The sequence below is a fragment of the Mesoplodon mirus genome (genome assembly GCF_964341445.2).
Source record: "Mesoplodon mirus genome assembly, chromosome: 6".
In the NCBI taxonomy this organism is placed as follows: domain Eukaryota; kingdom Metazoa; phylum Chordata; class Mammalia; order Artiodactyla; family Ziphiidae; genus Mesoplodon; species Mesoplodon mirus.
The window spans coordinates 41,015,736-41,304,093 of NC_138982.1; the positions used below are offsets into that span (position 1 = coordinate 41,015,736).

Genomic DNA, 288,358 nt, shown 5'->3' on the forward strand with positions numbered 1-288,358 from the left:
AGAACAGTTTGGAGGTTCCTTAAAAAAGTAAAAATAAATCTGCTATATGATCCAGCAATCCCACTTCCGAGCATATATCCAGAGAAAACCATAATTTGAAAAGATGCATACATCCCAATGTTCATTGCAACACTATTTACAATAGCTAAGACATGGAAGCAACCTAAATGTCCGTAGACTGATCCCAGTCTACTTTGATGTAGGTTTGAAAATTTCCCTAGCAAAATGTAAAAGGAAGATTTTCTTTTATAGTTTTCCAAATTACCACTTGGATGACTCTAAAACTACAATTGTTTCTCCTTATCTTTTACCTCCTACCATCTATCTTCAAATAGCTTGCTTTGCCCCAACTTGTAGTCTCTATTCTGACCAGAAAAATTATTAACCTTCCTAGGTAAACAAAGCAGTTGATTTGTCTCTGGAGCTTACACATATTCCTTCCCTTTTGCATGGCCTGCTGCCCAAATTCCTGTCCAATGAACAGAGTCGTTTTTCTCCTGACCAATGATAATAGCTGTTTCTTCCATAAAGAGTTTTAAGTGAATCCCGTGTATTAAGTCTATCTCTGTGCAATCACAATTGTGTAAGGGTGTGTCCAATGTTTCTGTAATAGCCTTTGAGTTTTTTGTTTTTCCAATGGGTTTTTTTCCAGCATCACTTTAATTTTAAGTTCCTCAAGAACAAAGATGAGGAACTTTTAATAATTCCTTAATAATTCCACTTCCTTAATAATTTGTCACAAAATCAAAAGCAGTGTCTTCTGCAATGTGAGCCTTTGGGGCATGTGAATTAGAAAATATTTTTCTGTTGGAAGATCTGAAAGATCGTATGAATTTTCTGGGAGACCAGGGTGACAAATTTCATATAATTAAGGCCAGGGCATAAGCAATGTTGGGGGGTCTGATATCTGGACAGCTTAGGTGAGACTTCATCTTTCTTTTTACTTTAAGTGTGGGTATTTGTTTTTGATCCTCTCTCACTACTACAGTCCTTTATTTTTGCCTCCCACTGATGCTGCAGCTACATTAATGGCTATTAGCAGAGAAAGGAGAGAAATATCTAACATAAAATACTAACAACTTGAATGTGCTTAAGAAGTATTTGCTGAGCAAATAATTGAATTACCGGGCTTCTCTGGTGGTGCAGTGGTTGAGAGTCTGCCTGCCGATGCAGGGGATGCGGGTTCGTGCCCCGGTCTGGGAAGATCCCACATGCCATGGAGTGGCTAGGCCCATGAGCCACGGCCACTGAGCCTGCGCGTCCGGAGCCTGTGCTCCACAACGGGAGAGGCCACAACAGTGAGAGGCCCACATACCGCAAAAAAAAAAAAAAAAAAAAAAAAAAAAATTGAATTACCATCACCACTGCTTCAGCCAAAAATTATTTTTTTCTTTGAGGAAAGGATGTTCTGTGTGCTGATTATAGAGAGAAAATCACCCTCTTGAGGGGGCGGGAAGGTGTGGACATAGTTCTTAAAAGGAAAGAAAGAAAACCTCTCTTTCTCAAGCCTCCTGCTACATATGTAGTCAGTTGGGAAAGCAAGATTTCTGATGAACCCTGAAATCCCTAAGACTGTGGTCCTGAAAACCCAGGCAGAGGGACTAGACTAGAACATCAGCAAGGGCCCCTTCAAGTACAAAACTTCTCTAACATTTTGGTATAAAAAATGTATATAGTTCTGTAATTTTTCTTTTAATTAAGAAGGAAGAAAGGAGATAGAAAGAAGAAGGAAGGAAAAGATGGAGAAAGAAACAAGGAAAGGAAAAAAATGAAAGAAGAAGAAATAACCAAAGGATGGTAAAGAAAATTTGGCTCCTCTGAAAGATGAAAGAAAGAAAGAAAGAAAGAAAGAAGGAAGGAAGGAAGGAAGGAAGGAAGGAAAGAAGGAAGAAAGAAAGAAGAAAGAAAGAAAGAAAGAAAGAAAAGAAAGAAAAAGAAAGAAAAGAAAAGAAAAAGAAAGAAGAGAAAAGAAAGAAAGAAAAGAAAGGTATCAGCTTTGACTGATGATTTAAAGTTTTATTAATTAACTATTTATTTAACTTGTGTTCATGTAGCTCCCCCTATGGGGAGAAAATTTGTTTTTCAGATCCTCAAGTCACTGAAGGCTTTTCAAGCAGCAGTTGGTTTCTGGAGCAGAGCTGAGAGGGTTATATTCTCACAGGGAAATGTGTTCTTTGCCATGAATAATAAGATGAACTACTTAGCTTATAAATATTGGAGATCTTTAAAATCACTACTGATTTTATTTTTAAGAGCTACATTAAAGGACCATGTATTACTGAGTCATGGTAATAAAAATTTAACAAATCCATGCATCTAGAGACCATATGAAAATACAATTTTTGTTATGATTTCTTTGGTGTCCATTTTAAGCTTTGCTGAAAATAACCAATAATCATAAATATTTACAACAAAATAACATCTTTTATGGAATTAAGATCTTATGAAGCCATTTTTATTAGTTAATCCTTCAAATAGGGCAGAATTAAAATATCACCATCCTTCCAAATGCATAAATGTCAAAACTAAGGTATAAAAAAAGACCAGTGTACTAATTTGAATGCAAATTAGTGACTGAGATTCAGGTATCATATTGACGTGGAGCTGAAGAATTTGCAGGTCAAGAATCAATTTCCTTAGGGTTGCAGAATGACAATGTTTTTCTCTGATTTCTGCCTCTGAAAATTATGATGATACATCAAGGTACAAATAAATGACATCCCTTCCATCATGTTTCCCTCATTTTCAGACTCAGGAAGTAACATTTACAATTCTATACTCCTGTCACATTTTACCTGTACCTCTTTATAAGCCTTTTAATATTTATGTGATAATGATTTAATTTATATCTATACTGTGATCTCCATGTGGACAAAAGACACTGTTCTTATTTCTTTGCTGTCCCAAATTTTCACTGGGATGAAGCGGGGTATAATCAATTAACTAACTATATGTGTAAAAATATACAGTGCCTAGCATAGGATGGTAAAATCCCAAATAAGTGTTTTCGATAAATGAATTGAATAACTGCTGATAAGTGAATAAATAAACCCATGAAGTAATAGTTTCAGCAAAGTTCAAGCGCAAAGCAATTTAAGACTCCTAGAACGAAACATAGGTCAAAACAACATAAAGCAATGTTGTATAAATTAAGTAGAACTCAGTGCTAAAGGAACACTATGTGAAGGTGTGACAGAAATAGGTGTCAGTTTATTTAGAGTGTAGGTCCGATTTGAGCCAGTTTGTGAAGGATCTGGACCAGTAGGCACATTCTTTCACTCAAGCACTATGCAGCATGACCCCATCATTTTGTTGAAAGTCCAAAATTATTCTAAAGAATAAAGGCTCTAAAAAGTTCCACTCTCTACCACTGAGTGAGTCAGTTGTTTGGCGGCAGTCCGTTTTAGACTTGGATCAACATAATGAATCAAAATATTGCCTCTTGGGCTTCCCTGATGGCGCAGTGGTTGAGAGTCCACCTGCTGATGCAGGAGACATGGGTTCGTGCCCTGGTCCCGGAGGATCCCACATGCAGCGGAACGGCTGGGCCCGTGAGCCATGGCCGCTGAGCCTGCACGTCCGGAGCCTGTGCTCCGCAACAGGAGAGGCCACAACAGTGAGAGGCCCACGTACCGAAAAAAAAAAAAAAAAAAAATGCCTCTTAGTGTCTAATAAATATCTCCATATTAATAGGTCCCAAATCGAACTCTTGATTTCCCATGCCCTTAACTTGTTTCTCCTCTATTTTTTCCTATCAAAGTAAATGACATCACCCCAGACAGTTTCTCAATCCTAAAATCTATAGAGCCTCTCTTCCTCTTTTTCTGATTAATCATCAGGCCATGCTAGTTATTATCTTCAAAGCCACCTGCTTCAATTTCTACTACCATCATCTTAGTCCAGGCTACGACCATCTTATGCCTGGATATGTTCCCCTAGTTAGTCTCCCAACTTTCAGTTTGTCCATCTCCAACTTATTAGAAATGTGTAATATTTTTTACAAGAAAAAACAAATAGATCAATTAAATGCACCAGCGAGATCAGAAAAAAGACTCATGTATTAGCATTTTTAAATCAGTGAAGAAAGTGTGGACTACTCAAAAATACTGATTATCTATGTAGAAAAATATATTCACACTTAATTTTATTCTCAAAAACAAATTCTAAATGGAACTAACACTCAAATGGCGGTAACAAAAAAAAATTCCAAATTATTAACAAAATTATAGTGAAATTTATCATAGCCTGGGGGTATAAAATCTTCCTAAATAGACACAAAAATAAATGCTTTAAAGACTGATAAATTTACATCAAAATTTAAAACTTGGATATAGAAAAAAAACTATGAATTGCCATGTTTTCTCTCCTAGCTTATATTTTTTTCTCTGTAGCTTTCTAGTTGATTAGTGCTCCTTTTCATTTTTTGTTAAATTTTGAAAGATAAATGTTTTCTTTTCTATCATCTAGTGATGCCTTAAATATCTGACATACACTTTAAAATTATTTTAACAAAATTGTATCACTAGGTTTATCCAACCTCCATGTTGATAATATCTAAAAGTTTACTTCTCCCTTGTCATTTAAAGCTAATTTTTAATCAAACAATACTTACATTTACTAATCTCATTTACTGATTTCTTTGGTTGTGATTCCTTATTGCATCTTAGTATATACTATTAACTTAATTTTTATTCTTGATAGACTATATTTGTTACTTGCCCTTTCAAAGAGAATCTGTGGGTTATAAACTTTATGAATCGTCTAGGTCTAAAATTGTTTGCCCAGCTAAAATAGGTTAGCTGAGTATAGAATTCTACATTCAAGTTTATTTTATCTTAATTATATGAAGATATTGCTATTTTGTCTTCTCAAAAACAGTATTACTATGTTATTCTATTTTTCATTCCTCTGTAGTTTATTTTTTTATATATAAAATTTCTCCTCAGAAGTGAATTTCTTTCCATTATTTTCTTAAGTTTCATTTTGTTGTTTCTAGTTATGGATGTTTGTTTTTCTGTTTGTTTTTTAATCTTGCTTGGCAACTAGAGAAACCTTTAATCTTAGGAGTCATTTTTTTTGACTTTTGGAAAATTCTTGGTCATATTTCTTTAATATTATCTCCCCTCTATTCTCTCCCTTTTTTCCTTCTGAAACTTCTTTTAACTGAATATTTAGATTCTGGACCTATTCTTATCTTTGACTTTTCTTTAATATTTTCGGTATTTTGGGACACTTTCAGGGAAGTTTCTCAGCTCCGTTTTCTGGCACATTTTTTAATCCCTTTGTTTTTTTAATTAAAATACTGTTTTTTATTTACTAGAATTTTTATTTTGTGCTTCTTCATAAGCACCTGTTCTTTATCATAATGTTTGGGTCTAACTCTTTGAAGCTGGTTTTTGGAAGAAGTTACCTTCTTTGGCTCTTTGAGCTTATTAAATATTACTTTAAAATCCTTTGTAGGCTGCATTATGACCTTTACTTCCTTGGTTATATGTTCTTTTGGTGGTTGAGTTTATCTGTGTTTATGTAAAGATGTTGGTGTTACTTAGCAGTTTTGTCATTCTTAGCTGATTGTACAGGAATTCTTTCCACATTCTGTGGGGAGAATTTCTCCTAGTGTAGTGGCTTCACAATTGTGTAGATACTAACCTTGAAGATGGCTTAGCTTTAGATTTGTCTGCTGGGTAGAGACTTATCAGAATTTGTTTCCAAGCAACACAGCCTTAGTTCCAGCTTCATGATAGTAAAGCAGCAGACTCTGTGGTGGTTTCGAGTTTGTTTTTTTCACTCTTTTATTTTATTTATTTATTTATTTGTTTGTTTATTTATTTATTTATTTATTGCGGTACATGGGTCTCTCACCGCTGTGGCCTCTCCCGTTGTGGAGCACAGGCTCCGGACGCGCAAGCTCAGCGTCCATGGCTCACGGGCCCAGCTGCTCTGCAGCATGTGGGATCTTTCCAGACTGGGACACGAACCCATGTCCCCTGCATCGGCAGGTGGACTCTCAACCAATGCGCCACCAGGGAAGTTCTGTTTTACTCTTTTAGAAATACATCTTCAATTCTGGTTCATGAAACTTTCTCTTACTTGTTTTTGAGTGTGGCTAAAAATTTGTTCATTAAAAAAATATGTATATATCATTTTAATGGGTTTTGTGTAGAAAGGAGGTATTTTATCATATTTCTCATGTGCCACCTTGAACTTAAAAAGGAATATAACTGATATTTCTCATTATAGTTATAGACACAATAGTTATAGGCACAAAGAGCTATAGCAGAGCACATGACATGATGGAGGCTTAACGTGAATACCAAGGGTATGGGATAGGAAAATATCAGTGTAAGAAGGGAAGAGAGAAGTAGGAGCTGTTGTAACTGACTTATACTTTTGGAAAGCTATTGATAATATTATTTAGTATTTACAAACTGCTGTAAGGCAAAAAAATGTCTAAGATTACCTCAGCACTATTAATCAGAGTCTGTTAGTATTTTTCTTAATTAATTTTTAATTAATCTTAACCTTTCTTAACAAACATGTGAAATTAAGAAAAAATAATTTAAGTATACAACATTAGCTGAGCAAAATGTGAATCTCTTATTCCATGTACCCTCCACCACTCCTCCATCCTTCCTCAGAGGCACTGCCACTAATAGATTTGTCTGTGTTCTGGCAGTCCCCTTCTATGAATTGACATTCATACACAGATAATTACATATTTCAAAAACAAATGGGAAACATTGTCATGCAATTTGTCTTTTCAATTAAAATTATTTCTTTAAAAATTCTGTATCATTTCATACAGATGCACTTCTTTTTAAATTATTATTGCATAAAATTCCACAGTATAATTACTCTTTAGAATAAAGTTTCAGTGCCTGAGTACCCAGGGTTGCTCATAGACTTTCCAGGAACATATGAGAATGAAGAAATCAATTGATTTCCAGATTCTTCAACTTTCCATTGTACTTGGCCCCAAAATTGATTTGCCTGAGAATGCTCCTATGATCAGTTTGGTCTTGTTTCCTCTCTCCACTTTCACAATCAATCAATCAATCACCACTCTCCTATTTAACAGCAGAAAAACATATCTCTCACCAATCCCTATTGTTTACTATGATGTAATTGCCTCAAGATATAGAGCACTTTTGGCAAATCAAAGGACCCTTGGAGAATGCATAACTTCTGGGGAAAGGGGCCAGGAAAAATAAGGCACAGAAAGTTTAAACATTGGCAATGTAACATTGATTTCACTCAGGCAACTGGAATAGCTTAGCACTGGAATTCGAAAGTGAGATGGTTGTCCCTGGAACAGGTATTTATATGTCTGTTTGAATTGAAAATGAAGTCAAATATTTTTGACATAAACATGAGAGCTATCTTTGCTCTTTAGATTATATGGCAGACTTTCTCCATAAATTGAGTGAGTGAATTTATAGCACTTAGACTTGGATGAAAATATATTTAAAGCATATGCACAATTTAAGAACATCAGAAATCACATCTTTTGCAATAAAACATTATGATTAAAATAAAGTCAATGTCATAGTTTCTCAAAATTCTTTTGAGGAATAAATGAACAATTTTTTTTTTTTAGGTCTGTGTCTTTATTCCTGTCTTACCCATATGTTCTTCATGACATTTTTTTTTTAATTCCATACATATGTGTCAGCATACAGTATTTGTCTTTCTCTTTCTGACTTACTTCACTCTGTATGACAGGCTCTAGATCCATCCACCTCATTACAAATAGCTCAATTTCGTTTCTTTTTATGGCTGAGTAATATTCCATTGTATATATGTGCCACATCATCTTTACCCATTCATCCGATGATGGACACTTAGGTTGTTTCCATCTCCGGGCTATTGTAAATAGGGCTGCTATGAACATGTGTACATGTCTCTTTTTGAATTATGGTTTTCTCAGGGTATATGCCCAGTAGTGGGATTGCTGGGTCATATGGTAGTTCTATTTGTAGTTTTTTAAGGAACCTCCATACCGTTCTCCATAGTGGCTGTACCAATTCACATTCCCACCAGCAGTGCAAGAGTGTTCCCTTTTTTCCACACCCTCTCCAGCATTTATTGTTTCTAGAGTTTTTGATGATGGCCATTCTGACTGGTGTGAGATGATATCTCATTGTAGTTTTGATTTGCATTTCTCTAATGAGTAAAGATGTTGAGCATCCTTTCATGTGTTTGTTGGCAGTCTGTATATCTTCTGTGGAGAAATGTCTATTTAGGTCTTCTGCCCATTTTTGGATTGGGTTGTTTGTTTTTTTGCTATTGAGCTGCATGAGCTGCTTATAAATTTTGGAGATTAATCCTTTGTCAGTTGCTTCATTTGCAAATATTTTCTCCCATTCTGGGGGTTGTCTTTTGGTCTTGTTTATGGTTTCCTTTGCTGTGCAAAAGCTTTGAAGTTTCATTAGGTCCCATTTGTTTATTTTTGTCTTTATTTCCATTTCTCTAGGAGGTGGGTCAAAAAGGATCTTGCTGTGATTTATGTCATAGAGTGTTCTGCCTATGTTTTCCTCTAAGAGTTTGAGAGTGTCTGGCCTTACATTTAGGTCTTTAATCCATTTTGAGCTTATTTTTGTGTATGGTGTTAGGGAGTGACCTAATCTCATACTTTTACATGTCCCTATCCAGTTTTCCCAGCACCACTTATTGAAGAGACTGTCCTTTCTGCACTGTACATTCCTGCCTCCTTTATCAAAGATAAGGTGACCATATGTGCGTGGGTTTATCTCTGGGCTTTCTATCCTGTTCCATTGATCTATCTTTCTGTTTTTGTGCCAGTACCATACTGTCTTGATTACTATAACTCTGTAGTATAGTCTGAAGTCAGGGAACCTGATTCCTCCAGCTCCATTTTTCGTTCTCAAGATTGCTTTGGCTATTCGGGGTCTTTTGTGGTTCCATACAAATTGTGAAATTTTTTGTTCTAGTTCTGTGAAAAATGCCAGTGGTAGTTTGATAGAGATTGCATTGAACCTGTAGATTGCTTTGGGTAGTAGAGTCATTTTCACAATGTTGATTCTTCCAATCCAAGAACATGGTACATCTCTCCATCTATTTGTATCATCTTTAATTTCTTTCATCAGTGTCTTATAATTTTCTGCATACAGGTCTTTTGTCTCCTTAGGTAGGTTTATTCCTAGATATTTTATTCTTTTTGTTGCAATGGTAAATGGGAGTGTTTCCTTGATTTCACTTTCAGATTTTTCATCATTAGTATATAGGAATACCAGAGAATTCTGTGCATTAATTTGTATCCTGCAACTTTACCAAATTCATTGATTAGCTCTAGTAGTTTTCTGGTAGCATCTTTAGGATTCTCTATGTATAGTATCATGTCATCTGCAAACAGTGACAGCTTTACTTCTTCTTTTCCCATTTGGATTCCTTTTATTTCCTTTTCTTCTCTGATTGCTGTGGCTAAAACTTCCAAAACTAGGTTGAATAAGAGTGGTGAGAGTGGGCAACCTTGTCTTGTTCCTGATCTTAGTGGAAATGGTTTCAGTTTTTCACCATTGAGGATGATGTTGGCTGTGGGTTTGTCATATATGGCCTTTATTATGTTGAGGAAAGTTCCCTCTATGCCTACTTTCTGCAGGGTTTTTATCATAAATGGGTGTTGAATTTTGTCAAAAGCTTTCTCTGCATCTATTGAGATGATCATATGGTTTTTCTCCTTCAATTTGTTAATATGGTGTATCACGTTGATTGATTTGCGTATATTGAAGAATGCTTGCATTCCTGGAATAAACCCCACTTGATCATGGTGTATGATCCTTTTAATGTGCTGTTGGATTCTGTTTGCTAGTATTTTGTTGAGGACTTTTGCATCTATGTTCATCAGTGATATTGGCCTGTAGTTTTCTTTCTTTGTGACATCCTTGTCTGGTTTTGGTATCAAGGTGATGGTGGCCTCGTAGAATGAGTTTGGGAGTGTTCCTCCCTCTGCTATATTTTGGAAGAGTTTGAGAAGGATAGGTGTTAACTCTTCTCTAAATGGTTGATAGAATTCGCCTGTGAAGCCATCTGGTCCTGGGCTTTTGTTTGTTGGAAGATTTTTTATCAAAGTTTCAATTTCAGTGCTTGTGATTGGTCTGTTCATATTTTCTATTTCTTCCTGATTCAGTCTTGGCACGTTGTGCATTTCTAAGAATTTGTCCATTTCTTCCAGGTTGTCCATTTTATTGGCATAGAGTTGCTTGTAGTAATCTCTCATGATCTTTTGTATTTCTGCAGTGTCAGTTGTTACTTCTCCTTTTTCATTTCTAATTCTATTGATTTGAGTCTTCTCCCTTTTTTTCTTGATGAGTCTGGTTTATCAATTTTGTTTATCTTCTCAAAGAACCAGCTTTTAGTTTTACTGATCTTTGCTATCGTTTCCTTCATTTCTTCTTCATTTATTTCTGATCTGATTTTTATGATTTCTTTCCTTCTGCTAACTTTGGGATGTTTTTGTTCTTTTTTCTCTAATTGCTTTAGGTGCAAGATTAGGTTGTTTTCTCGAGATGTTTCCTGTTTCTTAAGGTGGGATTGTATGGCTATAAACTTCCCTCTTAGAACTGCTTTTGCTGCATCCCATAGGTTTTGGGTCATCGTGTCTCCATTGTCATTTGTTTCTAGGTATTTTTAAATTTCCTCTTTGATTTCTTCAGTGATCACTTGGTTATTAAGTAGTGTATTGTTTAGCCTCCATGTGTTTGTATTTTTTACAGCTCTTTTCCTGTAATTGATATCTAGTCTCATAGCACTGTGGTTGGAAAAGATACTTCATACAATTTCAGTTTTCTTAAATTTACCAAGGCTTGATTTGTGACCCAAGATATGGTCTATCCTGGAGAATGTTCCATGAGCACTTGAGAAAAATGTGTATTCTGTTGTTTTTGGATGGAATGTCCTATAAATATCAATTAAGTCCATCTTGTTTAATGTATCATTTAAAGCTTGTGTTTCCTTATTTATTTTCATTTTGGATGATCTGTCCATTGGTGAAAGTGGGGTGTTAAAGTTCCCTACTATGAGTGTGTTACTGTCGATTTCTCCTTTTATGGCTGTTAGTATTTGCCTTATGTATTGAGGTGCTCCTATGTTTGGTGCATAAATATTTACAATTGTTATATCTTCTTCTTGGATCAATCCCTTGATCATTAGGTAGTGTCCTTCTTTGTCTCTTCTAGTAGTCTTTATTTTAAAGTCTATTTTGTCTGATATGAGAATTGCTACTCCAGCTTTCTTCTGGTTTCCATTTGCATGGAATATCTTTTTCCATCCCCTTACTTTCAGTCTGTATGTGTCTCTAGGTCTGAAGTGGGTCTCTTGTAGACAGCATATAGATGGGTCTTGTTTTTGTATCCATTCAGCCAATCTGTGTCTTTTGGTGGGAGCATTTAGTCCATTTACATTTAAGGTAATTATCGATATGTATGTTCCTATTCCCATTTTCTTAATTGTTTTGGGTTCATTATTGTAGGTCTTTTCCTTCTGTTGTGTTTCTTGCCTAGAGAAGTTCCTTTAGCATTTGTTGTAAAGCTGGTTTGGTGGTGCTGAACTCTCTCAGCTTTTGCTTGTCTGTAAACGTTTTAATTTCTCCATCAAATCTGAATGAGATCCTTGCTGGGTAGAGTAATCTTGGTTGCAGGTTTTTCTCCTTCATCACTTTAATTATGTCCTGCCACTCCCTTCTGGCTTGTAGAGTTTCTGCTGAGAGATCAGCTGTTATCCTGATGGGGATTCCCTTGTGTGTTATTTGTTGTTTTTGCCTTGCTGCTTTTAATATGATTTCTTTGTGTTTAATTTTTGACAGTTTGATTAATATGTGTCTTGGCGTATTTCTCCTTGGATTTATTCTGTATGGGACTCTCTGTGCCTCCTGGACTTGATTAACTATTTCCTTTCCCATATTCGGGAAGTTTTCAACTATAATCTCTTCAAATATTTTCTCAGTCCCTTTCTTTTTCTCTTCTTCTTCTGGAACCCCTATAATTCGAATGTTGGTGCGTTTAATGTTGTCCCAGAGGTCTCTGAGACTGTCCTCTGTTCTTTTCATTCTTTTTTCTTTATTTTGCTCTGCAGCAGTTATTTCCACTATTTTATCTTCCACCTCACTTATCCGTTCTTCTGCCTCAGTTATTCTGCTATTGATCCCATCTAGAGTATTTTTCATTTCATTTATTGTGTTTTTAATCGATGCTTGATTCATCTTTAGTTCTTCTAGGTCCTTGTTAACTGTTTCTTGCATTTTGTCTATTCTATTTCCAAGATTTTGGATCTTGGAAATAGAATCTTGGATCATCTTTACCATCATTATTCTGAATTCTTTTTCAGGTAGACTGCCTATTACCTCTTCATTTGTTAGGTCTGGTGGGTTTTTATCTTGCTCCTTCTCCTGCTGTGTGTTTTTCTGTCTTCTCATTTTGCTTATGTTACTGTGTTTGGGGTCTCCTTTTTGCAGGCTGCAGGTTCGTAGTTCCCGTTGTTTTTGGTGTCCGTCCCCAGTGGCTAAGGTTGGTTTAGTGGGTTGTGTAGGCTTCCTGGTCGAGGGGACTAGTGCCTGTGTTCTGGTGGATGAGGCTGGATCTTGTCTTTCTGGTGGGCAGGTCCACGTCTGGTGGTGTGTTTTGGGGTGTCTGCGGACTTTTTATGATTTTAGGCAGCCTCTCTGCTAATGGGTGGCGTTGTGTTCCTGTCTTGCTAGTTGTTTGTCATAGGGTGTCCAGCACTGTAGCTTGCTGGTCGTTGAGTGAAGCTGGGTGCTGGTGTTGAGATGGAGATCTCTGGAAGATTTTCGCCGTTTGATATTATGTGGAGCTGGGAGGTCTCTTGTGGTCCAGTGTCCTGAAGTTGGCTCTCCCACCTCAGAGGCACAGCACTGACTCCGGGCTCCTCAATTTGGGATGATTTGTTGTCTATTCATGTATTCCACAGATGCAGGGTACATCAAGTTGATTGTGGAGCTTTAATCTGCTGCTTCTGAGGCTGCTGGGAGAGGTTTCCCTTTCTCTTCTTTGTTCTCACAGCTCCTGGGTCTCAGCTTTGGATTTGGCCCCGCCTCTGCGTGTAGGTCGCCGGAGGGCGTCTGTTCTTCGCTCAGACAGGACAGGGTTAAAGGAGCAGCCTCTTCGGGGACTCTGGCTCACTCAGGCCGGGCGGGAGGGAGGGGTATGGAGTGCGGGGCGAGCCTGCAGCGGCAGAGGCCAGCGTGACGTTGCACAAGCCCGAGGCGCGCCGTGCGTTCTCCCAGGGAAGTCGCCCCTGGATCCCGGGACCCTGGCAGTGGCGGGCTTCACAGGCTCCCGGAAGGGCAGTGTGGACAGTGACCTGCGCTCGCACACAGGCTTCTTGGCGGCAGCAGCAACAGCCCCAGCGTCCCACGCCCGTCACTGGGCTCCGCGCTTTCAGTCGTGACTCGCGCCCGTCTGTGGAGCTCCTTTAAGCAGCGCTCTTAATCCCCTCTCCTCGCGCACCAGGAAACCAAGAGGGAAGAAAAAGTCTCTTGCCTCTTCGGCAGCTCCAGAGTTTTCCTGGACTCCCTCCCGGCTAGCTGTGGCACATTAGCCCCCTTCAGGCTGAGTTCTCGCCGCCAGCCCCAGTCCTCTCCCTGCGCTCTGACCGAAGCCCGAGCCTCAGCTTCCAGCGCCGCCTGCCCCAGCGGGCGAGCAGACAAGCCTCTCGGGCTGGTGAGTGCCGCTCGGCACCGATCCTCTGTGCGGGAATCTCTCCGCTTTGCCCTACCCAGGTATGTGGGGAGTTTCTTGCCTTTTGGGAGGTCTGGGGTCTTCTGCCAGCGTTCAGTAGGTGTTCTGTAGGAGTTGTTCCACGTGTAGCTGTATTTCTGTTGTATCCGTGGGGAGGAAGGTGATCTCCGCGTCTTATTCTTCCACCATCTTACCCGGAAGTCCCTGAACAAAAATTTTAAAGATGATAGTCTTCTGATACTCTCCTATTGATGGACTTTTATCATTCCTCACTCAACTGATGCTTCTGAGCACCTACTGTGTGCCGAGTAACTATTTTAAGATGTGGAGGTGCCCCAGTGGATCATAATAAACAAAATCATCCAAGTAACCAAACCAAAACCCAGTCAGAAAACAATCCAGTTGAAGGAGATAGAAAATAAGAACACAACTTCATAAAAACATAAAATATACACTATGTCAGATGGTGATGATAAAGTGTACACTTTTAAATAGGCTGCTCAGGAAAGGCTCAATGAGGTGATATTTGAGTAAAGGCTTGAAATAGCTCAGGGGATATATGAGGAAGTACAGGCAGAAGGAACAGTAAGTGCACAGGCCCCTATGCCAAGGTTATGTCTGGGCATTTTGAATATTTAAAAGGAGGGTAGAGAGTCTTGAGAAGAGTGATCCAGGAGAGTGTTGGTAGGTGAGGTGAGAAGGGTAAGAGGAGAGAGCACTGGGAGGAAAGAAGTGAGGGCTAAAATTATGTTAAGCCTTACAAGTTATTGTGAAAATCCTGGCTTTTACTCTGAGTGAAATGGGAATCCGGTGGAGGATTCTAAGCAGGAGAGAGACAGGATTCATCATTCTACTGGCTCTGTTGAAAATAGACCACAGGGGCATAAGACTGAAAGTTGAGAGACTAGATTAGGAGGCTGTTTTAGGCATTCAGGTAAGAAATGATGATGGCTCAGACCAAAGTAAGAATAGAGGAGGTGAAAGATGATTTGATTCTTCATATATCTCTAAAGTATAGCAATAATAGGATTGTACAAATTACTGACAAATGGGATGGAGGATATGAGAGAAAGTGGTTTCAAATAGTGACTTCTAGGATTTTGGCTTAAGCTACTGGAATGATGAGGTTTCTATTTATTGAGCTCTAGAAGACCAAGATAAGAACGGGTTTGGAAGACAAGAACAAGAGTTTGTTTTTCAAGTTATGTGTGAAGTGTATATTAGATATGGAAGAGTAGGCAGATGGATGCATGAGTGTGGAGGTCAGAGGGGAAATTTGAGCTAGAAATATAAATTGTCAAGTGTAGAGTAATGGATGTTGAATCAGATAATCAGACACCAGAGGAGGGTACCAAGGAAGTGAGTATAGATGGAGAAGAGATCTTAGGACCAAGTACTGGGGAACTCCAACAGGAGGAGGTGAGGCAGATGAGGAGGAACCAAGAAAAGGGACTCAGTCTCAGAGGCCATTGAAGAAGAGAGAAAGCCAGGAGAGCATGACATTTTGGAAAGCAAGAGAGGAAAGTGATTTCACTTTAACATGTTCCGCATTTTCAGTATTTTTTAAAAAATTAGGCAATGGACATATATCTTTGTGCACATATGTAAATATTTCCTAAGGATTGATTCCAGAAGTAGAATTGCTATGCTAAAGATGTGCACATTTAAAACTTTTATAGGGCTTCCCTGGTGGCGCAGTGGTTGAGAGTCCACCTGCTGATGCAGGGCACACGGGTTCGTGCCCCAGACCGGGAAGATCCCACATGCCGCGGAGCGGCTAGGCCCGTGAGCCATGGCCGCTGAGCCTGCGCGTCCGGAGCCCATGCTCCGCAACGGGAGAGGCCACGACAATGAGAAGCCCGCGTACCGCAAAAAGGAAAAAAAAAAAAAAAAAACTTTTATAGATTCTGCCAAATTGCCTTCCAAAACTGCTTCACCAATTTAATCACCCTTCAAGAGTGTTTGAGAGTGCCTGTTTCCCCATATTATTACACACTCTTGATAATACTAAACTTTAAAAATACATACAAATATCTTATTTTGATTTTAACTTGCATTTTTCTTAATGTTAAGTTTGAGCATCTTTTTATCAGTTTATTGGCCATTTATAAATCCTAAGTGAATCCTGATACAAATCATTTCCCCATTTTTCTATTGACCTGTTTTCTTAATGATGTGTAGATGTAGAAGCATTTTTATGTTCAGAATGTAATTTCCAGTCTGTCACTTGTTGTTTAACTTTGTTTATGGTGTCCTTCATCACAGAGAAATTGAAAATTTTTATGTAGCCAAGTGTTTCAAACATTTTCTTTATGGTTCTGGGGTTGTGTTTTGCTTCGATTTTCCCCACCATATGTTTATAAAAATTACTGTGCATTTCCTCCTTAATACTTTTATAGTTTGCTTTTTACATTTACCTCTCTAAGCCATAAGGAATTTATACTGGTAGATGGCTCGAAGCTGAAAATAACTATTTTTTTTCCAAATGCATAACACATTTTGGCAACACCGTTCATTGAATACTGACTTGCTCTCTTTCTTCCCACTGAGTTGAACTGTCACTTTAATTAACAGCTGAACTTCAACATCTTTTCATAATTCTGTTTCTGGACTCTGTGTGCTGCTCAATGAGCCTACTTATTTATTTCTGCATAATTTGACATCTTTTAATGACTATTATTTTATGATTTTTGTATATCTTAAGCAGGTCCTTTATCTTATTGGGGGGGTATTATTTCACTTTTTTAAAATTTAAATATTAGAACCTATTTATCAGTGTTCCAGTATACAACAAACAAAAATCTTTTGGGATTTTGCATGGGATTTTGTTGGATTTGTAGCTAAATTTGGGAACAGTATGCATATTTATAATAATAATATACTGCACTTCTTTTAAAAAGTACAGTATACCTTTTCCTTCTTCTGTATGCCTTGGTAGGGTTCTACAACTTTCTTCATGTTAGGCTTACTCCTAGTTAATTTATGGGTTTTCCTAGAATTTTGTGAGGAAGAATATATTGAAAGGGTGCCCAAGAGGACGGCCTACCTCAGATTTTAATATTTCTAGCTCTATTCACTGGCCTCCAATATTCACCTAGCATATACCATAATTAAAATATGTCTTCAGGTTAATTTTGGTTTTGTTTTTCCCAGCTCAGTACTTGTCAATTTATAGATGATAATGTAATAAAATAGACCACTAGATGGCAGAAGAAGCCATCTTTTCTGGACTGAGGTACGCTTTTTTAGAAAAGAAACAACGCCGCTGAGAAGAATAAATTATTTTATAGTCCACAACACACCAGCATACACTGGCAATAATATTGACCTAAAAAAAAGTCAATATTAAATAGATCAATGATCCCTACTTCAAAACAATTGCCATAAATTATACTTTATTAAATTATTTATGTAAACATACGTTTTTTATTCTTCCTCGAATTATTCTTCCTTATTCCACTGCAGAACTGTGGGTATTCTGTAGAATTCAATTTTTGATCTTCTGCTTTGCTTTGTTCCTTTTGTTTTAGTCCATCTAAATAACTTATCTACTGCAAGGTTGCAACCATCATCGTCTCTGTGCCTAGAACTCCTGAACTGCATTCATGACTTTGAACTCAAATTCATCCTCAAATATCATATTTTTTTAATAATGGACCGACATGTCCCATAGGCTACCTGAGTCTTTCTCTTCCTCTAGGACACATAGGTTGCTAGCATTTACCTCCTCCAGGGACCTCTTGGCTGATTCGTTTCAAGCAACAAATTGCATCCCATTAGTAGGCTGTGAAATCAATTAAGTTAGTTGCATCCAGTAATATATAAAATAATGCAGTAGAAAAATGTCAGAGTGCAATGCCCATAGTAAGGGCAAATATTCATTCTGCAAGATACTTGTGTCAGCTAAATATATGCATCTATATGAATATGTGTACTGGATTGTGATAAAAATGTATTTTTTACTGTGGATCATAGTCAAAAAAGCTTGAAAAAGAAAAAAAAATATGCCCTAATAGAATCTCTCAGACTTCATCTTACCTAATATAATGGAGGATCCTTAGGTTCCACTTTCCAAAATATACCATGTCACTTTATATGCTAACCCTCGGTCTTTGCACAAATATTGAATATATTTGCACAAATATCCTACTCTATGCTTCTAGGTGCATCAGACTGTGAAATCTACTTAGATGTCTCTTAAAAGTCACAGAAGTCCTAGCCTTTCCATAGGTGCTTAGGTATATGAGCTCTCCCATCTGTCCTACCATAATTAGCTTCGGAGTTCCAGCTTGCTGTCTTCTAAGCCTTGCTGTACACTCTATCCTTGCCTGACTTTTTTGGAAGAGTGGGTCTAAACCCTATTCATGCTGAAATTCCATAGGAAGTATACATGTAAGTCGCACTGTCATTTAAAGGTGAACACATTTGAAACTTAACTCTTTTTCTCTGTTTCAAATCAGCTCATATCTTAATTTGTATGGTATTCACAATTTTATCTATCTGTTAATTACTTAGGCTTGAGATCTTAAAATGAGTATTCGGTTAGAGCTTCCCTGGTGGCACAGTGGTTGAGAGTCCACCTGCTGATGCAGAGAACACGGGTTCGTGCCCCGGTCCTGGAAGATCCCACATGCCACGGAGCGGCTGGGCCCGTGAGCCATGGCCGCTGAGCCTGCGCGTCCGGAGCCTGTGCTCCGCAACGGGAGAGGCCACAACAGTGAAAAGCCCGCATACCGCCAAAAAAAAAAAAAAAAAAAAATATTAGGTTAGATGATAAAAGCTTTAACTCAGGAGAATATGTCTTTGAATATCAGCTTAACAACTTTTTCTCTGTGTGTCTTTATGCAAGTTACTTAACATTTCCAATTCTCAGACTTCCTCATCTATAAAATGGAAATAATGATAATACCTATGTTAAAGAGTCACTAAGAAGATTAATGGTATAATACTTTCAAAGCACTTAACACAGTGTCTGACAAATAGTAAGAAAACAAAAAATGTGGATTATTGTTTTTAATAGTAGTAGCAGCAGCATCAACAATCCTGAAAGAAATCAACAGAACTCGTCAAGCCTTTGGTATGATCATTCACTTTGGTATGATCTGGATCCCCTTGAGTTTTTCTCCTCCATAGTACATAGCTTAATGTGAAGTACATGGAATGCACTCCATAATAGGGTGTGCCTGGGATAAATATTTTATCTTAATATTCTCTAATTATTCTTTTTAGCTATGTAACTAATCTTTTAATATTATTTTCCTTAAGTGCTTATATTTGTATTCTATATTAGAGAATCTCTTTTTTTTCTAAAAATGTTTCTTATGCTCTACAATTTTGTAGTGAAAATTATGAGATATTAGTGCTGTTCCTTTTTTTAAAATAAATTTATTTATTTATTTATTGGCTGCATTGGGTCTTCATTGTTGCACGTGGGCTTTCTCTAGTTGCGGCGCACGGGCTTCTCATTGCAGTGGCTTCTCTTGTTGCAGAGCACAGGCTCTAGGTGTGCTGGCTTCAGTAGTTGTGGCACGTGGGCTCAGTAGTTGTAGCTCACGGGCTCTAGAGCACAGGCTCAGTAATTGTGGTGCACAGGCTTCGTTGCTCCATGGCATGTGGGATCTTCCCGAACCAGGGATCTAACCCGTGTTCCCTGCATTGGCAGGCAGATTCTTAACCACTGAGCCACCAGGGAAGTCCCATGTTCCTTTTTAAAAAAAGAGAACTACATGTATGCTTTGTATTTATAGAGATGAGATTAATAAAATCAATTTTTCCTCATTATGAATTCTATGTTTCAAATGTAAAACAGGAAGAGTCAGAGCCTAAATGTTGGAAAACTACTCAACAGTGGCTTGAGGATTTCTTTTCTCAAATATTTGATGTACTTTGGAAAATTTAAATTATCTAGTTCATTGACTGTGATATTGTGATTTATAAGAAATATATATTTGCTCATTTAGATGACCAGAATGTATTTATCATATATATATGTGGTCTTTGTCCACAGTTCTTGACTCACAGCTCTCAAAACTTGGCATTTTCTAAGTGTTGGGAGTGATAAAGGTGTCTTTGTTATGTGAATGAGGTGACTTTTGGAATCCAGGGTTGGAACTCGAGATAGTACCTTTCATCTCCTGGAAAGGGAGAGGGACTAGAGGTTGAATCAATCCACAATGTCCAATGATTTAATCAATCATGACTATTAATGAAGCCTTCATAAAAACCCAAGAGGATAGGATTTGGAGAGCTTCCAGGTTTGTGAACAATCAAGATATGGAGAGAATGGTGTGTACTGAGAGGGCATGGAAGCTCCACGGTCTTTCCCCATACCTTGCCCTATGCATCTCCTCCAGCTGGCTGATCCTCAGTTACGTCCTTTTAAAATAAAATGGTGATCTAGTAAGTAACATGTTTCTCGGAGTTCTGTAAGCCACTGCAGCAAATTATTCGAATGAAAGGAAAGGGGGTTGTGGGAATCTCTGATTTATAAGCCAGTGAGTCAGAAGCACAAATAACAGCCTGGACTTTTGACTGGCCTTTGAAGTGAGTGGGGTGGGCAGGCAGTCTTGTAGGACTGAGCCCTCAAACTATGGAATCTGATGCTATCTCTGGGTAGATAGTGTCAGAATTGAGTTGACTTCTGGGACACCCATCTAGTGTTCTAAGAATTGCTTTTTGAGTTGTGGTGGTCCTCATCTTTCCCCCTGTCCTATTGCCCGTATTGGAAAATGAGTCTCAGAACACCAAAGATTGACATTCTCAGAGTATTCTGGCAAGAGTATACCTTCACTGTCGCCGAAAAAGTAATATGATCTTTGGAGACACTGTTCCCTGTTCTAACCCTATACCTAATTCAGTGCCTGGCGTGTTGCTCAACAATATTTATTGAAGGAATGAATAAACGAATACAAGGAATCAAATCCTGACTTTGCTAATTAATATCCTGACCTTAGTCAAGTTATTTACCTCTAGAACTTAATTTTACTCTTCTCTAAAATATGGAAAGTCTACTTACATTTTTGTGATCATATAAAATGAGGAATTTATGAAAGTGTATGACAGATAGTAAACATGCTGTGTATTGGTTTCCTCCTCCCTTTTATTGTTGGAATAATAAAACTGATTTATCCAAATGCTCAGGTTATTCTATTATAGAGATTTTATAGTTTTGGTAGGGCTATTACTGTATAGGATAGGTGGTAATGTAAAATGGTAATTTAAGCAGTAAATATTATTGCTAACTCTAGAAAGGATTTCAGACCATCTTATCCTATTGCTTCATTATAGATGAGGAAACTGAGGCATGGGAAAGGAGAGTATCTTTACCAAGTTCCCACAAGTTCATGGCTGCAGTGGAGCTACATTCCAGGTTTCTTAGTTTCTCAGCACAACACAAATATTTTTCTTTGCCTCCCCCTCTTCCTCTCTCTCTCTCTCTCCCTCCCTTTACTCTACAAAGCAGCTTTTCCAAGCTGCTCATTGGCCAAGAGGGACCCACTGGAGAAGACAGTCAGACAGCAGGCAAAGTTAAGACATGGCATCTGTTAATGTTTTCTTCTCATGTTAAACATCAGTTAGAGACTTAGGACAAGCCCTCTGGGGAGGCTGGAGTTGTGCAGCTCACATGCAACACTTGCCATTCACTCTGACCTTTGAGATACTGGAGCACAGATGGGCAGCTGGGGAAAATGCAAGAGTCAGCAGTTAATCGAAGGGCAAATCTGCAGTGTGGTTCAGGATCTGGGCATCTCTTCTGAGCAATCAGATTGTGGAATCTAACTGGCTCCATGTCTCTGTATGCCACCGGTATCTGTGTTCAATAAATATTTAGCCTTTGTGTTCATTAAGTATTTAGATATCTTATTAACTGTTTTTTCAAAGTATTTCATATTTACTTGTATTTATCTCCATTATTTATAATATGTGTCCCTAAGTAACATATTAAAACAGTTTTATACATAAAAATAGTTTACTAATAAGTAAACTTCATGTAAAATTTTATTTTCTTGTAATTCTATTAATCTCTTAACTGAAATATGTTTTGTTTATTTAAGCAGCTCCCCACTTCAGATTTTTTCTTCAGATTGCAGAAAAATCTCGGCATCTGGTAAAAATGTGTTTGTAAAAAAAAAAGAGACAAGTAGAGTTGATCTCATCATTAAATTTTAACTTTTCAATTTTAAAATAATCAACAGTTTTTCATAACTTTAACTGATTTTGAATGAGTAGATACAATCGGTATTATCTTTTTGAGAATGTTTAATTTCATTGAGAAGTGAAATTTGTCAATGTGGAACCTAGAAAATGGTACAGATGAACTGGTTTACAGGGCAGAAACAGAGACACAGATGTAGAGAACAAACGTAAGGACACCAAGGGGGGAAAGCGATGGTGGGGGGGCGGGGATGGTGGTGTGATGAATTGGGAGATTAGGATTGACATGTATACACTGATGTGTATAAAACTGATGACTAATAAGAACCTGCTGTATAAAAAAATAAATAAAATACAATTCAAAAAAAAATGTGACACAGACACTAAGTAAGCAAGTGCTGTTGGAAAAATGGCACCAATAGTCTAGCTCCATGCAGGATTGCCACAAACCTTCAATTTGTAAAAAAAAATACAGTATCTGTGAAGTGCAATAAAGTGAAACAATAAAATGAGGTATGCCTGTGCATTAATCTCACAGACATTATGCTGAGAAAGAAAATGGACACAAAAGAATCACTGTAATATGGATTTCATTTATATAAAGTTCAAGAACAGTGAAACTAAACTAATGAAAAGAATTTTAAATGATTGCCTCTGAGAAGTGTTCACTGAGAAAAAAGCAATTAGGAATTTTCTGGGATGATGGAAATGTTCTATATCTTGATGGAGCATGAGTTACCTGGTTATATGCATTTGTCAAAACTCTGCAAGTTGTACACTTAAGATTTGTGCATTATATTTTATGTAAAGTTTACCTAAGTAAAAGAACTATAAACAGAAAAAAAAGAAAAATTGAAGCCAAAAAAAGAAAGAGAGAGAGAATGTTTAATTTGAGAAGTAAAATTTGTCAGACTGAAAGAAGTAGAATTAATTATGTTTTAAAATATCAGTCACTCATTCATTCAGTTGATTGTTTATTGAGCATTTCCTATTTTCCAAGCCTTTGCTAGCACATTTCTTACTGTATTACTTGTTATAAAAAGGCTCTATAGTAGGTATTGTTAGCCCTATATTCCACATGAATTAACGGACATTTAAAGGGGCCCATGTCACATAACGAATAAAAGGTAAAGCTGGGATTGAAATCCAGAGTATTTGGGCTTCTCTCGTTGTCTCATGATGTCTCAATAAACTAATAACACTTATTCATAATAATGCTGCTAAATAGCACTTACTTAGCAGTGGCCACATGTTAGACATCATTATAGATAGTGTCTGATTCTTTTTTTTCACATTACTTCACACACAGGTAAGTATTATAAAAATCAGGAAAGGAATGTCAGCTCATATTTATTTGGTGTTAAGAGATGCTGATAATTGAATCTCAGTCCGATTGTAAATCCTGTACTAGGGCTTCTTAACCAGGGATGTGAGAATAGAATTCAAGGGGCTCATTAATCTGGAACCAAATAAAAAGCCATTTTCATACTAGTTTTTAACTGAAATTTAAAAATTTTTTTAACAATGAATAGTGACCAAAAAAAAAAAAAAAAGAAAAATCACAGTAGCATTGGAGGCCCAAGGCAGCCAAAAGTAGCCAGCATATTGAAAAGGTTAAGATTCAAAAACTTCCATACTTCATCTCACAGAAGTCATTCCTACCATGTGCCTAGCACTGGGTTTCATAAATCAACAGAAAAAAATTACCCTTAGGGAGCTCAGAGAATTGCAAAGGAAATTGACATGTGAACATTTATATATATATATATATATATATATATATATATATATATATATATATATATGGCATTTAAAGACCACAAGAAAGGTGGTGAGAGAAAAAAGATAAAATCACCAACTTTACCCCAAACAGCTCCTCAGGGAGAGAGGCCACCAGGAGACCTTTCTTCAAAGAAGAGCTACTTGAGCTACATCTTCAAGATGAATAGGGACTCACCTTGCAACAGCAGTTCAACAAATGAGTGAGATTTCCTGGTAAAAAGAATAACTTGTGCAAAAGCACTACAATGTGAGAGGCAAGGTGCATTTGGAGAACTCAAAGCAGTTCAGAACAAGTGGAAAGCAAGGTGTATGTCAGCGAGTGTCAGAGACTGAGGCTCAAAGCCAGTGGGGCAACGTCATGAAGATCACTGCCGCAGTAAGGTGCTGAATCCGCGAGCAGAAAAGTCTTGGGAAGGATCTATTTCCCATGAGAATGAGCAGCATGTTTAACAAATAAGTGTTCAGGGCTGATCTTTACACACCTTCATTATTCCCTGACCATAAGGGCTGCTTTGCCTCAAACTCCCTTAAGTATCAGATGTTTGATTTCTTAGAGGTGCAGTGGAGACAGCTGAGGTTGACGGGATGCCCCATAAAGTAGCAGGATCCTCCTTAGTGTGGGGTCCTGGGCTCTGGAATTTTAACCAGATGTTTGGACACAGCCTCAGTTTGTTTTCCTTCTGAGCGTGGTTCTCACTTTATCCTGTTCACTCTGACCTACAGCTGGGAACAGAGGCTGGAAACAAGAGGGCTTGCCTGAGTTCTAGGAGACAGAAAAGGAGGGAGATGAAAGCGTCAGCACTTTGAATCTTGACTTCTGTTCAGAGATCTTCCCGCACTGCTCAGAGGGGAGTCCACAGCTTCAGTTGGAAAAAACAAGTGACATTTTCCAACACTGTAGATCAGCGCTGGTGGGACTAAAGTTGGGATCCGATGGGCTTGTCTGCTAGCAGGGGCCAGCGATACAATTTATTACAATGACAGTCATTGGGCCCTTTCTGCGTGTCAAGCACTATGCTAACCGTTTTAGAAACATTAGCTCATTTTTTCCTCACAGTAATCCCATGATGTAGGGATTACTTTTCCTATTTTACCGATTAGAAATCTGTGTTTAGTGAGGTTAAGTAGTTTCTCAGACTTCACCCTACAGTCCACCTGTTCAAGAGCCAAGATTTAGACATGGGTCTGGCTGAATCCAAGCCCATGCTCTGTAAAGAGGCAGTTTTATGTAGTGGAAAGAGCACTTTTTAAGGAGTCTGGATCTAACGTCTCATTCTGCCACTTAATTTGCCGCGAAATCTCAGTTAAGTCATTTACTCTGTTTCTTGGCTTCCTTATAAGCAAATGATGTACTACAGATATTTGTTGTGGAAACCAAATGAATTCATGTGTATACAAAGAGTTTCTGATGTTGTTAAATTCTACATCAAAGAATTTACATATTTTTATTTATTTCAAAGCCTCAGTTGTTGTACCTATAAATTTGGGAAATAGTGGTCCTGAATAACTCACATGGATGTTGGAAACAACCAAGATGACCTATGAGGAAGTACTTTATAAACTGTAAAGTACTGTACAAATGAGGTAATGTGCAAGCAATCACCTTATAATTCTAATAGGCTGTAAAGGATTATAGTGATTACCGTCAGTTCCTCTGAGACCAATAACAAGTATCACATTCTTTCACTTTTATTAGGTTCCTTAGATTTCTGTGGCATATATTTTCCAAGTAACTTGGCATAGAACTTCCTCCTATCCAGATCTCCTTCTCCCAGACCCTCTGCCACTGTAAAACAAGATGACACCAGCATGAAAGTAGCAGCATGTTCTTTGAATGACCTGCCAAAGTCAGAGCCTCATGTATTACATATCTTAAGAGCTGCGCATGCATTAATACTATAAAAGAGGTTTTGTGACAGAGACAAATACAAACACCATGAGGTCACTTCTTCCAGAGTATAACAGGATGCAGATTCTTGGAAGGAATTAGTATAAATGTCCTTTTGGAAAATTTTGTCTCTGAGTACAGAACACATTATAAATTTTTCCAGAACCCTCCAACATACAGTACATCAAACAGTGTGCCTTTTCTTTTACTTTCCTTTATTCCCCTCTCTCTTTTTTTTCCGGTATGTGGGCCTCTCACTGCCGCGGCCTCTCCCGTTGAGGAGCACAGGCTCCGTACACGCAGGCCCAGCAGCCATGGCTCACGGGCCCAGCTGCTCTGCTGCATGTAGGATCCTCCCAGACCGGGGCAGGAACCCGTGTCCCCTGCATTGGCAGGTGGACTCCCAACCACTGCGTCACCAGGGAAGCCCATCTCTCTCTTTTTAAGTAGTTCTAGTTTCAGAGAAAGGAGGAACAGCTGGGAGGAGCTTTTAGTTACCAAGGATTTCCAGCATCAGTTTCTGCTCTTCAGATGCCAGTCTGTTTGCAGACAGCAGTTCAATCAGTCCAGAATCAAAATCCCAATCCGACTTTTTCAGCTGGGTGAATAGTTCAATTTTTCAGCCCTCTTCATCTGCCAAGGAGGGCAGAATGACATGAAGTTAAACAAATACTGAAGTGGGAATCAAGAGATTTGGGTTCTATTAAATAATTCTACAGATAATAGTAGCATGAAAAAATAACTATTTTAATGATATCTACTAAATTTCTAGCACCACTTGGCACAAGCTCACTAAACAGTTGTTGAATTATAAGAAGTGAGTGTAAAACACTCGGTAATAAGCAAAATTTCAATGAACGCATCACTGCACTGATCTGATCGTGGTATTTCTAGACTTCCAGTGGTGCTAGCCATAGTGTGTAACTTGGAACAAGAAAATGACTCCAGAGGAGGTATAAGAGCTTTGAGTTGAACTCAGGTCTGTTGCCTCCACGATACAATGCTGCCCTTATGATGAGTGAATTGGTCTCTCTGAGCCTCAGTTTCCCCATCTATAAATGAAGCAGTTAGATTAGATAATCCCTGAGACACCTTCCAGCTCTGTGAGTTTACTTCTATATAGTACAGCACATAACAATTTAAGAAACTCTAGACTTAGAAAGAATTTTCTGTAAACACTCAATGTTAAGTCCCCACTCCAGAAAAAAATAACATCAAACACACAAGAAATTGTATGATCTCTTCTTACAGACAGTAATGCCATAATTTCCATGGATATCTTATTTGAGAGCTACATATCCAAAACACCAAATGGCTAGTTGCCATCTTTTACTCTCATCCCATACCCTGGATAATTAATTTTCTTTTTTTAAAAGCCTCAAAGATTGCAATTGTTGATCTTCAGCCTTTTCTTTAGACCAGTGGTTTTCATTCATGACTGCACATTAATGTCACCTGTGCAGCTTTTAAAATGTGAGGATGTCTAGGCCCCATTCTCTGAGATTCCGATTTCATTGGTCTGACTTGATCAAGGTGGAGTCCAGGCATCTCTTTTTTAAAGCTATCCAAGTGATTCTACTAAGTAGTCAGGGTTGACTAGAGCAGCGTCTCTTAAATTTTAATGTGCACATGAATCACCTGGGGATCTTGTAAAATGCAGATTCTGATCCCATAGTTCTTAGGCAGGGTCTGAGATTTTATATTTCTAATAAACTCCCTAAACTCCCAAGTTATGTTGATGCTTTGACCCTTGCCACTAGAAGTGTGGTCCATGGGTCAGCAACATTAGCATCTTCTGGGAGAATGTTAGAATGCAGAATCTCAGGCCCCACCCCAGACCTACTATATTAGGGTTCTGGAGATAAACAGATCCAATCGGAGATAAATACATATAATGAAGTTAATTATAAGGCATTGACTCATGTGATTATGGAGAGTGACAAGTCCCATGCAGTAGGCAAGCTGGAGACCTAGGAGAGCTGATAGTATAGTTCCAATCTGACTCGCAGGGCCTGAGAACCAGGATTGCAGATGGCATAGTTCTATTCTAAATGGCAGCAAGCTTGAGACTCAATGAAAGCTGATGTTTCAGTTTGAGTCAGAAGGTAGGGGAAAAGCCAGTGTCCCAGCTCAAGGCAGTCAAAGCTGGAGGAGTTCCCTCTAACTCTAGGCAGATAAGTCTTTTTCTATTCATGTCTTCACATGATTGGATGGGGTCCACCCACATTAGGGAGGGCAATCTGCTTTACTCAGTCTACAGATTCAAGTGTTAGTCACATCCAGAAACACCATGACATGCCCAGAATAATATTTGACCGAATGCGTGGATACATGACCCATTCAAGTTGACACAAAAAATTAAGCATCATATCTACTGAATCAGAACATGTGTTTTAATATATTATATATACATATGTATACAAGTAATATACAGAGTATGAGAAACACTGCACTGCAATAACAATTCTCAAAATTTTTGGTTCTATTGACCCCTTTCACATTCTTAAAAATTATTGAGCATCCCAAAGTATTTCTGTTTATATAGGCTATATCTATCAATATTTCCTATATTAGAAATGAAAACTGAGGACTTTCAAAATATTTATTAGTTTAAATTACAATAATAAACCCATTATATGCTAACATAAATAACATTTTCATGAAAAATAACCATATATTTTAAAGACAAAAAGTTGTGAGAAGAATAGCATTATTATACAATTTTCCAAATCTCTTTTTTTTTTTTGCGGTATGCGGGCCTCTCACTGCTGTGGCCTCTCCCGTTGCGGAGCACAGGCTCTGGACGCGCAGGCTCAGCGGCCATGGGCCATGGGCCCAGCCGCTCCGTGGCATGTGGGATCTTCCCAGACCGGGGCACGAACCCGTGTCCCCTGCATCGGCAGGCGGACTCTCAACCACTGCGCCACCAGGGAAGCCCCCAAATCTCTTTAATGTCTGGTTTAATATAACACAGGTGGGTACTCACTTATTTCTGAATTTAACATGTGGCAATATTGTATGTCATATAGACCCTGGAAAATTCCACTCTACTCTCGTACGATAAAGGGTGAAAAAGGCAAATAATATCTTAATATTATTGTAAAAATAATTCTAATTTTGAATACTCCCTGAAAATGTCTCAGGGGCCTCCAGAGGTCTCAGGACCACACTTTGAGACTGCTGTTCTAGGGAAAATCTAGAGAATCTATATAATTCCTTCCAAAACAGTCAGCCTCGGATCTCACCAATTCTACTGACCTTTGGGGTAATTACAGCACTTTCTGGAGGAAGTCATCCCTTTTTTTCCACCAGTAAAGTATGCAGTACTGTCAGTAGTTTCAAAGACCAATGATTAGAATGCCAGTTTTGAAATTTACTAACCTCCCACTCTAAATTAAGTTTTCTCAACCTCAGCACTCCTAATAATACCTTGAGTGGAATACTTTGCTGTAGTGAGCTGTCTTATGCATTGTAGGAGTTTTCACAGCGTCTTTGGCCTCTACCCATGAGGTGCTACCACATCTTCCCTATTGTGACAACCAAAAATGTCTCCAGACATCACCAAACGTCCCCTCGAAGGCAAAATTATGTCTAACTGAGAAGCAACGCTCTAGACTAAGGGAGACAATGAGAGTGGCGAGGGTAGGAGACAAGGTTTCCAGCTCTGATTTCATCTTTTGTGTGGATTGTGGTACATTTAACAGGAACCGGAAATAAAGGGAGAGAAAAGTCTTGAGAGGAAAGACAATGAATTCAAGCTTTCAGTGTTGATTTTGAAATATCCAAGGGCTCTCTGCATGATTAGAACACGGGGTGTTATCAGAGGAACTGCTACCAAAAGAATAGAAACAGAGGTTCTCCAGAGTCACACTATAACTGAGAATGAGAGAATGTCATGTAATTGGATATCAAAAAGAAATTCTTTTCATTTTTTTTATTATGTTCCAAGCATCTCATAAGACCTCTTATAAATAGCTGTTATTCTAGCTAGTATGACCCTTTTACTGGTGAGAAACTGTACACTGAGAGAAGTTGAGTAACTGTTCAAAGTAAAAAACTCTTAAATGGATAAGTTTGGTTACACTCTAGAGTCTAAGGGCTTTCTATTACCCCTTTATCTCTCTCTGTCTCTCCTTTCTTTCATTCATCAAATATAAGTGGCTACCATGTTCCAGGAGATATGTATGGTGCTGCTATACATTAGAGTAAAGAAGAGACAGTACAGTCTTTGTCCCTTATGGAGCTTTCAATCTAATAGCAAAATAGAAAATTAAACAAGGAGTAACAATGTGTTAACTGCTATGATCGAGAAATCACAGGGCCACAGGGTCCCATGGCAAGACCATTTAACCCAGTCACCAAAGGGCAGGTCAGAAAAAGCTCCCTACAGGAAGTGACACTTAAGCTAAGATCTCACTGATGAGTAAGAATTAGAAAAAGACAAGGGGAAAGAATGTTCTACTCTGAGGGAATACTATGTGTGAAGGATTCTTCTCTTAATTTTTTGCTGTTTTTAAGTCTAAATTCTTTTATTTTCTTTACTCTTTTATCCCAATGTCATTTATATCGGTTTGTTAATATATAATTTTATTAAACTACATCATAAATATGTGGTTATATTTTTTGAAAGTACCTTTCTCTGAATTTTAATTAAATTGTACCAGGAAAGGCAGTCTGGCATGGTGAAGCTTTGAAGCCTAGATTTCAAGAGTAAGACATTCAACAAAGCATTTCTCTCACAAATTTTCATTTTCTTCACTTGTAAAATGGCAATGCGCTACTGTAAAGGCCATAAAACATGATATATATGGAGATGCTTGTGCAAATGTAGGCTTTCCATAATAACTGGACTATTATTCTGCCAGGTCAAAGGATCAGCATGAGTAAAGTCATGAAATGTGAGCAAAAAAGACATGTTCAAGAAAGCAAATAATCCATATTAGCTGGAGCCTTGAAATTTGATGCAAGAGGAGACTGAAAACTACATTTAAGCAGTATGGTTGGGAGTCTTAAATACTAGAGGTAAGAGCTTACTGAACTTAATAGGCAGGTCTCCCAATGTAGATTATGCGTCTTTACTAATGACACCAGAGCAGGAACCAGTATTCTCTGGGGAACTCTATAGCATCTGGTAATATCTATAAAGCTTCTATAAATAACAACTGGATATATGCTGCTGTTTTCACAACTGATTTGGGAGCAGTTTAAATATTTCTTCAGTTTCCAAGTATTCCTGATTTGAAGTTGGGCTCCAGAAAGCTGTTTAACAGATGCAGTAACATTTTTAAGGTATACAAAAAGAAATATAAATGTTAGGCTAAATTTAGAACTATCTTAAAATTTTCCAGACTATGATATGTAGCAGTCCAGCCATGCAGCTTGTGTATGCAAGGGGTGGGAAAGTGAGATAGTCACAACAACAAGAGTCTCGGGGACCAAGCACATGGCCTTGGCAAAGTTGCGCTGAGTGACACAGGACTCTGAGGTGAACGCGGTGATGATCTTGAGAAAGCAACTGTGCTATTGAGTGTTCTGGTCTCAGACGCAGCCAGAGGGTCCTGCTGAGAAGACCTTTGGAAAAAATGTACAGTTCAGGAGGGAGACATTGCCAAGATTCTGAGGCAGTTCTGAGAGGTCTTCTTGAGGAAACCAGAAAGGCATCTACTGTTATATAAAGAGCCTGGATCCAGGAGGCAGAAGACTTGGCTCTGAGGCCCAGCTAGTAACTATTAGCTGAATCTTCTACAAGATACTTCACCACCCTGAGACTCATTTTCATCAGCTGAAAAATGGAATAAAGTTAGAGCCTTCTTCATAAGGTTGTTGTGAGAAAGAAATAATATTGCATCTTAAAACACTTCTATGGAATTTAAGGTATTATACAAAATATAATACATAAAATATAAGTGGCAGACCAGAGAAGTCAATTTAAAAAATCTATTAAAAACTGGAAATGATTAATTTTGTTTTAATTTTTTAACTATAAATATGTTTGTGGGGTTTGGAGCACATTGGTTTTCTAGGCTCTAAGGTATCCAGATTTTATCTTGAACTCCTGTAGTCCCTTTCCAATGAAATTAAAAGAAAATTCCTATTTGAAAAGCAAGACAAATCTCAACTAAAGACATAATTTAATAATTAAGAAAAGAAGAAAAGAGGAGCATGAATTGATGGCATCGCACAAGAGATTGAACCAAACACAGGGTTAGAAATGCCCAATGTATAGTTCTTGCACAAATTGAGACTTAGTATTTAGGATTCTTTTCCTGATGAGAGAAGGGAAGAAGCTAGAGTTCAAAACGTATTTAAAATTAACATTAGAAGCCTTTCTATTCCAGGGACAGACATTCACTGCTGTACCTTCTTCACTGTGAAATGAGTTTCTGGGACAGTCAGAACATGGAGACATAGTGCTTTCTGTCTAGAAGCTAAACGTCTGGAAGCGGATCTTCCGAGACAAATAGAATGAGACATTTATTAAATTTTTGCATACATTGTCAAACTGCGCACTAGAGAGGTTTCACTATTTTTAATGCTCATTAGCGCTCCTAAAAAACGTCCGTTTTCCCACTGCCTTGGGGAAACCTGGGTACTTGCCAACATGTGATATTCAAAAACTTTCTTTAGAGTTTTAAAATCTACTAACGTATAAACTGTATCTTACTATTATATTTTATATTTCTTTGAACATAGATAACTGAAATTTTGGTCCTAAGAATTTTACTTAATGATCTAAATAAAATTATTTGATCAGTGGGCTTTCACATTCTTCATTTATAAGATATTTACACATATTCTCACCCTCTTGCAAATGATGTGAAAGTGTCTGTTTTCCTGCATCCTAAGTATTATATTTTCCAACCCTCACCTCAAATCTTAAAAAGAGAAACTTAAAAGAAAAAAAAAAAGAGCTTACTTCTTTTCATTAGTAGGTATTTGAATAAAATTTGGATAAACCTTTCTAAAAATTAACTTACAATAAATAAAAAGGGTGAGAATCAGACTATCTGCAGAATGAATTAATGTCTGGGGAAGATAGGGTGAAGATAAAGATAGATGGGAAGTTCAAGTGGGATTTAAAAGCCAGAACTCTTTTTAAACAAAGATACAGATCATATAATAATGCAAGAAGTGTAATTAAGGAAATGCAAAAGTAGAATTAGGAAAAAATAAATAAAACTGACCATATACAACTCATCCCGTGTGCCCAATGACCAGTAAAAGAAAGTTACCATATCTCAGTGCTAGATTCCAGGAACTTCCCTCTTTTTAGGAGCTGATGCCATGCCACTTTCCATCCTGGGCTTATCCCTTGATTTCGTTTCCATCTTGTGGCCTCCCTTTTGCCCTTTGGACTTGGCATGGGTATTTGGATTCCTTGGCTTTGAACTTTGTTGAATGCTGAAGACTTTAACTCATACTCACCTTTCCAATGCATTGCTCTTGGATCCCTTGGGTAATATCCTTTGGGCCATAACCTTTCCCTTATTTCAGACCACAAAGTTTGTGTGCAGCATGTACACTGGGGTGCTGCAAGTCTGAGTAAAAGAGGTAATGATGGGTAAAGGTAGGGGCCTTGTAGATGGAAAAGATTATCTGAGCTTTGCATCTCTTTTTCAGTAGTACTTGGACATATAAATACTCTTAATAGTAATAATTATCTGTCTTAGTTCCCGAGCATGACCCTATGTTTTTATTACATGCTATTCAGAATGCAACGACCTTCAACCACCTATTTACTCAACCAGACCCTTCAAGATTAGAGCTTGAATACTACCTCCTTTATGAAACCTTCCTTGATTTGCCCAGGCTGTTAGTTCTGTTCTTTGTCCTCCTATAGTTGTTTGAAGAAATGAATAGTAAGTGCCTTGTTGTTTTGTAATGTTTCTGAATAAATATGCGTCTCCACAGCCATACTATGCATTTCCTCTGCTTCACCAAAGCTAGCAAACTTCCCTGCATATAGTAAGCCCTAAGTAAACTCTTCCTAAATAAAAATTTAGTGATGCCAGTGAGGAAAGCAAAACAAAAGCTATCACCTTCATTCCATAGAACAGAGGAAGTGATTGAAGTGTAAGAGACAAAGAGGACTGTCCAAGGTCACCAAGCTAGGCAATATCAAGTCTGGGACTCAAGTTCAAATTCTTTGAAACTAATCATGAGATATTTTTCCCTTCAAAATATCATCTTCTAATCAAAATGAGGTAATAGAATACTTAAACATGATAGTCATAAAGAACCAGTGACCCGAAGCTTAGCAGCAGTGCATGAAGTGTTCTGAGTTTCTAATCCCAGAGCAAAAGTTTTTAAGATTAAAATTATTCTTGCTTTTAATTAGATCAGAGGAAATATTATATGCTCCCTGAGCTTATGCTCAGGGGTGGGGTAGTAAATACTCAGTTTAAAAGACTCAGGACTTGCGACTTCAAAGAAGTTCCAGACTGGTGAAAAGTTTCACAGATTAGGAAACATTTTTTTTTTAAGTTGCGCAAGTCAGTTGTTACACATTTATGATTGTGTTCAATTTATAGAATACTTTGTGTGTATTTTAAGTGGAAATTCCTTAGGGTAGCTGTGCAAAGTAGGTTGATATAATATTTTTCCCACTTCTCAAATGAAAAAAGTAAAATAAGGAAGTTATGAGCAACTTAGGGGCAGAGAGTCTTCGATCTTCAGACCTTTCCTTAGGTCACTGAACTGAATAATGGGACAAAGGGCTGTTTCATGGCTACACCTCCTCTTCAATCCAGAGTGCTCAGCAGACCCTTGCTCTGTGCAATGGAGTGTATTTATTCAGAGGTATCTGTGGAATGTCCAGAGCAGAGCTGGTGGTCTCACGGTGTGCCTTTGAAGAACAACAGATTTCCAGCTTTCAAAAAACATCCTTACTTTGAGGTTACATCTTCCTCATTATTCTCACGACTACTTCTGTCTACTCCCTGATTCCCTCCTCTTAAATACTCTTTCTCAGTGAACACATACCCACCAGTTACCAACTTAGGTACTGTCTTAGACTAGTTTTCCCATCCCACATCCAACATTACATCAAGCCTGTTGCTTCTTGGCACTCTGCCTCTTGCAGCCATCCTTTCTCCCTTTCTCACTGTGACTTGGGTCAGGTCAGGTCATAATACATCTGTTGGACCTCCCTCCATCCAGTCGTGTCCCGTTCCAATCCTGTGTTACACACAGTCCAGCCAGACTTCTTCCAAAACAGAAATTAGACTGTGGCTTTTTCAATGCTTTAAACCTTTTCTGCTCTTTTTGGCTGACCTTTGGCTCCTCTCCTCACCTCTTCACCCTCATTCCTTTCACCCCTTCTCAAGGATTAAGTTTCAAACACCTTAATATGGCTTGGGAGGTTTTCATGATTTGTCCATGTCTTACCACCCTCATCTCTCCTTACCCTTTTTTTTTGTATTCTATGCTCCATCCAAACTGAGCCACTTACAGTCCCATGAAGGCACCTTGCTGCTCTTCCATGCTGTTCTGTGGCCGATGGACATGTGACTTCCTCCAGCTGGAACATCTTTTCACCCTGTCCTCCTCTTTATCGCTTCTTATTGCACACTCAGCCTGAATGGCTCACACTTGTGCTTCTGACCTCAGCCGACATGCCAGTCCCTCAGGAAGCCTCCCAAGCCGTGGAAGCTGAGTTAGGGCTCATGTGCTGGGCTGGTTGACACCTGGTGTTTACTTCTAATTAACACATATGGCATCATTTTAAAACTGCACATTTATTGGGTATTTCCTCAATTATAGTCAGCAATTCGAGTGCAAAGACTGTGCCTTTGTGCAACTCTACAATAATTGGCATAATAATTACACATAGTAGGCCTTCAATAAATGTTAGTTGAAAGAATAAAGGATCTCATTAGTGAATAGAGGATTGATATCATGGAGGCCTTTGTAAATTCAAGTTGTGTTATCAAGAAAGATTAGCATATTAACACCTCCCTAGTCCTTACCTAACACACATCACTTTTTTTTTTTTACATCTTTATTGGAGTATAATAGCTTTACAATGGTGTGTTAGTTTCTGCTTTACAACAAAATGAATCAGTTATACATATACATATGTTCCCATATCTCTTCCCTCTTGCATCTCCCTCCCTCCCACCCTCCCTATCCCACCCCTCTAGGTGGTCACAAAGCACGGAGCTGATCTCCCTGTGGTATGCGGCTGCTTCCCACTAGCTATCTATTTTACGTTTGGTAGTGTATATATGTCCATGCCACTCTCTCACTTTGTCACAGCTTACACTTTCCCCTCCCCATATCCTCAAGCCCATTCTCTAGTAGGTCTGTGTCTTTATTCCCATCTTGCCCCGAGGTTCTTCATGACTTTTTTTTTTTTAAGATTCTATATATATTTGTTAGCATAAGGTATTTGTTTTTCTCTTTCTGACTTACTTCACTCTGTAGGACAGACTCTAGGTCCATCCACCTCACCACAAATAACTCAATTTCATTTCTTTTTATAGCTGAGTAACATTCCATTGTATATATGTGCCACATCTTCTTTATCCATTCATCTGTTGATGGACACTTAGGGGAGTTTGATCACATTATACAACTTTTGCAAGTGTTTATTTTTGCTGTTTTCTTATTGGGAGTAGAGCTAAAGATTACAATGGAGCTGTGATAAGCAAAGTAGCTTAAAAAATCTTGACATTTGTCTCAACTTTGCCAATGCTCATGCCTTATTCTGGCTTTGTCTTTAGATTTATAACTACTACTGGAACTCCTGGCCAAAGTGTTTTGGCACTGGTTAAATACCACAGTTTTATCAAATGAAAAATGAGTCAGTCTATAAATTAGTCTCTGGTAATGGTTTAGTGGGGCACTCTTCAAACTTATCATGCATAAGAATTCTGGAGAGGCCTGGTGTTTCTGTAGTTCCCACCTTCAAAGACACTTGGGACATGTCTCAGGAATTTGCATTTCTTATAAGTTCCCAGCTGTAGCTGATGCTGGCAGTTCACAGACCATGGCCTAGCACTAGTGGAGCAACAGTCAACAGTTATTTATTGAGAGCTTGTAGTGTGAAAGCCACAACGGGTAGGGAAAGATCCTGCCAAAATGGTATCTGATCAATTCCACAAATATTTATTGAGTACCTACAGTGCCACCAAGTGCCGGCCTATACACCGGGATTCAGATATTAATATGACACTATCTCTGTTCTCCTAGAGCCCCGGTGTAGTGGCAGAAATTAACACTGGTAAGAGAGATAGTACATACTATGGTTGTCCACATAAGTGGTTCAGCTCCTCTAGAGCACAAACTAACGTATGTGCTGGGCAAAAATAGGAAAGAAAATTTCGGACCAGAGCATGAAGGGTTTTAAATCTCATCTTAAGGAATCTGTGCATGCTTTTGTTGGTCATGGGAAAGCAAAATATTTTAAAAAGGGAATGATATTAATCATTTCTTGGAACACTGATAGCAACTTCTGATAGCAATTTGTATGGTTGTATGGAGGGACTGAGAATGGAGACAAAGACACTAGTGAGGAGGTGGTTGCAATGATTCCAGCAAAAAGTAATGAGAGGATAAAGTGGGGAGTTGCAGTAAAATTTTAATACAAATATATAGTCCCTTTCCAGCACAGCAGTAGAACTCCTGGGGCTTTCTTAATTCTCAGGAATATTTAAGGCCTTGTAAAGTTCTTCTACATCAATTTGTTGGCTCTTTCTTCATGTTCAAGTAAAGAGAAACATCAAGTCTATTTTGTTTATTAATGCATTCCCAGCACATAATAAAGTTCCTGACACATATTGGTGTTAAATAAACATATATTGATTGATTGCCAATCTGGAAAATGTCCTACGTATCATCTAAACTTATCCCTCCATTATTTGTTCACAAATAGTGAAACTGAGGCAAAAAAAAAAGGAATTGACTAAAATCATACAACTGGTTACTAGTCAAACTAGAACTAGAACCCACATGTCTTGACTTCCCATCCAGTGCTTTTCAACATGACACCAAGCCCCAACCAGGCTTCTGTTAAAATAGATATTGTGTTAGGGATAATGAGCTACTTCTATGACCTCACTGTTTTCTGTTTTTCTGCCACGTGCTGTGGCCTGGCAGACAGCAACCTCTTTAAGTCATATTCTGCCAGTCAATGGCATCCTTGACTAAGATAATAAAATGTGTTTTTCTTCGATATATAGCCCACTTCAAGTGGTTTGTTTTTCTCTATTCTGTATTTCACTACAAGTTACCACCGCTTAATTCCATAAGCCTTTCAAAAGATGAAAGTAAAGTAGTTTAGCAAGCAGTAACTGCTGAGAGAGATTAAATCCTCAAACCACATCCTCAGTTAAAAAATGTATCACATGGAAAAAGGCACCAGAATCTCCTGACTAAACCTTGTAAAATGCCTTGGTGGTGAATGTTCCTGGTCATGTCTCCAATAAAGCCCCCAATAAATGCATTGTATTGGTCTCAGAATGTGTATTCTGGACAGTATTAGAATTCCCAAAGGGAAATGGGCCAGTTTCCTACTTTTTACAGTTGTCCATCTGTGCAATGCCTTGGTGTTATATATGCTTCACAGTCATATAGAGCTTCTTGTATCTAAGATAAGAAAAAGAGTAAGTTATAATTCCAAAGTCTTAGATGTTGGTTGCTACTCACAGGGTACGTGACCTCAAATTCGCTTTAACTCTCTGAGTTAATTTCCTCATATGTTAAAGGAAACAATAATATCTTACAACATTTAGGGAAAAAGTGTATATGAAAGTACGTTGAAAGTTCTGATACAGTCATGTTTTTAAACATTTACTAAGAAGTATCAGTGTCCACCTGGATCAATTTTATATGGTTTTATAACCATGTTGTAGGGTATAAAGGTGGAAGATCTTTGTTAGTAACATATCCAAGGCTTTCTAGTGTCACCAGCTCATATGTCTATATTTCCTTCTGATATAGATGTTTAGTGCTATAAAATTCCCTTTAAATATTGCTTTAGTAGCATCTCACAAATTTTGAGGATACCTTCATTTTTACCCAATTCAAAATAATTTCTAATTTCCTTTTTGAAATCTTCTTTGACTCATATATTTAGAAGTATATTGATTAGTTTCCAAATATGAGGTTCACTAATTAACATCTAATTTAATTCCATTATTGATAAAGAACATACACTGTAAGGCTTGAATCCTTTTAAATTTATTGATATTGTTTTTTATTGATATGACCCAGAATATAATGTATTTTGGTTAATTTCCTGTGTACACTTAAAAATAATGTACATTCTGTACTTGTTAGGTAGAGTGTTCTATAAATGTTAATTAGATCAAGTTGGTTGATAATGTTGTTCAAGTTTTCTGCATATTTTCTGTTGTTTTAATCTGTAAGCTTATAGTTTCCATCAAATTTGATTATTATTTCTGCAAATATGTTTTTTTGTCCTGCCTTTCTTCTCTTTCAGGGACTTGAGTATATGCAAGGAGCTTGCTATTCTCCTACAGCTCACTGATTCTGATTCTTTTCTTTTTAATCTTTTCATTTCATTTTGATAGTTTCTCTATTCTTATGACTTCAATTCACTAATCTTTCCTTCTGCTGTATCTAATCTCTCATTAAACCAGAGGATGTATTTTTCATCTCAGACAATGTAATTTTCATTTGTAGAAATTTGATTGGGTCTTTTAAAAATATCTACAATGTCTCTACTTAATATAACCAACATTTCCTCTATCTTTTTGAACATATAAATATAATTATGGTAACTATTTTAATGTCCTTTCTAGAAATTCTAAAATCTGTGATAGTTCTGGGTTTTCTTTATGATTGATGGATTTTTTCTTTATTATATATCATATTTCTTGTTTTTTTTTTTTTTTTTTGTATGCCAGGTAATTTTGACTAGATGCCAGACATTGTGAATTTTACATTGTTGGGTGCTTGTTATGACCTGAATCATGTTCCTCCCAAAAAGATACGTTAAAGTCTAACCCCCATTACCTCAGAATGTAACCTTATTTGGAAAAAGAGTCTTTACAGAGGTAATCAAGTTAAAGTGAGGTCATCAATGTGGGCTTTAATGCAATGTGACTAGTGTCCTTATTAAAAAAGGAAATTTGAACACAGAAAGAGAAACACACAGAGGGAAGACAATGTGAAGACACACAGGGAGAACACTATATGAAGACAGAAGATTGGAGTGATGCATCTACAAAAAAGGAATGCCTGAGGCTACCAGAGGTGAAGAAAGAGGCATGGAATAGAGTCTTCTCTAGTACCTTCATAGGGAGCATGACCCTGATGACACCTTGATTTCAGACTTCTGGGCTCCAGAACAATGAATTTCTGTTGTTTTAAGCCACATAGTTTTTGGTACTTTATATGGAAGCTAGGGAATTAATATACTGCTGGATATTTTTGTATTCTTATAAAGATTCTTGATCTTTGCTCTGGTATGATGATAAATTACTTGGGAACAGTTTGTTCCTTTTGTGTCTTGCTTTTAAGCTTTTCTAAGATTGTATACTGTAGTATTTATTCTAGGGCTCATTTTACCCTGCTACTGAGACAATGCCCTTATTCTGAGCACTCTACACAAAATCTCCATAAATTAGGGGTTTTTCTTGTCTGGCTGTGTGGGAAGAGGCACTCTTCTTGGCCTTCTGTGAGCCCCAAGTACTGTAATAACAGTACTAATCCCTTCAGGTGGTAAAAGAACAACTGTATGTACCCTTCACCAGTATTCCCCTATTGCTAATATTTTACTCCATTTACTTTATCTTTGCTTGCTTTCTCTTTTTTCTTCTGATTACTTACTTGCTTATTTATTAGTGGACTCATGAATTCATATTTATTCAATGGTTTATAATTAATTACTGTGTTTAATTATTTTGGTCATCTTATTGTACCATGTATTGTCACTGGAAGCTCCTTCAAGCTAGTTGCTTCAAGCTAGTTTCTATGTCCCTTATACTTTCTTGAGCACTTTTACTTTCTGGACTAATGAGTTCTTCAGCAGGCTCACTTTGACCTGCCCCAATACTGGTACCATTCATAACTTTAGGAGCCCCAATTCCTGTCAGTGGATATGGTACTAGAGACCAAGATTTATGTACTAAGTGTGCTCATTGCAACTGCTATGTAGAACTTAAATACTTTAGCTTAAATATTTGTATGCTATATCTATATAGATAGTCCATTGAATTCAAACTAAATGTAACCTCCCTGTGGTCACTCCAAGGCCACACTTCATGAATGGAAGTGTGACAGAAGGAAGTTGGAGTGAAAAGAAAAATATGTAAACTTTATAACAGTATAAGACCATAGGGATACAATGCAAGGGCTCCTACCAGACCTCAGGAAGGGTCTATAGAAAGTCTACATTCATTAGCTCCATGTTAAATCTGCTTTAGTCTACTGAAGAGTTGATTTCATCCCTTATTATGTGGGAGGAGGCTGTCAATAACAAGAAGCTCTTGCAGAACCAACTAAACTAGGTAAATTAATTGGGATTTTATGAAAGTTTTTTATTCAACATTTGTGAATTTCTTTAAACTCTTCAACATCTTTTTACAGGCCACCATCTTGAATTTTCCCAATGGGTCACTTTTCATTCCATTGTTTTATTGACTCTTGTGTGTTCAAAATTACTTAGAGAAGATATATGACTTGAAATTATTTCATTTCAACCCCATTATGTAAAAATACGCTTTTATGTTTCTGAGCACAATATTTGGGATCAAGGAAGCCTTTGAACAATTGAAGAACTACAGCTAATTGGAAGTAAGTAGTTCAAGGCCTAGAGTGCCTGGCTAAGATGTCTATCTCTTTGCCCTCTAGAGCCTTCAAGGTGATAGGTACTGCCTTTGTTATGGAACTAGAGGAGAATCCATTATTCTTTAATGGTAAGGTATTGGCTGTTAGAGTGATGTGGTGACTTGTTTAATCAAGGATGACTCAGGTTTATTCTTGCTTCCCTGGAATTCTGTACACATTTAAAAAATTAACACATATCTAAACATAACTTTAAGGTTCTATCATTCTGCTAGGAAAGTATTATATTATAATCCAGGAATCTTATATACAAAGTAAATCTATATAATAGCTGGAGTACTTTGAAAGAATTTATAGATTTTTTTTTCTGGAAAATTAAAAAAGTAAGTTAGAAAAGTCTTATCTAGAAATTAACATTTGGATCATTAATGTACCAACCAATTGATAAGTTAGAAACTGACTATTTATACTGTACATAATTTTATGAACACTTAATAAAATGTCTACAATATTATTAACTTAACTGTTCTCATCTAACAATCAGTAACATGTAAACCAAAATAAAACTTAAGAACTAGGAAGTTTTACTGGGTATCTAAGAGGGACCACATTTTCAACATGCAAACTTATCTGTGAAATTTTTGGTTTTTGTTTTTTCTGGTATTTTATCTTCTTCTATGAGTCATTTGTGACACTTATAAAAACTATCAAGGTCAGTTAGGTAGTCTATTCCCCAGGGAGAATTTAATTACGAAGGCAAAAATAAGTGTCATCTGTTTGAATATCATTCTGCATCCAGAAAAAATAAGAAAAAAGAAATTCATAAATCACATGGACTTGTTATGATTTGAACTCTTAGGTAAAGTCAAATATTAAAATTCTTATATTCAATTTAATTATTTAACAAAGCTAATACTCTTATGTTTTAAAATAAAAATATAAAAGCTACATTAAAAGTTTCTTAACCTTTCTCATCTATGAGGGAAATGTTAAAGAACCTAACTCCTAAATATTTTAGAATTTATATAAAAGTGACATATTTTAAATCAATTTGAACTCTGGTGGTGACTTGCACAGGTACCTGAATTGCACAGACATCTTGTAAGATTTCCTTATGTCCCCATTAAAAGTTACTAGTGCAGGCAGCCCTCTGTTACCAAGGGCATTGACTTACACATCGAAGGTCATGGGATCAGATCCTATCTCTGATGATGACTGGTTCTGTGATCTTGAGAAAGTCAGTCCAGGAGTCTCAGGGATGTTATGTATAAAATGAAGGAGGTAATTGTATTGGTGCAGGTCCCTCAGACTAGTGTCAGTTCTTAAAATTTTTGTTACTGCTCTGAGATGAGTACAGAAATTGAGAGCAAATATTTAAAAACATTCCATCACATTCTGACAGGGTCACTTAACTTCTTTTGGAAACCTGATAAAACATAAGGCCTATATTTTGCTTATCTTTTTTTCTACTAATTAATTTTAATTTTGTTTTTCTAAAAGTATCAATATTTGACAGATGGGTAGTGGAGTGAAAGAAGCAAATACCTGGTCCTTTTCACAGAAACAGAACCAAATGATCCCCAAAGTGCCTTTTTGTTCTAATAAAGACTACCACTGTATGATTCTAAGACGGTTCATTAGCAAAATAGCAATTGTCTAACTTTCACTTCCCTCTAAACTAAGCAGTTTATAAGAGCACAGGAAAACACAGCTTTTGCCAAAGTTCTTGCCATTTGCCAACCAATTTTGATTATGAAAGGGTATCTGGGCTAGTCATGTAGTAGTTAATTTGGGCTTGTCCAGACAAAATCAGAAAAGGAATTATAAGGCTGGCTTTGGTATGAAGCAATGAATAGAACATGTACTATGTTTCCAGCTGTTTCAGGAGAAAACTTTAATTCTAGTTCAGGAAGCAATGCCAAATTTCCAAAGGAATCTACTTGTTAGTGTTCAATGCACAAACAGTGGAAAGATATTCTTGACTAAATGTGAGACCATGATGCTCACATACTTTAGTATTCAAGAAATTTAAAATAAATATATAGATATTTATACATTTATGGTGCCTGCTCTGAAATCCATATAAGGTAATCTTATGACTAGAAATAGTGTGTAGACTTCTAATTGGCATAGGTGTGACTTAACAACAACAACAAAATCACCGGACTGGATTTTTTATTTTTTAATTTTATTTATTTATTTATTTATTTATTTATTTATTGGCTGCATTGGTCTTCATTGCTGTGCATGGGCTTCTCACTGTGGTGGCTTCTCTTGTTGCGGAGCATGGGCTCTAGGTGCATGGGCTTCAGTAGTTGTGGCTCGTGGGCTCAGTAGTTGTGTCACACAGGACCTAGAGCATGTGGGCTTGAGTAGTTGTGGTGTGTGGACTCAGTAGTTGCAGCACGTGGGCTCTAGGGTGTGTGGACTTCAACAGTTGTGGCATTCAGGCTCAGCAGTTGTGGCTCATGGGTTCTAGAGCACCGGCTCAGTAGTTGTGGCACACGGGCTTAGTTGCTCCACGATATGTGGGATCTTCCCAGACCAGGGATTGAGCCCGTGCCCTCTGCATTGGCAGGCAGATTCTTAACCACTGCACCACCAGGGAAGTCCCACCAGAGTGCAATTTGTAGACAAGTTCTAGCTCCCATTTCTGCCAATGATACATGATTACTTACCTCTCCAGGACATAGGGAAAACACATGTTAAATGAGAAAATTAAACAGATAAATCTAAAATACCTCCATTTTTAATGATGTGTGTTTCAAAATGATGTTATTTTCTGCTTCTAAAAGAGAACACGGTATTCTCATTTTTATTAGGCATTAACAAGACATTGACATATAAGCCATTAGAAAACCAGAAACTGTTTAATATAACAATAAAAAATCCAATATTTTATTACTATTACTTTCTAAACTTTGAAGCCTGAAATAAAAATACTTACAATTAGTCCTTTATTGTGAGTGACGATGATGACGGTAACCATTGCCCACAGATAACATGCTGTTTCTCATAGTAGAAATGGGTTCAGGCTGATCCAGTTATATTTCCTCACCTCTTTCCTTTTTGTTATCAACATTTTGGAGTGACTTGAACATGGGATAAAAATGGAGCAAAACTACCTAAGCTCAAAAAGAGGATTTGTCTCTAACCTAGATCTGTTAAGCAAGATACTTAGTACCACTGGACAAACACTCTGGATCTTGGTATAAGAGGTGTTGGAGTGTGGTTTTTTTCTACCATCCTGATTAGTATTATCACTCTCTGAATGATAACGTTCTCTTTAGAAAATTCTGAAGGGGGCATGTATCACAATCCTCAAATGTCAAAATTAAGAAAGCAATCACATTCATTTGTTTTATATGATTGTCCTTTTAAATGATTTATTATATTTTTAGATTGGAAAGAACTAAGAGGACTTTTAATCCATTTTTAAATTGGTCAATGTCTATGGACTGTTTACATTAGAATTTTTGGTGAAATTTTTAGATTCCTTCTCTTTGCAATATCCCTCCCTCATTTTCTAGATTCTTATTCAGTAGAATCAAGAACTAGGTTCTAGAAATCTGTATTTTTAAAATGTTACCTATACCACATTTTCTTTATCCATGGAGCAACCTAAAAGTCCACTGACAGATGAATGGATAAAGAAGATGTGATATATATATATATAATGGAATATTACTCAGCTATTAAAAAAAGAATGAAATAATGCCATTTGCAGCAACATGGATGGACATAGAGATTATCATACTAAGTGAAGTAAGTCAGAAAGGGAAAGACAAATATCATATGATATCACTTATATGTGGAATCTAAAAAAATGATACAAATGAATTTATATACAAGACAGAAATAGACTCACAGACATAGACAACAAACTTATGGTTACCAAAGGGGAAATGGGTGGGGAGGAATAAATTGGGAATTTGGGATAAATAGATATACACTACTGTATATAAAATAGACAAACAACAATGACCTACTGTATAGCATAGGAAACTTTCAATATCTTGTAATAACCAATAATGAAAAATAATGTGAAAAAATATATATATATAACTGAATCACTTTGCTATACACATGAAACATTGTAAATCAACTATATTTCAATTTAAAAAAGGAAGGAAAAAAAGGCTACCTAGTTTGTGGAATCTCTAGTCTAGTTCAACCACCCATCTGAAGACTGAATTCCTTATGTGACCCATTCACCAATGGATGTTCGGTATGAAGTGGACCTTTATCTCCGCTTGAATACCTCCCCTGATAGAGAATGCTTTTCTAAATATCACTGGCCTGTTAGAGAGTAGATACTCAGCAAATGTGTGATAAATGACTGAATACATCAAGAAGGAAGGAAGGATTACCAGAATGGAATAAAACTATCTCAAACCAGACTGTACCATCTTTGGGTTTGGACTGTTCATTGAGTGTTAGGGGATTCTTTTTTTATTTGTTTTGTTTTCTTCATAATTTTCACCCACTATTCTTACCCTATGCCATAAATACTTTAAAAATAAATGACGTAAAATTTTGTCTTTTTAAAGTATGCTTTTATATTCATTATCTTGCTAAAACATCATAAAGAAATATCACATTTTACAGAACAGAAAATGGAGGCTGCTTCAAGAGATTAAAATGTATTGCTCAACATCATACATAATCGGAGAGCAGTAGGTAGTCACATACTCAGCACAGCTAAGATCAGAAGGCTTGTGCTCTCTCCACTAGTAATTAGAGCTAATGTACATGTAGTGTTTACTACACTGAGCAGATTTTTAAGGTTTTTACTTGTATTAATTTCGTGAATCTTCACAATAACCCCATGAGGTAGACACACCATTATTATTTCTCTCTTTACCTGTGAGGTGACAGATACAAAGAGATAAATTAACTTTTCAGATATCACCCAACTAGTAAGTGACCAAACTTACATTATTAACTTCTAAGCATGCTATGTTTCCCCAAATACACATATGTTGCCTGAGGTGTATAGATAAGGATATGTTGAAAAGACAGCCAATTAAACCATAAATAGTAATAAAATCAAGTATTATATTAGCATTTGTTAATATCTTTTTCTTAACTGCTTTCAGCTCTTTTAAGACTATTTTGCCATTCTCCATCACCTGATATTCTGGCCAAGGACCATGAACACATAAAGATTCTTCTGTCAAGTATTTGACTACATGGGATATTGGACATTTAGTCCCAGTTAATAAAGATATAGCTGCTACTTTGCTCTCTAGAAACCAAGAATATATTGTATCAGTTACCTATTGATGCATAACAAATTACCTTCAAACACAATGGCTTAAAACAATAATGACTTATTATTTTTCATGATTCTATAGGTTGAATGGGTGTTTATTCTGTCCATCTCATCTGGGCTCACTTATGTAGCTATATGCAGTTGGCGGGATGGTTGCGGGATAGACTTAGCTGTCATAGCGGCAATGCTTGGCCTCTCCCTCCACATGGTCATTCCCGCCACGGTTTCTTTACAGCGTGGTAAAGTATTACAAGAAGTGAGCCCCAGTGCATGAGCCCTTTTCAAAGTCTCTGTGCCAGAGTTAATATGGCAGAAAACAACACAAGGACACAGATACGTGGAGGCAAAATTCATGGGAGCCTATTACTGTAACAATCCCTGTAAAATTTCTGTCCCTCCCACATGCAGATTACACTCAACCATACCAAGATTCCCAAATATCATCCAATAATATTAGGCTCAGAGTGCTAAATCTTGTGATCTGCATCCTTTTGGGATATAGATGAAGCTTGTCAGTAGCGGACGAAGCTCCAGTCCAGGGAGCTATTTTTAAAAAAGGAAGTTATCCAACAATAAAGTTACAAAGCCAGGAAAACAGCTATAGACACTCTCAGTCAAAATGGGGATGGGCGGGGAGTGACACAGCAATCATTGTCTCTAAGCAATTCTGAAATACAGCTAGCATGTGGTGTCAGAACCCCCTATTCTAGAAGCAGGGAATAGTTTTTAAATTAAATCCCTTAATCCAATGTTTCCAGTCCAACCAATTAGAGTTGTTCTTTAATCCAATGTTTTTCAGATTCTTTTTATTGAAGTATAGTTGATTTACAATATTGTGTTAGTTTCTGGTGTACAGCAAAGTGATTCAGCTATATATATATATATATATATATATATATATATATATATATACACACACACATATATATACATATATATATACATATATATAAACATATACATATATATACATATATATACACATATATATATACATAACTTTTCTTTTTTTTTCTTTGTCATATTCAATCCAATGTTTTTCTCTTTCTCAGCTCTGCCTCTAAGACGTCTTTCCTTTTCATCAAAAAATGGCCTGTGTTTGTAGCTGAGAAGTTTTCTCAGCCTACTGCCTACCCATAGAAATTTGAGTCCAAAGACATTTGTTTTTCCTTTTAGACTCTCTTAGTCTCCTTTAATCAAAGTTGGTGGTGTTTTTCTCAGCATATCCCTCTTAAACTTTATACATTTCCCATGAAACTGATTGGATGTCACTGCCTACCCAAAATGCCACATCCACAAATTTTTTGAGAAAAGTCTCTCTCTATTCTTATCTACATGTGCAGCTGCTGTGGGACGGTGCCCTTCACAAATGTAAAATGCCTTTGTCTAACCGAGAAGGTACTGAAAACCAAAAATAGAAGCATTTCAAAAAGGAGCAATAACTCTGGTAATGATGCTTCTAAGTTAAATAATATAAAGACAGAACTGATGATTGAATTTGGTTAATGAGGCTTGTTGGTGTCCCTGACAAGTAGTTTCAGTGGAGCGGAGGAATGGGCTCCTGATTAGAATGTGTTGAGGAACAAATGGAAGGGAAGAGATGAGGGCAGCGTGTACAGACTAATTTCTAAGGAGCCAAAAGCATGGGATCTATAAACGTTTGTTGTTGTTGTCTTAAGAAAAAATATATTATAGCAGGTTTGCGATGTCAGAATACTTTGGCAGAAAGTGTAAAATTTATGATGTAAGAGTAATGTCCTTGAGAAGTTAAGAGGAAATAGGGTTCAGTACACAAGTGAAAATCCTGACTGTAAATAGGAACAGGGATAGTTCATCATTTTAACAGAAAAGATAGCACAAAATACAGATTCTAATGCAGCTCAGGTTTAGTTTGTTGGAGGGAGAATGTCGAATCTCTATTTTGATGGCTTTTTTTTTTTTTCGTTTTTCAGGTGAATATAAAAAGCAAACTTATATGCATCAGTAAGGATGTAAGAGAGGTTTTCAGATATGGGAAAAGGCATAAACTAGGTGTCCAAAGAGAGGAGAAGGGTATATTGACTCAGGCGGTGTAGTTGGATTGCTCAGTAGCCCTGAGGTCACATCTGAGGTTTGTGTTGTAAATCTAAAGAACAGTATGGAGGTTCCTTAAAAAACTGAAAATAGAACTACCGTATGACCCAGCAATCCCACTTGTGGGCATATATCTGGAGAAAACCATAATTCGAAATGATACGTGTACCCCAATGTTCATTGCAGCACTATTTACAATAGCCAGGACATGGAAGCAACCTAAATGTCCATCAAAAGAGGAATGAATAAAGAAGATGTGGTACATATATACAATGGGATATTACTCAGCCATAAAAAAGAACAAAATAATGCCATTTGCAGCAACATGCATGGACCTAGAGATTGTCATACTGGGTGAAGTAAGTCAGACACACAAAGACAAATATGATATCGCTTACATGTGGAATCTAAAAAAAAGGGTACAAATGAACTTATTTCCAAAACTGAAGTAGAGTCATGGATGTAGAAAACAAACTTATGATTACCAGGGGATAAGGGAGGGAGGGATAAATTGGGAGACTGGGATTGATATATACACACTACTGTATATAAAATAGATAACGAATAACCTTCTATATAGCACAGGGAACTCTACTCAATGCTCTGTAATGTCCTATATCGGAAAAGAATCTTTTAAAAAAAAGTGGATATATGTACATGTATAACTGATTCACTTTGTTGTATACCTGAAACTAACACAACATTGTAAATCAAATATACTCCAATAAAAATTTTAAAACAAACACATAAATAAATAAATAAAGTGAGCTGTAAATCATAGCATACTTATCTGTTTTACTCCAGCTACGTTTGACTACTAAGGTGTCAACTCAGAGTAATCAGAAACTTGGCTTTTACCCAAAAAGATCAATGGAAAGAGAGGTATAAAGAAGTCCCAGAGAAATACATTAGTTTGTAAGGCATGACAACAGTCAGCAGTGGTGGAACCAGTTGAGAAGATGAGTATATCAGAAAGTTAAATCACCATCCTACCTCCCACTTCTATCACATTCTCACTGCTGTAACCTATTTATAATAACATTATTTTAATCTTAAAATGAAACTGAAAAAAATAACCTACGAAAATGCATTTTTGAAATTCAAGGTTGCTATTAGAAAGCAACAGCATTTTCTTTCTTTTTTTTTTTTTTTTTTGGTTGATTACGCTGAATAGAGTAGTAACTTGAACTAATCTGTGCTGAACACCTCCTTGGCTCCAAGATTTCTTAAGTGAATCTTCTCCTTCAAGTGACCATTGTAAAAATTTTTATACGTGGACATTGTGTTCCTGACTTTAATTACAAATAAATTGAAGATCCTGGGTGGTAAATAATTTGCCCAACGTTTCACAGCTAGTAAAAGAACATTATCAAAGCTTTTTCTACACCGCCTTGCATACCCTAAGCCCAGTGTTGAACCTGGGCAAGACTAAGAATATTGCTTTTGAAACGGCCTTTAGATTACCAGTTTCAAATTCCTTCTTTAGAAGAAAAGCACAGACGTTACTTTGAATTCACTAACAAAACCCTGAAGTGTAAGGTGGGTAAGGACTTCAACCTCATCATAAGAGAGAGACTCTCTGACTGGGCCAAATGTCAGCAACAAAAATAAGAACCATAAAAATAGTCCGAGGTAGAGCCAAGCACATAACTTTTCCCCAAAGGAATTCTCCAGGAAGCCTGAAAAGGCCAGAGTCCACACACACTTATGGGAGAGTCACCTGGTGCCAAGTTCTGAGATCCTTTGGGATCAGCTGAATTACACCCATCTTCATCTGCTTGGCCTTGAACTACTGATACTTACTGCTCTGTGCCAAATCCTCTATGTATCGGGAACCACATTTGGATCATCATTCCCCTCATAGTCTAGATGACACACAGGAATGTTTTTGAGACATGTCCAAAACATTCCACTCCCTTCACTTTTATTAGTGGAAGGAATTTGAAGGACACCAAATGAGGAAGTCAAGCCCAGCTACTGAGTAATATGGTTATTGTATTCCATACACACAGACAAAGATGGAATTAGTTGAGAGAAATAAAATTTACTTTCAGATGAGGGGTCTGGAACCCAGACAGGTAAAGCAACTTTATAAATAACTCACAGGATGAAAGGGTTTCACTGAGGTAAGTTCAAAGTCCTCTGACATACAAAACAGTATTCTTTCTAAGGTATGGGGATAGTAGGGTGGTAGTTAAAGAAAAAATTCTGTCTCAGCCAGAATGTCACTCTAACCACAAGCACCAATATCACTCAAACAAGTGCTTTCAGGGTCCTTGATGGTTTATTGCAAATTCTCAATGTTCCTGTGAAGGAGTCAATCTGTGTTACTACTCCAGCCAAGGGGACCCACCCTTTGGCAGGTTGAACAGAATCTTAAGGGTGCCATTATAAAGGGCTCCTGTTTACAGTGGAACCATTCAAGAAAGCCAGTTTTGCTTTGCAAAACATATTTATTTATTCTTTATAATGAAAAAGAGTCAACAGAAAGCTTTCTCTGGATGAAGAGCAACTTTTTGTTCTACTTTTCCGGTTATTTTGAGCCTCAATATTGGCTTCTCTCTGGGGTTGCCACGAGCAAGATAATCCTTCCAGCTCTGACCATCAGCTCACCTCTAAAGCCATGAGGCTCTATTTGTAGTGACTGACATGGAAGAGACTCCATCTAAACATTGTTCATCATCTAGTAATGCATGATGGGTAGCTATTACTTGTATTCTTATATTCCTGTCTCCAGATTAACATCAATTCAATCCATCTTCCATATCGCCAGCAGCATTGTTTTACTGCAATGCACCTTGGACCCCAAACTTCTTAATATGGCATTCTGGGCTCTTTACTAACTATCCCCAATTTCTAGGTCCATTTTCTGCCATTTACCTCCACAATCCATATGATCCAATCACACAATACTAAGTATTATTATTAAAACTATCTTCATGTTGCATCTCTTTGCCTTTTTATTTGTGCTCTTCCACCTTTCTGAACACCATTTCTTCCCTGCCCTGCTGTAAAAATTATTTTTCCTAGTGGCCAATCTAAAATGTTCTATCCACATTGTAGTTTCTTAAATTCCCATTTCTTAACAAAAATTAATATCTTCTTTATATGTCTTTCCATAAAAGTTTATACTTACCTTTATAATTGTGTGTGTGTTTTCTTTATATTGAATAACTGTGTGTGTGTCTTTAGATATTGCGAGAGTCTTGGGAGCATGGACTAAATCTTATTGTCCTTACATTTTCAATTCCCTATATGGTATTTGATAAATTGAACTAATAAAATTCACCACATATTATGAAAAGCACCTAGTGATTGAGCTTTTTGTTGTTTGTATACTTATTTTTGGTTAGTTTGTTTTAAGATCAGTAAAGCCAAATGAAAATGTAGACAACACCCATGAGCCTACCAATCTGATAATAATATATCATATATGCTTCAGACTTTTAAAAATAAATTATTACACAGCAAGTAGTGCTACAATTCCAAACCTCATTTCCTCCTCCAGAGGCAACTGTTCTCGTGGCTTTAGTGCATATGCAATCTATATTTTTATATCTTTCCTAAATATGTGTATGTATCAATAAATGAAATATGTTACTTGTCTATATATTTAAATACATATAAATATAAGTACTACTACACCACATGTATTCCTTTTCAACTTACTTTTTCATTTATTATCTATAAATGTCAATTCTTAGAGTCAAAGTTATTTATTTTAATTTACATACTGTATTCCCTGATATTAAAGTATCATAATTAATTTAGTCCCTCTTCAACCATTGGGACTATTTCTAATTATGGGTCTTTACAATCAACACTTTTTGAGCATCCTTGTGAATATCTTCTTCTGTGAGAATTTCTCTAAGAGTTATACTTAGAAACGGCATTGTTAAATCATTTTCTGAGAACAACTTGCTCTTCATAGGGGTTTCATAAACTAATAGTATATGACATAGTTGTGTTTCCATAATCTTGCCAAACTAGTTTTTGCCTTATTATTCAGTATTATGGCTGCTTTTCTTCCCTTCCAATTTTTCTGGTCCATTAGTAAGTAACTTATGGATCTGATGCCATCCTCCCTGAGAACAATGATTCTCTGAGGTATTCTTCATTCATCTGTTTTTTGTCTCACTGGGGAAAACACTGAAAGATTGTCCCTTCGCATTTTCTGCTTGCTGTGGTAGGTCATTGTAGATAATCTTTACAATTCTACCTTTGTCAAGTAGCCTGAGATCAAAACACCAACAGCAACTATCCTCAGACTGAATCCTTTTTCCTCTCTGCTACTGTGTGGCCAGACTCTTTCCGCTGCTCTCTCTAGTGCCTCACCTCTAGTTCCTGCTTTCGTTACTCTCCTCCACCAAGAATACGATGGGGGCTTCCCTGGTGACGCAGTGGTTGAGAGTCCGCCTGCCGATGCATGGGACATGGGTTCGTGCCCCGATCCGGGAGGATCCCACATGCTGCAGAGCAGCTGGGCCCGTGAGCCATGGCCACTGAGCCTGCGCGTCCGGAGCCTGTGCTCCACAACGGGAGAGACTACAACAGTGAGAGGCCCACGTACCGCAAAAAAAAAAATTACCATGGGACACTAGTTTAAATCCCTGTCAACTCCCTTCTCTGCCCTAATAGACCTCTAGCCATTCCCCCACTTCTCCATTCCCCTGTTTCGAACAGCCTTTTTCTGACCATAATCTGGCACTCCCACACTGATTAGCTGATTCATCATCTTTTCAGTGTCTGTTCTTTGCAACCTCTGGGCCATGGCCTAGGAACGAAACAAGATTCCCTCTGCTTTCTCCACCCATTTCTAGTCATCAGTAGCAATCATGGCACCTTGCGTATCCAGCCTACACAGGCTCCTGACATATTCATGTCCTGGCAGTTCAGACCCTTATGACTTCCAGGGGTGTTGGTCTTTTAACACCTGGATAAAAAATGTGGGTGGAGTGCACATACCATGGTTCATCTCAGAGCAGGCACTCCCTAGGGGTAATAAATACCTCTGGTAGACAAGTTTCCAGTTACCTGCCACACCCACTGTCCCTAGAAGGAGCAATCTTATATTTCTCATGTCCCAGCTTCCTTCTCCCCCTCCTCCCTCACCACCACTGATGGATAGCTGATCAAACATGGCAAAACCACTGAGTGGCCATATATATATGACTTTTATGGCCTGGCTTCAAAAGATTATCTAGGTCATTGGTTTACCACACACCTGAACATTAGAATCACCTGGGAAATTTCTTAAAAATGTACTGATGTCCAAGCACCTCCCCTGAAGATAAACATTTAAACGTCCCAATGTGGGATGATGTGTATTTTTTTAATGCCCTCCCTTCCAAATGATTCTAATCACAGTCAGCATTGAGACTTGAGAGCAGAAAACTATCTAAAACACACAGGTTACTGTCTAAATTAACATGACTTTGGGAAAGTCTAGCCCAAGAAGATGAAGTTCCAAGTGACTTTAGTGTTTGTTTTGATAACTACCCTCCAAATCCATTTATCTGAACAACTGACTACTCAACTACTCTTACTCCTTCTCAGGACGATAGGTAACTTCAGTAGGCTCATCAGCAGACTGTTTTCTCAACACCCTTAGAAACCCTTGCTTCTCTGTGTCCATCAACCCTAAACTGTTAAGTCACAAACTTGTTCAATCTCAAGTTGGCTCCAGCATTGAAAGACTTTGAGCTAGACCTCCAAATCCTCATATATATCCCACCCTTTCTATTCCTTTGTTTTGAGATGCTACTGAGCAATAAACTCTCCCTTATCAAGAGGTTACTTTGGTGGTCATTGGGTTATCTTGCTGGTATTTTCAGAGAATTGATACTAATCTGGGCTAATCTAATTGTCTATCTGATCTAAGAGACACAGAGACCATTGCCAGCTGAAGGTGCCAGACCTAAGAAGTCATAATGTATATCTGAGAATAATGATCATACTATAATGATCATAATCATAATAATGATTATGTGCAAGATGAGTATATCAAGGAAGCTGGATAATAAAGGGGAGAATGGAGCCAAAATGTGCAGAGAGAAAGAGCAGTAGGAAAAATGGTGTGGCCTCTGAGAGGTAGTCTTCTCAGTACCTGGAATTCTACTGCCTGTGAGGCCTGAGTACAGTACTTTATTTCCTCACTTGAAAATCTGTTTGAGTACCTATGATGTTGTGACAAGGCTGGGAAACTGCTTGTGCTTTGGACTTTTATGTATTTACTTATTTTTGTTGCTTTATCAAGAAGCCCCAGTTGTCAGCTCCTGATGTATTAAGAAGGAACTGAATCACTCTCTTTTCCTCACAGATGACAAAGAGCAACAGTTATATTTCTAATGATCTGACCTCATGTATTCAATGAGGGTGTAAAGTGTATTTTGTGTCGCTAGGTCCTAAGGCTCCATCTGATTGTTGATTAAACACTTTCTGATTAGTTATTAAGCCCATGCAGGATAAGAAACTGAAGGAGAACTTCTGAAAGAGAAAGTCTAAAGAGGAGGGGTTATGAAAGCAGAAATGGGACAAGGGGACAAGGATGCTTCATGGGCTCCAACCTTTAGAGTGGTCCATAGGTGGTCTGTGGCTTATAACCCAGCAGGACCTGAGGACCTGGAGAAAGATGATCCAAGTGTTCAGAGCTGTTTTCCACAGAACTGACTCTGCGCCTTGGCCAGCTGATGATCTCTTAGGAAGAGCTGCCCTAGTGTAAAGAGTAACATCATCCTGCCTGTCCTTCTGATTTAAATATCTAGTCAAAACTGTGAGTGCATTAAATACCCTCCCTGAGCTTCCAGTTTTCATATACCAAACAAGTGTGCTTACACCTGCTGAGATAAGGGGTGAACCTCCCTGAGCAGGACTGAATATATGAGTACATCCCAAGTTGAGAACAGAGGAAGGTGGACCTGCTCCACTTCTGCCATAAAGAATATTGCCCACCCATCCCTCCTCTATTTGAACTAGTTTCTGTTCCTTGGAATCAAAACCTATTACTAACATAATAACCTTGTTGTTATAGGGTATGTGGGAATTTCTAGGGCACAGAATAAAGATTGACCTAAGGTTTTAAAATAACCCTGGGAAAGAAATGTACTCATCTCCACTTTACCAATAATTAAACAAATGTCCCATTTTATAGCTAGAGCTGAGCTTGAATAACTTGCCCAAAGAGAAATAGCAAGGCAAAGGCAGAATGAGTCTAACTCATTCCCCATTTTCCATATTAGAATCCAAACCTTTCCAGGGACTTACCAGGACTTACTCGGACTGAAGTAGGCAGGATAACAATTCCACAAGAGGACATACCCAAAGTTTCAACATAGCTTCCAGAGTAGTTCTCCATGCTATCGAGAGGAATTCATGGAACATTATAAGGGTTAATATAACTTTATTTTTTATGGCTCAAAACATTCCCAAGTTTCAGATCTGATGGAACTAAATAAGTGGAATATTTTGGCTTAAAGAGGAATAACACATAAAAGAGCAAGACTTTTCTTCACTATTATTTTCTCTTAATGATTGCTAATGTTTTTAGCATCTGCCTTCTACCATTGAGGAAAGTATCCATTTGAAAAAATGAAAAATATTGAAAAATAATTAAATTATTTTTGAATATCAAGGAAATCAATTTTATTTCTGTTTGGGTGCCTTTCAGTCTCAATTAACCTTATAATATTTTTAAAGAATTAATTTAATGCTAAAAATTATTTATGAATCAAAAGAAAAAGAATGTAATTGTTCTACATTTAACTCTGTATTTATTGTAGTCTCTTATCCATAGTCATTATAATTACAAGGTGATTATAATTAAATATTGTTTCTTTTTTTTTTTTTTTTTTTTTTTTTTTTTTTGTGGTACGCGGGCCTCTCACTGTTGTGGCCTCTCCCGTTGCGGAGCACAGGCTCCGGACACGCAGGCCCAGTGGCCATGGCTCACGGGTCCAGCCGCTCCGCGGCATGCAGGATCCTCCCGGACTGGGGCACGAACCTGTGTCCCTTGCATCGGCAGGCGGACTCTCAACCACTGCGCCACCAGGGAAGCCCAAATATTGTTTCTAATTTTATCAGACTTTTCAGTGTTAATACTCAATAGTTTCATCACCTAGCTACTTTGATCAGTTGTGAGTTTCATTTTCTCTCCTTGAGGTTTAAAGCATAATGATCAGCTAGAATTACCCAATAGCAACAGGGAACAATGGCTATCTCTATTTTTTAGACTTATATTTCTTTCAACAAATTACCACATGGGATGATTATAAAATACATGCTTTCCTTTCTGAACACAGCCTGGTATCATTAAACATCTGGTAAGATCCAATGCTTCCTTAGTCTGTTTTTGTTACAAATTCTTATGGTTTTAATAGGAAAATATTGGCACCATCATGTGTAAACTGTGTATGTTTCTGTGATTTTTTAGAGCTTTCAGAGACTTGTTTGCTATTCAGGCTTTATTTATTCATTTGTCTACCTCAGCAGTTGATTATCTACTGACACTATTAAGCAATTCAATCTATTTATTTATTTATTTTTAAACAGATCTTTATTGGAGTATAATTGCGTTACAAAACTGTGTTAGTTTCTGTTGTACAACAAAGTGAATCAGCCATATGCATACTTATGTCCCCATATCCCCTCCCTCTTGAGTCTCACCATCATATATTTCGTGTTCACTTGTATAACCATAAAACATGCTTAAGAAACTAAAATAAATAAATCAAAATCCCTGACTTAAATGGTTATGGGGGAAACCATGCATACAAACACCTATTTATAGGAATGTGATACATGAATTTGAAAACACAAAGAGACAGAACTCACCTAAGTTTTTCTGGGAACACTAAGGAAGGCATGTAACACCGACAGAATAAATTAAGAAAAGCTTGTTAGGGAAATGCCAATTGAGTTAAAATTTTTTGTTTTGTTTTGTTTTTTATCTTTTGAGGTAAAACTGACATATAACATTATATTAGTTTCAGGCATACAACATAATGATTCGATATTTGTATATATTTTGAAATGATCACCACAGTAGATCTAGTTAATATCCACCATGATATAGTTACAATTTTTTCTTGTTATGAGAACTTTTAAGATCTACTCTCTTAGCAACTTTCAAACATGCAAAAGGTATTATTGGTTATAGTCATCATGCAGTACATTATATCTCTATGACATTTATTTTATACCTGGAAGTTTGAAAGATAAATAATAGCATTTACAGAGTTCTTATGACAAGTCAGACATGTTTTAATACTTTACATGTATTAACTCATTTAATCATCACAACAATCCTATGAATTAAATACTACTATTATCCCATTACCTCATTTATTCTTCATTTTAAACGAGGGGTAAATTGCAGAGTGGTTAAATAATTAGCCCTGTGTCATTGGTCAGGTAACACAGGAAATCAGAATGAGATTTTCCCTCTTCATTTTGACTGAGGGGCCAATAGTGTAAATATTGGTTACCACAGTGTAAAACAAACCCCTTCTTAACAACACAATTTTTTTTATATGAAATGATACTAGGGCTATGGAATCTCTCAGGTAGATGAAGAATAAAAACAAAGACTAGAAGAGAAGGTGTGATCAGAGGATTTGCAAAGACTTTTCTTTGGAAACATGTTGTTATGCTCTAAATCTTCACCCCACCCATTTTGGGGGAGGGACACAGTTAATGTTTTATCCCAAACATAGGGAGAAGCGTTTCAAGCCAACCCCTGAAAGAGCTTTGAAATGTGTTCCCCAAAATTGGGCAGTATAAAGCACTATTCCTGCCTCTTTCCACAGAAAGCTTTATCAGGTTGCAAACAAGGAATTCTAAAGGACAAAAACAGTCCGGTTTTCGGGGCGGGGGGAGGGCCTGGAAAGGGCTTCTGCATTGGGATCCATCACCAGTGGCTAAGGGTTGCTTGAATATTTTCCAAGGTTCAAGTAAAGGTCCTATGAGAGAATGTCAGTTAAGGTCTTCTTGATCCTCTCTAAAAGGGTTGCCTGGAGGGGCAAGAGGACCTCAAGGAAGAGTCTGTGTGTGCAACCTGGAGAACCAGGTGCTGAAGAAAGAATGACAAATACATTAGCTACCTGGAATAGAGTTATCCAGAAAATTTAAATGAGCGATCCAGCAAAGAATGTCTGCAGAACTCATAAAAACTTCACCAAGAGAAAGATTTGGCTCTTACCATTCACCCCATGAATGATAGCCACCCCATGCGGTTAGAAATGTACTACCCTTTATCTTTCCTTCTTTTCCTGCTGCCACTCCGGTAGAAGGAAATCTGAAAATAGCTGGTGAGTGGGCAGAAAAGCAAGTAGGGAGGGAGCAGAAAGCAGAAGGACCTTGCCATGCTGAGTCTCCCGCCTAACCCAATGCAGGCCTTCAGCCTGAAATAGACCCAAACTTGGCTAGGGAACAATTAGCTGCTTTGTCAAGAAGCAGAAATTTGGTTCACAGATTTGGCTAGTATCTTGGACAGAACATTATAACATCTAAATTCAGACTCTATTTACGTTTAAAGTAACCAAAAGGCTATAACCTAAGAATTGAAGCAATGAGACCTATGGCTCTGTTATCCAGGGCCTGGGAAGACTTACTCCCATTGATTAAAATTTAAAGGACAGTTAAAGAAACACATACAGTTATGTATCATTTATGTTATGAATTCAACATACGAGTTATGCTAGTAAAACTTGAAGTCATTGTTTCCAACTCTTTTAGTCAGTGAAAAAGAGACAAATCTCCAGATGTTCTCTGGGGTAACATCAATTGTAACTAGCAGTAAATTTCCATGTTTCTGTAAGTCTGGTTTTTCTGTCTAAAGTTGCTTTTTATCAGAGAAGAAATACTGAACACTGGACTAAGGTTAGAACAATTCCAATTAAGCCTCTTATACATCTTGGTAACTCACTTAACATCTCATCTGTAAAGTAGGATGAAAATCCCTGCCTTGTCTACCTTATAGTGTTATTTTGAAGAGCAAATGACAATAAAATTTGGTAGTTTACACAAATGGTGTGTATGTGTGTATAATATGGATAGAACTTATAATACTGAAATAAAGATAAGGGGCAGAACACTATGTACAGCATAAATTTGTATAAAATTTAAAATAACCCCTATACACAAAACAAAAGAATACTACATATTGTTCATGGAGAGATATGTGTATATACATATATGAACATACATTTGAGATACCTGTGAGAATGTGGGACTTCAGTTTTATCCAGAGAATGTTCATTCTTATTTATAAAAATGGAAATATAAATGGTTATTAATACCAGATTGTGAAAACTCAGAAATTTGTTATTCTTTCTGCTTTTTTGCATTTTTGCAACCTTATTTTTATAAAATGCAGAATCACAGAAATACACATAAAGAGCAAATTAGAAAACATACGTGAAAATGCTCGACAAACTGTAAGTTGCTATAGAAACATAAGATGATGTTTCTAACCTATTGTAACATTTAATTTTGAGGTTTGAAGCGTGTCTAACCCTTTTTTACATTCTATTATACTAAATGACAAATAATAACAAATACCCTGAAATATATGCTTGAGTGAGTCAATAATTGCTGGATGAAAAGTATTTTCTTTTAGTTACAAAAGCGAATATGTGACCTGTGATTTAATCACACCAGGGAGTCTGGGCCATGTAAATATTACTCCAGATGTCTAAGGTGGGCCTCTATTTTTGAAAGCTCTTTCTGAGATTAAATAATTGAAAGAATCTCAAATTTTAAAATTAAATTACTCGTATTTTTTTCTACTTGTAAATGTCACACATAATTTGTGGAGGATTTATTTATAAGAGTGAAATTTAAAAAAATTAAAACAACCCATAATTCCACTTTCCAGAGTTAATAATTTCCTTCAAGTATTTTTTTTTCTATAAATATACAGTTGGTATTATTATTTCATGCATACTTCTGTGTCTTGTTCTTACCTCAACTCTGGTACCTGTCATCCAATTTCCTTGAATGTATGCTTTTACTATGGTATTCAGCATCTGTTGGCACCACTGTTTATCTTACATTCTCCTTTTGATGAACATAAAGGTTATTTTCAATTTGTTAATATTAGATATAACACTCCTGTGAATATCCTTATTTATAAGTATTTCTGCATGTTATTGAGGACTTCTACTTAGAATAAGTTCCTAAGTATATTATTATTTTTAGGCCAAATGTAGAACTTCTCTAAGACACTAGCCAAACTGCTGAAAAATTGCTCCTCTCCCAAAAATTAAAGTCTAGGTCTACAACCCCTTATCCCTAGAGTCATATGTGTTTTGGAATTTAGAAATTTTAGGATTTTAGAAAGATAGTATGTTGCATTCACCTTACATAAGATAACATCCTTCTTTAGGTATAGAGAAACACCTTCAATCAAATACATTAATATTTCTTTAGCAAAATGTATTAATATTCTCACTAAGTAGAATAAATAAACATTTTCAGTAACCTCATATCAGTTCAAGTCTGATTTTGCCACCAAATGGGTTATGAAAAGCCTTTGAACTTTGGAAGTGTGGATAAGAGATTGCAGATCCAGATCAATTTATACTCCTTCCCAGAGCAGATGAGAAAAGTAACTCATAGAATTGTTAGCAACTATTATTTTAAAATTTTACCAATTTGATAAGTGAAAATGAAATATGTCAAAAAGTCTAACACTTCTTCGTATGCTATTTATTTGTATTTTCTTTCTCTTGGTATCACTAGGATGTCTTTTCTTCTTTAACATTTGAAGTATTCAGCTTATTATTTACAATAATTCTTTATATTAAAGATAATAACCCTTTGTATATAATATACTTAAAATTTTTCACAGTTAAAAATTTATATTTAATTTTAATATTTAAAAATATGTAGTTAAATCTATTAATCTCTTATTTTGTAACTGAGTTGTTTGTTTCTATGTTTCAGAAATTCCTCCCTCACTTATAGATCAAATATTGACATTTATTTTTTCCTATTCCCTCATGACTACAGATTTTATATTTAACTTAGATTCTGTTGGAATTTTATTTGGTATATGTTGAATAAAAGTGAGGGATTTTATTTTCCTTTTTTCTCTATTAAAAATGGAGACTTTTGGGACTTCCCTGGTGGCACAGTGGTTAAGAATCCGCCTACCAATTCAGGGGACACGGGTTTGAGCCCTGGTCCGGGAGGATCCCACATGCCGCGGAGCAACTAAGCCCATGCGCCACAACTCCTGAGACTGCACTCTAGAGCCCGCGAGCCACAACTACTGAAGCCTGTGCGCCTAGAGCCCATGCTCTGCAATAAGAGAAGCCACCGGGATGAGAAGCCCGCACACTGCAATGAAGAGTAGCCCCCACTCGCCGCAACTAGAGAAAGACCGCGCGCAGCAACGAAGACCCAATGCAGTCAAAAATAATTTTTTTTTAATGGAGCTTTTTCAGAGGATTTTTGGAATTCAACCTTGGGCTGTTTGGTGTGTGTGTAAACCACAGCCCTCAGGTGCTTTGATTTTTAATCAGTTTGCTGGAAAAAGAATGTTTAATAACGAAACTTGAAGATGCAGATGTAAAATATTTGCAGATGTAAATTCTCACAATTTGGCATCATTTACAAATATTTGCTTATTTTATCAATTCAAGTTATACTTTATGCTTTGCATGGATTTGATTCAGCTAATAATACAAATTCCAGCTTCACCGAAAATGTCAAAATCAATGTTGATCCTTTCCTTCCAACCCCTACCCTCAACTTGCCCTAATTTTGTGTTTTGTATTATTATTAATATCATCTGACTTAGGTTGAGTTTTCCCAGAAACAGACTCTGAATCAAGGATGTGAGTGCGAGGAGCATATTTGGAAGGTGATTCCAGGAAGAACTGGAAAGGAAGTGAGAAAGTGAAACAGAAAAGGGAAGAAAGCCAGTGAAGGTGTGTTAGGGGGCATAGTACTGCTGTGAGCGATTGAGGCTCAATTCCGCTGGAGAAATCTCACAGAATATACAACATGCCTGAGTTTGTTTATCACAACCAATGGCTAACATTACTCTTCTTTCCATTCCCTCCACCACATCCTACTTGTCGTCTGTAGTGCTATTTCCTAAGCAATTGTAGTAACCATCTCACTAATATCCCCTCAACTAGGGGTACAGGGTCCCCTTACATAATACAATTGTTTCTCATGCTCCAGTCTAATCTTTTGCCATGTGCAAAAGAGTTTCAATAGATGGTACTTCTCTATAAGTAGAACTAAATCCAGGGAGTAAATGGCCTCCAAAAACTGTTGTCTTCCCTCCTTTCCAGTTATATCTTGCTGCTGCTTCTTTAATTGAATGAAAAATTCTTTAAATTCTATAGTGCTTTACAATTTTCAAAAGTTTCATACACATGGTTTCACGTAGTCCCATATTAATCTTTTTTTCCCTACCCCTATATTGCCCCTCCCCCTTCCCTCTCCCCACTAGTAACCACTAGTTTGTTCTCTATGTCTGTGTTTCTATTTTTGTTTTATTCACTAGTTTATTGTATTTCTTTTGATTCCACATATAAGTGATATCATACAGTATTTCTCTTTCTCTGTCTGGCTTATTTCACTTAGCATAATGCCCTCCACGTCCATCCAGGTTTCTGCAAATGGCAAAATTTTGATCTTTTTTATGGGTGAATAGTATTCCATTGTTTATATATACCACATCTTGTTTATCCATTTATCTGTTTATGGACACTTAGGTTGCTTCCGTATCTTGAGAATTGTAATAATGCTGCTGTAAACATTGGGGTCATGTATCTTTTTGAATTAATATTTTTATTTTTTTCAGATATATACACAGGAGTGGAATTGTGGGGTCATAAGGTAGCTGCTTCTTATAACATATGCTCCAAGAAAACTGGGCTCCTTTCTCTTTCCAAAACATGTTCTATGTTTTCTAAAGGTGTGCATATTTTAATACTTTTTTCTCTCCCTGGAATGCCATTATATCTTCCCCATGTTGCTCTATTGAAATCCTACCTGTCCTATAAAGTTCAGCTCAACTACTAGCTCTTCCATAAAGTTCTCAGAAGCTAGAAGTATTAAAGTCTTTTGAAGTTTCTTAAAACAAAAGTCACCTTGTATTAATACTTTGAGTTGTGTTCATTTCTACATCCCCTAGATTGTCCTTTTTGAGGATAGGTCTATTATCTACTCGTGCATTCTCCATTAAATCAGGCAAGTCCCTTGAACATAACAGAAGCATAAAAGATACATATTAAATTCATGCAATTATTATGTATCTTATGAAAGATGAAATAATTTAAAAGAATTCAGAAACAAGAGTTGTTTCAAATATCTAAAGAGATGCCAAGTGAATTCACTTAACTGTTTTCTACTGTTCATCATGGGGGATGATGAAAACAAATTGATGGAAGTTGCAGAGACCATGGAGATTGAAAAAAGAAGCTTTCCCTGAGTTTTTCATGGTGTATATCAACTGAATATTTGTTATCTTTCTATTACTTCACTTAGTCATTCATTGGTTCTTTCAGTTGACTAGTCAATTGACAGTATTGGTAAACGTCAGGCACTATTTTAGTTGCTGGGTATACGATGGTGAACAAAATAACTGATTCCTGCCTTCATAGAGCTTGTGATTTATTAAAGGAGAACAACAAAAACGAAACACAAATATATACATTGTGCTCAGTGCCATGAAGAAAAATGAGAGTGTACTGTGCAATAGATTATGAGAGGGATTTAGTATTGTAGGGGTAACAAAAATCCCTCTGAGAAAGTAATATATAGGTTGATAACCAAAAAATGGGGAGAATTCTAAAAACAGAGAGTAACACGTGGAAAGGATCTGAGGTGTGAAATATTGGGGCACATTTATGAAAATGAAAGGTGTCCAGTAAAAATAGAGAGTAGGAAGAAATTTACAAGTAAGACTGAGTTTGTCATTGGCTAGATCATGCATTACCTTGTAGAAAAATTAAGGATTTTGCATTTTATCTCAACTGCAGTAGGAAATCATTGAAGAATATTAAGATGGGGAATGACACAATCATATTTACATGAATTTAATAGATCCTTTTGCTGTTGTATGGAGAATAAATTGGAGAAGGACAATCATGAAAAGTGGGAGACCAGAAAAAGGGCTATTTTGGTTTACCAAGTGACAGATTATGGTGATTTGCTCTAGAGTGGTGAACTGGATTGGAGACAAAGGGAATGAGTTAGAGCTGTATTTTTAAATTTGAATAGACAAATATATTTTTTAATTTGAGTGATTAGCTATTGAGTATGAGGAAAACTAGATCTCAAGAATAATTTTCGATTTTTTGGTTTGAGCAACTAGGTGGATATTGGTGAATTTAATGATATGGGGAAGACTAGAAAAGAAAAAGTGAAATCGAGGGAAGAGACTTGATAAAGAAATATCTTCTCTTTTTTTTGTTTTTTTGGGGGGTTTTTTTTGCTGTGTTGGGTCTTCGTTGCTGCACATGGGCTTTCTCTAGCTGTGCCAAGCAGGGGCTACTCTTCGTCTCGGTGCACGAGCTTCTCATTGCAGTGGCTTCTCTTGCTGAGGAGCACGGGTCTAGGTGTGTGGACTTCAGTAGTTGCAGCGCAAACCAGTAGTTGTGGCTCGCGGGCTCTAGAGCACAAGCTCAGTAGTTGTGGTGCACGGGCTTAGTTGCTCCGTGGCATGTGGGATCTTCCCTGACCAGGGCTCAAACCCGTGTCCCCTACACTGGCAGGTGGATTCTTAACCACTGCACCACCAGGGAAGTCCCAAGACATATTTTCTCTTGTCTAGTATTACCAGAGAAAATTGGTTGGATTTACCCAGTGGCTCTGTCTTTGTTTTCCCGAGTTTCTCCAGCTTGCCTTTCGGAAGCAAATTTATTTTTCAGAGTTCATCCCTGACCCTTCATTGAATTTCCATTGTGTTTGGATCCATCTTTAGACTGTAGATCTGATGGATTCAGATTCAGAACTGCTGACTACAGCATGCTTGTTTTGTTTCCCTGGACATTTTGACCTGTAGCCTAGAAGTAAATAATATTCTCTTCCACAGAAATCTGAGCATATCACAAATGTAATGTAAAATAAAAGCAAAAGCAATTTATAAAGTCTCGTGCAATTGAACAATATTGATGTTTTCAACTTTGAACATCAGTATTGAGAAATTGAGAAATTATGTATATGTTTTCTTTGTCCTTAGGAAGTTCTCCTCCCCTGGTCCTGCCTGGACTTGTATGAGGGTATGTTGGTTGAAAGTTTGGCCTATTTGAAATGAGGGTTTTTCCAAGTTTCAAAACCACAGCACCTTTCTTTTCTAATGCATTATATGCAAATAAAATCCAAGAGCTCTGGCTGAAGTGGAAGCAGGGGTTCCAAAAGGTCTCAAGGACTCTAAGTACCTCTAAGCATCTCAATGATTGCAGTCTAATGATAATTTAAGCAAATTAGCTAGGAAGAGTTCAAACCTCAATCTTGATAAATTCTTTCTCCCAAGAAAAAGCTCTGTCTACCAAAGTATTTTTTCATGCTAGGTTAGCCACGAAATCATTGTATGCTTGTGTGTTAACTTTCCAATCTAGGCCTGGAGGTCTTCAGCTGAATCAGAGATCTTAAAAGCTCTAGATGATCTTAAAAGATTTTCTCATCCCAGGACATCCTATGAGCTTAACTATTCAAGCTTGTCTCTGTTGAGACTGATGCTCATGATAACCTCTTCAACTTGCTCTCTGAATGGTAGGTCAGTGTGTGATTGTGGGGGGAAGGGAAGGTAGTGGGAAACTTGGACAAGTATGCAGTAAGAGGCTGGTGATTTGGCCTACCACCATCAGAAAGCTAGTTACCAAACTTCATTCGCTGACTTAGTTCCAGACTCACTGTGGGATTTAGGATGAGGGAAATCCCCAGGTCTTGATCTGTTTCATTTTCAGGAAAATTTGAGAAGTTTTGATTTATACTCATGGAAAAAGAATAGAGATTATGAATAATTACATAATTTGGCTTCATTGATCTGTTCTTAAAATGTTAGATGAGAGACCCTCTTAAGAGGAATGTCACTGCGGAAAAAAATGAATAAATGAAAAAAATTTATCTCTGGCTTTTAATGTCCTTCAGGGTTGTCAGAAAGCCTTTGTCAATTATGGCATAATCTTCCAAGAAAACGGTTATAAGTTTTGCTGATTAAAATGAGGCAGTGAGGAAAAGCTCCTATTTTCATCTGTTCTTTCCTGTTATCCTGCAATAATACAGAAGCAGACTCCTAGAGAATTTCCAATATTGAGTGATAGAATCTGAGAGATCTGGCAGTCTTTCAGATGCAGAGTGTGGAAGTCAGTCTTGTTTTCTTGTGGATATATCAGGAATGAAGTGGGGGAAAAAATAGAGGAATAGGACATTCAATAGTAACTATTTCATATATCCTAAATTTTGGGAATCATTTTGGTTAAGTTTAACTCTCAAAATGCAGCAACACCTTCAGAAAGTTAAGTATATTGTTTTAATAAAATTGTTTCCCTCCTGGCTAAAGTTTTCAGTGAGGGAGATTGAATGGGGTTTTGGAAAAAGAGGAGGAATGGATCGCTTTGGAGTATTCAGTCCCTGGAAATGGATGAGCGTGTGCTAAAAGCAGTCTTAGCGGCTGAGTGAGATTTTGTTTTTCCCTTGCTTTGCAATATAACCCAAATCCTTTGTACAGGGAATGCCTAGGAGAACAGACCAGGCAGGGAGAGAGAATCTAGCATTTTGCATGTGTAGAAGGGCTTTGAAAATGATCAAGTACTACAAAAATTAAGATGATGCCATTTATTAAAAGTAATATTATTATATATTAAATGATTATTCATGAATCAAAATGAAAATCTCTGACTCATTAGGAGTTTGGCTTCAGTCATTGCAATATATATATCTATATATCTATATATATCTTTTTTTTTTTTTTTTTTTTTTTTTTGCGGTACGCGGGCCTCTCACTGCCGTGGCCTCTCCCGTTGCAGAGCACAGGCTCCGGACGCGCAGGCTCAGCGGCCATGGCTCACGGACCCAGCCGCTCCGCGGCATATGGGATCTTCCCGGACCGGGGCATGAACCCATGCCCCCTGCATCGGCAGGCGGACTCTCAACCACTGCCCCACCAGGGAAGCCCGATTGCAATATTTTTAATGATAGTAATTCTTTATCTTTTCAAAGTACACTTGACTCCAGGAAACATCTAAATGTCACTTGAAGTTGATTCTGGAAAATAAGTTAAGGAAGACCCTTTCTTTGTAAAAATTTAGTTTTGATTATAAAATAATATGCAAAATTTCTCTACAAATCCTTCCCAAAGTATTGGTATCATAAATGGAATTAGCATATGGCATCCAGGGTGTCTACTTTGAAGGCAACCAACCATACAATTTATTCTATGTTTATTTTAACAAACAGACATATGGTTACATTTTGCATGGCAGAATCAAAGGTCTGGCAGTCTTTGAGATGCAGAAGTTCAAGTTAGTGTCCCATGTTTTTCTGTAGTTGTATTAGGACTGAAGTGGGAAAAAATGGAGATTTTATTTATTTAACTTACCCCATTGGAACTAAGAAGAAAAAGTTATCTAAAAAGTTTTTAAGCATATATACACATCATATGTATATGAATATATTCTACAGTACCTTAAAAGTTCTGATTAAAAATCTGAAAGTGGTTTGGAGGTAATTAAGTTAAATTGTAAATACAAATTGTCCCTTCCTCCAAAAGTAAATTGACACAAGTCAGTATACTACTTACATTCTGACCTCTTCCAAGGGTAAGATGATAAGGGTGTCAGATTCAATGGAAGAGAGGAGTTAAGATATTGCTTTTGCCAATTATTTATTAAGTTTTTTCAGTTGAGCCACTTCATCGCTGCATTTGGGTCTTACCTTCTCCATTTATCAACTGGGATGGGAGAAGAGGGTAGCAGTACCTCTACTCATTATTTTCCCTAAGTCCTGGATTCCTTTCATGATTCTTTCCTGCCGGTAAAGGCAGAGAGACAGAAGGAGAATACATATGCTGGATATACTGAAGTTGGAGGTTCCCCAGGGAGTGCGGGCATATGGATCAACTCTTCAGTGCCTGGAATTGTTACTACGCCTCGGGTTACCTCAAAACAATAACTCGTCTCCCGCTCTACTGGCTAAGGCTGGCTGATATTTCAAGGCAAAACCAACAAGCTCTGAAGTAAGATGAGACTTTTAACGACCCCAGAGGGAGCTTTGAAATTTGCTTGGGAATCTAAGTTTAGCTTCATCCCAGAGATAAATGTAGGAAGAGGGGGAGTAATTCTTTGCAAAACCACTAAGAATGTGATAACATGACACTTTTAAAATGAAAGAATAAAAAATTACTTAAAGCTGGAATAGATCTCAGAAGTCCAGTTCCACAACTTCCTTTCCTGACTGGGGGTAAAGGAGGCCCAGGAAGGAATGTCTTGCCTAGGGTATCATGACTGAGCCAGAACAAGATCCAGGGCATTCTGATTTCCTGTCCAGGGTTATATTATGTGCCTGTCTCTTTTGAAATACACTTATTTCATTCACTCATTCAAATAGTATTTTCTAGAACACAGACAGTGTTAAGATGTAGTAAATCTCTTTCTTCCCAAAAGGCTAAGAGGATGATGTTCATTAGCTATTATTAAAATAAGTTTCCATTTGGGTAATCTGCACATGGTCAGGTCCTGCTAATGAAAGGTGATTTGGAAGAGAACCAGCAGGAGTGGGCTGGTGTATGAGGCAGCATGGTTAAAGAAACCACAGGCAGGCCCCCAGCCAGGCTGGGGAGGAGGAGCAGGTGGTCAGGTAATCAGGAAGCTGGAGTCTATTTTCAGGGGAGCCAAAATGAGTAGTGAAGTCAGAACCTAAAATAGTCAGTTATAATGCATGACAAGGTTTCCAGCAGAGCCACATTGGTGTGTTTTATGGTGAGTTCTGCCAATGCTTTTGTTTGAATGAATTCTTTAAAATCAATGTGGTAAGCAAAATAATCTATTTTAAAAACATGGATTTTGGTATTTTAGCTTTGATAATTTTATTTTGATCACGACGTTTTATTGAACAGTTTGAAAAATTCTGCAGAGGATACTTTTCTTTATTCAAAAGGAAAACGAAATTGTTTCTCTTTCCTCTCAAGTTTCCCATATATATATATATATGGTATATGTTGCCTCTTTACTTAATTTCCTTTTATTCTATAGTTGGTAGTAAATCATATAGGTTGTTAATCTTTGTGTCTACAAATGAAATTTTCGTAAAAGATGGGGCAATTATGTTTTATAGAAATTTAAGATAAAAATTATATATTATTTTATTACTTCAAAAGCAATTTATCCTAGTTTTGCCACAGACAAAGCTATTAATGAGATGTTGAAATTTCTGGGGCTGGCGGGGAAGGACTATACATCTCCCTGAGACTTGGAGAGAACTCATCCTCCAGCAGTTTGGGAGGGCTACTAATACCTATCAAACCTTGGAGAACAGAACCGGGGAGAAGGCTCAGCAGTCCTGGCAGAGGTATATCTAAATGCTCTCCAGAGAAGCAGGGATGCCAGCACGCAGAGTACCATAGGCTGGACGATACCTGACATGGACATTGTTGGAAATGGTCCAAAAAGAAGGAAATGGTGATAACAGTGGGCAAAGCAGACAGTGTGAGAGAGGCAGGCACCCAGCTCTAGAATTCAGGGTGTCTTAGTAGCTGAGGCTTTATTGCCCAAATATTTGGCTCTTTTTTATTTCCCTGTGATCCCACCAGAAGCTGAATCTGATGGCTACCAGAAGGCTGGAGAAGTTGTCTAGAACAAAGCCTCTGTCAGAAGGTACTAAAAGAAATTCCTGTCTAGAGACCCTAACAGGAGAAGGAAGAGAGCTTCAGGAAAGTGGGCTCTGGACTCACTCAAGTCGTAACTCCCTAACTTATTTGGTCTGTGAACTTTTAACTTTTTCTACCCAAATTTCTTTATTTGTAAATTTTATATAATCACATATCCATAACTTCTCCCCAACTCCCAACTCCAAGGATCAAATAAAATCACAAAACATTTCCAGCTCAGAATCCTCAATTAGCATTAGCTGAACCTGAACAAAGATAAAAGTTTAATGCTATGAGCGAATTTAATGTAAATTCTTTACCAAACAAATGATACCTTTATATTCCTTCCTGTGCTCTCTACATTTAGCTCTCCATCTAGGTCCCCAACAAAATGTGGAAATTGCAACAGTCTGTTTCTGCTGGAAATTGATATGTTTCATTTTGAAGTGGTCTCCTCCATCCTTTCCCTATGAAGCTGAGGCCAGAGAGATGAGAATACCTACAGTTCTGCTGTAGCCAGGAAAGGCCCCAGTGTCAGCTTGGGAACCAGTCACAGGCCGGGTAAAACAGATACAGAGGGAAGGTCTGACAACAGAATGGAAACACTTTAGTAGGCCAGGCTTAGAAATACAGAATCAGTAAGCAACAGGATGAAATTCAGCCAGGTGTCCAAAAGCAAAGCAGTCCACATCAGGGGTGACTGTAAGAGACAGAGGGTGGGTACCACGGCAGACCTAAGGATACCGTCAACAAGAACTAGGCACTGGTCCAGACAGCTTACTGCCGTTGGTGATGTCCAAAAGCTGGGAATAGGGGACTGGTTTGAAAATAGCCTCAGTTAGAACAAGCAGGAACAAGCGGGGCCCCATTTCAGAAGAAACAGGGTGATAATTATTCTATTTAGATAAGTAGAGTGTTGGAGGGGAGCCCCTATTCTCCTTATTTGTCATGATAAGAAAATTTCTAGATTAATATTTCAGAAGTTGACCAGCTTGGCCTGAGCATAGGCAGGTAGTTTGATTTCAGGGCGTGGGTGGCAGAAGGAACAGAAAGGTCATTTACTGCGTATTAAAACCCATATTCTCCAAACCTGCTTTTCAGCAACAAAGTAATATTTGGGTATTCATTGTTTCCATTTCTGAGTCTTTTCAAATGGTTTCAAAATTGAAGTTGGAAAAAGAGAAGTGATTATCAACCCAAATATCTTCAAACAGGAGAAGACATGGGTTTCAGTTTCTAAATCAGATTTCAAGGGCAGAGCAGGCCAGTTGAGGAACAGTGAAGCTGTCTTTGCCATGGGAGAAAACCTCCTCCAGCTACTACAGCAGGGCTGAGCCTGAAATGTGGTGTTTCACGTGAAGAATTCAAGGATGGAGATGGGAGGGTGGGTCTTAAAGATAGGAAAGGCATGAGGGTAACCTCAGAATGATGTATCACTCAGGCATACAGTCTCATCTCTCCCAGAATTTCTGATGGGTAAGGTTTTTCTTTGCATCCACAAACAGTGATCTGACATCTCTAATGTAGGAATGAATTAAACCTATTTACTCTCATGGTCATGACTGTTTCAACAGGCATTAGCTCACCTATCAAGTTGAGTTCACAGTCATGTTCAGCCTCTGTCCAATACATATGGTTTTACACACAGATACACACACCTTGTCCACATTTATTCTGCAGAAAAATTTTATGATTCTGTGACTCTAGCTCAGCAGTCCCCAACCTTTTCGGCACCAGGGACCGTTTTCGTGGAAGACAACTTTTCCACAGACCTGGGGGGGTGGGGGGATGGTTTGGGGATGATTCAAGCACATTACACTTATTGTACACTTTATTTCTATTATTATTACATTGTACTATATAATAAAATAATTATACAACTCACCATAATGCAGAATCAGTGGGAGCCCTGAGCTTATTTTCACTTGCCACTCACTGATAGGGTTTTTTGTTTGTTTGTTTGTTTTTTGCGATACGCGGGCCTCTCACTGTTGTGGCCTCTCCCGTTGCGGAGCACAGGCTCGGACGCGCAGGCTCAGAGGCCATGGCTCCGGGGCCCAGCCGCTCCGCGGCACGTGGGATCCTCCCGGACCGGGGCACGAACCCGCGTCCCCTGCCTCGGCAGGCGGACTCTCAACCACTGCGCCACCAGGGAAGCCCCCAAGCAGAATTTTGACAGGGCCTATGAAGATATTTAAGGCCTAGAAAGAGGCAGTGAGGTGCAGTGGGAGAAAGAATAAATAGGCTTCAGTCCTGACCCTGTAACTTGCAAACTAACCTTTGGTAAGTCATCCTTCATTTATAAACCTCAGCTTTCTCACTGGTAAAATTACAGTACGAATGCCTTACTCAGAGAGACCCTTCCTTGCAAGTCAAATGACTACATGTTTGTGAGAAGAACTGGCATGATACCAACCAAGCCCACTGGATAAGGGTGGGCCCACTGGATTCTCCGAATTTCAATCTAAATTGTGTTTTTAGCTTAAATTATTTGGGGAATAATTATCATTCTTTATTTCACTTCTTTTTCTTGTTCAGCTAGAATGTGAGTCTCCTGAGGAATGTTGTTGGAATGCCTCCATGAGAAGAGTGTGGGGACAGAGTGTTTGCAAATGTTTTATTTGATTTGGAATTTTAGAGCTCAATCAGGAATTAAGGTAAGCACAGGGGCAGAGCTATTAAGGCAGTTGGAAAGGAACAGACAGTCCTGGAATGTGGCAGCTCCTGTTTGATTTTAAATGTAAGTTACATATTAATTTTTTTTAAAAAAAAATCCCTCTTCCTTCCAGGGAGGCCCTTTTCTCTCTCTCTCTCTTATGTTGACAGATTGTTGGTGGCTTGCCTTTCACACTAACTTATTTGGAGGAGAAAAGTCTTCAGGTGACCCTATTTGACTAAGAAAAAAAGTCTTCCAAACAGCTCCCTTGCCGCCACATCAACAGCAGCTAAACAGCCTGGGTTGTTGCATAGTGAGAATTATTCCTTTCATTTCAAGGGAATCAAAGATGTTTGGAGTCAGCAAGAGCCCTGGTTACACATGATCAAAATAAACGAGTGTTAGATTTGCTTATGGAAAGTGTCAGTTGAGTCTATTGCTAAAGTCTGAGTACACTTTTTATTGTTCCCTAAAGATTTTGCAGGAAAGAGAGAAGTCACCTATGGAAAAAACAAACAAACAAACAAAAACAAAAACCAAAAGAAAACTAAGCTGATTTGGGGAAAACAAGAAGCATTTGAAGATCTTCCCTTTTCTGAATTCATTCCTGCTGGAGGTTCCCTAAAGCAAGGGGTGCAATGATGATGCTGTTGACTTGTAAACAGAAGTCAAAAGGAAATTCAAGCCTCTGTCAAGATTCATTCCAAAGATAATAAAAAAAGGAAATGATTGAATCCCTTTTAGAGCTTTTGGATGGATTCTCTTGTGCTTTGGCTGTTCTCTGAATTTGTAAGGAATAGAGAACAAAAGCGAAATTGCAGGCTCCCAGTTCATACCCACCTTAGCAGCAATTTCAACATCTTATGCTTCCCATGGCTCCTTTTCTCAAATCATCATTTGTTTCTTTCTTACTTTCATGCATTTTTGTTTTCTTTCTCTTTTAAAAGAATTTTGCAAAGCTACTATCATCCAGTGCTCCATGACATTCAGCATACATGTTTTATACTTTGGTGTATAAAATTAAGCATACTACTCCTGCCACTGCCTATCTATGTGACCTGTAGGCCTAAGTTTCCTCATTTGTAAAATAAGGGAACTGAGTAAGACTTGCAGTGCTCAAACTATGTTCTATCCCAGGGTTCCTCAATTTGTACACTGTTGATAAATTAGGCTGGATAATTCTTTGTAGTGGGAGGCTGTCCTGTTCATCAAGGGATGGTTAGCATCACCCCTGGCCTCTACCCATTAGATGCCTGCAGTACAACTATACTCTCTCCCCTGGTTGTGAAAACCAACAATTGCCAAATGACTCCTGGGCTGAAAAAGTCACTAATTAAAGCAATGGTTCTCAAACTTTGGTGGGTATCAAAACCCCTGGGGAACTTGGTAAAAACATAAAGGCCCAGACGGGATTCAATTACAAAGCCAGGGCCTCTGGGCTTTTTTGTTTGTTAGTTTGTTTTTAAATTAGCTTTTGAATACACAACAAAGTTTGAGTACCACTGTTCATGAGGAATTGTGTTGATGAAACGGTTCTCAAAATATGATTCTTGCACCAAGAGCCTCAGCATCACCAAGGAATTTGTTAGAAATGCACATTTTTGGGCTCCACCCCAGGCTTGGTGAATCATAATCTCTGAGATGGGACCCAGTTGTCTAAGAAATGGCCCAGGTAAAGAAGAAGTGCATTCTTAGTAAACCCAGAAAGACATTCAGAAATGTGAGAGAGGACTTTCTCAACACAGAATTGATACCATTAAGTAGAGTATTGCCTGGAATCAGTTGCTCCACCCTGTGTGGCTTCTGTCACCATATGGTCATGAATTTTGTTCTGGCTCAGCCTTAAAAGGCAGATCAGATTTTCCTTCTTGGGGAGGGGAGATCTGAGGCATGACACATCTCAGACTCACAAATCCTCTATGCACCTGGGCCCTGACTCATAGACTTACTCTTTGGGCTATGGCATTGACTCTAGACCAGTGGTTCTCAATCTTGGCTTCCTGTTAGAATCACTTAGGGAACATTTAAAAATCTCAATGCTCAGGCCAAACCCCAGACCAATTAAATCAGAATCTCTCAGAGTGAGAACCAGTTATCAGTATTTTTGCCTTCTCAAATGATTCCAATCTTCAAGCACATTTGAGATGCCAATTGAACACTTTCTATAAAGTCAGATAGGGCTTGTACAGAGGGAGAAAAGGTAATAGGACATGCAGAAGGTTTGAAAGCAAATGTCAGTTTGGTAATCAGCATAAAGTTTGGTATGGCTACAACCTGTAAGCTTTTGATTCTGTGCCAGTGCCAATTTGTCCCCTAAGGTTTCTTAGATCCTTCAACCAGAGGCCATCTTTGCAAGCTCCGCATTTCTATAGCACTTTGAATCTAATCTAAAATCTGCCATTTCTATAATATGGTAGATGTTAGACTAGCCCTTGTATTATAGCCCTTTCCCCCACAATACTTACTTTGAGAGTAGGTATCCAAAGATATAAGTATAATTGACATATATTAAATGATGTGGAAATGTCATGGAATGTAGAGATAATCCATAGCAAAGCATCCTGGCACTTTGCCCTCAGTCCCACAGCAGGACTTCTAGCCAATATGCTTCAAAACCTTCCACAAGTGGATTAATAACTCTGGCCTCCAAAGTCTTTATCTGAAAAGAGAGACAAATCCTTAGAGCAAAAGTCTGGGCAGATGACCTAAGTGCAAATTCTGGAATACTGAACATCCAAAGTATTAAGGACATAGCTCCAAGGTGAAGCTTTTCCATCAGTGGAATAAGCCAAATAAGTGAGGTTTGGTGGAGAAAAGTAATAAGAGCATGATTCTTTGGGGTCCCTTGGAGTTACAGAGCCAAGGCTGTTTACGGCCAGAGTGGTCAAACCCAACAAAATGAGTGAAGGAATGAGCATGAAACTCTGGAAGCCTCCTGGGCCTAGTGGTGATTCTACAGAAAAACCTTCTTTGGGGAATTCATATCAGCTACGCGATAAGTGTTCTTTCCTGTTGCCCTTCCCTCTTGCTCACCATCCCAGTGGCCAGGGAGACTTGGGTGAGATTGCTACAAGCACTAGGAGACCACAGGAATGTTTCCAGGAGGCAGGCTGGAGTCAAGGGTCCAGTGCATAAGCTCTCAGGAATCCTTGTGAGAGTGTGAAGCCAAGGAACAGGAAAGAAGAGAACACCTTGGCTCAGAAGGTATTCAAGAGGGAGGAGAAACAGAGGAACAGGAAAGCCTCCAGCTAGTCCTTTGGAGTCTGGCACCCATTTCTGTCAGCTTTCCCAGTCCTAGACTGATGCTCATTGCTTAAGTCCTGGGAGTACTGGATTTATTTTATTTTATTATATTATTATTATTTTTTTGTGGTACATGGGCTTCTCACTGTTGTGGCCTCTCCCGTTGCGGAGCACAGGCTCCGGACGCGCAGGCTCAGCGGCCATGGCTCACGGGTCCAGCCGCTCTGCGGCATGTGGGATCTTCCTGGACTGGGGCACGAACCCGTGTCCCCTGCTTCGGCAGGAGGACTCTCAACCACTGCGCCACCAGGGGAGCCCAGTACTGGATTTATTAAATTGCCTCTTTGTTCAACTCTTGCAAAAAGAATTTAGATCTGAAAACCGTTTGACGTGTTGGGATATTTGTCTGCCATAGTAGATGAGGAACCTAAGGCTCAGTTGTGCAAGTTTACGGCGTTGGTAAACTGACCGAGGCAGAATGTAAGTACAGCCATTCCAACAATTCTCTGGGTCCTGTAACGCCCTCCTCTGCACAGAAAGGTGGACTATTCACTGTTCCCGTGTCCCTACTCCCTGACCCAATGCGCAGACACACACCCATACAAAGTGGGATGAGAAACAAGGGTGGGACCTTCTCTAAGAGAAGGAGCAGTAAGCAAGCTTTGATTCCAAAGGCCCAGGGTTGAGTCCTTCCTTCGCTTTTTCACAGTTCTATAAACGTGGACTAATCACTTTTCTCCTCAGGCATCCCAACGGGGCCAACGGGCCCTCTAGGGTTTTCCTCACAGCCGGAGAGAGAGCTTCCATGTGAAGGTGAAGGACGCTGCAAACTGCGAGGTCACGGACAAATTTCAGAAAATGATGAAAGCCCTATCCTCGCTAAGCCGGCTTTTCTTCCTCTCTAAAAAGGGAGTAATCATGTCCATTCCGCAACCTCGAATGGACCCCACGCGTCAGGCTCTGCCCCCCCGCGGGCTGGCCCCCAGCGGCGCTGGCTCTCTGGCTGGCACTGGTGTGTGAAGGCCCTGGCCTCCCGGCGGCTGCAGCCGGGAGCCTGCAGGGCGCGCGCTGAGCGCCGGCGAGTGGCTCGCGGAGGCTCGGGCAGCAGGAGGAGCGTGTGAGCTGTGGGCGTCCCTTTAAGAGCGGCCGTCCGAGCCGGCCTCCGCCTCTCAGTCCGCCGAGCGCCGCCGGTCACCTGAGGCTCCCGGGTCAACCGGCTGGCGGCGGGGCCGGCGATCTCGCCCGCGGAGCCGGGAGACGGGGCCTGGACGCCAAGTGCCCGGAGCCGACTGCGAGCGTGGCCGGCCGGCGCCCGTCCGCGGCGGAGGATGCGGGAGCGTATCTGGGCGCAGCTGCCGCTGCTGCTGCCCTGGCTACTGCTGCCGCCGCCGCTGTGGGGCGGCCCCCCGGACGGCCGGTGCCCGGAGCGCGAGCCCGAGCCCGGGCCTCTGCAGCCCTTCGACTTGCTCTACGCCAGCGGCGTGGCCGCCTACTACAGCGGGGACTACGAGGTGGCCGTGCGCGACCTAGAAGCGGCGCTGCGCAGCCACCGGCGCCTGCGGGAGATCCGCGCCCGCTGCGCCCGCCACTGCGCCGCGCGCCGCCCGCTCGTGCCCCCCGGCGCTGGCCCGGGGGCCGAGCTGCCCTTCTTCCGCGCCCTGCTTGAGCGGGCGCGCTGCTACCGCAGTTGCCAGAGCCAGCGCCTCGGGGGCCCCGCGTCCCGCCACCACGCCAGCGAGGATGTGCGCAGCGACTTCCAGCGCCGAGTGCCCTACAACTACCTGCAGCGGGCCTACATCAAGGTACCCAGAGCGCACACCTCACGCCCCCCGCTGCCCTGGGATGCGCTCCAGCCCTCCCCGCGGCTCCCGTCTCTTGGCCGGCGCGCTGCTCCTTAGCGAGTCAGACTGGGTCTCCTTTAACGGTTCTGTCTCATGTGTGAACCTACATAGCTGGTGGCCCGAGCTCTGTAACCAACACTCGATGAACTTGGGCAAGCCATTAGCTCTTTCGGCATCCACTTCTCTCTCAAAAAGAGGACTATACTGATAAGACGTTTAAAGTACCCATTCAGCACTAATGTCTGAACATTGGTAGAGCCGGGCCTAGTATAAGTTCTCCTCTCGCTTCATTCCCTGGTCTAGCTTCATCTAGTTTCTCTCCCATCTCCGCTCCCTCATCCCTCCTACAAGTCTGCACCTTTTCTTTGAAGTTTAAAAGAGAGCGGTCTCAAAACAGCAGAGTTAAAAGTAGACTTGCTCCGAAACCCATCCCTCTGTCTTTTCCCCTGCACTTAGCACAAAAAGGGAAGATCAAAGGTTAAAGAGGAGGTATGCATGGAAGAGGTTAATCTGTGTGGGCAGTCTCACTAAAAGTACCTGAAGTGCTGACTCTTTCTCCTTTGATAGAAGGCTTCCAGTTTCTGGAGGTAAGCATCGGACTGAGTTATTCACCACCAGATGCTCCCTCTTTCTGGTTTTATTTTTGTGTATTCAACTTGCCTGAAGTTAGTGCCAGGAGGCAGACAGTGTATATTGACATCTTCCCCACATTCACAGTTTTAAAGATCTATGTGAATGCTTCGGCAGGGAGAATTTAGCCTGTGTTCCTCAGTCTCCCACTCTCACTCATCCATGTTGCTCTGAACTTACACTTTCTCCCCCTTCTGCCTTTCTATGTCAGTATATCCATGTCTGTTCTCCAGCTGTTGGAGAAGTGGCAGCTTTGGGGGTTGGTTTATCATGCCAGCCAATGGACCAGGCTGCATTTCTGGAGTGGTGAAAATACGCACCAGGTGCTGATATTCTAATGTCTTTTGCAGCTCATCCCACAAGGTCTCTGAGCTCACAGTTGGTAGGGCTCTCTGCAGATTTGCAGTTTTGGGTAGAGTTCAGGAAATCACAACTGTAACTAACTCTTAACTCCCAGTGCTCTGGCTAAGTTGCTAGATTTAGTATCTTGGGCAAGAAATAAGGAGAAAGCCTGAATCCTTTCCAGGATTTGTCTTCTACTTGCTTGTGCCTCCTGAAGCATTTGCTGAGGCATGTATTAAGTATAAATGCCTTCCTTTAAATGAATGGCTCATTTTTTTGTGGTCTTAGAGAAATCAGTCAATAGCAGGCAGAGAGGGGCCTGTGAGTACCCGACAGCTGACGATATACTAAGCTAGTTCCCAGAGCAGAATGTGGGTGGTCGAGTTTGGTCCCCCTGTAACACTGTCTTCCCAGGAGTCTCCGATGTGAGGTTGGTAGTCCTGCTGATTGTCCTGTCACACATCTTGGGCACGTTTTCCTTTCTCAGGTTTGGAAAAGGAATGCATATTTATTTTCACTCCTATAAAAATAAATAACCACGAGGTAACTCTCAAAATGTGAGTGTCTTTGGTTCTGTAATTACACTTGCTTCACTGCTAATGTTAACATTTATCATTCTCCTGCTCCCATCTCCTGGTTGGAGGTCAAAGAAGATGAAGCCATAGGTTTAACATGCCTCAGTTTTTTTCAGTGAATTGATGACAGGAGATAGTCACTCACAGGTAGCTCTGTGAAGTGAACTATTGGCTGTGGTCTGGTGAGCCAAAGAAGTTTAAGAAGTCCTTTCAAAAATATGTGAGTTCATGTGCTAATTTCTGTTTTACTGGCAATGTTTCTGAGAGCAGAACAAATCTTGCATCTGCTTCCTGTTCACCTCCACTCTGATAGGTACAATTTCTACATAACTGATAATCTCTTAAGGAGGAAATCTTCTTACCCCTTTGGAAATTCATTTTTTATTGGGTTGCAGTTTACAGGAGCATCTTTATGAACATCGAATAAGGTGTTCCCTCCCCGCAAGAGCACCACAATTTTAGCCTTTGCTTGGCTTCTTGGGAATTTCACTCATAAATTCACACACACACACACACACACACACACACACACAAAATCTTCTGAGAGCAAAACAAAACTCTCAAAATAACAGTATCTTTGGGCTCTGACAGGTTTGAATCCTAAAGTGTCCATTCCCTGATGATAGAGGGGTTCCCTGCATATACCTGCATATGATCATGGTACCTTGTATTGCTTACTTACTTTGGACATCAGTGATCCAGTCTGCATTTGAAAAGAATAATCCTGGGCCAGATTGAATTCACTGAGGACTTTGTAGCCAAGATTTGAGAATTGTGAATCCTGTAATATGGTCAGAACGAGCAGACTTCCTAGATATAAGGAAACACATTTATTCTCAGCTAGGGGTTTGCAAACTGTAGAAGCTCTTGGGAGATGCTGTTCCTCCCCCAAATCCCAGTTAGTGGGCTACTGATGAAAGCGAATTCTTTATGCTAGAGTGTTGGAAGGGAAAGATTGAGAATTGTGAAATCTAAGGCCTGTTGAGATGGATTTCTCATTTCACAGATGAGGAAAGGGAAATCCAGACAGGAGAAGGGGCTCACCCAGTGTCACATATGATTTAATTTGATGAATTGAGCACAGGACTGGGAGTCAGGGGTCTGGGCTCTGCCAATAATTGGTCATGCCTGTGCACATCCACTGTCCCGTGGAGTCATCTCAGGTCCCAGGGAATGCTGAGTCCCCAGGGCTATCCTTTTGCCAGATTTGGACAGCTCCAGGAATGAGTCAGTCCTTGTCCTGTGGGGTAACAGACACTCACTGCATTTATCTTAAGGGCTATTCTATAGAATCTTCCTTAAGCCCTGGCATGCTGAGAATTCCTCTGGACAGCTACAAGGTGGTAGTTCCACTTAGATCCTATCTATCTACACTTTTTTGTTTAAAGGCAGGGTGAGACTCTTTAAACTTTCAAATTTTATTATTTCAGATTGTAAGATATAACTCATGATTCACAGCCTAAAACCTAAGATAAAGCTTTTATCAGAGCAGTCTCTGCTCGGAAACCTTCGCTGGTTTCCCCTTGCTTCTGCATAGTGCCCACAGTGTTGAATACAGCACCCCTCAGCCTGGCTGTGCCTTAACTTTACAGACCCAATCTCCTCCCACTCTGCCATCCTTCAGCTAGAGGGAACAATGGATGCTTAATCTTATGTGTCTGACACTTCTGCACATCTGGGTTTATTTATTCTTCTTTGGGAGGCATGTAGGCTCTGGCATGAGATCAATCTGGGATTGAACTTTAGCTCTTCAATCTCTAGCTCTGTGACTGCGAGCAAATCACATAAACTTTCTAAGCCTTAGTTTCCCCCATCTGCAAAATGGGGAGATAATGGGACCTACCTGATTGGTTTAGGTTTAAGAGAGTATTTATATAAAGCACCGGAGACAGGGCCCATTTCTGTTTCCAGAAACACTGGAGATGTATCTCTTATTATTATTAGTTATAACAGTAGATTTTCCCACCTTCTTCTCTATGTGTTCAAATGGTAAGTGTACTAGCACAAATATACCTATTTCTGTGAGATCCTCTTTCACTCCCTCTGCAACCCCCAACAATCCATCATTTCTCGCTCCTCTGAATGTCCACAGTAAAGAATATGTTCCTCTCATATCATGTTTCACTTTTAACCTTGTTTTGGAGAAATTCATATATTTGTTCATCACTTATGTGAGCTCCTTGAGATCAAGAATGGTCACAGTCATTTTTGTACCTCCTAAAGTAGGAGTTTCCAGATCTGGAAGATCAGCAGATGGATGATTATTATGAATCCCCTGGGCATTAAAAATGTGATTTAAAATTGGAGATTTAGGTTCAGTAGGTCTGAGTTGGGTCTCAGCATTTATATTCCCCCCAAATACCTAAAACAGGGGGCAGTAGCAGTAAATGCTCAGTGTATGTTGAATGAATGATAGTTTGGTTGCTCGTGTATGAAATATTGTTGAAAAAGATTTCTGTGTGGCGGCAGGAGGTTTTCTCAAATTAGTTATTTGGTTTCCTGGCTGGTCAGTTGGGGGAGAAAGTTATAGAAGGACTGTAGATTACATGACTTTTCATTCTCTTCTACTTGCAAGTTCCGGCTAATGTTGCAAACTTCCTTTCCCTCCCCCTCCATTTTTTTTTTCTAATTTAATCCTTATTTCCTAAAACTATGCTTCGGAAAATTCTTGACACGCTGTGCCTGTTTTATGTACATTTGTGGAATTTAAACAAATGTAAGCGAGATCCTTTTCTTTTTTTTTATCTGTGAACTTTATAATCAGGAATACTTTGACAGTATCTGTTTTTCTTTCAGTGTTCTAGTAAAAGGAAAAAAATAAAAAAAAAAAAAAGACAACCAGTGCTGCTTATTTATGTTTTTTCCTTAAAACAAGCTTGCCCCTCCATGTTTTGTTTCTAAGTTGGTGCTTTGTGCTATTTGACCTTTGTTTTTCTTCTTAAGATTGGGGGCGGGGGGGAAGGAAATGCAATTAAGTTAGGCAATTCTATCTCCCTCCTAGAGTCAGCTCCCTAAACTTCCTTTTTCTTGACCATAATTTATTTTATTAGTGGTTTCTAGAAAAGAAAAAAAGTAAGTTCAAGGATTTTCCTCACTCTTATTCTGCTTTATCAACTTCTTTCTCTTTCTAGATGAAGGCCTTTAAAAAAGTTTGAAATGTAGGCCACATGACATGTGTATGATATATATTCTATTAGTTCAGAATAAAAACTTTTCCCAAATCCCATATTTAAATCTCTTTTTAACTATATGTAGACTATGTGCATTTTGTCCCCAAATTATTTCAAATAGGAAGTTGATTTTTTGTCTTCTTGAAATAGTTGTTTTGAAGTTTCCTAGTGGTTATTTCCTCAAAGGATGAGACTTTTTTTTTTCTTCTTCTTACATTTGGACTTTTTCTTTTTCTTTTTTTTTTTTTTTTTTTTTTTTTGAGCTTGAATCATCAAAATCCACTAGTCATCATCTTTCTGTCCCACGCCTTAGGAAGGATATCTGGGAGCTTCTTTGTGTAGCCAGCTCTTAGTTTCTGTGTGCTAAGGAGATAGAATTTCTATTGTTTCCTTCCAGGAGGCTGACCATTTGAAGGCCCAGTCAGCTCTTTATCAGTCATCCATTGTGATTGCAAATAGTCAGTGCCACAGCAGCTTAAAATTCATTTAGATGAGGGGAGAACTTGCTTACAGGTTTTCTCCTATCTCAGTCTGGCAAATCAGGTATTCCTTTACAAGTTTTAATAAAAGAAAGTAATAAACTGCTTGTCTCCACAGATCCCATCTCTGAGAACCAAATGTATTCTGTCACGAATATCATTTGCTCAGTGATAAACTCCAAAGGGATAGGTGTGTGGTATTCTTTTGGGAATGTTTGATAAAATGTCAGTTTGCTTCGTGGATGGAGTTTGAAAATTCTGAAAAGTGCATGGGTTCACCTAAAATGAAAACTGATGGGATTTGGTGTAATAATGGTTCTTTTGTATTACTAAGGAATTGAGTAAACTTGGGTGTCTTAGAATCCCAGATCTTAGAGAGCTGGAAGGAACTCCAAGAGAGCATCTTGTTCAACCCTCTCTCTCCAAGTTAAATAATTGGTTTGGGGCAGTGAAGCAGGGGTGAGAGAGGGAGGGATAAGTATTTTCCTTAAGAAATGCAGTCAGGCAAGGGTGAGGAGTGATAATTATTAAAACGGTAAAAATGCTACAGCTTGAAGGAACCTCAGAAATCATGAAGAAGTCTATCCCTGTCACTTAATAGCTGATGACACTGGCCTCAGAGGTTCCATGACAAATCGAGGAGGGTCAGCAAGTGGAACTGGGTTGGAATGTAGATATTTTCATTTATAGTCCAGTGCTTTTTCCAGACTCTGTGCAGTGGGTATTGCTACCTCCTGAGGGGCAGTCTGGTGAATCAGTGGTGCCACTGAGGACTGCGGTGGACCTGGTGCCTCCAGAGACAGTGCAGATACAAGGTCCTGCTTCCTGGACTACCCCACCCACCCTGCATTTGCATTCACGTGATATATTGGCCACTTAGCCAAGAGTCACTGTTGTCTGGTGGAAAATTTTGCATTTCTCATTAGGAAAAAATAATTTCTCCTGTCTTTTTTTCCATTGAGCTTTTCTCCTATAATTCTTTTTCTGTCCTTTTATGCATCCCTCCTTTCCTGCTGTCTGACTTCCTAGCTATGTAATTTCCATGAGAGCTGGCCCTCATTTGCCAAATGGCCCAAACACATCTTTAAAAAAATTATTTGTAGTCAGCTTTCTGCATGGTATGTTTCAGTGCCGTGTGTATGAGTTTTGGGGTTTAGTACTGAGGAGAGCTGCAGGCTATAGTCAGAAGAAGCTGATTTCACTTGACCACACCCCTCTCTGCTTTACTTTGTTTTCTATACTTATTTCTCTCTTTCTCTCTCTCCTTTCACATTCCGTGTTCTACTAGTGATCGACACAGTGAAATTACATCTTCAAAGGAGAGGGTTGTTGGGATCAATGAAGGGAGGAGAGAAGTAGCTAGTGGTAGAGGTAATGTTAGGGCTTTGGTTCTAATAAAATGAAGGCCATACAGCCTCTTATTTAATTTGCTCCACAGACATAGGCATCTACTTCTATGAAATTCTTTTTATGTCTCTTTTCCCCATATGATCTGTGCATGAGTTGAGCGTATGTTGGGAAAGATATTCATTTCCCTCTCCTCTTGGCTCCCCATCTTTCTGCAACTGCTCCCTGCCACGTTCATAGAACATTTGTGTCCCCATCCTCCCATTTTAAAGATGGGAAAATAAAATCTGAAAAAGAGTCAAGTTGTCCAAATGTATCCAGCAATTTAATGGAAGAGCCACGATTAGAATCTAAGAACCCCAATTCCCACCTCTGTGACATTGCTGATGACCACTATTTGTAAGACACACAGTGAAAACACGAACTTAACAAAATTAATTTGACACACATAGAATGCCAGTTACATTATTTGCTAAATGGGATAGACCCTGAAAATAAAAGCTACCTTCTGCAATGTTATTCCTTGCACTACTATTCTGCCCATTTCTGGGAAAAACTCATAAACAGACCCCTGGATTAATGCTATTCCCCCAATAACTCTAATGAAAATGAATGAGGCAAAGAATCTTCTTTGGAAGGGAAATGAAGGTATAAGATCCAGAAGGAGGGAGATCCAAGAAGTCAGATTTTCCAGAAGTGCAGGGCTATCAGAATGATCCTGCTGGAATTCATTATCTACAAATAATGGGTTGAGTTTTTATGCAAGTAATGAGACACTGCTGAAGATTACGGTGTAATTATACTGGAACTCTGGAAAAGGAATGGAGAAAAGCAAAAGATATAATAAAATGAATAAATCTAAAACAAAACAGAGAAATTGTTAACAAACCCTGAATCACAGGAAAGTTAATTCAGCCAATTTTGATTTATTGTTTCTGCTTGAATGCTAAATTTTTAGTTTTCACTTCGCCAAGATTAATAGGCTTGCACAAAAAGAAAATCAACACATAATTAGGACACCAGACACAGTGAATTACCTTAAAGCCAGATTTGGCTGTTTTCAAAAATGATCTCAAATTATAGTATCAAAGATTAATCCAGAAGACCATAAAAAAAATTATTTCCCCACTGAAGTAAGAATTATTTCTTAGTAATATTTTTCAGATTGAATCCTGGATCAACAATCAGCATTTGATTGTAGTACAAGGCATTTAGAAATGCCACCAGGGACAGAGACTTTTCACAGACAATTATTGTTTCTATAGGATGATCAAGGGCTCAGTTACACAGTGGAATCTGCAGGTATTCAGGTCAGTAGGCATTTAAACTGGAGTTTCTCAACTTTGGCTTATTGCTATTTGGGATGGATAATTCTTTGTTGTGATGGGCTGTCCTGTGCATTTTAGGACGGTTAGCAGCATCCCTGGCCTTTACCTACTCAACAGCAGTAGCAACACACTTCACCTTGCTTCTAAGCTGTGACAACCAAAAATGTCTCTATACATTGCAAAATGTCTCTTGGGGTCAAAATCACCCCACATTGAGAACCACTGATTTAAACATGTAGCCATATTTAAGATAACTGGGCATTGACATTAGACATGTACAAATCAAGTTTTGGACAACCCATATGCTAGATGGCAGTATACCCACTGATGAATCATGATACTTATGAAGAAGTTTGGCTATAGTTTCATATCTTTTATGAGGGGAATTCCATTGGAAACAGAACCTCTTTCTCCAAGATGCAAATCACTGGGCTTATATCCCTTAGCTGGTCCTGCCCGTGGCTGTGCTGATTCAGTATGTAGGAAAAACCAGAGTATCTGGCTTCTCTCTACTTATTATCTGAACATGACAGGACAGGTTACTTTAGCAGTACAAACTAACACCTTTCAATTGTGAACTCCAAACTCCAGAATTAATGTGTTTTTCATTCAACTCAGAAAGTACCCAAACTCAGTCATGTAAAAGTAATCCACTGCAACTCTTGGTTTTCTTGGGGTTAGTTCTTTATCACATATACTCTTAGAAAGCAGCTTGACTCAAACCCCAAATGCCATCTTATAGAAAGCTGGAAAATGGGGAAAATGGGAGGGGGTCAGAGGAAAGAAGAAATGATTGTGAGATTGAGAGAGTCAAAGGGTGTCTCAGTCCTTTTGGGCTGGTATAACAGAAGACCATACGCTGGTGGCTTATAAACAACAAACATTTAATTCTCAGAGTTCTGGAAGCTGGGAGGCGAAGATCATGGTGCCTGGAGATACCGTGTCTGGTGAGAGTCTTACTTTGCTGTGACCTCACATTGCAGGAAGGTTTCTGGAGCCTCTTTTTATTTATTTATTTATTTTTTGTGGTACACAGGCCTCTCACTGTTGTGGCCTCTCCAATTGCGGAGCACAGGCTCTGGACGCGCAGGCTCAGCGGCCATGGCTCATTGGCCCAGCTGCTCCGCGGCATATGGGATCTTCCCGGACCGGGGCACGAACCCATGTCCCCTGCATCGGCAGGCGGACTCTCAACCACTGCGCCACCAGGGAAGCCCTGGAGCCTCTTTTATAAGGGCATGAACTCCATTCATGAGGGCTCTGCCTTCATGACCTAATCAGCTCCCACATGCCTGCTTTCTAATACGTTGGGGACTAGATTTCAACATATGAATGTTGGGGGAACACAAACATTCATACCATAGCAGAGGGAGGTGCAGAAATAGATGGAGAAAGATGAAGAGATGATAGCAAAAATTAGGTAAAGGAAGGCAAGAACAATAAATCAAAAAGTTCAAGCAGGACCCCACATGTGAAGGGAGTTTACACAAAACAAACATGGGGGAGGAGATATGGGGCTATATGTTTATGCAGAGCTGATTCACTTTGTTATACAGCAGAAACGAACACACCATTGTAAAGCAATTATACTCCAATAAAGATGTTAAAAAGCAAACAAATAAACAAAAAACAAACATGGATGTTGCATCCTCTGAAATCCATGTCTCTGTAATAAAACCAATCATCCGGAAGCAGATGTTGGTCTTTCTTCACTCCTGTAATGCCAAAGGCCCCATACTTGGCTGAGATGTTTCTGCCTTGATACAGCCCAGGGTAGCAGAGCCACTCAGTTTCCTGGTGAAGCAGAGAAGGAAAGAATGGCTTTGGGGCAGATTCCACATGAAAAACAGTGAATATTTACCAACTGTTAAGGGAAATGCCACTTTGCCATTTCAGGTTTCTTTGAAATCCTAGGTGTAGCCAAATGTTCCCCATTTCTTCATTTTGCAATAGGGAAACTGATTAAATGGTGAGATGGTATGTCTGAGATCACACAGCTAGTCGGTAATAGAATCAGAATGTGAATCCAGGTTTTTCTGATGACAAAACTGGAGTTCTCTTTTACTTCTCACACTTTGGGTTTTGACATGAAACAGGCCTATATTCAAAAGAGTCCTGCCGGGCCTCCCTGGTGGCGCAGTGGTTGAGAGTCCGCCTGCCGATGCAGGGGATACGGGTTCGTGCCCCGGTCTGGGAGGATCCCATATGCCGCGGAGCGGCTGGGCCCGTGAGCCATGGCCGCTGGGCCTGCGCATCCGGAGCCTGTGCTCCGCAACGGGAGAGGCCACAACAGTGAGAGGCCCGCATACCGCAAAAAGAAAAAAAAAAAAAAAAAAAAAAAAAAAGAGTCCTGCCTTTTATTAGTTATGTGACACTGGAAAAGTTCACATGTATGAACCTGAGTTTCTTATCTGGAAAATGGGGATAATCATACCTACTTCACTGGCTTCTTGTGAGGAGTTAATTTAAAAAAACTGTTGTGGGCTTACTTAGGTCAGCATTGACACAGAAGTACAGTTGACCCTTGAATGACATGGGTTTGTGCTATGGGGGCCCATGATTTTTTCAGTAGTAAATACTACAGCACTACATGGTCCCCAGTTGTTGAATCTACAGATTCAGAACCGTGAATAAGGAGGACCAACTGTAAATCATATGCGATTTTCAACCACGGAGATGTTGGTGCTTCTATCCCCCCATGTTGTTCAAGGGTCAACTATACTTATTCCTTGCCTCATAGCTGCTATGGAGAGAGAAAATTTGTAAGGGAATATGAAAGGCAAAAGAATAGATAGGCGAATATATCATGATAAACTGAGACGATAATTACATGTACAGTAGGTAGAGAAAAATTGGGGACACACAAAACAGGAACTTTACCTGCTCAGTTGGAGCTACTGACTTCAAGTCTGATTCTCTAGACATTAGAGCATATGCTTAGCAGTCTCCTTTCACCATCAGACTAAAACAAGTCATCTTCTTAATGAGAACTTGAGACTGCTGTTTGCTGTTTTGAGAAAAGTCCTTTTGCTCTCTCCCCATTACATTCTCCAACCCTCTGATTTCACAATTTCTCTTCTTTGTATTTTTCAAAAAATAGACTCTGTTCAAACACATTCCACACCTTCACTGTTTCCTATTAACAGATAAGATCTCTTCCCACAGACCAACACATCTTGGGAATTTTCAACCCCTTTAAGCCTCTTCGCCACCCTGATCTCAGGTACCCTTGGGAGATGGCCTAGGTGTGGGAATCAACAAACATCTCATCACAGATACCAAAAATAAGACTGCTTCTTGTATAACAGTCAGGCAAATGGAAGAGTAGCTCAAATAAAAATATAGTGAGTTATGAGTCCAGGAATCAAGCAATTTAGGCCCTGTCTCCAATGGTGGCACTAATGCTTTGAGGTCTCCATTTGGACAAGGGCACAGTTGGACCAGATGGTTTATAAGAACTCTGCTACCTCTGCCTGAGATTCTAAAATACTTTAGCTGACTGGTACACTGCGAGCCAACCATCTACCTATGGAAAAGAAAAACGATGAGATAAGGTAATGGAATACAAAGCAGTTTAATGGAGATAAAGGAAGTTTAAAAGGTCAAAAGAAAGGAGGTACTTTCAGTGTGTCTGATGCTAGTCCTCACCTTTGGACAATCAATCATTTTAAAGTAAAGCTTGAAGAAGGACATACTAATGTTTAATTTGGTGGTACTTTAAGAGGTACAAGATAAACTAGGGCACATTCAGGAAGGACAAAAAGATATAGATAAAAGACTCTAAACTATGTTTTATGAGAAACAGTTGAAATAGGGATGAGTAGACTAAATAAAAAAAGAAGTTTTAAAAAGATCGTTATCTGAGACAATTGTTCTTGATCTTTATGGCACCTAGGAATTGAACAAGTAGGCCCAAGTAACAGAAGTTACAGAAAACAGGACCTTAGCTCAGATATGGAAGACTTTCCTAACACTAACAGCTGTGAGATATAATAAATAGCCCCAAAATAAGGTGTTCAAACATAAGTCAGGCAAATGCTTAAACAGGGAAGTTGCATTTAACGTTTAAACATTAAAGTGATGTTGAGATAGATAAGATTTAACATATTTTCCAATCCAGAGTTAATAAGACTCCATGATTGTATGAAATAAAAATGTCTTATACCCACAGATGGTGTATCATTAAAGACTTTTTCATTGGAAAAAATCTTACAGCTTTTTCTCTATCCTGCTTCTTAATTCTGGCTAATGTAATCTTAGACCATGGTCACCAGCACACTCCCTATAAATAACTTACATAAGGCAGAAAAGGAAAGAAAAAAAAAAAAAAAACGTGCCAAGGCCTTAAAGCACACACGGAAATACACACACACACACACACACACACACAGAATATTTAGCAATAACCGTATCCATATGTATGATCTGCATCAGTCCTTTGATTTCTGGCTCAAGTATCTCTGAGATAACATCTGAAAAGGATTTAATTGTATAGTACCAGTGAGAGTTGTAGGTTAAATGGGTAACAACTGATCAGAACAAACATGCTTAGGAATTGAAAGTGGGTGCACCTCTCTTAGCGAGTGTATTATGGTATACCCAGAAAACCCAATTTCATTCACAGAGCCTTGGCGCTGCTATTCTAATTTGCTTCGTTTGTGTGCTATCCAGAGGCTAAACTGAAAACCTTGCCGTATTCCACACTGTAGTTCAGTTATCAAACCTTTTGCCAATATCCATTCTGGTCAGTTTCACATATGAGTTGCTAGGGGGTCTGCCCAGATCATCATATTTAAGAACATTTAAAGGCTATTAAATATTCCTAAAGAATGTTTAAAAAATCCCTTTGTCTGGCTCCATCTCTTCTGAAATTATTTTCTTACTCTGTAATTGGGAGGGGGAGGAGTGCCTGCTCCCCTTGGGGAGGAGGGGAGTAGAAGTCCAGGCTCCCTGCCCTAGGAGCTGACCAAAGGCAGGGGGCAGCAAGATTTTTTTCCCCTGGTGTTTGGCTGGAGTTGGGCAAGTATGATCACAGATGTTTCTATTCTGCTATGCCTCGCTATTTCGGCTCTTTAACTAAAGGGAACAAGCTTTGGGGGGGCCTTTTTTGTGTCTGCTCCCATTGGTATGTCCGGGTTGCAGGCAGAGCCCAATCTGGGATATAAGGGAGACAAAAAGAAAACCCAGGAAATTCACCTCTGTGTTCAAGGGGCAGGTCCTTAGCCCGTCTGCCTCTTCATGCCACCGTTCAGAATCTTCCTGTGTCTGTCCGGAGTTTTTAGGTGTGCTCAAGAGAAGGTCTAGGGAGAAATGAATTTACTCCGTCTTGTTCAGAATCAGAAGTCTTCATGCAGATTCTTTAAATGATCTTTAAATTATAGTGATGATGATGATGAATACAATTTGAGTGGACTTTATTTAAAAAAACTCGAGGTAATCTTTGTTACCAATGCTTTACTGCAAAAAGCTACAGAAAAGCCTTTCTGATCTCTAATAAAAATCTCTAGTCAAATCTCATCACCACTTCCACCACAGCTGGGTTTATGTTAATGAGGTGACCTTTGGAAAGCACCTAAGGAGGGGGCTGGTTACCAGGGGAACCAACGTTGATTGGGGGGTTGGAACTTTCAGTCCCACCAGCTGATTTCCAGGGAGGGGAGAGGGGCTAGAGGTTGAATCAGTCACCAGTGGTCAATGAGCTAATCAATCATGCTTTCACAATGAAGCCTCCAGAAAACCTCAAATGAATGGGATTTGGAGGGCTTCTGGATTGGTGAACATGTGAAGGTGCTGGGAGAGTAGGGCATTTGAAGAGGGCTTAGAAGTTCTGAGCCCCTTCCACGTACCTTGCCCTCTGTCTCTCATCCATTTGGTTGTTCCTGAGTTATATCCTTTTATCATAAGCCAGTGATCTAGTGAGTTAAACAAAAAAAAAAATCTCACCACCACTACATCAAACCTAAGTAGATCAACTGGACTGTGCTATGGTTCATATAATGTTGTTAAGTCTTTCCTTAGAGGTGTAAAAAATCCCAGCCCTTTATAGCTGAGTTGCCACCCGCCTGCCCTTTCACTTATTTATAGGTCCATAGAGGAGATCCCTCTGGAATACTGTGATTTAACTCTTCATAAATAAATAAGTATGTGATCATTCCGGTTCATTTTCCCAATAGGATATTTAATAAAGATTTACTTACCATGTTACATGTGGGAAACCAATTTAATTTAGGGTTTAGAATAAGAAAAACGCTAAGTAACAATTCTCTTTTCTCTTTCTCACTGTCCCAAAATCCATATGACAGTCCCATAATCGATACTTCCTATGTTCCAGATTATTATGTGCAAGTCTTTGACCTCAACATTCACACATGGCTAACATCACTGATTTTTTACACTTGGTAGGAACTTGATACTTGTTTGTTGAAACTGAACTGTCAATTATCCTAAGGCATGAATTTATCCCTTTAATATACTCCATATAGTTAGGCATTTAAAAATGCCACTCTGTGCACTTGGTCATCACTTTTAAAGAGGGGTCTTTCATGAGGGTGCCAAGTTCATAGGTCAATTTACGATTATTAATGTGAAGCTGGGTCGATGTGCTAGAAACAGTGCTAGTTAGAGTAATGAGTTCAGAGACCGTGGCTCTAACTGTAACTCTGTCACTAACTCTCTACAGTGATAAGATGATGAATTTCTCCTTTCTGGGCTTCAGTTCCTTCACATATAAAATGAGGTGATTGGAATGTATAATCTTGAAAGTCTCTATTAACTTTAATATGTTTTAATGTTTGGCAGAATATTTCCTTGATAAAACAAGGTCATTAAATGTTAGTAAACTGTGAAACTCTCAGAAATTAATCTGTTTGCACCTCAATATGGCCTCAGTAAATACTAGTATCTTACCCTCAACATTAAAAATTTTGATATTTAGACACTAAAATGGTAAGCTTAGGCAATATAAAATACTGAATATATTGAAGAGGAAAGCCAAATAGGCAAGCTTTTTGCAATCAAAGAAATAGTCTTTTTCAGCAGTGTCAGTGTCCTGAAGAAATATTTTGATCTCATCACTCAATTCAAAAACTGTATCTCTCTTTTCTAAATTCAGTGTTAGAAAAAGTGTTGTATTTACTACACAGTTCTGCAGACTCCCTTCTGAAAATTTGTAAGCTAATAGTTAAGATTCAATTTTATTCAACATTTTCGTTATTTCCTGTAATGACAAGGACAACGACAATGACAATGTCAAGATCAGGATATAAAATGCCGATACCAACTGTTCTCTATGAATAAAGCAGTTTTTAAGTATCGACATTCAAGCAAGACCTCTTATTTGAAATGTACTTTTTGTTTGCTGCATAAAAAATATCAGTGCTCTATCATCCATTTGGATTCCAACACATCTTGTTCCAACACACCCATGTTCTGATTCACATAATATTATGAGTTAAACCAGAACATTGAAGTCCTTTTCATGATGCATGGGCTTTTAGTGATAAATGAACAAGTTACTCCTGACTTTTCCCTTACATATGTACCAGTTGACCAGATGTGATTCTTCTCCACTGGATTATCCAACTATACAGTAAAATATAGTTATATCAAAACATATGATAGTAATTGTCCTTCCTCATTGTATCATGTGACATTTTGCAGTCATTTAAAAATGGAATTTTTCCAGAAGCTCATTCTTCCTTCTTTCTAGTCATAATATGTGTTATTAATTTTAGACTCTTTTTTATAAGCTTCTAGGCAGTAGTATTCAGTGTAATTATTTTTGCTATAAGGAGGGTAACTTTGCAAAATGTCTTTTTTTAATCAGTTATATTATTTTTAGTTCTGGTGTTTGTTACTGTTTTTACCTCTACTATCAGCCTTTGGTGAACCACTAAGGAACCATGTATCTTTTTGTTTTTTTTCTTTTTGTAAAATGGTGCTCTATCAAAACATAGCAATGATAATACAATTGCAAATTTAATAATAATAAACAACCTGTAAATGTTATAAAGTAAGAAAGATTAAATGCACCTTGATAACTGAATGGTAGCTGACAGAAAACACCCAGAGTAGTGCAGCAAAGAACTTGTATGACCTTAAAAATGTCATGATTATTAAGACCATCATGGGATTTCTATGAAAATTGAAATCTACATTTGCAATTAAATGTAGTTTAATTGAACCTACATTTTCAATTAGTGCAATATACCTTAATGGAATCACTTTTAAGTCTGAAACTGTTGGTGGTCCATATAATAATCCATGGACAATGGATATATTTTAAGAAATACTGTTCTAGAAAGTAAATGAGATGGTGTTTTATGACCTTCCACAAGTTACTTAAAGCCTCTGTCTTTAAAACAGGGTTAAGTCCATAGGGGTGTTGTGAGGATTTCATGAGCGAGTACCTGTCAGGCACCTAGAACAGCACCTGGCTCATAGTATAAGCACTCAGTAAATAATAATTGTTGCTGATGTTATATTATTATCAGTATTATTTTTCTAATGGGCTCCCTATCACCTATTATTCTGTCTTACATCTTGCTTATATAACTTAAGAAGAATTGTGAGAACTCTAATTTTCAGAACTCACCTTCTTAATTTTTAGTTTTGTAGCATGAGATTAACTAAATTAAATCCTAAATGGTATACAGTCTGATTACAAAACAATAGACTGATTCCACAGATCCCTGAAAAAGTCTTTAATTTCTTTGAAACGATTTCCCTTTCTCTGAAATGGGGGATATGCTACAAATATTTACTCTATTTATGCAACAAGTTTACTATAAGGACCCAGGAAGGAATTTTAAAAATGTTCAAGTTCTATACAAATGTAATGTAAAAGCAAGTAATTTCTTATTCATATAAGAATATGTATAATTTGTTAAATTGTTTTATGTCATAAAAATACTATTACTTGTTTATGTATAGCTGATTCACTTTGTTATACAGCAGAAACTAACATACCATTGTAAAGCAATTATACTCCAATAAAGATGTTAAAAAAATTACGATTACTATAGTAATAAAAATTTCTCTTACATTTTTTACCACACTAAGCTGCTCATTTTTTTCATAGATAATTTTATTTTATTTTTTCATATTTTTATTGGAGTATAAATGCTTTACAATGTTGTGTTAGTTGTGTTATGCAGCAGCTTCCCACTAGCCATCCATTTTGCATTTGGTAGTGTATATATGTCAGTGCTACTCTCTCACTTCGTCCCAGTTTCCCCCCCCCCGCCCCCCGTGCCCTTAAGGCTATTCTCTACATCTGCGTCTTTATTCCTGCCATGCCACTAGTTTCATCAGTACCGTTTTTTTTTTTTTTTAGATTCCATATATATGCTTTAGCATATGGTATTTGTTTTTCTCTTTCTGACTTATTTCACTCTGTGTGACAGATTCTAGGTCCAACCACCTCAGTACAAATAACTCAATTTCATTCTTCTTTATGGCTGAGTAATATTCCATTGTATATATGTGCCACATCTTCTTTATCCATTCATCTGTCGATGGACATTTCGGTTGGTTCCGTGTCCTGGCTATTGTAAATAGTGCTGCAGTGAACATTGTGGTACATGTATCTTTTTGAATTAAGGTTTTCTCAGGGTATATGCCCAGTAGTGGGATTGCTGTGTCATATGGTAGTTCTGTTTTAGTTTTTTAAGTAACCTCCATACTGTTCTCCATAATGGAGAATTTACATTCTCGTAATATATAACGTATTTCATAATGTATCAATTTACATTCCCACCAACAGTGCAGGAGGGTTTCCTTTTCACCACACCCTCTCCAGCATTTATTGTTTGTAGATTTTTTGATGATGGCCATTCTGACTGGTGTGAGGTGATACCTCATTGTGGTTTTTACTTGCATTTCTCTAATGATTAGTGATGTTGAGCATCTTTTCATGTATCTGTTGGCCATATGTATGTCTTCTTTGGAGAAATGTCTATTTAGGTCTTCCGCCCATTTTTGGATTGGTAAGCTGCTCATTTTTACTTGCACAATGACAACATCCATGCTGGCCATAAAGTTTAATAATATGACCTAAAAGAATTTTTCCGAACGCTTTTGAGCTTACATAAATCAAATACGGGCCGTGAAGATGTAAGAGAGCATATGTAGAGGTTTCTTTTTGTCCTTGAAATTTTTAAGAGCTCTGACTTCCTTTCATACATTCCAGACCCATGCATGCTTTTGTCCCTGGGGGTTGGGGAGTAGGGAGTGGAAGCTGTTGCTTGAAACAACACTTGGAACAGGAATTGTTTGATAAGGCCAATGGTTAGAATATTTACAGCTTCTTGTTTTGAATTCCTGTGATAACATCAGCTCCCAAAGATGATCTAGCAATTTGTGGGAAGTCTAGGAGCAGTCAAAATTGGGCCTTCAAGTAAGACTTTCTAGATGTGTTACAGGAGGTTAGAAAGAACCTAAGGAATGTGAACACGTGAGGGAGGTCAGAGTTGGCCCCATAGTGTAGTAAGTGGGGGTCTCATTACTTTTCAACTGGCATGATCATAGGGCTGAAGTTATGTCAGTGCTATGCCTTCTTAGGGTTTAAAAATTTTTGTTTCTTATTAGTAGCTTGTTTATGAGTCAGTCTCTTATTGACTGCGTTATCGAACTGTGCATGAGAAACCAGTATCATTATTTCTGATATTCAAATGCATGGAAAGAATCAATGTTGGAAAAATCAGAGCAATTCCTTCCTTTAAGTCATGCAGTGTATCAGTGACAGAGTCAGGACATGCATAATATATCCCAGCACTCAAGCACTCAGCTTCCTGAACTGGGTACTCTTTGTTTTTGAGTGGTGACAATTACAATGGAAATGAAGATAATCACTGCTCATGTTTGCATCATGCTTGGAAATTTGTGAAGGACATCCATACACACGTCCTCACTTCCTCATGAGAGCCCTATGAGAAGGAAAGCTGAGAGAATGTCCACTGTGACTCACGGGAGCTTTTTGTGGACCAAGGCCAACGTTCTTGCCAACATGTCACAGCTGTTCTCTGTTAAGCTTTGGAGAGTTCTTTGTAACCACAAAACTATATATTCTAATAAGTTTCCATTTCAAGGCCCTCATGATGCTGTTCTTCTGTATCTTTATCTTTTCTGTTATGTGGTACTTCTGAGCTAAAGAGATTGTAATTCAGTCATTTGGCCCCCTCTTTAATATATGGGCGCTTTTGGCCCTGTTGGGTGTCTGTGCTCATTGACCTATGACAGCATAGGAGGGGCTGGGTATGAGAATACTGTTTCTAGCCAACAGCTACACAGTGGCACAGCTGAATGTGGGATTACCCCCAAAGTTTTTCCATCTGAGATGGAATCTACATCCCACTCTTCTTCCTTGAGCCATCTGGGTAATAGTCCCAACTGTCCATTTCACATAAAAGAAATAACAGTTGTATGCTCTTCAATTATATTTGTCGAGTTCTTGGTTTATGTCTGGATTTAGTTTGTAAATAGTCTACTTGTGCTCAGTGTAAACACTGATGTACAGTGTGGATTCCATTCTTTGATCAGCTGAAGACTACATGATTTTCAGAATCTAAAATAATACATTGAAAGAGATGGTTTACAATTACACGTGGTTTTGTTGTTTTGGTTTCGATTTTGCCTTTCATGATATATTTACATGTCTTTCCCTTGAGCTGTAATAAGTTAGAGTAGCAACTTGTTTTTGAGTTTTCCCCTAAGTTGGTATATCTTCATGGACTTAGCCCCCTCTTGTTCTTACTCACTATGTGGCCAAGAGAAATTTCCACTTAAATCCCTGTTCTTAAAGTGTTGGATGGAATTTGTTGTTCTTTCCTATTGGGAATTATAAGCAAAATGTTGAACACTGTATCTTTCTCAGGAGTATTTCTTTATATTTTATAGACTTTGGACTTAAGGTACAAATCAACTTCAAGCTCCTGTGTGTGTATAGCTTTGTAACTTTGGGCAAGTTATTTAATGTCTCTAAGACTCACCATCATCATCTGGAAAAATGAGCATGATAATAAGTCTCAGTTTTCCTGTCTGTCAGAAGAGCAACTCCTAGAAGTATTATGACAATTAAATGAGCTAATTCATATAAAGTGCTTAGATATGCCTAACAAGTCATTAGCATGAAACATATGTTAGCTTTTCTGTTAAATCTAATGGATCACACTTTGGGAAATACTGATTCTATTCTTTTAGTAAGTTTTCAGATTTGTGGTATTGATTAGGTTTGGCTTGGCTATGGCAGAATTATCTTGCTATAACCAAACAATTGTGGATGACCAGTCAGGAAGTCTGGATATTGTCCCGGTCATTCCCTTTCTAGTTGCATGACTTTGGACAAATATTTTTACATCTTTAATATGAGATTTCTCTTATGGTGAAGAAAAGGAGCATACTTATACTTGGTGTCCTTACTTTTGTAAGATTATTGGGGAGACATTTCTTTGTATTGGTTGTATAAGTATTTTGTATATTGTAAAATACTATGTACATGTGGCTTCTTATTATCCCAGCTTTATCAGTGCCTATTTTGGGCTGGGCAGAATGTCAAAGGAACCTAGTACTCTACTGTTGTTGGTAAATGTACTCAAGCACAACCAAACTGTTACATCAGGGCTGTTGACCTTGAGTCAGCCTTTCCAAGGCCACCGTTGTCCCAATACTTATGGCACTGTGCCTAGGTTCTGTGGAAATTGCAGGGAAAACGTGAATCAGTAGGCTGTTTGACTTGGCTGCTAAATTTCGTTCACTGTTTCATATATTAGGACAGATGTATCTAGAATTGTTCTCGTTGCTACCAGCAACCAGGGTCATAGAATTGAAGGATACTGGATATACAAGAGAAATGGAAAATAACTTCCCGAAGTAATGCCTTCTGCAAGAATCCCAAGGCTAGGACTGCAGTGTTGGAGAAAGCGAAATAAGAAATGTAGCTCGAGGCTTGGGATTTCCTGCTTGCAACTCAAAACAATTGTGGATGTAGATGGGAGGATGTGGTCCAAGAGTTAGCTTTCCTGGGTGGAAGGAATAGTATCAGTATTAGATTGCCGTTTAGTGGGTTTTGCAATGTATGTAACCCCAAAGGTGCAGGGAATAGAATAGAGATCAATTTGCCAGATCAGCACATTCTCAATTTTGGTTAAACAGTATATCAGATTGTTAGCCATTGCTCTGTACAAATGTTTGTGAAATTCTCAGAATTATTCTAAGTTACTTTGGTTTATGCTACACGGCACCATTTTTCTTCTCGGAAGCAGAGGTGATAATAGGAAAAGGTTGTGAATTTTTCATCTTGTGAAAGGAAACCTAAATAACTTCAGTAGAATCTTTCAGTGAACAGTATAAACTTAGAGCATTTAATCTTCTATTTTCATGGAATTTTCATTAAAGATTCATATGGTGAGTTTTGCAAAACTTATATAAAAGCCACCAATTTTTCAATTATTTCTAATGTATCTACTGCTAATCCTGGTGACAATGATATTAAACCAAACCAAAACAAAAGGAAACAAACAGTCTTTGTACAGTCACTTATTTTGATCCCCACATCCTGTCACATTCTCACCAGTGCTGTCTGCTGATCCCCCTCCTGCCCTTCTGGATACCTTCCTTGATGGCTTCAGCTTCTGGTTTGTGGTTTCATCGCTGTACTTTCTTCTGTCAACTACCAGCCTCTGTGAATTCAGCCATCAGGAGGACATTGCTTTGAGAGTTTTCCTTTAAACTTCTCAATTTTTTTACTTGATTTTGCCCTTCCTAGCTATCTAGTATTTCAGAACTTACCTTGATGTCTGTTCCTCCTTTGTTTACCTTTCTGTCCAAACAAACCCCATGAGCAGCTTCTTTAACTATTCACTTATATAGGGACCTATGGGCATTTGCAATGCAGTAAGAATTGCAGTCACTCTCTTCCATAACTTTCCATCTTGTCAAGCTTTGCAAGGCTCAACCCCTGTTTGTGGAACACTGCAGACTAATGTCACACAGCCATGCCTTTGAGGTCTACCACTTACTGTCACTGTGTGCTCATAGCTAGGGTTTTAGTGTTGTTTAGCAGTTTTTTGCTGGTGTTGCTCAGTATTTTTTCTGTGAGTTGATGTTCAGAATCATTTATAGTCCCCAGATCTATAATCCTTCATTCTAGGAATAACTTTATCTCCCACATTACTAAGGCAAGCCTTGATAACAGACGGAATTTAGTGTGGTGTGTTGGGAAAGGAGAAGAGAGGGCACATGTATGAGACATTAAGAAAGTGAAATTAATAAGCATTTATATTGTTTTTGTCAATAGGAAGGGAAAGGTAAAAGAGGGAGATCAGAATTGACCCAGAGATTTGGAGCCTGGGGAACTGATGGATTGTGATTCCATGAACAAAAGCAAATATAAGAAAGAAAGTAGAATAGGGAGAGAGGAAGTGACTTTCCCTTGCCACTTTGTTCCTCTTTGTCCTTTTTAAAAATCTAATTATTTGTGCTTAATTACCTTACATAAAATAGAACAATTTATTGCTTCAAATAAATGAGCTGCCAAAATAAAACGGCACATACCAGAAAGACTAAAAAGATTTCAGGTCCTGGCTTCCAGAAAGAATAATCTTTTTAATAAATCAAGTTTAAGCTCTGTAATGTCAGACAACTAGAACAGCATTCTGTCTTTGGAAAAATGCCCTAAGTCCTTTGCCCTTCCTCTTATTTTTAAAAATAGCTATGTAAGTGAGATGCAGCTCTTAATGGGAATATTTTCTAGATTTTTATGTCTTTCTTAAGCACCAGCTATTTTGCTGAGCCAACTCTCTCCTCAGAGGGTTTTGCTTTTTAGCAAGTCAAAGATTGACAGAGTTGGTGCCAAGTGACACATGGCACGGGAGTTGTTTTAGTAGCAAGTTGCCCCTAATATCTACCTACATGGCCCTTGTGTATTATTTCAGCTGACACATTTCCTCTTTGATAGAAATATAGTCTGGCAATGACCTACTGGGAAATGTGGCTGCACATCCTCGATGACACATAAAGCTCAGGTCAGCTTCTCTCTTCCTTTTCTACTGTGTGTCTCTTTGTATCCCACCTTCCCCACTTCATAGAGAATGTCAAGACACAAGAAACAGATACTGAGTTTCCAGCATCCTTTTCCTCTAGTAATGTCAAATGCCTTTTTCCTCTACCAGTCTATATATTCTTAAAAACTTCATTCTTTTCACAATTATCCAAGTTATCTATTTGTTGGAGGTCTGGCTTCTGCTATATTTCCTTAAACTTTTATATATCGGCATTAAGAAAATTATCTAACATAAATATATATATAATAGTGCCAAATAGCCATTTACAGACATCAAGGTACATCTTTTTCTAAGTTGTCAGTGGTGCTGCACACTTGTTGTAATAGCACTCTGTTTCTTTTCTTGAACTGGGAAACAGCCTGGGAGAGCCTATAATATTATTTCATTCACTGTGAATTAGGGAGAAGCATGAGATTGAGAGTTTATATTCATTAAATTAAGTTACCATTAAATCAAGGTAACAAATGTGTCCACTTTGTTTTTCCACATGGCCAATGTGACTCTTAGAACCACTTGCATTAATCTGGATGCTTTACCTCAGACCACGAGGCATTCAGCAAACTTAAGCTTGATATTATCCCTTGGCAAACATTACATAGAAGATAAATTTGTCTCTTCAAATAGACTTAATATGAAAATCAACACACATAATTTTAGGATTACCTGCTTTTTGATTTATTTGTGGTTGATATTCCTCTTCATTTGTACAATAAGAAATTAGCTTCAGTATTTAATTCATTTATAGAACAAGCATCGTATAGTAAACATAACAATGTCTAAGACACAACCTGTCTTAGAGGTTTATAGTTCTGGGAGGGGGTACACAGACACATAACTCAGTATTAAAAATAGTACATGAAAAGGACTATGAACGTACTCATCAGTGATGTATAACTCTGGGTGAGTCAAGGAAAACTTCTCTGGGAAGTTGACATTGAAGTTATGCCTTCCAAATGAGTGAGAGGCCCTCACAGAGAGGAAACAGGATCCAAATAAGAGGAGTATCCTGTATAAAGCCTTGGAGGTGTCTAAGTGCTCAATGAGGAATTCTACTAGGTATACAGTCCATTTTCTAAGGTAATAGTTGGTAAAGATTTTTCAAATCTCTCATCTGCACAGTGAGAAGTGCTAAATTAGATCTTTAAAATGTTTGCCTTTTTGCCAGATTAATATTTTGTTTTCACTAAGCATTTAACTCAACATATTTAGTGCCTATGATCTGGAAGACCCCAGAAAGAAAGGGAAATGAAAAGGAAACAAATACTATCCTCTAAAGAAATAACCAATTATTTGAGGACACAGCCATGTTTATTTAGGTAAGAAACATGTGTGACCTGATGCATAATGAGAAATGAAAAGATGCTGTGGGAGCAGAAAGGAGGGAGCAGTTGTGAAGACTTACCCACCAGGTCTTCGATGATCTACCTACAGAGAGACTCACTGACTTCACATTCCTTTCACTTTATGGTACAGACACCAGACCACAAGTCCTTTACCTCATCAACCACTGAGACTGTGCCAGGCCCAGAAAGCTTTCCCCACAAAGGCCTCCATTCATCATTTCTTCGCTCTGTGACTGAAATGTGATGTGGAAGCAAGCAATACTAGAGCTAAATATGGGATAGAAAACCCAAATTGCACTAGGGTGGTAGCCTTGTGGTTTCCAAGTCTTTTTTAACAGACCTCACAAATTGGACACCCATCTTGCCCTGCCCAGATTGTTATGACTCCATGGGGCTGGGAAGCCCCAGCATGACAACCAAACACTTGTCTCCCAGTTTCTGACATATTTCCCTGCAAATGTCTCAAAGGCCTCCCTGGCTTATTCCTATAAAAGGTACCTCCATGCACTGACAAGATACACAAAGAGGGGAGGTAGAGGATGGGATATAAGGCAAGCATTTGTGACTACTCTCTAGAGTCAGTAGAGAGCATCCACCCAGTCCTGCCTCTGGTTAGGAGGGCAGGGGGAGAAGATCACAGGGAAGGAGAGATTAAGCAGTTCTTGATAATCTGGCCTCAGGACATGGGGGGCCCATCCTGCATTGTTTTTCTTTCATATGACTACTTTGGGATTTTTAATTAACTTCAACCCCTGATTCACTCCGTTGGAAATTTCCCTGGTCATTGTCTGTGGATGGTGCGGGCAGGGGTCCTAAGAGATAAAGGACTAGAGCGTGTGGTGTGATTGTGGAACCCCCAGCATCTGCCTGAGGACACCAGGGGCTGCTGGGAAGACTTCTAACAAAACTAGATCTAGTTCTTATTCCCTCTGGCTCTCATACACTCTGGGTGATCAGGATGGTGTATGTGCAGGGGAGCTGGAGGGTGGTTAGAGGTGGGTCAAATATTGCATGTTCCATGGGTGAAAGGAAGTCCATTCCTGAATATCCCCAAGTATTACAGGGACTGTTTCCTTGGCAGTCATATATGTAAATATGTTATGCAAAATTTTTCATTTTAATAAAAATGAATCTCATTAATTTAAAAAAAAATTAGTTTCTTTTTTTTTTAAGTGAGAAGAGATCCAAACACAAGGATCTTTCTTTAGATCAGTCCTTGACATTCTCACAAGCCCATAGCTGTTAGTCAGGGGAGAAAAAACAATTTTCCTTTACCCTTCCTCTGATCTGGTCTCTTAGGTTGTGTTAATGTTCACCCCAATATTGCAGTTATCAAGTATAAGCCAAGAGAAGGGTATGATATTAGACACAATTTTTATCCTTCTATCCCCAAGTCTGACTCATTTTGCTGACAGTCCAGCCACAAGAGAGACCCACATGTTTTCTTTACCATCAGCAGTGTAGAAAGAAGCACAAATTTAGTTTTCAGATCAACAAAGAAACATGGAAGTTTTGAGCTTAATGAATGATCTGCCTTCTCTCCCTTCCACCCAAGACATCTCAGAAGCTTCTAATGTAGTCCAATACAGTTCTGTCACTCAGTATTGCCAAGGGATTTTACCCCACGGCATGATTATACAGATGCAATATTAGGTATATTAATATTCTGAGGAAATAACGTTTTAATGATTCCAAAAATGTTTAAAGGGGGTATTCATTTTAAGGACCTAAGAAAGAACTCCTTTAAAAAAGGCTTTAACTTTTATGTTTATCAACAACTGAGACTTTAGATCTATTGAAATGAAGATTGTTTCCATGTGTTCCAGATGGAATTTTTTATTTGGTCTCTGTTAAACTTACCTTGACTAAAGTCAAGTTGAAAATCTAGCATGTAATTTTTTTTTTCCTTCTTCTTTGCAGCACGCAGGCCCCTCACTGTTGTTGCCTCTCCCGTTGTGGAGCACAGGCTCCAGACGCGCAGGCTCAGCAGCCATGGCCCACGGGCCCAGCTGCTCTGCGGCATCCCCCCGGACCGGGGCACGAACTCGTGTCCCCTGCATCGTCAGGTGGACTCTCAACCACTGCGCCACCAGGGAAGCCCCCTCTAGCATGTAATTTTGATAAGAAAAACTTTAATAGTGTAATTCATGTGTTGAGGAGTCAGAAGGCAATCACTTCAATAATTTATTAAAAACTTGGGCCAATGCCTTTATTTCTAATATTTATTTGTCAATGAAATATAATAAGGCATCCTTCTGATTAGTTATCTGGGACACTGTAGAGTAGTCAACTCTCCCTTTAATTTACAGTAATCCAGACAAGTTTTGTCTTTCTCTTCTTCTTCCCACTCATGTTCTACCCAAGAATACTCATCAGAAACCAAACTAACAAAACCCCACAAGAATTAGGAGCATTATGGAATTTTATAGATATGAATTTGGAATTACTAATCAATTCTTCAGCAAATATTGAGTTCCTGAGGTGCACTAAGATCTTTAATTTATATTGTAGAGCAGTGTAGATTGATAAGACATTGACCTTTTCCTAAAGAAACTTAAAGCAGGTGATACAGATGTTGAAAGAGTAGTGATAGAATTTGAAAAATACTTTTATAGAGAGGTACATGCAGAGTGTTGTGGAATATGCATAGAAAGGAATTTGTTCTACCTGGTGGCATTTGTCAGGCTTCAACCTTATAAGAGGAGGTGACCTTAACTGGGTCTGGGTAGATGGGTAAGAGTTTGCAGAGTTCAAGTTAGAGTCAATAGCATGGATAATCACATAAGGGTTGCAAATTTACTTACTACTCACATGTGCAAATAAGTTAAAGCTTATGTTCCACAACAGATGTAACCTTTCTCATAAGCTTCTATCCTACTGAGTAGTGAGTGGGCCAGGGGCTGGGCTATGGAGAGGGACTTTAACTTGCCAGTTAATGACATCTCATCCCCTTATGGTCTTGTCTGTTTTATTTTTAATTTTTTTAAATAAATTTATTTATTTTTGGCCATGTTGGGTCTTCGTTGCTGTGCGTGGGCTTTCTCTAGTTGTGTCGAGTGGGGGCTACTCTTCGTTGTGGTGTGTGGGCTTCTCATTGTGGTGGCTTCTCTTGTTGTGGAGCACAGGCTCTAGGTGCACGAGCTTCAGTAGTTGTGGCTTGTGGGCTCCAGAGAGCAGGCTCAGTAATTGTGGCACATGGGCTTAGTTGCTCCGCAGCATGTGGGATCTTCCCAGACCAGGGCTCGAACCCATGTCCCCTGCACTGGCAGGCAGACTCTTAACCACTGCACCACCAGGGAAGTCCATCTTGTCTGGTTTTTTTTTTTTTTTTTTTTTTTTTTTTTGCAGTACGCAGGCCTCTCACCGCTGTGGCCTCTCCCGTTGTGGAGCACAGGCTCCGGACGCCCAGGCTCAGCGGCCATGGCTCACGGCCCAGCCACTCCATGGCATGTGGGATCCTCCCAGACCGGGGCACGAACCCATGTCCCCTGCATCGGCAGGTGGACTCTCAACCACTGAGCCACCAGGGAAGCCCTCTTGTCTGTTTTAAATAACTCAATCTTTTTGGGAAAATGCTCAGTCTTTCAGATTTTCTGTTTCTTCCCCATGCTCCTTTGCAACATAATAGAAATTGTTTCTAAGTATTCAAAAGGGTTTAATGTAACTTCTTGGTATCAGGAGAGAAGATTTCCCCAGATCCTCATGGAGTCCTTTGGCTCTGGCCCCTGGACTGACATTCACTGAGGTACAGTTGGTCCCACTTGACATTTTGGGCAGAAGAGTTCAGATTTATGATTTCCTTAGTCCTAACCATTTATGAAACTGAAATCTTTACACACTGCACTCTCATTGCATCATGACCTCAGGGCTCTGCACAACCATGATTGTATCAATTCTAAAGTTTCTCCTGTGCAAGCTGGAGGATTGGATCCACTTTAGGCTGTATACAGGCTGAGGAAACCAGGAAGGCCGCTGCTGGTTGGGAGGTAGAAGGAAGAGCTGGGCATCTGGGGGCCAGCAGTACCTCTAGGTGACACCCAGGGAAGCCGACACCTCATGCTATGGTACTTAGGTTCTTTCATAAAAGTCTGATTCTTTCTCCAGGGGTTCCTCTCTGCACTGTCCATCCTCTTTTCTCATCCAGGAAGAGACTATCCAGTGACACTAATTAGAAGACTTGGTGAAGAATAAGAGGAGATAATGGGGTCAAGATATACTAGGAAGATTAGAGTCATACGGATTTAGTTTGAATTTGGTGGATGAGTAGTTGAAGATGACATCAACATTTGTTGCTTGGGTGATGATGTAGTTAGTGATGCCATCAGTCAAAATAAACAGTATAATGAGTTTGGAAGTAAATTTAGTGAGGCTATTTTTGGTAATTTTCTTAGTCCCTTTGGGATGCTATAACAGAATACCATAGATTGAGTGGCCTATGAAACAACAAAAATTTATTTATCAAAAAAGATTTATTTCTCACAGTTCTGGAGGCTGTCAGGTCCAACATCAAGGCACTGGCAGATCCTGAATTTGGTTCTTCGATGTTTGTCTTCTTGCCTCACACGGTAGAAGGAGCAAGGTTGCTCTCTGGGGTCTCTTTTCAAAGGGCACTCATCCCATTCATGAGGGCTCCATCCTCATGACCTAATTACTTCCCAAAGTTCCCACCTCCAAAGACCATAATATTGGGGATTGAGTTTCAACATATGAATCTTGGGAGGGAACACAAACATGCAGTCTTCTGCATTAATAGAGAAGGAACTTTATTGAAGTCTTTTTAATACGCTTTGCTATACTCAATAGACTATTCTCATCTCTCTTTGCCTGTCCAGGGAAAATGTAAAAATCAAACCATTACATGTTATTAATTTCGTAAACTTACTGGGAACATATAGAAGTGTGGATTTTTAAATTTGAGATCTAAGCAAGGTAAGGACAAAGTTTTCAACAAAGTGAAAATACGCCACATTTTTACAATCCATGTTTTTGGAGGGGGACGTTCACAAACATACTAAATATGTCATTAATTCAAAAGTCAGTTCTATATGTAAACATTAGTATTTTCTCCCTCTGGATTTTCTAATCTGTTTCAAATAAAGGGTTAAAAGTAATTGTTACTGAACAATGAACAGGTAAATAGGTAGTCAGCTCCAATAAGAGTAACAATTCTGAAGAGGCATTCATTTACAAGAAACGTGTTTAATCTATTAGATTGTGCAGAGCTACACATGATTAGATAATCTGTGCAGGCACTTGTCTAGCAATTGGGAAATCAATCACTTTCCTGCTATGGCAACACTTCTGTTCTCCATTTAAAAGCTTATATATTTAACCGCATATATCCAAAGACCTGTAGCATCTCAGGGGGTTAGCAAGCTTTAAGTATGTCTACATCTACAAATATAGGTATGTCAACATTTTGGCCCTCTTGGTTATACTAAAACCCCCAGTAAAAACAGCAGACATCACAAATGGTTGCATCATTAGACAATGCTGTGCAGCAGAAGGGTCACTAAGTTCTAGCTCCTTTTCCTCCCCCCATTTACTATGACCCTGAAAAAGCCACGATTCTTTTCTGAGCCTCATTTGTTATATCTGTGAAATGAGAGAGTGTCACCAGGAGCAACATAAGAATGATTCATATCTAAGTTCTTTAAGCCCTAAACAAAGTTCTTTAATCCAAGCCTGCATGTGCTCTCTAATTCAGGATTTGGGTTGAACATAATTCTAATTTTTTTCTCCAAAATCTCTATAGTGTTTTTTTTAATCTGAATAAAAAACTGTGAGATAGATATTAAGTCTGCTCAAAAAGTTCAGTTGAGAAAAGATTGGAGATGGGGTCTGTTTGACTCCAAACTTGTGTGTTTCGTGTTATTTCATATTGTCTCATTAAAGGAAAAATAAAGAAATGGAATAAAGGCAGTTCATAGAGTTGGCATATTTTTATATATTATTTTTTTTAACATTTAATATGATTTTACAACTGCAAGGCCTTTGGCTAGAATAACAGCTTTACTTTTAGCATCCATAATTATTCATTTATTCAATTGGTGTTTGGCTTTTAAAGAGTCTTCACAGTTGAGTTTCCTTCCTTTTCAAATATGCTTTTAGGACTTGTAAGTAAATAACATGACCTAAGACTAAAGGTACATCTTCTGGCCAAGAGATGGAGAAAATTAAGACAACTTTCTGAATAATTTAGGCACAAAATAATGTTATTTATGTTTTAGATGAAAAATGCTGTTTAAACGCTGTTTTAAGTCGTGGCAAAGGTTGGTTTAAAAAAAATCCTCTGTCATCCACATTCAAAGGGTTAGTAGAGAAGTCTTATTTATGAAATCTTCCCATCCTGAAGCTTGTTAGCTGCAAAAACATTGAGGATGTTTTACTGCAGGATCAAGGAACTGAATAGTGAGGAATGATTCAGGAATTCTAGCTACACACACAGTAGACACAGTATACACAATCAGCTCATTTGAGTCCTAAGCTTCTCATGAATTGATTCAAATCCTGACTCTGCCCTTTAATAGCTGTTTGGCTCGAGCTAAGTCACTGAGGAATCACACTACTCCTCAAATCATCTTCTCACTAACAACTCAATTTGCTTTGACAAATATCTTTTGCCTTTGAGGTAATATTTTTTCAAAATAATGGGCATGGATCACGTTAAAAGGCTTTTAACATATCAATTGTTACTATAATGAAAACATCCAAATTCCCATTTTTAAATTCCAACCAAGTTTGTGGTTATTGTTTATTTGTTCATTTTTAAACAAGCTAATTATTTTGTCTGAACACAAATACAAGCCCAGTGGGAGCCACAAGGCAGGATTCTCTTGTATGGAGCCCAGGGTTGCTCTTGAGTGCAATTGGCAAAGGGGAAAAAATGTTTGATGTTAATCCGAAATGTTCCTGAAAGGCTGTACATGATTTGAGGATGGATTTGGTCTCTATGGGTGCCTAGGTAATTTTTATACACAGTTGATTTTAGAAAGAACTTTTATTTAGAGCTGCTTTTATGCCAGTGATAGGGCAGGCCACACCACAATTACACATTTTTAGAAGGGAGGATCCTTTGATGACAGATGTAATTTCTACCCCCTCATTTTTCCCCAGTTAAAAGATTAACATTTAAAAACCCTTTGAAAATGGTTTGGTCCTTTTTGCACATGTTAATTTTTTTGAGTCTTGAGGATATTTATGCAGGCTGTAGTTTTTATTGGAAAAGAACACACCAGGGAGTTAATCCCTTTTCCTTATCCAAAATAGAAAGGGTGTGGGCTTTCTTCCTTTGATGTAGATGCATGAGGCATACCTCCTCCCTGACACTTCTGATGACTTTAGTGTTTCATGCTGTTCAGACTTGGCCATGAGCATCTCATCTCTTCTCCCTGTCTTTCCCTTAAAATATGTAAAATGTTTTGCATTTCTCAGGCCAAATGTGATCTTGGATAAATTATACTGAAGAAGGAGGACTGCAAAATATTTTCATAAGTGGGTTTTCAAGACTTCAGAAAATAAATTTTGTCTTAAGAGAAAGTGCTAGACACCCTTATTAGCTGCTCAGTTTTGATGACCTTGAGTGGATGCAGGTAAGTTCCGTGATTCTCTGCATTGTGAAATTCTAGTTATATATACATATTCACCCACTTAAACTTGGAGTATTATGTTCTTTAATCAAAACATGATTACAATAAAATTTCAATTGTTGTCAAAAAATGTGCGTGTGTATAGTCTCTTCCTGTAAGTAATTCTCCATTTTCCCTTATTATAGACATTAGGATTTGTAGTTAATCCTTTCTGAGCATTTCCTCTATGCAAAGCACTCTGCTGAGTACATGCCTTAATATACTCATTCATTCCTCATAAGAATCTTGAGGTAGACATTTTTCTACAAGGAAATCAAGACTGCCTTCTGCACATTCATACAATTAGAAGAAGACAAATTCAGGACTGACATCTGAGGTTCATCTCACAACAAGGCCAGTGTTTTAGCCATTAATTTGTTTAGCCTCTTCAGCTGAGTGCCTTGAGTCTCATGTCTCAGAGTGCCTCACAAATTCAGAACATTTTTTAACTCCATGAATTGTAATTTTGTTAGAATGAATGGCTGGGTATTTTCATGTTCTTCCTACCGCTCCAGTCCTATCACTGACTTTTTGAATCCCTTCAGTTTTTCTGCATTTCATATTGTAACTTAGTTTTTGTTCTAAGGTAGAGTTGGTTTAAAGTAAATTGATCACTTTAAAATTTTGAGGAAAATAATGCAATGAAAAATGATAATACCTAGGGTAGGCATAGACACAGTGCTGGCAGATGTATCACTGTGCTTCTCCTCCAGACTAGAATGATAGGCTTAGAAAGTGTTTCTTGTGTTCTTAGGCCTGAAGAAGAGAAGACGGTCAAACTGGATGGTAGTTCACTTTAGGAATCAGACACATTTCCCTGAAAAAGCTTGAAGGCCATTTTCCCTTTTCAAATCACTCTTTTTCTTTCCACTTATATTCAGTTTCAGTTTTGTAAACATATGCATACAACTCAATGTAGGAAGCCCTTCTATTTGGGGTCAGTGGTAACATGAAGCTATATTTTTATATATTAATTATATACCAAAGTAAAAAAAATAAATAAATCAGATAAGAAAGCATAAAAACTTTTATTTAAATGTATAATACTTATCATAAGCTAGTCCTTGATAATTTATATAGCCCTGTGAAAAAGATATATATGCTTTTCCTATTATGTAGGAAACTCAGACACTGAGGCACAGAAGTGCCGTTTGTTTGCTTGGTGTCACTGTAAGTATTAGATAGTTTAACTGGGTGTGAATGTCAGCCAGAGCTGTTCACATGAGCATGGTAATCTAAACCTTGCACTTCTTTTGAAATAAATTATTGTCTGTTTAGGAATGAAACATCAGAATGTTTCTTTTTCTTTAATTAAGAGGTTCTAGAAGGTGTCTGTGAATCTAGCAGATTGGAAGGCCATTATTTTAATTTTGTTCTCCCTAACTTCATCACAGACATTGCCTGGATTAGTGGGTTTTTAAATGATTTTTCCCTCAACTTTTACCCCCACCTATAGTGGAGGTTATAAAAATTGCTCAAATTTCATTCTCTTCCAGGTTTGTCATCAAGATCATCTGGAGACAATGAGATAAACACTAAAACTCTTAACGCAACACCCAAGGTCCTTCACATAATGTAACCTTGCTTTCTTTTCAGCCTCATTGCCCACTATTTATGCCTACAGCTTCTTGAATTCATCATGCTTAGTTACATATCTGTGTTTTTTAAATTAATTTTTATTGGAGTATAGTTGATTTACGATGTTGTGTTAGTTTCTGCTGTACAGCAAAGTGAATCAGTTATACATATACATACATCCACTCTTTTTCAGTTTCTTTCCCCATATAAGTCATTACAGAGTATCGACTAGAGTTCTCTGTGCTACACAGTAGGTTCTTATTCGCTATCTATTTCATATATAGTAGTGGGTATATGTCCATCCCAATCTCCCAATTTATCCACCCCCCATATCTGTGGTTTTATCCATACTCTTCTTTTTGCCTTTCAAGCCTTAATTCCACCCCCTGAACTGATTTTCAAGACTGTATAGCCAATTACCTAACTAGTCCATGCCTGTAGGTTCTCTATTTGTTTTTTCTGCCTTTACTATAATGTATAACCTGCCTTTCTCTACTATATAATAACAGTGAAGTTATTTATTGAATTGTTTTTTAATCTGAACACTGTCCTAGTCACTTTTCATACACTATGTAAATGGCCTATCATAAGTATCTGACATTGCTATTAACACTCTCCCTCCCCACTACAGATGAGAAAACTAGGCACACAGTTAGTAAATGACAGACAGCATTTTAAATTCAGATCAATCTGCTTTAAATCCCAGACTTTTGACCAGTAAACATACTACCTCAAGTCTATGAATTAAGAAAGAGGAAGTTCAATGTCTTATTTATTTCTGTATACCAGTTCCAAGCCCTGTGCATGGTGTTGGTGGATACTCAGTTAAGGTGGAAAGAGAGATGCACACTTGGCAGTGTCTTTCTATGTCTTTGGGATGTTAGTGGGCTGTCAATCCCAGGAAAACTTGTTGTTAAGGAAATAAAATGTTATGAGCTGTGGGCATATATCTAAAGGGATGCTTTCCAGATCATATCCTAATAAAAATAAATTTTAAATTTATTTATTGCTCACTTGTGCTTACATGTATTAACTTGATTCTTACAATTATCCTTTATGGTAGGTGCTGTTATGTCCCCACGTTACAAACTGGGCTGCTGAGGTACAGCGTGGTTAAGTTGATGTCCATGGTCACATAGCTAGTGAGTGACTGAGCTCAGACTGGAGCATGGTGGGCATTTGGGCTCCAGAGCCCACACCTCCAACCACTGTTCATATGGCCTCCACGCAAACAGTCCTCTCACCATCCTGTACCTTCTAATGGAGAGTCCAAGGGAGCTGTTTGACCATTCTTGCATCCTTTGACTAAGAATATGCAGGCATACACACTGCTTTCTTTGCTGCTTCCCTGAAAGTGCAAAGTCTTTGTTTGCAGGAAGTAAATGATAATCTTATAAAGAATAAATAAAAAACAAACAAAGGACAAGTCTAGATGTACAGTCAGAGCCTAGGGAACTGAGCCTGTTTTATCTTCTCTATGAAATTGAGTGAGGGTGGTAATACTTGACATTGCTACCTCTAACCCTTTCCAGTCTGTGGACATGTATGCCAATTGGTCTTTGTATAATATATGCTCTCTGTCTCGTGGGGCTCTTACTGCTTGTCCTTCTCCTTTGCTAAATTATAAAGCTCCTTGTACATAATTTCCTCTAATCACTTACCTTTAGCAGGTGGTAATAAACTATGGTTGAACTATATAGTAGTAGAAGATGAAACAACAGCAGGTCCCATTTATTGAGATCCTATTAAATGCCAAATGAGTGACACATATTTTCTTGTTTAATAGTAGTAATCATATTAGTTTCAATCAAATTCATCATAAGTGGAAGCAAAACTGCTAAAATAAACAGTTTCATATCCATGACTACTGAATTCTTCCATCTTTCAACAACTGTTTATCAAAGGTTACCAAGTATTGGGCCCTATTCTGAGCAATGAAGACACAATGATAATTTAAGAATAAAACAAACAACCTTTGTTCTCTGGACTTACGAAGTTTACAGTTTAGGGATTTTGAAGACTGACCAAGTTCCTCTCCCCCTTAGGTATTTTTCCACCCTACCTATCTCCAAATTCTAGTTCTACTTTATTGTCTCTTGAGGAAGGGGATGGAGAGGGTTCAGAGTAGCTCCTGTACCTCCATTTTAGTTTGAGCTGTGTTGGAAGCAGGTGGAAGGGCCCTCTGTAGATTTGCCTTGGGCCAACAGGAGCATTGTGAACCATCTGAAAATTGCTATATTTAATGACATTTCCCTTTTCCTCATCTCATATTCCCATCAGCTGCAATCAGTCCTCTCTGGGAGGCTCTGATTAAACTTGGAATTTGAATGACAAAGAGAGGGTAAATTCCGGTCATGTCATGATCAGAACTTTGATAGTAAGTGAATAATGACTAGTTTTCACAACCTTGTTCCCATGTTTCTCTTCCTAAATCTGTATGTAAAGGTCATTTCCTCTGCTTATTGTTAAAATTAATTCAATTAATGTAATAACGAATGTTTATGCAGCCTTTATTATTTCAAAACCCTTTATTATTCATTGTATCTTTGGATTCTCACCCAAACTCTGTGAGGTGGATATTTATCATCCCCCTTTTATGTGATGACGTAATTAAAGAGGTGATGATGATTCCTAAGTTTACTACTAATAAGGAGAATTCCATGTGTTTGTACTAGACAATATTACCATTACTCAGAATAGATATCAAGACCATTCTGTTTGCTGATGTGTGTGTGTATTTGAGTGAGAGACAGAAAAGAGATTAGCGAAAAGGGGAGAAGGAGACCTAGCATGGGAGAGAAAAAATGCAGTTTCAACTGATTTTCCAGATCTGAATCCAGACCTCAGATCCCTTTAACGGCATAAAGGTTTTTGGTTTGTCTGGACAGGGAAGGAGCGAAGGAGAACATTGAAAAGGAGCCAGTTGCTACAGATGACTAGGCAGAGAAAATGTTCAGTGTTGCTAGGAGACCAGTTCTGCCATCAGGCTCAGGAATGAGAACACGTCGGATGGAGGGCACTGGGCTGGAATTCATGTTTGACACAAACCATTGAATCACACATGCCAGTGGGGCTGAGTCAGAATCAACCAGAGCTAAAAACCCTCTAAAATGTATTAGAGGGAACTAAGAGGATGCATGAGAAAGTGAGAGAAAAAGACATGAAACAAATAGTTAAAAATCAAGAGTGTTGGGTACAGAGACAATAGGCTTGTGTTTACATGTGCACACATCCCCTCTCTCTTTATCTTTCCCCTTGTGGCTGTAATGAGATGGGGTTGGTTCTATAATATTCATACAAGTACAGCTTTTGTAAACGTGGGAATTATATTGTGTTTTATAAAATTAGGGGGTCACTTTCTCTTTATAGAGAAAACTTTGCTGTGAGATTATAAATTTAGAATCCTAGTGTTCTAGGTTTAGATTCAGACTCAATGGGATAAATGAGATATTAAGTGGTTCAATGACACTTTACTAATGAATCAGTTGAAACTGTACAAGATTAAGTAATTTAGTTAGAGTCACATAGCTTTTTTATAAAGACTGAAAAGTAAAATCCAAGTGTCCTGATGTGTAGGTTAAGTATCCTGGTTTTTTTTGGTATGGGGATATTTTTTAATCTAATGACAAATCATTCACTGAATGATCTGCTTCAATAGCTGATCCTTACACAAAAAAAGCAAACTGCCCTCAAAAGCATTCTTTGTAAGTCCTCTTTATCATTTTAAAAATTCAGGCAAAGTCCTGATTCACCAAACAGTCTTATTTGTAGCTCATTTGAGGTATGGCTTTAGTTCAAAAGGAACAAAAGTCTTTGGCTGCACTTGGACTGTCTGTTTCCATTATCACAAACATCTCTTCCTTTAGCTCACGATTATGAAAGCATCCATACCCCACTGCACCACTGGCTTTGAAAAAAGAAATTCAGTTGCCATCAGCCAAGCCTTAGAAATTCTGGCTCTGTTGTTTGCACTTGTCCTACTTTTTGACCACACTGTAGATTCTGGACACACAGCTGTCATTTTCCTTCAGTCATGCCTACCAGAGTTGCAGTGGCAGCCACAGTTCCCAGGCCACATGACAGGGTGCCTTCTAGGCCTTAGTGGTTGATGATCTTTTTACTGTCTACATTCAAGCATGCCTGTAGCTGATTAGCTCAAACTTGCCTGGAAGTTGAAAGGAGGCAGATGGTTTGTGGTTCATTGTGAGGAATAAGGTCTTCTCAGAGCTGTTCAAACTGGAATGACACCCAAGTCATTGCAGCATTTCTTATCTGTAGCACTCAGGAGGTGGGGTGAGAGGTTAGCCTCAGTGACCTTTCAGATTTCCTTCTAGCTCTGCTGTGAGTCTGTAGGAGCAAGCCCGGGGTCAATGGCTGGATTCACTTTTAATCTTTTTCACATTCACACAAAAAATTGCACAGGTTGTAAGTCACAAACTGCACATCTATTTAACAAAGACTGTTTACCAACATCTGCAGTCCATTCAAAATTCCAAATTAGATACCTGTGTTTCATTAGTGCCAAATTCTGATAATCAACATTTTTACAGGGTTGATTACATGCTACTGTTTATATCATCTTTTTATATAATCATGTGATTTTGCTATTTGTAGTCATGTAAATGCAGTTTAAGAACAGTACAGGAAGGTAGTAACTATGACAAGAAGCTGTTACAATAGGAGTTTAAGAATAATACTTATTCTTAAGTGGTTTAAGAACAATATTTATTTTGCTGGAATAATATATGCTCATTGCAGGTAATTTGCAAAATACAGAGAAGCAAAGTACAAATAAGAAATCTAAATCTAAGTAATCAATACATAGCTTCATCCCCTAAGCCTAACCATTTGTAACACTTTAATGTATACCATTTCAGATATGCACACACTGCATATTCATGTATACTTAAACAAAATTTGAATCATATTGTGCGTGTTGTTCTGTAACTTTTATTAATTATAAAATATAAAATAGACCTCTTAAATTTTTAAATGGCTGTAATGTAACTTATATGAATATATTATAATCTATTTAACAAATACCTGCTTAGTTATTTGAGCTGTGTACAGTTTTACACTCTCATAAATATTGCATGATGCTCATTATTTAATTTAAATATTCATTTGTCATCATTTTTTAAAAATACATTCCTAAGAGTAGACTTGCTAGATCAAATAGTATGCATGCTTTAAGACATTTGATATATAATGCCTAATTGCCCTTGAGAAAGTTGGTATCACTTAATACTCTAAATATAAGAGGCTGAGTATCTGTTTCCTAGAACCACTGCCAGCTTTCTAAATTATACTTAAATAAAGGAAACTATGACTGTTTGATGGATAAAAAGTACATCTTGTTTTAATATGCATTGTTGATTAATAAATATAAAACATCTTTTAAAATGTTTATTGATCATTGCTTATGCCTTTTGTCCATTTTATTGAGGTATCGATTATTTTTCTTGTTGCTATATAGGATTTACTTTATGACTAATGATATTAATCCTGCACATATTTTTCTTAGTTCGTCATTGTTTCTTGAATTATCACCCAAACTTAGACGTGAGATCAGAAGATTTACCCAGCATTAATTTGAAATAAATCCTAAATACTAGAAAAATAAATCCCCTTTTTAATCACTCTCAGAGGACTCTCACATTTGCAACTTTTTCTTTTTGATTTCAACATGTGTGTGCCTAGAGAGACCCATGAATAGTACAAGAAGATAGTGAGTATGATCTTTTCTGGAACAGAAAGTAGTGAAATAGTCCAATAGTGCTTTTAAAAATCCTCATTGGAATAATTTGAATAGGAATTATCTTATTTTTAACTTTTCTAATCAAAAGTTTGGTTACTGTCTAAAACAAATCATGACAGCTAAAGCCAAGGTCATGGAACTTTGCTTAGTTCATCAATTTCAGTGCAAAGATGTCATCCTGGAACATGTTGGTATTTATTGAGGAAATTAGGTACATAGATTTGATGTATCTCTTGGAGGCTAGTGGGAAAAAAATGTTCCAGAATCCAGAATTGGAGCCAAGTTATCTTACTTTCTAAAATTTCTCTAATAAATTATTTTCCTTGATTTAATTTATTCTGCTTTTAAATCATTGAAAAAGATCCAGTGCAGTCTGTGTTTAATATGTTCTGCTCTGGTCAGCTTAAAGACCAACATTTTGGGCTTAACTAACAGAAATTAATGAAGTGAGGGCAACACATAAACATGAAAGATGAAGCTGTAGCAAGAGTCTTGAATTTGAGGCAGGTTTGAGGTAATGGAAATTCCTGCTTCAGGCAGACAATGTGTTTTTACTAAAGATAAGTTTTTGAGAAGGCTGGCTGTGAATATGTCTTGTTAAAAATAAGAATGTTTAATGTGGGAAGGAGAAATGACTATGTAGATAGTCAAGATTTATTGTCCCATAAACTCTTGCCTCCTTGCTGTAAATGTGAGCACTCCCTCCTTGGATGGGGTGCTCTTGACAATGCTGGAGAGAAAAAGGAGAGGCAGTATGACTAAGAGAAATCCCCAATACTCTTTCAGAGGACACATGGCTTTTTGTAACTAGAAACTCACTGGACATTCCTAGAACTCAGTTACCCTAAATGCAAGAGAAGAAAGTTGAACCAGATTCTTTTTAGAACCCCTTCTACATCTGCTAATGTACTATGACTTCTAAGAGAATGAGATAGAGGTCATGAGATGAGAACAATCCCATCTTGTCACAATCAAGTCCATCAATCCACCAGTTTCTGTAGGTAGATAGACACTGCTTCTTTCCCTCCTATATCAATACTAATGATAATAATAATATGAAAGGAAATAAAATAAATCTCTATACAAAATCAACATTAGATCAAGATTTTTTACTAGTACACCAGATCTAGCCCATTTCCTCTAGCCTTCCAAAGGATTTCATGCTTATAATTATCCTTTTTTTCTCTCCTACATCATCATTTTCTCTGTAGTCACTGGATGATTGCCATCAGCTCACAAACCTACCTGAATGCACCCATCTTAAAACAAATAAACCACCTTTGACCTTACTTTTCCTCCATTATTATAACTTTAAAAACTTGTCTGGACTTTCTGTCTCTACTTTCTCTCTCACTTTCCTCAGTACTCATGTTAGATTTCCATCTATACCATGCGCTGAAATGGCACTCATAAATGTCCCCAGTGGTCTACACCTTGCTAGAACCGACGATCAGTTATCGGACTTCAACTTCTTGACCTCTCAGTAGTATGTCACACATTGTATCTTGAAACCCTCCCTTCTCTAGCCATTCTTTCCTTCACTCTTGCTAGACTTCCTTCTGTTTAACTGGCTGTTTTCTATCTCCTTTGCTGGATCTTCATTTTTACTTTACCTCTGAGTGTTGGAGTGCTTGGACATTTCAGTCACTGAAGAGATAGGCAGAATTTTAACACATAGGGAGGACTGGGAAAGGAGGAAAAGTGAACGTGTTTAAATTTTATAGGAGAGTTTTCTTTGGCTGGAACTTCGGGTAGGTGAAGAGGAGATTTATTTATAGAAGGAGTTTAGAATGTCCCATCAAATATGTTGTATCTACTTTGAGACTAGAAAAAGGTTTCTAGGGACTTTGAACCCTCAGTTGCTTTTAACCCTGAAGGTCAGTGAAAAGTCAAAGGATGCTCACACCCAGTGAGATTAGTGAGCTAATTAAGCCACACATTGAAAGTAGCAATTTCCTTTTATTGGAAACCATGGAAACCAAAGTCTTAGCAATGCTCCAGAAGAGAAACAAAAAGTGTGTCACCATAGACTTTCTTGTTTTTCTTGGTATACTCTCTCCAAAGGGTACAACTCCAGGGCCTGGGGCTAAACCACATAGAGGCCAACATTCATTCCTTAATTACCCGAATAGTTATTGAGTTTCTACTGTGTGGAAGGCACTGATGCGTGAGGCTGTTTTGGACAAATATATCAGAGAATAGAATTTTTGTTGAAACTAATTTAAGTGTCACTGATGAAAATACTGACCTCATTAATATGAAGCATTTTTTCGTGGTTTCTCAGGATACCACTGGGCATGGAATTGTATGTGTAGCAAGAGTTTAGAGAGTCATAATAGGGGATTACGTCTGGTCTTTGAAAACAAATTGCAACCTCTTTTTTAAAAATAAAAGTCTTAGAAATTATACTTTAATTTCATTTTTTTTGGATGTAAAAGAATCAATATATTGGGCTTCCCTTGTGGCGCAGTGGTTGAGAGTCCGCCTGCCGATGCAGGGGACACGGGTTCGAGCCCTGGTCTGGGAGGATCCCACATGCCGCGGAGCAACTAGGCCTGTGAGCCACAACTACTGAGCCTGTGCGTCTGGAGCCTGTGCTCCGCAACAAGAGAGGCCGCGATAGTGAGAGTCCCGCGCACCGCGATGAAGAGTGGCCCCCGCTTGCCACAACTAGAGAAAGCCCTCACACAGAAACAAAGACCCAACACACAGCAAAAATAAATAAATTTAAAAAAAAAAGAAAAAAAAGATAAACTCCTAAATCTCAAGCTTTAACATAATAAACGTTTATTTCTCGTAAAAAGTCCACGTGGTGGTGGGGAGTGGTGGCAAGTACTGCTCCTCTACCATCTTCAATAAATGGCTTCCAAAGTAATCCTGGATATTGACATTGGTCAGCCAGCTGGTAGGCAAGGGAAGAGAAAGTGCAGCATTACACGGGAGATTCTTTTGGGTAAACCTGGAAATGACATATCTCTTGTATCCATACTCCATTGTCTGTTTCAGTATTGTGACAGTTAACGCAAAGGGGCTGGAAAATATGCTCTAGCTTCGTGCTCAAGGTGAAAGGAAAGCAGGTTTAGTGAACAACCAGACAGACTTTGAAATACTGGCATTGTCTGCACTGATCTTAGGAGACACTGGATTCTTCCATGGAGACCGCGCTCTCCTGGAGACCTTGGACATTTTGCATTCTGGGGCAAGGAGATTTTAGGCATGGAGTCCTCCAACCCCGGTGAGCCAGGCTACCAGAAACCAACAGCCCAGACTCTGTGCTAAAGCAGGCTTGACCTTGAAGATGAAATTAGCTGAACAGCCCCTTCAGTCTTCTGTTTGTATCTAATATGCCTGCATTACATTTTGAATTTGTTCTGTATCTGAAGGCTTTGTTTTGTGCCTGAATCTTGCCCGGCACAAAACAGTAAGGCTTACTTTATGGTTCTCCAATAGGTCATCCTGCTAGCTCCCTTTCCAGGAACATGCTCAAGATGCTCTGTTAATTTAAAGGAGATTTACAAAATTATACAGAATGACTCAAATTTCATCATGTTAAAATGTGGGCATCTTTGATTTTTAACATATGCACATTTGGACCATTGGATCACTTCAGTAAAGCCTGGAGCTATGCCATTATTTGCTCTGCACCTATTCTTGGTGCCTACCAAAGTGCCTTGCACACCCTGACTCTCAATAAAAATAGGTTAAAACAATAAATACATATGTGAATTCACAAAGACTGGAAATGTGAGATGTTAATGGTATTTATATCAAGTTACAGAATAAGCCCCTGCTTGAACCTGTCAGCTCTAGTCTCTCAATATTCATGTCCTAATATGATTCATTTGTCCATTCAGCCTTGCCCTGTCTCCTGACTCACTCCTCAGAAAAGATCAGAGATAAAATGACCTAATTTTGTTATTGAGAATTTTTATGCTAAAATTATTTTGTTTTACTTTTTTATTAGGGTTGGTTTAAATTGAACTGTTTACATAGATACATAGTTAAATATAAACAATCTCACATCTAACTCATCAGGGAAAAGAGAATGGAGGCTCCTCAATTTCTTTCCTTGCAGAAAATAGTTAAGAAATTAGCTGCTCCTGGGGCTTCCCTGGTGTCACAGTGGTTGAGAGTCCATCTGCCGATGCAGGGGACACGGGTTCGTGCCCCGGTCCGGGAAGATCCCACATGCCGCAGAGCAGCTGGGCCCATGAACCATGGCCGCTGAGCCTGCGCGTCCGGAGCCTGTGCTCCGCAACGGGAGAGGCCACAAAAGTGAGAGGCCCGTACCACAAAAAAAAGAAAAGAAAAGAAAAGAAAAGAAATTAGCTGTTCCCTTTAAGGCCTCTGCCTCTCTCTTCCCAGTTCTTTCCCTGCAGATCTGGAGTGACAGCTTAAGTTCCAGAGGCAGCTCAGAGGGTCTCTGCTGGTTCACCACAGGCTTCACTCACTCCAAGAATAATATTCACTATAATCACAACAACCATGACAATGAAGAGGAGGAGACTGGACACATTTACATGTCACTGAACACCAGGGGTGGAAACTTTATTGAAGCACTATCATCTGAATCTCTGACAAAGCACATACCTGGTATTTAATAGAACATAGAAAATTCAAACAGAGCCTTTCAAACCAAAAAAATGCAAAACAGAAGTCTTGGAGGCAACTGCAGATGTGACTTTTAAAAATAATTTTTTTACCAAGCAGTGTCTGGTGGAGTTGTCCTATTTAAAGAGAACCATTAGTACTGCAGTCTGTCCCTAATAGCCAAATTCATTGACCTGTGTGAGAGTTTAGCAAAATATCTATGTCCCAGGAACATTGCCTTTTGGCTTTGGCATCCTGGGAAGTAGGATTCTGTGCTCGGGCTTGAAAATGATGAATTCTGAGTCTCTCCAGGGCAGAATTACTATTTACGTTTTAATAACCCACAGCTCATGCTATCTGCAGACCATTCGTCACTGACTAACTAGAAGCAACCTGTCCTTTGCCAGTAGCTGCATTCCACATGTGGCACATTTTTCATACATTCTGAAGCAACTTGTAAAGGTAGAACTCTTAACTTTGAAGTAAAACATCTCAGAAGCCATTTATTGGAGAATTTGGTTTGGACCCTGTATACTGGCTTAATAGAAAAATAGCTTGATATAACTTCTTTAAATACATAAAGTAGGGCTTCCCTGGTGGCGCAGTGGTTGAGAGTCCACCTGCCGATGCAGGGGACACGGGTTCGTGCCCCGGTCAGGGAAGATCCCACATGCCACGGAGCGGCTGGACCCGTGAGCCATGGCCACTGAGCCTGCGCATCCGGAGCCTGTGTTCTGCAACGGGAGAGGCCACAGCAGTGAGAGACCCGAGTACTGGAAAAAAAAAAAAAAGAAAAAAAACATAAAGTAATGGAAGCTTAGAACTCAACATAAACAAAATTGTCCCATAGGATTTTTATGTGGCTCCCAACTACTCCCTGCCTCCACACTCTCATCCTTGCTCCCAATGCTGGTTTTATACCACTTTAGCCTTCTCTTCTCACCAGTTCATTGTCTCAGGAACTTGCTCCCTATTGAAGTCCTTGGTGATAGTTGGAGTAGAGAATGGGATTTGCAGATATGAGATATTTATATTTATGAGGGAAAAATCACTCACTTTGAAGCAAGATATTATTAGCCCCATTTTACAAATGATAAATCCAGGCCACAGAGAACTTAAGATACTTAAGATACTCACCCAAGCTAGTAAGTAGAAGAGCTGGGATTTCAACATAGGCAGTGTAGCTTTGCTTTGAAAAGCAAAGCACTATTATCACACATGATAATAGTGCCAGGGTTATTATTAACCGGTAAGTATTCACTGGGCATCTATTAAGCCTACAGTATACAAGTATAGTTTTCCAACATTCAGTGATAGAGCAATGGGTAATACATCGCGCATGGGGTTTCAGTTATCAGAGCTTGGTCTTGAGAATAAGAAATTATTTCATTCATTTATTCAATTTGAATTTGTTAAATGGGACTATTCTTGCAAGGCACTCTGAGACTAGAGAGTTAAATAAAATGATGTTTGCATCAAGGTCTGCAGTAGAAGGGGATATGATATGTCATATACATCTCTTTATGGTACAGGGCACAGGATTAGGAAGTGCCAAAAGACAGGTAAACGTAAAGAGCTATGAGATTCACAGGGAAATATGAAGGTTGAAGGGAGTCCCTACTCCCTTTGTATTTGAGAACAAAGAGATGGTATTCCGGTTGAATTTTGAAGGATGGGTAGCATTCGAATACAATTGATGTAGGGTGACTGTGATGAAACATAAAGGACAGTCCAGGAAGCTGGGGAAAGAATATCCTTCTGTTTGTTGCACATTGAGGAGATTAGTAAAGTATATTATGGTATATCATGGAGGACTTGATAAGAGAGAAAGTTCATCTCTCATTTATTGAGTACCTAATACGTGCCAGGCATTTTACATGCTTTTTCTCATGTAATTCTCACAACCACAAATAGTTGTTGTTTTCTCTGTTTTACCAAGGGAAAAACTGAAGCCTAGACAGACTAAGGAACTTGCCCAAGGTCAACTGGAAATATACTAGGATTGGAATCCAGGCTTGCATGGAGCCTAACATATGTTCTTTTCACTCCATCATACCCTGTTTCTTCTGAAGGCAATGAGGAGCTCTTAAAAATTTCTTAAAAGAAGAATACATGAGTATATTTACTTCTTAGGCATCAGTTTGCTTACTGAGTAGGAAGAAGGCAAGACTAAGAGGTACTGGTGGCCTCAAGCAGGGTATTGGTAGAAGAATAGAGAATAAGAAACAGTCTGTAGGATATTGTGGAATTGAAATCTGCAAGGCTTACTATTATTATTATTTTTTCTTTTTTTAAAAGAAGATGTTGGGGGTAGGAGTTTATTAATTAATTAATTTATTTTTTTGCTGTGTTGGGTCTTCGTTTCTGTGCGAGGGCTTCCCCTAGTTGTGGCAAGCGGGGACCACTCTTCCTCGCGGTGCATGGGCCTCTCACTATTATGGCCTCTCTTGTTGCAGAGCACAAGCTCCAGACGCTCAGGCTCAGTAGCTGTGGCTCACGGGCCTAGTTGCTCCACGGCATGTGGGATCTTCCCAGACCAGGGCTCGAACCCATGTCCCCTGAATTGGCAGGCAGATTCTCAACCACTGCGCCACCAGGGAAGCCCAAGTCTTACTATTATTTAGATACAGTAGGAGGGGCTTGGTAAACACAAACTGGGTGAATTATTTCTATCTCTGAGTTCTGTGGTTAAACCCACATTCCCATCACCCTGCTCCTGATCTTTGTAATGCCCGAACTTTCCTTGAGCCTTTGTTCTCACTTCTACCTTATCATCAGAGCTTTTCATTAAAGACATTAAACCATGTAGCAGTAAATAAAGTCCACCCATAAGCTCGTGACATCAACCTTACAATGGAATGTGCAGCCTTATGGGACATCAGTTCTCCCTCAGTTGAGATTAGTACACAGTAAATTCCCAAACACAGCATACTTTGTGAATGCTGTCGTGAGGCCCAGGGAAAATAAACTGGAGCAGGGATTCTCTGGCAATTATGGGGGAAGAAAGAAGAAGGGAAAGTAGGGAAAGAAGATGTTTTAGTTTTGTTTTTGATTCCAGCTCAGTCACACTTTGTAAAAGCTTCATGGTCAGAAACAACAGCATTGGCTGTGCTGAGAGCCCCACCAACAGGAATAAAGCAGGCTTTTGGTGTTACATGAGGGTAATCAAAATAAAGCAAACCATGTAGTCATTCCTGCCACCCCAACCTCCGCTTCCCTACATTTCTGGTGTGCTAATGGGTGGATTTTAGTTTACAATCCACTCTTATTTCTCTGAAGTTTTTATAATCACCTTCTCCCATTTATGAGATAGTGGAACAAAATAGCACCAAATTATACTTTGATGTGAAATCTTTGCTTTGTCCCTTGGGGATATACTTCATCTCAGGAAGTAGAGATCATAGTCTAAATTAGGCTATTGTGAATAAGATACAGTATATCATTCAGTTACTTAAAAACAGAGAAATGATGACTTGAACAAAAGCACGAACAACTACTAAAAAAAAAAAAAAAGGAGTTGGAATTAGAGCAAGTAAGAGGGAAATACTTCCATGAGTCACTGACTGCTAAAAATATCCAGAATTTGTTTCTTATTTGGCATTGATGGTCCCTCTAATTCCCACAAAATTAGTAGGTGAGCTTGAATAGATTTTGTGTTCATTTGTAACTTTCAGAAACTTGGTAGCTTTGGCTGTTGAATGAGTTACAATTTAGATATGAACTTCCTTACAAATCTTAAACTTAATTTAAAAATAGATACCTAGGGCTTCCCTGGTGGCGCAGTGGTTGAGAGTCCGCTTGCTGATGCAGGGGATGTGCGTTCGTGCCCTGGTCCGGGAAGATCCCACATGCCGTGGAGCGGCTGGGCCCGTGAGCCATGGCCGCTGAGCCTGTGCATCCGGAGCCTGTGCTCTGCAGCAGGAGAGGCTGCAGCAGTGAGAGGCCCATGTACCGCAAAAAATAAATAAATAAAATAAAAATAGATACCTAGATTAGGATTTAGCCATATGCTTTATTTGTAGTGGCAGGCATTGTATTTTTCTAATGGCTACCTCTTTCCCTTAACCTCCACGCATTTTAGGAATTTCTAAAGCAGTGAATTTCAATAAATTCAGTGCCTCCCTCCAAAGGCTGCTTGAAGACAAACATTTCCAGCTATTTGTTAAAAAACTCAGGTATTTCTCAGGCATTGTATTAGATTGAAGCAAAATGTTCTCATCAAAACGTTCAAAATGCTTAAGTGACATATAAAGCCTATTTTAAAAAATTCTTGATTTTGGCCAAAACCTTAATATCTCAGCAATCCAAGATTATTACTTTCAATTTCTTTATTAACTTGTCAATTGGTAAAAATTTCTTATCTTTTCTTTTAAAAATGGAACCACAACTCAGGGTTAAGTATGGTTTCTCATAGTTAGGTTTTCCCAGGGTAACTTACTTAGAATCATGATGGTACTCCTTGGCCTTACAAAATCTCAGGTTATGAGCAAACACCCTCACTTTCGCAGTGTGAGAAATAAGAAGTCAGACTTATAAACCAGTATGTGCTGTGAAGAGAGCATGGTTAGGCTTCTTGCAGGATGCAAAAGAAAGTTCAAGAATATATTTGTTCTGGTCCCTTAGTTGGCATTCAGTTTTTTCTTTCTTTCTTTCTTTCTTTTTTAAGATTTACTTTTATTTAGTTATCTATTTATTTTGGCTGTGCTGGGTTGTAGTAGCAGCATATGGGATCTTTTAGTTGAGGCATGTGGACTTCTTAGTTGTGGTTCCGTTTTGTTTGTTTCTTTGTTTTCCACATCCTAAAGACCTCCCAGAACCAGGAGGCCTGCATTAGTGGGCGATGGCCAGAGATGTTGGAAGGTGTTGGCGGCAGATACAGTGGAGGTGAACGGTTCTGGGAGCCGAGTAGAGCAGGGAAATGAGGATATGAGGATGAATAAGAAAATGTCATTTTTTCCAGTACTGACAGTTCACAGCTTTCTCCTTCCCTTGGTCTTTGCTTCTTTCAAGATGCCACTATGGCTGGAGATGCAGAGGAAGTAAGGGGCTCCATGATGGAAACCAGTGACCTTTTCAATTTTCCATTTTCCAGTGTTAGAATGACAATTATGTGCTTTTGACACTGCCTCGTGCAGCTGTGCTGAGAGTGCCACTGTCCGGTGCAGCTGAGCTCGGAGTCCCTTACTCCATCTTTCTGTGATACATTAGCCAAACACATCCTGAGCACCTGCGATGTACATCAGCTTTATAAAAGTGGAACGTACACAGAACTGCCGCTCAAGGAGCATACAATCAGTGGAGCAGACAGATGTGAAGACAGATCGTTATGTTCTGTGGCACAGGTTGGGAGATAATGAGGCATGCCCACAGGGCTACCGAAGCTCAGGGTAGGAAGCCACTGCAGCCTCGCCAGCTGCCACGAAGCAGGTGCCGCCTGTCTGGGCCTGCTCCCTCTCTGGCCCGGCTTTGTCTGAGGGCAGTCCTGGGTACCAGGAGGCAATCCAGGAATGTGGTTATCAGAATGGAACTTCCACAACTGGATGTGCCTTCTTGGTAGCTGATAATAACGTCCTCCTTCCCCAATCCATTAAGCTAGTGGGACAGCAGGGGAGAAAGGATGCCACAGTGTATCACTACAAAAACTCTCCAGCAGAAGCCAGTTGATTTCTCCCTGAACAAAATCTGACCTTTCTTTGGTGAATTTCCATTTTCTCTGTGCTTTCTCTGCTATTTTCCTGACATCCTTTCATTATCTGGGATGGAACACTGTGACCCTTTGCAACAGGGTTAAAATAACAGCAGTAGCTCAAATAAAGGTTGACATTTGCTGACCTTTTTACATAGTTCCTGTAACTTGTTGCCTATATCAGCAAAGCAGGGGGCCCCTTCTCTCCCCAGCTTCCAGCATGTTGTTGAACCTGTCAAGGCAGTAAGTCTCTTTTGCTCTTTTAAGTTGATATAAACAGGTCATCCTTTCCATTCCTGGTCATTCCCCTTCTTGCCCTCACTCCCACTCTGTTACCAAGTTTTTCCAGCATTCTTGGGATCATTTACTCCCCATTCCATCTCAGAACTTTGACCCTGGTTGAAACAACAGGAGTTTGTCTCTTGTAGTTCCTATGGATCCCAGCAGATTTCGCCTTGGTTCAGGCACACTTTTACCTCCTGGAGGGCCATCAGGACCCATTATCTTTACTGTGAAATTAAAAAATTGACTCATAAAATATTTGGTAAGTGCTGCTTACCTGTACACAGGAGAGTAGGGCATATCCCTATCTTATTGGAAAAGGATTAGGTCTTCAAAAAGGCAATTATCAGAGACATGGACTAAAATCTTCTATGTACAAGGCATTGTGCTGGCTCCCTAAGTATACGTGTAGAAGAATATGCACTCTCCTAAGTTCTATTCAGTCAAGAGCTGCTGAGGGGATCTTGGGAATTTCCATGCCCTCCCTTGTACTCTTTTATTTTGGGGGAGGTGCTGCTGACAGGATAGCCTGTCATCCCATTTTTGATCTGCCCCAGCTGCTTCTCTATCTCAACTACCCGCATCTTCCATAGCCAGATCTCAGATTCTTTTCTCATTTCTGACTATTTCAGGTTGAAGGTCAGCTATGCATTTGTGCTGGGAGTGACTGAGAAAGAGAAGGGAAGAGGGGAGAGGAGCCTCTAATGGTGATCCCCCAACCCCCATGTCTTCCTTATGCTCTGAAAGTAGTTTTGTGCCTCTCCTTTCATCTCTCTCTTCACTCCCATGTTTTTATGGAACGATGCTCTTGATAGCCAAAGGTTTTTTTTTCTGTTTGTTTTCTGAAATGTAGAGGAAGTTATATTCTGCCTAAAACAAAGACCTCACCCCACACCATCTCTCACCTCACACCCTTTAGCAACTTTGGTTGAATTTTGTCTCCTACAGGAGGATCTGTGAGGTATAAAAGCATGGCAGCCTCTTTCTTCCTTCTCTGCATCCACATCGTTAACCTAGATAGACACCTATGGGAAATCCTCAAAGGACCAAATGCCTGCTTCAGATGGAAGAGTGATGCAGGATTCTGTTCCCAGGGGACAAGACAAGGGCTAGCGCTGATGGAAGGAGGCCTCAAAAGAGAGCTGTGAGAGAGCAAAGAGTTTGTCTAGGGCGTGACTAGGGATCAGAACTAGTAGGTTTCACATATTTCCCTGGGGACTTAGCCTTCTCTAGCTCTTACTCCAAACCATGAAAACCAGTGCTTCTCAGACTTTCATATGCATACAAATCACTTAGGCTATTTTGTTAAAATGTGGTTTCTATTCAGTAGGTTTGGCGTGAAGCCTGAGATTAGCATTTCTAACAAGTTCCCAGCTAGCTGACGTCTTTGCTTCTGGTCTGGGGATCACACCCTGGGTTGCATCACTCTAAGCTACCCATCACTACTTAAAAGGCAGCAGGATAAGAGGAGATTTAAAGTCAGATCTTCCAAATGTTTCCAAATTGATTTATAGGTAGTTCTGTCTCTTTCTGTTCTACATCACTTTCTGTTCCCCTGCATCCCTCCTCCTTTGTCTGAAGGTTGGCAGCAGCTTCATGGGTTCTCTCCAGTATAAATGAACCCAGGTTACCCTGGGATGAGATCACATTTTCCAAAGATGGGTTTCTAGGCTGTGGTGAAGGCAGAGAGTCTGTCTGGGCTGTTAAGGCCTGAGAAGTGTAGCCTGTGTAAGACAAAGCAGGGTCTGGGCAGGACATGGATTTGAGGACATTCCCCAGGCAGAGGAAGTGGGGAAGCCTGAGCAGCTGCATGTGCTTTTCTAATCCAGTTTCCTGGACTCATGGAAATAGACTCTGTGCTGGCATGTTTAAGGCATCCAGTGGCCTGGAGCTAGGAAAAAGTCTCTGACATTTCTGTTAGTGCTTAGAAGCTTGATTATGGGTAAGACTCTTAAATACGGATGAATTCATCCAGATTATTACCCACACCCCAGTGAAATAATGTTTCCTATTGATATGGCTTTTCAGAGTGTGATATTATGATTTATAAGAAATATGTATTTGGTCATTCTGATGACCAGAATATATTTCTCATATATAGTTGGTGTTTTTCCAGGGTCCTGATTCACAGCTCCCAAAACCCTTGGAATTTCCCAGGTCTTTTATTATGTTAATGAGGCGATTCTTGGAAAGCCCTAATGTAACCTAAGGATGGGAGCTAGCTGCCTGAAGAACCAACTAGGTTATTAGAGGATTGGAATTTTCAGTCCCTGCTCCCACCTCTCCTCCAGGGTGGAGAGAGGGGTTGCAGACTGAGCTCAACTGCCAATGGCCAATGATTTAGTTAGTCATGCTTATGCACTGAAGCCTCCTTAAAAAAAACAAAGGACAGAGTTCTGAGAGCTTCTGGGTGAGAACATGGAGATGAAGAGAGAGTGGTGTGACTGGAGAGGGCACAGAAGCTCTGTTCCTCTTCCCATCTACCTTGCCTGGGACCACTCTTCCATCTGGCTGCTCCTGAGTTGTATCCTTTTAAAATAAATCAGTACTCTAGTGAATAAATGGGTTTCCTGAGTTCTGTGAGCTGCTCTAGCAAATTAATCAAATCTGAGGAGGGGGTTGTAAGGCCCTCTGTTCTATAGCCTGATCCATAGGACACCAATCCTACAAATCAGGGCCCCACCCTAATGACCTCATTCAACCTTAATTTTTTTCTTAAAGGCCCTATCTCCAAATATAGCCACACTGGGGTTAGGGCTTCAACATATGAATTGGGGGTTAGGGAGGGGAACACAAACATTCTGTCTACAACACAACTAAACATACAAATAATACCTAATTACAAAGTATGATACATGCTAGGAAGAAGAAAGATATAGGTTCTTTTTTTTTTTTTTTTTTTTTTTTTTTTTTTTTTTTTTTCTTTTTGCGGTATGCGGGCCTCTCACTGTTGTGGCCTCTCCCGTTGCGGAGCACAGGCTCCGGATGCGCAGGCCCAGTGGCCATGGCTCACGGGCCCAGCCGCTCCGCGGCATATGGGATCCTCCCAGACTGGGGCACGAACCCGTATCCCCTGCATCGGCAGGCGGACTCTCAACCACTGCGCCACCAGGGAGGCCCAATTATAGTAATTTTTTTTTTTTTTTTTTTTTTTTTTGCGGTACGCGGGCCTCTCACTGTTGTGGCCTCTCCCATTGCGGAGCACAGGCTCCGGACGCGCAGGCTCAGCGGCCATGGCTCACGGGCCCAGCCGCTCCGCAGCATGTGGTATCCTCCTGGACCGGGGCACGAACCCGTGTCCCCTGCATCGGCAGGCGGACTCCCAACCACCGCGCCACCAGGGAAGCCTTAGGTTCTTTTTAGAGCTGTATTACCTGGAATTGCTTTATAAAGATTACTTTTATTATTCACCAAAAGTATCAATCAGTAAAGCCAGGAGGATAAAACTGAGAATGATATTGTATTCTGTATTCCCTTTTTGGAAACCAGAGTCTATTTTATTCATACTTGCTTCAATGCCCACATAATAATCTTTGAGTTCCTTCAAGAGAATGTGATAGTTTTGTGAAATATAACTATGACCATTGCCTGACTCTTGAAATGTAATTAGTGGATACCTTACACATCTAAGTACTAGGCCTTTTGGTATTTAGTGAAACTAGAGAAAGAGAAAAATAACACTTTGTATCTGGCAAGACTTTCTAACCCAGAATTTTGCTTACATTTGGTTTAGCATCTAAAAGTCCTTGTTATAAAATTTGAAAAATTGTTTGTTATCATGGTTGTTATTCAACTAAAAGGGGTGTAAGTAAAAACACATTAATGTGAATTTCAATTTTTCAAACTCAGATTTACAAAAATTAAATATAACGTCACTCAAAAATCAACTTGAAAATGTTTAGTTTTTATCCAAACTAAAACAAACTTAGATAAGTAAGAAGGAGACTACTGAATATGAGACTGTTTGTTATGCACACCTTGTTATTATTCCTAACTTTAAAATGCCCCATTAAAGCTTGTTTATGGGCACAGAGGTCAGCATTCTCATTACCATGGGATGCCCATGTAGAAGAATTGTGTTCAGTTTTGGGCTAACCATTTAAGAAGAATATTGTAAAAGGAGAGCTACTCAAAGTGGAGAACAAGATGGTAAGGGGCATACATCTCTGTAATGTGAAGAAGGGGGAATATTAAGATTAGTTTCCTTTATTCCCACCCATAACACTGGGTGTGGTGGGGAGATTAGGGCAGTACCTGATTGTGTCTTCATACAACTGATGGCCAGGCAGGTAGAATCCATGTGGGGCTACAAAACTTGGATTCATAGGTGAGAGTTTCAGGATCATAGGATTTGTACGGTGTGAGAAAGAAGACTATCCTTAGATGAATGGGCTGCTCTGGGTAGGGGGAGGGAGAGATGTTGGCCTCTCTGTAGGAATCCAATCAAACCTTGATAACTGAGTAAAGATATCATACATGATAAAGATAATCCTGATGTCAAACAGCTGACCTGCTAGCCCAGTATTTTCTGTCTCAGTTCTGAGATTCTATGACTTTCTCCCTGCACCTCCCTCAAGACCCCGAAGATAAGACAAAGTTGAATATCCTTTCTGGTATGAGCTCTCAGGTCAGTTTGAATAGCAGGTGATGACTTTGCTAGATCTGAGAGACAAGGTCAGTCCACCTGCAGATTATTCAAAATGTAGGTTCCTCGGATTATGATCTTCTTTTGAACACCATAATTACATAAGCCAGATACTGTCATTGCCTAAATCACTTCATTGATAGTAAATTAGGCATTTGGAAACTAAAGTATAGGTGGGGGTGGGGGCATCTGATTAGGTATTGTTTCAGTGACCTCAATGTTTAGCTAGTGGCCTTGGAGTGTAATGCTGTGTAGTGATTAAGAGCATAAGATAATAGAGTCCAGTTATAACCCCCTACATATATAGTCCATTGATTTTTAACTAAGGTACCATGGTAATTCAATGGAGAAAGAATAATCTTTTTAGCAAAAGGTGATGGAAAAATTGGATAGCTATGTGCAAAAAACTGAAGCTCAATCCTTACCTCACACCATATACAAAAATTGACTCTAATGGATTATAGACCTAAGTATAAGAATTACAAATATAAAATTTATATAAGAAAACATAAGTGAAAAATCCTGGCAACTTTGAATTTGGTAGTTATTTCTAAAATAGGGAATGGAATGCATAAACTATGAAAACAAATATGAAGAACTTGGACCCCATTGAAATTTATAAGGATTGCTCTTCAAAAAAGCAATAAAAAAGTAATAAAAAAGTAGCTGGAAAGACAGACACTGTAATAAAAAGGTAGCTGGAAAGACAGCTATGGCCCAGGGGAAATTATTTGCAAAATATGTATCTGACAAAGACATATATCTAGAATATATAAAGAACACTTACAACTCAATAATAAGAAGATAAACCAATTAAAAATAAAAAGCAGGAAAAAATTTGAACAGATACTTCACCAAAGATGATATATAGATGGCAAACAGGGACTTGAAAATATACTCAACATCATTAGAGAAATTAAAAACTGGTACCTGAATATTTTTAGCAGCTTTATATGTATTGTTAAAAATTGGAAACAAATGTCCATCAACAAGTATATGACAAAACAAATTGTGGCATTGCCATACAATGAAATACTGCTTAGCAATAAAAAGGAATAAACTATGATATGTTCAAAAACATAGTTGAATCTCTGTGTTGGCTAAGTGCAAGACGCCAGATTAAAAAAGTATATGCTCTATAATTCCTTTTATAAAATTCTTTATAAAATTCTTTAAAAATGCAAACTAACCTATAGATTAGAAAGCAGATCAGTAGTCTCAAATGTACAAAGGGAAAGAGAGGGATTGCAAAGAACTGCAAAGAAATTTTTAGGGGTGATGGATATATTCCTTATCTTGATTATGATAGGCATTTGTGGGTGAATACATATGTTAAAATTCACCAAATTGTGTTCTTTAATATGTGTAATTTATTGGTCACCAATTATATGTCAGTAAAGATTATATATATGCATGTATATGCACACATGTACTCATATACATACACATATATATGCATACTCACATATATACACTTTCATTACACTTCCATGCACACAGTCACGTGTTCTTAGTCAAATGAATAACCTCTCTGCCTTCAGTTTATATTTGTCTAAAATGGTGATATAATGTTATTTCCCTCAAGAAGAACAACAATGCTGGGCACAGAGCAAGATCCCCAAAAAATGTTAGCTAAAATTATGACCCTGTGGTAATAGTTCACTTCGTTTTAAATCTTACTGATTTGTTTATTCTGCCTGTCGGTTTTTCTTTTATTTTTGAGAATGTCTGTTACGAGGAACAAAATTGTGTTCCCTCAAGAACTATTTTCTAGAGGGTTTTTGGTTTGGTTTGGGTTTTTTTTGTAAGATCTGACTTGTGGAAGCATGAGCAGAAAAAGTTGTGAAGAAGCCTTGTGAGATGGCATTCCCGGGCCTGAGAGGGGAAATCCTTGTGCTCAGAAACTTTCCATCCTCCTCCACAGCTGAAATGCCTTCCATGGCTGAAATGCCTTCCTCAGCATTTCTGTTTTGAACGCCCTTTCTTGGGGGATCCTAACCCAGCTGCAATATTTCACTGTGGGCTGAAACCTGGCAGATTAAATCCCGGGGAGAAAAAGTGATTTGAAAGTAATATTTTTTTCTTAAAATGACAAATACGTATTGCAGATATTTATTATTTTCTATGTTGCAATTAAATCATTGGGAATTTTACAGATGAGTGACTTTGTATGGCCTAAGACAATTCAATAAGACACTTGAATTTGCCAAATGGCAGTTTTCCTTTGTTTCTTTTAATTTTTTAAGAAAAAGTAGACTAAACTATATAACTTTTCAAAATCAACTCTTCTTTAGGTAAAATCTTATTATTGCAGCTACTAAGTACCCAGGATTTTTATCTATTTGGGTGTTTTTTTTTGTTTTTGTTTTTATCTGAGGAGTCTACTGGTACAGAAGATTGAGCAAATTATTTAACCCTTTCATACTAAAGTGCATTGTTTGAACAGAGTGAAATGACATTGTTTATTTTAATGCTATAAAATTCTATGTCACCTCTTTTCCCATTCCCATTTTTTATAAAGAAAAAACAAAAACGAAAACGAAAGCCTTCCTGTGTACTGGTTGCTTATCATCATGACTATGGTGATTTTTTTCTTCATTTGTTTCCTCACTCTCCTGTCATTTAAAGTGACCTGTCAGCTATTGACAACCTACTTCATTCAGATCCTAACCTGCAATTACACCAGCTGCAATTAACATTGTCTTATTCTCACAACATTCATAACATATCAAATTATATGATGATACTGTTATTGATGACATAGATGGTGAATTAATAAGAACTACATTATCTACAGCTATGAGATTGGCTACCTGGGTTTGCAGACCAGGAAATTGCTACAGATTAATATCTTAATTTCAGAAGGCATTTGACAGTGTCATATTATATTCTAATATTCATAACCAGCTAGAGAAGTTTTTTCTGATTGGTATCATGTGGCTTTGTAATAGCTTGGAAGGATTTACGTGGTGTCAAATAATGAATTAGTATTAAACTGGAAAGAAGACTTTGATAGTAAGTGCCAGGATACTACACCCCATTCTCTTAAAATGATAAAATGTGCATGAGACTGAGGTAAGATAACTGAGAAAGGAGAACCAATTTATTATACAGAAGAGTTTCTGTGGTGGAGGGCAAATGAAATCTAGCAGACTTGTGTACTCCCAACATTCCTCAAAAAACTTGTACATACATTCCTGCGCTGCCACAAAATTTATGAGAAGGACTCACAAGCTTTAGTAAATTAATAGGAATCAATAAGATATGCCTTCTAGACAAAAACTAATAAGATCTAGGACTTCATCTATTGAAACATATCTGAATTTGTATTCATTTCTGGTGCCTTCTCTTAAAGAAGACATTCAAATAGAGAGGATTAGAGCATGTAATTTAACACATTCATTTAAGAACTGGAGTTTTTTTTCTGCACAATAGAAAGCTGTGTAGGAATATAATTGTTGCCTTCAAATGCCTGAAGATCTATCATAAGAAAAAGGTATTGCATTATGCCTGTTCTTATTCCTCCAAAATACAAAACCAAGAGCAGTGTGGAAGTTATAGGGAAGTAGATTATGGTTCAATGTTAAAGAAATTATGTTTGACTTAGATGTTTTGTAGACAGAATGGACTTTTTTTGGAAAGTAGTGGTTTTCTTCACTCAGGAAAAATTCAACCAGAGCCTGGACAAATATCTTGGGTTAATTTAGATTAGCATTTCTCACAGCATGCCCTGACGATCACTACCCTCACAAGATAGTCCACAAGACTCTGAGTCAACTAGCTTTGAGAGAGACTATGTAGGATATTGCTCCCTGAATATTCACAGTGTGCATCAGCATATTAGATACTCTGAAAGTCCTACATTAAAGAAACCTGTTTAACTTTGTGTAACCCATCATTTCTCAAATTAATTTAAATCCTAAAAATGTGTCACATTTTGTGGAACAAATATGCTTCAGAACACATATGGAAAAATGCATTGGAGGAGGGAGACCTAACGACTTTGATTCCATGAAACCATTCTCTCCATATTTATTAACACATTCACATGTCAACTAACACTTGTATTTGTGTGTATGTGTGTGTGTTTCCTGTGCTTGTGTATCAGAGAGTGAGTTTTTTTTAATATAATTTGTTAGACTTTGGTTTAATTCGTTTTTATTGAAATATAATATTTGCTGCATAGTAATATAAAAGTACCAGGTATACAATATAGTGATTCACAATTTTTAAAGGTTATTCTCCATTTATAGTTATAAAATATCGGCAGTATTCCCCATGTTGTACAATATACCTTTGTAGCTTATTTTATACCTAATAGTTTGTACCTCTTAGTCCCCTACACCTATATTGCCCCTCCCCCCTCTCCCCACCACTAACCACTAGCTTGTTCTCTATATCTGTGAGTCTGCTTCTTTCCTGTTATATTCACTTGTTGTTGTATTTTTTAGATTCCACATATAAGCCATGTCCTGCAGTATTTGTCTTTCTCTGTCTGATTTATTTCACTTGGCATCATGCCCTCAGAGAGTGAGTTTGAAGGCATGCTCATATATAACTGACCAAATTGAAACACAGTTGTCTCAATGGTTAATAAATTGATAGCATGATGAATAAATAATCCTCTTAGGATCCCAACTGCCTCAAAAAGACTACAATTCTCCACTTTCCCTCAGAGAGGTCATGAAAACCAGTTATAGTCACCACACATTATCAACTGTTCATCAAGAGAAAAGTAAGCCTGCAACTCCAGAACTTTTTTTTTTTTTAATTTCCCCTCCCCTCCTTTGCAGTTTAGGCAAAAAGCCAATTTATTGAGTGTGGTGAGGGAGGGCAGGAGTAGATGTGAGAGGATACAGGGTTGAACCACAACTTAAACATCTGGTTTTATTTATGTGCAAGCACCATGCACATAGCTTAATTAATGTGACTGAAAATAACCGTGTGTCTACAGAAATGTTGGGTAGGCCTTATGTATGTATATTTCTCTTTCCTAAACACCGATCCTATGCTCCTTATGGCACTGTCAAGGTTTAGTTATGAGCACAAGCTATGAATGTGCATAGCAGTTTCTTTGTCTCTTTTCTGACTTTTTGGGCTTTTTCCCCCCTGTAGTTTTCTTTCTAGAAAACTACTACTTTGGCAAGGGTTGAGGACTGAGTCATGGACATGCCTTTACTCACGTCTTCTGTAATTTGAAGCCAAAATCTGAAGCAATTTCCAATACTGCTGTTTAGCTCTTGAAATGCTAATCACACATATATGCACACACCTGCAAAGCTATTTTTTTTTTGTTGTTCCTCTGGAAGGTTCTAGGACTGGGAGGACATATAGATAGAAAACAGTAAAGAGAATCCCTTTCCTGTCTCTTGCAGGACTTTTTTTTAAACTTGTGAGTGATTTAATACTGATCAAGAAGAAACAGTGTTTCCAAAATATGTTGCAGCTGATCTCCAGCTGTTGTCCCTATAGTCCAATCAGATAGTAAGTCTTCAAATAGGGTAAACTGCTGCAGGAGTATATGTGTATGAGTATTTTATGTAAATATTATATAACATACTTTTAGCCAAAGAAATGGAAAATAATAACTTTGAAATAGGCCAAAGATATAATATCAAGCTTATGTTTTCCTTTCTCTGTCTCTCACTCTCCTTCTCTTTTTAAAGTATTTAGTTATTAATGTCAGAGTCCATCAATAACCTAAGTAAAAAGGATCTCTAATAAAATGAAGCAAAATCTGGAGTCATTATTTCCAAACCGTTTTTCTTAAAATTAGCAGAAGCCATTTTTCAAATGAAAAGTCTTGAATGATTTTGATTTTAAAAAAGAAGACAAATATAACAATAAATGAAAAGTTTTATTGGTAAAACTGTGTCTCTTCTGTGTCCTACAGTCCATGAGGTACCTCCAGAAACTTGGTGTGACAACCACTACTCTAGAATATGGGAAACCATAAGACCCGTATGAATCAGGAAGGATGAAATAATCTCTCTGTGATTAAGTGTAAGGCAAGTCTAGATCAATAGCCAAAAAAATTACCTCTTGTTTTTTGTTTGTTTGTTTGTTTGTTTTGCGGTATGCGGGCCTCTCACGGTTGTGGCCTCTCCCGCCGTTGTGGCCTCTCCCGCCGTTGTGGCCTCTCCCGCCGCGGAGCACAGGCTCCGGACGCACAGGCTCAGCAGCCATGACGCACGGGCCCCGCCGCTCCGCAGCATGTGGGATCTTCCTGGACCGGGGCACGAACCCGCGTCCCCTGCATTGGCAGGCAGACTCTCAACCACTGCGCCACTGGGGAAGCCCTCTTGCTTTTTAATAATATGGCCTAGCTTATATTTTGTTTTTTTTAGTGTCATTGCATTCCAAACCAGGGAAACATAAAGACATATTCTTAGGTCAGATGTCCCAAGCAATGCTATGCCTCAGTATCATCTCAAGCTCTATAAAACACAGGTTTTGGGCTCACAGACCTAGAAGGTCTGAATTGGTAGATCTTATGTTAGGCTCTGGCATTTGCATCCAAAATATTAAAATAAATAAATTAATAAAACCTACCTAGGTGAGTCTTTTGTTCCCCCAGGTTTAGGAACTACTACTGCTCCCCACAAAAGGATAGAGTCGTAAAGTCATTGGATTTTCAGTCCAGTGCAGTCAGTACTTTTGATTGCCAGCATGATGCTGATACTAGAGATCAAAGATGGAAGGTCTAATCTATCCTTTTATTCTTAAGGTCTATGATTTTTTTCTTTCACATTCTAGATCATTTCAATTCTGTCCACTACTTTTTTCAATGTCTACTATATGAGATTAAAAAAAAATAATAAGGCAAAAGTGTGCTCTAAAGAGGAAAATGGATTCAACTATCTAGAATAAGAAGTGTGTTACCTTAAGTACCAGAATGGAGGGAAAACACAATTCTATGAGAGCTCAGTGGAATTGACTGTGATTCGAAGCATTAGAAGGATATGAAATAAGTGATCATTGAGTTCTTCCTTGGAATATGAGTAGAATTCTGTGCTGTGTCAAAGGGGATGGGTTCAAAAAGGGGTTTAAAGCAGAGAAAACCTAATGAGTATGAATGGAAGTTTGTAGCTTGTTAGGAGGTGATGAGTAGGCTGATGTAGCTCCTTGTCAGAGAAGAGCAGAAAAGGTCCTTAAGAGTGACTGTAGTCAAGTTTGGGTTCTTCTTGAAGGTCTCAGGCAGATGCACCATTACGGAGGTGGTGAACATTTGGGAGAGCAAACTGATACCCCAGGAAAATGAATGGGATATGGCCGTGTTAGACATGATAGAAGGAAGGTTTGTATTAATGTTGAAGGAATCCAGGGATATAAATAGATGCAGTTGGGATGAGGATACTTAATTGACATTGAGCTGGTGAAACTGTGGTGGGTTGGGAAGACTGAAGATGCTGTGGGTGTGAGAAAGTGTATGGTAGGCATGGGCTCAACCTGATAGTTCTGATGGGTCAGAAGGTGGCTGGATGATGTGATAGGGACATCATACTTACTCTTAGCCACAATGATTTTTAACTTCAAGCAAAGTATATTTATTTTAAAATGAAGGACACTTCTTGGCTATGCAGTTCTTAAAATAACTTGAATAGTTTTTCCTCTTTTAATAATATGTGTTCACTGTCAAAGAAAAATAAAGGATAGAGATGAGTAAAAGGAAGTAACTGAAAATTATTAGATTTATTATTAAATCTCAATGCCCAAGGATAGTCGTTGGTAACACAATGAGGTATTTTTCCAAGTCTTTTTTGTTTCCAACTTATGAGCATTTGTTTCAAAACTGGTATCACCTTGCTAATACTTTTTGTAACCTATATTTTCTACCTCCAATATATCATAAAGTTTTTCAATATTCTTAAATCTTCTTCTACAACACTAATTAGAATGGCTGAATAGTGTTTCATGATATAAATTACCCCAAATTTCTTTAATTCACACTAATGATAGGCATTTGGTTAGTTTAATCCTCTTTTTATTTAATTGCAAATTTTACTGAGGAAAATCCCTTTATATGAATTTTTTCATTCATATCTTATTGTTTCTCATCTGTCAATGAGATTTACAGTAAATTCTAAAGTAAATTCTCATCTGTGAGGTTTTTGTGTTGAAACATTTATTCTTAATTCTTTTCCATCACTGGTCACTGTGATAAGGTATCAGGGACTAGAGTGACCCTCACACCCAAAATGAGTGAGAGTCCTGATTCTGTCTTCATCATCATCTACCATGATTTCATGTGTTCAGAACAATGGAATTTTGAATTTGGCCCCATTATACAAGTTGACTCTTATTCTTTTCCTCGTCTTCCACATAAATAAATCCATTTAGTGTGGTCATAGAGTGAAAGAATTATGCTTATCTTTACCCCTTTGGTGTTTGGCACAGATTATCTTTAAGACATTACTTCAAAGTAAGTGTGACAGGATCAGTGAGGTTCAGTGAGAAAAATAGAACCAGATATATATTAAGAGCTTTATTGTAAGGAAATGGCTTACATGATTGGGGAGCTGGCTAGTAAGTGTGGAATCCATAGGACAGGCCATCAGGAAGAGCAGATGTGAACTTTTGGTCATGAGCTGAAGCTGCCACCTACTGAAGAAAGTTATTTTTCTTTAGGGAAGAAGAGATTCTCTTTTTAAGGCCTTTCAACTGATTGAATCAGGCCCACTCAGACTATCTGGGATAATATCCTTTACTTAAGTAAACTGATTATGGACATAAATCATCTACAAAATACCTTCACAGCAGTATCTAGGTTAATGTTTGGTTGGGGACTGTAGCCTAGCTAAGTTGACACATGAAACTGGCCATTACACTTCTGCAGTTAGTTTTCATTCTCTCTGTGTGTCTGTCTTTCTGTCTCTCTCTTTCTCTCTGCTATAATTGGAACTAAGATTTATGAAAGAATTTTGGGGCAGGGGGATGGGCAAGAATAAAATCTAGTAAACAGGAAGCCAAGTTAGTGGAGAAAAGAATATTTTTGTTGATTGTTTTTTTCAGATGCCTTTTCTTACAATGACAGCCCTATTTTTCCTTGCTGAAGGAAAAACAAGTATAAAGATCTTAGCTGCTTGGAAGCTCAGATCTAAGTGTAAATTGCATTAATTTTCCCATCATTTAGCAATAAATCCAAGCTCCTTGGCCTTCAATGCATTAGATGATCTGGGCCTTTTTTGCTTACCCAGCTTACTAAGTTCCAGACAAAACAGCATTTTTTCTTTTTTTTCCTCAAAATGCCGTAGAGCTTCTCCCAAGAACCTTTGCTCTTTTCTCTTTGCCTTGAACACCTTCTCCAAGTCCTCTCTTTCCTGGCCTTGCTATTGGCATCTCAGCTCAAATATTACCCCCTCAGAGAGGGCTTCCTGGCCACCCTAGCTAAAGGAGTCCCCTCATCCCCAAATTACTTTATCCCGCTATCCAATTTAATTTTTATATTGAAAAGTTATGTCTATAATAATCTTAGTGATTTAACCGTTTTGTTAGTTATTATATATCTCCACTTTATCTGCATCTTTTGGAGAACAGAGACTTTTTGTTTTCCACTAAATCATAGTGACAAGAGCCTTACCTGACATTTAGTAGAGCTTTACTCCATACTTATGGAATGAATAAATGATTCCCAATTTACTTTCCAGGTACAATTAATCACTCCTTTCTGTATTTTTTTGGTCTTTCCTTCTAATACTATCTTTTCCTTTTATATACATTTTTATTTTAAGTTGCCTTACGATAAATATTATTTTTGGAAGTTTTATGTGTATACACTCTGTTGATAAATGTGTGCCTTTGCAGAGGTAATCAAGTGTCCCTGGTTAGGTGTTTCATTCTCCACTCCTGAGTGGAATATAATATATCAACCTCTTAGAATTCTCACTGGGACCACAGGGAGGCAGATGTCAGAACAGTATGCTGTGTGTGATGCATTCTAGGAAGCCTCATGGCAGCTCTAAGGGAATTGGGAACCGAGGGAATGTGCCTTGGCTGACATTTTCTGTATCATTCCACCACGCTGACTCCTCTGAACTGTAAAATTTCTCCCATTTGGCATCTGGTTCAGCCGAAAGTAATATGTAATGTGTTGTGATTATGAAGTGTGGTGAGAAGGTGGTGAGTATCTAGGGAATAACTTCTACCTTTAGCTAGTGCTGAGGAAGGATTGGCTGATGATTTTCAAAATATCTCAAAAAAGGAGTTGGACACCTATTCATTCCTTTGTGCTTTTATTTTGCTTTTATTTTAAAAACATTTTTTGACCCTGCATATACTTTAACAGATGTGCAATATGCTAAAAGTAAAATAATATGTAAACAATTTTCTTTTTAATGTTATACTTATTTGCAAAGAATGTATTATTACCTAGGAAACCCTGTAAAGCAAGATATTTCTGTTGTTTTGATTTGATTTCTCTCTGGAATTCATCCAGATAACATTCCCAAACTCCAATTTTAGTAACAAAGACCTGATTTTAAGGCAGATTTGCTAGAAAAGAAAAATTTTTTACTTCACTGTGTGTGTTCAAAAAATAGCATCATTTTATGGGCAGATTATAATTTCAAAGTTTGAATATCATAGTTAGCAGATATTTTATGAAATATGTTGTACTTTATTTTCTCTATTGCCTATATTGTTATCTGGTAGGAGGAACGTGAATTTATGTAGATTATCAGGGTATCATTAGCGCAGTTTTTGGTAATGGATTAATGATTATGCCCACTCTAAGAATTTCTTAATTGGAAATGTGCCACATAGAATTTCACCAATTCCTACTCTGATAGTCATAAAAGGGTGTATAATAGAATAGATAATATATACCAAGAAAAATAGAACTCAGAAGAGAAAATTATAATTTTCATGATTATCAAAAAATAATATTTGTGCTTTATGATTGTTCTTCTGCAGATGTGAGTGTTCTAGTTTCAGAAGGAGAAAGTTTCCCCAAATGTCACTTGCTTTTATGAAGTCCCTTGTGCAAGAATGCAATTTTCTGTTTGTACCTCAATGCGCTAAAATCACCTACATTGTCAGTATTACTTGAATTATGAAATAATTCTATTGTCTGGATTTTTTCTTCCCAGAAAACTTTACCATCATAGATAAAGTCAGGTTACTCTATTTACATATGCTAACTATTTAAATGATTGACCTTGACCCATAGTCAGTAGCTTTGCTAATGTTCATAAATTACAAAAGGAATGTCTTCTCCAGCTGAAGTTGGTTAGTAATAGTTAGTAAACATAAAATAGTAAATGAGAGGAATGTTGCAAATGGAGGTCCAACTAGCAGCACGTTATTTATACAAATTTTTGGACCACCTTTGGACAGGATAAAAAACAGTCATCAAATGATTAACCACCTCGTGTTTAGATGGGCTGCTTCATGTCATCAGTAGCATGTCCTGTCCTACACTGTACATGAAACACAAGTCATAATAGTTGCCAATGAAAAAAAGACAGGAAATTCACTTAGCTCTAAGAAATGGGAAAATTTAACTTGGGGGGAAAGATAACATGGGAATTTGAGAGTTGTGTTCAAGTTTTGGAATGAGTGTAAGGAAGAAATAAGGTGAGACTACTTAGAAATGCCTGGAGAAGTCAGAACCACTCCAAATGGGAGGATTTTACAAAGTCACAGTGCAGCACAGTTAAATCTAATCCAATGAGCTCCTTATCCCTGAAGGAGATCACATAGAGCCTGGACAGTCCAGTGGTGGTATAGATGCAGACATACAGGAGGAAATTGATTAGAGTTTTTATAAAACCCCAGATTTGTTTTAAGGCATCATGCCTCCCTCAGGCACTGCCAGTTACTGAGTATTTACTAAATGAAAAATATTGTCCTAGAAACTAGGAAGAGAAAATAAGCATAAATTATATCCTAGTTAAACTGTAGACAAGCAAGTAAGAATCATAGAGGCTTAGTACTTTGCCCAGTAGTTGATAAAACTGAAATTCAAAGCCTTATTGACTTCAAAGCTTTTTTGGTTGTTTAATTTCTTTTCCTTTTCCATCAAAAATGAACTTTCTGACTTAGCAGTCAAATTAGTTATATTTCCTTATCTCCCTCCTCTTCCTGCAGTTGCTAGAAAACTAAAAGGGAGACTGTGAGAACAGTGGAAAGAATATTTTAGTGAGAAACCTGAATTTTAGCTCCGATTCTGCTATTGACCCTTAGGACCTTGAACAAACCCTCCATCCTCACCCCATTTATCCCTGAGCTGCAGTGTCCCCTTGAGAAGATCAGAGAGGGTGGCCTCTGTGCTTCCTTTCAGCCCCGACACCATGTCACTCTGTGACTTCAGCCTCCTCCACCTAACCCTGGGAAACATTGCTGAGGACTTGTGGAACATGTCGGCTGGGGGTTGATCATCATCATTCTCATTATCATTTCTAATCATGACATAAACACTCGGTTGATATCAAGAATAGGATAAGGGTTTGATAGAGGTATAATATTTTCCCAGTAAAGATCTTACAGGTTGCCATTCTCCCTTCCACCAGCATAAGGTACTAGTTCAAGAAGAATGAAAAGTTGCTGAAAGCTGTGAATTACCCGTAGCAAATCAGCCCTCTTTCCACTCATCACTCTGTGGCCTCATCGTCTGCATTTGTCTGTGGGATCCTCATGGCCTTCTGGATATTAGAGACACTAGTTCCTTAATTTTGATTTGTTGCTCTGGTTCTTAGCAGGTGAGAACTGCCTGCATTTCATGAAGGCATGTAATAAGTCTCAGATGAGATCTTACTATAGTTAACTAGAAATGTGATAAATGTAAGGCTCCATCTTCAAACACACACACACACCTCTATTCGTTTATAATAGTGATATTATAAAAGTGATTTTGGAATTCTGTTTCCTTCCATATATTTCCAAGCACTTTCTTATATTTCTTCTTTCACTAATAGGCCATGTGTCTGGTTCTGTTCTGTTACTGGAGATTATTTTAGGGGAAAAATATATAATGACTATCTCTAATGGTTAAATTTCAAATGAAAATCTCTACCTGCCTTCATTTTTAGCATTAGAATCGATCAGCCTTTTTTCCTACTCAGGCTTTCTACCAAAGTGTTCTTTTATTTCTGTGAAAAGCAAACATAAGTGTTCACCAGTTTTCTCCAGAATGTGGAGCTCTGGGGATAAATTTTCACTGCCTCTTGTTACTAAGAACAGTCAACATGCTGGAATCCCACATACCCTTAAAAGGTAACAGTAACTATGCCAATGTGAAATAGGAACCATTCCTTTGAATCCAGGCCAAAAGGTTTAGTACACTAAAACTGGGACTGGAGATGATGTGAAATAGAAAATATGGTATTTTTATTCGTAGGTTGTTCTGAAGGAAGTTGCCATATTAATCTTTAAAATCATTCCTTAAATACGATAATCTCTTACATTGCTATATAGCTTTAGAGTTTGTAACCTACTTTGATATATTTTGATATATCCCACAACACTCCTGTGAGACAGATGGCCAGGAGATATATGTATATATACACACACACACACACACACACACACACACACACACAATGACATTCATAGGATGTCCTGACAAGGAGATAAAGTAAACAAGTGAAAAAAAATTTTGGAACCATATCATCTGATTCCTAATACTGTACTCTTTCTGCTGTCTACACTGAAATTTTGTGGACACGTGCAATAAACTTTATGGACTGGATCCGTTTTTTAAAAAAAGCATCAAATACCCAGTGATCCCCAGCCCCCAACACAGTACATAATCTGAGATTCCTATTCATGTCTACTAGGTTAGTAACGCATCAGAGGACTCTACTCCAGATGGGTCTTCAACAAAATAAATAACTTTATTCCTCCCACTCGCTCCACTGCTCCACCATTGCACTGGGAAAATAGAGGCCAGTTTACTGTCTTTAGAGCACCTAATTGCCAGATGACATCCAGGCAATTATAGACTTTAATCATTAATGTATTTCCCTTAGAGGAATGTGTTTTGTGTGTGTATGTGATTCTAAACTGTAAAAAACTAGGTAACCAAAATGAAGTAATTACGTTCTGATATGTTGAGAAATTTTAAAAAGTTGAACTTCCCATGACCATGAATTTTTAAGTTCTGTTCATGGTATTACGGTATTACTTTCCACTCAACAATTCAGAATTGTCCTTATGGCCAATAAAGGCAGATTGTCTCTCTCTGTCCTTGGGGACATATAAAGCCATATAAAAGCAATTGGGAGAAATTACTTAATTTAAGTTTTAAAATGTTAATGGAGGGTAAACAGTGACCAAAACAGATGCTGAGCTATTGACCTAGGTCTTTGGGGCCCTTCACGTTGCAGAATAGCTGTTACTTCCTTTAAGCATTTGCAAGTCAGGCATGGAAACTTTTAAGCAGGCTCTGACAAAAGTGCTGGTTTTCATTCTGTAATTGCACTAAGTAGAAGCCAGCTGTGAGCCTCTCAGGACCCTTTATTGGACTGAAATTTTAAACATTTTGCTGAGTAGGCAGTAAAGTTTTCTTCTCTTTATTCCCACCCTCTTGGTGAAAATGCACTCTTAATAAGCTGAAAGGAAATGGGGTATGAAAATAACAAATGAAGAACTTGTGTTGAACACAGATTTTAGTGCTTCCCTAAAGGTCACACAAGCCACCAAATCGAACTTAATTTATGACAATTACATACGAGCTGTGTGTAGATACTCAATATCTACACATGGACCACATATTGGTTACATATTGGACCACATATTGGTTACCTCAGTTTTTGCATATAGTATGATAGAAATATATCCAGTCTATCTGCAAGGCCAGTAGCTTTCCAGACAATAATTCAGTTTGCTTTGAGTTGAGGCTACTTTGTATAAGGACAACAAACTAAAAGATGCACAAGTCTTAAGTCAAAATCATCACCACACCTCAAAAAATGCTACTTTCCATGTTCTTGATCATGAAGATGAAAGCATTGCCTTCATGGAGAATGGATATGATGGATATGACTTTTTTTTTTTTTTTTGGTTCATACATCAGTTGTCCTTGGATGACCATTAAGATCAGATTCATGTCTAATGAAAAGATGATCCAGTTGTAGGTCTTGACTCTGATGGAACAGGTTGATTTTCCAGTTATTCTGCAAGTGACAGATTCAGTAACCATTAGTTGGCATTCTCTCTTACAAGCCTGAAATCACCTTTTTTTGAACTCAGGTTTGTGGATTAAATGAGCTACGTAATCATTCGTAGACGCAATCATGCTATAGACCCAATATAAACTACTTAAATATTCTGTCAGTGCCTTGCAAACATCCCCATCCCAGATCCTTCAAATCTCCCCTGGAATCTATGTTGCCAAATGTGCATTGTCCCGTAACTGGTGATCTCCTGCGTGCTTGTGATAAACTGTAAGGTAAATTTCTGTGGTGCCAGTTACTATGAGCATCAGTATACAAATGCTGTGTCATTACATGCAAAAGGATTATAAGGCTGAATATACCTTTAAGAAATGTCTAATGCAACCATAGTTACCTTTCTCATTTCTCCACAGTCCAGTGAGTTTTTGTTCTGTGCCTTAATCCTAGAGTGTACAGTAATCATTTTAGCTATATCACATAAAGGAAATACAGGGAACAGACAGGTTAATGCGTTCATTTTATTTATTTCATCCATCCAACACCTACAGGATGTTCTAGACTCTGAGGAGAAACAAGAATGAATAAGTCCTGGGACTTCCCTGGTCGCACAGTGGTTAAGAATCCGCCTGCCAGAGCAGGGAACACGGCTTCAAGCCCTGGTCCGGGAAGATCCCACATGCCGTGGAGCAACTAAGGCCGTGCACCACAACTACTGAGACTGAGCTCTAGAGCCCATGAGCCACAACTACTGAGCCCACACGCCACAAGTACTGAAGCCCGGGTGCCTAGAGCCTGTGCTCTGCAACAAGAGAAGCCACCACAGTGAGAAGCCCGTGCACCATAACAAAGAGTAGCCCCTGTGTGCCACAGCTAGAGAAAGCCCGCGTGCAGCATCGAAGACCCAATGCAGCCAAAAATAAATAAATAAATACAAAAATACATAAATAAAAAAGAATGAATAAGTCCTATTTTCTACCCTTAGCAAGTTCACTATAAGTAGAAAATCAACTCAAATAATCTCTCATATTGATCCCTCCCTCCTGTGAGTCCCCATGCTATTTTGGAGGCCTTCTTGGAGATATAGTGTAGTCTATCTTTAGAATGTTATGTGTGTTCCTTGCATGCTTCTTGGTGGACTTGGAACTCCTGGAAGCAAAGACTGTGTCTTCCTCATCTTTGTATCCCTGGTTCCCACTATTATTCCTAGTGTATATTAGGAACTTACACGTTTTAAAAATGAGTGAATGATCTGATGATTTTGCCACTAACAATCTATAAGACTTCTAACTAGTAATCTAGTATCTCTGGGGCCTGTTTCCTCATCTGTAAGTGAGGAGCTGAGGATAATGCATGATACATCTTATAAAGTTATGATATCAAAATTAGATGCATTAAATTTTGCAGTCTGTGAAACACTATACCAATGAAAAGAATCACCCTTATTAAAATGGAATACATGCTTTCATTTAACGCTCAGTTGCCATTTAACTACATCTGGCAATGATGTTTGAAGGGATCTCAGGGGCCTTACTATTAGTGGAAAACTCAACACATCATACGTCCCATAAAATTTTCCTTCCTTATAATGCTCAATTGTTAAAAAAAATTTAAGTAGGTTCTAATGAAGCATACTAAGTATAGCTTATTCGTCAAACTCTTAACCTCTGTCTTGACCATAAAATATGAATTATTGTGGTATATGGCTCTATTCAGGGTATGATAAATGCTGTATGTACTTCGGGAGGAAACTATAAGGTATGTTTCTAGCTTGCCCTGAGGAAGAAATAAATGGCCTATGCAGTCACTTCCATCTCTGGTTTCAATGATTAATGCATCCTAGAGGAACAACTTTCTTTAGGCTGCAATGGCAGTTGTTATCTTTATTCCATCCCTTGAGTTTTAGAGGGAATGTGAACTGAAAAATATTTAGCTTTTATTTGAGATAACTTTTTTCTTTGACTCCTGCTTGTGTCTTTTACATTTTTCTTTCCATTCTGGAGTTAGTTTTTCTTGTGCATATCTAGGTTTTTATCTAGGGGGACACGGGAGGTGATAGAGATAATGCCGGGCTGTGCCTAAGGTTTGGAGGTAGAGCGGATGCTCAGGAGGCTGGGAGAGACCTCAGCAGCTCAAGTGCCAAAAGGTTCTGTTGTCTTATCTTGTTACTCACTCATGGCCTCCATGAGGCTTGGGACCAATCAGGATTCCATGTTAGTGCCAGGTCTTCACTTGCTATGTCGTTAGGTACAGTGGATAAGCATTTTGTGAAACCATTTGAGTGTGTTTTGCATTCTTTCATGAGATGTTAGTCAGGTGTGGCCACAAGAGGGGACAAGAAAGAGGTTCAGGAAGACAAAATTTATTACATTCACAGCTTCTAAAGAGAGGCACTGCATACCATGAGGGAGTCATGTAGTGGGAGCATCAATGGGGCCAGCTCAACCAAGAAGCTGGGGTGGCCAAGAGAGAAAGAGGACCCATGGGCAAGTGCCTTTATTGGGGGTCAAGGTGGAGTACATAAGCAAAAGGCACAAGAAGATTTTCTGGGTGTGTTTGAAGGTCACTAAATCACAGTCAGGGGCAGGGAGGAAAGGGTACTTGTGGCAAGGGCCAGCCTTATGCCACCTGTATAGAAGCTCAGGGCCTCTATTTATTTACTGCAATGGGAATAATCCATTGTCTTATTTTTTTTAAATCATGATTTCATGTAACAAACATTGAATGTCTGAAATATATGGCATCAGAAGAAAAGCAAAAAGCAAAACAAACAAAAAAAAGAATTAGACACAGCATCCACAGTTAAATTGCTTATGATTTGATTTTATCAAAATGCCTTACCGTAGACTCATCAACATTCATACTTCAAATGACTAATGTGCATCAGTAATTTAAAATAACCTTAAAAAGCATGCTGATTAATAACTATATGAAGATAGCAATAATAGCAATACTATGCAAATGCATAGGATACATAGGTACGGGAGATTGAGGTATTGAGACTGAGGGAAAAGGATTGATATTAAAAATCCATTTGCTAAAATCTCAGATCACGGTATCTTATTATTTTCTGAAGATTATATCTGGAGCAGTGATTTTTCCTCAGAGTCCATATTTTTATTGAGGCTTGGGGATCTATGAAATCCATAATATTGTATGCACAATTGTGTACACATGAGCATCCTTCTGGGGAGAAATCTAAAGTTTACACTAATTTCTAAAAGTAATAATCCAGTAATATTAAAAATCACTAATGCATATTTGACTTATAATTTACTTCTCCTTTTAGGGAAGACAGTGTGTTTGGTGGAAGGATCCTAGAATTAAGATGGAAAGGCATAAATTATAGTCCTTAATTCTTTCCTTTCTACCTGTGTGACTTCAGAGAAATTACTCAACTATGGTGTCTTTATCTTTAAAATGGGCAGATACTCCATTTTCACCTGAGAGTCAAATAAAATGGGTTATGTGACTGGCTAAAATAAACAATAAAAAATATACCACATAGAGATTATTACTTTTATCTTAGGTTATTTGGGCTTTTGCATCTGCCAATCCATGATACTTTTTTTTGTTAGTTAAAAATTTTATTATATTACCAAGTAAATATATCCTTCCTACCTTGCCAATGTTGTCAACTTAATTTTTCAAAAAATGATTACCGAGTTCACAGATTTTCCATGTTTTTGAAGGCCTTTGTTTTTAAATGAATCAATGTAAGTATCTAATACACCATGACAACTGCCTAGTCTATATCATAGTAAGGGCAGGAGCAGGGTGACCACTGTGCTAGTGCAGAGCCGGGGATATCCCTAGCCTGTGTCAGATTCTACAAAGGAAACTTGGAAGAACTACTTTTGTTTTCTTTGAATAAAGGTCAGTGGTAGGTTGAGTGAATGAGGTTGAGGAAGAAATAGAAAGAATAGAGATGCATGTGTTTTGACATGAGATTTTGAGTTGAATTCCCTACCTTATCTCCATGCGATCGTAAGTTCTCATAATCTTTCTGAGACTCAATGTTACTATTTTAAAAATGGAGATAAAAAAGAATGATCTCACAAGATTATAGTAAGCATGATGCAATTATATCTGTAGGTTGCAGCTTGTCAACTATAAAGTGATATACTACTTTAAATGTTGTTAGTCATTAAGAAATAATCATTTCAAGACAGTTCCAAAGTGCAAAATGATTAGATCACTCTCTTGGCATTTGTTCTGATGGGATTTAACTAGTATTTTATTTATTTAAATATATATATTTGAATATATACATATATATACACACACACATATATATGTAGTCTGTGTGTACTCATTATTTACTATTTGTTTGGGTACACGTGCGATAAGTAGGCTGCATCATTAGTTGAGAGCAAACTTCTCAAGTGGGAATCAAAGATGACATAAAAAGCAGTGAGAAGGAATTTGGAAGAAAAGGGAGAGTCATGTGGTAAAAAAGACAGAAACTGCCACTTCGTATTAGAGAAGAACAGAGGTAGGAAAGAGGTGATAGTGACCGCTAGGACTTTCAGAGGTAAATTTTGTTCTGAAAGTGGAAAAATGGGAAGCCAAATGATAAAGAAGTATAACAGTAGCAGAGACAGTGATTGTAATAGAATAAAATTATTAGTAGGTAGTTTCCAGGGACTCTTCACTGCAGTTTCCCATCTATGACAAACTAAACTTCCTTAACAATTGAGCACATATTCTGCTTATACCTTTTGTTCCCTTCCCCTACTCCAAACCTCACTGCTAATTAGCAGCACATGTTAGGGGAAGAAAGCCCGGGAAGACATTCCTACATGAGATCTGGGTTTGCTTCAAATCTCCCAAATGCCCTCAAGCTCAACAGATGGTTCTTGCTTTTGTTTAAATAAGAATAACTTTGAGGTATCAATAGTGCAACACCCCAACCCTGCTGCCTTTTAGTGAAAATTAAGGCAAAGGGCATGTTAACAATATCAACAAAATAGCAGAAGTAAAAGGGAAACCCATAGGTTCCTTGATGGGTGACAGAGAATTGATAAATAGATCATAGCTGGTGGATCAAAACGGAATGACAAAAAGGATGTCCCCCAAAATGGAATCAAAATTTCAAAATAGAGAATAAATTAACTGTTTAAGACTCTGTAATTTTTAGTGAGTTAAAACTTTACCTATGTAATAAGCTTTATGTTCAGATAAAATGTGATAATGTTTATAGGATGTTATATTGATTAACTCACTCAGTTCCTAAATACAGTGGGATGGGTGGGGTGTCAATTCTTCTCATACTCATTTTATATATAATGAACCAGAGAAGTTAAAATATTCTCCTAAAGTCATGCAACAAATAATGCAGGAGTCAAAGGTCAAATGCTGGTCCTCTGATGCCAAGTCCTTTGTTTTGACAACTATTCCTAATGGTTAAAGAAGCAAATTAGAAACAAAACAAGGAGAAGGAGAAAGAGAAGAGAAAGAAATATAATTCAGTCAGATATTTTCAAATATCTAAAATGTATTTATTTTGAATTTTCATACAGTGAAATTCACTCTTGGTGTACAGTTCTATTACTTTTGACAAATGCATAGAGTCAAGTAATCACTGTCTTCAAAATTAAGATACAGGGCTTCCCTAGTGGCGCAGTAGTTGAGAGTCTGTCTGCCGATGCAGGGGACGTGGGTTCGTGCCCTGGTCCAGGAAGATACCACATGCTGCGGAGCGGCTGGGCCCCGTGAGCCATGGCTGCTAAGCCTGCGCATCCGGAGCCTGTGCTCTGCAACGGGAGAGGCCACAACAGTGAGAGGCCTGCGTACCCCTCCAACAACAACAAAAAAAATTTAAGATACAGAGCAGTTCCATCACCCCGCAAAATTTCCTCATGCTGAACTTTTATATTCATCCCCTCCATTGCCCCCAGTCCCTAACAACCATTCATCTCTTTGTTCCTCAAGTTTTGCCAATTCAAGAATGTCTATAAATGAAATCAAACAGTATGGAGCTTTGAGTCTAGCTTCTTTTTGTTTTCAAATTTTTTATATGAGTGCTTGGAATCACCTGGAAAATATGTGAATATTTCCCTATGTTTTTGTTTATATCTGAAACTGTGCAATCCTGTAGAAACCGCTGAATTCCCATGTTTATTGTGAAAGATGATGTCCAAATTCTGAGGCAAATCATTGTTCATATTATAACGCTAATGGCTGTACCTAATATACCTAGAGGGAATACCAACACAGAAAATGCAGGTCTGGCTGTCAGCGTTTTTGAGTGTCACCATCATTACTAAATCAGACTTTTGACTGAGATTATGAGGAATAATTATTGATATGTGATTAGGTATATCAGCTACCTCTTTAATCATCCCTCTGCACAGCACTGTTACTTAGAAGTCTATGTAAATTCCTTTACATGCTTTTACATCATGCCGAGTCTTATGTTGCCACTTGATGGGGAAAAACATTAAATCTTTTTAGAACATTTTGTTCGGTTTGAATATTGCTTTAAAAAGTATTTCATAATATGAGCTTGAAATTGTAGGGAGAACTATGTTAGGAAATCAACTATGTACCCAAAAGCAGAAAACATGAGCTTCCCTGGTTGCCAAGGGAACTGTTGTATGCAAATTTCTGTTTATTGAATGTTTGACTATAAAAGAACAAAACTGTTGAAAGGGGGAAAACCTCTTTATCTTGAGTGATAGAATATGAATGTTACTCCGTCCTGCTTGGGAAAAGAAACATAAACATGGGATTTCAGGCTAGATGGGCTTCTGCACTCTTTTGTAAACTTCTTAAACCATAGGGTTTGTTAATTCTTGTTTGTAATTCTTTGTTTCTTATGTAATTGAGCTATTTTTTCCCCAAGAAAAACTTTGCAGTTTATTTTTATTGATAGCATACAACACTTTTTATTATGCTTTCTTCCCCTTTAGTTACATGGTGACTTAATTCTTTTTAACTTATTTTGAGTAAAATATTAGAATTATAGAAAGCTTGCAAAAATAAGATATCCTTTACCCAGTTCTCCTAATCTTATCAACTTACATAACCATGGTACATTCAATTGTCAAAACCAGGAAATTAACATGGGATGCCGTACTATTAACTACAGACTTATTCCAATTTCATCAATTTTTCCAGTAATGTCATTTTTCTGCTCCAAGATCCAGTCCAAGATCACACATTGTATTAGTTCGTATGTCCCTTTAGTCTCTTCCAGTTTGATAGCTTCTCAGTCAGTATTTGTCTTTCATGATCTTGGCACTTTTAGTATTGGTCAGCTATCTCTAGTCAAACTTTTAAAATGCTTGTTACAAATCTTAGCTGAAATTATAAATGCTTATTACCAACCTGCATTTGTTTCTTTGTGAGTTACAGGATCATATTTATTAGAGTTTTAGTGATTTTTGCTTAAAAGTTACAAAAACTCCATGTATATTAAGATGCTAACATTTGTTTAAAAAGATTTCTCCCACATGATTATGTTATTAGGTATACATAAGGGTTTATTTTAGTTTTATTTTTTCTAGTTTGTGTATGTTCACATTGACAAGCTTTTCCTACTGATGTCTTCCATTATAGAAATCAGAAATGTCTACAAATATTTTATTCTAGTTGTTTTATAGTTTATTTTAGGGTATTTAGTATTTTAATTGATTTGCAGTTTACTTGTGTCTTCCATCACTTCTAAGCATAATAAAATCATCCTTATGTAGGTATAAGAAATATTCACATGTATTTTATTTTATTTTTTCAAAATCTTTTTTTTTTTTTTTTTTATAAATCTTTACTGGAGTATAATTGCTTCACAATACTGTGGTAGTTTCTATTGTACAACAAAGTGGATCAGCCATATGCATACATATATCCCCATATCCCCTCCCTCTTGAGCTCTCTCCCACCCTCTGTATCCCACCCCTCTAGGTCTTTGAAACGCACCGAGCTGATCTCCCTGTGCTATGCTGCTGCTTCCCACTAGCTAACTACTTTACATTTGGTAGTGTATATATGTCGCTGCTACTCTCACTTAACCCCAGCTTTCCCCTCCCCAACCATGTCCTCAAGTCCATTCTCTATGTCTACGCCTTTATTCCTACCCTGCCACTAGGTTCACCAGTACCTTTTTTTTTTTTTTTTAGATTCCATATATATGCGTTAGCATATGGTATTTTTTTTTTTTTAGCATATGGTATTTGTTTTTCTCTTTCTGACTTAACTTCACTCTGTATGACAGACTCTAGGTCCACCCACCTCACTACAAATAACTCAATTTCGTTTCTTTTTATGGCTGAGTAATATTCCATTGTATATATGTGCCACATCTTCTTTATCTGTTCATCTGTCGGTGGACATTTAGGTTGCTTCCACATCCTGGCTATTGTAAATAGTTCTGCAGTGAACACTGTGGTACATGTCTTTTTTGAATTATGGTTTTCTCAGGGTATATGCCCAGTAGTGGGATTGCTGGGTCATATGGTAGTTCTATTTTTAGTTTTTTAGGAACCTCCATACTGTTCTCCATAGTGGTTGTATCAATTTATATTCCCACCAACAGTGTAGGAAGGTTCCCTTTTTGCCACACCCTTTCCAGCATTTGTTGTTTCTAGATTTTTTGATAATGGCCATTCTGACTGGTGTGAGGTGATACCTCATTGTACTTTTTATTTGCATTTCTTTAATAATTAGTGATATTGAGCATCTTTTTATGTCCCTCTTGGACATCTGTATGTCTTCTTTGGAGAAACGTTTATTTAGGTCTTCCACCCATTTTTTAAATTGGACTTATTTATTTATTTTTTTGATATTGAGCTCCATGAGCTGTTTGTATATTTTGGAGATTTATCCTTTGTCTTTTGTTTCATTTGCAAATATTTTCTCCCATTCTGAGGGTTGTCTATTCATCTTGTTTATGGTTTCCTTTGCTGTGCAAAAGATTTTAAGTTTCATTAGGTCCCATTTTTTTATTTTTGTTTTTACTTTCATTACTCTAGGGAGTAGGTCAAAAAAGATCTTGCTGTGGTTTATGTCAAAGAGTGTTTTTCCTATATTTTCCTTTAACAGTTTTATACTGTCTGGTCTTACATTTAGGTCTTTAATCTACTTGGAGTTTATTTTTGTGTATGGTGTTCATTAGTGTTCTAATTTCATTCTTTTACATGTAGCTGTCCAGTTTTCTCAGCACCAGTTATTGAAGAGGCTGTCTTTTCTCCACTGTATGTTCTTGCCTCCTTTGTCATAAATTAGGTGACCATATGTGCATAGGTTTATCTCTGGGCATTCTATCCTGTACCACTGATCTATATTTCTGTTTTTGTGTGAGTACCATACTGTCTTGATTACTGTAGCTTTGTAGTACAGTTTGAAGTCTGGGAGCCTGATTCCTCCAGCTCCGTTTTTCTTTCTCAAGATTGATTTGACTATTCAGGGTCTTTTGTGTTTCCATACAAATTGTAAAATTTTTTGTTCTAATTCTGTGAAGAATGCCATTGGTAGTTTGATAGGGATTGCACTAAATCTGTAGATTGCTTTGGGTAGTATAGTCATTTTCACAATATTGATTATTCCAATCCAAGAACATGGTACATTTCTCTATCTCTTTATGTCATCTTTGATTTCTTTCATCAGTGTTTTATAGTTTTCTGGGTACAAGTCCTTTGCCTCCTTAGGTAGGTTTACTCCTAGGTATTTTATTCTTTCTCTTGCAATGGTAAATGAGATTGTTCCCTTAATTTCTCTTTCTGATTTTTCATCATTCGTGTATAGGAATGCCAGAGATTTCTGCGTATTAATTTTGTATCCTGCAACCTTACCAAATTCATTGATTAGTTCTAGTGGTTTTCTGGTGACATTTTAAGGATTTTTTATATATATTATCATGTCATCTGCAAGTAGTGATTGTTTTACTTCTTCCTTTCCAATTTGTATTCCCTTTATTGCTTTTTCTTCTCCGATTGCCATAGCTAGGACTTCCAAAACTATGTTGAATAAGAGTGATGAGAGTGAACATCCTTTTCTTGTTCCTGATCTTAGTGGAAATGCTTTCAGTTTTTCACCATTGAGTATGATGTTTGCTGTGGGTTTGTCATATACGGCCTTTATTATGTTGAGGTAGGTTCCCTCTATGCCCATTATCTGGAGAGTTTTTGTCATAAATAGGTGTTGAATTTTGTCAAAAGCTTTTTCTGCATCTGTTGAGATGATCATATGGGTTTTATTCCTTAATTTGTTATTATGGTGTATCACATTGATTGATGTATATATTGAAGAATCCTTGCATTTCTGGGATAAATCCCACTTGATCATGGTGTATGATCCTTTTAATATGTTGTTGGATTCTGTTTGCTAGTATTTTGTTGAGGATTTTTGCATCTATGTTCATCAGTGATACTGGTGTATACTTTTCTTTTTTTGTGATATCTTTTTTGGTTTTGGTATCAGGGTGATGGTGTCTTCTTTGTAGAATGAATTTGGGAGTGTTCCTCCCTCTGCAATTTTTTGGAACAGTTTGAGAAACATTGGTGTTAGCTCTTCTCTAAATGTTTGGTTGAATTCACCTGTGAAGCCATCTAGTCCTGGACTTTTGTTTGTTGGAAGATTTTAAATTACAGTTTCAATTTAATTACTTGCGATAGGTCTGTTTATATTTTCTAATTCTTCCTAGTTCAGTCTTGGAAAATTGTACATTTCCAAGAATTTGTCCATTTCTTCATGGTTGTCCATTTTATTGGTATATAGTTATTTGTAGTAGTCTCTTATAATCCTTTGTATTTCTGAGGTGTCACTTGTGATTTCTCCTTTTTCATTTCTAATTTTATTGATTTGCATCCATTTTATTCTAGATTTTTAAAATATATAATTTGAAATGCATTTTAGTGCCTATAACTCTTTACTCCATCTGCAGTTTATTATTTAGTTTGATCTCAGGCTAAGGTCAAAGTGATGTTTTCTAAATAATCAATAGTTTTTTGAATATCATTAACTGAATTCATGTGCTATTCTCATTGATTGGTATTGCCCCATTCTTACTATATTAAGTTCCTTTATATTCTAAGATCTGTTTATGGGCTATTTAATTTGTTCCACTGATTTTCTGTCCAATTTTCTCTCACTAATAGATTATTTTCATTACTGTGGCTTTATTATAGCAAATTTTCCCTCATTGCTTTTGATTTTCAAAATGTTATCTATTTGATCTTTTCAGTTTTTCAAGGGAACATCAGAATCATTTGGTCAAGTTTAAGAGAAACTCATTGTTTTTCTGATTATTTAGATATTTTCTATCTTTTGGTGAAATTTTAGTTTTCTTCAAATAGCTGTAATACATAACTTACAAAAGTCATTGTTTTAAAGGTTTGCATATTCAATCTGTAGATGTTATCTTTTATCTTTATATATTTAAATTGTTTACTAAAGGAATACAGGAAAACTAAACATTTTTGTATTATCTATTATATAGCTACTTGATTGAACTCATTAAATCTAACAGTTTAGCAAATTGTTTTTGTTCCTCAAGTAATGATAAATTTTGTCTCTTTTTTTATAAGTTTTTTTCATATCTTGATTTATTGATCAAAATTCCAGAACAGGGTTAAATAGCACTGTGGATAATGATTCTCTAATATTTTGTCATTAAACATGATTCTGAGTCCAAAATTATGTTGAATTCAAGACACAGATCAGATGCTTTAATGAAAAAAGAGAAAAGAAAAAATGGAAAGTCACCAATTTCCTATTGCCTATTGGCATTTCTAAAGGATTATCAGTTGTGAAAGACTGACCACAATTTGACATGTAAACATACAATTCTCACCAAATGAAATTGTCAAGTTGGGGGCTATTTAAGAATAAATATGGGTAATAGTTTGCAGTTTTTAAAAATCCCTGGATATTTTTGCTCCCCTAAAACTTTCTTGTTAATAATTATCAGCAAGAGATTAAATAAGGTTTATCTCTGATACAAGGGCTCCATGGTTAATTGAATCAATAGTCTCAGCTGCTGGGATCACCAGCTTCTGGTACGCAGTTATTGAGAGCTCCATTAAATCAAATAACACATGTGAGATGTCAGCAAGATGCCAAATTCACAATAGATACTCAGTAAATATTAACCACCCTCACTCTGTCCTTAAGAGGTAATAAAATATTTACTTAAGAAACACAAGCCAGCTTTCTAGGAGTTGGCAAGAACCTAATAGAAATCAAAGAGACCTGTAGGTGACATTGTGAGTTAGTGGTAACTTCCTGCTTTCTACCTCCATCTTGGCTCCTGGAAATTTCTTGTTGCTTTCCTCACTCTCCTCTCCCTAGACTCGCTTAGCCCAAGTCGTGACACATTATCATTTTCTTTTCTTATATCGTCAGAGACGTGTTTGGGCTTTTAAAGAATTGACTTTGTAAGGAAACTAAGAGAAAACCCAAACAAAACCCCAAATAATAATAACGTCATAATAGAACACAGGGTCTCCATTCTAAGAATCATAGAGTTTTAGTTAATTCTAGGAACATTCACTGCATATCACACCCTATGCAGGGCACTACAAAGAATAAGCCAAGACACCTATGGTCCAAAAGACCCTTGGTTTGAGCTGTGGCTGCTGATCTGGGTGCACCACCATGAGAGCCTCTCAGCATGGAAACATCTAGCAAGGAACATCCCCTTCAAGTGTGTCAACTGAAAAGAAGAGGTGGAGTTTCTGGACTCCAGGGCTTGGCTGGAATAGCTCTTTAAACATGTATCCCTATTCCTTCCAATTCTGACTTTACATTAAACCCCTAATCCTGACTTTGCGCTCTGTTAAAGTAGGACACAAACGGATTAATTCTGGGTATTCTGGGTGAGAGTGGCTTTCCTATTCTTTTGCTAAATATGGTAATTATCCCTTTAAGGAAAGGGCTAACATTTATTATTTGTCTCTTATTGGGCATGGTACTGTAAATTTGGGTTTCAAATCATGGAGGATATGGGGATTATCAGTCACTCTTCTGGAAATGGAGGGAACTCATTGCTAGCAATAGGAGAGCCACTTCAAATGAAAAGCCAAGGAATGGAGTGCAGAGGGCTCAGGCAGCAATATAGGCAAAGCAGGGAGCAGAAGCCTGGTCTTAGAACTGTATTCTGTGATAACAGGGAGGAGGGTGAATGCTCAGACCCAGAACAGAGGACGTCCTGTGTGCAAAACACATGTACCAGCATCCAGTGGGAAGACGGCTACATGAAATCCTGAGCAAGGAATGATTGGAAATTAGTAGTTTGAGTCCATTACTCATTTAAGGGTCAGTAATATTAACAGCATCTACTTTATTTAGAGAGCTACTTAATTTTATCTTACTGAAAATACAACAAATATTTACAATATAGGTTAAGTAATGACTTCCTTCTTTATAATCTTATGTTTCATTATATGGACATAATTTATGTCCATATAATCTCCCATAATTTATGTCTATATAATCCTATGTTTCATAATATGGAAATAATTTCATACTTTTCAGGTACCCAGCCATTCTTCCTCTCATTAGTTATTTTACATAGGGGTGGAATTAGCTGGCTGTGACACCCTTTTCTGGTTGTCCTTATGGATAGAACACAGAGGTAAATTTATATCATCTGTACTTCAGAGTACGGTATTATCTATTTGGGGTTTTCTCTCTCCAGAGCTAAATGGCAAGGAATTAGACACCATAGCTTAAAGTCACATGCCTCTGAGCCAAACTGCCTGGGTTGGAATTATGTTCTCTCTTATTTCCAACTCTATGAACTTGGGCAAGTTTCTTCTACTTTCAGTGCCTCAGTTTCCCCATATGTAAATGAGAATGACAATAGTACCTACTTTATAAGAGTGTTATGCGGATTAAATGAGTTAATGTTTGTAAATCACCTAAAACAGGGCTTGGCTTGTAGAAAGCCTAATGTTTTAAGTAAAATTTGGAGATTTTCCCCCCTGCCTAAACTTTTAATTTTATAGCTTTATACACCCAGTAAATTTTCACAGAGCTCCTAATAAGGACCATGCATTTCACTGATTGAAAACCAGACTGCAATATTAGAACAAGTAGTATCTGTGTGATATGTTCAGTTTACAAAGCTCTCCTCATTTCAGTTTAATTGTTATAACAATACTATGAGGAAGGAATTATAAGAAGTCTAAAGAATCTCATTTTTAAGTAAATAGGCTAACAGAAAGGAAGTCAATGGATGGATGGATGGATGGATGGATGGATGGATGGATGGATGGATAGACGGGCTGGCTGATGGATAGCCAGGTAGATAGGCATCTGATAGTATGAATATTACAAATTTGTACAATTTAAGCTTTAAGTATGGACTTTATTTTTAAAAACTGGTTGAGAAAAGGTTTACATAATCTAGGAATAAAATATTTGTAGAGAAGAGGAAGCTACCTTTTAAAAAAAGGAAATTATAAGTGAAAAAAATGTGTTTGTTTTGGATTTATGCATTATAGCAGTGTTGAAAATCCCAAAAAAATCAAAAAAGGAAGACTTTAAAAACAAAGTGAACCAGGCCAATTGAATTTCACTTTCCAGGCTCAAGAAATGCTAAAAAACAAGCAGAGGCAGAGGCAAATTATTATTACTTTAATGAGCTACAATGATGCATAAGAAAGGGAAACACTTTTGTACTTTCTGATGTGTTTACTTCTCCACCAGATTAAAACATTTACATAAATGGTGTGAAATCTCTGAAATTGCTCAAATGTTTTTTGTTGTTATATTAATTTTTCAATCCAAATTTTTGATTATTTGGAAACTTTTCATGTTGGGTGTTCTGTGAGCATGGGTTTCCAGAAGTCTGTAGTTAGGCATTATTTAGACTAAACATCTGGAAGACTAGCATAGTATAAGTCAAAGATGGTTAGTTAGGGCCTTGGGGATGGAGTTTACCCAAGTGACTTTGGGAAAATCATTTCTGTTTTATGGTTCTCAGGTTCTTCTTTTATAAAATTGTGGGATTTGGACTAAAGTATGCCTAAAAGCTCCTTGCAACTGCAGAACCAGCCAGTTTTCACTCCAGCATTTTAACTAGGATGTTGTAGACATTGCTTTCTTTTGTTTTACATTTTTGACTGAGTTCACTCCTCCTTGGAAAAATGACTCCTCAGGAAGCTTTTCTGAAAGGCCAGTTAGTCTTCAGGCACTTCAGAGGGCTTAAAATAATCAACATGTGTCTGTGGTAGCTGCCCAGCCAGACCACGCACAGGAAAAATCACCCCACCCCTGGATGGCCTTCACAGTAGAGACCCACACTTAACTGTGACCCTATTTAACTTTGCTGTGTAGCTGGGACTGATCAGACATAGGAGGCTTTCATGAAAGGGGAAAGCTTTGACTTTTAAGATGAGACCTGGAGGTCAGGTCTGTTCAACCATAAAAAAGATGCTTATGAGGGAAAGTCCTTGAAGGACTCATCATGGCTTCTTTGAAGTTACGGCTGATACTATATTTGGGGATCCAGTAAACTGCTTAAATTAAAAAAAAATAAAAACAACGGATAAGATGGTTGGATTAAGATGGAAAAGAAAAGGCAAACTTGGCTCTTAGGAAAGTTCTCCCAGTGTTCCCCAAAAGGAATGTTTTGGGGATTGATTTTACTTTTAATTGATTTTACTTTCTCCCAAATCTCTTTGACTTTTACATTATCTGGATGACCCACTTGCATGCTGACTTCATCTGGTGCGTGGAGACATGTGATACAGGTTTCTTGAATCACTACCTTTGTTTGCACTAGAAACCTGATGTTGAAGGCTTAGCCTTTCTGGAGGTGGTGGTCACCACAGTTAATGGAAGAAACTTTGAACTAATGTCATAGCTTCCTACTTTGTTACAGAAGTAGACCAACTGTGAACATTTCTAATCAAAGTCCTCAGGCTTGTGCCACCTCTTGCAGCCAGCAATCATGACTACTGGCAGAATTGTGTCCACTGGGCAAGGCATGTTAAATTTCATTCTCATCATTATCATTAACATTCACTAAATGCCTATCTGTCCTAAATACTCAAAATAACAAGAAAATATGGCAAGTTCTTGTCATCACGATGGAGAGAAGACATACTTAAATAGAAATAATTGCAGCAACCTCAATTGTGGGTTTGCTGGTGTATGTATTTGTGTATGTGAGTTTTAAGTAGTGTCACATAGATTTTTCTATTTGTTCCTTACAGCAACCCCTCGAGGTAGACCATGCAGGAATTATCACTGCTATTTCATTAATGAGTTTATTCAAACTAGGAGGGCAGTGTGGTGACTTGTTTGAGGTTCTCAAAATGGAAGACAGACCCAGCTCATCTGTCTTCTTACAATTACAGAGTGTCAAATTAACAATACAATTGACCGTAGAACTTTGAACTGCATGGGTCAACTTATACGCACATTGTTTTTAATAGTTGAATCCCAGGATGCTGAACCACAGGTATGGAGGAACTGCATGGAGGGCTGACTATACAGTTATATGGGATTTTTGATTGTGTGGAGGATGGGTCCCCAACCCCTGTGTTGTTCAAGGGTCAAGTGAATTGGGAATGACTGTAAGCATCCTGCCATTTATGGGTGTAAGGATAGAGGGACATTCTCATGTAAGACTAAATCATTAAATCATTGAACCAATGCCACTGAGTATTTTGACCATTTCTCAGTTCCAGAAACTAAGCTTAACCTCTCCAACCATTCTGAATATGAAATTCTCACATTGTACTTCTGGATTAGAAAGAAATACCTTGTATTTTGGCATAAAAATAGGTGTCTATTCTAGGGAAAAACATGGTTAAAGTAATATCAGTGTCATTAACCTCCATTGCCTGAGAGGAGTCTGTGTTCACAGACTCTGAGAGGGCCAGTTCCCCGTGGGGATTTTTCTCTTCTGTTTGTCTGACTAAACTTTCCTTAAATGCCAGGTCAAAAAAGTGACTGTATTGAATCTTCCCAGTTACTGAATGAATGGCAATTCTCTTGACTTTTTGAAGGGAGGTTTTGGTCAAGCTAAGTCTAAATTTCCTTGTGTGTTCTAAGTCTCCTGTGTGTATTTTGGATAGGAACAAGTGGTATAGAATCCAGTGGTTTCTTCCTACATTAGTCACAGTGGCATTAAGGTTTCTGCATCTATTTCCATAGTAATCTGACCCATTACCACACAAGGAGCTTACAGACATCTGTATTAGAGGGAAAGACAGAAATATTTAGTCTGTCCTAGAATAGTGAACAGTTTAAAGAGAGGAGTGTAACAATCCAGTGATAACATGTGGAAATATATCCACAACCACTTATAATTCATTTTCTCCTTATGCCTATAGTGTGAAGGTAAACTACCAGTGTGAAGTAGTAGAGTTAGAAATACTTGAAATATTTAACATTTAAGCCTTGTTTTTCTCATCTGTAAAAATGAGATTATTACCACTCACCTTATAGTGATGTTGAGAAGACTTAATGTGATAATATATTTAAAGTGTTTAGCACAGCAGTACAATGCATGGTAGCTATTACTATTATTATTATTACCATTATCATTATTATTTTGCAGAAATGTGCATCTGTGTACAAGTGAGATTGAACTGGTGAGAAAATGTGAATAATTTGTTTAGCAAAACTAACCACAATGGCTAAGAAAGTAATTTAAAGTAGATGTCCTCTTATTAGAAATTATTTTTGCTGAGTAAAATAACACTTCCTTTTAAAGTTTCATATAATTCATGAGCAGCTGCATGTAAAAGCTTTCATAATAAAAGGATAAATTCATAAAAGGCTATGGAATTGACCACTGTGTCTTCACTCACCTGATAACTCATGGGAAAGATCAGCTAAACGCCTTCATTTTCACTGACTTGTTCGAATCGGTTATACTTAGGGTAACATGTATGTGTATATATGGGGGAATATGTGTCTATGGCACTACAGAGTTTTCTGTGGCATTAAAGCACTTTCTGCCCACTTGGGACCAATTCTCACCATTCCAATGTCCCGAATAATTTGGCTTTAATCACAAAGACAAGATCATTCAAGTGAAAGAGAGAAACCTTTCAGGAGGTAGACTGTGGAGTGTTATAATGTTCATCTGTTTGCTTGTGAATCCACAAACAAAGCTTTCCTCCAGTTCCAAGACTAGCAGGGGCTGTAGCATCAACAGCACTCAACAACTCATACCACATGTATAATGCATTGTGGCTTAGGGGTGTAGCTCCATGGCAAACACATAACTGTGTACTGCTGGCAGTAAATGTGCTAAGGAGGAAGCCAGAGGAGAATTTCTTGTTAAATCCATTTCCCATTAACCAAGCTGTCTCTGGGACTTGTTTTGGTTATTGTCAGGAGTCTGATATATTTACCATGCTGTTACTGGCTCCATAGAATCAACAAACCTTTTGCATCCCATGTGTGTGCTATTTAGCCTCTGGAAATAATACCTCCTTTTGAAATATTTTTTGGGATGATTCCCAAACTTTGGTAACTGGAGAACCAACAGTAAAATAGTTTTTTTTTTTCTTTCTTTCTTTCCTGAGAGAGCAGCTGAGGTGGCTTAAATGTATACTTGTAAGTAGAATTTCACTTCACTGCTCAAGCCATGGCTGCCTGATTTATGAAGGAAAAATAAATTACATTGCCGTATGATATACTGCTTCCTTGAACAAAATTCTTTAGGATACAGAAGACTACTTCTGACTGACAGGATAGCTGGAAAGGGGCTAAAGAACAAATTCAAGGGAACACACAGAGAGAGGATGGGGCAGGTCCCATGATAGAGTGTGCTGCCACCCATCTGGCTTCAGATCTAAGATATCAGTAGCCACTGATAAAAAATATTCTTAAAGGAACCAGATTTTTTACTGAAAGAACTCATTGATTTTGTACACACATTTGAAGGGCTACCTTAGACCTATTTGGAATGGCTGTGGCTAGTGGATTGAGTTGGTAGAAATTTTAAGAGAGATTCTAGTCAACATAAGAAAGGACACTAGAATGGCCAGAGCTGTCCAAAGCTGGAATGGGCTGCTTTGGAAGACTGTGAGTTTCCTGTCACTGGGGGTATTCAAGAAGAAGTCACATGACCATTGACAGAAATTTGCAGAGGATTTAAGCACCAGAAGAGAGGGTGGAGTTTTGGCCAAGTGACTCTTATGGTCTTTTCCATCGCAGAGATTCAATGGAAAAAGCAGTGGGAGTCTAGTAAATTTATGTTAGATTTGTAACTTATGAACTTGTCATTCTTTCCACAAATCATATTCTTGTTGAAAAAATAAGATACATTGAATAAAAATTAAGCATTACTGTTCTTCCCATTAAACACACCAGGCAACTAAACTAAGACAGATTAGGATTTACCACACACTGAAATCAGCAGAAGAACAGGGAATCCCACCAGTGAACTCTGTTGTGGATTTCTTTCCCTTAGGATAAATGAGCCAGAGATAGAGTGACTGATGATTGACTAAGAGGATTGAGAGAGAGAACAACAAACTAAAGAGCAAGTGTATTTACTAGAGACCTACCAGCATGCCTGAATTCCCAGGGAAAACACTCATTCAAAAAGCAGAATGTGGGCTTCCCTGGTGGCGCAGTGGTTGAGAATCTGCCTGCCAATGCAGGGGACACGGGTTCGAGCCCTGGTCTGGGAAGATCCCACGTGCCGCGGAGCAACTAGGCCCGTGAGCCACAACTACTGAGCCTGCGCGTCTGGAGCTTGTGCTCCGCAACAAGAGAGGCCGCGATAGTGAGAGGCCCACGCACCGCGATGAAGAGTGGTCCCCACTTGCCACAACTAGGGTAAGCCCTCGCACAGAAATGAGGAGCCAACACAGCAAAAATTAATTAATTAATTAATTAACTCCTACCCCCAACATCTTAAAAAAAATAATAAAAAAGCAGAATGCAAATTCCTCTCCTTGCTCCCTCCCACCACACACATACACACAAACTTCTCTATCCAGATTTTTCTAACTGCTTACTTCCAGTGGACCATTCATCTCCGGTCCTATCCTTCAGGCAGAATTTAAGGCCAGGCAAGAATATAGCCATTATGATTTGTCCGAAGTGGTTCTCCATAGGTACTGGCTGAATACTGGCTCATTCCGGGAATACCCAAAAGGCTAAAGTAGTGAGGGCTGCAATCTACCCTCTGTATCATGGGCCCAGTGAGTGCAATGATGCTAAACTAAACCTGATCCTAAAGATACCAGTTTAGGAAAGATCAGAAATATGGGACCCATTCTCAAGTAGATCTTTCATCTTGAGGAGTAGGTCTAGGCTGGTCAAAAGGGGATGAGTAAGACAGACAAGGAGAGTTCATCGTGAACTCCTACCTGGATAAGTGCTATTTCTACTGTGGAATACAGTCTCTTATTGGCATGAAAGGAAGGTCCTGGGATGGGAATGAATTATTCTTCAGTGAGTGAAGGGAGGGTGAGCCAAAGGGTCTCTGGGTAAGACTTGTTATATACTGAAACACTCTTAAAAGTTTCTAAAAGGGATTAAGTTGATTATATTATTTTTGCCTTTCATTCTTAAAATTTATATGATCTAAATATGTAAACACAGCAAGCTAGAAGTCATCTTAAAAATCACCTGGCCCAACCCCTTCATTTTACAGAAGTGGCAGATTCAGATATATTGATTGGCTTACTTAAGTTTACTCAGCAAGTTGCCAGAACTAGAATCCATGTCTCCTGTGTCCTGGTCCCATACTTTCTTCATTACCTGAGTGTCTCCTTCCTCACAAGTCTAGTAAAGAATTTTCTGCAGTTCTGAAGACATCAGCCTGAGAGCATGTTGCTGGCTATTGTGAAGAGTGATATAGATCAGAATGATAGATAAAGAAGGCTCTCATGCTAAGACCAAGGCATTGGAGAAGCCACAAGACCCCCATGAGTGGCATAGAAAACAGTGAGCCCCTCATTTTGACTTAAGCCACAGAGGATGTTGTGGGCTTAGGGTTGGTGTCTACATTCATTCTTTTGAGTACATTCACAATGAAAATCTCTCCTCCAGCCTAATTTTTCACTCTCCCCATCATCAACCTCACCTATAGCCAATTAGAACTTCTTTGTCAATACATAGCATGCTTTATTCAGTTATAGTTACTTCTCCTAGAATACATTTTTCTATCCATTTTCAGCTGTTAAACCCTATCCATCTGTCAAGGTTGAGCCCAAGTATCCCTCCCTTTATGTAGTTTTACCTCTCTTTCCCCAGGGATATGCTTTCTCACATAACCGTACCTCTTGGTCCCCTGTCTACTTACTTTTCTCTCAGAAAGAATAAAAATTATTTGGATACAACTGGAGAATGGAATTTCAATGAAAAGAAAATTCAAAAAATTCTCCAATTTCATGTAGACCTGAAATAAGTATTTATTCATTCACCCATTCATCCTTTTAGTTTAACAAACCTTTGCCGAGCACCCACTCCTCATAGCCAAATCACGCTTTTCCTCAAAGACCAGCACATATTATATTCTTCACATTATCTCTTCCTAATTCCTCACCTGTAAGTAATAAGTGCTCCTCATAAATCAGCTATCTATTGTCTATATTTTGCCACCGAAAGTTTTTTTCTCCCTAGTAGACAGTAAATTCCCAAAGAAGTATTTTTCTTGAGGACAAATACAAAGAAAAAGATAAATAATTTTTCCTATTTTTAAAAAATGTGATCAAATCAGATTTGCTGATATCTTACCCACACCAAATTCTTGGTCTCAGTGCAATATATCATATGCGAAAATGATGAAGTGATGATTTAATTGACTCAATTTTCTTTTTTCATAGAGGATTTTGAAGCCATCAGCATTTGGCAGCCAGGACCATTCCATTTACCCTCCAGTTCTGGAAAATATATTTGAAAACCCAGCAGCATGCAAAGCCAGGGTTGTTAAAATCATCATTTCCCTAAAGGATGTCAGAAGTCCTAAGGGAAAATATTTACAAGGAAAATCTGTCTTCTCTTTGGAATTTACAGGTTTTATTTGTATATTTTTCTCTTCTTACATGTTTCACCCTTGCCCCATCCCATGTGGCAAGGAGACAGACCTGCTTGTCTTTCCACCAATGAATCTGTCATCAGGTAGCTGGCTGAAGTCTATAAGTAAATGTCTTTTAGTTAGTCAGTTTGCTAACAGATCCTCATCATTATCATTAGTTTATTTTTATCTTTAAAAATTGCTCAAGAATGACTTACTAGTTCCAGTTTAACCAAATTCCTTTCAGAAAACAGTTATCAGGAGAGTGCTATAGTTTTTAATCATCTTCCATAATTTGAAAAACTTGGGGATAGAATAAATGCCACCAGTTTTGAGTTAAGTGTTCTGCATAACCACATCACTCTTTTTTGCACTTAATTCACCACCTGATTATTGTTTATCTACTTTTTGTAGCTCTCACAATGCTGTCATCTCTTACTATGTTGATATTGATACATTACGATGGACACACTCATGTCCTGTGTGCCTATCACGTATAATTGGTGGCTAGCCTACACTGACACATTAAGCAAAACTCTCCAGTGTTTGATGAGTGGACAGCTACATGAACAGCCTTTCATCCAGTTACTGAAAACCCAAGATGTGCCAAGGAGGGTTAATCACCAGCAATGTAATAGCCAATCAGAGCCACATAGAGACAGAGCTCCTTGTGAGTTGACTATACCTTCAAATTAAGAGAGAATATTGTTCTATTTTTTCTACAGATACATTTTTTTTTTTTTTTTTTTTTTTTTTGGTACATGGGCCTCTCACTGCTGTGGCCTCTCCCGTTGCGGAGCACAGGCTCCGGATGCGCAGGCTCAGCGGCCATGGCTCACGGGCCCAGCCACTCCGTGGCATGTGGGATCTTCCTGGACCGGGGCACAAACCCATGTCCCCTGAATCGCAGGCGGACTCTCAACCACTGCGCCACCAGGGAAGCCCTGCATCAATTTTTTTAACTTGCAAAACCTCATAACTTTCTGTATACTTGTAAACAACAACATCTTCAGAACTCTGCCCCAAGAGAACCAATGGAGAACTCAGGCACGTCAATGGATGATTGTAATGCCTTGAGGGAGGCACTATGAGGGAATGATGTCTAAGCAAACAACTAAAGATGAGTAAAAAATAATTAGGCAAAGATTTGAAAGGACATTTTTTCAAAAAAAAAGAACATGGAAATTCAGAGAGGAGAGAGTAAATGGAACTGAGACAAAATCCAACAGGACCATAGCTGAGATAGCAACAGAGAACAGTGAGAAGAAAGTCTGGGCCAGTAAACAAGGACCAGTTAGGCAGGAGCTTGGGAGTCACTTAAGGAATATGAATTTATCCTCAGACCAGGGGGGAGCCTTTGAAAGTTTCAGTCAGGGAGGGATAAGATCAGACTTGCATTTTAGAAAGATTATTCTGGCTTCAGTGTGTTAAATAGATTAAGGGGAACAGGAGTTCACAAGAAAGTTCCCCACAGCTGTTTGCCTTTGTGCATTTAAATATGATGCCCTTATGCACACAGGAGTGTTCATGCACACACACACACACACACACAGCTTCTCAGAATTTCATTTGTCTTACTTAAATTCTAGAAATCAAATTCACTGATGGTATTAAAAGAGCTTCTTCCAAGATTAAGCCCTTCTTTGACTAGTATACTTCTTTTTTCAGGAAATCATAATAAACCTTGACTTTTGCTTACTTTCCCATTTGACTTCCATTTCTGTTTCTTCATAACACAGCTATACCATATATTTGTTTTTGAAAATTAGAAAACAAGATGAAAAATAGAGATTAATTATTAAGTCCTAAGTTAAGTTCCCTGACTCCACTTGAACACAGCTGCTATTAACATCTGGTGTATAAAATTTTTTAATGAATTTATATTACAAAAATGGGTACATACTATTCATAGTTTCATCCAGTCTGCTTTTTTCTTTCAAATGTATCATGAGCATCTTAGCATGGCTCATTAGTCTCAGTGAGCATATAATACTCTACCAAATAATTATGCTGTGATTTAGTCCATACCTATTGTTAAAAACTTCACTTTTAATTTGATCATGTCAGAGTTAGTATGGAGTCTTAGAAACTCTGCTTTACAAAACTGTGATGACATTTCCCAGGCAGACTTCTCTGTCTGGTTCTCTGGTATTATGAGTTTTCAGCATTTTTCAGGAACTTTACCAGCTAATTAAAATAATACCAGGAAAGTATCTTCCCTTTGGGAGCTTTCTGCATTAGGAAAACTTTTTGGTTACAATAAAGTGAAAGAGGATGCTTAGAGGAAGAGTTTTGATCAAACTCCTTTTCAGAATGGGAGGTTTAAGTACCATAAATAAAAACAGATGTACCATTCCAGAATGCCTAGAAGAAAAGATTCATTTGTCTTGAATATTTTGGTCTTATCCTAAGAAATTATAAGGGAAACCAGGTATTTTAATTTTCATTTGGAACTCTATTTTTTTCTTAACCCTGTTTCCCACCCTGTTTTAATGTCAAAACTGGCCTACCAAGGTAATTTCATGATACTCTGATGGCAAGAACACTGAGTTAAAAGTTACAATGCCCCTAATTTAGTTGTTAACATTGTCATTGATCAGCTTATCACTTGGGAGAATACAACAGTGAGATGAGTTCTGGTGTAAGACATCGTTGGGTTTAAAGTCAGATTAAGATACTTATGCTTTTTAGTTTTCTCAATTGTAAATGAAGTTATTGATTCCTACCTCACTGTTATTTTCATTTAAAAAATGTTATATATTACTTTGCTAAGGCTTGCATAAGAGAATACCACAGACTGTGGGGCTTAAACAGCAGACATTCATTTTCTCACAGTTCTGGAGACTAGGAGTTTAAGATCAAGGTGTCTGCAGGAATGGTTTCTTCTGAGGCCTCTCCCCTTGGCTTGCAGGTGGTCACCTTCTCCCTGTGTCTTCACATGGCCTTTCCTCCATGCACCAGTGTCAGTGATGTCTCTCTCTGTGCCCTCATCTTTTTTTCTTATAAAAACACCAGTCAGATTGGATTAGGGCCAGATAGGCCTAATCCGAAAGGCCTCATTTTAACTTAATTACCTCTTTAAAGGCCCTATCTCCAAATACAGTCACATCCTTAGGTCCTGGGGTAAGAGTTCACCTAAATTCACCTATGAGACTTAGGGGATACAATTCAGCTCATAAACATGTGGTCATACATATAAGACATTTATTTCACGTCTCTGGCATCAATAATAGTAGCAACTATTATTATTTAGCTTCTCTGAGCTTCATTTTTGTCACTGTGAAATTGGGACATTAATATCTGCCCAGCCTACATATGATAATGACTTGAGATTAGTTATGTTAAATTTCTTCGTAAAATAAGTGGTAGGAGACTGTTGTTTATCTTAAGTACTCACATGCATACTTACTTTCTTCCCTTTAAGAATATGAACATTTGCTCTGAGCTTCTTTTTCACTAGAGCTTGGAGTAGGAAAAGTAGGATTTAGGATCCCATTCCTCTCCCTTTTACTCTTATAGGTTTCAACATCTTCACTTCCTGAACAGGAAAGCACAAGGTTAATAATTGTAATTCATATAGCCTTTTCTATAAGACTTCCGTCTGCTCACATGGGGCATGAGGCAAAGATTAATAAAAGTGTAACAGAATCTCTCTGCCTCACTGTCTCTGAGAGGAAGCAAGTGAGAATTCCTTTAGTGCCTCATGGGGGTGTTTTCAAATGAAAAGAATGAACCCTGCTTATATTATTTTGTAGCAGGACCACATGTTCTGGGTAAAGAGAGCAGAGATGGCAACTCCCAGATGGAAGGCTATGTTCATTTTAATAACTTGGCTGGGATTTCTTTCTGATTGAAAATTGGACTTGCAGTGGAGTCTTTAAAAGGCTTTCAATCTTTGAAAGCCTTAAAGAGGCTTTAGACTCACAGAAAGTGGGTCTTCCAGCAATGGGAAATGTGGCAGTTTAGCACTCTGTTGGCATGCCTGACCAGCTGTAACTTTCAGAGTGTGATTATGTGGCTTGGTTCCATAATGCTAGGGATGAAAGGCCAGGTTGAGACCTGACTGGATGGAGTAGGGTACACTGGCCCCTGGAGCTCAGTGGGATTGATCTAAGCTGCCTCACTACAGACTGACCTAGTATAATCTAGTAACCTAGACTTACTCCTTTCCAATGAGACTGAGATGTTTCTGGAAGCGAGTTTCAAAAGATTCAAGTCACTCCATTTGCTCTGAAAGTTTCAAGTGTTCCCCCAAGTGTGATACAATATGTGCTTAGCTTCAAACCCATACCACTTTGTCCCCAGCCTACTTTTTAAGTGTTCTTACATATTATAAGCCACTCTCAATACTCATACTTCCAACAAGCTAATCCTTACATATGGATAACACTTTTTATTGGTGTCTTACCAATTGTGAGATGCCCTTCCTGGTGACTCTGTCTGTTGAAATTCCACCCATCTTTCAGGTTCCATTAAAAATGCCATATTCATAATAAGATTTCCGTGAAGACTTTCTAGACCCAAATCCACCTATTTAGAAGTGCTTTTTCCTACTTTGAATTCTTACAGTATTTGTTTTTACTTCTCTTCTCTTAATCATACTCAACCCTGAATTATAGGTATTTGTCTGATTTCCCACCCCATCCCACAGATTACTAATAAAAAGCAGGAATTAACTCACATTCCTCCCTATCATCCCCACCCACCCAATACCCAGCATAAGACCCTCATTAAATGTTGGTCAGGTTGAACTGAAAGACAAAGTAGAGTGGCCTGAACCTCAGTTTCCCTAGAAATACAAACCTTATATTATGTTATGCAGACAAAGTGGGAGGACTGAACTCCATATGTGGAAGATCATAATGGCAATCTTTTCTTAGTATAAACCAAACATGTAGCTGCTAAACTCTGCCACAACATAGCATTTTAAGGGGAAGGAAGCCAATGTAAACCCACAGTATGTGCAAAGTTAAAATCAGAAACCCTGAGGTTTTTTTTAACCACTGAATATAATTTTATAGTCTATTGATATGATTTTTCTAGGCTGTGGTTCAATTCAAACCAGTCTCTTCATTTGAACCCAATGCTACAGTTCTCTTCTGTAGTCATTAGCAGCCACTTTTTAACTTTAATTTTGCTTACTCTGGGTGGCATGGAGAAAACTATTCTTCAAGAGCAGATTTTTTTTTTATTAGTTTCTGCTTTATAACAAAGTGAATCAGTCATACATATACATCTGTTCCCGCATCCCTTCCCTCATGCATCTCCCTCCCTCCCACCCTCCCCATCCCACCCCTCCAGGCGGTCACAAAGCACCGAGCTGATCTCCCTGTGCTCTGTGGCTGCTTCCCACTATCTATCTACCTTACGTTTGGTAGTGTATATATGTCCATGCCTCTCTTTCGCTTTGTCACAGCTTACCCTTCCCCCTCCCATAGACCTAGAGTCTGTCATACAGAGTGAAGTAAGTCAGAAAGAGAAAGACAAATACCGTATGCTAACACATATATACGGAATTAAAAAAAAAAATGTCATGAAGAACCTAGGGGTAAAACGGGAATAAAGACACAGACCTACTTGAGAATGGACTTGAGAAAACTATTCTTTTATGTCTTTTGGAAGGATATATTTTGGGTGTAACTTTTTTATATGTACTTATCCAAAGTGGTACATTCTTTATTTCCCTGTTAAATAAAAAGGATTGGCCACTTAGTCTTAGATGCATTGAAGTAGTGAAACACCATTAACTTTGGAATTAGAAGACCAGGTTGTGGGATCTAGCATTTCTATCAGGATTTATGTGACCCTGAGAACAATTTTTCACTTTATATTTTAGTTATCTTATTCACATAAGTATTCGAGGAGGGAGTCTTACACCAAATGATGTCTAAGGACGATTTCAGTATTTGCATTTGGGGATTCCGGAATGACTTATGTAATGATTTTACAGTTAAACCATTCTTTCATCAGTTAATGAAGTTTACTCACAGTGTGGGTTGCTATATTCATACCAACAAAGTAGAGTCTCAGAAGGCTGATTAGTTCCTTGAGTCACTCTGAAAAAGGAAGGATGGTTCTTTGGTCAAAAAAGTTCGAAAAATGTAGAAAAAAAATCCATTTATAGAAATGAACTATCATAGTAGCATATTAAAGATTCTAAAAATCTTACCCTATATAAATTTAATTTTAATACAGTTTATCTTGTCCTTAATTAACTATAAAAACATTAAAAAATAATAACTCTCATGACCATCCAGGGGAATACACTTCTTAGCAAGATAAGGGTTAACCACAGACCCAAAGGCATTTTCCCTGCACTTCTGGGTTGCTCTGAGTTACTTATACTAATTGATCATGGCTTCATCCTTGAAAGTCTTCTCTTTCTCTGGACCAAAGATCCCGTGTGCCTTAGGTGAAGACTTTGCCCAACTCTTAATTGATCAGTTCTCCAGTCAAGATTCTTCACTGCTAAGGAGATGTATTCTTTTGCATTCCTCCCATTATATCAAACACAATCAAGTTCAAAATGAAATGATTATTTTCTTCAACCCACGACAAAATTTTGAAATCACCTAAAAATACTGATTCCCATTGCTCTTTCAATCATACTCCAACTGACTGGCTTTGAAATTTTAAGGATGTCCTTAATTTTTACATTTCCTTTGACTAATGCAGTGGACAGAATTGTGTTCCCCCAAAATTAATATGTTGAATCTTTAACTACCAATGTGATGGCATTTGGAGGTGAGAGCTTTGGGAGGTTATTAGGTTTAGATGAGGTAATGAGAGTGGGGCACTCATGATAAGATTAATGCCCTTATAAGAGTACATACCAGAGAGTGGCCCACTACATATGGGGACAGAAGGAGAAGGTGACCATCTGCAAACCAGGAAGAGGACTTTTACCAAAGCCTGGCCATGCTGGCACCCTGATCTCAGATATCCAGACTCCAGAACTGTGAGAAAATAAATATCTCTTGTTTAAGCCACCCATTCAATGTATTTCATTATGGCAGCCTAAGGTGACTAAGACAGTCAACTTACTTCTTCTTTATGTGAGAAAAAAATTACAATGTTTTCCAGGAATTTTGCCTCTTCTCCAGTCTCCCTTTACTCCCAGTTTATCCTACAAACACCAGGCTAACTTTTCCACAAGAGAAAGAATATCAAGTTGGTTATGTAGTGCCATTCTTATACTCTTCCCCCTACTGAGAAATGAAATGTATTTCAGACTTCTGGTGTCTGGTTCTGCATATAAGGAACTTGGATGTTGCCATACCATCCTAGCAACAAGTAAAGAGCTAAACAGACTGAAAAATCAACAACTATTCTAGGATCCATAAAAGAGGTTGAGACTATAGGGCAAACCACTGCTCCCAAGATTGGAGAGATAGACAGATGAATACATCTTGGCTTATGAAGCAGAGACTAATGAGGAGAAACCACTGTGGAGACCAGTGCAGGGGTAGGAAAATGTAAACTGTAATTGACAAATTGCTTTAGGTTCAGTATGGACAATTCTGAGAGTTAAAAACTCCAGTGGATGACCCAATCATAGAGAGGCACACTCAATAGTGTGAAATTTACCTCTAGAAACTCGACCAGGTTCTCACAGTAAATATTAGAGAAAAATCCCTTTGTGCTTCCTGCAAGGAGGGGGAAAAGGAACCATTTTGAAGTACACCAGAGAAACTTTGCTCTTCTTAACAAGGCTTACCCTCAGGAGAAACTAGCTAACCAGAACCTAACTTGCTGTAGTAACATCAGAGACTAACTGACCTGGAGGAAGGGATCTGCAAATTTATGAATTTATTTATTAGTTCTAATTTTTTTTTGGTGGAGTCTTTTGGGTTTCCTATATATAGTATCATGTCATCTGAGAATAGTGACAGTTTTACTTCTTCCTTTACAATTTGGATGCCTTTTATTTCTTTATTTCTAATTGCTATGGTGAGGACTCCCAATACTGTGTTGAATAAAAGTGGTGAGTGGAAATGCTTGTCTTATTCCTGATCTTAGAGGAAAAGCTTTCAGCTTTTCAGGGTTGAGTATGATGTTAGCTGTGAGTTTGTCATAAATGGCCTTTATTATGTTGAGGTACATTCCCTCTATGCCTGCTTTGTTGAGAACTTTTATCATAAATAGATGTTGAATTTTGTCACAGGCTTTTTCTGCATCTGTTGAGGTAATCATATGATTTTTATTCTTCATTTTATTAACGTGGTGTATCAGATTGATTGATTTATGGATGTTAAACCACGCTTACATCCCTGGAATAAATCCCACTTGATCCATAGTGTATAATTCTTTTAATGTCTGTTAAATTTGGTTTACTAATATTTTGTTGTGGATTTTTACATCTATGTTCACCAGGGATAGTGGCCTGTAATTTTCTTTTTTTGTGGTGTCTTCGTCTGGTTTTGGTATTTGGGTAATGCTGCCCTCACAAAACGAGTTTGGAAGTGTTTCTTCCTCTTCAATTTTTTGGAATCATTTGAGAAGGATAGGTATTAACTTCTTTTTAAATGTTTGGTAGAATTCACCTGTGAAGCCCTCTGGACCTGGACTTTTTTGGGGGAGGAGTTTTTAAAATTACTTTTTAATTTCATTACTAGCAAATCAGGCTATTCACATTTTTTATTTATTCATAATTCAGTCTTGGATGATTGTATGTTTCTACATACAATGGAAGTTACCCATTTCTTCTAAGTTTTATAATTTATGGGCATATGATTGTTTGTAGTATTCTCTTATGATCCTTTGTATATCTGTGGCATTCATTGTAATTTCTCCTCTTTTATTTCTAATTTTATTTCTTTGGGCTCTTTCTCTCTCTCTCTCTCTCTTTTTTTTTTCTCTTGATGAGTCTGGCTAAAGATTTGTCAATTTTGTTTATATTTTCAAAGAACCAAATCTTAGTTTCACCGATCTTTTCTGTTTTTTTTTTTTTTTGTCTATTTTATTTATTTCTGCTCTGATCTTTATGATATCCTTCTTTCTACTAAATTTGGTCTTTACTCGTCCTTCTTTTTCTAATTCCTTTAAATGTACATTTAGATTGTTTATCTGAGATTTTTCTTGTTTCTTGAGAGAGGACTGTATGACTACAGACTTCCCTCTTTGAACTGCTTTTGCTGCATCCTATAGGTTTTGGACAGCTGTGATTCCATTTTCATTTGTCTCAAAGTATTTTTTGATTTCTTCTTTGAATTCTTCATCATCCTATTTTGTGTTTAGTAGCGTGTTATTTAGTTTTCTTTTTTTCTTTTTTTTTCAGTTTTGTTCTTGTAGTTGATCTCTGGTTTTATACACTGCCTATCAAAATATCAAGGGCGATTTTTACAGAACTAGAGCAAATACTCCTAAAATTTGTATGGAACCACAAAAGACCCCAAAAAGCCAAAGCAATCTTGAGAAAGGTACCAAACAAAACAAAACAAAACAAATGTTTCTGAGCTTGAAATTATACTACAAATCTAAAGCAATCAAAACGGTATGGTACTGGCACAAAAACAGACATATAGATCAATGGAACAGAGTAAAGAGCCCAGAAATAGACCCATATAAATATATTCACTGATCTTTGACAAAGGAGTGAAGGCAATACAAGGGAGCGAAAACAGTCTTTTCAAAATGGTGCTGGAACAACTGGATAGTCACATGCAAAAAAAAAAAACAAAACAAAAAAAGGAATCTACATAAAAAATTATGTCCTTCACAAAAATTAACTCAAAATTGATTAAACTGCACAAATATAAAAAATCTAGAAGATAACATAGATGACTTTGTATATGGCAGTTGCTTTTTGGATACAACACCAAAGGCACCATCCATAAATGGAATAACTGATAAGATGGGCTTAATTAAAATTAAAAGCTTCTGTTCTACAAAAGACAATATGAAGAGAATTAGAAGACAAGCAACAGACTAGGGAAAATATATTGACAAAAGGCACATTTGAGATAAAGAACTGTTACCCAAAGTATACAAAAAACTCTTAAAACTCAAAAATAAGAAAACCAACAACCCAATTTAAAAATGAGTAAAGACCTTAACAGACACCTCACTAATGAAGATATACAGATCGTAAATAAGCATATGAAAAAATCCTCTACATCGTATTCCATCAGGGAAATGCAAATTAAAGCAAAAATGAAATAATACTACACAACTATGAGACCAATATCCAGAACACTGACAACATCAAATGCTGGCAAGGATGTGGAGCAATAAGAACTCTCATTCATTGCTGATGGGAATGCAAAATGGTGAGGCCATTCCAGAAGACAGAACAGCAGTTTCTTACAAAACTAAACTGCTCTTACTACACCATCCAGCAATATCATTCCTTGGTATTTCTCTAAAGGAGTTGAAAACATGTTAGCACAATAATCTGCACCCAGATGTTTATAGCAGCTTTATTCATAATTTGCAAAACTTGGAAACAGCCATGACATACTGCTCATAAATACTGACATACCTACAGTATTTATTCATACTGTAGGTGAATAAATAAATAAACTGTGGTACATCAGACAGTGGAATATTACTCAATGCTAAAAAGAAATGAGCTATCAAGTGAAAAGACAGAGAAACCTCAAATGCACATCACTAAGTGAAAGAAGCCAATCTGAAAAGTCACAATACTGTGATTATAACTATATAACATTCTGGAAAAGGCAAAGCTATGGAGACAGTAAAAAGATCAGTAGTTGCCAGGAGTTGAGGTGGGGGTGATGAATAGATGGAGAACAGAGGAATTTTAGGCCATGAAAATGCTCTGTATGATACTATAATGATATATACTTGTCATTATACATTTCTCTAAACCCATAGAATGTATACTACCAGTAGTGATTGCTATGGTCTTTGGGTGATTATGGTGTGTTGATGTAGGTTCCTCAGTTGTAACAAATGTACCACTGTGATTAGGGACGTTGATAACGGGAGAGGTTATGCCTGTTTGGCAACGTGGGGGTATATTGGAAATCTCTGTTTTTCTTCTCAATCTCGCTCTGAACCTAAAATTGCTCCAAAAATAAATAAATTAATTAAGTCTTAAGAAAAACATTTTTATACTTACCTCAAATATTGTAATTTTTATTTTTTGAATTATTTTTGAAATGAGACAGGGGTGATTTTCATAACTACACTCACATACATGCACACATAGATATATCTGAGTCTCTTTTTCCAAAAATAAAAGTCAAAACACCTCAGTTTAGTGTTCAAAGGTCCCCAAATTCCAGCTGCATTCAACCTTGCTTTCCATTACTCTGCAATCTAGTCCTTCCACATGAGCCAGTTCAGCCAAATTACTATTCTATAAAAACATCTGAGTCATTCCTATTTCTTCCTGCTCACCTTATTCTGCATCTGAGACATCCACATGTTTTCTATTCTTCAAGATCCAGTCTCAGTCCTCAGTTCTTGATGAGGCCTTTCCTGTACCTTCCAGGTTCCTGTGGTTTCAAATTTCTCTCAATTTCAATAGCACCGTGTTGACTGTAACTCACTCTGCCCTCTAATCCTGTACAGACTTTGTTCTTGATATTAATAGTCGGGTAAGTCTCCTTGCCCTGTTGGACTGTATTTAATAAAAGGTCAAGAACTATATTGTAAATATTTTATATCCTCAGAGAACATCTATCACAGTTCTTTCTATGGCAGAGGTGAGCAGGAAACACTTGTTACATGAACCAGATATGCATGAACTCACCTCTACTTTGAAATCACAGGGATTAAAATCCCAAATACATGTTTGTGAATGTTTTAAGAAAAGATGTAGATTCTAACCATAGCCTTGCCACTGATTTTCTATGCGAATGTTTTATCCACTGTAAAGTGAAGCACTACTACTTTATGATTTAAAGGGCCTTTCTAGCCCTGGTTATCTTGGTTAATGGAAGTTAACTTTCAGAAGACCAATGCAAGTTCCACCAAAGTAACAGAAAAATGTTCAGTAAGTAAGGAGATTTTCTCCAAGCTTTAACCTCCTCAGAAATTCAGGTGGACTGGAACTTCTTTCCAGTACAGTCTATTGACTGAGGTATTGAGGAAATGTTTGGGTTTATATTTAACCTGTGTATATGGCAGGGATATTTAATTTACAATACAGCTTAAGGTTATTGCTATGGCTGAATGTTTCACAAAGTACAGGTGTGATGCCAGAGGAGCTTAGGAAACATTGAAAGAACTCTATCACCAAAACCACCTCTTTGGGCTTCCCTGGTGGCACAGTGGTTGAGAGTCCGCCTGCCGATGCAGGGGACGTGGGTTTGTGCCCTGGTCCGGGAGGATCCCACGTGCCGTGGAGCGGCTGGGCCCATGAGCCATGGCCGCTGAGCCTGCGCGTCCGGAGCCTGTGCTCCGCAGCGGGAGAGGCCACAACAGTGAGAGGCCCGCGTACCGCAAAAAACAAAACAAAACAAAACAAAACAAAAAACCCACCTCTTTAATAAGATCCTGCAGCCTGTCAGGTTAAGAGTACCAATTAGTCATCCTGATGGGTTAAATACCTGAAAGGACCTTAGTTTCTTCTTGAAGTCCCCTCCAAGAGGGGTCTTTGGAGTGAAACTCCTTTTGGCTTGCCGCCATGGTGCTTTCTTTTACATGAGCTGAAGTGAAGGTTTAGAAATACTTTTTGAAGTAAATCTCCCCACCCTTATAAGAGCAAGAGAAAGTTTATATTTCATAGAGGAATTTGGCTTATTTATACCAAAAAGGTACAAGTGGGAAAGCGTTTGATTTGCTTGCTTGCTTTTCTTATATTTCTCACAGTGGAGTGGTTTGGGTGGAATGTTAAATTTGTTTCATAAACACAAAATGGAAGGGAGACCAAAATGAAAAGAAGATGGTAGAAATGGTAATGATAGCATTTTTCTATATGCTCACTAAACCCTAAAGCCCCTCCCCAAATCATCAATTTTGGCAAGCTATCTCCAGCGTTATCCTAGGACTGTTACAATTTTTAAGAAGACAAAGCCCAGTGTGTTACTTCTTTTCCCTGACACATATTCCTTCATCTGTCATGCGCTCAGGAAACGTGGGTGCTTATGAAAGAAACAGGAACTAAACCCAAACTTTGTTTCTCAGTCCTCGGTTCTCCCGCTCCTTCTCACCTATGACGAGCATTTTATACCCATCACTTTGTTATTTCACAAAACAATGTGGCTGATGTACAAAAAAGTTTTGAAAAGCTTTTTATATTCTCAAGAGCAGAAAAATCAGTGCCAGATCTATATTAAGCTATTTCGCTGCTGATTTTTAAAGGGTACCTTAGAAGCAGAAAGCCCCAATCCAGTTTATTTGCCGTTTTGCAATTGTATTTGACAATAAATTCAAATGATTGCACCTTTGTACAGCTTGGTGTGAAGAATGTGATCTGGCTGCTGATCGCTGAGGAGATACAACTCTGGTAGTGAGCAATTAGGCTGTTGGCTCTAGCAAAGTGATGGCCAACTAGAACTTTTTAATGGGTCACTAGGGATAGACAACATTCATCTCCATTTGTCATAATGAAAGCCAGGCAGAAGCTAAGCATGCGTGAACAGTTAGAACAACAAACTTTGTTTTCATACCATCAGGTTCATTAAGGGCCACTCAGTCTGTGCCAGCACTAGCTTCCCCATGGTGCCGTAGCTCATTGTTTGTATTATTATGTGCTCTTGTAAATAATGATCAACTACTTTTGCACTGGGCCCGGGGTGAGGTATAGGGGTTCATCTTCCAACTTCTTGAAGAATTTTGTAATAAGGATTGTGTATACACTCGATAAATGATCATTTTTATTATTTTAATTCTTACTAGTAGTATTGTAAAATGCTTTGCAATCTACACAACAGTATATGGGTGTAAATTCTTGTTAACAAGCTCACAAACAAAATTATGCTCACATGATATGGGGGTCACAAAGGAGAGTACAATTCTGAGATCATAAAGAGGGACATTGGACTTCTATTTATTTATTTTTCAAAATCAGACACAAATAAGATTCTTTACATGTTAAAGTGATGATTACTGGAACAGTCATGGGATGTTGGCAAAACTGAACATGAAATGAGTGACAGCCATCTTCCAAAGACATTTTTAAAGAGGATGAAAGCTGTGTTTCGAAAAACAGTAGCAGGAAACAAAGGTCAGAGAGGTCTTAGCCTAAACTTTCTTTTCGGTAACGTTAGTCATTCTCTGACACCTCAAGGGAGACTTCTGGACAATACCACAGAGGTTAAGATGCCTTCCCAGTTGTTCAGTCCTACCCTGTCCTAATGTTTAAAAACAAAAATAACAGTAACATACCAATAAACCGTACACTAATTTCATTTGATCCATGGCAGATATGACTTGCTCACATTCCATCACTGAGATAGTACTCTCTCCTTACCCGGCAGCCATCCAAGTCTTTTCTATTCTCTTGTTAGGACTTAGACAATACACAGACAGCCTGAGGGACTGTGTCCAATTAAGCACACACATATTTTTTGGCTAATACTTTGAGTTCACTGTTTTTTTTTCTTCTCAAAAACTCAAGGAGTTTTTGTTTTAAATAGTCTCTAATATGAAGTAGCACGTTTAAAAGTTTTGCTCCTTCACTTTAGTGTTTTTGTTACCCTGAGAGATGTTTTTTCTTTAGATAAGAAATCTTCCTGAAAGCTTAACTGATAGAATCTGTCGTTCCACTGAGTTCATACGGGTAACCTCATTTGACGGTGGCAAGGCACCATCAGTGTTTAACGTTCAGTTGTAAACATCAGATTAAAACTTAGAGCGTTTAGAAAAAACGGGAGTCTATTATTCAGGCTCAGGACAGTAAGTAATTGAAGAAAAGGATACAAACAGTTGGCAAAAGAGAGTGCTTTAAAAAGACGTATGTTTCCTTTCCAGCTTACTCCACAGAGAAAATGTTACTCTTTAAATATGTCATTTCTCATCTAATCCTTACCAAATAGCATTTTGAAAGCTACAAATATTTACTTATAACCATGACTACACTTTAGACTAACATTCTGTAAATGCAAAGATAAGTTAATTTTCTTCATTTAGCATGAACAACTAATGTGTGAATTACTATGTGTTCTTTTTTTTTTTTTTTTTTTTTTTTTTTTTTTTTTTTTTTGCGGTACACGGTCCTCTCACTGTTGTGGCCTCTCCCGCTGTGGAGCACGGGCTCCGGACGCGCAGGCTCAGCGGCCATGGCTCACGGACCCAGCCGCTCCGCGGCATGTGGGATCTTCCTGGACCGGGGCACGAACCCTTGTCCCCTGCATCGGCAGGCGGACTCTCAACCACTGCGCCACCAGTGAAGCCCTATGTGTTCTTTAAAGCTAAAAAATTCTAAATTTTCTCCCTTGCCATGTAGGAAAGAATGTAATTACTAGAAATTTCCTTTACTACAGAGGTTTATCTTTTGAGTAAATTGCACATTTTCTGTATCCAAAAGAACTTTGAGTTACCTTGTGAAAGCAATTATTTGTATAATTAGATTTTTGAAATGGGAGCAAAAACAAAAAAAACTCAAAGAAAAAAATGGAAATATACTAGCTTCACTTTGATATACTATAAACCAGCATGATACAGTTACAGTAAATGAAAATACAGTTTAGTTCTGAGCTTCCTTGTAGTCAAGACGAAAAGGACAACACAGTCTATCATGTAGTCCTCAATGTCTGGTGAAATTAATTTTATAAATTAATCAGGAAAATCAACCAATTATTTACTATAACTGAATTATGAAAAGAGCTCAATATATGGGGCTTTTTGCAAATTATATTAACAACATAAAGGACGGTAACATCGCCAGAAGTTATGGCATAAGAAGGAAAAGTTATTTTTCATATGGCTATTTTTGGACTCTCTAAAAATCTGACTCCATTATATGGAAATGTTTAGGAATTTCCTAAGATTGAATTCTCATGAAAAAGCCTGGTCATTACATTTGGAACACTGTAATTTGTAGGATTTAGTTTAATTCAGTAGTTCAAACAAACTGTTTCCAAATTTTGTTTCAAAATTGGATGGGTCTTTATTTTAACAGTATTCTCTTTTTTTTTGGCCGTGCCATGGCTTGCAGGCTCTTAATCCCCCAAACAGAGATTGAACCTGGGCCCTCGGCAGTGAAAGCACGGAGTCCTAACCACTGGCAGTGAAAGCACAGAGTCCTAATCACTGGACTGCCAGGAAATTCCCAACAGTATTCTTTCAATATGTTGTTCAGTTATTTGAAGTTTATTTATTTATTTACTGATGTGGTTCTGTGAAGGAAAATTAACTTAGGGTTGACAAAAATTTGAGGTAAATTTGGAAACATTAGCAAGAGCTGAAGTATCTACAAAAATGTTGGGTATTGGATATCACCATTAATAAAAATAGTCCTCCTGCTTCATAAAAGAAAGTTTTTAGCCCATGAATTTTTAGTGTTCAGGCTGATGTACATGCTGTAATCTGATGACTTCCTTCCCCCTGCATCTAGTGTGATTATGTTGCTAATCAGAACTTAAAAATTCTGCTGTGGCTTAGAAACAGGATGTCTTCACTGTCTATTTACATGTTTGGCAGTTGGTAAGAAACTTCATATGGGGTTAAAAATTCTTTAAAGTTGCTATATTGTGAAATTTAAGTAAAGAGCCAAGGCAAAAATATAGCACTGCATCAAACTAAAATGCATGATATTGGATGAATTCCCAAAGTTAGGGTAGGGAAAGTAGAGAAAGAATTCCTTTCCTTATTGAAAAAGTCGTTTGAGTACAAGAATGGAAATTACTTATTTCAGCCTTGATGTTTTATACTGGTTGTATAAAAGGCTTCAGAAAATGGAATGTGATCTTAAATATTCTCTTTCAAAAGGACGCAGTGTTCTTTTTTTTTAACATCTTTATTGGAGTATAATTGCTTTACAATGGTGTGTTAGTTTCTGCTTTATAACAAAGTGAATCAGTTATACATATACATATGTTTCCATATGGATGCAGTGTTCTTTACATGTTTTAATGTGTTTTAGAATTAGTCCCTTTCCATTCTTGCACATGTCTTACAAGCTGTTCTAAACTCATACTCAAAATATTTGAGCTTCATATTTATGCTAATTCAGAAGAGAGGGAACTTGTATATCTTTCCTAAAATAAATTTGGAAATTTTAGAATTGTTTCCTTTTGGGCTATGTGTCCGCCTTCGGAATTGAGAAACTTTACTATGGCAAGGATGGGCAAAAATGGAAAGGAAGAGAAAGGAATGGAAGAGGGAGGGGTGAAAAATAGGGGGCAAACCTATGCTGTCCCATTTTTATTTTGTGATGTAAAAGCATTACCTCTGACCTGGATTACTGCAGTGTTCTCCTGCCTGCTACCAAAGATCTGTTCTCCACACAGCAGTCTGAATTATCATTTGAAAATATGTATCAGGTAATTAAAATTCTTTAATGATTTCCTCTTGCACTTAGAATAATGTTCAAACTCTTTACTGTAGCACACAAGTGATTGTTATGCAACTTCTCAAATCTCTCTTCTTAGTTTCTACTCTGCTTTTAAAACATGTCAAACTTTTTCCATTTCAGGGCCTTTTTGCTTGACTTTCTTTTGCCTGGAACACTCTTCCTCCTCTTCTGTTCATGACTGGATTTCAACATTTAAGTCTCAGCTCAAAAATCACATTGCAGAGACCTTACTTGACTAATTTATCTAAAGGAGTCCTGCTTTCACCCAGCCCAGCCAGCTCTTACTGTATTGTTTGTTCATTTATTTCTTCATAGCACTTAGTGCAATCTAAACTTATTTTCATTAATGATTTATTTACTTGAGGTTTGTCCCCTTGGAAGAGACTGTAAACACCTGGAAAGCAGGGTTTTTGTCTGTTTTGGCCATGTAGCTATTCTCATCGACTTTCAGACTTTCACAGTGCCTGGCATGGATTTAATGCAAAATAAATATTTGTTGAATAAATGAATGAGTGAAATAAAGAATTTGGTATGGCTGGAGTACTGAGCCTGTGTTTTCTTGAATGGATGATGGTAAATTATAAAACTTCTAGAAGTTTTTCTAGAACTTTCCTGGGAAAAGTTTGCATAGTGGTAAATAGGAGGAAGTTATGCTAGAAAGATAGGGCAGGGGTCAAATCCTACAGTTTCCTGAATGTCGTGGTACATAGTTTCTGGAATCACCTCTGTGGTCAATGGATACCTATTGACAGTTTTTAAGTAGTCAATGTACATTTTTGAAATGCTCCTTTATTATTCATTATGGAAAACCATTTCTGTGTCAGTAGAGTCTGGTTCACTCACCAGTTGACTGAGTAACTTCCAAACATCAGCAGGGTGTTGATTTAATCAGCCTTTTTTCATGCAGCATGGCTGGCAGGAGAAAATTTTTGCCTTAGTTCTTCACAGCCTGAGATGAAATGAACCAGTGCTTGTTGAAGGCATTTCTTACTCGGTAGAGCAGCAAGCTCCCCCAAAGCATGATACCATCTTGTTGAATCATTCCCCTTTCCTCAGTTGTTCTTTATTTTACAATTTACTTTTCTAATGCATAGAGTTACCCTCACATTAGAGTTACCTTCTCCTGTGATATGTTTTAATTTGGTCTGGTCTTAAAGGAAATCCAGTTTGAAGCCTTTTTTCTTTTTTTTTTTTTTGCGGTATGTGAGCCTCTCACTGTTGTGGCCTCTCCCGCTGCAGAGCACAGGCTCCGGACGTGCAGGCTCAGCGGCCATGGCTCACGGGCCCAGCCGCTATGTGGCATGTGGGATCTTCCCGGACCAGGGCACGAACCCATGTCCCCTGCATCGGCAGGCGGACTCTCAACCACCACACCACCAGGGAAGCCCCAGCTTGAAGCCTTTAAAGGCAGTTAGCTTCTTGTTTGTTTCAATGGAGTAGCAGGTAGATCCTTCCTTAGCTGAAACCTAGTACTTATACGGCCTTATAATAATCTCCATCTAATAGTACAGGCTTATATGTAGCACACACATGTTCACCTGGACTTTTCCTACCACTTCAGATGTGTGTATCTAATTTCAAAAATGGACTGCAAAGATATCAAGCTTCCAGTTAAAATGATGGCCTGTTTTATATATAATCTCTGGCAGCCAATTCTAGTTTCCTGAACTGGTTCACAATAATTTAAAAGCCAGTTCATGAATAAGTTTTATGGATTAACCTTAAGTCATGGAATCTTCTTTATATTTATATTGGGGAACATGATATTATGTTTAATACTGGGTTATAAATGGGGAAAGCACCAAATAAGCAAAAAACCAATGTGGTCAAATTTAAGAGAAGGAACCAATTTGTCAGTGTTGGCTAACAGTTTTCAAGAGCTACTGAATCACATTCATCAGTGATAATCAGTATTGGAAGCTCTCAGTGTGAATGATGACTTTAGAGATGTTGTTATTAAACTTACATCCTTCTAGTCTATTATAGCTTATGAAGCACACTCACATGTAATATACCTTTTGATTTGTGTGTAAATGTTTGCTTCTTATAATTTATTTTTCTCTTTTCTTAGACATATCGTAGACATCATATATATGTAAAGTAGATGGAAAACAAAAAAATAAATAAGTGGGCTTCCCTGGTGGCACAGTGGTTGAGAGTCTGCCTGCCGATGCAGGGGACGCGGGTTTGTGCCCCGGTCCGGGGGGATCCCACACGCCGCAGAGCGGCTGGGCCCGTGAGCCAGCCATGGCCGCTGAGCCTGCACATCCGGAGCCTGTGCTCCGCAGCCAGAGAGGCCACAGCAGTGAGAGGCCCACGTACCGCAAAATAAATAAATAAATAAATAAGTCATGTGGTCCCTACCCTCAGAAAGTTCTACTAGGAGTAACAGATATACTTAGGTAGGTGCCACATATGGCAGAGTATGATAAGTGCCAGTAGAAGAACAGGGATACAATGATATTGCAGTGCTTGACTGTAGTTTTAGGGTTGAGAAAAAATTTCTTAGAGAAGGCAAGATTTAAGCTTGGTCTTATAGGATATGTTAGATTTCAACAAGAAAATCCAAGTGTCAGAGGATCTCTGGGTCAGTGGAACAGTCTGAGCAAAACATGAAGATAGGAAAGTGCAAAATTTATAAAAATTTATCTATTTTCGTTCAATGTTAATGGCTGGTGTTATAAAACTAGAGCGTGTCAGTACTAACGTGTTGTGTTCAGAACTTATAGTTTGGCCCTTAACTGGAGGCAGTTTCCACCAACTGCAAGTACCTCACTATATCCTCATAAATTATGTGTCTGTGGGAGTTGTAGACTATACATCCCCAGCATTAATGAGAGTATATTCACATTCTTGAAATGAATAGATCTTATATAAATTGTATCCTTTTTTTTTAGGGTTTTAGTGATTTCTGAAGCACATTTATATATAATACACAATTAAATCATTCCAAAATCCTATGTAGTAGGTGGTGGTATGGCGGTTTCTTAATGGAGAACCAAGACACAAATGTTTAAATGACTTTTTCCAGGCTCACTTGATCAGTAAGTGTAGACACCTACCCGATTTAGAACCTATTCATTCTCCTCTATAGCTATATACTTGTCACTATGTAGACATCCATACAACTCATATTTGTCTGTGTTGGTGTATGAGAAATTGAGAAAATTTAAGAAAGAAACCAGGAATTCAAAATTAATGATTTTGACAGCAAAAATAATTCTGAAACCACAGAATGGAGAACAAAGGTAAAAGTGGCAAGGAAAGCTGATTTCAGGCAAGATTTAATGGAAGGAAGGTCAGTAGCTAAGAATATGCAAGTTAAAAAGAAAAGGAGAAGGCTTTACTATTATTAGACAAAGTTAAGGATATCAGATCTTAAAATAGGGCAGTTTATGTTTTCTGTAGTAAGGGATAAGATTCTTTATACATCATGAGAAGGCAGTGACTGGGAACTCAGGAACCTACTGCTACTTTCTATTTCTTACTAATACTTGAGTGTCCAGACTATCAGAAGCCTAATCAGTTGAATCTTATATGCCTTCCATGATTTTATATTTATTTGTTCAGTAACAGTGAGTTTTATTTCTTTATACTTCAAAATAGACCAAGCATAATTTGTTTTTCACCATGATAATGACTAGTACTAGTGTGAATATTTACTTTTCTGAAATGAGGCAAAAGGTTCTGTCTATAGACATTCTCCATGAATAAAGCATAGGGCAAAATGTATTAAATCAAGTAAATTTAATTACATTTTGTTACCAAAAAATGCATCATTGCACGTTACATGGAGAGCAGCTTATTAAGTGGTTTAAGAGGAGATTTATAGTGTCTTTGTAGTTTATTAAAAATCCTTCCTTTTATATTAATGAGAATCCAACTTGTAAGTTTGGAATCAATTTCTCAATCAAAGGAATGTGGTATAACATTTTGTGTGCTGTATTTAGCATCTCTTCTGGATTGGAAAAATTTATTCCTTTTAACTTTGTGTTCTTCACATTCTAAAGCCTGAAAACAGATTTGGAGGAGTGGGAGGTATTCCTAATCTCACCCTTCAGAAAGTCACAGTTTATTCTTCCATTGTCAGGATTAAAGGCAAAAGTAACAAAAAGAAAAGAAGAGAAAATAAAAGACAAAAATATTGAAAATGTGAATTAGAGGTGGCACAGCATTGGCAGATTTTAATTTTGATCAATCATAAGACAAACAGAAGCATGTAGATTCAATTTCCCAGAAAACACAGATGGCTTAGAACAGAGGGAAAAGAAAACGAACTTGGAACAAAGCACATTTATCCATTTTCACCAATGCCAAAATACCCACATATCATTTTAGGAACACTACTTATTAACCTCTTGCCCTTTAGTGTGGAGGCTGGGTAGGGTGAATGTGAACTAGAACTCAGCCCTGACACTTTCTGTCTGTGAGACCTTGGACTGGTACTGAACCCAGTTTAGAAATATTTGCCTTCATTTGATCCTCTTTTTTTCTCTTTATAGCTTAACCAACTTGAAAAGGCAGTGGAAGCAGCACACACATTTTTCATGGCCAACCCTGAGCACATGGAAATGCAGCAGAACATCAAGAATTACAGAATGATGGCAGGCGTTGAAGACCTCCAGCTGGTAGATCGGGATGCCAGACCACACCTGGTGAGCTTTGGGGACCCTGTCCTAACCATGAGGAACTTAGTGCTCCTAACTTTCAACGGACAAAAAGCAAATTCCTATGAATGGATATCTCACATTGATTCCAACGTCTAATACAGTATCATTTTTATACTTTCAGAGTTCCCAAGATGAAGTATTGTAATTCAGGGTGGAAAAATTGAAAGAAAAAGAAAATTAACTTAGAAAATCAGTATGATATGGTGAAAAGTAAGATGTGACATAAATGTCTGTAACCCTCTCTGAGCCTCAACACCCACTCCAGCACTTCAATTTTACCCACTGGAATTGAAGCCCATGTGAATTGCTCAGGGTCACACCACGGTTTCCCAGCAACCAGTCTAGTGACTTTTTCCACAGTACCTGTATTTTTCAAATTTTGATTTTTTTAAGCTACATAATTATTCCTTTAAATGAAATCTTCCTTGAAATTCACAGTGTGTTGAAAGGGCTTCTTTTTCAATTGGATACATCACCATTCTCAATGTGTGGCCTCCAAGAGGATTGAAGAAAAGGCTAAGAGAGGAAGACTTTAGATGAAAGTCTTTTCTCCTTTTTTTTTTTTTTTTAAATGAACTATGTTCCCTGGAGCCACATTATTATGATGGTTTTCGTGCTCTTGTACATTGGATGTCTTAAGCTGAGTGCAGTTTAGGGGATCCTTTCTAATTACAGGAAGGTACTTCTTTCCTTCAATGCTGTGATCTGATCTGTGACAAATCTGTACTATACACTATGTAAATGGCTAACAAGTCAACTGCAAACCAACTGAATGCACAAATCTTAGTGCTGGTACTGAAATCTATTCAAAATAGTCATCATGATCTCAAAGTTTGTTTCAAAATTTACAAGCATCAAGTGTCAATTAAAACTGAAGATGAAACATTAGTGAATGTTGAATTCTCATATTTTAGGTGTACTTCCTTTTTAGATTTTTTGGTTCTCTGCTAATTTTACCATACTGTTTCATTTAAATTTCTTACACACTAACTTTGTTTATGCAATTGAAATAAAATTGCAGTATACACACACACACACACAAAAGAAATATTTGAACCAGGCCTGGAATTGAGTGTCACATCCACCCACATCCATCTTCCTGCACTTTGTTGCATGGCCCTACCTGCATTCAAAAGGGTTAGAAAATATAGTCTTGAGTGAGCTCAGGAAGAAAATGAAATTGATTGATGCCACAGCAGTAGGCTTGCTCAGTCAGTCCCTTCTCATTTACAATTAGTTGAAGCCAGGGAAGTTTCCCTTTATCTCCCAGTGTGATCCTTCTTTATCTTCCACAGTGCAAGAGTCTCACACCCACTTACCTAAGTGATCCAGAGTCTGCCTGCATTTTGCCATTCAAGTGCCCCTTAGGTGCTCTTTGAAAAAAAATGTTTCTCTGTTTTTTTACAGGAGAGTTACAGTGAAGGAGTTAAACATTATGAGGCAGATGACTTTGAACTAGCTATCAAGTACTTTGAACAAGCTTTAAGAGAATATTTCAGTGAAGATACGGAGTGCAGAGCCCTGTGTGAGGGGCCTCAGAGATTTGAGGAATATGAGTACTTAGGGTATAAAGCTGGTCTCTATGAAGCCATTGCAGGTAAAGTTTATTTTTCCCTTGATTTCCTGATTATAGAAATACTACATGCCATCTGTAAAACTATTCCAAAAATGTAGAAGTATATATTGTAAAAAGTATAATTGTAAAAAAATTCTCATATATGTATCCCATCCTCTCTCCTGTGGATTACTTTCCCTAGCTTAAATTTTGTTGATTATGCTTCCAAACTTTTTCAGATACATACATAAATATTTAGGTATTTATTTATAATTATTATTTCATTTTTATAAAAATAAGACAACACTGTAAATATTGATTTTCAGTATATGTTTTGTTTTTGTTTTATTTTATGCTTAACAATATATTGTGGACTTCTCATGTAAGTACATGTAGATCTACCTTATTGCATTATATGGGGAAAGCATAATTTATTTGACCAGTCCTTTACTGATGAATACTAAGGAAGTTGCAGTTTTTTCTTATGATTAATAAGTAGTACCTTTGTATAGTCTTCTTCTATTACTTAAATGAATATTTTGTTACATTGGGAACTTAATATACCACAATTTAAAATAGTACGTAAAGTTCATTATACATTAATGGGGGAGGTTGACTAGTTAACCATGTATGGTGGGGACTGAGTTCTCCGCTGCATATGAAAAAATACATGAAATAAATTCTATTATATTAATAATATGAGTAAAAATAGAACTGTTAGAAGAAAATGCAAGAGAATATTTGTATAACAGTAGGAAAGCTCTTCTTAGCATGATGAAAGACAAGAAATTTTAAGTAAAAGATTTTACATAAGATTTGTAAATATAAAAGATACTTTAATCAAATTGATTTATAATAACAAGTGGAAAAAGTTGCAGAATGTTTACAGGAAAACAGTTAATATCATTAATACTTAAACACAGACTGTGAATTATTAGTAGTACTGGTAATTCATTTCTTATTTATTGGTAGTAATAAAAATAAGCAAAATTTATTTAACAGTTAAAATATACAGAGCATTTTATATAGTTATATCTCTTTTAATCCTATAAACAACTCCTTGTAGGTATTGTTATTAACCCTCTTCTCCCCTTTTAAATGAGGAATTTAGACCTCAGAAAGATTAAGTAATGGGATTAAGGTGAAACTGGGAATCAAACCTAGGATTTTCTCGCTCTAGAGCCCATACTTTGAAGATCTACACTGTTGAAAAATGGGCAAAGTTTATTTATTCAATAATAAACGTTTAACACATATTTGTTGAGTGCATATTGTATTCCAAGTTATAAAACATGAAAAACAATGTTCAACTTCTCATATACTCATAGAAATGCAAATTAATGAAGTCAGTTTTCTTTCCCCAACTTCCAATGTTTTCTGTCTTCATAAAAAGCATCACTCACCTAGTAGCTCAAACCAAATCCCTAGAAGTTATCTTTCAATCCAACATTTCCTTCAATTCTTATTCCCCTCCGACTTGTTACTAAACTTTGAAAGATGCTACTTCCTAATAGCATTTGAGATTTCCTGGTTCCCTCCACTCCTTTTGCTACCACCCTGGTTCAAATCAACACTATATTTTAACTAATTCACTGTGATAGGCTCCTTGCTGGTCCTCATGTTCTGATCAGGTTCTACTCTGTAAGCAGACAGAACAGTTTTCCAAAAAACAGAAAGTCTGCTCATAGATATGCTGAATCACCCCCCTGTCACGCCACTGGCTTCCATTGCACTTGAAATAAAACTCAAAACCTTTAACAAGGACTTTCATGACTGCATACTAGTGTTCATTTTCATCCTCTCTCTTTTTCTATCCCTTTAATCCATTCCAACTGTACTTATTTTAATTCCTAAGATACACCAGGCTCATTTCCACTTACAGACTTGAAAATGTTGTCTTCTCTCACTTGGTTATTACCCTATCTTGTTAAGTGCTTAATCCTCATTGCCTACTTGTAGTGACTGGCAAATAGCAGGTGCTTAGTGAATATCTGTTAAATGAATGGGTGGAAGGAAGAAAGGATGAGGGAAGGAAGGAGATGATATATCCATCAATCACACTGCAGAGATTAAAAGGGTTAATAATACTCTATATTTGTGAAAATATAGGTCTTAAATTGTTGAGATTTTTTTGAATTTTATTTTATTTATTTTTTTATACAGCAGGTTCTTATTAGTTATCCATTTTATACATATTAGTGTATATATGTAAATCTCAATCTCCCAATTCAACACACCACCACCCCCCTCTGCCGCTTTCCCCCCTTGGTGCATCTGTGTCTCAATTTCTGCCCTGCAAACCAGTTCACCTGTACCATTTTTCTAGGTTCCACATATATGCGTTAATATACAATATTTGTTTTTCTCTTTCTAACTTTCTTCAGTCTGTATGACAGTTTCTAGATCCATCCACATTTCTACAAATAAACTAATTTCATTCCTTTTTGTGGCTGTGTAATATTCCATTGTATATATATACCACATCTTCTTTATCCATTTGTCTGTTGATGGGCATTTAGGCTGCTTCCATGTTCTGGCTATTGTAAATAGTGCTTCAATGAACATTGGGGTGCATGTCTCTTTTTGAATTATGGTTTTCTCTTGTTATATGCCCAGTAGTGGGATTGCTGGGTCATATGGTAATTCTATTCATAGTTTTTTAAGGAACCTCCATATTGTTCTCCAAAGTGGCTGTATCAATTTACATTCCCACCAACAGTGCAAGAGTGTTCCCTTTTCTCCACACCCTCTCCAGCATTTGTTGTTTGTAGATTTTCTGATGATGCCCATTCTAACTGGTGTGAGGTGATACCTCATTGGAGTTTTGATTTGCATTTCTCTAATAATTAGTGATGTTGAGCAACTTTTCCTGGGCTTCTTGGCCATCTGTATGTCTTCTTTGGAGAAATGTCTATTTAGGTATTCTGCCCATTTTTGGATTGGGTTGTGTGTTTTTTTAATATTGAGCTGCATGGGCTGTTTATGTATTTTGGAGATTAATCCTTTATCCATTGATTTGTTTGCAAATATTTTCTCCCATTCTGAGGGTTGTCTTTTCATTGTGTTTGTAGTTTCCATTGCTGAGCAAAAGCTTTTAAGTTTCATTAGGTCCCATTTGTTTATTTTTGTTTTATATCCATTACTCTAAGAAGTGGATCAAAAAAGATCTTGCTGTGATTTATGTCAAAGAGTGTTCTTCCTATATTGTCCTCTAAGAGTTTTATAGTGTCCAGTCTTACATTTAGGTCTCTAATCCATTTTGAGTTTATTTTTGTGAATGGTGTTAGGGAGTGTTTGAATTTCATTCTTTTACATGTAGCTGTCCAGTTTTTCCAGCACCACTTACTGAAGAGACTCTCTTTTCTCCATTGTATATCCTTCCCTCCTTTGTCATAGATTAGTTGAACATGGGTGCGTGGGTTTATCTCTGGGCTTTCTATCCTGTTCCATTGATCTATATTTATGTTTTTGTGCCAGTACCATATTTCTTGATTACTGTAGCTTTGTAGTATAGTCTGAAGTCAGGGAGTCTGATTTCTCCAGCTCCGTTTTCTTCCCCCAAGACCACATTGGCTATTCGGGGTCTTTTGTGTCTCCATACAAATTTTAAGGTTTTTTGTTCTAGTTCTGTAAAAAATGCCATTGGTAATTTGATAGGGATTACATTGAATCTGTAGATTGCTTTGGGTAGTATAGTCATTTTCACAATATTGATTCTCCAATCCAAGAACATGGTATATCTCTCCATCTCTTTGTATCACCTTTAATTTCTTTCATCAGTGTCTTATAGTTTCCTGCATACAGGTCTTTTGTCTGCCTAGGTAAGTTTGTTCCTAGGTATTTTATTCTTTTGGTTACAGTGGTAAATGGGAGTGTTTCCTTAATTTCCCTTTCAGATTTTTCATCATTAGTGTATAGGAATGCATGAGATTTCTGTGCATTAATTTTGTATCCTGCAACATTACCAAATTCATTGATTAGCTCTATTAGTTTTCTGGTGACATCTTTAGGATTCTCTATGTATAGTATCACGTCATCTGCAGGAAGTGACAGTTTTACTTCTTCTTTTCCAATTTGTGTTCAGTTTATTTCTTTTTCTTCTCTGATTGCCGTGGCTAGGACCTCGAAAACTATGTTGAATAATAGTGGTGAGAGTGGACATCCTTGCCTTGTTCCTGATCTTAGATCAAATGCTTTTAGTTTTTCACCATTGAGAATGATGTTTGCTGTGGGTTTGTCATATATGGCCTTTATTATGTTGAGGTAGGTTCCCTGTATGTCCACTTTCTGGAGAGTTTTTATCATAAATGGGTGTTGAATTTTGTCAAAAGCTTTTTCTGCATCTATTGATATGATCATATGGTTTTTCTTCTTCAATTTGTTAATATGGTGTGTCACATTGATTGATTTGCATATAGTAAAGAATCCTTGCATCCCTGGGATAAATCCCACTTGATCATGGTGTATGATGCTTTTAATGTGCTGTTGGATTCTGTTTGATAGTATTTTGTTGAGGATTTTTGCATCTATATTCATCAGTGATATTGGTCTATAATTTTTTTTTTATAGTATCTTTGCCTGGTTTTGGTATCAGGGTGATGGTGGCCTCATAGAATGTGATTGGGAGTGCTCCTTCCTCTGCAATTTTTTGGAAGAGTTTGAGAAGGATGGATGTTAGCTCTTCTCTAAATGTTTGATAGAATTCTGGTCCTGGACTTTTGTTTGTTGGAAGATTTTTGATCACAGTTTCAATTTCATTACTTGTGATTGTTCTGTTCATATTTTCTATTTCTTCCTGGTTCAGTCTTGGAAGGTTATATCTTTCTAAGAATTTGTCCATTTCTTCCAGGTTGTCCATTTTATTGGCATAGAGTTTCTTGTAGTAGTCTCTTAGGATGCTTTGTATTTCTGTGGTGTCTGTTGTAACTTCTCTTTCATTTCTAAGTTTTTTGATTTGAGTTCTCTCCCTACTTTTCTTCATGAGCCTGGCTAGTGGTTTATCAATTTTGTTTATCTTCTCAAAGATCCAGCTTTTAGTTTTATTGACATTTGTTATTGTTTTCTTTGTTTCTATTTCATTTATTTCTGCTCTGATCTTTATGATTTCTTTCCTTCTACTAACTTTGGGTTTTGTTTGTTCTTCTTTCTCTAGTTCCTTTAGGTGTAAGGTTAGATTGGTTATTTGAGATGTTTGTTGTTTCTTGAGGTAGGATTGTATTGTGATAAACTTCCCTCTTAGAACCACTTTTGCTGCGTCCCATAGGTTTTGGATCATCATGTTTTCATTGTCATTTGTCTCTAAGTATTTTTTGATTTCCTCTTTGATTTCTTCAGTGATCTCTTGGTTCTTTAGCCACGTATTTTTTATCCTCCATGTATTTGTGTTTTTTACATTTTTCCCCTTTAATTAATTTCTAATATCATAGCATTGTGGTCAGAAAAGATGCTTGATATGATTTCAATTTTCTTAAATTTCCTGAGGTTTGATTTGTGACCCAAGATGTGATCTATCCTGTAGAATGTCCCGTGCACACTTGAGAAGAATCTGCTGTTTTTGGATGGAATGTCCTATGAATATCAATTAAATCTATCTGGTCTATTGTGTCATTTAAAGCTTGTGTTTCCTTATTAATATTCTGTCTGGATGATCTGTCCATTGGTGTAAGTGAGGTTTTAAGGTCCCCCACTGTTACTGTGTTACTGTCAATTTCCTCTTTTATACCTGATAGCAGTTGCCTTATGTATTGAGGTGCTCCTATGGTGTGTACATATATATTTATAATTGTTATATCTTCTTCTTGGATTGATCCCTTGATCATTATGTAGTGTCCTTCCTTGTCTCTTGTAACATTCTTTATTTTAAAGTCTATTTTATCTTATATGAGTATTGCTACTCCAACTTTCTTTTGATTTCCGTTTGCATGGAATATCTTTTTCCATCCCCTCACTTTCAGTCTGTATGTGTCCCTAGGTCTGAAGTGGGTCTTTTGTAGATAGCATATATATGGGTCTTATTTTTATATCCATTCAGCGAGCCTGTGTCTTTTGGTTAGAGCATTTAATCCATTCATGTTTAATGTAATTATCAATAGGTATGTTCCTATGACCATTTTCTTAATTGTTTTGGGTTTGTTTTTGTAGGTCCTTTTCTTCTCTTGTGTTTCCCACTTTGAGAAGTTCCTTTAGCATTTGTTGTAGAGCTGGTTTGGTGGTGCTGAATTCTCTTAGCTTTTGCTTGTCTGTAAATCTTCTGATTTCTCCATTGAAAATGAATGAGATCCTTGCTGGGTAGAGTAATCTTGGTTGTAGGTCCTTCCCTTTTATAACTTTAAATATGTCATGTCACTCCCTCTGGCTTGTAGAGTTTCTGCTGAGAAATCAGCTGTTAACCTTATGGGAGTTCCCTTGTATGTTATTTGTCATTTTTCCCTTGCTGCTTTGAATAATTTTTCTTTGTCTTTAATTTTTACCAGTTTGATTACTATGTGTCTCCACATGTTTCTCCTTGGGTTTAACCTGTATGGGACTCTCTGTGCTTTCTGGACTTGGGTGGCTATTTCCTTTCCCATGTTAGGGAAGTTTTTGACTATAATATCTTCAGATATTTTCTCGGGTCCTTTCTCTCTTCTGCTTCTGGGACCCCTATAATGCGAATGTTTTTGCATTTAATATTGTCCCAGAGGTCTCTTAGGCTGTCTTCATTTCTTTTCATTCTTTTTTCTTTATTCTGTTCCACAGCAGTGAATTCCACCATTCTGCCTTTCAGGTCACTTATCTGTTTTTCTGCCTCAGTTATTCTGCTATTGATTCCTTCTAGTGTATTTTTCATTTCAGTTATTGTATTGTTCATCTCTGTTTGTTCTTTAATTCTTCTAGGTCTTTGTTAAACATTTCTTGCATCTATTTGATCTTTGCATTCATTGTTTTTCTGAGGTGCTGGATCATCTTCACTATCATTATTCTGAATTGTTTTTCTGGAAGGTTGCCTACCTCCACTTCATTTAGTTGTTTTTATGGGGTTTTATCTTGTCCCTTCATCTGATACATAGCCCTCTGCCTTTTCATCTTGTCTATCTTTCTGTGAATGTGGTTTTTGTTCCACAGGCTGCAGGATTGTAGTTCTTGCTTCTGCTGTCTGCCCTCTGGTGGATGAGGCTATCTAAGAGCCTTGTGCAAGTTTGTGTTGAGGTTTTTTAGAGGGATAATTAGGAAATATATATCAAAATTTAGACTAAGAAGTAAACTGAAAATCAATGTGCCTTCTTTTAGCCTTTTTTTTTACATTTTAGAAATATATATATTTTCATACATTTCAAACTGATCACCACAATAAATCTAGTTACAATATGTCACCATACAAAGATATTACATAGTTATTGACTATATTCTCCACACTGTACATTTCATAACCATGACTTATTTGCAACTGGAAGTTTGTATGTCTTAAGTTCCCTCACCTAATTTATTCCTCCCCCACCACCTACCCCTCTGGCCCAGTTGTTCTCTATATCTATAACTCTGTCTCTGTTTTGTTATGTTTGTTCATTTGTTCTGTTTTGTTTTGTTTTGTTTTTAGATTGCACAGATAAGTGAAACCATATAGTATTTTTCTTCCTCTTTCTGACTTATTAGCATAATACCTTCTAGGTCCATCCATGTTGTCACAAGTAAGAAGATTTCATTCTTTTTTATGGCTGAGGGCTGAGTACTGTTTTATTGTGTGTGCACATATATCACATCTTCTTTATACATTCATCTATTGATGAGCACTTAGACTGCTTCCATATCTTGGCTATTGTAAATATATTATTTGTCAAGTGATTTATTTGCTACACATTCAATTACCCAAGTTCAACTCAATTCACTTAAAATCAATACAGCATTATTGGGAATTTTTTTCCATAAGGTTTTATTTTGTTGGGCTTCTACCAGAGCCATTTACTTGCAGTTTTGTAAACACTGCTCATTTGAATGTCACTTTTATGTGTGCTTCACATTTCAACTGCTGAATATTTATTTAACTTAATCTTTTATTTGAGAATGGGCAGGCTTTTCCTTTATTTCAGTTTACTATCTTGTAGTTTTTTTAAGGATAGGTTCCCTGCTTTCATTCCCATATTCATCTCTATACCTACCTCTACCAATGGCCACTGAACAGCTTTGTCAAATGTCCTAGATCTGGTTTAAGAGAATTGACTGACAAATTTCCACAAATTAACATTTCAAAATTTTCTGAGGTCACCACAGCCTGCTGGTTGCTGGAAAAGAATAGAAGTCTCCTAAATCAGGCTCCTAATACTAACACAGCTACCACCACCATCACCCTACTTCCAGTAAATAAAAGTGATAAAAAATTCATAGTCCCTCAAATTTAATCAAATATTATATGTTACAGGAATATGGTAAGTCTTCTCAGGAATTTGAAGCATATCCAATTCATTATGAGATGGAAATCTTTAAAAGTATTCCCATGCAAGTGTCTTGAATCTCAAACTTATTAAAACATAATAATTTCACAATAACTTTTGATATAGAAAGGAGACAAGGAATACAACTAATAAAAAGGGATATCATTCCTCTAACTATGTAAATTCCTGCCTGGTTCAAAACTATTCTCGATTAGGAGTCCAGCTTTTAAAATACAGAATGTATTTAGAAAGCCAGAATTTTTTACTTTTAGAGTTGGAAGAACATTACCAATTGGAGAAAACTACAAATGGCTTCTGAATGCAGTTATTTATTACCAGCCATGCTCAATGAAGCCCTAAAGGATATCATTTTGTCACGTTTATTTTGCTGCTATTAATGTCTTACTTTGAAAAATACCTCATTCAGATTGTGGATTCCTGTTGGGTGTGTTTCCCACCTTTTCCTTTTGCTTGTCATTTGGAATTAGTAGTGCATATTAAAAGGTAAAGAGGAAAGCAAATGGCCAGCAAAACTAGGAGAAATGCTTGAGAGTTGTTTGTTGTTTTCTTAAGAAATAAAATAGCTAGCTATTTATTTATAACATGCTAATCAAATAAACATAACCCATTCTTCTCCTCATGTCTTCCAACTGAAATTAAGAACCAATGTATGATAGTGATCCTATTAGCTGTACTATATTAGATTGAGTTAGCTAGGTTTTAAGAGAACTAGCACATTTCCCTACACAGCAGGAAACAGATATTTCCTTTCTGTTGTGTTTTGGGGGTCCCTCTTTAAGGTCATCTAGATACAAGCCAAACTCTGCATAATAGAAAGCCTTTTGAAAGGAGGCAGTTGTGGATTAGACTGTACAGTCATGAAGTCTGGTGGCTTTATCATTATTCTCAAGAGAACTTGCTCTGCACAAGCATGAATGGACTATTCTCTTAATGGAAAAGACTGCCTCTATCTTCATTGTAAAAATCAGAGTCGGGGCAAAATGTAAGAAGGGTTTTCTTTCTGGGATATTAGCCACTTGTGTTTCCTCAGCTCATGCTTGTATGAGATAGAACCCAGAGCTAAAAGGAGCATGAAAACTCCTGCACTTCAGGATCCTCGCCTGTTTGCAAGTGAGAAGAATGGGAACAAAGAAAGGGGAACAAAGAAAAAGAGGCAAAATCCTTCTTCAAGTTCTTTAGCTTTCATCCTTCTCCTATTTTACCAGTCCCTTCAGTATTAGGATTTATAATGTCCAGGTGATAGACTAATTTGTAACTGGGTAGAATAGGTTCCTGATCAATAGATGTAAAGGAATGTTGTTTTTATTTCCCCTTTAGTAAAAGTGGCTTGAAAATATTAACAAGGAAAAAGAGCATTGTGGTTTCACTTCTCTGCGTGAACTCCCCACGTACATGGCAGTTCCTTTTTCTCAACCGGTCCTTAACATAACTGGGATCTGAACTTCCCATCCTGACTCCAGGACACTTCAGGCCATCTAAAGTCCAAAAAGAGACCCCCAAGTTGTTAAATAAGAAAGTAATCTACTCAACTGGGCATGGGTGGGATGAGATGGCCTATGTCACTTTCAGGAGATGTAGAAAAAGAATACACAGAAGGAAAGAGTGCTATACATTTAGAATCTACTAGTAATTAGTCTAGTGATCACTGGTTAGGAAGCCTTGGTGAGTCACTTACTTTCTTTGTGAAAAGGACTTCTGATCATGAATGAGGATAATAATGATATCTCTCTAAGAATGTATGGTGAGGTGAGATGCCCTGTGTAACCCTGTTTCTCACTTTGAAGTCTGGACATTGAGCAGATGAGAGGAACCCACTTCTTGACTCTTGTTTTTCAGATCACTATGTGCAGGTGCTGGTTTGTCAGCATGAATGCGTGAGGGAACTTGCCACCCGCCCTGGCCGCCTCTCACCAATCGAGAACTTTCTTCCCCTACATTATGACTACCTACAGTTTGCCTACTATCGAGGTAAAGCGTGGATTATCTGTGAAAAACTTTGGGGGGAAGGGGTGTGGCTCATCACAACAGACATCGAATTTTTGTGGGTTAGTCCTCTGCCTTCCTCAGTTGTAATCAAGCTACGGGGGTGTATGCATTTTCTCTCTCACCTCACATCACTACAGCTCAGAACAAGAGCAGAAGGTGAAACCACAAGTGGGCAAATGTTGTGACAATGCCCTGAAAGTTATACTAGATTGATATTTTATGTGATTTTTAAATTTAATTTTTCGATTTAATTTGAAAAGATAATATACTCACAGGTTTAAAGACTAAATATTTAAAAACCTCTCTCTCTTTCTTTTCCCCACAACCCAATTTCATGCCCTAAAATCCACAGTTTCTCATTTACCCTTCCAAAATTTTATACAGAAACAACACACACACACACACAGTGTCTCTGAATTATTTTACCTCTTACACATAGAAGATAGCACATTATTTACACTCTTCCTCACATTGTTTTCTTCACTTAATGATACATATCAGATTGTTTTTACTATGTTGGACCTATGAAATTCCCTTTTGCTTGGTCAAAAATGGTCAAATTTTGGCAGTTTTATATGGTTCAATCTAGTTGTTTCAGTACATAAAGATCCTCCTCATTAATTTTTCTTTATATCTAGATATCACCATACTATAATTTATTTAATGTGTCTCCTTACTGATGAGCATTGTGTTGCTTGTAATATTTTACTATTACAATCAATGATCAAATGAATAATATTTCCTGTATGTCATTTACATTTGCATGTAAATATCTATAGGATAAATTTCTGGAAGTACAGTTGCTGCATCAAATGGTTTATTTGTTTGTAATTTTGACAGATGTTACCGATTTTTTTCTCCACACGGAGTACACTTTTCATTGCACAGCAACAGAATATATTATCAAATTTTAAATATTCCCAAATCATTACGTGAAAATTGATATCTCAATAAAGTTGTTTTTTTTTTTCTTTTGCGGTACGCGGGCCTCTCACTGCTGTGGCCTCTCCCGTTGCGGAACACAGGCTCCGGACGCACAGGCTCAGCGGCCATGGCTCACACGCCCAGCCGCTCCGCGGCATGTAGGATCTTCCCAGACCAGGCCACGAACCCGTGTCCCCTGCATCGGCAGGTGGACTCTCAACCACTGCGCCACCAGGGAAGCCCCTCAATAAAGTTTTAATTTCCATTTATCTCATTGAGAAAGAAAGAGTGAGCATCTTAGGTTTAAAAGCAATTAATAGAATTTGGATTGCTGAAATTGGTCTTAGATATCATGTTTTCAAATTCAGTACAAAAATCAGAATTAACTTCAAAAATTCTACTCTGTATTAAATAATGTAAGTTGCCAGCAAATATCTTCAGGTGGAGCTTTTGATAATTTGTTGAAGACATCTAGCAGCATAGCAGACCGAAGTTAGTACCTTTGGAATACCTGAAATCCTGTCCTTCCTTTCATCTACAACTATTTCTGCTGCTTCTACTCAACCTCATGGCATCATCCCTCTTTTCTTTTAATTTTTATTTTATATTGTAGTACAGTTGATTGACAATGTTGTGTTAGTTTCATGTGTAAAGCAAAGTGATTCAGTTATACATATACATATATCCATTCTTTTTCAGGTTCTTTCCCCATATTGGTTATTACAGAGTATTGAGTAGGGTTCCCTGTGCTATACAGTAGGTAGCATCTTCCCTCTTACTGATCATTTCATGCTGACTCTCATGGACATGTTGACATATCTTTTAAAAATTTTGTAGACCAACCTAGGCTGACTCTAATGCCCCAACTCCTGGGTTTTTCAGTTGGCGAATATGTGAAAGCCTTGGAGTGTGCCAAGGCCTATCTTCTACTCCATCCAGATGACGAGGATGTCAGAGACAATGTGGATTACTATGAGAGTCTGTTGGATGACAGCACTGACCCAGCATCTATCCAGGCCAGAGAGGTAAGACCCATGTTCTGAGAAGAAACTCATTATTCTGCTCAGTGCTCTGGGGAGAGTTGGTAAAAATATAAGACTTCTCTTAAAGATAGCTAACAATTTAGTAAAAGTTCTAGGACTCAGCTCTTTGCAACTTTAATTAGTAATGCTAAAAGCGTGTTTTTCACCTATGTGCTAGCTTGCGAAAATCTACAGAGATAGAGACATTTTTTGCAGCTGTGAATATTTTTTTAGCTCATTTGTTACTGTCTAAAGAAAATTATTTCCACTTGAACATTAATCATACCTTTTAACTGTTATTTAAGTATACATTTTCTTTTTTTTTTTTTTCTGTAGGATTTGGCGATGTTTGTGAAGCATCATAAACTGGAATCAGAACTAATAAAATCAGCTGCAGAGGGTCTGGGATTTTCATACACTGAGCCGGTAAGAACAAAGAGGAGAGAGGAAAAGGTCTTTAAAGGAACTATTCGGTGCACTTCTTATTTATGATTGTATTGTCCAGCCCCTTTTGTTGATTATAATCCCCTGCTTTTTGTAAACAAACACTGGAGGGAGGGTGTGTTTACCCTGTATATGTGATGAACTGTAAAAGACTTTAACAGATTTCCATGTCACTGAGAGCTAAAGTCAAAAACAAATATACTTGAATAGGAAAGAAATGTTTTGAATATGATATGTTTGCCTCAGGATTGTTTTATTTCCTAATATCTGTATGCAATATTTTGTATTTTCTTTAAACATTTCTCTTAAACATTTTAAACAATAAAAAGACTTCAAAAGAACAGAATCAGTCACAATCGTACTACCTATCATGCTGACTACTTTTTTCCACGTGTCTCTGTTGCCTTCTTTTTTCTTATTTTTTGGGGTTGCGTTGGATCTTGCTCTGTGCAGGCTTTCTGGCTTTCTCTAGTTGTGGCGAGCGGGGGCTATTCTTCTTTGCGGTGCGTGTGCTTCTCATTGAGGTGGCTTCTCTTGTTGTGGAACATGGACTCTAGGTACGCAGGCTTCAGTAGTTACAGCACACAGGCTCAGTTGTTGCGACACACGAGCCCTAGACCGTGTGGGTTTCAGTAGCTGCAGAGCATGAGCTCAGTAGTTGTGGCATGTGGGCTCTGTAGTTGTGACTCATGGGCTCTTGAGTGCAGGATCAGTAGGTGTGGCACACAGGCTTAGGTGCTCTCCAGCATGTGGGATCTTCCTGGCCCAAGAATCGAACCCATGTCCCCTGCACTGGCAGGTGGATTCTTTTTTTAAAATTTTTTAAACATCTTTATTGGCGTATAATTGCTTTACACTGGTGTGTTAGTTTCTGCTGTATAACAAAGTGAATCAGTTATACATATACATATATCCCCATATCTCCTCCCTCTTGTGTCTCCCTCCCACCCTCCCCATCCAAACCCTCTAGGTGGACACAAAGCACCAAGTTGATCTCCCTGTTCTATGTGGCTGCTTCCCACTAGCTATCCATTTTACATTTGGTAGTGTATATATGTCCATGCCACTCTCTCACATCGTCCCAGCTTACTCTTCCCCCTCCTCGTGTCCTCAAGTCCACTCTCTACATCTGTGTCTTTATTCCTCCCCTGCCCCTAGGTTCTTCAGAACCAATTTTTTTCTTTTTTAGATTCGATATATATGTGTTAGCATACAGTATTTGTTTTTCTCTTTCTGACTTACTTCACACTGTATGACAGACAGACTCTAAGTCCATCCACCTCACTAGAAATAACTCAGTTTTGTTTCCTTTTATGGCTGAGTAATATTCCACTGTATATTTGTGCCACATCTTCTTTATCCATTCATCTGTCAATGGACACTTAGGTTGCTTCCATGTCCTGGCTATTGTAAATAGTGCTGCAATGGGCTTCCCTGGTGGCACAGTGGTTGAGAGTCTGCCTTCCGATGCAGGGGACACGGGTTCGTGCCCCGGTCTGGGAGGATCCCACATGCCGTGGAGTGGCTGGGCCCGTGAGCCATGGCTGCTGAGCCTGCACATCCGGAGACTGTGCTCCGCAACGGGAGAGGCAAAAACAGTGAGAGACCTGCGTACCGCAAAAAAAAAAAAACAAAAACAACAACAACAACAACAACAACAATAAATAAATAAAAGTGCTGCAATGAACATTGTGGTACATGTCTCTTTTTGAATTATGGTTTTCTCAGGGTATATGCCCAGTAATGGGATTGCTGGGTCATATGATAGTTCTATTTTTAGTTTTTTAAGGAGCCTCCATACTGTTCCCCATAGTGGCTCTATCAATTTAATTCAAACCAACAGGGCAAGAGGGTTCCCTTTTCTCCACACTCTGTCCAGCATTTATTGCTTGTAGACTTTTTGATGATGGCCATTCTGACTGGTGTGAGGTGATACCTCATTGGAGTTTTGATTTGCATTTCTCTAATGATTAGTGATGTTTAGCATCCTTTCATGTGTTTGTTGGCCATCTGTACATCTTCTTTGGAGAAATGTCTATTTAGGTCTTCTGCCCATTTTTGGATTGGGTTGTTTGTTTTTATGATATTGAGCTGCTTGAGCTGCTTGTATATTTTGGAGATTAATCATTTGTCAGTTTCTTCATTCGCAAATATTTTCTCCCATTCTGAGGGTTGTGTTTTCATCTTCTTTATGGCTTCCTTTGCTCTGCAAAAGCTTTTAAGTTTCATTAGGTCCCAGTTATTTATTTTTGTTTTTATTTCCATTTCTCTAGGAGGTGTGTCAAAAAGGATCTTGCTGTGATTGATGTCATAGAGTGTTCTGCCTGTGTTTTCCTCTAAGAGTTTTATAGTGTCTGGCCTTACATTTAGGTCTTTAATCCATTTTGAGTTTATTTTTGTGTATGGTGTTAGGAAGAGTTCTAATTTCATTCTTTTACATGTAGCTGTCCAGTTTTCCCAGCACCACTTATTGAAGAGGCTGTCTTTTCTCCATTGTATATTTTTGCCTCCTTTATCAAAGATAAGGTGACCATATGTGCGTGGGTTTATCTCTGGGCTTTCTATCCTGTTCCATTCATCTATATTTCTGTTTTTGTGCCAGTACCCTATTGTCTTGATTACTCTAGCTTTGTAGTATATATAGTCTGAAGTCAGGAAGCCTGATTCCTCCAGCTCCATTTTTCTTTCTCCAGTTTGCTTTGGTTATTCGGGGTCTTTTGTGTTTCATACAAATTGTGAATTTTTTTGTTCTAGTTCTGTGAAAAATGCCAGTGGTAGTTTGATAGGGATTGCATTGAATCTGTAGATTGCTTTGGGTAGTATAGTCATTTTCACAATGTTGATTCTTCCAATCCAAGAACATGGTATATGTCTCCATCTGTTTGTATCATCTTTAGTTTCTTTCATCAGTGTCTTATAGTTTTCTGCGTACAGGTCTTTCATCTCTTAAGGTAGGTTTATTCCTAGGTATTTTATTCTTTTTGTTTCAATGGTAAGTCGGGTGTTTCCTTAATTTCTCTTTCAGGTTTTTCATCATTAGTGTAGAGGAATGCAAGAGATTTCTGTGCCTTAATTTTGTATCCTGCTACTTTACCAAAATCATTGTTTAGCTCTAGTAGTTTTCTGGTAGCATCTTTAGGATTCTCTATGTATAGTATCATGTCATCTGCAAACAGTGACTGTTTTACTTCTTCTTTTCCAATTTGGATTTCTTTTATTTCTTTTTCTTCTCTGATTGCTGTGGCTGAAACTTCCAAAACTATGTTGAATAATAGTGGTGAGAGTGGGCAACCTTGTTTTGTTCCTGATCTTAGTGGAAATGGTTTCATTTTTCACCATTGAGAGCAATGTTGGCTGTGGGTTTGTCATATACTGCCTTTATTATGTTGAGGTAAATTCCCTCTATGCCTAGTTTCTGGAGGGTTTTTATCATAAATGGGTGTTGAATTTTTTCAAAAGCTTTTTCTGCATCTATTGAGATTATCATATAGTTTTTATCTTTCAATTTGTTAATATGGTGTATCACATTGATTGATTTATGTATATTGAAGAATCCTTGAATTTCTGGGATAAACCCCACTTGATCATGGTGTATGATCCTTTTAATGTGCTGTTGGATTCTGTTTGCTAGTATTTTGTTGAGGATTTTTGCATCTGTGTTCATCAGTGATATCGGTCTGTAGTTTTCTTTTTTTTGTGACATCTTTGTCTGGTTTTGGTATCAGGGTGATGGTGGCCTCATAGAATGAAGAGTATTCCTCCCTCTGCTATGTTTTGGAAGAGTTTGAGAAGGATAGGTGTTAGCTCTTCTCTAAATGTTTGATAGAATTTGCCTCTGAAGCCATTTGGTCCAGGGCTTTTGTTTGTTGGAAGATTTTTAATCACAGTTTCAATTTCAGTGCTTGTGATTGGTCTGTTTATATTTTCTATTTCTTCCTGGTTCAGTCTCAGAACATTGTGCTTTTCTAAGAATATGTACATTTCTTCCAGGTTGTCCATTTTATTGGTATATAGTTGCTTGTAGTAATCTCTCATGAGCCTTTGTATTTCTACAGTGTCAGTTGTTACTTCTCCTTTTTCATTTCTAATTCTGTTGATTTGAGTCTTCTCCCTTTTTTTCTTGATGAGTCTGGCTAATGGTTTATCAATTTTGTTTATCTTCTCAAAGAGTCAGCTTTTAGTTGGCAGGTGGATTCTTAACCGGTGTGTCACCAGGGAAGTCCCCCATGTTGTCTTTTAAACGTTCTTCATATGAAGACATCCCTTTTGTAGAAGTAGTACCTCTATATATATAGATTTCTATTTTTATTTATTGATTTTTATTTGGGATAGCATAAGCAATTTCTATATCTTTACAGCTTTCAAAATTATTTTTAGCTACATCTATAGTTGATGTACAATAAATAAGTTAATCCTTTTCCTGCTGTTGAACATTTGTTTTACTTATTTTTGTTTTCTTGTGCCCAGATGAATGCATTAAGCATTTTTCTTTCTACTGAACTATATCCATAGGATAAATTCCCAGAAGTGGGTTAACTCTGCCATCGAAGTATATGAGAAGGTTTAAAATTTTTGAAATATTTCTTCTAGGAGAGTTTTCTGGTACCTTCATTATTCCTAATGGTTCATAAAAGTTTATGGTTTTACCATCAACATCTCAACAATGAGAAGCAACATCTTGAACTCATTCATATGCCCAATATATTATGTACAAAATGGTGCACCGCTGTTGTTTTAATTTGTATTCCTTTGATTACTAGCAAAAATCAACTTTTCACAAATTATTATTAAGTATTTGTCCTCTCATTTGGTTTACCTGGACAAGTATTTTATTCATTTATCTGTTCATTGCTATATAAGTTCTTTATATACTGTACATGTTAATAGTTAATATAAAAAGCACTGATTATAATATATCCTATTTGTAACACATTTTTCGTCTCTTTGTTAGTTATGTTTTTATTGACACATTTTTTAAATTAGGATAATTTTAATGTACATTTCTAGTGTAATATTTCTAATATGTTTATATCTGGTATTACTATTTTTGAAAGTTATGTTATCCCAAATAACCCTAGGGGAAAATATCATTTACTTTATGGTCTTATACAGATGATTAACCAGATTGGACTTTTTGTTTATTTGTTTTATTTATAAAAGTGAAAGGAGTTATACTTAATTATCTTCTAAGTGTCTTCTTGTTACCAAATTCTAAATCACTTTCTTAGACAAAAGGATGGATGCCCAGGCTAATTCCATGCTATTTTTTAAATACAGTTTGTCTTAGCCAAAATTGCACCAACCTTAGCCTTCTTTTTTATTAAAATTTTAAAATAAATACCATATTATAGCTTTATATAATATGCAAGTTTTCTAATATTTTAGGTCTTTTGAGTGTTTTATCTTATTTCTGTACATGGAATTTTAGTGACAAAACTACTGAGTTTTTTTTTTTTTAATTTAAAACAGAATTATTGGATTCAATATGGAGGACGACAGGATGAGAATCAGTAAGTTCTCCATTTAGAATGTTTAATTGTAATGAGAAGAAATACTTAGAATCATATTTATTATAAAGAACTTGGGCTCTATGAAATAGGCAAAAGGATATAATTAGAAGAGCTCTGAAATGGGAATTAGGAGTTCTTCATTCTGGTCCCAGCTCTTCCTCTTATTTCCAAGGCACCTTAAATAATTTATCTTCCTCTCTGGGTCTCATGCTTTTCCTCACATCAAGGGATTGAATCAGGTGATCTCTAATGGCTAAATGTTCTGTGACTCTAAATCAGAGAAAGTTGGATGCTGTTTTTGATTTTTTTAATAGGAAAAAAACAGTTAAATTATCTTTTTCATGCTAAATTTTCTTACTGCATTTATTTGAAAGCATCAAGCTCAGAAAGTTTCACAGCAAGCTAAAATATTAAGTGTCATGAACTCAATCAGAATTGAAGAAAACTCAATTTTTTAAATGATAGATGTCAAAAGTCAGTTTACATGTTCTGAGCATTTCAAGGAGTCATAGAGTCTTGGAGTTACACGTTTGAGGTTGTCAACTGAAAAAAAAATGCACTCTAAAACTGAGAGTTACGTTTTATTCAGTGGATTTTCTGAAGACTTCAAGCCCAGGAGACAGCCTCTCAAATGGCTCTGAGGGACTGCTCCCAAGAGTTAAGGGAGGAGCCAGGATGTATAGGAGTTTTGTAACAAAAAGCAGACAGTCAGAATAGCAAAATATTACTGTTAATTAAAGAAAACCAGACATCCCTAGTTAATTTAGGGTTTACACTTTTCTATGTATGGGAAGATTTCAAGAGCCTGGGCTCATTGAAATCATTCCTTTGATATGCACCTCAGCTCTCTGGGGCCAGTGTCCTGTGTTTTCCCATTCTGAGTCCCCTCAGGGTGCACCGTTGTGGGGAGGTTGCAGTGCCTGACTGCTTGATGGTGGGTATCCTTTTTCCATCCTCAGTTCCTTCAGGGCTCACCATCAGGGGAGGCTGTAGTGGCTGATGGCTTGATGGTCGCAACGTCCTTCATTTACTGATATGGCAGGTGGCATTCTTAGTCCACAAGATTTTGAGGTCCAGGTTATTATCAAAATCAGAAACTGAGGCCCTGACAAGGCAAAGGACTCAGTATCTCACCATGAAGGACTGGCAGATCCAGACCTTCTTATTCAAAATCTTGTGGTCTCTCACTGAGCTTCAAGGGCTCAACCCCTGGGTGACCTCAAATTATTTCAAGAGATCCAAGAATGTATATGCATATTTGGATTTGCTCAGTTTGTATATATTGAAAGGGTATCATGCTATTGTGTGTGTTCACAAGGTTTGACACAAACTCATGTCTTCTATCTTGGAATAGTTGAGAATCACTACACTCGGACATGATTTATTTCAATTCAACCATCTTTCAGTGATGCGCTTTATTCAACACTTATAATACAACACTCTGAGCATTGTAAACATGCACGTGATCATTGTTTCATGCTCTGTTGGTACTCAAAGTCTAATCTCAAGGGGTTTACATTATGGATACAATGAACTGTAATAAAGGTTGCTAAGAAGATTTAGAGAAGTGAAATAGAGCACACTCATTGGGAAAATAGAGAAGAGCTTCATGGAGGCAATGGCATCTAATTTGATCTTGAAAGAAGTGGACTTGTGAACCACAAAAATATACAATATGAAGTCATAGACTACCTGAGTAAGGTATCCTTTGCCTTTGAACATTTTTATTCAATGGGATATTGCTATTTCAACTTTTTTTTTTTGAATGGGCAGGGTTCCTTCAGGAGTGAATGTGGAGGGGACAGCAGTTCATGGATTATCAACGCGGAAAAAGTCATCACCCAAGATAGAACGAGACCTAAGAGAGGGTAAGTATTATTGCACTTTTACTCTTAGAAGGAGGGGAAGGGGAGGCTGGGACTTGGCCAGTTCTTACCCATATCAGGGTAGAACCCATTTTCACTAAAAAATAAAGAATAGGACTAAACTACTCCAGTTCATAAAATTCTGAAAGCAAGTCTCAAAAATAAGAATGTCTCAGTTGTGTATATCACTGCTTTTGGTTTTCAACAAAAGTGCTACCAAATTCACTCACAGGAGTCCTGTGAGCTAGGCAGGGACTGTATGATCATTGCCGTCCTCAGCTGAGTACCCGAGGCTTGGAGAGGTTACCTGGCTTACTTCTCTCACATTGGAGGGGAGTGCTAGAGAGCATGGAATAGACTGTGTATCGGGGAAACTTGAAGAGACAGGTAACACGGGATATTAGTTAACTTAAGATCCTTGAGGCACATATCTGATCAGGGCTTAGGGAAATCAGTAGAATTTAGATTAGATTGACAGAAGTGTGGAGGGAGCCATTCAAGTGGATGAAACAAAGGACCCAAAAGGCTCAGAGATGGAGACAGCAGGATATTAGATGCCTGTTTACATAACCTCAAAGTGACTGGAGTCATAGGTGGAGTGTTGCCAACGTAGGTTTTAAATAGAGCCAAACATTCTTGTAACCATAACTTATTAGCAAGTGTAGTACTAACAACAGTAGTAATCCTTAACAATTATTATTACTTCTATATGTTTTACAATTTTCCCAGCAAATTTATCCACAGTTCATTTTAATACTGGCAGCGTCTCCTGTGAGAAAAGTGTCCCCCACTTCACAGGTAAGAAAACTGAGGCTCACAGAGATTTAGTGACCTACCCAAAGCCTCAGAGCTTGTAATAGGTTAAGCAGGCTTTTGAATCCAAATCCTTTTTTCTGTTCTTCACCTGATGATGGAACATAGCAGTGTCTAGATATCTGAAATGTATCCCCTATTGATTAAATAATTGCAAGATAAGAAGAGGTTTTTAAAAAACCTTCATTGAGAATAAATACAGTCCCCCTTTCCCCAACAAGAGAGATGTCAGCACATTCCTCTAGCTGATTTGAAAACTTCTGGCTCTCTGCAGCTCTCACATTTCCCAGCCCTTTCCTTCCTCAGCTTCCAAGTCAGTTTGAGGCAGTAAACAGGATAATATGCTCATCTAATCTGACCTGGACCTCAGTTTGTAGTCACAAAGCCCAAGCTATTTTACAAGTGCCAGAGAGCTTCATGGTCAGCCAGAGTTCAAGTTGCTTTTTAAGCTGAGAAATCACCCAGGAAGTACATGCCAGTAAGCCGGCACTTTGCTGTAAACGTTTGGGAAGCTCCAGGACAGTTGCCAAATTTCAAAGCATTTTTTTCCTGGCTACCAGGGGATCTGATGTCCAGCAAATGACTAAGAAGGCTAATGGGAAGAGTAGAACAGAAAACTACACAGGATGGAGAAAGGTCATGATTGACTGGGTTGCCAAATTCTATCATTTCTGCCATTGAATGGGCTAATGAATCATAGGATGTTCCCTGGGAACCTACTGGAAAGCCTTCTGTGCAGTCACTAGAGATCAAAATATGGTCTAAATTAAGAACAGTGGTAGACAGAGGCAAAGTTCCCAATTTGAAAACACTTTCAACATCTTAGTCTGGCTGAAAACAGATGTCAGGGAGGCAAGAAAGGATGCGTGCTTCCAGATTAGAATATATTTCAGCTTTTCTCATCTTCCACAAAGAGATTTCCATCTACTCTGTTACCTAACAGTATTTAGTAGTATTCATACTGGATGTCTCCTGAGCATTAAGATGGGAGTGACTCAGGGCTACTGCACCCCAGAGCGACTCCAGTCCTTGGAATATGCATGTCATCTTATTAAAAACATCTGTCACTTATCCATTCTTCTTTCAACCACCAGTTTTCCAAAAGCCCTGCTCAGTAATAATCCCAGAGTCAGTAGGGGTAGAGTAGAAATAACTTTGAACTTGGAGTCAGGAAGCCTATCTTAGTCTGATGTTCTCCAGAGTGATGGGTAACTAGAGACTCACTCTCTCTGATCCTTATGTTCCTTTACCTGTAACAGAAGGATAGCAACTCTTTGGAGAGGATGAATATGAAAGTCTTTTGTAAACTGTAAAGGGCAGTGCTCATATAAGGGCTTGTTAGCACAGTCCCGTCGTAACTTATATGACCTTGTCATATTTATGGTAAAATATATCTTCTTGCCATGAGCCATAGGCAGTGAACACAAAAGAGCATTTTCCTGTAAGATTCCTCTTTATTGCAAATGGAGAGTCAGAGCCAGGCACATACTTTATGAATGAGGGAAGAATTAAGTTGTTTAACTAAATCTCCTTAGGCTGTGGTTAAGAGTTGGCTGAAGCTGTCAAATCAGATCCCAGGAGCCACAACTTATTGGACTACATTTTTATTTTTATTTTAATGTTTTTCTCTGTCTGTTGTGCTACTAGTCATTTATAGGCTGGTAGACTTGCATTTTTGAATGACAGGATTTATTTTTCCTTTTATATTTTTGTTTTCCTTTTGGTTAGTGGGTAGGTAGTTGCCTGTTTTTTGTTAAATGGATATGTGGGAAACCTCTGTATGAAGCTCTGGGTTTAGTGGTGGTTGTGCAAGCTACATGAAAGGCAGATGTCTAGTACAGATTCTGCCCAAACCTGTTAGAATTTAGGTATTTTAGACTCTGTGTTGCTCTCTGTCCCTTCACCTGATCTTTGTATATTGCTTATGCCATGGTTGGGGGAATTGTCAATATCCCAGTAGCTCTCTTTTAAATATAATCCATTATGCCATATGCTTATTAAGATATCTCATTCAAACTTAACACAATATGCCAGGCATATTTTAACAATTCAAAAATGATCATCATAATAATGGAAAATACTTATACAGAGCTTAAGCATGGTAGGCATTTTTCTGAATGTTTTAAAATAACTTTTGAAGACATGTTTTGAAAATAAACTAATATATTTAAAGTGATACACTCTCAATATAGAAAATGAGAAAAACATGGCAAAGTACAAACCAACCTAGTCCACTAAACCCTTGATCTGTCTTCCATTTCTATTCTAATTTTATACTAGAAAATTCTTTCCAGTGAACGTACAAGTATCTTGTCTTTCTTGTTGAAGGAACATCTCCCTCTACGTTTCTGAATGGAAATGGAATATGCCATTCACTTTTGAATATTTGAGGGAGAGTCTCAATGTGGCTATGGATCTTAACTATATAGATTAGAGCAACCTTTCCCAAACAAACTGTGTTTTTTGTTAAAAGGTCCATTCCATGCTGTGAAAAAATTTAGCACAAAGGTAGCAGCTTACAATAACATACGCTTACTATCTCACAGTTTCTGTGGGTCAGGACTATGGGGGTAGCTTAGCTGGGTCCATTGCTTCAGGGTCTGTCACAAGGTTCCATCAAGTGTTGATCAGGGCTGACGTCTCTTCTAAAGCTGGGAAACTATCTTCTTCCAAGCTCAGATGACAGAATTCAGTTCCTGAAGGCTATTGGACTGTGGTTCTCAGTTTCTGGTTGACTATTGGCTGGAGGATGCCCTCAATTCTTTGCCGTGTGAGCCCGTCCAGTACAGCCATTTGTTTCATCAGACTATAAGCTGAGAAAGCAACAGACTGATTCAACCAGCAAAATAGGAGTTGCAATGTTATGTAACCAATCAAAGACGTGATATTCCATCACCTTTGCCATATTCTATTAGTTACAGGCAAGCACCAGGCGCCACCCACACTTGAGGGAAGCAAAGTACACAAACCTATGAGTACCAGGAGGTTGTGACCATTAGGGACCAACCTAGAGTCTCTCTGCCATAGGAAGGAAGGAGGGAGGAAGGAGGGAGGGAGGGAGGGAGGGAGGGTGGGAGGGTAGGAGGGAGGGAGGGAAGGAAGGAGGAAAGAAGGGGAAGAGGGGAAGGAAGGAATGAGGGAAGGAGAGAGGAAGCATGGAGGGAGGAAGGGAGGAAAGAAAGAGGGAAGGAAGAAAGGGTGGGTATTGTGTTTATTTAAGGGTGAGAACTGCTGCATATTATATTGATATTTAGGATATTCATAATGTCTGTTCACATATTAAAAGTTCCAAGAAGTCCTCTTAAATTTTGTTTACTCCAGTACTTCCTAAACATATTTGATCAATAAACTCTTTTTTCATTAAAAACTTTTCTGTAGAACACAGTTTGAAAAACATTGAATTGTAGGAGATATATAGATATAGATATAGATGGATATAGATAGAGACATTTATGTATGTATTTTCTGTTCATCCAAAAGATTGATACTAAAACTGGGAGCTTGTGGATATATTCCTGGAATCCAAGAAATTCTGTAGTTATAAATTTTGATGGTCATTTAAAAAATTAAGAGGAAAAAAAATTAAGAAGGGCAACTAGTGGGTCATCTGAATAACCACTTATAGCTAAGGACTGCCATGAGATTTCATACCTCAGTGGGTATGGATGCAGTTACCATCACATTGGCATGGGTTAATAACACTTCAATGGTCAAAGACTAATAAGAATTGAAATAGGACAAACTTATGAATAATGTATTAAGACCAGATGAAGGCCAAAATTCATCATGGTCCACTAAGATTTCACAGTAGTTTCAACAGAGAAAACTTGTAGTAGAATGAGTCATTACTCACCAAGAGCACTCTGAGGAATGCTGGCTCAGAAGAACCAGGGCCAGATCACTCATTAGAAAATTCATGTGGAACACTGCTTTTTAGTTTCCACAAAATAACATTAACCATTTTATTAATATTGTTAATTTGAATTTAGCTGGTTTTATGGTCTTGCTTTTATTTAATCTTGTAAATTGGTTTGGGTATGACAGTTGTATGAAGCTATAAAAATAAATACTGTACTTACAGTTTTTTGATTGCAAACATGGAAGTAAAACTGCAGTACAAATAATTTGTCAGCACTGAAGCTTCTTAGGGAACTTTTGCTTTAACACATAACCATACACTACTCAAGATTGAGAAACAGTCTCCCATTATTTTAATGTTCCATTAATCATGGGCTGTAGTAACTCTTTTATCCCAACTGGACTAATAACATTCAGTGCTGTTCCCTAGTTTGACTAATCTGTTTTAAAGCCAAAGAGTAGACATCCACTTCAGTTGTCTCCTTCCCCTTCAATGATGTGTTTTAGACCAGTGTGCTGGTGGCCATTGCCCAACTGAGGAGGATGGGAGGAGCCCTCCTCACCCCCATGCCCTCCATGGTGAGCTGCTCTTGTTGACAGGCATAAGGTCCTTTAGGAGGAATATTATAAAGAGGAGAAAAACAAGTTTTGCTTTTCTATTCAGTTTTCTGGTTCAAGGTGTTTGTACTTTGCTACATTGGAAGATTTCCTCACCATCAGAGGCTTTGTCCTTCAGTCCTATTCTCTATGAGGAAAGAACCATGTCAGGTCTAGATTTTGTAATTTCGCCACCTAAAACATAGCCCCAAAGCATAATGCTTTGAAGAGCCAATATGGAGCTAATTTTATAAAGTTGTAAGCTCTGTCCAGTGAGGGAGCAGGTGCCTACAGGAAACTCTCCTGTGGGGGAGATTTTATATATATATATATATATATATATATATATATATATATATATATATGGATATAATTTGCCCAGAGAGCAGAGAAAAAGAGCTATTCCAAAAGTCAGACCATCCAGAGTCAGTAGGTGGTGGAAAGAAGACTGGGAAGGAGTCAGGTGACTTGGTTATGACTGTCCTGATGGGCATTTATTCCCTGAGTTACTTGGTGAAGGTTTTGCTCTGGAGACTGCTGGAACTGAGGACACAAACATGCCGTCAAATAATTTTTTTCTCTTTCTTTCTTTTTTTTTTTTTTTTTCAATTGTTTGGTTGTCCTGCTATCTCTTTAAAAAGTCTTTACCTAACGTGATGTCATGTCATCCAGTAATTGAATGAGAAGTTGTGGCAGAGGTAGGAACCCAGGGCTGTGGAGAAGGGAGGGGCCCACTGCTGAGAAAATTCTGGAAAGTCTTCACTGAGAAGAATCCTATGAGATGCCCAGTCTGTTTTGCAGGAGCATCCCTGGAATCAAGTGAAAAAAAAATAGTTTATCAATCCCCAAATCCTATACAAATGTAATACATTAATTACAACATCATGGGGAAACCTGGTAGCCAGACATCTGCCTTTTTCTTGAATCCATATTGCGTTTCTCAGGCTTCCAGATTTGTAATTTGTCTTTGCACTCCTAAATATTCGTGAGGAAACTGACTCCTGAACTGCACATTGAAAGCTGTTGGGTGTTCTGTGCTTCCCACCTTGGGGACAGAGGTAACAAGGACAACCATGTGTTTTGTCCCCGCAGGTGGCCCTCTGCTCTATGAGAACATCACGTTCGTCTACAACTCCGAGCAGCTGAACGGGACTCAGCGCGTCCTCCTGGATAACGTCCTGTCAGAAGAACAATGCCGGGAGCTACACAGCGTGGCTAGTGTGAGGACCGGGACCCCCACTGCGCTGGTCTGGCCTGAGCATGGAAGAGCTTTGGTCCTGGACTTACTTGGAGCCAGGAAACCAGGCCTGAAACGTTACTTTCTTTAGGACAAGAACATTGATTGTGGAGGCACTTTCATAGCCTTTGGGTTGGGGTGATTGTAGTTTTGTCCAGCTCTGGACATAGCTCTTGGGTCTGGAAGAGCTAGAGGCTTAATTCCTAGGACAACTGTATCCAGCATGTGCCCTGCCTATCATATAAAGTCGCTGGAAAAGTCTCTTTATTTTTATCAATAATTAATCAATATATTAATTATTTATGTTCTACCTATTTCTACAGAAAGTGGTGGCACCATTTTATAATGAAAATGCGGGGTGAAAGTTAAATAAAGATCCCTCTTTTGGTTGGAAGAATTAATGATACTGAATCCTAGAATAAAATGGAGATGGTTCTGAGTATTGACTTTGGTTCTCAGCTTTCTGGCAGTCAAGGCAGAAAGGGAGATGTGATGAATTCATAATCCTCATTAATAAAGCACCTTGTATTTTGCTTCTAGGGAATCATGCTTGTTGGTGATGGATACAGAGGAAAAACTTCACCCCATACACCCAATGAAAAGTTTGAAGGTGCAACTGTCCTGAAAGCACTCAAAGTAAAACTTAACTTCTTTTGGATTTGAATTCCTAATTGTCAACCCAGGATCTTCTGGGAATGGCAGATACAGGGAAGAGAAGGGTTTAAGATATAGACCTAACAGGTCATTGAAGGGAGCAAGTATGAAATGGCACCTTCATTGTTTTTAATCACTCCATCATTCCTCCATTTGGTTATCAATTGATCAAACTCTATTTCCTAGATTTGCATCTGACAAATAATACACAACCCCCTTGTCCTCAAGAAGCTCAAGATCCAATGGTGAAAACGTACTCAAAAAATTATCAGTCTGTACTGTGAGAGGTGTTTTCTTTTTTTTTTAATTTTATTTAATCTTATTTTATTTGCGGTACGCGGGCCTCTCACTGCTGTGGTCTCTCCAGTTGCAGAGCACAGGCTCCGGACGTGCAGGCTCAGCGGCCATGGCTCACAGGCCCAGCTGCTCCGCGGCATGTGGAATCTTCCCAGACCGGGGCACGAACCCGCGTCCCCTGCATCGGCAGGCAGACTCCCAACCACTGCACCACCAGGGAAGCCCTGAGAGTTGTTTTTGTAGAAGAGTGAGGAAAGTGTTTTGAGAGAAGAGGAGAGGAATAATTAGCTTTCAACTTTCCCTCATTTTCCTAAACCAAATCCACAAGTCTGTAGTAGTATTCCCACGAGCCAACGGAGAGATGAGCATCCTATATTGGCTTAATAAACCTAGCATCTGGTTTCCTTAAGCGTTCCAATCAACCCAGTGGTTTCTAATGTTCTTCTTTTTCTTCAGTTTGGTTATGAAGGCCGAGTCTCCCTGAAGAGTGCCCGTCTGTTTTATGACATCAGCGAGAAGGCTCGAAAGATTGTCGAATCCTATTTCATGCTGAACTCAACCCTGTATTTTTCCTATACACACATGGTCTGCCGCACAGCCCTGTCTGGTGAGATTCCAGAATCTGAACGTGTTCCCTTTTACCCACAGTGAAATGAGAAAGAAAACAATGCAGAACAAAGCTCTATGAACATGTCAGTCTAACGGTTCAGAAGGGTTCTACATTTCTAAAACAAAAGCTTACTCACTCTGATTTTTCCCTTCCCTCTTTTCCTACTTTGCTGGTCCCCTAAAGTATTAGAAGACCATCACGCTGCCTATTTTCCCTTTCAAATCCATTTCTTCTGCTTGCTACAATCACACAGAAGAATACCTTTCTGCTCTAGGTTTCACTTTTCAGGGTTCAAGAACCTGGAAATTACAGTCACCATTATGCCCACCAGCATTGAGGGGAAGCATAGAAGATGAAAAGGATTGTTGAAAGAAATGTTCTTAAAAAGGCAGAGACCTCCTCATTCCCTGGCATCACTATTTTTTTCTCTACATCTTCTCTTCTATACCCTCCTGAGGAGGAGGGGAGAGAGAATGTCACAGAAGTAGACTTTTCCACTTGTGAACCCTCAGCTGCATCAAATCTTTTTTTTGACATTTGCATTTTATCCTCATCCTTTGACTGCCCCACACAAAGTACAGCCCATGAAATGCATGGAATTTCTGCATGTATATTTATATCGGAGAACTTTTATAGCTGAAGAGACAGGTGTGACTTGCCTACAGTTTTTTTACATCAAGTTCATATCAAAGCAGGACCAGAGTCTCTTCACGGTGCTTGCCCAGTGTTCTTTAGCCTGCTCTGCCTTCTGATCCTCAAATTTTCAAGGGGCACCAGCCATGAGAGAAGACAGATTGCCAGCTTTGCTCTTGGAGGTTGCAGCATTCAATTTCTCATGCTTCCCTGTTCCCTTTCCTGGCAGGTCAACAGGATAGAAGAAATGACCTCAGTCATCCCATCCATGCTGATAACTGCCTGTTGGATCCAGAGGCCAATGAATGCTGGAAGGAGCCTCCTGCTTACACATTCCGGGACTATAGGTACCGCCAGCATCTGATTCAGAACCAAGCTTTTTGCCCAACAGTTATCAAAACCCCATGGAAACTAGAAAGCTGATCTGTTTTGCTTGTCATCACATTCATCTCGATGAAGCAGAAATGCTCAAATAATCTTCTGAAGCAGCTGCCACAACTGAGAAGTGACTTCAGCATATCATATTTTTATCTTAAAAATCCCTGTACGATTTGTTGCATCTTATTCCACAGAATGCCCATTTTGTTTTAATATAAAAAGTAAAGTTTATGGGTTGTTTTTCTCACTTGGCTTTTATTTAAACATATTCATTGTGGTATATGTATTAATATCTCAGTCTGAGAACACAGGGTGTGCATCTCAGCAGGCATAGGGATCTCATCACATCATTTATCTATGTCTGCATTTTGTAAGTAAGAAACTGAAAACTCAGGACAAAAAAGTTTTCTTTTATTGAATGATATTTTACTGTGTAAAGAGTCAGGAGTTGTAGTCATCATGTATATAGTGTTAATTATTACTACACTGTGCTCTATACAAACATGTTTATTGAGCGCCCCCTATCTGCAAGACTTGGATACACCCCTTAGATCTCTCCAGCTACTTAACGGAAAAAATACATCCTTTCGAGTTATTAGTATAAAAGGAAAGAACAGAGTTTTAGATTCTGTGGGTGAGATCAAAGGGCTAGATTAAACCTAGCTAGGTTTTATTTGGAGGAGGCGAAATGTGAGATGAAGTCTGACATATAATTAAAACTTTAACCTGGGTGGAATAAATAAATACTTCAGGGTTATGACCCTACATCTGATCTTACTCTTGAGGGTTAGGAGGGTCAATCATTTTAATGTTTAGTTCAGAGGAAACTTACTAATCAGGCTGGTCAGTTCATGCCCAGTCTGCAGTATTCTGCGGTGATGCTGTGTAGGCATATAAGAGTACAAATTGCTTCCCTTTCTTCTTACAGTGCTCTCCTATATATGAATGATGACTTTGAAGGAGGAGAATTCATATTCACTGAGATGGATGCCAAAACTGTGACCGTAAGCAAGCCTATTCTTGCAAATTTATCTAGCATTTTTAGTCTCAATTTTGCCATTTTCCAAAGACGGCTGGATTTCAAATATTTCTGAGCTTGAGAATTCATGAGGTAGAGAGAGATCCAGTAAATGTATACATTATAAAATGTTAGAAATGGAATCATCAATAAAAATCTTCTTTTCCTTTTTATAGATGGGTAATTTAAAGAATATATATTAAGGATCATATAGTTAGTTTGTGCTAGACTTCGAACCAGAACCTAGGTCTTCTGATTCTTTGCCAAGTAATCTGATGGGAACCTAAAAACACCTATTCTTAAGTCACCCACGACTATGACAAGTCAAATGACTCTACAGAATGGCTTTCAAGTACCCTGGTGCTCTGTATGTTTAGGTGAGCATTGGCTTCCATACCCCTCATTATCCAAATTGTGATATGTGTGTGTATATATATATATATGTATATGTATATATATATATATATATATATATATGTATATATATATATATATATATACATAAAATTCTAATGGTAAGTAAACCTATACTTGGAATTTGATATATACACATTCACACAGACACACATGTGTTATATATTCATACTTTGGATGAGATTCTAAACACACCTTCGTAGATCAAAAATCAAAAGTTAAACTCAACCACCATCTTCCTAAGCAAACTAATGCCTTTGGAAAACCAGCCTACTGAACACATATAAACCATATAGCCAGAATCTTTGGTTTTTTAGCCGAACAGCATATGCCATGGTAGAAAAAAGAAGTTTTCTGATTGAGGAGATAATTGAATTATAAGTAGATTATGAGATATCTCTTTCCTCTATACAAAATCAAAACAGTTGAGACATGTATGTGATAAACTTAAATGATTTTGCATTATATAAGCTATTTCCACAACTTTTTTTCTGAGTTTATGTCTTTCCCCTCATATTTTGCACCCTTTTCTTGGTCTCATTCATGGCATACTACCAGGGTATAAGCAAATGATATAAAAACGATGTATTACTGGATTTAAAGGGAAAACCTATGGGAATTCTGGTTAAAATTGTCCAGAAACATTGATATAATTAAGAAAAATATTTCATACACTTTAATATACTGTATATTTAAAAGGTCATGATGCCCCACACTCTCTTTTTTTTTTTTTTGCGGTACGCGGGCCTCTCACTGTTGTGGCCTCTCCCATTGTGGAGCACAGGCTCCGGACACGCAGGCTCAGCGGCCATGGCTCACGGGCCCAGCCGCTCCACGGCATGTGGGATCTTCCCGGACTGGGGCACGAACCCGTGTCTCCTGCATCGGCAGGCGGACTCTCAACCACTGCTCCACCAGGGAAGCCCTGCCCCACACTCTTTTTTGTAAAAAGCTTAAATATTATCATGGGAGTATTTTGATGCTTCATGATTTGGGAAATTAAATCAAGACTGATGATCCAGGCTCAGTTTAAATGCCAATACAAAAATATCAACTTTTGAAAAGCCTCTGTACAGAAAGCATTTGATTTCTGAGCTCTACTAACAGGTTCAAAACTGCTTGAATCTCACACAATTGGAAAGAAAATCAGGCAGGTGGTTGAAAAGATTTATTTGCTTCTACGCCATCTAGTGGCCATATTTGGAAATGTTCAATGTTTGAAAATAAGTAAGGCGGGAATATTATTGATATGTATGAATCATTAATTCATACTATGTATGAATCATTAATTAAATGAATCATTAAATATGTGTGAATTCACCATTTTTTGAATGCAAATTAACTGTAATTCTGCTTTTTAAAGATGTGAAAGCAGATACTACTCCCCTTTAAGAGATTTATACTTTTAAGATAAAGATGCAGCTATTTTTAAAAGTACTGAATCTAACCACCACCATCCCCTAAAAAAGTAAAAGAAAAACTAATTTAAACAATGTTTTAATGAAAAAGCTCCAAGTTGAGAGATCTATTTTCAAAAATTCGTTCTACTTCACATTAATGCATATGGTGGAGTTTGGGGAGTATTTTGTAGATAATTAAAATTCTTAGTTAACCAGTGCCAATAAGAAAGAGAAGTGGATAGTTTTCCTTTTCAGTTTTCCCTCCCTTGATTCTGGAGGGAAAATTGGAGCAGGGAAATGCCCCAGCTTTGTGCTATGCAAGGAAGAATAATCTCCTAAATTCTTTACTTTGGAAAAATCTGGAAATTGTATAATTACTGAATGGTGGCAGAAGATTTACATTTATTCAAGGCAAGTACAGCACACAGCCTTCTCTGACTTTAATCATCAGTCACATGCAAATCAAAAGGAATTTTCTTTCATCATACTTGGAAGAACCATGGATTATTTTCGACAGCAGCATATTTGTGAAACATGGATATTTAGTTATTTTGGTTTCTCTGTGCAAGTTTGAAAAAGATAAAATCCAATGAGTTCCATTTGCTTCATGAAAAACTAAACTCAGTGGGGCTGTGTTCCAAACGTATGTTTACAATCATTTAAACTTCAGAATACATTTTCCCTTAGAAACAATGTCCTTAGTGGAGCTTGTTTATTCCTCCGCATACCTGATATATGAGAGGTGATGCTCTCCATTTGATAAGATTAGTCCTTTGTGACTCCACATACCTATAACCAATCCCAACTGCTTCAGGCAATTGATAGCTTCTTTTCCCAGAGTTCATCATGTGTACACATATTTTCAATTCTTCCATCAGAGACAAAACATTAAATTGTTCCCACAGCCTCTCTTTAGTATTGTAAGATGTTGATGCCAAGACTCTAATCACATACAAACAATGGCAAGCACATGTGGATAAGTAAGCCCTTGACCAGCACCAGGGAGTGAGCAGCTCAGAAAATTTGAAATTAGATCCTAAAGCCATGCGTATAGGAAGGCTTTCCTGTTCTGCTTCATATGTCTTCTAGTATTAATTATTTTGCTGTTTCTGTGTGAAAATGCACAACAAATTCCTCCTCCAGAAACACAAAATCGGATTGATGCTGAAGGCACCAGTAACTAGGAACCTAGATTTACATCAGAAAGTCACTTTGATAAAGCTGCTTGAGAAAAGCAACTCTCTCTAGCAAACACAAATTGTGAACAGAAGAGTAACCCAGAAAGTGACTGCTTTTCTCTGCTCTTCCTTTTAACACATGCACACACACACCACACACACACACACACACACACACCTCAGGATCTTTGACTACTCCATTTACCTCTGACTTTCCACAAGTTTGTCACACAGTCTGGGAATACCTACGTTAAGTAGCATCCAAGGACTTCAAGAAATCTTCCAAATATTCCTCCTGAAGCTGGCAGTGGAAAAACTTAGCCATCCCATTTTATGGTGAAGGGGACCAAAGGTTCTTCTAATGGTCATGTATCAAGTCAATTCAGAAAATAGCTAGTTAGAACTGGTCCATCTTATCAAATAGTACAACGATTGGTGCCACTTTCTTGCTTTTATTTCTAAGCTGTACTATGGAATAAGTCAGGTTTCTGTGTTTCTCAAGAAAGAAAAATGAACTTTGCTTAGAGCAGACACTTTATTCACGGAAGCAAGACCCCTAATATTCCATTGCTTCAGCTTACTCAGTTTGGAGAGCCTGCTTGTTTGATCTAATGCTCTGGCTCAGGGCCCCCAGCAGTGCCTCTTTCCCTTCTACCCTGTCCTACCTAATCATTAGTGGACAGCTCCATCTGAGCCAAGCTTGGAAGGACTGTGCCCATCATTCCAGAGCCCTGGAGGCCATGGAATTGGTCACCTGAAAGGGTGGTGTGTTCTCATCACTGGAGGTATGAAAACATTGGCTAAGGACTACTGGGCAGGAATATTGTAACAGGAATTAAAGTATCACATGGGATTAGACTTGACTTAAAAAAAATTTTGTATTATGAGAAGTTCACAAACCATAAATGCACAATAAGGAATTAGAAAGGGTGCATCCATGGAACCACTACCTAGATCAATTATAAGAATTTACCAGCACTCTACATGTCCCATTGATTTGTTTTTGTCATTCCACAAATATTAAATATACATCTACTTAGGCCAGATGTTATGCTAGTGCTAAAATTAGAGATGTGAATTAAAAGAGAGAGTCTTTGCCTTCATGGAGTTTACCAGCCACCAACATAGTATGTATTGAGCGATTACCATTTGCCATGGACTGTGCCAACCGTTTTACCTGATAACTTTATTTTCTGAATTAGGTATTGTTTTGACCTTATCTTTGTTTTACAGATGAGGAAATTGAAGCAATTTTCGACCCCAGGACTCCATTAGAAGGATAGAGAAGGGGGATTGTAGAAATGTTAACAGTATAGGAATTGAGAGTCAAATTTTCACTCTCTTTCTCAGGCCTCTATAAAACCAAAGTGTGGGCGTATGATCAGCTTCTCATCTGGAGGAGAGAACCCGCATGGGGTGAAGGCAGTCACCAAGGGCCAGAGGTGTGCTGTGGCTCTGTGGTTTACCTTGGACCCACTCTACAGAGAATTGGTGAGTTTCTGACCCACCCAGAAAGCCACTGAGGCATGCTATAGACCTGCTTCATGAACTGATTTATCAGAAAAGTCCTTTGGGTTGATCCATAACCCTTCAGAGATCTTAGAGATCATGGGGGAAAAAAACAAACCAAAGCCAAAACCAAACCAAACAAAAACGTCTACAGAAACCTTTCTGTCTGGTTTCCAACACTGGCTCTGTTTTCTAAGCAAGAACAAACTTTGTTAATCAGATCCATGACCTAGCAATTACGCATTTGATGTTTGTAGGATGAGTTTGAGGAAAAGAAGGGCTATGAATGCAGCTCTTAATCAGATGGGTTCTTAGAAGTGAAGGTTTGCAGAAATAGACATCATGGCGATATTTGGCAGTCTCTAATTAGTCTTGAGTTTATTAATAAACTGTAGCATCAAGAGAGAGGAATCATTTTTTACTGGTCACTGGGAAGACTGATTTGTTTTCTCAACAAATCCTTAAAAGGTTCACTGAATAATTTATGAAACATAGGTAGAAGAAGGTGAGGAGACCTGAAAGTTTATCATTTACTACTATTAAATTAAATATTAAAATATTGTTATTATTCTATTGGAAGTAGCTAAGGATGCTTAGCCTGGGTGATAGACCATGATCATATCCTTCTGGATGCTGTGGGAAGAGATTATGGTGTCTAGAGATTATGGTGTCTGTCTGTGAGGCTGCAGAGGGATGAATTAAGACCTCTGGATACAAGCCCCTGGGAGGAAAATCTAGGTTCAACATAAGGAATAACTTTCTAATCGTCAGCACTATTTGGTGGACTTGTCTTCTTTGGAAGTATTGAGTTTCTTGTCACTGGATGGCTGCAGTCAAAGCCTCAGCAACTGCTTGGCATGGAACGCTGAACCTGAACCTGAACCTTCATGGCAAGGGCTAAACCGGACGACTTCAAAGTCTCCTCCAGCCTTGAGTCTTAATGAAGCTATGAAATTCTAGTCTTGAAAATGGCATTCTAACCAAATGTCCTCTTTACATCCCTAAATTGAATCCAATTTCATCAGAAACTTTAAAATGAGTTTCTTTTTCTCATATACTTTTTGCCCTCAAACCTGACTCAGTTTTTTTTTTTTTTTTTTTTTTTTTTGGTGGTACGCGGGCCTCTCACTGCTGTGGCCTCCCCCGTTGCGGAGCACAGGCTCCGGACGCGCAAGGCGCAGCAGCCACGGCTCACGGACCCAACCACTCCGCGGCACGTGGGATCCTCCCAGACCGGGACACGAACCCGCGTCCCCCGCATCGGCAGGCGGACTCTCAACCACTGCGCCACCAGGGAAGCCCCTGACTCAGTTTTTAGGCCATATCCCCTAAGCATTCTTTCATATATTCCACAAATGTTTATGGAAGATCTACTATGTGCCTGGAAAACTCCACTAGGTAGGCCCTGGGGGTACACAGTTGAACAAAGCATAGCTTTGGCCACGAGGGGCTTAGAAAGGCTGTAAAGCAAATGGGGAGAAAACAGCAGTCTGCGTTTGCAGGGGGATAGCAAGGAAGACTTACGTATATCAGTGCAATCCTAAGAGAGCAGAGGATGATAGCCAGGCACAGAAAGAGAAAAGAATGGTCCTGACAGAAGGAGCTGAGCAGGGAGAGATCTGAAAACTTCACTGGGGACTGAGCAGTCTCCTCCACCTGTAATTCCTCTCTCCTCCTGTGTCTCCACATCCAAAATGTTAGCGTTCCTCCACATCACTCCTTCTGGACTAAGGAACCTAGCTAGGTACCTGAGTACACAGTGCAGCTATCACATTGTTGAAAAATTGCCTCGCCCTTTTTTCTCTTTAATGTTTAATTCAATAAACATTTAACCTGTTTTATTATTCATTACCTCAGCCCTCTCTTCCAAGATATATATTTTTTTTATATCAAAATAAGCTAACACAAAGATCTCTTTGAGCCTTGCTAACCTGGAAAGTAGTGTTAGGAAAATTCTTCAATCTCCAGGCTGTGGCGACATCTAGTGGTCACAGAAGAAAATGACCAGAGCCTCTGAGGCAACTGCTAGAAAATCTTGCCTATGACGTGGTTACCAGACTTTGCTCCACACTGGAATCAATTGGTGATCTTTACAAAACTATTGACATTTTGTCTACCACCCTTGGAAATTCTGGGTTAATTGATTTGGGCTGTAACCTGAGTGTCAGAAGTTTTAAAAGCTCCCCAGGTGATTTCAATGTGCAAAAGAACTTCAGAGTCCCTGAGTTAGGCATCTGCTCTCAGGTTGAATCCCTGGGCAAAGAAAGCCTGCCTATCAATACATCATGAGAACTGGCAGACTTCCATGCTCATTATAGATTACTTTAAAGGCACTGAATTCTCAAGGAGTATATAACAACATATACCGGTAAGGATGCCCAATATTAGAAGCTTGAGTTCCTTGTATAGAGAGACTTGCAGCTCTTAAACATCTTTCCTTTCAGGACATACATGACAACAGTCTCCTCTGCATTCAGATTGCAACATTTTGTATCTACATCAGTTTGCTAATCAGCAAGATGTTCTCCCAAGATGGATGAGTATAAAAGTAATACTCACCCATTTTATTTGGACATCAAGACAGTTTAGTTTTCTGTTATTTAGTATATTTGGTCCTTGTAGGTGTCTTTTGGTCAACATCATGCTTAATTACAAGCTCTTGAATACAAGAGGCTTTGTTTTCAAGTCATAAAATAGTTTTTTATATAACTTGCTATGCTGGACATTGTGCTAGGGACTACCTATAGGACATACAAACTAGATAAGACATAACTTTTATTTTCAGGGAGTTTAAAGTCAAAATGAAGAAATAATACAGGGGCCTGAGTAATAAAAGCATAGCAAAGTTCAGTAGGAATTATTAGATGCAAACATGTATGGTGGGGACTTCCCTCATGGTCCAGTGGTTAAGAATCCATCCTGCAATGCAGGGGACACTGGTTCAATCCTTAGCTGGGGAACTAAGATCTCACATGCCGCGGGGCAACTAAGCCCATGTGCCACAAGTACTGAGCACATGGGCCACAACTAGAGAACTTTGTGTGCCGCAACGAAGAGCCGGCACACTGCAATGAAAGATCCCGCATGCAGCAACTAAGACAAGACACAGCTAAAAATAAAATTAATTAATTTTTAAAAATGCATGGTGTTTAGAGGATAGAAAGAGGAAACCAGGAAAGGCTTCATTGAGGAGATGGCATTTGACATGAGCCTTAAAAGATGAGCATGATTTCTTTAGGGAGAGACATTTTAGACAGAGACAGCCCTTCATCCACTTCTGTATTTATTCATCAACTATAATACTCCTTTGCCAAATGTCCGTAGCTTTTCTGGACACAGGAAATACAACAGTGACCAAACATGACAAGACTCCCTGTTTTCATGGAGCTTACCTTCTAGTGAAAAAAGACAACAAATAAGTAAAAGAATAAATAATTGGGGGATTTTCAGATAGTGAAAAATGATGTGTGGGAAAGAGAACAAGGCAACTGACCTGAGAGTAAAAAAGAGCCAGGGGTGAAGTGTGAGGGGCCTCCAGACAAGTGACAAGAGGAAGCTAGCCATGGTAAAGGCCTTGGGAGGAATATTCCAGGGGGAGAGGAGGTTGTAAAGGCCCAGAGACAAGAGGGAGCACAGAACAGTCAAGAAGCAAAGAAAGCTAGGGTGGCCAGAACAGGGCATGCAAGGCGGAGAGCGGGCTGAAAAGAAGACACAGAGGAGGCGGCGATCAGATGGACAAGCTGCTCAAGAAATATGAATTCTACTCTAACTATAGAGGGGACGCCATATTCCTTCCTCACCTCGTCCAGCCCCAGGAGTTACAGGAGAGGAAAGATTACTGTAGCTAACACGTCGTAGACTAGAGTCATGATAAAGACGGTGAAAAGATGTGGGCGATTGGAGATGCCATTTGGAGGTAGACCAGCTGGGCCTGTTGAAGGATTGGTGCGGGGATAAGAGAAAGCATAGAATGCAATGGAAGCATCCTTTAAATCCTAGGGGCACTTAACCTGGACTAGGATGAGGAAGTCCTTCTCAGAGTGCTGCATTCAGAAACCTTGGGGTAAGTCAGGAAGGTGGAATGTAAGGTGAGGCAAGAGGGGAAGACAAGGTGAGCTAAAGAAGAAAGAAAAGTCAGAGTCCTTATAAGCTCATCAAGAAGGTCAGATCTGGAGGCTTCCCTGGTGGCTCAGTGGTTGAGAATCTGCCTGCCGATGCAGGGGACATGAGCTCGAGCCCTGGTCTGGGAAGATCCCACATGCTGCGGAGCAACTGGGCCCGTGAGCCACAACTACTGAGCCTGCGCGTCTGGAGCCTGTGCTCCACAACAAGAGAGGCCGTGATAGTGAGAGGCCCGCGCACCGCAATGAAGAGTGGCGCTCGCTTGCCACAACTAGAGAAAGCCCTCGCATGGAAACTAAGACCCAACACAGCAAAAATAAATAAATAAAATAATAAACTCCTACCCCCAATATCTTCTTTAAAAAAAAAAAAAAAAAAGGTCAGACCTGGAGCGTGGAGCAATGGGAACCCAAGTGAGGGTTGTGAGCAGTGAGCAGGAAAGGGTGGAGATCATGATTCAAGTGCAAAGAGTCCATCAGAAGCACGTGGGAGGGGGTGTGAAACAGATCAATTGGAGGCTGCCGCAGTAACTGAGTTAAGAGATACTTGAGAAAGACAAATACCATATGCTAACACATATATATGGAATTTTTAAAAAAGTCATGAAGAACCTAGGGGTAAAACAGGAATAAAGACACAGACCTACTTGAGAATGGACTTGAGGATATGGAGAGGGGGAAGGGTAAGCTGTGACAAAACAAAAGAGAGGCATGGACATATATACAGTACCAAACGTAAGGTAGATAGATAGTGGGAAGCAGCCGCAGAGCACAGGGAGATCAGCTCGGTGCTTTGTCACCGCCTGGAGGGGTGGGATGGGGAAGGTGGGAGGGAGGGAGATGCATGAGGGAAGGGATGTGGGAACAGACGTATATGTATGACTGATTCACTTTGTTATAAAGCAGAAACTAATAAAAAAAATAAAAATAAAAAAAAGAGATAATGAGAGTGTAAACCCATAGTCCTCAAGCAGGAGCTATTTTGCGTCCTATAGGGCACATTTGGCAACATTTAGAGATACGTTTGGTTGTCACAACTTGGGGCCAGGCATGTGCCACTGATTACCTGTAGTAGGCAGAAGGCAGGGATGCTGCTAAACATCCTACAATGCACAGAACAACCCACCCAACAGAGAGTTATCTGCTCCAAGACGTCAGCCGTGCTAAGGTTGAGAAACACTGGCCTAAAGTAAGGCAACAGTATGTGCACTAAAAAAAAAAGGGGGGCAGAAACAGGAGGCAGAACAGAGAGGACTGGTGATTTATCAGATCCAAGAAACCTTGGTCAGGCTTTTGGGGCAAATGGGGGAGCAGTGGTGGTCTTTACTGAGAGAAGAAATATGTGAAGAGGACCGAGTAGGCCTGTGGGAGAGAAAATGGTGAATTCAGCTTGAACACTGACCTGGAGACGTGAACTGGAGATCTCTGTGGGACCGCAAAGTAGCAAGGGAAGTCAGCAGTTGAATATACAAGATTTCTCGGCAAGAGAGAAATCTTGGAAGGTAATTGCTCAGGACATAGGGAAGTCAAGAGAAGGCACCCGGGTAGGGATGGAGATGAGGTTTCATTCTTAGCCAGATTTAGCACCCATCCATGTACAGATGGATGCCTGGAAGTGTTGAGGAAGCTTCTGCCACTGATTATTATGCTTGTAACAGCAATGTGTAAATTGTCTTTTTTGCAGGAGCGAATACAGGCTGATGAAGTGATCGCGATCCTGGATCAAGAACAGCGAGGGAAGCACAAACCAAATATCAACCCCAAAGATGAGCTATAAAAATGAGAAAAAGAGTATTCTATCAGATATTTATTTAAATTGTTAATCTTATGAGAACCTTTTTATTTTTGTACAGAGCCACGGTATAAATTAACAGGTTAATATGAGTCACCAGATCTCCCTTCTGTGCCTAAGGATGCTTGCTTTGCCCCTCTCGGTCTTTGTGTCTTGGTTTTTCAGCAGGTCATCTCTCAAAGCCCAGTCATGTCCTCCCCACCACACACACACACACACACACACACACACACACACACACACACAATTCGTTTGCTGCAGATCCTAAAACTCAAGCAGAAGGAGTAAGTCCATTCTTAGTGAAACAACAGCTCCCAGACATGCCCACGTCTAAAGTTAGTGTGTGATTTGGACTCAGAAGGCCTTCCTGGCTCTGTGCCTTTCAGCCACAATCTCCCCCAGGGCTGATGGCCATGAGTTTGAGTCTGAGGAGTCTCTGGTGAGGTCAGAAATGCTTCAGGTATTGCTGGCTTGAGGGCCCCCAAGCTCTGAAAAGGAATGACTCTGATGAGGACTGCGTGAGACGGGGGAGCTCAGCCTTCCCAGGGCCTGGGTGGAGTTTGTGACTCTGGTGTTTTCAGCAGAGAGCACCCTTACACTGGAAACTTCAATTTGCCCTCCAACTGGGTGCCAGAAAGGACTGCCCAAGGAGTTGTGTCTTTAAAAAGGTTGTACAGGGGTTGAAGTGGAATGGCTCTTCATCCCAGTGACTTCGGAAGGAAATCTTTAATCCCACCTGAATCAGGGCACCATGGCCACGCTGCGTGAGAATGGGGTCCACTGTTGAGAAGGTGTGTTTTGTTCTTCAGGAAGAGGAAAATGGATTTCTGATGGATTCCACTCTCCATCTGCATATATTTTGGGGGCCCCTTCCCTTTGGTGCTCTCCAGCTCATGGATTTTAGTGCTTGTATCTGATTTTTTAAATAAAGGGAGCCTTCTTTTAATATTTGGCATTTATTTTTCTTCTCCCAAATGTTTCGTTTGTCTCCGGGTAATGGTTTTGTGATCCCTCAGGAGCTTTGGGGACCACCCGGGGTAATACTGGGCCATGGCTAGTTTTGCTGGCAGGTGCTTGGGGGCTGCAAGGAAGGTGAGGGCATTACTTCTGAAGAAACAGAGATGGTTAGCAAACAGGTGTTAACCCAGAGAACATCTGGTCCTTGGTGTGAATTCTAAGGAAGACACTGCAAAGACAATGTTTTGGGGGGTGGGGACTGAGGTTGTTCTAGCCGAGGGAGTCTGCCCCACTAACCCATGGGAGATCATCTGCCTCTGTGATGGGCAGTGGTAGAGGTTGTAGCCCTTAAGAAAACCAACAGATAAAAGCATTTTCTTAAAATCACATTTACTTTCTGCCATTTATGATCTTGGGTAGTGGTAAGAACGTTCATCCTTTGAGACTGAAAAATTGAGTCATAATGATTTATGTGCCATCCGTTTTTCACCCAACCTTCTGGTTTCATTTTCATCATGGGACAGAGAAAAGAGCATCAGATTATAATCCCAGCCTGATCAAATATGCTCTGCTGTGTGACCTGGAGCTACTCTCTTTCCCTTTCTGGGCTTCAGTTTCCTTCTCTGAAAATGACATCATTGGCTGTAATTGTTTCCAAAAGCCCTCCCTTTTGCTCTAAATACAAAACAAAGCTAAAACAAAACAAACCATAAAACTGATTTTAGAAATATTCACAAATACAACCAAATTTACTTCTACCAACTTTTTCAGAATTGTGAATGGGTCCATTATGTGTATGTGTGATTTTAAAACTTGAAACCTAATTTTAGGGCTGAAAATCCCTGAGCTTTGGAAAGGGAGGTTGCTATTTGTCTGCTCTCTTACTGAGAAGCATTTGCTGGCACTCAGATTTGCTGATAGGAGGTTCTGGCCAAGGATCTAATTTCTGTTTTCTGGCAACAAGATGTCAACAAAGAAATCAGTCTTTGGCTCCTTGCAGCCCATGCTTCCTGGATGCTCTGGGCGCTCTGGGAGAGGCTAGGACTCCAGCACTGACTGCCATTCAGCCCCACAGAGAGTGAGCAGAGACCTCAGTAGATGGGCATTGGGGTAGATCCCCATCTTGTTTCCTTGCTGACAACACAGAGTCATTATTCTTGTTTGGCAGGCTACCCATGTCCGGTTCTACCTGGGACATCACGTATACGCTCAAGCATTTATGTTTAATTTAATCTGCCCCACATCAAACCATACACAATTTCATTCAAATATTAAGGAGTGTCATCAGACGATTTTTAAAAGATCAAGCTCATAAATTTCAATCTATGTGATGTCTAGTCCCTTGTGTAGAAGGATGGGAAAGCTCATTAGAATTTTTGTAGTTTTTAGAGCTCAAGGAGGTCATAGAAATCACAATTCAATTCTATCTTTCTGTCTGGAAGGAAAAGGAGGCTCAGAGGTAATAAAAATGATTGTGTGGTTCCAGAATTTAAGCAGGAAGAGCCAGGGCTGCTGAATTGAGTTACACAAGAATCCAGGCACAGGGCAGCATCCACTAGAGGAAGGGGTGCCTTTTTCTATTTGGCCCCAAAATGCTACTTGCTCATCAATCCACAGACCTGCAGGACTGTGTCATAAGGGGTGCCTTTTTCTAATTCACTTAAAAGTACTGTATGTGCTTGAGGCAGCCTAGGCTAAGAAGCCCAATTTTTATGAATCCCAGTCTAGGACTCTTCATCGATATCACTTGGAGAACAACCACTTGTCTTGATGACTATCTCTTGTGTAAAAAGCCTGCAGTGTTTTTTTTTTTAAATTAATTAATTTATTTTATTTATTTTTGCCTGTGTTGGGTCTTTGTTTCTGTACGAGGGCTTTCTCTAGTTGCGGCAAGAGGGGGCCACTCTTCATTGCGGTGTGCGGGCCTCTCACTGTCGCGGCCTCTCTTGTTGCAGAGCACAGGCTCCAGACGCGTGGGCTCAGTAGTTGTGGCTCATGGGCCCAGTTGCTCCGCGGCATGTGAGATCTTACTGGGCCAGGGATCGAACCCGTGTCCCCTGCATTGGCAGGCAGATTCTCAACCACTGCACCACCAGGGAAGCCCAAAGCCTGCAGTTTTACAGAGTTTTTTTTTTTTTTTTCACCTGTATTGTTGTATTGAATGTTTATACGCAGAACAGGTTCTCACACTAGGAACCCCAGGAGCTGTTCCAGCCCCAGATTATGATGGCCATTTTGCAGATGAGGAAACGGAGAGCAGTGAAGAGGAGTCAGAGCCTGTGGTCCCTGGGCTTGGAGTGTCCATGTCTGAGGCAGAAGCACAGTCTTTTGAACAGGAGGGAAGAAATAAAGTGCCAGCTTGTTTGCTCCCAGGCATACTTAATATAAAAATGGCACATTCATGTAAAGAACAGAGTTAGGTTTTTATAAAATCTAAACTTTTTCTCCTCCTCTGTTTTCCTGCTGGTGTGTGAAGGCGTATCTCCTGTGCTTATCTCCTCTGAGAGGTTTTGATTATGGTTGCCTAATTCAATGAAGCAAATACCTGGTGCCTGACCCTGCTTTTATGAAACTCACAAAAGGGACGAAGGGAAGAAGGTTCTAGTCAGGTGCCATTTTCCTCTCCCTCCAAGGCAGAAAGAATCTGGAACTTCAATTTCTTCTTGAGAAAACCCCGACACAGGACAGAGTGATCTTGCATGTATGAGACACGCAGTCTTCACTGCTTTGTGCATAGCATTTTCTGGCACTTCTTCAGCTGCGGAGAAACCATGGAATGAGTCAGTACCATTTAATAATATATACCTATGAGTTTTAATTGAAGTACAAATGCTGAATTATTTCACATAAGACAGCCACGGGGAACAACTCGCTCACTGACGTCAAGAAAGGAGGTAATGAGGGCCACCTCACTAGTTCTTGATGCCAAAGAATGAAACATCCCAAGGTGACTGACAATGGTTTGGCTGAGAAGTGAGAAAAAGTTGAACTGTTCCCACATCCAAAACTCTTCTGGGAGACAGGAGCCACTTGCAGAAACTCCCAAATTGCAAGTTTGATTGAGCCCATGGTTATGATCCCTGGCTAAACCCTGCCAAGAAGCCTGTGATGTGAAGTGACCTCCCGACACAGCCCCTCATCCCACCCACAAATCTTCTACCCCCAGATAATTTGATGTTTCCAACATGAGACACAAGGGCCCATTCTGTTTTAGACCTGGGCGATTTCTTCAGGCACACTGAGACACGTAACATCCACCACCGTTTGAGCTCACTGCTGGGTTGGAGCTGCAGGCTCTTGCTGTCAGAGTCTCCTCATTCCCACATCCCCGGGTAAATCACAGTGTTTTCTGTGCCTGCTTCTGACCTCGGAGGCCAGACAACGTCAAGTCTGGAACAATCTGATCACTGATCTTGCCTTGCTCTACGATGGATGGCATCAGCTCTGTGAAAAGCTGGCTTTTCAGTGACTCACCTCTGAATCTATGGCATTTGAACACAATAGTTTATTGAAAGATCTTATGAAGAGCCCACCAGAAAAATAGCCAAAGACAATGTTCCGGCCCCCTCTTCTCCTGAAACACATTGCTAGGGAGGAAAATCTGAATGCACTGTTAATTCAATATACAACTCACCTTTTCTGGTCACTTTCTATGATACACCTGGAGAGAGGGTGAACAAGATAAGTCTTGCCCTTTCTTTCCCTGTTAGGTTACCAGAGGTTGAGGATAGAGCAGAGTTTGACAACATTTCCACCTTAATAGTCCTTCTCTAAGCCATCTTCTGCTTTGGAAGGGCCAACCAACTGCCTTCTTTATCCGAGTCCTCTCTTGAAATTGCTAATTGGGTGTCATCCATCTTTCTGGGAACTCTTGCCCTTGGTCCCTCTTGTCAGGTTCAGGTAACTTCCCTCATGACAGAGGTACCTAAAAAGGCCCTGGAAATCCTATCTAGACCCCAGTTAAACACTCCTCCTTCTTCCCAAGCTGATGTTGTTACCTCTGAATTACTATCTGATGGTGGGTGGGGATCAGACAAGAAGGATTACCTGTTATGTCTCATCTTTTTCCATCTGTAAATCATATATCCCATTGTTTCAAAGGGTTGTAATCATGGTTGGCATTTATAAAGTTTTTTTATGATCTTGAAGCACTTGGCAGTCATATGTAAGTACATAATTATCTTAAGAGACACATCAGTGCAATCTTCATTTTTTAAACAGAGAAAAGGAACAGGCACAGCGAAGAAGGTATATAGGAAAGCTCTGGTCATTTTTGAATTCATTCCTTAGATGGTTTGTTACTTAGTAGTGGGTTTAGAGAGGGATTCCAAAATGAGTATGATTTCATCCCTTCCTTTAAGAAATTCAAAGTACAGTGGAAAAAGTAGATGTAAACTGATGAAAAATATAAAATGAGGTAAGTGCTTTGACAGAAGGGTTATGATAGAGGCAGGTACAAAAAAAAAAAAAAAGGCCATGTGAGTTCAGAGAAGGAGTGGCTGGAGAGAGGGAAGGCTTTGCAGAGAAGGTGGCAGTTAAGCTGGATCTTGAGTGCCTGTCTGTCACCAATAAGCAGAAATGAGCCACAATGTCCTCAATTGAGAAAGTGGTTGAATTTGAACTCAATAGTTTCTTGGGTTCTAAAATATTAAATTTTCAGAAAAGTTGGAGAGTTTATTTTACAGTTGGTGTTTTGAAGGTGGGGTGGGGTAGGACCTTTACTACGAATTTTTCTGGGAAAGCATGTTAATGAATGCTGTGAAAATCCACATGAATACCAATTTAAAAGTTTTATTTTATTCCCTTGGGAGGAGGTTTATTTAAGTGGGTGGAGTGAAGTCGCTGAGGACCAGGCTTCCTGCTGAAAAGCAGAGCCCCAGCCGGCATCAGAAAAAGCTGAGGGGAACCCCATCATTCAGGTGCTGGGCGGTGAGCTCACCCAGCAGCACTGCCCTCTGCCCGTGGGTCCAAGAAAGCTTTTATCCCATATGCCCCAGGGCCAGTCCACTCTCTCAAATTCTTACACTTTCATCTTAGAAATAGGAATAATGACAATATTCCAGCCCATCTGATGATATTCAGGAGTGCTTTCTGCAAAGCCTAAAGCATCTGGTAAATCAGTCAAGCTTATGGTGAAACCCGAAAGCTGTGGAATGTTTTAGTAAGGACATCTCTTTCAATGTCAAACAGGGAGCAGAGTTTCAGAAGCTTTGGGGTTCCTTGGAAGCAAACCATCTCCAACAGGCATTAATGGGGCATAATTAATATGCTTTCCTCACAAGATAATATGAATCAGAATTATACTTATTTGGAGTTACTGGTAATTAAATAAATGCTATTCAGTTGTTTTTTTCCTCTCAGTATCCAAGATAAAGTTATACAACATTTTTTTAGCACAGTTGTGTTCTGAGAAGTCTTAATTTGCAATTTATTCTACCTTATCTACTTCAAGTGAAGAACAGGCACGAAGGCATCGTGGGACCTCCGTTGACTACACAGAGTCAATATTCCTGGAGAATGTTCCATTTTTCCTTCTTGTTTAGCATTGTGGTCACTAAGTATTTCACAATATCCCAGGAGATGGGACCATTATTCACACAGAGGGAAAAAGAAACCCAGAGTAGATGAATAAATTGACTTAAGTCAAAGTCATAGTATTGATAGATGTCAGTTTCCCAAATAAAAAACAAGCGGTTGTACTCTCTAAGGATGCTTTGCAGTTCTGATCATTTTTAATGAAAAGCTAGGAGGCAGGAGGAATTACTATGAGCTGATCTGATTCTAGGTCTCCCCACTCCTCCACACCTTCTGGAAATCCAGAAGGAGGCTCCTGTCTTCAGCAAGATGGTTGCTACCACTGCTCTGAGGGTACCAGGTCTGATTCCAGCTCTGTTCCAGCACACTCCGGTTTCCTCATAAGGAACACTCTGAATCTTCTCTGAACTTCCAAGCTGCAGGGCTGAGCACAGGGTATGTATTTTTCTTCCAGCCGTTTGGCTTCTGAGTAATGTTTTTTTGTCTCTAAGGGTAATAAAAGTACATCTGATGTTGCTCCCTGTACCATGAACTTTGCTTTGAAGCACCAGTGATCCACTTCAAAGGCTGAGCACCACTCCGACAGGGAGATGCTGTTCCTGGGGACCCTACTCTACCGAGGTGTGCCCACCAACCCGGGACACATTGCCTACCAAAACACTTAAAGACCGGGGATCAGATACATCAAATGTGACAAATTGGCATGCTGAAACTTCAAACTGCTCTGCCTTCGGAACCAGCCCAGAATATCCATCATGCTTTGAACTCTATGGGGAAATGAAATGCATCGTTTACATGCAGACTGATTTACAAATTAAGTAGAAAAATATCTGAATGGTCCTCAAAGCTGAGCATAGAGTGCTTGTGGTCATTGTTCAGTCCACATTGAACTGTCCAAATCTGGTTAGACTGGGGAGATCAAAACTGTGGTGGAAACACAAGGGAGGATCATGGTCACAATAAGGCTTTGTATTTATAGTTCAGCAAATGAAGATCGCTGCAAATAACAGACTGCAAGTTGGAAGGGGCCTTAGGGAGCACCTGGTCTTACACCCCTTATTTTATTTATTTATTTATTTTTTTATTTTTATTTTTTATTTTTTGTTAGTGATTTCAAACTTTTTTTATGTTAGATGTCAGAAATTACAGCAGTATATTTGTGAATACCTAATTACTGCATCCCACAAATAGAATTAATTGAAACCAAAATCTGAAAACACTTAAAAACAGGTTTCATCTCACAGTATCTCAGCTGCCTTCAGATGGACGGAGGTTCATTCCCTCCTCCCTTCTGCGATACACCCCTTATTTTAGAGTTGGGGAAACTGAGGCCCAGAGAAGAAGTTATTCACTCAATTTTACTACAAAAGTTACTGGTAGAATCTGAGCTTAAGTCCCAGGTAGCCCGACCCCTTGTCCAGAGCCCCATCCCTGGAGTCAGTATATAATAGCAGGGAAGGCTCAGATTTTATGCCTCCTAGACTTGGAAACCCTTGCAGACTTTACTAGCTCTCTGATAATGGCCAAATTTCTTATCCTCTCATTTTCAATGTCTTCATCTGTAAAGGGCTAGTGATAGCTATCTGATGAGTTGTCATGAAATTTAATCGAGATAATAGAAGGAAAACACTAAGCACTTAGCAGGCCATCATTAAAAGGCAATTGTTAATTTTTCCATATCAGAATGCCTCAACAGAAGGAAAATGAATAGGACTATGATCTCTCTAGCAATGTTTTCCAGCTCTCATGACATTTTTTTTAATGCATTTTCCCATGAAGCATTTTGGAGTCTTCAAAGTTAATTTTCACACTGTTGGATTTAAGATTTATCTCTGGCCCCAAATAACACACTTATTGCTGGGGCAGGGGTACAGGAGAAGGGAAATTTGTTGTACAAAATCAAGAGGGTATTTCAATTCCAAACGGGCTGTCAATCATCAGTCTAGAAAGGAGATGCCTGCCTTTCCTGCAGCCACCTTACCTGGCCCTTCTGACTTCCTAGCATCCCCGAGACCAGGACAATTCAGTGGCTTGTCCTGGTCCTCTCTGTCCCAGGATGTTGAGAAGCACAACAATTTTCACCTATTCCTTTCACTAAACATTCTCTCACTTGCTTTTCCACTGTGTAGGAAACACAGAATCATTGTTTAGCAGCAGAGGGCACTGTCGGCATATTTTGCCTTAAGGGGTTAAAAAAAGAGATGCCTCTGTGCGTTCATTCATTCATTCATTCATGTTGACAAGTCGTGGCTTAACATCTGTTGTGTGTTCAGTATTAGTAGGGGTGCTAAAGTAACATAAGAGGTGGACTAGATAGTACAGGTTGGGAAGGCTGCACAATAAAAGATGATAAGCATGGTACCTATACAAACACAAAGAAAGTATGTTTTGGAGATTTTTGAAGAGAGCAGAGTTTAGAGTGGACTTAAATAGCTCAGGAAGAATTTTTGAGGGAGTTGGTCTAGAGCTGTTCCTTAAATGGTGAGCTGGACATGGAATGGCAAAGATGGGAGAGGCAAAAGGTAAAATAGCAAAAACAGAGTCTTCCGTTGCCATCAACATCCACACTGTAACCATGGCAATGACTACTGCAACAAGTATTACCTCTATGTCTTATAACAGTCATCACGGCTCACGTGGATGGAGGCTTTCACAACCGTGACCTCATTTGGCCCTTGCTGAAATCCTGCGACTTCAGCTCTACAGGTATTATTCTAATTTGACCAGTAAGAACGCTGAGACCCTTAGAGGGAAGGTGACTTGCTGAGGGTCACACAAGCAGTCTCTGTTAGGGCTAGGATCCCCAAAATAGTTTTTCTCCCAGCTAATGCAGCAGGAAACCATGGCTCTTGTGAGGCAGACTCTCAAAGCAAAGAGAGTTTGGGATGCAGAGTAATAGGATAAGCTTCAGCTGTTAGGCTGGCTTCGGGTTACCAAGAGCTTGACCAAGAGTTAGACTGCGGTATTGGGGCTTGATCCTGTAAACCTCAGGAAGGTTTCTGAGGTTTGGGGAAACTAGCGATGGGTGGTTCTTTGCTGCAGTTGCATAGCAAATCTGGCACACGAGGGAATGGACGAAAAGGAGAGAAATCAGGATACCAATAAAGAAAATATTACAGGATTTGAGGCTGTGATGGCAGTAAGTGGGAGTGGTCTGCTCCAGATGGGAGGAGATTTTATGATTGCCATTAACTGTTGGCACATAGAAATAATACAAAGAAGATTGACCTTTAAAAACATTTTAAAAATTTTATTTATTGATATTGTTGATTTACAATGTTGTGTTAGTTTCTGCTGTACAACAAAGTGACTCATTTAACTATGTATACATATATATATGTGTATATATATATTATTTTTCCTATTCTTTTAATTATGGTTTATCACAGGACACTGAATATAGTTCCCTGTGCTATACAGTAAGACCTTGTTGTTTATTCATCCTATACATAATAGTTTGCATCTGCTAACCCCAAACTCCCAATCCACTCCTTCCCCACCCCCATTCCTTAACAACCACAAGTCTGTTCCCTATGTCTGTGAGTCTGTTTCTGTTTCGTGGATAGTTCATTTATGTCATACTTTATATTCCACATATAAGTGGTATCATACGGTATTTGTCTTTCTCTTTCTGACTTACTTCACTTAGTATGATAATCTCTAGGTCCATCCATGTTGCTACAAATGGCATTATTTCATTCTTTTTTTACGGCTGATTAATATTCCATTGTATATATGTACCACATCTTTTTTATCCATTCATCTGTTGATGGACATTAAAGTTGCTTCCATGTCTTGGCTATTGTGAATAGTGCTACAAAGCAAACTGACCTTAAATTGACTGGTTTTAAATTCCTTACAGAAAACACACTCCCTTATTGCCGCAACCCAGGGAGGTCAAATCCCACTATCCTCCTACCCTATCCCCATACACCCTCTGGTCTACCACTGCCAAGGCACAACATAAAGACAGCCTGAATCAGGCTGGCAGCATTGTAAAAAACTGAGGAAAGCTACTCTGAAGAAAAAAGAAATAAGGACTTGGTAGCTGAGGGAATCACCAAGGAAAGAAAATAAAAATCATGATTCTGAGATTTTGAGCCTAGGAAAATAATGATGTCAATAATGCAAATAGGGAAATGAAGAAAAAAATAAACTGGTTTCAGAGGGAACGTGACCTTACCGGACAGGAGGACTTCCAAGTGGCAAGTCAACCCTCAGCTGGAATGCTTTGGTACAAATTTATTTCCTATTCTGTTTATTGATTTCTTGCTTTCCACTTTTCATCTGATACTTATAAATGATGGGGTTTGCATATATCTCTTTTACAAGAAGGAACTGAAATGAGGGATAGAACTTCCAAGTTATTAGTGTTACCATTCATCGCTTAACATCCTTCCACTGACATCAAAACCACTGTCACTATTCTTACTGTGACAGAACTGTGCACATTGGAGCCCTGTGTACCTTCTCCTCTCCTTGACTCCCTACACTACACTGCCCGCTGTTGCCTCTTAGATGTTTACATTCTGTCTTTTCTCCCCAGAACACTCTCATCTTCTCCAAACCTCTCCAGCTTCACCAGGAAACTCTCACAGGAGGGTAGCCGACCGTCCCCGTTTCTCTGGGACTGAAGAGTGTTCAAACCAGGACAGTCCCAGGCAAACCTGGACAGCTGGTCACCTTACACATGAGTCAGCTTTTGTCTTGCATTCTTCTTCCTCTTGGAAGCTTTTCCTGACCCGCTATGCCCCAGGCTATAATTTCCATCTCCTCACTGAGTAGTCCACTCCCACCCTTCACCCTGAGTAGTCCACCCCCATCCTGCTCCCACCCTTCTCACTCTTCTAACTACTGAGATGAGGTCCATCTCCCCTGCTATCCACAGTAGATGTCTTTGTGTACCTCCACTCTCAACATCCTGGTTGAAGCACCTCTGTCTCTCTGCTGAATTATCGCAGAAGCCTCCTAACTTCTGTCCTGCTTTCCAACCTTGTCTCCTTTAAGTGTATTTATTCTCCACACAAAATCTAGAGTCATCCTTCTGAAACATAAGTCAGATCATGTTTACCCCTCTGCTCAAAATCTTTCACTCATTTTCCATTTCACTGGCTAAGCCAGTTACCCTCTGCTCTTCCCTCTATATACTCCCTCCTTACTTAGTTCCAGTGGCACTGCCCTCATTATTGTTCCTAGAACACATCTAGCATGCTCCTGCCTCAGGGCCTTTGCATTTACTGTTGCTGATGTCGGAACCATTCTTCCCTCAGGTGTCCACATGGCTCATCATTCATGCCCATGGAGTCAAGGTCAAAGCACACATTCTTAGGGGATCTTCCATGACTTCTTTCTACACTTGAACTCTTGCAGCTGCCATTCCCACTCCCCCTCTCTGCTTTATTTTTCATACCCTTATCACCATCTAACATTTTACCTAATAAATTCTGTTTGCTGTCTGTCTCCCTCCATGCAGAATTATAGTTTCTAGGGCAGGAATTTTATTCATTACTACATTTCCAGGGTTTAAAATATTACATGGCACAGAGTAGAAATTCAGAAATATTGATTGAATTCATGTATACATGATTACAGGAAGGAGTGGACACACAATCAAAGGACAATTAACTGAGAGTTACGAGTTTTAGTTCAGCCACACAGGATTTGGGTGAGATTGAGAAAATTACTTTCTCCCTCTAGTTCTTATTTTCTCCATCTTTAAAATGAAGGCCTTGGACTCAGGGATCTTTAAGGATGCTCCAAGCAGTGGTATTCTCAAAGTCTACCAGTCAATGATATGTAAGAGCCAGAATCCAAGCAGGGCTCAGAAGGAAGAAAACATTAACAAGGGAAAGAGAAGCACTGTGGAAGTTCCAACTGAGACAAAAAAATATACGTATAAGAGACCTGAGAATTCCATATGTGAGGAGATGCAAAGGAGGCAGGTGGCTGATCCAAGATAATACATACAATTCATTATCGAGCTAAGATTGAGCCTCAGCCCAGGGATAAATTGTCCTATCAGTCTGGAAAATGATACCAAAAGTGGGCCAATCCCCATCTGATTATAAAGCCCTGCACTGATACAGTTTGTGATTAGAACACTGCTTGAAAATACTTCTGCACACCTGCCTAATGGCCCCCAGAGTGGGTGGATTCTCAAATTAGTCATATGAGAGCAGACAGTTTAACAGAAGAGAGGCTGTTCTAGAATGTTCCATTTGGAAAAGTATCCTCCCTTCAGCAAAGGGAAGTAATTCAAGATGCACACAGCTTTCTGTCTATTGCCCACCTGTCCCGAGGGGAGAAACCTATTGGCCACCATCTTAGAGAGGGTCCTTGGAGAGAGGGTGGAAGGGGATGGATTAGTCAATTTAAAGTGCTTCAAGTGCTATAGCTGCCACACCCTGGTTGGGAGGGACCAGACCGGTTATTCAACTTCTCCTGTATAGCTACTGTATGGATACGATCTTAAGCCCAGTAAGGTCAGTGAGTTACTCAGCAGTAACCAAATCCGTGGTGTTGCGGGGATTATCAGGGTGATCGCCCTCTGCAGTTGTGGTTGAATAGGATTTTGCTGTTGTCACCTTGTTTGGTAACACAGCAATAGCAAGTGTTGCAAGTGTAATTGTTGCTGTTGAAATGTCCTCTTGGCAGTTCCTGGTGTGTGTGTGCATTTGTGTCTGTGTTTGTGTGTGTGTGTGTGTGTGTTCACCATCTTTGCAAAGTGGCTCTGGGAACTTAGATTCCACTGCAAGGAAGTAACCATGGATTGAATTTAGATCCAACTAATAGATATCAAACCCCTAGTTCTTGCCAGACGTTGTATTGAATGCTTTGTTGTGCTCTAAACCTTGTGAAATAGTGTCATCAGTTTTTACAGATAAGGAAACCAAGGCTCAAAGGAGTTAAGTAACTTACTCATGGCCCTAGGGAGAGCAAGTTGCCAAGCAAGCCAGGATTGAAGGATTTTAGCATCTTGCCATCCAGGCACATAAAATCTTGGGAAGAATAGCACTGTATAAAACCGGAAAAACTTGTGGCTGCTTGGGCTGAAGCAGGAGCCAGGACTTTGGAGCCCTGTCCAGTCTCCACTCTTCGTCGGCCTCTGTGCTCTCCCTAGAGCACAGTGGAACACATTGCAAAAAGCCTGCTGGGTGAACTGAACTCTAAGCCACTCCCAGCTCTAAAGTACTTTAAATCCATGATTTTGAGAAGTTCCTACTCCTATCAGAAGCGTATTATCAACTCCTTCCTCTGGACAAGTACTCGAACTAACCAGACCTCAGATACAGGAATTTGAACTTCACAGTTTATAGAATCATAGAATGTTAAAGGTGAAATAGACCTGAGAAATCAACAAATCCAAAAACTCCACATATCTGATAAAATGATAATAATTTTAGTTTTTATTGACTGATAGAAGCCCAGGAAGAAGAAATGATTTGCTCAGGGAAGTCAGTTGGTCTTTCTTCCAGAGAGGTGATATTTACAATATATAACGACCAATATATTCTAACCAATCGGAACAAATAAAGCACTGGGGGGGCGGGAGAGAGTCCAGGGGAAGCCCTCCATGCAGGGTTTACCCTGTCAGTTGCTGGATCGTGAGGATGTCCCAGGGGTTTTAGAGGAGGGGGCAGCAGGGGTTGGACTAGTCCAGGGGTTGGGCCGAGGGAAGTCGCTATTTATAAAAGTCTGGAATTATTTAATAACTGGTAGAGCCATCCTGGTCCATAATAGTGCAATATCAGGCCTGGCCTTTAAATATTTATTTCTCAGAATACCCAAAGTTGCAGGGTTTCCTTGTAACTGCTGAAGCTCTTTTAAGGCAACTGGGACTTTGCCTCATTGCTGATTCTGCTTCCTTTTCAGGAGGAGAAAAAAGAGGCAGAGAGGGGCAGAATATCTGTCAGCCAAGTGTCACATCAAAGAATTCCACCCAGAGCCACACAAGTGCAGATACCTGAGGGGCATTTCTGGGCAGACAGCACAGTTTCTGGTAATTGGGTTGACATCACTGAGCAGCCTTAGAGGATCTGAAACCTTTCTACGATTCCTGCCTCCTCCTATCTGGTGGTGAAAAGCTCAGGTTGGGAGCTGAGTGATTATTCAAAAGCAAATGCAAGGAAACCTAGAGGTCACATTCCTAAGGGAAAGACTTTTTCCTAGGTTCCGATCCAGATGCTCAATGAGAAGAAAAGGACCAAGGTCAAAGTTGCCTTCAATTGCATACAAAGAGGGAGCCAAGGATAGCTGTAGAATCATATACTCAAGAGATTACAAGACTCCATAATGCTCACTTGGTCCAGCTCCCTGTCAAAGGCTTGAATCTTCAAAATGGACCATCCCTGACAGCAACCAGACAGAAAGGTCCTCTGCTCATAAACGAGCCTCGGTCTTCCCCACTTCCAGATCTTTCTACGTATAGCTTCCTCAGCCTGCAGTACCCTTCCTCTTTCCTTGCTGCATCTTGGACCCATCTCCTACTTGCCTTCCAGGTCTCATTTCAGAAAATACTTAGATAAGAGGCTGCCTGAGATGTCCTTTAGAGACGTCTTTTGGCCACCGGAACTTCACACGTGCAACATTCGCTACTCTGGTGTTTCCATCTCTGTCTCCCTCCCTAGGCTATGAGCTACAGTAGGGAAGGCACAACTCTGTTGTATGTATCCAGCAGGACCTACACAGGACCAGACACAACAAAAACATTCAAAAATGTGAATGGATGTGTGAATTGTTACATCTTGACTGCCAATGAAGTATTTACATTCACAATCTCATATTATCATTGCACTATGCTTAGGAAGAAGATAAAACCTTTTATAAGAAGTAATATTTTCATACCCATTTTATGGATGAAAACAGCAAGCTCAAGAAGAAAAGAAAAACAAAAGAACCCGGGTATATGTTTAAGACCTGTATGCACCATTCATTGTGCTAGGTCATTTCAAACCTTTTATCATCCTTATCCTTATAACTGACCTTTGAAAAGTTATTTTAATCACACTTAAAAATTTTATTTATTTTTAGATTGAGACACCCTTTTCAGGCTATGAGTTTTGACCAATGTGTAAAGTCATGACAATCATGACACAGAATTGTCCCATCACCCTCGTGCTGCCCTTTGTAGTCACTCCCTCCCCACCCCAGCTCCCTGTAAATCCCTGGTTTCTTCGGTATCCCTATATTCTGTACAATCATATTTTAGTAAATAAAAAACCAAAACTCAGAGAATTTAAGCAACTTGCTCAAGGTAAGGGCCTAATAGGTGATTAGACTTTGCCATTGAACCCAGACTTCTGATTCTCTGTAAAGGTGGGAACCGAGAGCATGGAGCCAAGGAAAATGCTTGTCCCATTCCCTTGCCTCCCTCCTTCCTTCCACTGAAAGGGCCCATCCTTAGTCCAGGTTCTATGAGAGGCAGGGCAAACACAGCCTCATTACCAAAGGCCATACCTGAAAAAGCTCCACCTCTGATCATTCACTTGATGCTGAAGGAAGCCGGTGTTCCTACCCAGTGGAAGATTCTGAAAACGATATTCTTTGCAGGCTGTTTAGCAGACAATGGTGTAAGAGATTGGTCTTTTCCCGTTACCTCACTTATCTCTAACACAAGAGGTTCTGAGAGGAGATCACTGCTAAACATTTAGCCTCTCAATTCACCAGCTTCCCCCCTAGGCCCCGGGGCCCTTTTCCAGACGTGGGTAAGACAACAGGGGAGACTTCCTGGCACAAAGTGGGCACTGCTGATAATTGGCTTGATGTAATTGACTGTCGCGGTTGTTCATCTGGGAAGCCAGCCACGGTCTCTGCAGGAGCAGCCATGCAGGGCCAGCCTGCAGGCAGGGAGCACAGTTCTTACCGGAGCTCCCAAACAAACAGATTTAGGGGCAGCTTCAAAAGTGAACAGTGGGCCTGCCACTGGGAAAGGGACATTTCCCTGGGAGGTGTTGTCTTCCCAGGCCACGAAGGATAGAGAAATCATTTTATCTTCTTCCTGCTTTTAATCAGGGGGGCAGGATATTGGTACCACTTCTGTCTGAAGATAATCTCTTCTGTAAATTAAAAAATAATAATAATAATAAGTACTTGTTTGGGTCTGAAGGAAGATGTGAATGTGTGATCTGCCCTGACAGATACAGGAAATCACCCCAAGCCTCCTGCAGTTCTTCTCCCCATAATTTTCAGGCCCCACCGCTCTGTCTTCCTTCCTTTAGGAAATAATTCTTTTCTTACCTTAGGAAATAATTTGAAATTCATGAGGGCTGATCCTCCCCTTCAGGCTGCAGTCTTGGCTGCAAAATGCCATCATACCCTACCACCTAATTAAGTTGGATCTGCTGGTGAGGGTTTTTAGATCAGTAGCCCTGACACTTTAGGTGCAGGAGTCTCCAGAGAACCCAGCCTCGGCTTCCTGCATTCTCTGCTGAGGGGCTGCAGCACTGAGAGTGGACCAAACCCAAGGCTGTGGCACAAAACTGGGGCTGGAAGGTAGTGAAAGTAATTCACTGGCTGTGAAAGCCCCACTTTCTGGCCTGGTTCCTAACTAGCTGGGTGATCTTGAAAGAGTTGTATACTTTCTATATGAATATTATCTTCCTCATCTGTGCAATGGAATAAAAAATACCTGACTTACAAGGTTGTAGAGAGCATAATGCACGTCAGGTGGCACACAGAACATACCCGACAGCAGTAATTATGATCAACCCATCATCATCATCGCCATTACTCACTTTAGTTTAAAAACAATGTCTGGGTATTTCTGTAAATTATATACCTGAGATGTTCTCTGCCTTTTGCTGCCAATCCACTATATGATACAATACGAGGAATGCTCCAGCTAATGCCTAGTCTTTATTCTTAAAAGGAACTTCTGCTCTGAGAGCCTCTTGTTTTCCACCCCAAATTTGGTGTTACAGCAAGTAGTAGATAGAAGGATCCTCCCTCTCCCTGAACCCAGATTCCAGAGCCCAGGACAAAGCCTATGTTTCCAGCTCTGGCCTTTTTCTTCTACATCCTACCCTGGTCTCTCTGCCCCTAGCATCAAAGTTTTCTCCTAAAGAGAAGGCAACTTCTAATCAAAATAAAGACATAGTAAAAAAAAAAAAAAAAAAAAAAAAAAAAACCTCAAGAGATCACAGACCAGCAATGCAAATATGAAAACCCAGAATCCTTTTCTTTCCTGCCCCAGCAGCTTTCCCAGTCAGGAGATATATGTATTGAAGCTGGGTGCCATTCTTCTGACCAATGGTGGGCACTTCCCCATTCCCTTTAAGCTTTGCCTATTTTAGGTAGAGTTCCCTTGTCATGATGTCCGGGCATCAGAGGAGAGGGTATGAACCCCACAAAAAAGATATATTTAACTCAGAAGACATGAGATCATTTGAATGCAGAAATCAGCCTTTTAGACTTCAGCTAATTACTAGTGTAGGGCTGGCTAATGTTATGGTTCATTTGCTGGTGAATAATACCTGATCCCCTCGTCTCATTATCTTTTGGGCTACCTCATCCCCTTCCCTTTTAGACTTCGGCAACCCCCAAAAATGGACAGAGTGAAAAAGAATATAGGTCAGGTAAATAATTAACTCATAAGACAGTCTTAATTCATGGGAATCCTGGCAGCAAGTCTGAAGTTAAAGGTTAATTTAGCTGGTGTCTTTGCCCATTACATATACATGAACTTGTCATTACATTAATACTTGGAATTTAAAGATCATCTTTCATCTCAGGGCTCTGAGCTTGTAGTGACACTGGCTCTGAATTCCTTTAATTTCTTTGGAGAGAAAAGTAGGGATCAGGAGAAATTTTAAGATGTAGCCAAGATTGCATAGTAAATGATCAGAGTAGTCAATCTTTCCATTCCTAAAACTCTTCCAGCTAACTTATAATCTCAGTTCCTCACCCATTAAATGAAGATCATATCATCCCTTTCTTACAGGGTCAGGAACCATATTAAAATATATATATATATATATAGACAGAAGGAGAGAGGAGAAATACCTAAAACTAGCAGTAGTGGGATTATAAGAAAACTTATGTTTTGTTTTTTCAATATTTTCAAATTTTTAACATAGAACAGTTTATTAATTTATCTTAAAAAGACATATTTTTAAAAAACATACTTCATAAGGCTATATACAGCAGTATACAAATCTTTTAAGCAGTCATAAGGCATAATGCATGTGAGTGTTATTGCTATTCAGGTATGCTCAGTGTCTCGACATTCTGTAAATTCTTAGGCCTTGTAACACCCTTTTCCTGGGGAGTAGCCCCAATCGAAGGCCCTAGATTCAAAGGGTACTCAGTGAAGCATCATGTCCTTTTGTAGCTATTTAAAGACAAAGTCCCTTAAGCCTGTGCTTTCTGGCTTCAGTGCAGAATGTAGTCAAGAGCTCAGTCATAGAATCACATCACCATTTCATGCACTTGAGGTCCAGGTCTGGCAGAATGAAGATAGCTGTTGGGTGAGGGAACCTGCGGAGGGAAGTAGAACACTGAGTCATTATGTTCTCACCAGATGTTAACTGGAAGGTTTCAGCCACCCAAAGCCTTAGGCAAAGTCTCTTGGCCACTATTTCCCCATCCATGGGCCCCCATGCTGACCAGCCATTCCCCTGGCACCTTATAAGGGCCCACTAATTAGAAAACTCATCTTGCAAGAATGCTGCGGAGAGACCTTTCACATGGAGTAGAACCACAGTGCCCAGAGGCACCGTGACTCAGTGGTAGTAGAGCTGATTTCTAACACCCAGTCTGATCACTCTCCAGCCCAAAAAGGGATGAACTACATGGCAAAGGCCAGGCAAATTCCCACCGGGCCAGCCAAGAGGATAGTGCATGGGAGTGGCAGGTCCTCAAAGTACTTGAAAAAGTACTAGTTACACCTATAGTGTCAGGAAGAGACAGGAAGTGGCCAACCGACTCATTTACTCATTTGTTTATTTTATTAGTGTATATTGTCTGCCCCTAATGTAGCAAGGGCTGTGTTATTTGCTATGGGGAAAACAGATGAATCAGATAGCCCTGGCCTAGGTCTAGTTGGAGTGAAAGATAGATCATAAAATATTAAATGCCTTATAATTTCTATAAATGAAATGTGTACAAAAAAAAAAAAAAAAAGAAAGGAAAAGAAAAAAGAAAAACATGGAGTTAAAAGTCCGAGGTAGCTTTAGGCTGAGAGGGAAAGTTAAAGCTTCACATGGGAGTTAAATCTGAGCTGGGTCTTGAAAAATGACTAGGACTTTGCCACACAGTGAGAAGCATGCCAGTTAGAAAGACAGATGGACTTAAGTAAGTAAATAGGAACAATTAAGACAAAGTAAATGATCCAGCTTTTTTGGTTTGTTTTTTGCGGTACGCAGGCCTCTCACTGTTGTGGCCTCTCCCGTTGCGGAGCACAGGCTCCGGACGCGCAGGCTCAGTGGCCATGGCTCATGGGCCCAGCCGCTCCGCGGCATGTGGGATCCTCCCGGACCGGGGCACGAACCCGCGTCCCCTGCATCGGCAGGCGGACTCTCAACCACTGCGCCACCAGGGAAGCCCAATGATCCAGCTTTTGAATGTTAATTTCATTTCCTAAATATTCCATAGCTCACCATAGCCATGTCATTCTCTAGTTGCCATGAAAGTTGCACCGTGTACCTAAAATCTACAGTTCAGTGAATGAGAGAGAGAGAGAAGAGGGGAAAAGTAGGAGCTGAGAAATTTAAGACTCAAAAAATAGCCCATGTCCTTTCACTCAAGGCTCCATGACACTTTGTCTTAGAAGAAGTCAGAGGCCCAGGCAAGGCTGGTTCTGGGTGACCTTACATTCCACTTGCTAACTTAATTATTTGATATAGTTTTATACTACAATAGCTGGGAACTACCCACCAGCCATCAGTGTGTACATGCATTTTTTGTTGTCTTTCCTCATGTTTTATCTTTTATCTTGTTTTGTCTTCTTATTTCCCAATATACCATGGCCTTGCATGTATAAGGAGATGTAAACTTTCCTGTTTGGCATCTTTGGGAGACAGTTATGTGCCTGTCACTGCCTTGTCTGTATCATCTCCATTCCATTGATGTTCCTCACTTCTCTCCCTTTCCTTTGAATAACCGTCATGAGCAAAGCTGTGGTATCCTCTCGTTCCCCCTCCTTCTTTTTTATTTTTTCAGCTTAAAGTGATAAGAAGTAAGGCACAGGAACAGTGCTGTGGCAAAAAAGGCACTAGATATTAGGGAGATCTGAATGCCCTTCCTTTTCCTGGAGGTGGATATGGGCAAAAAGATGTAGAGTCATCATCGCCACCCACGACTCAGCAGGTGGCAGGGACACTGAGATCATACTCCTTAATGACTCTGTTATTTTTCTCATAGATGAAGTAGAATCTCCTCAAAAGCTTTATAAATCTCAGGGTAGACATTGAGAGACCAGCTATGACTTTCTAGAATATTCTTCTCCAGTATCTTGATGCCCTTGTCCGAGATCATACACTTTGATGCATAGTTCATGGAGACAAACTTCAGCTTCTGTTCTTAGACTAGAACTGGTTCACATGCACATTTATTCATTGTTTTAAATTAACATAGTTAACATAGATATGCCTTTGTTTCCAATTCCTTTCTCTAGTCCTCAGTGATACTCACACATTCATCTTTCTGAAAACATCATTCTAACATCATCCTTCTATTTTAAAATTGTCATTAGCTCTCTTCTGCCTTAAAGACAAAATCCAAGCTACACAGCTATGCACTTAAAGTTCCTAGACTCTCATCTAACTCTCCAACTTTATGTCTTAGCATCCCAACCACACATCCTACCCACCCAGCCACAATAAAGTGATTGGGGATCCAGTACACACACACTTGCCTGCCTCACTGGAGACTGTGACTCACCTGTTCTTTTCTGCTTTAGTTGCATTTCTTTCCAATCTCAAAAAAAGAAAAGAAAATGAAACAAAATGAGACTATAATTTATGGCTCACCTTCCTTGACTCTCCCCAATCCAGTGTAATCACCCTCTAATTCCACAGGATGCTATTAACTTTTTACCTGTATTTCTTAGGGTACTTGGAGCTTCTCTCTCTCTCAGTACCATTAAATTCTCACCCTGTTATAAGTAACTTGGAGGCATGGACTTTTGTCTGTCTGGTTCAGCACTGTATCCCAAGGGCCTAGAATGGTGTCTGGGAAGTGATGGGTCTCAATAGTTGTTGAAAGAGCACCTGCATTATGTTAGACACTGAGCTAGAATTATCCACGTGTATCCCTTATCTTTCTCCATTGACTGTGTGTTCCTTTGAAATCATGAAAACCATAGTTTATTCATCTCTGATGTACTTAGCATAGGGCCCAGCATGTAATGAGAATTTGGTAAATATTTGTTCAGTAAATTACATCATGAATGAAAGAATATCTTTATAGACAACTAACTCCACACAGTATTCTATTTAATTCTTAAATAACTACTTTCTTTCTGCCTCTATGCTTCAGATTCCTTTGACAAAGTTCAGTGTTGCCCTTGAATAGAAAAGCCAATAGCAGACATGTGTCCTACCTCTGTTACTGCAAACACTTTTACCAGTACTTTACGTGTACTCTAAGTATCCATTTCATTGTTTACTCTGGAGTTCAGATAAGTGTTAGTGGTGGTGGTGGGGTGACTGGGAAGGAAAAAATTAAATTAAATCGAGTGATTAAAGTAATAAAGAAAAAGGGAAAATCCCACATCCACTGCCCCTACAAACTATATTTTCTAACCCCTTTGTTTGCATAGTAGATAAGTATTTCACTTATAATTTGTGCTATTTCAATATCCTGAAAATCTACTGGAAAATTTGCTTTTAGCTATAGAGAATTTGCTTTCAAATACAGGATATTGCTGTTTAGTCCATTTTTACGTTGAATGGTGCTCCAAATTTAGAGTAGTTATCATATTTATAACAATTCTAAGTTTTGTGACTCATCGGTGATATTCATAAGGGCAGAGTCTAGATTTATTCACCTCTGTGTCCCTGTAACCCAGTCCCAGGCACAGAATGGGGTCTAGATGTTCCTACTTAATTTTAACATTATTAATCATTCACTTGATCAGTTGAATGAATGAATATTTATTAATGTATTACTTTATGCAATACACTTTTCTGCATTCTAGGATAATACAAAAATAAATGTGACAATTAGTGCTCCTGAGTTGTTCACAGGCTAGTGGATAAATATATCCACAATGAGTTGCAAATTACTTGAAACAATTTCACACTATTGTTACAACTGCACTTTCCAACTCACGTATCAAAAGATAGTTACCATTCAAAACAAAAATGCAAAATCCTCAAGAAAATATTAACAAATCAAATCCAACAATATTTAATGAAAAGTATACACCATGATGAAGTGAGATTTATTCTAAGTATGCAAGTCTGGTTCAACATTCAGAACATTAATTAGTGTAATCCATCACCTCAATAGGCTAAAGAAGAAAAATTTTATGATTTTATCAATAGATATAGTAAAAACATTTGACAAAATCCAATATCCATTCATGATGAAAACTCTCAGCAAACTAAGGATAGAAGGGAACTTCCTCAACTTTGTAAAGAACATCTACAAGAAACCTGGAAATAACATTACACTTAAAGGTGAGAAAAATAGGTGTTTTCCTACTAAGATCAGGAATAAGACAAGGAGGTCTTCTTGTACTACTCTTACTCAACATTGTACTGTAAATTCTAGCTAATGCTAGCTAATAAAACAAGAGAAGGAAATGAAAGGTATACATATTGGGAAGGAAGAAATAAACTATCTTTTTTCATGATGACATGATTGTCTACATAGAAAACCCCAAAGAATTAACAATAACACAACAAAAGCTCTCCTGGAACTAATGGAAAATTATAGCAAGTTTGGAGGATAATATTCTAAATGAAGAGAGAAACTCCTTAGGCATCCTGGGTTTCTGGATAATGGTAATAATGATTTTGCTTGTAAAAGTTTTATAGTTCAGAAAGTGTCTTCAAATGGACTTGAGGACACGGGGAAGAGGATGGGTAAGCTGGGATGAAGTGAGAGAGTGACATGGACATATATACACTATCAAATGTAAAATAGATAGCTAGTGGGAAGCAGCCACATAACACAGGGAGATCAGCTCAGGGCTTTGTGACCACCTAGCAGAGTGAGACAGGGAAGGTGGGAGGGGATATGGGGATATTTGTATATGTATAGCTGATTCACTTTGTTATAAAGCAGAAACTAACACACCATTGTGAAACAATTATACTTCAATAAAGATGTTAAAAAAAATTAAAAAAATTAAAAACTCCCCAAAACTTACTGAATCAGAATTACTAACTCTATTTTATGGATGAGAAATTAAGACTCAGAAACAATATGTGAACTACTAACAGTTATTTAATTAAATTAATGCTACACTCAAATACAGCTCTTCACATTCCTGGTATGGAATTAAATTTTAAGAGAGTAGGAAAAGAAAGCTGCCATTTTGTGATGTCGCAATGAGGATTAATGTAAGTGGTAGAGGGGTGTTGGAGGTGATTCCATGCTGCCCCCATGGTGAAGGGAGTGAATTGTAAGTTTTGTGCTCTGGTGCAGGTATAGACGAAGGAACTTGGAACAGTGCTATAGGTCCAAGTGTCTTTGAAACTATCAGAAGGCTGAGAGTGATAAATAAATTATCCTGTCAGGTCACGCTTTGTCAGTCACATGGTGTTTCTTCTTAATTCCAAGACAGAGTTGGGGATTATGTGTTGATCTCTATCGGAAACAAACCATTGCCTCCTTTAAGCCTAAATGAATCTTTTATGAGGTAAAGGACCTTATCTAGACTGATGCCTGAATAATTTAATGATTTTCTGAACTGATTGTACCCAGAGGCATGTACGTTGAATAAATTAAGTGAGATAAGTTATCTTTATACTTGTGTTAGTAACACATCTCTTATTGCTATCCTCTTCTATTGCTGTCATCATTCTAGAAAAGTGACTCGGACTCAACTGAAGGAATATGGAACTCAGCTGTTGGTAAGACTGATGACATGTGGTGAATGACTAGCATTCCCCAAAATGAAAGGCTGATCTTTTGCCTGTGGCAATGTACAACATGGCAGCTGTTTTCCTGAGACTCTTTTGACTTGGTTGCCAATTTCTTTAATCCAAGCAAATCAACACCTAAATCTACACTGAAGGACAATATGAAAATGGCTGGCTTGGCAGCTGTGCTCTTGTCCATCATAAAACATTGCTGATTTATGGTGAGAGTGGAGTTGATCCCAGAGAATCCAATGAATGGACTTTACAACAGAGATTTATCAATGCTTATTAATTTCTAATGAGACTGAACGATTCCAGAAGGTAAAAATGCAAAGATTGGTCTAATCCCACCGTGCTTGAACTTAGCTGCACTTTGAAATTCCCTGGGAAGTTTAAAAAAAATTACTAATGCCTGATCATCAGAAATTTTAAGAGATTCCTCAGGTTCTATTATGAAGCAGAGTAGGAGAACTAATCTAATAAATACTCTTTTATTGTGGGAATTGGTTGTCAAAGTTTTCTCACTTCTATCACTCAATTTCATTGCCATACCACTGTATGCACTTGTCCAGGTGGATTATTCTCTTTACTTTATTGAAGGTTTCAGGGTCACACAGCTAGTCAGCAACCAATGACCTTATTCTAAGTTGACACCTTCTTCTATTTGATAGCTAATACTCTCTTCAGGGTAAATGAGGAACAAAAGTTAAGTAGAGGAGTTCATGCTTAAAATGACATGATTATATGAAAGTTAATCCTTGTGGAGGAACACATGGACTCCAAAGACCTTTCACTGTTTTGTCAAACATTCCTTACTAAAAAAAAAAAAAAAAAAAAAAAAAAATCTAGAGCCATAGAGAATTGTTTCTAATGAGTATCTGCATTAAATCCACCTAGATATCTTATTAAAATGCAGATTCTAAACCCAAATCTAAGAGAATCTGACATGGTCAGTCAGAGATCATATGAATTCTATGTTTTAAAACTCTCTAAGATGACTCATATGTCCACTGAAATTAGAGAACCATTAAACAGTGTAAATTTCAAACAGCACTTCCCCTTGCCCCACTGTCAATCTCCTTGCATTGGGATTTAGAATAAGATTTAGCAATCTGCTAAACTTTCTACAAATTCTGTTGCAAAGCAAGAACTTAGAACATTGCTCAAAATCTGGTAATTGAGGCGTTAGAAGAAACATTCCTCCTAGAATTTCAGTATGTCTGAGCATCAGAGAGGCAAGCCTACTAAAAACTAAAATGGAGGCAAAAATAACATAAGACTTTATATTTATATACAGGTACTGGTTATATATAGTCAAGAGATACCCTATACTTCTTATGTAAAACCACTCTTGGTGCTTTCTACTTTTTACAGAGCAATATTATCAAAGACTACAAGATGTAGTGAAAAGAGCACTGATTGAAGTTATATTATCAGAGAAACTGAGCCATTGTTCCATCATTAATTATCCATGAGGCTTTGGGTAAGTCACTTCTCTGATCTCAGTATTTTCATGTCTAAAATGGCATTAATGCATGTTATGTCAACATAACAAGGTTACTATAAATTTCAATTGATATACTCAGTATGAAAAGTTATTGTAACTAATTAATTCTATGTGCATATAATCATTTCATAGTAGACCCAATGGAGTTTCCTTTGTTGACCTTGGAGAGTTATAGAGTTGCTTCTGAGTAGGACACTTTCTCTTTTCTTTCTTTTTTTGATAGAGATAGGTGTGTAAATCTTTAGAGAAAATTCTTTTGATAACATTTATCATAAGATACAATGGTACACAGCAATCCCACTACTAGGCATATACTCTGAGAAAACCATAATTCAAAAAGAGACATGTACCAAAATGTTCATTGCAGCTCTATTCACAATAGCCCGGAGATGGAAGCAACCTAAGTGTCCATCATCAGATGAATGGATAAAGAAGATGTGGCACATATATACAATGGAATATTACTCAGCCATAAAAAGAAATGAAACTGAGCTATTTGTAATGAGGTGGATAGACCTAGAGTCTGTCATACAGAGTGAAGTAAGTCAGAAAGAGAAAGACAAATACTGTATGCTAACACATATATATGGAATTTAAAAAAAATGTCATGAAGAACCTAGGGGTAAAACGGGAATAAAGACAAAGACCTACTTGAGAATGGACTTGAGGATATGGGGAGGGGGAAGGGTAAGCTGTGACAAAGCAAAAGAGAGGCATGGACATATATACACTACCAAACGTAAGGTAGATAGATAGTGGGAAGCAGCCGCAGAGCACAGGGAGATCAGCTCGGTGCTTTGTGACCGCCTGGAGGGGTGGGATGGGGAGGGTGGGAGGGAGGGAGATGCATGAGGGAAGGGATGTGGGAACAGCTGTATATGTATGACTGATTCACTTTGTTATAAAGCAGAAACTAATAACAAAAAAGATACAATGGTACAATGAAATAAATCTGAGGAAAATAACATTTATATTTTTATCATGGGACCAGCCTGATATATTTTATTATAGTTAGTCACAATTTGTTTACTAATGTATAATGAAATATTATACAGTCACTTAAAAGTCATGTTTTCAAAGAATGTTTATAGGCATGTTCATGGTGGTAAATGGGGAAAAGGCAGCATGTAAATTGTATATATAATATTATGTCCATATTATAAGATACATGAAATACAAATTAATTCAACAAGTGTTTTTGAGCACTTACTATAAACAATGGTGAAATTTTCTCAGTCTTGGTTCATAAATATAACTTTTGGATGAAAGATATTATATAGTCATACCACAATTTGCTTCACCAATCTCTCCTTAACGGCTATGTTGATTGCTAGCATTTATTGTTACTTTAGGGTGAGATCTCAGCAAAAATCCTCACTCCTCAGAGGATCTTCTCTGGGTCCTCTGAGCATATACCTCACAGTAAACAATAAGTAATGCTGCAAAATGAGTGTGTGTGAAAAAATATGATCTATTGCTTGGTATTCAAAAATTATAAAGTTATTTTTAGTTAATAGAGTAAGCATCTCTATAAACAGCCTGAGATGATGGAAAGAAAAGCATTAGTTTAAAACGTAAGCCGCTCTGTTGAGATTGTGCCTAGAGGGGTGAAATGTGAAGAGGGATGGAATGACCTCAAGAACGTACAGAGAGAATAGAACCCTAAACTCTAACAGAGAAAGTCTACCTGGTAAAACCTAGAGCTTAGTGTCTTGTTAGCACTTGTCACATCAATGCTCTACTGAACTGAATGGATAAAATCTTTGACCAAACTACTCCAAAGTGGAGCAGTTTCATAGAAGATTATCCTCCTTGAAACTCTTTGAAGAGCATAGCTTTTGTTTGTTTGTTTCTGTTCAGCTGCCTATGAGCTGTGAGCCTCCCTAGACCAGTGTTGTTGCCACAGGGAACTCCTTTCTTTGTCAGTTTAAAGACAGGTCACAGAATAGTTGAATGTCTTTCCTTTCTTTTGTCTTCCCTTTGTAGGAGGTGGAGGGAACAATTGAGTTCCTAAATAGGTTTGGAGGTGAAGTGTGCGCACTAAAAGGAAAGTGAAGGAATTTTAATTACCATCATTTTCAATTCAAGTTTAATATATGGTTCCATGAAAAAAAATTATTCAGTAACCTTTCTTATACTTAGATATTTACCTGTATATTTGATAAGATTCTCTAGAAGATTCTAGGAATTGAAAATTCTAGGTCATAGGGTATGATCATTTTAAAGCTCTTTGAAAATGTTGTGGAGTTATTTTCCTGAAAGATTACACCAATTCATATTCCCATCGAAGTGAATAAGTGCTCATTTGACCTTACCTGTAACAGAAGTTAACTGTGTCAATTCATAGGCAAGAATCAAAAAAAGAAAAAAAAAAATAGTTTTCTTGTTTTCTTCAAACCCTCTTTTACAACCAGTGCAGTTTTGTCTGTTTCTCTTTTTACCATTAAGTATGAAGTTACTTTCTATTTCCATTGGAAATTGCCCTTCATCAAGTTAAAGAAAGTGTCTTCTATTTCTAATTTGAGGAGAGTTTTTATCATGAATTGTCAATGTATTGTCAATGTTATCTCTGTATCTATTTAATGATAATCTTTTCTCATTTATTCTCTTTATATTATGAATTTGATTGATTAAATGTCTAATCTTCAATCTTGCATTCCTGGGAAAAACCTCATTTGATGTAGTTTTTATATATTTCTTGGTTCAAGTTGCTAATATTTTGCTAAGAACTTTTGCATCTGTATTTCTGAAGAAGACTGGTTTTCCGGATTCTTCTTTTTTTTTTTTTTTTTCCTTTTTTTTGGTAGTGTTTTAGTCTGGTTTTGGTATTAGTGTAATGTGGACTTCATAGGCAAATATCTCCTCCTTTTTATGAAAAAATTTGTGTAGGACTTTTAAAAATAGTGCAGCCATAAGGACTAGGGTTTTACATGGATGAAACTTTCAAATTACTATTTCAATTTCTCTAATAGATATAAGGCTGTTCACATTTTCTCTTTCTTTTGTGTTGGTTTCAATAATTTGTATCATTCTAAAAAGTTGTACATGTCATCAGCTGACAGACAAGGGAATATACTAACCAGTGAATATATAATATATATAACTATTTCTATTTGTAAACAACTATATGTATAATTTAAGCTAAACTTGAGTTCATACTGATGTCTCCAAATATAATCAGTTGAAACATAGATAATGGAAAGCATATGAGGAGCCCTGAACCAAGATGGTGGAGTAGAAGGATGTGCTCTCACTCCCTCTTTTGAGAACACCAGAATCACAACTAGCTGCTGGACAATCATCAACAGGAAGACACCGGAACTCACCAAAAAAATACCCCACATCCAAAGACAAAGGAGAAGCCACAATGAGATGGTAGGAGGGGTGCAATCACAGTAAAATCAAATCCCATAACTGCTGGGTGGGTGACTCACAGACTGGAGAACACTTATACCACAGAAGTCCACCCACTGGAGTGAAGGTACTGAGCCCCATGTCAGGCTGCCCAACCTGGGGGCCCGGCAACAGGAGGAGGAATTCCTAGAGAATCAGACATTGAAGTCTAGTGGGATTTGATTGCAGGACTTTGACAAGACTAGGGGAAACAAAGACTCCACTCTTGGAGGGCACACACAAAGTAGTGTGCGCATCGGGACCCAGGGGAAAGAACAGTGACACCAGGGGAGACTGAACCAGACCTACCTGCTAGAGTTGGAGGGTCTCTTGCAGAGGCGGAGGGTGGCTGTGGCTCACCGTGGGGACAAGGACACTGGCAGCAGAAGTTCTGGGAAGTACTCCTTGGCTTCAGTCACCCCAGAGTCTGCCATTAGCTGCACCAAAGAGCCCAGGTAGCCTCCAGTGTTGGGTTGTCTCAGGCCAAACAAACAACAGGGAGGGAATCCAGCCCCACCCATCAGCAGTCAAGAGCATTAAAGTTTTACTGAGCTCTGCCCAGCAGAGCAACAGTCAGTTCTACCCACCACCAGTCCCTCCCATCAGGAAAATTGTACAAGCCTCTTAGATAGCCTCCTCCACCAGCAGGCAGACAGCAGAAGCAAGAACTACAATCCTGCAGCCTGAGGAAGAAAAAACACATTCACAGAAAGATAGACAAGACACAAAGGCAGAGGGCTATATACCAGATGAAGGAACAAGATAAAACTCCAGAAAAACAACTAAATGAAGTGGAGATAGGCAACCTTCCAGAAAAAGAATTCATAATAACGATAGTGAAGATGATCCAGGACCTTGGAAAAAGAATGGAGGTAAAGATTAAGAAGATGCAAGAATGGTTTCCCTGGTGGCACAGTGGTTGGGAGTCTGCCTGCTGATGCAGGGGACACGGGTTTGTGCCCTGGTCCAGGAGGATCCCACATGCCATGGAGTAGCCGGGCCCATGAGCTATGGTTGCTAAGCCTGCGTGTCCAGAGCCTGTGCTCCGCAACAGGAGAGGCCATGACAGTGAGAGGCCCACATAAAGCAAAAAAAAAAAAAAAAAAAAAAAAAAGAAGATGCAACAAATGTTTAACAAAGATCTAGAAGAATTAAAGAACAAACAAACAAATATGAAGAGTACAATAACTAAAATGAAAACTACACTAGAAGGAATCAATAGCAGAATAACTGAGGCAGAAGAACAGATAAGTGACCTGGAAGACAGAATGGTGGAATTCACTGCTGAAGAACAGAATAAAGAAAAAAGATGGAAAGAAATGAAGGCAGACTAAGAGGCCTCTGGAACAACATTAAAGGCAACAACATTCGCATTATAGGGGTCCCAGAAAGAGAAGAGAGAGAGAAAGGACTCGAGAAAATATTTGAAGAGATTATAGGCAAAAACATGCCTAACATGGGAAAGGAAATAGCCACTCAAGTCCAGGAAGTGCAGCAAGTCCCATACAGGATAAGCCCAAGAAGAAACACACTGAGATACATAGTAATCATATTGGCAAAAATTAAAGACAAAGAAAAATTATTGAAAGCAGCAAGGGAAAAAATGACAAATAACATGCAAGGGAACTCCCATGAAGTTAACAGCTGATTTCTCAGCAGAAACTCTACAAGCCAGAAGGGAGTGACATGATATACTTAAAGTGATGAAAGGGAAGAACCTACAACCAAGATTACTCTACCCGGCAAGGATCTCATTCAGATTTGATGGAGAAATCAAGAGCTTTATAGACAAGCAAAAGCTAAGAGAATTCAGGACCACCAAACCAGATCTACAACAAATGCTAAAGGAACTTCTCTAAGTGGGAAACACAAGAGAAGAAAAGGGCCTACAAAAACAAACCCAAAACAATTAAGAAAACGGTCATAGGAACATACTTACTGATAATTACCTTAAACGTGAATGGATTAAATGTTCCAACCAAAAGACACAGGCGTGCTGAATGGATACAAAAACAAGACCCATATATATGCTGTCTACCAGAGTCCCACTTCAGAAACAGGGACACATACAGACTGAAAGTGAGGGAAAGGAAAAAGATTTTCCATGCAAATGGAAATCAAAGGGAAGCTGGAGTAGCAGTACTCATATCAGATAAAATAGACTTTAAAATGAAGAATGTTACAAGAGACAAGGAAAGACACTACATAATGATCAAGGGATCAATCCAAGAAGAAGATATAAAAATTATAAATATATATGCACCCAACATAGGAGCACCTCAATCCATAAGGCACCTGCTAACAGTTATAAAAGAGGAAATTGACAGTAACACAATAATAGTGGGGGACTTTAACACCTCACTTACACCAATGGACAGATCATCCAAAATGAAAATAAATAAGAAACCAGAAGCTTTAAATGACACAATAGACCAGATAGATTTAATTGATATTTATAGGACATTCCATCCAGAAACAGCACATTACACTTTCTTCTCAAGTGTGCATGGAGCACTATCCAGGATAGATCACATCTTGGGTCACAAATCAAGCCTCAGTAAATTTAAGAACATTGAAGTCATATCAAGCATCTTTTCTGACCACAACACTATGACATTAGAAATTAATTACAGGGAAAATAACATAAAAAACACAAACACATGGAGGCTAAACAGTATGTTACTAAATAACCAAAGATCACTGAAGATATCAAAGAGGAAATCAAAAAAATACGTAAAGACAAATGACAATGAAAACACAGCGATCCAAAACCTATGGGATGCAGCAAAAGCTGTTCTAAGAGGGAAGTTTATAGCTATACAAGCCTACCTCAAGAAACAACAAAAGCCTCAAATAAACAATCTAAACTTAGACCTAAAGGAACTACAGAAAGAAGAACAAACAAAACCCAAGTTAGTAGAAGGAAAGAAATCATAAAGATCAGAGCAGAAATAAATGAAATAGAAACAAAGAAAACAATAGCAAAGATCAGTAAAATTAAAAGCTGGATCTTTGAGAAGATAAACAAAATTGATAAACCACTAGCCAGGATCATCAAGAAAAGTAGGGAGAGAACTCAAATCAATAAAATTAGAAATGAAGAGGATAAGTTACAACAGACACCACAGAAATGCAAAGCATCCTAAGAGACTACTACAAGCAACTCTATGCCAATAAAATGGACAACCTGGAAGAAATAGACAAATTCTTAGAAAGGTATAACCTTCCAAGACTGAACCAGGAAGAAGTACAAAATATGAACTGAACAATCACAAGTAATGAAATTGAAACTATGATCAAAAAATCTTCCAACAAACAAAAGTCCAGGGCCAGATGGCTTCACAGGTGAATTCTATCAAATATTTAGAGAAGAGTTAACACCCATCCTTCTCAAACTCTTCCAAAAAATTTCAGAGGAAAGAACGCTCCCAAACTCATTCTATGAGGCCACCATCACCCTGATACCAAAACCAGACAAAGATACTACACACAAAATAATTACAGACCTATATCACTCATGAATATAGATGCAAAAATCCTCAACAAAATACTAGCAAACAGAATCCAACAACACATTAAAAGGATGATACAACATGATCAAGTGGGATTTATCCCAGGGATGCAAAGATTCTTCAATATATGCAAAATCAATCAATGTGATACACTATATTTACAAATTGAAGAATAAAAACCATATGATCATCTCAATAGATGCAGAAAAAGCTTTTGACAAAATTTAACACTGATTTATGATAAAAACTCTCCAGGAAATGGGCATAGAGGTAACCTACCTCAACAAAATAAAGGCCATATATGACAAACCCACAGCAAACTTCATTCTCAATGGTGAAAAACTGAAAGCATTTCCTCTAAGATCAGGAAAAAGGCAAGGATGCTCACTCTCACCACTATTATTCAACATAGTTTTGGAAGTCCTAGCCACGGCAATGAGGGAAGAAAAAGAAATAAAAGGAATACAAATTGGAAAAGAAGAAGTAAAACAGTCACTCTTTGCAGATGACATGATACTATACATAGAGAATCCTAAAGATGACACCAGAAAACTCCTAGAGCTCATCAATGAATTTGGTAAAGTTGCAGGATACAAAATTAATGCACAGAAATCTCTTGCATTCCTATACACTAATGATGAAAAATCTGATAGAGAAATTAAGGAAACACTTCCACTTACCATTGCAAAAAAAAAAGAGTAAAATACCTAGGAATAAACCTACCTCAAGAGACAAAACACCTGTATGCAGAAAACTATAAGACACTGATGAAAGAAATTAAAGATGATACCAACAGATGGAGAGATATACCATGTTCTGGATTGGAAGAATCAATATTGTGAAAATGACTATACTACTCAAAGCAATCTACAGATTCAATGTAATCCCTATCAAATTACCCATGGCATTTTTTACAGAACTAGAACAAAAAATCTTAAAATTTGTATGGAGACACAAAAGACTCCGAATAGCCAAAGCAGTCTTGAGGGAAAAAAACGGAGCTGGAGGAATCAGACTCCCTGACTGCAGACTATACTACAAAGCTACAGTAATCAAGACAGTCTGGTATTGGCACAAAAACAGAAACATAGACCAATGGAGCAAGATAGAAAGTCCAGAGATAAACCCACACACTTATGGTCAACTAATCTATGACAAAGGAGGCAAGGATATACAATGGAGAAAAGACAATCTCTTCAATAAGTGGTGCTGGGAAAACTGGGCAGCTACATGTAAAAGAATGAAATTAGAGCACTCCCTAACACCATACAGAAAAATAAACTCAAAATGGATTCAAGACCTAAATGTAAGACTGGCCACTATAAAACTCTTAGAGGAAAACATAGGAAGAACACTGTTGACATAAATCACAGAAAGATCTTTTTTGATCCACCTCCTAGAATAATGGAAATAGAAACAAAAATAAACAAATGGGATTTAATGAAACTTAAAAGCTTTTGCACAGCAAAGGAAACCACAAACAAGACGAAAAGACAACCCTCAGAATGGGAGAAAATATTTGCAAATGAATCAATGGACAAAGGATTCATCTCCAAAATATATAAACAGCTCATGCAGCTCAATATTAAAAAAACATGCAACCTAATCCAAAAATGGGCAGAAGACCTAAATAGACATTTCTCCAATGAAGACATACAGATGCGAAGAAGCACATGAAAAGCTGCTCAACATCACTAATTACTAGAGAAATGCAAATCAAAACTACAGTGAGGTATCACCTCACACCAGTTAGAATGGGCATCATCAGAAAATCTACAAACAACAAATGCTGGAGAGGGTGTGGAGAAAAGGGAACCCTCTTGCACTGTTGGTGGGAACATAAATTGATACAGTCACTATGGAGAACAGTATGGAGGTTCCTTAAAAAACTAAAAATAGAACTACCATATGACCCAGCAATCCCACTACAGGGCATATACCCAGAGAAAACCATAATTCAAAAAGACACATGCACCCCAATGTTCATTGCAGCACTATTTACAATAGCCAGGTCATGGAAGCAACCTAAATGCCCATCTACAGATGGATGGATAAAGAAGATGTGGCACATATATACAATGGAATATTACTCAGCCATAAAAAAGAATGAAAGTGGGTCATTTGTTGAGTCGTGGATGGATCTAGAAACTGTCATACAGAGTGAAGTAAGTCAGAAAGAGAAAAACAAATATCATGTATTAATGCATATATGTGGAACCTAGAAAAATGGTACAGATGAACCGGTTTGTAGGGCAGAAAATGAGATACAGATTTAGAGAAGAAACGTATGGACACAAAGCAGGGAAAGCGGCAGGGTGGTGGTGGTGATGGTGGTGTGATGAATTGGGCGATTGTGATTGACATGTATACACTGATGTGTATAAAACTGATGACTAATAAGAACCTGCTGTATAAAAAAAATAAATAAAATTAAATTAAACAATTAAAAAAAAACAAAAACGTTGATAACTCTAGTTTCCTTAATCTGTTTATCTGTAAACTCTCATGCCAACAGTGAGAAATCCAGCTCCTACCATCTACCATTCACTTACTTAATTGTTCAGTTTCAGTATACATATAGCAGTTTAGGAATTAATACCCTTACTCCCATTGGAAACAACATTATTAACTTGAATACAATGCTTATGTGCAATTCCTTTTGCTTTTAGTTTTACGTACTCAACTAATTTCCAAATTTCATCCAACACCCTTTCCCTTAAGCCCTTCAGGGAGGTCATTTTATATATTTGTAATACAGTTAAATTTCCTCATCACAGTCTGCCCTCCTTCCTGGGATCCTCTGATTTTCTAAGTGATATTTTAAAATTGACATACATTTAGGGTTATGCTTTGTACTGTAAAGTTCTATGGGCTTTGATGAACACATGATGTTATGTATCTACACAATATCATACAGGATAGTTTCACTGACCTAAAAATCATCCATGTGTCAACTATTCAACCATCTCCTCCTCTCCCCGAGCACTTGACAACTACTGATTTTTTTTTTTTTCGGTATGCAGGCCTCTCACTGTTGTGGCCTCTCCTGTTGTGGAGCACAGGCTCCAGACACACAGGCTCAGCAGCCATGGCTCACGGGCCCAGCCACTCCGTGGCATGTGGGATCCTCCCAGACCAGGGCACGAACCTGTGTCCCCTGCATCGGCAGGCAGATTCTCAACCACTGCCCCACCAGGGAAGCCCTGATATTTTAATTCTTTCTATAGTTTTGCCTTTTTCAGAATATCATATAATTGGAATGATACACTATGTAGCCTTTTCAGACCGTCTTCTTTCACATAGCAACCAACATTTAAGGTTCTTAAATGTCTTTTCATGACTCATTAGGCTACTTATTTTTATCATTTCATAGTATCAATTGCATGGATGTATCACATTTTGTTTATCCCTTCACCTATTGAAGAACATCTTGGCTGCTTCCAGGATTTGTGAGAATGAATAAAGCTGCTATAAATATTTCTGTGCAGATTTTGGAGTAGGTATAACTCTTCATATCAATTGAGTATTAACCTAGGAGTGCAATTGCTGGATCATGTTATAAGAATAAGTTTAGCCATGTAAGAACCTAACAAACTGTCTTCCAATCTTTAGATACTATTTTGTATTTCCACCAGCACTAAATGAAAGTTCCTATTTCTTTGCATTTGCAGCAGTGATCAGTATTGTCAGGTTTTGTTTTCATTTTTTAAATTTTCAACCATTCTAGTAGATGCATAGTAGTATCTCATTGTTTTAACTTGAAAGTCTCTAATGACAAATTATGTTGAGCATATTTTCATGATTATTTGCCATCCATGAGGTGTCTGTTCAGATCCTTTGCTTATTTCTATTGCCTTGTTTGTTTTCTTATTGTTGATTTTTAAGAGATCTCTGTACATTTTGGATATAAGCCCTTTATCAATTATGTGTTTTACAAGAATTTTATCCAAATCTGTGGCTTGTATTTCATTCTCTTCACATTATCTTCAAAAGAGAAGCTTTTAATTTTAATAAAGCCCAATTGATTTTTTTATTGAAGTATAGTTGCTTTACAATATTGTGTTAGTTTATACTGCACCACAAAGTGAATCAGCTATACTTATATGTATATCCCCCCTTTTTTGGATTTCCTTCTCATTTAGGTCACCACAGAGCATTGAGTAGAGTTCCCTGTGCTATACAGTAGGTTCTCATTAGTTGTGTGTTTAATACGTAGTATCAATAGTGTATATATATCAACCCCAACATGACCCAGCAATCTGGCATATACCCAGAGAAAACCATAATTCAAAAATACACATGCACCCCCAATGTTCATTGAAGTACTATTTACAATAGCCAGAAAATGGAAGCAACCTAAATGTCTAACAACAGAGGAATGGATAAAGAAGGTGTGGTACATATATACAATGGAATATTACTCAACCATAAAAAGGAATGAAATTGGGTCATTTGTAGAGACATGGATGGATTTAGAGACTGTCATACAGAGTGAAGTAAGTCAGAAAGAGAAAAACACATATCGTATATTAATGCATGTATGTGGAATCTGAAAAATTTGGTATAGTCGATCTTATTTACAAAGCAGAAATAGAGACAAAGATGTAGAGAACAAATGTATGGATACCACAGGGGATGGGGGGGTGGGATGAATTGGGAGATTTGGATTGACCAATTGATGATTTTTAAAATTTTATTTCATGGATTGTACATGTGGTGTTGTATCTAAAAATCTATCACATGGATTTTCTCCTCTTCTTTTTCTAAAGGTTTTATAGTTCTGCATTTTACTTTTTGGTCTATGATTCATTTTGACTTAATTTTTGTGAAAGGTGTAAGTTCTATCTAGGTTAATTTTTATTTTCCTTACTTTTTTTTTTTTTTTTTTTTTTTTTTTTTTGCATATGGACATCCAGTACCATTTATTGAAAAGCTCTCCTTTCACTATGGAATTGGCTTTGTACATTTGTCAGTTGGGTCTATTTCTGGCCTCTATTCTCTTCTATTGATCTTAGTGCTCCTACTCTGTTCTTCTTCCTTGTTCTGAAGTCTGCTTTGTCTGAATTTAATAAATTACTCTAGCTTTTTTTTGATTATAGTTAGCATGGTATATCTTTACTTAATAACCTATTTGAGTCTTTATATTTAAAATGAGTTTCTTGTAAAAACAATGTACTCTTGCGTCCTCTTTGTTTTTATTCACTCTGACATTTTATTCTCTTCAATGTGCTTAGACCATTCGTATTTAAAGTGATTATTGACATAGTTGGATTGATCTTTGTTTCTTTTTTCCCTCTTTTCTGACTTAGTTTAATTAAAACTTTTCCTGGTTAATTATTTTATATGATGTCATTTATCTCCTCTCTTAGCAAATCTATTATACTTATTCTAAATTATTTAATGATCACCCTATTGTTTGCAATATCCATTTCAAGTTAATTAAAGTCCACTGTCTAAACAACACTATACCACTCACATATAATGCAGATATTTTATAACAGAAGATTCTTAGTTCCTCCCTTCTATTTCTAATGGCATTGTTGTCATCCATTTCACTTATCTATATGCTATAACTACCCAATACATTGTTTTTCTTATATGTTCAACAAATGGTTATCTTTTAGATCAATTAAGAAAAAGAAAAATGTTTTATTTTGCCTTTGTTTGTTCTTTCTGTGATGTTCCTCCTTTTAAAAATGTTTGAGAACTTTTACTTCTGAAGCCGTCTGTGCCTGGCAAGTATTTTTTGTGAAATGTTTTAAAATTGCAAACTCTTTTTTAAAAATCAGATATTGGGCTATTTAGATTTTCTCTTTCTTTTTATGTCTGTTTTGGTAAATTATGATCTCATGAGTTTGTTCATTTTATTTAATTTGCAAATTTATTGGTCAATTTTTTTTCTTAACACTCTCTTATTATCTAATATCTGTACCAATAATGATACAGATGTATCATGTATGTATGTATGTAATATGTATGTATGTATGTAATAATGATGTCTCATTTTTCTCCCTAATTCTGGTCATTTGTCCTTTTTTGTTTTCTTGATCAATCTTGCTATAATATTTATCATTTCATTAATTTTTTTCAGCTTTTTAATATTCTCTATTGTACTTTTGGGTTTTATTTGTTAATTTGTACTCTGAACTTATCTTCTTTCTGTTCTCTTTCTGTTTACTTTAATGTTATTTTCACAGGTTTACTTTAATGTTATATTCAATAATGTTATTTTCATATTATGATTTAAGTTTTCATTTGTATATTTATACAAATGAATATAATATACAACTTTTCTTTTCTAGTATCAATACATGCCTATAGAGTCAAAAGTTTTTCTTTTACCTCAGTTTTAGTTGCATAATACAAGTTTTCATATGTCACATTTTTCTGTATGCCATTGAAAATATTTTGTAATTTACATTGTAATTTATTAATTGACCCATGGATTATTTTAGAAGTATATTGGTTAATATGCAAACATTTGAGATTTTTACATTATTTTTGTAAGTATGCTATATTATATTTTTCTAATAAACATACTCTATTATTTTAATACTTTGAAACATTAAGATCAAGTTTGTTAATTATATAGTTCAAATCTTCTCTGTGTGTACTGAGTTTTGTCTGCTTTTCCTATCAGTTATTTAGAGAAAGTTTTAAATCTCTCTCCTTGACTGTAGTTATATCACATTTTACTCTATATATTGAGACTGTGTTATTGGGTACAGGCAGAATTATAATTGTTACAATTTTTATTTCTTATTATTTCTAATAATGCTTTTTGCCTTAATGCCTACTTTGCCTGAGGTTAATAGAATAACACTTGGTAAATTTTGGTTAATATTTGATAATATCTTTTTCAACTCCTTTATTTTTAACTTCTCTACAGATTTATGTTTATGGTGTGACCCATGAATTGAATGTGTATTTTTATTTTTATCAAATCTGAAATATGTAGTCTGTTTACAGATAATTTATCACTGATATTTTAAAGTTTAAACCTATCTTTCCATTTGTTTTTTGTTTGCCCAATCTGTTCCTCTTTTTTCCTCTTTTGTTATCTCTTCTTATTAATTGTTTTTTAAATTATTATTCCATTTTCCCATCTATTAGCTTATTAGTTATAAATTATTTTTCTCTTCTTTTAAGGGTTACAGCATAAATCCTGGAATTATTAGCGCCTACTCTATACTAGCACTTTGTCCATCTCTCAGAAAAATGTGAGGAATTAGGGGCAATTCAATTCTATTTTCCCCATTCAGCCCTTTTTGTTATTATTGTCGAGTGTTTTAATTTTACATATATTTTTAAACCCCACATTATATTACCAGTATTGCTAATATCATCAATATTCATTTCTATTTACCTACTTTCCAGTGATTACTTTTTTCTATTTACATTTCTGTAAGATAATTTCCTTCTTGCATTTCTGTTTAGGATCATTTTCCTTCTACTCAAAGGATACATTTTAGTATGTCATTTAGTTCCTATCTGATGCCAGTGAATTTTCTCAGTATTTATTTGAAAATGTCTCTATTTTATGTTTACTTTTGAAAGATATTTTCCCTTGGTATATAATTTTAGATTATAAGCTTTATTCTTCATTGTTTTTTCAGTATCATTTTCTTTTCTTATGGCTTTCATAATTTCCCTTATTTGTTTGGTTTTTTTTTTGCATATAGTGTTGGCTTTATTTGTTTCTGGAATTAAAACCTTCCTGTAGCCATATGAATTAGGAGAAACAACAGCAATACTTACAAAATCACCCTTAAAGAGCAATAAGATTTCCTCTTCAAAATGTAAAGCCTTTGAAATAGCTGAGATAGTTGGAATCATTTTATGGGCAGGATAAATTCAAAATAGCATGAGGAACAATCAGAAAAAATTATTCCCTCAGTACCAATTACAATAAAATTTGTTTTATTCTCAAAGCTCAACCAGACAGTTTTGTGGTAAGATTCAAAATGGTGCAAGGTTTTGACCAGCTTGTGGCCAGGCTTATTTCAGGACAGATATAATTAACTCCAGCTTGCTGCCTGGCCTCCCTCAGCTGAGTTCCAATTAACTTTTGTATCATGGACCTTAACCTGTCAAAATATAAATGCAAAATGTATTGCAATGACAGTAAGGACTTCTCATGTTAAATATGAAGTTACTAATTGGTAATGTGGAGAAGAGGTAATAGAAGTTAAGCCTTCTGTAAATCAAGTTTCATACTATATGGACACATAAAAAATTGAACCACCTTACTCAAGATATGCAATTATGGAGGCTACATGACATTCTAAAATGTGTAAGGGCCCACCTGACCCTTACATATTTGGGGTGCTATTAAGAAGATATTTGTGTAGCTTACTGTAGAAATCAGTGAGGTTTCCATTTGCTATACTGTACTACCTAGCTTAGATAAATCTTCATTTTTAAATTATAAAACATATAAAACTCCCCCCAGTGTATATATGGGATGTATGCGATTACAGGGCGATAGTTGTTCCATAAAGTGCAATGAGTTCCAGGGGCATATACTGGAAACTAAATGTTACAATTGTTTCCAGTCTTCATGACTAGAGGCAGGGTGGGTAAACAAGGCAAATGAAGCAAACTATTCCTACCCACAGCCCCTTAACCAGATGCAGCATTTCGGCACTTCTATGATATACATGTTGACTTCATTGACTAAAGTTGAAAGTTAGCAACAGCAAATCTTTTTAGTTTAGGATCTTCTTCCATAGCCATTCCAAGGATCTTAATTCCCAAACTACACCATGAGTTCTGAAATGGTGTTCACTACAGTGTTCTTGAAGCTTTCACATCTTAATATGAGATCTGACACCTCTAGTTAAGGTAGGGAATGGTTAAAAGCTGTCTTCCTCTTAGCTAACCCAGTCCACCAGCAATCTTAACAGTTAAGTTACGATATAAAAATGAAACTGTGCTCTCAAGCACTGATCGAAACTGTTGTGCTGGGAATCCTTTCCAGAGCATTATCTCCCTGAGAGAAAACAGAGATCCTAACCAGTTGCTTCCATGAATAATAACCCCAGTATGGTGTACATAATGTCCTTCAAAGCATAACTCAGGCAACCACGGTCATCCTGACAAGCTTATCAGCATTTACACACAAGATATATTTAAAATTGATCCCAGACCAACTATTGCAACCATAATCCCAAATAATACCATTATTTAGCACACTACGTTCCTGCTGAGATGCCAAAGCCAGAAATCTCAAAGTAAAGAGCGACGGTTCATCATCTTTTACAAGTGAGACAAAAATATCAAGAAGGAAGAAAGGTAAACCCCCACGCCCCCCACCCACTCAAATGCATCAAATCGATGTTATCTTCACAGCTTTAATTAACATGATCCAGAGTTCTCAATTTCCTGATTTGAGGAGTCCATTTTCAAGGTGACTGTCAAGGTCAAGAAGAGCTTTCAGGCTTTTCTTTGCCATGGCCCATGAACTCCACTCCTTCAATAGGAATCTCCTTCTCCTTTACTGCTTTCTGAACACACTGCTGGTAGCACTTGAAGAGGTAGGTGCCCGGGTCCCCAGAGCCAACCCCCTTGAGGAAACTGTGCAAACAAGTGAGTGAAGAGCTAGTCGTACTCGTGCTTCATGTTGGTGCAAGCCTCACCTATGCTGTTTGTGGCATCTGCATCTGTGGCACTGGCAGCGGCTCTCAGATGTCCCATAATTTCCTTTGAAGAGTTAATCTTATCAGTCTTTTACTTCCTTGAAAGAAACGTGTCTGTTTTTATGGATGCTTTTAAAATTTTCTTTCTGCTTTTGTTTTCTTTTTAGTATTTTTTCCCTGATGTGTCTAAGGGTGGTTATATATAGAACTTTTTGAATCTGGATTAATTCCTTCTGTCATCTTGGAAAATGCTTTTTTTTTTTCCTGTGTGTTTTTTTCACAGGTTGGGCTATTTCTTCTTTATTTGTTTTCATCTTCACCATTTTATCTTATTCTTGGCCTAACTGGTAATTTTTGATTGAATGCTTGGCCTTGTATACAAAAATTATTGCATCTCTGTATTTTTTTCTTCCTCTGAAAGGTATTTTATTTTCTTTTAGCTCACAGAAAAAAAGGTTGATCATCTCAATTCTATAAGGGATTGTGATAATTTGAGACTCAGTTTTAGTCTTTGTGAGAACTGATCTAGTTTCAGTTTCCACTTACTCCTATCCAATTCATATGAGTAATCTTGTTCTTTAGCTCTCTTTTTTCATCAGCTGCCAGGAAGTTAACGTCACTTTTAATGCTCCACTATAATAACTCTATTGACCTTGCTTTATATTTTCATTTCTTGTTCCCATAAAAATATTTCTTTTATTTATAACTTAATTGTCTTATTGTATCTATATCTATTATTGTAAAGATTCTCAAATACTTTTTATAATCCATTCACTCATGATTTATTATCACCTGTCTACACTGCTTAGGGCACAAATTGGGCTCTAAGTAGGTCTATGGGTATGAATTCCACATTTACTGACTTAAAGGGGCTTGCAATCTAATAACAGGAAAATAACAGACAACCAGGTGACTGGTATAGTAGAGAGTAGAAATAGTATGCAAAGGTGTATAAGCCACGTACTGCAGGAATGCAGACAGAAGAATAATATAGTTTTCCTAAAATGATGAGGGAGAACATGAGGGTGACATTTGAGTGCACACTTGAAGCGGGACTAGGATTAACAGGAGAGGGTCATTACTTCAGGCTAAGTAATAAATAAAAATGTAAGAAGAGAAAAATGGGATAAAGGATGGGATGAATAACATGAGGGATATTGCTATAGGAGTGAGCCACGGATGGGTAAGACTGATTCAAAAACTATTTTCTGAGATTCTTAAGCCAGAGATTCTGTTGCTAGAACTAGGACCAATTGTTATTCTTTGGTGATCTTAAGATTTCTGCTGGTTCTTTAATTATCTCACAAGAGATGTGTTTACCAAGTGGAAAAACAAGAAAGAGTTGCTGCCTCCAGGGCTAAGAGTAACCAAGGAAAGAGAAACACACCTGCCTTTTTGGTCACCAATACTAATATTTTGTTTTCTCAGGTCTTGAATGGTAAGCTAAAGATGGGTTGGAACGGAATGCAGGCGCTCTAGGGTGATGATTCAGGCTGACTGTTAGACTTGCAAAACTGAATGTGGGTGGTTTTGTTGTGTAATCTTTTGTCTTAATCTTTCTGCTTTTGATGAAGTGCTTTGACTGTCTCTTTATGTGTATGCCTGTAAGAAGTAGGACATGCATGGAGTTTCTTAGTGGAACCTCATCAAATTTAAAGTCATGACGGAAAAGTTGGTTTGCCTTAGGTTAAAAAAGTCCTCTTAAGTTATAGAAGAAAAAATTTTTAAAAAAGAGAAAGGAAGGAAGGAAATAAAGAAAGAAAGAAAGAAAGAAAGAGAGAGAGAAAGAAAGAGAAATACTAATCATTAAATCCAGGCTAAGCAGTCGGTATTATTTTATTTGGGGAATTTAAAGTCCATAAAATAAAAAAATATGATCAAATTTGATTCCCATTTCAAGTGAATTTCAGATCTAGAATTTAACTTACAGAATTAGTGTTCACATGTAGTGTTGGAGAGGAAATTTGATATAAAGGGTCAAAAAAATTAATTATATAGTAATTAAATCACAGATTGAATATTTTGTCATTTTGAAAAGCAAGTAAAGCTAAACATTTCCCAAGCAGAATGCCATCACCTCAACTGTTTCTCAATATTTCAGTCAACATTCTTTCAACATTTACTGAGCATCTACTATATGTCAGTTTCTCTACTAGCCTCCAGAGGTAGTGATAAACAAAATGCAGACACAATTCTTGATCATTCAGAGATTAGAGTCTAGTGAGGATCATCCAACAGTTGTCAAATAATCACACATATGAAAGAATAATTCCAAACATGAGAAAAATTCCCTGAAAAAAAGAAGCAAAATTCTATGAGAGCCAATCATAAAGGGATTGTAAATGAATACCTGTGCTCTTGGTGGGCTTTAGGAGTATATGGCATACCGGGAACTAGTAGCATGAGCTGTTTGGTGCCATGGACAGAACAAGAGTCAGAGTCAGATTCTTGTTCTTAAGACAGTTAGAGCTTTTCCATCATGTCCTGCATGGCCAGAAGTTCCTAAGTGGTTCCTGAAATTAGGTTTGTCTTTTTCCTACCTGGACTAGCAATTCCACTAGCCCTTTGATTTCCTCCAGACCATTTCCACAATGCTGTCAGAAATTTCTAAAACTCAGCTTCTAAAGTGCCTCACTCTTCTCAGCAGCTTCTGAAGTTTCTCCTTTACATGGTTGCAATTCTCTGCTCTATGTTCATATAAAATTCAAAGTCCTAGCAGACAGGGCCCTCCATGATTTTCCCAGTCCTCAACCAGCCTTGCCTGATTTGTCTTTCATCACTCTTCTCCACACCCCTTGCACCCCAAGGTCCAGCCTCAGTTAATATTTTGTAACAGAGTCATTCACTTTCCTGAAATAGGTATATGCAATTTCCTTTTTCTGGGAAGTATTCCCTCCCTTTTCTGCCTGGGAAGTCCCCACTAATTCTATAGTATTCAGTTCAAATGTGACTTCCTCACTGAAGCTCTCTCCTATCCCCTAAGGCAGAGTTAGTTACTTCCTTCTTGGTGCTTCCTGAACACTTTGTACTAGTTATGCCTCTCATCACATCGTACTCTATTGGTCTTTGTGTTATTTCATAAATTCGACTGTGAACTTTCTGAGGGTGATGGCTAAGTCTAAAACACTTTTGTAATCATACTTTGGCTCCTTCTAGGTGGGTCCCTACTGTCGCGTTTTGCATACATTAATATATGATTGTGGAAGGAGAGAAAAGGTCTAGGGGTCTTGGCTGTCTGTTGCTTTTTTTTTCTTTAAACTAAATGATGGCTCTTGGTGTATTCCTAAAGTCTACTTGTATGAATGAAATCAAGAGCTCAGGTGGTTTTTAAAAGCAAAACTTTGAGGAGCAAATTAGAGAGACCCTAGCCTTTATGGCAACTGTGTAAATTATAAAATGTTGTCCTTTACCCAAGACCCTTTATTTCTTTCTGTTGGAAAATTGTCATCATATGCTGGTTTTGTTACAACAAAACACTTTTTTTTTCCCCAGCTCGCTACAGTTGTTGTCACAAATATACAGGTATATGATATCTAGAGTAAAGTTCACAACTTTGGAAGTTGTGCCCACGTTCACTGCATAACTACATGCAGTGGGCTTTGGGAAAGATGAAATTCTGTTTATTCCAAACAACATCAAATTCCTGTTTTTTTTTTTGTTTTTTTTTTTTTTTTTTTTTTTTTTTTTTTTTTGTGGTACGCGGGCCTCTTACTGTTGTGGCCTCTCCCGTTGTGGAGCACAGGCTCCGGACACACAGGCTCAGCAGCCATGGCTCACGGACCCAGCCGCTCCGCGGCATGTAGGATCTTCCCGGACCAGGGCACGAACCCGTGTCCCCTGCATCGGCAGGTGGACTCTCAACCACTGCGCCACTGGGGAAGCCCCAAATTCCTGTTTTAAGAAAACAAAGAAAATTATAGTTGATCTTCAAATGGACACTATGATCATTGTCATTATCATGATATCTAGTATATGTAGTCAGTTGGGTGAAGCTTAGGGAAGACAAGAGACCATAAAGTGGAATTGATTTCTTCTATATCTGAACATCAAGAACACATTATCTCTTCCTTGTGTATAGTTTATCCCCATCTACTTTGAATTTTTTCATTTGTTTATCCATTCTATTTTTTTCAAGCAGAATCTTCTGGGCCTGGTTATTACTGGACCTAATTTTAGGCCAAAGAGTTATCTTTGGCTTTGGTTTCATGTACAATAAGACCAGTGGAGATGGGTAAGATGAGAGCCTCCCAAGTTGATGAATCAGGTGGAAAAGAAGAATTTTATGCTACTTACTAAAATAAATATGATAGGATATTATTTTATACCCATGATCATTATTTTTCCTGGCACTTTATCTATATGTCCGCACAACTGCCTAATCAAAACAGAAGTTGTTCTAACCTTATTGCCTTAAGATAGAGAAATTTCAAGGCAGAATTAGAAAGTGATTTGCTAATGTTTTCCTGGATTTTGGTTATACATCTCTAAAGGTAACTTAGAGAATTGGGGAAGAGACAAAATATTGGAAAGAAGATGTGACTTGGCTTCCTCCAGACCAAAGATTTCCTCACTCAGAGAGGAAGAGTGTAGTCTCATCCAGGGCCTTTGCTCTTACTATGGCCTCTTCCCAGAACATTACTTCTCAGATCTTTTCATGGTTCACTCTTTCAACTCATTCAAATCTCTGTTCAATTGTTCTTCCCTGAGAGGCTTTCCTTGACCATCATATCTAATGATGAGAAGATAGGCGTTGGTGGGCACTGCAGAGAAGAGCTGTGTTTCCTGCTGTAAGAACGGGTCCCTGAGAAAGTAGCAAGACTTCAGAATGGACATTATGTGTGAGTCTAGGCAGGTGGAGCCCTGAATAGCATTGGAGAAATTATCATGCTTCTGAAACTAGTAAGGAGAGAGCTCAGGCCTGGGATGGGCATTGGCATAGGAGAAAGCAACCTTTCAGAAATGACACCACATCTAAGGACCGAATAGTGTCATGTCATGTAATTCTTAGTGGATATCTGAGGGGACAGATGACTGAATATACTTGAGGTTCCCCAAACACAACTTAAACTAAACATCAGGCAAAGGAAGGAAAAAACCTGAATAGACTGAGACTGCTTCCATAATGCAAAAGGGGAGCTTGGAATAGAGATTAAGTTAAGGTTTCATAAAAATAAAGATAGATCAATTTCTTGCCCAATTCAGTAAAAACAAAAAAAAAGTACAAAAGTAGGTGTGCTGGAGGTAGACAGACGTGTGAACTCAGCAGGATTTAACAGTGATGAGTCTGATGGGAAAGTCAAGTGTATTAGGCAGAGTGCCTGGAGTACAGAGACGTGTGAGATGTGATCCCAACCTTGAACAAGTTCACAGATGGCCAGTAGAGATAAATGTGTTCTTCAAAAGATCAATAATAGTCCAAGGGATCATATGCAAAGTTTAACAACTATAGAAGTAGTTCAGAATGAGGGACTGATCGGTGAAGGATTGTCAGGGAAGACCCACACAGAGGTGGAACTAAAACTTGGCATTGAGAGAAGCTTTATACTTAGACAAATAAAAGAAATAAACAATGATGAGGCAGTAAAACTGTGCATGTTGTCTTTGAGAGACAGTGAAGAAGAATTGTATTATGGCAGGTGATTCCTTGTGTGATTCCTTGTGTAAGAACATGGTTAGCTGAGACACATTGGAGAATTCTGCCCAGTTCAGGAAGAGAAGGAGTGGAACACTCAGCTAAGGACTGAACTTCAATCTGTAGTCAGTGAGGAGCCATCAGAGGTATGTGAATGTAATAACGTCCTGTGAAACGGAATATATCAAAAAATTAATTTCTAATGGTGTATAATTTTGCTTCTAGCAAGTCAGGTAGGCTTGTTCCATAAGATCAACCTAAAGGAGTTATTTTGATGTGAGAGACTATACTCCAAAAAGGCAGAAAAGCTAAAGATACAAACTGGAAACAAGCAAAATAGGAGGAATTAAAGGTTAAAGATACTCTGATGGTGCATCAGCAGCCATATCTTTATATTAGAGATTACTTATGGAAAATTTCTTTGTAAATGTTGGACAGCATTACTATCATTTTCCAAAAGACAACATAAGGACATGAATAAATAGGTAGCTCATGTTTGCTATTAGAGATTAGTTTGCCCATTGAGCTTGGGGATTGTGTGAGATCCAGGGCTGTTGCTAGGACGTGATTTGCATAGACGCTCTTGTGCCCTTCAGAGGCATATGGGGAAAAGAGAAGTCTTTTAAAAACATAATTCAAGTTTGTCACCATCTATGTCACTGTGACCCTGTGAGTTCCTATCACAGTCAGATTAAATAAAAGTCACCCTCCTTACCATGGGTTACTTGGCTCTACGTGATCTGGTCTGGTCCTTGCCACTGTCTTTGGCTTTATTTCCTAGTACTCTTGGCCTGCTTCATTCTACTGTAGCCACATTGGATTCTTCTTATTTCTTTAATATGCTAAGTATATTCTCCTCTTGTGCTCTTACTATGATCTCTTCCCAGAACACTGCTCCTTGGCTCTTTCCGTGGCTCACCCCTTTAACACATTCAGGTCTCTGCTCAGCTGTTCTTCCCAGAGGGTGTTCCTTGACCATCACATGTAGTGATAATCTCCATCTCGCACTCCACTACTCTTCTTTCTTTCTTTCTTTCTTTCTTTCTTTCTTTCTTTCTTTCTTTCTTTCTTTGTGGTACGTGGGCCTCTCACTGTTGTGGCCTCTCCCGTTGCAGAGCACAGTCTCCGAACGCGCAGGCTTAGCGGCCATGGCTCATGGGCCCAACTGCTCTGCGGCATGTGGGATCTTCCCAGACCGGGGCATGAACCCGTGTCCCCTGCATCGGCAGGTGGGCTCTCAACCACTGCACCACCAGGCAAGCCCTCCACTACTCTTCTTTACTTTATGCCCTGCTGCAGTTTTCTTTATTGCATTTATCAGTAACTGATATTGCATTAGTTACTTATCTGTGTGCTTATTATTTGTTTCTCTTACCAGAATGTAAGCTCTGTGAGGGCATGATCTTTGTCTAACACCTTTGTAATTCTTGGCCTAGAGGTGGCTCTGCTACCTCGTAGATGCTTGATAAATATTTGTTGTGTAAATGAATAAATAAAGAACAATATTATTATTGCTATTATCATTATTGTTAATAACCAATATTCATTGAGACTTTACCCATGTGCCATGACTAGGTTATTAAAAGTCGTACTTGGGGGGCTTCCCTGGTGGTGCAGTGGTTGAGAGTCCGCCTGCCGATGCAGGGGACACAGGTTCGTGCCCCGGTCTGGGAAGATCCCACATGCCATGGAGCGGCTGGGCCCATGAGCCATGGCCGCTGAGCCTGCGCATCCACTGCCTGTGCTCCGCAATGGGAGAGGCCACAGTGGTGAGAGGCCCATGTACCGCAAATAACAAACAAACAAACAAACAAAAATTTGTACTTGGTTATTTCATTTATTCTTCACAACCACTTCCTTGAGTCACACAGAGGTAAAGTAACTTTCATAAATTTACTCAGCTTGTAAATGAACAAATCAAGATTTAAACCTGGGACTGCTAAGCTCCAATGGTCTTGTTATATTATATAATATATGTGGTAACCAACATGGTACCATAAAATGCATTAGCACAGTGCCTACAAATTAGTAAATGAAGGTAACTCTCTTGAACAGAGATCTCCAAGTCAAAAGAAAACTTTGGGGAAATGTAGTTGGTAGGATACTATTGCACTAAGGCATAGATACCTTCAGGATAAGTTTGTTTATTTTTTCTTTGTTTGCAGATTAAAAATTTTTTTTTTCTTAAATATAAGTCCTGGCCTTTGGTATATTTCAGTTCTAACAGCTTGAAATTGTGGCTGTGTTTGGAGGACTGCTCTTGCATTACAAGAGTCCTTTATTGAAAAACACAGATAGCTGGAGGCCTGGAGTTTATACACTCCTTGGAGAGCCCTTTACCAATGATGGTAGGTACAGGATTATGAAACTCAAGCTCTCTGGCCTCAGGTTGGGGACTCTTTGAGGCAACTTGATATTCGAGAGTTCACCTTCAAGTTCAAGCTGAAGTTGATCAGTCCAGGACTTTGCTTGACACGGTACCCTTGCCTGGTTGGCATTCTCTTAACCCCTGTCCTGTTTCCTGGACTCTCTTACTATTTTCTGTTGGAGCACTTTGTCAATAAATGAATTTTTGTTTCTGGGTCTGATAGTAGAGAGTCTAACCTAACATAGTGAATCACCCAGTTTCTTTTAGTGCAAAAGCCACTACTTTAGCCACACCTCGATTGTCTTTTGATAGGCATCCATGACTTCCTCTCCATTCACATTCTTCCCAGACTCATACATGTGAAATTCCTACTTACTGAAGCCAAGGGCTAGGGAAGACTTTCTGTAAAGAAATAGCATTTTTTAGCAAAATCACCTTGGGCGTGGATAGATCTTTGCTTTGTAGAGCTCAAGCATAGATTTGACCTAACTCATTTCCTCCCCACATTCCTGGCTGGTAGACAAGGGCAGGGAGGAAAGAGGAGCTGAGTCATTAAAACTTAATTCACTTGTCTATTTCTCGACCCCTAGAGCTTGCTTTAGTTGAAGAAGCTTTCACTGGGATTAACTTTGCTGCAAAAAAGCTTTCTGGGTCTGCTTTCAAGGCAGACTTTGGCTGCACTGAAGCAGCATGAATACTTAAAGGCCTTTGAAGAATGCTGGTATTATCTAGCTCTGATGGGACTGTCTTTCCAATTGGGCCCACAATGGTCACCTTTCTGTGTGTCATCTTCTCTGCAATAAAAATCTTCTAGGAACAGCAGTATATGGGTGTGGTGGCACAAGCTAACTTCACCAGATAACTGGGAGACGCCCTTTCCCCTGAGGCCCAGGTGGGGTTACCAACACTAGGGAGGTTTGGGGAAGAACAGACTTGTCTCTTTACCACATAAGACCTGAACAGTGAGGACAGGTTGCCCTCACCGAATAACCTAGGAAGTAATTTTCACTCTCAGGATCTTGCTAGTGTACTATTGCTTAGCTCAAGTCAAACTGGAGCATGCTTTGCACAGGAAAATCGGAGAAGAAATTAGGAATGTTTTTACTGTAGAGTGATGGAAAGAGTTTTGCTGTGGCTGTGGAGAAGTACCTGGGAAGTCACTCCAGATGATCACTGGCTGGCTGTGTGACCTTAGGAGACTGACTTGAATTACCTAGGCAACAGTATCCTCATAAGCTCACCATTACCAGTACTCTATGATTTTGTCATTTTCTCAGTAGTATCTGGTGTTTCTATGGACATCAGATGATTCCTGTATCAGCCAGCCTCAGCACACAAGAATGGACAACTCCCCAGAAGGCATTGACCCCAAGGCACTAGAGCATTCCTGCTCATCACACCATATCCTGGAAAATGTTAAAACTGTAAGTTACACCCAATGCAACTGAGAAATTTCCTGAATGTCCCAAAGGGTGGCTAACCCCACTAGCGATTATTAAATGGTTAAGCTGTAAAGCACCAAGAGAATAGACTTTTTCTAAAATTTCATAATCCTTTCAGAAAAAAAAAAAAAAGCCCTAAAGAAGATACAATGGTCTCTTTTTCCTGGTCATATACAAATGTGACACTGCAGGTCTGCAGGTTCCCATTCAGGTCCCCAGGCTAATGAAGCCACCTGTTAACTGGCTCCTTATATTGTCATGCCTTGATCGTTTTGCTTGAGATGTTTACCACACAAGATAGTCCAAGTGCTGCTTCTTTTCTGACATTGCCTCAGATCTCTCCAATCAAAAGTGTTTCTTCTTTTGCTAGATTCTCCTAAGTAGTTCATACAATCTCACTCTGGAAATCCTTATAGATATTTGTTTATGCTTCTGTATCTTCCACTACTTTTTCTCCAAACTCTAGACTATATGCACCTGAAGGGCAAGGGCCAGGTCTTATTCACATCTATCTTGCTCGGAAAGACACCTCATAGAGTCTGGAGCACATTTAAAATATATATATATTTCCAAGTTCAGTAGCATTGCCACATATTTTATTCAATCATTTTAGAAGAGGCAGCAAGGTGCAGAGGAAAGAACAGAGATTTTAGAGTACAAAAAGCAGTGTTTCAATCATGGTCTTTCTACTTACTCTCTGCATGGTCTTGGTCAAGTTGTTTCAAATATTCAAAACTCTGTTTTCTCATCTGTAACGTGGCAATACCATCACTCACAGGACTGTATGAGGGTAGAGAATCTGGATGTAAAAATAGACCTCAATAAGTGGTAGCAGCTGATATGACCATGTTTATGATTATTATGTGTCTATGAAATATACATATCTGTACTATGGAAAGTGACATAAAAATTAATTGGATCCAAATTTGTGATACAGAATTTTTTTAGCCCCAGGTAATGGGGGAAGTAACAGAGAAAGATATATAGACCTGCAGATGGAAGATAAAGGGGACTTTAACTTTGTTGGAATGGTTGACATGCACACACACATATACATACATATAGGTTTGTAGTAAATTTGAAAAAATGTTAACAATCACACTTTCTGGGGTGTAAGTACATGAATATATATAACATTATTTTTTAAACCTGCCTATACAGATCTTTCTTGACTCACAAAAGGATTACGTCCTAATAAACCCATCATATGTTGAAAATAGCATAAGCTGAAAATGCATTCAATACAACTAACTGACCTAACATCATAGCTTAGCTTCACCTGCCTTAAACATGCTCAGAACACTTAGCCTGATTTGGGCAAAATCATCTAATACATAGCCTACTTTATAATAAAGTGTTGAATACCTCATAATTTGTTGAATACTGAACTGAAGTGAAAAAAAGAATGGTTGTGTGGGTACAGAATGGTTGTCAGTGTATGGGTTGTTTACCCTGTTGATCATGTGGCTGATTGAGAGCTGTGGCTCATTGCTGTTGCTCAGAATCAAGAGAGAGTATTGAACCACATATCACTAGCTTGGGGAAAAGGTCACTATTCAAATTTTGAAGTATGGCTTCTACCGAATGTATATCACTTTCACACCATCAAAAAGTCAAAAAACCGTTAAGTCAAACCATCATTAAATCAGGGACAATCTGTATTATTTAAAGTACAAATTCTGTGTATACTAAAAACCTCTGTACACATTAAAGGGTTTAAAGTATTCTTTGTTGACACTAAATCTGTTTTTCCTTAACAGGAAGCATGTCTAGCAAGCCAATGGCCAATCAAGGAGAAGCTGGAGTAGATGTTAGTGGAGCTTCAGACTCCAGGAGGAAATCCAGGTGAAGATGGAAAGAGCAGGTTAGATTTCTAATCCAAGAAGTTGTTTCCCAGCTAGAAATTGAGTCACCCCATTGTCACAGCTCTTTTCCTTCTATAATAGAAACTGAACCACAGTTGATGCCCATATAGTGTGATTGAAAAGGTAACCTTTAAGGAAAAAGTTATATATGCATATGAAGATAAATTTTAAATATCCTATCTAATATCTCCTTACCATTCTAGTTCCTTACACGGAAAGCCGTTCAGAGAAAGCAAAACATATTACCTGCTTTTCTTTCTTGCACAGTGTTTATAACATAGAAAATAATCTATCTAACTTTTATTAAACACTTCCTATGTTTTAAGCACTTTATTTTGGAGTTGAGATGGCAAATTGAATATTAAATGGCCTCTGTGCAGGAGGAACTTTCAAGAGATATATGATCATCAAATGGAAAACACATAGCACACAGTGGTAACATCAATAA

The 288,358-nt window shown here is 38.3% G+C and overlaps 1 protein-coding gene, 1 long non-coding RNA gene and 1 pseudogene across 3 annotated transcripts; 1 reads left to right on the plus strand and 2 right to left on the minus strand.

Annotated features, from left to right (window-relative positions):
• Nucleotides 1-56,508: 56,508 nt before the first annotated feature.
• LOC309806565 lies at nt 56,509-105,969 on the minus strand. Its single transcript, XR_014294403.1, has 2 exons — nt 105,917-105,969; nt 56,509-56,596 (listed from the first exon to the last, which is right to left on the minus strand). It is a non-coding gene; the product is annotated as an uncharacterized lncRNA (long non-coding RNA).
• On the plus strand, nt 77,499-234,978 carry P3H2 (prolyl 3-hydroxylase 2). The gene is made up of 15 exons (XM_082625436.1): nt 77,499-78,164; nt 191,621-191,773; nt 193,196-193,385; nt 203,609-203,740; nt 205,565-205,707; nt 206,041-206,130; nt 211,618-211,658; nt 213,432-213,526; nt 219,884-220,011; nt 220,569-220,664; nt 221,436-221,586; nt 222,452-222,569; nt 223,529-223,604; nt 227,961-228,101; nt 233,925-234,978. Exons 1-15 carry the CDS (start codon nt 77,691-77,693, stop codon nt 234,015-234,017), a joined length of 2,121 nt encoding a protein of 706 aa, XP_082481562.1. The 5' UTR covers nt 77,499-77,690; the 3' UTR covers nt 234,018-234,978.
• A 41,353-nt stretch (nt 234,979-276,331) lies between these two features.
• Nucleotides 276,332-277,074, minus strand: LOC309806610 (TP53-regulated inhibitor of apoptosis 1-like; annotated as a pseudogene). The gene has a single exon. The product of its transcript is annotated as a TP53-regulated inhibitor of apoptosis 1-like (transcript).
• Nucleotides 277,075-288,358: the final 11,284 nt, after the last annotated feature.

Bases quoted from the DNA above. Each gene is read 5' to 3' on its own strand.
- P3H2 (XM_082625436.1), top strand. From the start codon at position 77,691: ATGCGGGAGCGTATCTGGGCGCAGCTGCCGCTGCTGCTGCCCTGGCTA. The intron at 220,012-220,568 runs GTGAGGACCGGG...TTTTGCTTCTAG, and splicing joins AGCTACACAGCGTGGCTAGT to GGAATCATGCTTGTTGGTGA. The intron at 222,570-223,528 runs GTACCGCCAGCA...TTCTTCTTACAG, and splicing joins TACACATTCCGGGACTATAG to TGCTCTCCTATATATGAATG.